Source organism: Podarcis bocagei, assembly GCF_964188305.1.
Source record: "Podarcis bocagei genome assembly, chromosome: 2".
NCBI classification, from domain to species: Eukaryota; Metazoa; Chordata; class Lepidosauria; order Squamata; family Lacertidae; genus Podarcis; species Podarcis bocagei.
Window position 1 is genome coordinate 44,705,245 of NC_138126.1, and position 288,358 is coordinate 44,993,602.

Below are 288,358 nucleotides of genomic sequence, written 5' to 3' on the forward strand. Positions count from 1 at the left end.
AGCTCTCGAAATGAAAATGTTCTCGTGTTCTTTGGGACAGTTTCCTGGAAGTTCCTGTCAAGATGCAGGCACCCTTGCGCCTGTGCCCCTCCCTCGGCAAATACGAGCGGGCAAAGGCAGAGCATCTCAAACAGGGGTCATTGTTATGTGCGGAGAGCACCCTGTTCCTTAAGCACTTGGTTTCCAAGTAAACAAGCTGGGGAGGTAGCTTTGCAAAAGAGGCTGATTCATTAGCAGCAAGGCAAACCAATGGGCTGGAGGGCTGCCCAAGCGCCTGGAGGGATTTGCGTAGCTCGTTGAGCTGCATGCTTTTCACTTCTTTGAACAGAGGGAGCTGTGTGACAAACACAATCTTGAACTGTACCAGAGTCATATGCTTTCTGGGCACATTGCTTATCTCATGGGTTCGCTGGGCTTCTTTTTTTTTTTTTCTTCTTTCCCCCTTCCCTTCCCCTTTCTGTTTATTTGTATTACTGTTGTTATTATTGGCAGGCCGCCTTTGGTGTTCCGCGAAACATCTGCATTTCTTATGGCCTTCGTAGTAACAATAAACTGGGAATGTAAATCACCTCATTAGCAAGAGCCCTTTAAAAAACAGAAGAAGTTCTCAGAACAGTTAAACAAAAAACATAGGGGGGAGAAAATAGACCCAGACACATACCACACAATCCCAATGCAATTTTCACTTTGTTTTCTTATTTTCATGCAGCACCGTCTATTTGCAGGACTTCCCATGAGATCAGAGAGTTTGGGGTTTTCCTGTTTTGCCTCTCTGAAAACTCTGTGAGCATCAAGAATTAGCACCAGGGGCTTGTTCTAGAACCGCCAGGCACATCTGTGGGCTGGAGCCCCCCCCCCCATGAATGAGATGGAGAGACACCTGCAAAGAGGGGAGGATTATGGGTGGCAGAGCTCTGAAAGCAGTTCCACTGCTGCTGGAGGAAGACAACCAGTGGGTGAGGACAGGGGCTGGCCCATTCATGAGGCAGACTGATGCAGCTGCCTCAGGTGGTGGAATTCCAATGGGGCCGTGCCCCCATAGATGCCCCATCTGCCCTCCCCCACCACTGGAGAAGCGAGGCGAAATGGCAGTGGGTTCCAGCAAGCTTTTGCAAGAACTCTGCAAAATCTCCCAGAACTCTTGCGAGCTCTTGAGGGGCTCTGCCCAAGATCTTGCCGCCGCCGCCGCCGCCGCTTCTCATTTTGCCATTTTGCCTCAGTCAGTGAAATTGGATGGGCCACCCCTGGTGAGGACCGTTCTTTCCCATGAGCTCTCTGTCTTCCCTACTGAGTGGGCAATCTGCAGCTGGAGGAAGTGGCTGCTCAGTTCTGTCCTTCTGGTCAATGCCTAGAACAATACATTTGAGGCCCTCTTATGCACATACTGTAAAGCAGAGGTGGAGAACCTGAGGTGCTTTCAGATGCTCTTGGAATTCAACTTCTATCAGCCCCAGCCAGCATAACCAGGGCTCAAGGATGATGGGGAGCTGTGGTCCGGCCATATCTGGAGGACTGCAGGTTCCCCATCCCTGCTTGTGAGTGAAAAACAACAACACACTTATATAATTTATAAGCATTATATAAGGTTGTGTTCAATTCATACAAATCACATTGACCGCCTTCACGCTTTACTGATCAAGATTACATTGTTCACCTTCATCATTGTTGTTTTGTTCATTTGTTTTTCTTCCTTTGTCCTGTTTGGTGGGGAGAGTTGACCTGTGAAAGCAGCAGCAGCAGCAGCAGAAAAGACTTCTGCAGACTTTCTTAGAAGCCACCATCACTCTCTCTCTCTCTCTCTCTCTCTCTCTCTCTCTCTCTCTCTCTCTCTCTCTCTCTCTCACTAACGCACACATACACAATGTCAACTATCCTGGCTGTTTTATCATTCCAGGGCACACTGGGGAAGGGGTGGAAGAAGCTCCTGAGAGGGGAAAAGGTAGAGAAAGGGGGGGGGATGAAGGAAGAGGCATGGACACAGGGATGTGACAGGCACCTGCTGAAGCAGTTAGGCCACTTCCACCATTCCTGCTCCCTTGAAGGCAGTGGGTGCAAGTCTCCTTGGCTTCAACAACTTTAGCCTTATCCAGTAGGGTGCACTTCGATTCTCATAACCTCCAACTGTTGGCCATGCAGACTGGGATGGATGGGAACTGGAGCCAATGGGGAAAGAACTGAAAATTAATAGATGTAGGTTGGTGGGGCGGGTGAGTGGGTGGGATCATGCAATGCCCCTCTGTAAGTAAATGATACAGCTAAACCATGGCTGAGTGCAACTCCCCTATGAGGAAAGCTTGCCGCATTTGGGGCTTTTTAGTTTAGAGAAGAAGAGAACAAGGCATGATTGACATGTATAAATGTATGCATGGCACAGAGCAGGCATGTCCAAAGTCTGTTTCGGGGGCCTAATCCGGCCCTCTGGTCGATTTAATCTGGCCCCCATGGAAGTTTATTTCCTGGGGAAATGCATGTTCACTTCATCAAATCTTTTTTCTCTTTGAAAAAAGTTTGGGCACCCCAGGCATAGAGGAAGTGAATAGAGAAAAGGTTCGCCCCCTCCCTCATAACACTGGAATGTGTGGTTATCCAACAAAGCTGGCTGTCAGGGGATTCAGGCACATAGCTAAACACAGCAGGCAGTGATGGCCTGAAATTTGCATCGTTTTGAGGATTAGACAAATTCAAGGCTTCCCACAGGCATTCGGTTGTCCACCGTAAGAACAGGATTCTGAACCAGATGAGCCATTGGCCTGATCCAACGGGCTCTTCTTGTGTCCTTGGTCATCCCAACCCAGCAGGGGTAAAGTCAGTATATGAAAGTATTGAGCTCAGATATGTGAAGGAATGATGCCAATACACACCAAGAATGTGGCAGATGCTTAGGTAAGCAATTCACCCAGCATACCCCAGTAAATTGAAAGGGAACTGCACAGGAAATACTTCCTGGTGGGTTTTTAACTTCTTATGTGGGACTCAGCTACATTGTTGCATGTGCAGAATGCGGGCTGCTGGTGCAACAGGATCTTCTCTCTCTTCCCTCATCTTCCATTGAAACCCCTAAATCTGCTCTGAAGGGTTGGGGGAAACCCCAGAACAGGTTTGGGGTGTCCAGAGGGGAGGAGAGAGGGGAAGTTCCATGGAGCAAGCAGCCCACATTTATAAGGCAGAGATAGGGAGCCTGTGGCCCTCCAGGTGTTGCTGGATTACATTTCTCATCATCCCTGGCCATGGACTATGCTGGCTGGGGCTGATGGGAGTTGGAGTCCAACAATATGTGAAGGCCCGCAGCTTCCCCATCCCTTCTAAGTCCAGACATTCCAGGCAGTTTGCTGGGCTTCCCTTCCGTTTACGACCGGCTTTCATGAGCTTCTGCTGCCACCTACAGCTAGAATGGGGCTCTCTACATCTCTTGAAACCACTACCGCTGGTTGAACATCAGTGAATAAAATAATGGCATTCTAAAGCAAGAACGTGTGGAGAAAAACTGGTGCTTTGGGGATACATTTGGTACGCATTGTGGCATTGGATGAAATTCGTGCTGCTCATTAAAATAAATTGCTCATTGATGTCACTGTTTCTCAAAACACCAGGTGCTGCCCTTTAGGGATTTAAAAAGAGTTTCTGGAGAAGCTGGTGTCACAGAGAAATGTCCAAATCGAGGTGTGAGAGGAGTTACCAGCTTCTCTCTAGGGAGTTGCGAGCTTCTGCTAGAGCCCTCTCCACTGTCTGTCCCCATGGAGTCAGGAGAACATTCCAGCACCTCTCCTTCCAAAAAAATAACAATATGCGGCTGGCCCACGTAACTCCCTGTCCTTGACAAAGGCACCCAGCAACCCATTACCACCTGAATTTCCCGAACCCAGACTTCAGGGTCCTCTTCCTCTGACATGTCTTGCCATTCCCACCCCTTCCCAGCTTGGCAGAAAACTCACTCCGAATCTGACCGGACACAGGTTAGAGCTCAACGTCGAGCCTACCAAGTGGCGATAGCGACGGCGAAGAAGACTTTCTTCACCGCCTCTATTGCATCTGCAGAAAATAGTAGCAGGAGACTCTTTCAGGTGGTCCGCAATTTAACGGAACCACCTTTACCACCGGGGCCTTGTAAAGACCCCAAGATCTCCTGCAACGATTTTGCAAAGTTTTTTGCAGATAAAATCACTCATATTCGGAAGGAGCTAGACACCACCGTGGGAGCAGGGCTGGGGCGGGAGAGTGCTAGAGCCCTGTCTGGTCAAGTTGCATGGAATCAATTTTAATCCGTTACCCCCGAGGATGTGGACAGGCTGTTTGGACGCGTGAAACCAACCACCTGTCTCCTTGATCCTTGCCCATCCTGGCTAATAAAAGCAAGCCGGGAAGGGCTGGGCGATGGGCTCTGCGGGGTGGTGAATGCTTCCCTCTGTGAGGGAACATTCCCAGATCCGCTGAAAGAGGCAGTCATTAAACCGCTTCTTAAAAAACCATCTTTAGACCCGGCCAGTATGGCCAACTATCGCCCAGTCTCAAATCTTCCATTCTTGGGCAAGGTGATTGAGCGTGTGGTTGCTGAACAACTCCAGGCACGCCTGGAGGATGCGGACCATTTGGATCCCTTCCAATCAGGGTTCAGGCCTCATCATGGGACTGAAACTGCCTTGGTCGCACTGGTTGATGATCTCCGGCGAGCTAGGGACAAAGGTGAGAGTTGTTTCCTAGTTCTGCTGGATCTCTCAGCGGCCTTTGATACAATCGACCATAACATCCTTCTGGACCGTCTAGAGGGGTTAGGAGCTGGGGGCACTGTTATACAGTGGTTTCGCTCCTTCCTCCTGGGCCGTGTTCAGAAAGTGGTGGTGGGGGATGAGTGTTCAGACCCTTGGGCCCTCACTTGTGGGGTGCCTCAGGGTTCCGCCCTCTCCCCCATGCTTTTTAACATCTATATGAAGCCGCTGGGAGAGATCATCAGGGGGTTTGGACTGGGTGTCCATCAATATGCAGATGATACCCAGCTCTACCTTTCTTTCAAATCAGAACCAGTGAAGGCGGTGAAGGTCCTGTGTGAGTGCCTGGAGGCGGTTGGAGGATGGATGGCGGCTAATGGATTGAAGTTGAATCCTGACAAGACAGAAGTACTGTTTTTGGGGGACAGGGGGCGGGCTGGTGTGGAGGATTCCCTGGTCCTGAATAGGGTAACTGTGCCCCTGAAGGACCAGGTGCGTAGCCTGGGAGTCATTTTGGACTCACAGCTGTCCATGGAGCGCAGGCCAATTCTGTATCCAGGGCAGCTGTCTACCAACTCCACCTGGTACGCAGGTTGAGACCCTACCTGCCCGCGGACTGTCTGGCCAGAGTGGTGCATGCTCTAGTTATCTCCCGCTTGGACTACTGCAATGCACTCTACGTGGGGCTACCTTTGAAGGTGACTCAGAAACTACAGCTAATCCAGAATGCGGCAGCTAGACTGGTGACTGGGGGCGGCCGCCGAGACCACATAACACCGGTCTTGAAAGACCTACATTGGCTCCCAGTACGTTTCCGAGCACAATTCAAAGTGCTGGTGTTGACCTTTAAAGCCCTAAACGGCTTCGGCCCAGTATACCTGAAGGAGCGTCTCCACCCCCATCGTTCTGCCCGGACACTGAGGTCCAGCGCCGAAGGCCTTCTGGCGGTTCCCTCATTGCGAGAAGCGAAGCTACAGGGAACCAGGCAGAGGGCCTTTTCGGTGGTGGCGCCCGCCCTGTGGAATGCCCTCCCATCGGATGTCAAGGTGATGGACAACTACCTGACATTCAGAAGACATCTTAAGGCGGCCCTATTCAGGGAAGCTTTTAATGTATGATATTTTAGTGTTTTTTGGTTTCTGTGGAAGCCGCCCAGAGTGGCTGGGGAAACCCAGCCAGATGGGCGGGGTACAAATAATAAATTATTATTATTATTATTATTGTACCCTGAGGGGGGGCATGACAAGGAGGGAACCTTAGGTACCCCCTCAGTAGGGACAGGCGCAGCCTTCTAGGCCTCTCTATCTGGCTCCTCCCAGGCTGTGGCTCTCTCCAGCCCTGCTCCATACCCTCCTCAGCTGTTTTGCCTTCCTAGAATGTGTCCTCAAACTGTGATTTTGCTTTCTCCTTGCCTGGATAGACAATGGAGGATGTTTGTGGGTGGGTGAACCTCTGGCTTCTGCAGACAATGAGTCACACCCATTGTTCTGCCCACTTTTGCCTCTGGCCCCACCCACTTCTCCTCTGGCCCTGCCCACCACTGACATGTGGCATCTGGACAGTTCTCCACGAGGGAATGCAGTCCTTGTGTCTGAAAAGGTTCCCCATCCCTGTTCAAGGACCTCTCGGAGGATGGACAAGTTCATTCTATAGGCTGGATGGTGCCTGCAAGTGGCCAAACTCATATTTGTGTCCCACAGTGGAGTATCCCAGTTCTGGGGAGTTCATCCAGTCCCTGCAGATGAACAGTCACCATTAAGAAGTGACAACAGGAGCTGCTCGTATTTTATTAGCTGAAAAGTGGAAAACCCAAGAATTACCAACGATAGAAGAATGGCAGATGAAGATGATGGATTTTTCAGAGCAAGCTGACCTAACTGGAAGAGTCCGCGACCAGACAGAGGAGGAGTACCAGGCAGAATGGAAAAAATTTAATGATTATTTAATTAAATATGTTAAGTTAAATTAGTTGGAAATAACTTGCAGATAACTAATTAGATTAGGATTTTATATAAGTTAAGTGATGAATCAATCTGTATAATTTCAAAATGAAAAGACTGAAAGATGTTAAAGCTAAAGGTAAATTTTATAAGAACTGTGATTTGGAAAACCGTTAAATGGATTTGCATGGAAATTCAACCAAGGGGAAGCGAGGAAGTCACTTAGCAATGTTAATAAGTATAATTTTTAATAAGATTATGATTTGTGTTTGTTTGTTTGTTTGTCTTGTTTGCTTATAATTTTGTGAAAATTAATTTTAAAAATTGGGGGGGGGAGAAGTGACAACAGGAGGTGCACACTCCCCAAAATGTTTTGTGTTACCCATCATGTGGAAAATATCTTATCCATTATTTGTTTCCAGAATCAAGTTCCCAGGATCACAAACTGATCCCATGTGTGGGAGCTTTCATGTATTATAATGTCTACATGTTATTGTTGTTGTTAAGAAAACCCCAAACCAAATGGAGTCTGACTTGCTTGGTGCAGTTAAAAAGTATAACCCTCCTCTCAGGACACTCACAGGTTCCTTCTATAGGCCTCTTGACTCCTCAGCGATTCACATAGTTTTACAAATTTTCTGCTCATGCAAGAAGGCATATGACGGTTAGCTCAATCAGGGCAAGGCCTCCCTGGTCTCAAAAAAAGCTGATGGGAAAATGCCTCTGAAAGAGATACGTTTTCTTCAGTAAGATACCCGATTGCGCGTTAAGCCCTGTCCGCACAAAATGGAATCTGCTGCCTCTTGGATTCTTTCCTGTTCATGAAGGGGGATCCCTTACACTGCATTACGTGGGGAGAGGAAAACAGGATAAAGTGAGACTGATGGGTCCAGTGTGCTCTTCATCACCATGGAAAAGGTTGGGCAAGCAAAAGCACCCAATCTCCAAGTAATAGCATATTAGAGAAGAGCACAATTACGGCACACTGGATCAGCTCCTGATACCTGTAAACAAACAAACAAACAAACAAACAAACAAACAAACAGCATGAAGTAGCACGTAGTTCTGATTAATGTGAACCTGCTCTGTCCCAGCTCTTGTTGTTGTTTTTTTGCAGGCCTTTAAAAAATAAAATAAAAAATAGTGTGCCCTAGAGCTGAAGGAATGTGTCTGTTTTGGATTATCTCGGTTTCTCATCTTTCTAAACTTAAATCCAGTTCTCCACATTTCAACATCAGATTGTGATTTTTTTTAAGTCCTCGTGAAAATTAATCAGCATTGTTGTGCAAATTTCTCCTAAATATGTACATATTTGTTTGCCATTCTGCCTAACATAGACATCCTTGCAAAACAATGTTCCCTAATTTAATGTGTTTTTGTATACCTGTTTCCCTAAGACGCAGATTTATATCCACACTATACAGTGTTATGTGCATTCGTGTGCACATCAGTGGACTGGAGAACCGCATTGCAAAATTCAGAGAAGTACAAATTTCAAAGAATGGCAGTGCTTTACTTTATGTAGTTTGGGGAGCTGCAAATTAGGTAAGGTCACTTTTAAATGCGAACCAAATCAAATCTGTCCCTCCCCACTGGTCTTTAGAGTGTCCGTATTGGCTGGCAGGTCTATGGGACTGAAGTCTCTGTGCACTAATGGGGCACCTCTACAGTTGTTTCACAGTGCTTACAATGAGCCACAGCACACACATATTCGCAGACACAGCACCCATCCTATTTATGAGCAGCTGTGCTTGCTCTTGGTAGGCAGATCCTTGACAGCTGAGAGTCCAAAGAAACATGTGCCCCTCATTGTGGCAGTGATGTGACCGAGGGGAAACTGCAAGGGAGTAAATGTATCTCTAGCATGGGAGATAGCTCTGTGGGAGGGCTGCAGAGGAGCATATGCAAGCAAAAGCGTCACTCAGGGAGAAAGAACACAAGGGTCTAGATTCATGATGGCCAACATCTTTGGCCTTAATATGGAAGTTGGATGTAGTCCATACACCACCAGATAGCCACAGAATCATCAGATTTTATTGTGAAAGGTGAATTTGGAAGCCACCTAGTTCAACCCCTGCTCAGGAAAAATATAGTTACAGGTGGGTAGCCGTGTTGGTCTGCCGTGGTCGAAACAAAATAAAAAAAATCCTTCCAGTAGCACCTTAGAGACCAAATAAGTTTGTTATTGGTATGAGATTTCATGCGCATACACATGAAAGCTCATACCAATAACAAACTTGGTTGGTCTCTAAGGTGCTACTGGAAGGAATTTTTTTATTTTGTTTCAAGAAAAGTATGTATGGTATCATAAGACAGCTGGCTGTTCAGCCCCTGCTTGCTTAAATATATTCAAAGAATGAGAGCTCATCACTTCTTGTGATGTTCCACTGTCGAAACAGCTCTGACTATTAGGAAGTTTCTCCTAAGGTTAAGTCAAAATTATTATTTTTTTGCAATTTTCACGCTACGGTTCTAATCCTGCCTGCTGGAGCAACAGAGAGCAAGTCTGCTCCATCTGCTAGGTGACAGCCCGTCAGATATGTGAAGGCAGCTTGACCTCATTTCCAGGGTAAACATTCGTAGTTCTTTCAACCGTTCCTCTTAAAATTTGATTTCCAAAGCCTCTCACCAACCTGGCCACCCTCCTCTGGACACATTTGATTGTCCACACTGTTCTTTACATGTGGTGCCAAGAGCTGGGCACATTACTCCAGATGTGGTCTAACCATCACTGGCATAAAGACCACATCTGCACGAAAGCATCAAAACACACCTCCTCCAAACCATCCACCTATTTGGCATGAGCCGAATATTTTTCCAACACTTGTCAAAACTGAAAAGCATCCCTCTTTTTCATAATTTTTAAGGATGCCCACATTGTTTTTTAACCTGTTCATTTGCCTTGGTCTCTCTTGTCGCTCTCAATTGTCGTCTCACCTTCCTAACCTTGACTGGTTATGTAATGTTGCAATGTTATTCTGTTGACTACATGTTCCTTGATTAGCTGAGATCACCCACAGCCTTAATTTAATCAGAGCTGAGACCTCTGATTAATCCAATCTGAGGCCAAAGTATTTCAGACCAAAGTATTATAAACAACCAAAAGCATTCGGCCGGCCAATGTGAGAATAGGATGCTTGACCAGATGAGTCACTGTTCTGATCCAGCAGCCTGCTATTTTGTTCTTATGTTCAATTTTGTCGCTTCATTCCTGTGCCTGCATGCATATGCACTGCACATTTGGCACACTGTACACACCAGCTAATTTGTCATTGTGACAGTAACATAAATATCAAAACAGTACACAAATTGTTTCTATGAAACCAGATTGTGAAAGAGCAACCTTATTCATCTGTGGTAGCATGTTTATGAAAACTGTTGTTGGCGCCTTGGAAATGAAGTAAATATTTTGTATGAGACTGGGGTGGAACAGTTAAATAATTTTAGATGCTGGGTGTTAATTTGTCTTACTTTAAATGGTATCGTGGAGGGACCCACTCTTTAAATGATCATATGGGGCCCTGGACTTCTGCCCCAAAGTTTGACCTTGAATACATCGCTGAGCCTGAGCTAGGCCTTATCTGCTCCATACATTTAAAGCAGCATCATACCACTTTAAACACCCATGGCTTCCACCAAATAATTATTGGATGTGTAGTTTGTTACAGGTGCTGAGAGTTGTAAAGAGAGACTCTCCCTCAATGGAGGTCTTCAAGCAGAGGCTGGGCAGCCATCTTTTGGGAATGTTCTAGCTCTGGAGTTCCTCTGCCACAGCAGGTTGAACTGGATGACAGGAGTGGCTGGTCCCTATTGGGCAGAAGGCTGGGAGGCCAACAGTAGGTGGTGCCAGAGCCAGAGCCCGACAGAGCCAACAAATTCTAGTTCTGTTCCCATCCGCCTCCCTGCCAAATTCTACAGGGGTAAAACTGAGGCCAAGGAGGAGGTTGACAAGCAGTGCCACCCCCTGCATGGATCAGAAGGCAGCAATGTGGGGACTGGATAAGAGCAGGCCAGAGTCCTAAAAGAATAGCCACCACTGCTACTCACCTGCAAGGCCATCTCAAACCCTTATGATTTTATGACTAATAACGCATCATTGTTAAACTGAGGAGGCATCAAATTAGTGATGTACTTGCACAGTCAGCTATAGGTTTCAAGTTTGCCCCCCCCCCCACATTTCTCAAGGCACTTCTCATTTGCTTTTTGAAGCTCAGTTGAAAACTGATAGCGTAAGTCATAACAAGTCTAAAAGCATCTTGGCGAGGCCACTATTTTTAACAAAGCCAACACGTTCCTCTCTTCCATCTAAGCTTGCTCTCATAATAACTCACGTAAGCAAGGTGGAGCAACACACAACCACTGTGGTCCAGCGATTCCTCTGATGGAAAACTAAAGCTTTCCTTGCCGCAGATCACGCAGCAGGGAGCACCACTTGTGAAGATGCAAAGACACACTGAAATTTTGCAAAGCGAGCTGAAATTTAAGCCTGGCTGGTTTCAAAACGACACCCTGAAACGATGCACAGCTCTGGGACACAGCAGCTGCAGGGTTCAGTTACTGCCACTTGCAAAATCTTGCAACTCTTTTGTAGCTGTGGAGTTGAAGCCTTAGCCTTACAGGACCATGTGAAGCACCGTTTCTGGAATTAAGAAGCTTCTTGTCTAACCACCTTATTTCCTGAACTTAGCTTCTGTGGAACAGGCAGTTGTTCCAGCTGTGACCTGGAGGTAAGGGTTCTAAATCCTGAAAACTTTAAAGAACATAAACAGCATGGTTCCAATCAATTTAACATGAGAATGGCTGACAGAATGTTCCTTTTTCTTAACTGTTGTGATTACTAATTTTAATGCCAAACAGGCAATAATAAGGGGATAAGTATATGCACTTCCTTCTAATCGAAGGAGATACAAATGAGTTAGTATCGGATAGATCAATCATTTCCCTTTCTTGTGATGCATGCGTTTACTGGTTCTAAATACAACTTCCCATTCACTCAGACTACTGCAAAAGGTCTTCCTTGTGTACAAATGCAACAGGGTTTAGAATTCGGGGTTTTGAAATAGCTATTACATAGATCCTATTTAGACCATATTCTAGGGCCAAATAGATCAAAATGTTTTTGAGAATACTTTCTAGGTAGCACAATTGTAATTTATGAAATATTGTCTCATCTTTTTAACATGCTTCCAATACATGCCATACTAGGATTACAGTAACAACCAACATTACTATTAAATACAATACTCTCACCGGAAGGGGGAAAATGCACAAAGCTGATAAAGTACAATTATAGTAATTCTTGGTGTAGTTGGTCTGCCTTACTGAGGAGTTAGACACAGAATTGCATGTCCTTCCAATACAGCATAGAGTTATATTTTCCTGTCAGTTCCTTGGCCACCTACAGCAATCTCTTCCTCTGATTCTTGCTATCCCGAGCAGGCAGCAAAAGTTTGTTAAAGTTCCTTTTATAATCTGCTATACATGACTGGTGGACTGCATTTAGTCAGATGGGTCACAGGCTCATAGCATTCAGTATCCTTGGGCAGCTGCCAAAGCCTCAGAATCCCACAAGGGCTGCACAACATTGATGCTGCTCTTGAGCATTTTATGCCAGGTGGCAGACAGCTAGGCTATGAGCTGCCATTTTAAATTTCCCAGGGCACCGTGGGAAATAAAAATGGTGGCTTGTAGCTACTCATGACTGCTGGGCTCCAATGCAGAGTGGGGCACTTAGGGCTATTTCCCAAATGCTCCTTTGAACTTAGGAATTGGCCTGCTTTTTTGCTGTGTCATCTTTAATAAGCGTTTGTGTGTTTTAAATTCTATGAAATAAAACAGCAGCAAAAAAGTTGATTCTATGATGCTGGGGTGACAATGTTTGCTGACTCTCTGTCTTGGAAGGGAAGAACTACAATTAATTAAAAGCAACAGAGAAAGCAGGACACACACAAACTGCTGTAGAAAATAAATGGGCCACCAGGCAATACCTAGTATCTATAATGGCTCATTAAAAACAAAAGTTACAGGACAGCACACGTTATTAATGAAGTGGGAATCAAGTGTGTGGTCAAATACTTTTTAAAAAAATAAATAAATCCACCTATCCTTTCAGACTTTCCTCTTGGTACATTTCCTTTCTTTTCTTTCTTTTTAATAAAGAAGCCTTGAGTTTAAACCTTGTGCTAGCACATATGGAACACAATGTTAATGATGCAGAAGAGACCATTTTTCACTGTTTCAGACTTTTACATCCATTACTCTCCTGCTTATTAAGCCCATGAGGTTCACAGTACAGAATTTATTTGCAAATCCCACTCCCCTACAACTTTTAAGCCAAAGGCATTAGGAAATAAATGGACAAAAGAAAGGAAAAGAAAAACAGGAAAGGTTATTGTTTCAAAAATCTGTATATTATTTCAGCAAAAACAAACCACAAGCCAATGCTGCTGTCAGGATTTTAAAAAATATATATTTAATTTTCCTTTGCAGAACATACATTTGCTATGTGAGCACTAAATCTTGTATCTGGCAGATCGTTCTGTGTGGGCTACCAACCAGTATTTCAAAATCTCAATGTATTGTAAATGTAGCTCCCAACTGTGTGCTATTCAATTTAGCTGAAACACACAAATACCATGGATTTGCCCAGAAGTACCTGTAAACATCTGAGGTGGTGTTCCGTGAGCAAAGGCAAATCATTTGGGGAAATTTCTACGCAAATCTCATTTATTTATTTTGCTTTATAAAGATGCATTTGTAGAACAGCACCTCAGATAAATGATTAAGGTGGTGTACAGGGGGAAAGCAGGGGCAATAAAGCACCATAAACCATAAAACAATGCAACATAATTATTTAAAATGACTATCACTTCTTGAAAAGGCCTGTTGGCATTAAAATATATCCAAGAGAGACCTGGAAGATAGCAGCGAGGATGCCTGAATCTCTGCTGGACAAGCATTCCACAGCATGGTCTGGTAGGATAGGAAAGATGTCACTCGCTGTTGCTAATCTGCCCCTATTGGCAGTTTAGTGGCTGCATTCTGCACTAGCTAGTGCAAATAGACAGGGCCCAAGGACAGCCCTGCACAGAACGCATTCCAGTGATCCAGTCTTAAGGCTAGCAATGCATGGACTAGAGTGGTCAGGCTGTCCAGATACAGCTGTAGCAGTGGCACCAGATGAAACTGGTAAAAGACACTCCTTTCAATAGCTCTGAGGTGGGTGCAAGCTCATATTAAGAAGGCCGTTGCAGGGCACAAATAACCTATTTTCTCAGCATCAATGCTGAAACACGTAATCCCCCTACTACAAGTCACAACAGGTGGTGCTGTGGTCTAAACCACTGAACCTCTTGGGCTTGCCGATCAGGTCAGCGGTTCGAATCCCCGTGACGGGGTGAGCTCCTGTTGCTCTGTCTTAGCTCCTGCCAACCTAGCAGTTCGAAAGCACACCTGTTCAAGTAGATAGATAGGTACTGCTGCGGCGGGAAGGTAAACGGCATTTGCCTGAACTCTGGCTTCCGTCACGGTGTTCTGTTGCGCCAGAAGCAGTTTAGTCATGCTGGCCACATGACCCCAGAAAGCTGTCTGTGGACAAATGCTGGCAAAGCAGAGATGAGCACCGCACCCCATAGTCGCCTTTGATTGGACTTAACCATCCAGGGGTCCTTTACCTTTTTTTACATGTCCATTGACTGGCAGCGCCCACCATTTCTACTTGTCGTTCCCCAGCTGGACGCTGGCGTTCTCAGAGCCTCTCTGCCCTGCAGTAACGTCCCCTTGAGCATGTGCAGAGTGCTCCAAGCACTTAACCCGACCCCCCCCCCCGAAATAAGCCTCCCCAGACAACCCTGGAAACCGACACCCCCTCTCTCTTGTAAAACACACCAGCATATAAAACCCGCTGCGTTGCAAGCAGAGGTGCGTTGGCAACCACGGCTGGCGGCTTCAGCCCAGGGCGAGAGTCCAGAGGCGGAATGTGCTGAAGGGGCGGCACTCTCCGCCCGTGGCCGCGCGCCCCTCCGAGCAGGCCCGCCCCTCGCCTTCGCTGCGCGGGCTTTCCGCTTCCCCCTTCCGCGGGCCGCTTCCTTTTCCGCCGCGGAGCCGCCTGGCCAAAGCTCCGCTGCCAACTGCTGCCTCCCAGCGGAGCGAGCGATGCCCGGGGCCGCGCGCTAGGAAGCCCTGGGCCCACTCCAGGTGAGGGTGGAGCGGCGCGCCCTGCTTCGCATGCGCTCCCGATGCGCGCGATGCCCCAGTCGGGTCCCAGGGGGCGATAGACTCCAGCGGGGAAGGACAAAGGCGGCCGCCGGTAAGTTGCTGGCGAGGGGCGTGACTCTCCGCGCCTTATATGGAGGGGCGGCGGAGGGAGCGTTGCGTTATAGACCTTTGCATTCTCGCATCTTTTCAACACACACACACCCTTAAATAAAAAATAAAATCGTAGTGAGTGAGTTGACATCCGTTTGTCTCGGGGAAACAAATGTTTACCAGATCGTAGGATTTGGAGTGGTGTTCCCTCGCCCCCAAGGCATTATAATCTAGTGTTTTCTGTGATCCAAGCTTTTTGTCTCTGGGGAAACTGAGGCTGGTCGCTAGCGACTTGCTCCAGAAGAGGAAAGTCCTACTGTATTAACATGATAGATGTGGATCTGTGACGCTCTTGCGCCCAGGGCAGAGTTCAGCATTGGCTTCTGGCTCATCTGGGGTCCACCACTGTCAGTTGAAGGTGCAGGAATGGCATTAATGTTACTTGGTTTTGGTCACAAAAGCACCCCCGTTGGTGTGTCCAGCAGCAGAAATAACACCAGAGTGCTTTATTTATTAGGGTTGTCAGAGATTCTGTAAGGTAAGGTACATCCTGTACTTCAGAACGCTTACGTTCCACAGGAATTTGTTTGCTTTGAAAATTTATTCCACACCTAGCTTTCAAAGGGAGGCAGTGGAGGACAGGAGTGCCTGGCGTGCTCTGGTCCATGGGGTCACGAAGAGTCGGACACGACTAAACGACTAAACAACAACAGCTTTCAAAAAGAAACTCAATTTGGCTAATGGGTCACAGCAGCAGTTCCCGTTAAGATCAAAATGTTAACACCAGAAACTTAAACAATAATACAGATTCCAAAACAGCCCAGGGAAATTAAAACATTGGGTATAAACCAACTGAAGGAGAAACCATCAGCCTTTTCAAACAATTGTGCTTAATGGATCCCCCCCAGTTCTCAAGAGTCCCACTGAGAACTTAAGTGTAGAAATAATATTGCAAAAATGCCGTATGTGTACCATCCCCATAAGTTTTCATGGGCATGTCAGCAAGCAAGCCAACAAAAAACTGTCGGTGGCCCTTTAATTGGACTGAGTATGACATGCCACTAGGTAAGGGTTGCACCCCTCCTGTGATGCCCCTCCTTTGATTTCTCACTTCTGGCATTAATACCAGGAGAGTGTGGAGACCAGGAGCTGCCATAGCCAACAACTGGGTTTTCTCTAATGCTCTGGGCAGGAGGAAGTGAAGATAAGGTGGCTATATGGAAGAGAGGAAAAACAGCAAGGAACTGTGACTGGACCAGAGTAGCCAGCTACTGGGAGAAATGTTATCAAAGCTGTCTCCTTAAACCATAAACGAATGCCCTTAGATAAATAGAGGAGCTATCCTAATGGAGAGAAAGCATATGGAGCAACATGTTTTTGCATCTGCTTTGCTGTGCCAGCTCCATGGATTGGGCCCTTTTCTAGGAACCGGACCAGCTTTGGATCCAGTGGGCCCATCCCTGCCCTCCACTCCTGAAATGCATCATTTGGGGGCCTTACACTAGCTGCCGCTGGTGAGACCACTACTGCTAGTAGCAGGCGCTGTGCTTTCAGCAGGTGCCTCCACAGCAGCAGAGCCCATTGGAGGGACATCTCTGCCAAATCCTAACCCACACTAGCACCATGGATTGCGGATTAGGATAGTTCTGTAAGTGAATTGCACCTGGTTGATAAGTAGGTGTTTCGCACCCAAGGGGCAGCACGTGGATTGATTCTCACAGACGTGCTCGTTTCTCTGGTGTTAGCCAGTTATGGAACTGGTTTAGAGATCAGCTTACAAACCAGGGTTCCTGGATATCTGCAGGCTATGCATTTTATTTAATTAGTACACTTATATGCTTCCTTGGTGGGGGGGAGTTCTGTGCAGCTTCCAGGTCTCCCATTCAGGCAGTGTGCCATCCAGCCAATGAGCAGACTGAGAGAGCTACATTATGTACCCTGAGTCCATTCTCTAAAGGCCACCTGTGCACAAAGTTGGGTGAATTTGGTGAAATGTGTTGCCTTCCTTTGGATACACGGAGAAATGAAAGAGTGCCAACTGACTCTTCTTCTCAAAGGCATCGTGGAATGGCTCCCTCTTATTGCCTTTGTCTCTTTCTCTCTCGTTCCTTTTTCTCTCTGGTCCGGTCTCCATCTCACCCTTGCCTGAAAGGACTCCTGAACTGGAAGAGCCAACATGAAAGGTGAAGAAACTCGGCAGCGGAGAAAGGAAGGCAGAACTCGCAATGGAGAGCGGTCCAGGCACAAAGCAAAGGGCAAGGGTAAACACAAAGAGAGCAAACTTGGCAGCCAGGGGACAGAGGATGGCTCTTTGCTGCTGCCTCAGAAGCAGCCTGCTGAAGCAAAAGTGGCAATGGCAAAGCTTCAGGAGGAGTCTGCCATCGTGATTGGCCTGCAGGTGCTCCTGCCCTACATGATGGCGGGCATGGGCATGGTCCTTGCGGGGATGGTCTTGGATTACGTTCAGGTAGGAAGAACAGAAAGTTCTGTGCATTTGCTTCTTTGTGTTCTGTGACTAGAGGACAGGATCTGTGATGTTTCTCTGCTAGCTGTCAACAGCCCAGGGCAGTTAAAACCCAAGATCTCATATTGTTTTGGGTAGCTAATTCATACCCACCTTGTTGTCCATAATTGCAGAATCCCTTTGCCTGTATATCCTTCAAGACTAAGGCTGAATTTCTGCAAACACTTTAAATGGGAGGTTATGTAAGTCCTGCAAGTCTGTTGAACTTAGTAAATATGCATGGAGTAGGGGTGTACTGGTATTTTTCTTAAGTGCCTAAGTTCCTTAGTTGATTCAAGAATTAGAACACTGTGTCACTGTGTCCCTTCCTGGTCTAGGGCTGTTTAGAGATGGCTTCTGTATATAACATCTACAGATTCTGCTGTTCTCTATTCCTATCTCTGCTAGCTGCTAATGTTACGTATTTATTGCTTTAATCTTGCTTTGTGTACTGTCTTAAGTGCAATAGCTGTAGATAATGTCTGAAATAAATAGTCTTAAACACAAACTTTTATTTATTTATTTCATTATTTTAAAAATTTATACACTGCTTGATTGTAAACAACAACAAAGCGTTTTGCAAAAGGATGAAACAATAAAATCAAGAAAAAAATTACAGTCCTAAACTCAGAGGTTTGTCCTACTGCTATCAATTAGGTGTGTCTACACTGGATTACAGTCTTAAACAAACAAAGGTTTAAAAGTACTAAATCAAGTGTTGATATTTTTTTTATTACTATAGACAGGTGACTCAACCCTCTGCTTTAATTTTATATTAATGTTTTCTGTATTTTCCATAAGTTAAAACTAGAATTTGAATAAGTACTTCCTAATGGGTGCTTTTCTCTCACTGCCTGATTTATTTAACTAGCAAGGCAGCAGGTCATGCTGCCCCTTATCTATCAGATAGGAGGATTACACTGAGACAAGGGGGGGGGGGCGGAGAACCTTTCCTGCATGTCCTGAGCACTTTAACAGAGCTGAAGTTAATATTTCTCCTGGTCCCATAAGGTTAGAGGTCCCACCTATTTCAAATTGACACTGTGTTCCAGAACTCATTTTATTGTACTAGGTAATAAAGGACATACTGCACACGCTATTAAGAATCCCTGTATAAACAGACACCATATTATTGTTTTTAATATGTACCCTTTTAAGACGGTTAAATCACTACAGTCAAACCTCAGCTGTCGAACGTAATCTGTTCCGGAAGCCCTTTTGGCACAGATTCTGATTGGTTGCAGGAGCTTCCGGCACTGTTCAGCTTTTGAAAAACGTTCAGAAACCTGAGCATTTACTTCCAGGTTTTCAGTGTCCGGGAGCCAAAATGTTCCAAAATGGAGGTGTTCGGTAGCCGAGGTTTGACTGTATTAATTATTTTTATTCATTTTTATTGGATTTTAATAGCAACAGTGCAAACAAATAAAAAATCTAGATTCACTGTTCAAAGGAAGGACATGTTATCCTCATCCAATAAAGAGAATTGTGACACTGGGAATGGGGATCCTCTGGCCCAATCCAGCTCACCAGGCCTCACAATCTGGCCCCCAGGCCATGTCCCTGAAGAGAAGAAAGGGTCTAGTTTTCATCCCCATTGTGGCATGGCTCTAAACCCAGGACACACAGCTTTCCACTGAGGTAATGCCTGAAAAAGGTTCTCTACATCTGTTCTGCCATTGCGTCTATGAAGGTCCTCTTGATTTAGCTGTGCTTTGGAAGTCTAAAATCATAGAATCGTAGAGTTGGATCATCTAGTCCAGCCCCCTGCAATGCAGGAATCTCAACTGAAGCATCCATGACTGATGGCCATCCAACCTTTGCTTTAAAACCTCCAAGGAAGGAGAGACCACCACCTCCCGAGGGAGACTGTTCCACAATGTGCAGCAGAAGTGCAGTAGAAATGCCACATGTTGGATTTTTACCAACGTTTATGCTCTTAAATATGTTGTTGAAGTCGGACTTCCGGGACGCCGCGGCCACGGGAAGGAGCGAGAGGTAACTCGTCTGAGGAGCCTCGAACAGCGTGGGGGTCTTAGAGGGGTCACGAAGGCTCCGTGAACCCCTAAACCACAGGTGGAATATCCTGTTGGTCAAAATACCCAGCAAGGCTGCGTGTGCTCGCCTGTGTTGCCGGCGTTTAACACGGCTGGAGCAGCAGCGAGAAGGGGAAGCACCAGACTCCATGCTGTGAAGCCTCAGGCTCCGAGTGAAAGCGGCGGACCTCCGACAACAGAGGAAAAGCTGGGAAATAGTTCTAAAGCTTTGAAGAAAGCCAAAGGAATTCTGAACGAAGTACCCAGCGGAGAAGTAATTAAAGACAAAAGAAGGAGGAATTCACTACTGGCGAAGTACCCAGCGGAGAAGTAATTAAAGACAAAAGAAGGAGGAATTCACTACTGGCGGTAAGATTGACAAAGGAGTAAAGCGAAAAGCTGACAGACGTGAATGAAAGAGCAAGAAGTAACTGCTAGCGAGGGGAAGGAATATCCTCGGTAACAAAGTACATTTTATAAAGTACAAAGTACAGAGAGTTGGAAGCAAGGTAATATTGAGGTTTTTTTTTGATAGAGAGACTCTTTACCGGGTTTGAGAGGAGGAAAGGAGGTTTCTGGGGCATTTGGTTGATGCTTTAACCGACAGGCTTTTTGAGGACGTTATCGTTAACATCAACTTTCTTGTTTGAAGTGGGTGGAAGAAAGCCTGGGTCCTCCCCAGACCTTAATGCTGGTTTTATGTTAGTGACTTCCCTATGGGTTTAAAAAAGGGAGGAGGAAGCCATTTCGGGACTTAACTTGGCTCTGTTATTTGCCATTTCAATTTGTTCTTGATTTACTACGTCTCTGCATGCATTTGAGATTTAAAGGGACATGCGCCAAAAGCCAAACAGGAAAATTTAAACCAGCATAAGGAACACTTCCCGAAGAACCTCCAAGTCTCCAGTAAAGGAAAATTTTTGGTGACGCCAGACTTCTATAATACCACCCTCTAAGAGGGTAAAGACTGTAAAAGGTAAAGACTGTAAAACTTTGTGTATAGTCTGACGCCTACTATCTGCTATTACACCCCAACGCCAGACCCGGTAACCTATTAACCCATTAGAGACTATCTGTGATCCTGTGCCTCATCCCTTTTTGAAAGACATTAGGACAGAGACCAGCTTCTGGGGGAGACTATTCCAGATCCAAGGACCTACCACAAAAAGGCCCTGCTACATGTCTCATGGTTATGAATCCTGGGAACTGTGAGCAAATTGCAGTTCAGCAACATTCGGAGGGCTGCAGGTTGACCATTCAGGACTATGTTTCTTCATAAACCTGTCTATAAATCTGCTGTATTTATATAACTCCCCAAAGACATTAGTGTGGTGGTCCCTAAGATCTTTCAAGCCTACAAAATGACAAACGGCGCAAAAAAGGGGGTGGCAACGCCAGCGGAAAGGAGGCCATCGAGACAAGAGGATGCTAAGGAAAGTAAAGAAATTAAAGACTATAGTAGTCTGATGGCAGAAATAAGGAAAGAATTCAAAAATAATGAACAATATATTGAGAGAAAATTACTTGAGGTACAAGACACTTTGGACAAGAAATTGGAGGGAGTGGTGGGGGAATTGACAGGAAAGGTTAAAGATTTATCAGTAAGAACCAAGGTTCTGGAAGATTCAATGAAAAAGGTGCAAAAAGATACGAAAACTAGTAAGAAGGAGGTGGATAGAATTAGAGTAGAAGTTAAAGAGATAGAAAGAGTGCAGGAAGAGTTGTTGGACAATATGGCTATGACGCAAATGAGGCAAAATCAAACCAACCTGAAACTGAGGGGTGTACCAGAGACCCCAAATGAGAATATTAGATCTAAAATGATAAAAGAGCTGGCAACTTGGTTAAATAAGAGTGAGGAGGAGGTAAACTGTCATTTAGGAAATATTTTTCGAATAAGACCAAAGTCAGACAGAGCCAGAAAGAAAAAGCTGCTAGGTGATGTAATTGTCATGTTCAACACTTTGGAAATAAGAAATGAAATACTGCAACAGAACCACATAAAAAGGTTATATATTGAAGGAAACCCAATTATTATCTTTAGAGAAATTCCTTCGAGATTTCTTCGAAGGAGAGAGACATATAAAAAATTAACAAACCAATTGAAGAAGAATGGGATATTGTATAGATGGGAGTTTCCTGAAGGCATTTCATTCTACTTTAAGGAAAAAAGGTTTAAATTAAGCACCAGTGTTGAACTCCAAAAATTTGCGAGGAGATACGAGAAGGACCTGGGAAAAGTTGAAGGGGAGGCGGAAAGGGAGGAACGACAGAAAGACGAGGAGGGTGAAGGGAGTGAAGAAGAAGAAAAAGAGGAGAGCTTAACAGGAGAAGGGGAAGAACAAGAGGAGGAAAGCAAGGAACAGTAGTTTCTATTTAATCTAGTTAAATTAGCTAGAATAGTTTAATAGATGGCTTTAAAAACAATAAGCTGGAATGTGAACGGTTTGAACAATAAAAATAAGAGGAATCAGATTGCGCATGTATTGCTGAAAAAGAATTGGGATCTAATTTGTCTTCAAGAAACGCATGTAATAGGAAAACACAAGAGGGTATTAAGTAATAAGAGATTGGGATTGGACTTTGTGACCTCCGACAAGGTTAAGAAAAGAGGGGTAGTAATTTATATAAAGGAAAAATATGACCCGCAATTACTGTACAAAGATGAACATGGGAGAGTAGTGGTGGTGCAGATGGTGTTTCATGGAGAAAAAATAGTTGTGGTTGGAATATATGCCCCGAATGAGAAAAAATCAGCTTTCTTTTTGGAATTAGATAATATACTAACGGAATGGATGGATCAGAAAATGATATTGATGGGAGATTTTAATGGGGTGGTGACGCCGAATACGGATAGATTAACAAAAAGACAAGATGGGAAAGAAGGTAAATTACCACGATCTTTCTTTGACATGGTAAATAATTTGGGATTGACGGATGCTTGGAGATTTAAAAATCCTACTGCAAAACAATTCACTTTTTTTTCAAATCCGAATCAGAGCTGGGGGAGGATAGACAGTATTTGGGTCTCGAGGGAATTGGTACAGAACTTAATTAAGTCTGAAATTTGGCCTCGAACTTTATCTGATCATAGTGCGGTTTCCATGGAGTTAAAAGGTAGAGAGGTTAAAACAGCCAGATGGAGAATGAATGAATATTTATTTAATGATCAAAAGATAGTAAATAAGGCTATAGAAACAATTGAAGAATACTTTAGGTGGAACTTAAATGGAGAAACTTCCATAGAGACGGTGTGGGACGCAGGAAAAGCGGTCATGAGGGGTTTTTTGATTCAGAAAAATAGCCAATTAAGAAAAGAAAAGGAAAAAAAGAAAGAGCAGATTTTAACACAGATTATGGAAAATGAAAGAAAATTAACTGTTAACCCTAGTGAAGAGAGTTTAAAACAGAACTTAAAAATATTACAAGCTAAATTTGCTACAATAATTAACCAAGAGATAGAGTGGAAAACTAAGAGGATGAATCAAAAGAACTTTGAGTCCGCAAATAAGATAGGGAAATATCTAGCGTGGCAGTTGAGAGAAAGGAAGAAGTTGAGTACGATCAGTAAAATAAAAGAAGGAGATATGATTATGGAAGAACCAAAAGAAATAAAAAGAATATTCCAAAGATATTATAAGGATTTGTATAAAAGAGGAGAGGAAACAGAACAAGAAATAGATCAATTTTTGCAAAAACACCATCTGGAACAAATTGTAGAAGAGGAAAGAGCAGCACTAGATGAGATAATAACACAGGAAGAGATAAAAAAGGCTATCAAAAAGATGAAAGTTGGGAAGGCGCCGGGACCGGACGGCCTTCCGGCCAAATATTACAAAATATTAATTAACCAAATATCACCAGTGCTGGGAGAGGTTATGAACAATATATTGAGAGAAGGAAAGATACCTAATACCTGGAAGGAAGCCTATGTTACATTGATTCCTAAAAAAGAGGTGGACACTATGGAAGTAAAGAACTATAGGCCAATCTCATTATTAAATAATGATTATAAGCTATTTGCAGACATAATGGCGGAAAGATTAAAGAAGGTCTTGATTAATAAAATTCATGGTGACCAAACAGGATTTCTCCCAGGGAGACAATTACGGGATAATGTAAGGAATTTGATTGACATTATTGAATACTTGGACATGAAAATAGACAGAAAAGCTGCACTGGTTTTCATAGACGCCGAAAAGGCATTTGACAATGTTTCCTGGAACTTCCTAAAGAAGGTTTTGGAGAGGATGGGAATTGGCGAAAAATTTAGAAGAGGCATAGAAGCAATATACAAAGAACAGAAAGCAAAGCTGGTGATAAATAATAATAAATAATAATACAACAGAATATTTTAACATTTATAAAGGGACCAGACAAGGTTGCCCCCTGTCCCCCTTATTATTTATTATAATTTTGGAAGTACTTAATAAGAGACTGAGGGAGGCAACAGAATATTGTTCTGACGACGATATTGTTCTGACTTTGGAAGATCCACAAGATAGTGTAAAAGAAGCACTACAAAAAATTGAGGAATTTGGAGATGTGGCAGGTTTTAAGGTAAATAAGAATAAAACTAAAATGCTGGTTAAAAATCTAACTAAGGAAGAAACGAAAGATCTAGAACAAAAAGTGGAAATCATGGTGGTGAAAAAAGTGAAATATTTGGGAGTGTGGATCATGGCAAAAAACATAAACCTATATAAAGATAATTATGAAGTTACATGGAAAAAAATAAAGAAAGATCTGGAAATATGGGGGAGGATGAAATTTTCCTTTTTAGGGAGGATAGCAGTGGTTAAAATGAATGTTTTGCCGAGGATGTTGTTTTTATTTCAAACTCTTCCAGTTATTAAAGGTTTAAAACAATGTAAAGAATGGCAGAGAACCCTGATGAAATTCATCTGGCAGGGGAAAAGACCAAGGATTAAAATGAAAATATTAACTGATAAAAAGGAAAGAGGAGGTTTTGCTCTCCCAGATTTGAGCCTATATTATGAAGCAGCGTGCCTACTTTGGCTAAAAGATTGGATAAAACTGGAGAACAGAGACCTATTGGAATTAGAAGGTTTCAATAATTGGTACGGGTGGCACGCATATCTCTGGTATGAGAAGGTGAAAGTCCACAGGGCTTTCTTAAATCATATTTTCAGGGGACCAATATATCAGGTCTGGGAAAGAAATAAGAACCTTCTTGAAAGAAAAACACCATGGTGGATCTCACCGGTAGAGGTCTTAACAATAAAAAAAACCAACATGGAAGGGAAGTTAGCCACTTACGAAGATTTGGTAAGAAAATCAGAACAAGGGCTTAAACTTAAACCGTATGAGGAAATAAAGGATCAATTCACTGGTTGGCTACAATATCATCAGGTGAATGATATGTTAAAGCAAGATAAAAGAAAAATGGGCTTTGAGGACAAGAAATCAAAATTCAATATAGAAATAATAGAAGGTAAAAACAAAACATTGTCTAAATTATATGACATATTACTGGAATGGCATACAAAAGACGAGGAAGTCAAAGAGGCAATGATTAAATGGGCAATTGACTTCGGCTATAACATCGAGTTTGAAAAGTGGTTGAAATTGTGGAATAGAGATATTAAATTTACGGCCTGTACGAGTTTGAGAGAAAATGTTTGGAAAATGCTCTATAGATGGTATCTTACGCCGGCAAAATTGGCTAAAATCTATAGATCAGAAAATAAGACATGCTGGAAATGTGGTGAAGTGGAGGGAGACCTCTACCATATGTGGTGGCAATGCAACAAGGTGAAGGTTTTTTGGGAAGCAATTTATAATGAACTTAAAAAAGTTTTTAAATATACTTTCCCCAAAAGAACTGAGGCCTTTTTGCTGGGAATTATGGGTAAGGAAATAAAAAATGAAGATAAAAAAATATTTCTCTATGCCACCACAGCCGCAAGAATTATGCTGGCACAAAACTGGAAAACAGAAACTATACCTAACGTAAGTGACTGGCAGGTCAAAATGATTAACTATGCCGAGCTAGATAGATTAACAGGCAGAATACGAGACCAAGACGACCAGAAATTTCAAAAAAATTGGAGTAAATTTTGGAAATATATTGGAACGGATATATAGGAGGAACTGGCGGTATTAGAAAAACTTTATCAGCTAATAATTATAAACTTTAATAAACTAATTACGCAACCCGGGATTTATTTGATACTTACCAAAAGGGTGAAGGGAAGTCAAAGGCTAAGTAGAGCCTAATGTTTATATTATTTTTTTGTATGATTGTACACTTACTTTTTGTATAGCATGAAATTAGGATGAATAATTTATGTTAAAATGTTTATTTTTGCATTTGTTTGTCCTTTTTTCTTTTTTCTTTTACAAATTCTGAATAAAAATTTACTTGCAAAAAAAAAAAATGTTGTTGAAGTCACTTGGGTGCCCTTCTGCATAACTAACAAGGTCAACAGATAATTATTAATATAAAAAAGGAGTATCGGAGACCAAGATCTAGATCTGTTTGTCTAGTTAACTAGCTATCTTTGTTTGAAAACACTTAATCCTTGACTGGCTGACTTGGATTGTTATTTTGGTTTTGATGGCATTTCTTATTTATTTGGGTTGTGTGTAGGTGTCTTGTTTATCTCTTGAGTGTTTCAAGGTGCTAGGCACCATACGGGAGTCTTATAATGAAAAGAAAACTCCTGTTCCCAAGTGTGCACAGATACGTAAGCTTATTTATTTCTGTGCTGGCAGATGCATTCCTCTTGGCTGGAGACACCTTAACTGTGTAATAAAGGAAGAAAGAAATTGTACACTCTCAGGTCTCCTGAGTTAACTGGCGCTTTCTGAATATTGATTTGTTGCCTGTAGGCTTTTTTATGGTGCTTGCTTAATAATGGACGGAGATGGAGAGCAATAAACTCATTCACCCAAGACTGTTGAACCTTACTGAAGGCCATACTTGCTACTGCATCCCAGTAGGAACTGGAACTGCTCCCTGTGCCATGGAATCGCTGTGTGTGAGAGGGAAAGCAGCAGAGAGAGCAGGTGGTGGGAAATGGCAGAGATCGAACTGAACGCCATTTTGGAGCCCCATCACCTCTGTGGGAAATGGGCTACAAGAAGTCCCTGCTCTTTTAACTCTCAGGGTTGTAAGATTTAGCATGAAGGATGGGGGAAATGGGTTGATAAAGTAAATGAGTGGCAGTGAGCTATTTCCCCCCACCCTTTTAAAAAAGTTGTTTTAAATAAGCCTCTCACACCATTTCATAGAATTGTAGAGTTGGGGTTTGAGAGAAAGAATATCTCTCTCCCCCCCCCCTCTGTGTGTGTGTGTGTGTTTTAATCTAATTGTTTTATTCTGTTTCCACTAGAAAGATTTTTTTCATTGTTTTCTAAGTACAGTCATACCTCAGAAGTGGAACGGAATCCATTCTGGAAGTCCGTTTGACTTCCAAAACATTTGGAAGCGTGGCTTCCAGACGTTCGACTTCCAAAAATACTTCGCAAACCAAAGATAGTTACTTCTGGGTTTGCGGCATTCGGGAGCCAAAACTTTTGAGAACTAAGCTGTTTGTAAACCAAGGTATGCCTGTATTGCGTGCTGTGTTTGCTGGTGGGCAGCCATATTTAATCAGGGAATCTCGTTCTGACCCTGTCCATTGGCCAGAGAGACCTAAGGACAGTGTGTACCCCCTGCCTCCCAGAAAGAAAAGATTATGTCAAGGGGGAGACCAGTGTGAACCTCCGACCCCCCCCCCAGCAGTCAGCTGGAGGAGAAGCAGCTCTGGGGAGCTTGCTTTCCACCCCCTCCCTTCCAGAGAGAATACTCGGCTCAAACTGCCAGTTGTTTTCAGACTCTGAAGGAAAACACTGTGATTAAGGGGATCTGGGTGTGGGTAGTAGGTGTGAAGGGGAATCTGCAGTACCCCTCCATGCTGCCATTTCTGGAAGGGAACAAGGGACGTGAATATTGTTTTTCCGAAAGTGATGCTGTTCCATAGGAACAGGAAGCCTGAAGAGGTTTAATTTCCTCTTCCTGTGCAGCAAGGTAATGTCTAAGGACCATTCAGCTGATACTAGATGCAGATGCGCTAGGTTTAAGCCAGGCACGTGTCTAACTGAGTAGATGCCTATTCCCAGTGGCGAGGAAAGCATGTAAAAAGATTAGTGTCAAGGCAGATATTATCACCAAAACCTTAAAAAAAACCAAAAAACCATCCAGCTTGTGTCAGAAGGGCTTCCTTATTCGGTCCTCATGATCAACCCACTTTTAGTAATTAGAGTGAAATCTGCGGGGATGCTTGCAGAGATAAAGTGGGCGTTAGCGTTGTGTAGCACCATTTGAAGGAAAGGCTGCTTTGCGGGGATCTGTGGTACCGAAAAGTGGCACAGAACAGAACAAAAAATAAATAACAGAACAAAAATCAGGTAAGTTTGTTACCTGAAACATCTAGTCCTCCAAATGCCTGCAAAACTTCCATTAAAGGAAAACATGACCCTCCACATCTTTAATTTGGGGGTGCTATCGCTTTTTAGAAAATTATTTAAACATTCAGATTTCTATCCATTTTTTATTATATCCCTTTTGATCCAAAACTAGACTCAAGGTGGCGCTGAATGGACAAAAACTACACCACAAACTATTTGCCATCCAATTAATGACAGCCCCCCCCCCGTCTCACTTGTAATCAAGAATGTGTACTGAGATTTTCTTCTTAAAGAATTGATCAAAGGGGATGACAACATATCTCAGACAGAAACTTCCCACATCTAAATTCCCACACAGTTGACAAAATTTGAACCACCTGGGCCAGAACTCTCCCACCCGGATTCCATGAAGGGGTTGGACTGATAGAGCCCCACTGATCATTTTTACACTAGTGTGTGCCATATGCCCTTTCTCTCAAGCCACCACGGACTGTGTCACTTTTTCTTCTTCTTTTGTCTTCTTTTCTTTTTTAAGCTATGCATAACAGTGCCTTGCAGACTTTTAGGACAGGAAGTAAAAACAAACAAACAAAACACATAGAACCAACCCCCCTGGAAACTTTTCCACTGACTAACAAGACTAAAGAACTACCTTAAATAAAACTTGTGCACAGACTCTTATCACAGGCCTTTGCATAGTAGCTGAAGGCTGAAGTGATGACAGCAGATAAGGGTGTTAGCCTTTGAAGCTCATTGGTTTTTGCTGTGGAATTTTTTTCCTTCTTCTGAAAGCCAGTCTTTTAGAGACAAGCAACCACATATTTCCTGAACTTTTACACCCTTAGCAAAGCTTGGGGAAACAGAGAAGAAAAGGGAGCAGAGGGACAAGAGTGCCTTTCCACTCAGTACATCTCCTAAGCTATTCCTCTTGACCTCTTCAGTGGGACCAGCCTCCTATCCCTGATGACCTTTCTTCACCTTGAGGAAACAAGAGGGAAAACAAGAGAAAACTGAAGAGTTCATTACCCTCCACCTCCTTGACTCGGGACGGCAAGCAAGTATAGTTCAGTGTCAACACATGATGAGCTGGAAGCAGTTGTGACCGTTTCAACAGCACAGGATTACATTTTTAACCATCGTATTTGTAACTTGAGGAGAAAGGACACCAGTGACTGAAATATTCAAGAGGGATCTGTGCACAGTCTGTTACGCTTCATGCTGGTGGAACTCGGTGCCATAGCTTAAGCCGGTCTTTCTGGTTTCCATCCAGGTTGCTGAAGTCACCGAAGAAGTGGTTTTGTATGTATTTATCCATAAACATCTTAACAATCAAATTCCTTCCTCTGGATTCTGTTTCCTTTCTGGAGTATAATGTAAAGAAGGAGCTGCCTTGAAGCGTTAATGAAAGCTGCATTTATCTAAGACAAATGGAATTTAGAAAGTAGCCTTGTGGTTCTTTGGTGGAAGAGAGAAGACTGCAAACAGAAGACACGTGGTGGCAGAACCCTGACTTTAAAAGTGCCTTAGGCTCTGGAAGGTACAACTGAAAGTGAGGACCACCTCCATATCCTGGATTTCCTCCAGCCCACCTGCTTCTTGAGTATGCGTTAATGGCGCTCAGTCATGGTGGTCACGCAGCTGAAATTGGAGCTGTGCTTCCATGGGAAAAAACTCAGAGGTTTCACCTGCAGGTACATCAGATCAGTCAGTGGATTCCTTCCAGAAACATCGTTCACCATAGCATCACAGATTTTTGTGCCATTCATCCTTTCAGGTTTCGGCCTGTTATTTGCTGGATTGTTGATCGATACTGTTCAAGTATGTATGGGCTTTCAAGTACGTTAGTAACACCATTGGTAAATGTTGCCTGGGTGACTTTGAGCATCACTTTTTAAATTGTGGGTACCTAGGAGCTATGAGCAGTGTTGTGTGCTTCCTTGTCTGTGGGGAAAGTGCCTTCCATGGGCATGCAGGGTCACAAAGAGGTATTTCAGAGGAAAGCTCTCGTTCATTTTCAAGGCACATGACTTTATCTAACTGTCCAGGAGCACAGCTACTAGGATGAGTTGTATAATACTAACAAGAGAGGGGCCAACAGGGAATCCTGGGGAGCATATACATGTTTGGGAAATCCCTCTCTAGGCAAGCTTCAGACTACTGAGCTCTGAAGTTCAGTGCTAGGTGAACAGGATGCTGCTCATTTTGCTCTGAACCTGAGTGGTACAGCATAGGGGAGGGGATCATTTTCACTTCTCCTTTCCACATAGTGGAATTTGACTGGGGGTGCAACCCTTGACCCTTATTTCATTCCTACTGTGAGTGCCTCAGACAGGCCAATTCCATCTCTCTTCCCCTCCCTTTTCCTCTCTCTTTCAACTGACACTCGTTTGAACTCAACATTCCATGATGCCTGTCCTCCTTGGTCTGTTTTTGTGGGAGGACGTGGTGACCTTTTTTCTGTTTGTAATTCCCAAATTAATGTTTTTCTTCAATATCTGGGAAGTCGGCTGAGTATGCAACAACTCTTGCCTTGTCTGTGGGTGGTTCATTTCACTGTTCCATTGAGTCCCATGGCCGTCCCTCATGCGTGTGACTTTGCTTACACCAGGAGAGAGCCATTTGCAGCTTAACCCTGTGCACAAGTCTTTGGGGATAAGCCCCACATGCTGTTGATAGAATCATGCTGTTGATCTTTGTAACGTGTCACTATTATATTATATTAGCCCAAATTCATTCATTCATTCATCCTCTCTCTCTCCCCTCCTTTCCTCTCCCTGTCATTTTTGATCCTGGTAGAAATGTCACCAGTACTCTTGCTGCCTCCCCTGAGCATCAGCTGATATACGGGGGGGGGGGGGGAGACGGCCAGTTCATGCACGACATATAAGGAATGGAAATCAAACATGCACCATTAGATCTCTGGCAGCACTGACCTTGCCACTTTTCCTGCCATGTTTTTCTTTGTCACCCTCAGGGACAAATTGCACACGATGCTTAATGAGTAGCATGATTGATTACAGGTGGAGTGAGGGAAATTCCTACCATAAATGCAGTTTATGGTATGGAGAGACTTATTTCTTTATTCTCCAGCCACAAGTGGTACAGATGTTCTGCCCTCCCCATTTGGCCAGAAGCCTGGGAGGGAGGGCATTCCCACCAGTGCCATTTGACCCCCCCCCACCTATCCCTGCAGTTATTGTTCTGATTGTGATTGGGGAGAGAAAGAGTCATCATGCCGATAATTTAATTAACGAAACTCCAGGATATAGCTGTATGCTACACATTAGGCGTCATTTTGAACACTTAGAATCAGATGCCACAAAGACAATATTGCACTGTTGAGCTCCATGTTAATTGATAGCCGTGTCATGTAGGATTTTCAGCCATGTGGACCACATAACATAAGAGCTCAGCTGACTGTACTGGATACAGATGATAAGGACAGATCCCAACCTCGTCATAACTGAGCAGAAAGTAATAAAATCATTAACCGACACTACTCACTCTGTGTACACTGTCTACTTTGTAAAAGAGCTGTCTCTGTGCACCACCACTTTATGAGCTCAGCAGTGTCATGAGGAAAGCAAAATTAAGAGGTGCAGACAAGGGAGGAATGAGTAACTCTTGGCTCCAGTTTGAGATGAATGCAGAGGTCACCGAGCCAGTCTATACCCTTGATGGTGCTATTGTAATTTCAGAATACTTACATTCATTTTTGAGGGTTTTTAAAATTTGCGCTGAAGGTTGGATTTGATGTAATAAAAACAAAAACAAAAAACCCTTAAGGCTGTGAGTCACACATAATGATTCACGGAAGAATACCATAATCGTATTCTAAAGGGGAAGGGGAAGGAATTAGAAATTGGGGGTTATTTGATTTCTCTATTACTGCCTGTAATTGAACTACAGGTGTTGTCTTTTTAACGTGCACATGCCTCCATGTTTAGGCTGCTTTTGTTGTCACCAAAGTGTTTGCTGTTGGGTCTACACACCCCTTTCCAATCAAGTCTGGAAGATTAGCAGGCTAATTTCCAGAGTTACTTTTCTCATCTAATCAATTTTTTTTGATCCCATATACCATGGTCCAAGATGTTAAAGCTACTAATCACTACTAATGCAACTTACACTGTATCTTTTCCTCCTATGCATCTTTCTTTCATATTGCACAGCTTTGTTCCTCAGTCTCTCTCTCCCCCCCCCCCCATTCTGTTCCTTTCAGCATTTCTGGTACAGCGGTACCTCGGGTTAAGAACTAAATTAGTTCTGGAGGTCTGTTCTTAACCTGAAACTGTTCTTAACCTGAGTTACCACTTTAGCTAATGGGGCCTCCCGCTGCCACCGCACAATTTCTGTTCTCATCCTGAAACAAAGTTCTTAAACCGAGGTACTATTTCTGAAGCTTCTGTAACCTGAAGCGTTTGTAACCCGAGGTACCACAGTACTCATGTAAATGCATAGCTTAGTAGTTGGAACCCATAGTAATCAATCCATATCTAATGATGCTTGGCAAGTTTTAGATTGCCTGTCCTTGCAGAAGAATGGTAGGTAGAGTCATTGCACCATCTGCTCTCTCAAAGTCCTGAAGATTAGGGTTGTTTATTACTAGTTCAGGGGAGTATCTTCAGCAGCAGAACATCATACATCACATTTTTTTCCCCTGATATGGAACTCTTCAGAAGCTACTGGCCTAGATGACTCAGGGAGGCTTTTGCTGCACTCTTGGCGAGCATCCTTCAATAGGTTGAGGAGAAGAGTGAGGGCTTGTTCCGTTGGAGAGGAGTGAAAGAGGAGGAAGATCTATGATCAGGGGCTGGGGAGAATAGAGGGAGAAGGGTGGGTTACAGGAAGGGAAATTTGGTGGGGAGGTAAGTAGGTAGGTGGTAGATTGAGGGGAGGAATGTAGGAAATTTGGGAGGAGATAGATAAATTTGCATGGAGAAGGTGGCAACTGGGGAAAGGAAGGAATGGAGTAGCTGCAAAGAGGAAGAGATATGCAAAAGACTGGAAGGGTAGAAAATATGCTTCCTTTGCTGCTGCTCAAGCCTCCTGGAATTTCTTGCAGGCAGGTTCCTACTTGTTAATCTATAATTCAAGCTCTCCTTTGTTCAAACTTATCTTTTCATCTAACAGCACCTTCTTTGGGTCACATTCCTCCAAGGGCCATTTTCTAGCTCCTTATATACAACTGCTGTTAGCAATGAACTGCTTCTTTTTCTTCTTCTTCACCTCATTCGTTTTCCAAGGCCCACTGAGCCTCTGTGGTAATTTCCAGCTGATTTTGCAGACCTTCACTGGTCTTTGTCATTAGGTTTATCAGCTGGTATTAAATACCAATGTGTGGCTCTATTCTCACTTGAACTGTCTCCTTTTTTTTTAAATAAAATATTTATTGAAGATTTTAAACGGTATAACACCATACACATAGACAACCCAAAGACAATAAAAAACACCATCACCAAAATGAAAAAATACATACAAAAAAAAGAAAAAGCATCGAACAAAAAGTCATAAAAAAGACATAAAATGTAGTTCAGTTTCATAAATCAGATTTCCATAGCCCTCTTTTCTGACTCCCTCACATCTCCCTTTTCTGTGTTCCCATTTAGAAAATCTTTTCCAGCAATACTTCACCTTCTCTCCAAGCTTGTTTTAAGTTGTACGTTTCAGCTATTATGTCTCCAATTTTACCCTTTGTTGTCAAATATTTAAGTATTTAATCTTGACATAATGTTATTCAAATTTCACCTTTGTTCTTATAGTTAGATTATTTTCATACTCCTCTCAGCTAAGTCACTAAGGCCATATTATTTTTATATCCTGCATCATTCTAGCATTCATACAATTTACAATACTTTTGCAAATAGTCCTTGAATTTTTTCCAGTCCTCTTCCACTGTCTCTTCTCCCAGGTCTCGGATTCTGCCAGTCATTTCTGCCAATTCCATGTAGTCTATCAGTTGCATCTGCCATTCTTCCAGTGTGGGCAAATCTTGTGTCTTCCAATGTTTTGCGATGAGTATTCTTGCTGCTGTTGTTGCATACATAAAGAAAGTTCTGTCCTTCTTTAACACCATTTGGCCAACAATGCCCAAAAGAAAGGCCTCTGGTTTCTTAGGGAAGGTATATTTAAATACCTTTTTCAGTTCATTATAGATCATTTCCCAGAAAGCCTTAATCTTGGGGCACGTCCACCAAAGGTGAAAGAATGTTCCTTCAGCTTCTCCACATTTCCAACACTTATTGTCTGGCACTCACTTGAACTGTCTCCTGCCGTGGTCCACCATGTTGTCTCTCCTGTTCCCACATCCTGGAATGAAGGCATATGGACACACATGTCATTAATGGAGAACCTCTGCCCCTTTAGAAGTTGGACTACAACAGTCAGGGATAGTCAGGGAGAGTAATATATACAATCAGACCTTTGGTTCATTGAACCCAGGGCTTTCTGCTCTGACTGACCGGCAAAAGATCCAGGAACAAAAAGTTGAGGTAATGGTTGCTCCTTAGAGCAAGTGAAGGAACCTGCCACCCTTAATGACTTTGTCTAAACGATCTCGTCACAAAATGTTCTGGCAAGGAGGAGTAAGTGATTCATTGGCATTATCCAATAGGTTCCCGTGACAGAAACATAACATTATTCCATGATGAAGAGCTCTAAACGACTACTAATCTTGCATATACCCATGCCAACAAGCAAGTGGTCACATAAAAGAAGTGGCCTCAATTTTTGTTATATATATTGTTTATGGTGGCTGATAATACTAGTTTGTTTCACTACTTTTTTGGGCGGGGAGAACAGAATCATTTAGTCCTTTGTCAAGCAATTTCAAAGATTTCATTGCCTGGAGATCTCTCTTAGCTAGTGTTGCATCACCATGCTGCCAAGTACAAAGTGTGGAAATTGTGCATCCGTGTTTGTGACTTAAGAAGACTGTGGTTGGCATAGTGGTGGATTAACATCCTCTCCTCTCCCTTTCTCTCAGCACTGGCCTGTGTTCAAGACTATCACAGAAATATTTATCCTGATTCCAGCCCTTGTCGGATTGAAGGGCAACCTTGAAATGACCTTGGCATCTAGACTTTCTACTGCTGTAAGTGTCAACTTTGGTGTTGTTTTACTTTTTAATATGCAGAGATGTGTTCATGACTTTTATTTCACAAGGACAGTTTGGAGGTGTAATCAAAGAAGTCTCCTTAGCTGCCCATCCATGAAAATCAATTGCCCATGGTGTTGCTACAGAGTATCCCAGGGACCTGAGCTCCAGAGCTTTAACGCTCCAGATCTTTGGATCCCCTGCCTGTTACTCTCCTTTTTAATTTTTTAAACTTTGCTTACTGGGTACTTCTAACTGGCTGATTAAATCTGATTAAAAGGAAGGATGGATTTGCTGCAGCTAACACCAACATGCTGCGTGGCTCTTATACCAGAAACAATTAAAAGAAGCCACCTTATACTTATTCATTGCATTCGTCCATTTAGCTCAGTATTGTCTACACGAGGGGTAGGGAACCTTTTTTTCAGCCTGAGGTCCACATTTTTGTGACCAGTCTTTTGGAGGCAGATGGTCAACGGTGGACATGGCTAAGAGAAAATTGGCCTCCCCACCCCCCGCACATGCACACAGACACACATATCACCACAGAACAAAGCAGGGGCATGGATATTGTCAGGAGAAAAAGATGCCGTAGTCTCCCTGCCCCACCTCCTTGCTCAGCAGTGGCAAAGCGTGGGCTGCACCTTTGAGAAAGTGCTGCTTTCAGCAGTATTGAGGCAGCAGCCCATAGTGAAGATAGATTCCCTTGCCTGTTGGGAAAGGCAAGAGATGATGGAGGTGGAGACTCCCAACAGAGCAACCTCCCCTTCTCCTTTCAAGGTGCTGCAGCCACTTTTCTCTATGTTCATGATGGAACCGCTGCTTCCAGGTCACTGGTGCGACCAAGAAACAAGGCAGGAGCAGACTTAATTCTCAATGTAAACCAATCAGCTGAGCAATAAGGAAAAGGCAGCCGGGCTTTCTAGGGCTTAGTGGGCCCTGTTTCACATGTGAAACAGATAATCCCAAAAAATTGTGTCATGATAAAAATGAATACTATTGCCTAGTCAGTGGCAACCTGTTGTTCCACGCACACACAAGCCAACTATTAAATATTGTTGTTGTTGTTTAGTCATTTAGTCGTTTAGTCATGTCCAACTCTTCGTGACCCCATGGACCAGAGCACGCCAGGCACTCCTGTCTTCCACTGCCTCCTGCAGTTTGGTCAAACTCATGTTCGTAGCTTCGAGAACACTGTCCAACCATCTCGTCCTCTGTCGTCCCCTTCTCCTTGTGCCCTCAATCTTTCCCAACATGAGGGTCTTTTCCAGGGAGTCTTCTCTTCTCATGAGGTGGCCAAAGTATTGGAGCCTCAGCTTCAGGATCTGTCCTTCCAGTGAGCACTCAGGGCTGATTTCCTTCAGAATGGATAGGTTTGATCTTCATGGGACTCTCAAGAGTCTCCTTTTGCTGAGGAACAAACCATTAGGTGCTAATGGCAAACCATCCCACAATCTAATACAGTGGAACCTCGGTTTTTGAACGTAATCCGTTCTGGAAGTCTGTTCGACTTCCGAAAAATTCAAAAACCAAAAATCAAAGGGTTGTCGGCAAAGTGAATGGTGAAAATGGAAAAAAGGGCCACAGAAGCCATTCGACTCCTGAGGCGCATTTGAAAACGGAAACATTCACTTCCGGGTTTTCGGCGTTCGGCTTCTGAAACGTTCAGCAGCCAAGACATTTGAATACCGAGGTTCCACTGTAATACATTCCAATCTGCCTTCTAGATAGTTTCAGTTTTAACTAAGCATATTGTTGCAGCTGTATTTCACACCCAGGGTTTTGGTTTGCAGAGTGGGCTGAGGAATTAACTCCTAGGAACCAGCGATCATTGTTTGTGTGAGAGCCCAGGCTGGAATAGAAAAATGCCCACATTAAAATATTAGGTACCATAGGAAGCCAGGTTTGTTATCATTGTAGACCTGGTCATTCCTGATCCTAGGCATATTTTTTATTATTGATTGAATGAAAAATATAATGTATATATACATTTGTCAGTACATGAACAAGCACTTAGTTACGTCTTAAGTTTTATTTACTTATTTAGTCATGACTGGCATACACATACTTACATTTTGACAGGATTTTATTATTGTGGGAGTTTTTGTTGCTGCAAGATGGAGTTACATAGGTTGCCGGTAAAGATAAATTCATCGGAGGATATGGACTACATAAGTCTTCGGTCTTGCCTAGGAGAGTTCTTTCCCAACTTTCCAACTTTTGTAAATTCTTTCTCTCTGCCTCTCTTTTTCTCTTTCTCTCATTCAAAACACACATGGTTTTTAAAGTTTTTAATCCCTGGACAGAACAGATTTTTTAAAAAAGCTTTTTCCTTCTTTCATGCCTTGGTCACCAGTGTGGAATCTGCACAACCTGCAGCTGTACCTGCACACTGGGTGAACCCAGTCTGAGCCACCGTCCTTGACAATTGGTGCCACATTGTATGCTCAGATCCTGTTTGCACGGCTAACGGGAAGAAAAGAAAACCCATGCCCTGCAGGGGCCGATGTGGAATGCCCTGATACATATGGAAAGGGCGGAAACAGAAATGACTGCAACCACAGTGCTCCCAAAGTCTGGGTGTAGCCTCCTACACCCAGACTTTGTGTGAGCCCAGGCTGGTATTCTCTCCCACCTTGTCAGCCAGCAAGTAACATTTAAGTTTTCCCTCTTCTGCCTTCCAGGCTAATACTGGAAGAATGGATGATACTCAGGCACAGTGGAAAATGGCTACTTGCAATTTGGCTCTGATCCAGGTAGGTAGATCTAAACTTTTGCTTGAGACCTCTTTATAGTATTAGTCAAACTACACACCCTGCGGACATTCTCACGGGTGCGTGGAGTGGTGTGAGCAGCAAGGCAAGGCTTAGGGTATCTGCTTTCAAAACTGTGCTTTACAATTGGTGGAGGAGGCCTAGTTTTTCTGTACAAAGTCTTGTTGACTGCACGCTTTTAAAGCCTAGCAATTGCAATCAGAGACTACCTAAGGCTTGAGCCTCACATCCACAGCAGCTTTTCTTCATTTATGACCTCACAGTGTGACCTATGTTTCATAAAGGTCAGGTTTATAAAGTTCCAGGTTTAGTGTACTGAATAGCTCATGTGGAATCTTTTTGTGTACATGTGCATACCTTGGAACTTGTCTACATGGATGTCTACATATAGTCTGGGATTTTTCCCAATGTCACCATCTTTACAGGAATGTGATCCTGCATACCTGTGCCCCTTTAGGAATTAATTGGCATTCCTATGCCGTATGCTGTGATCACTCAACGTTTATCTGCGAGTTGAGGTAGAACCTCAGATTTTCTTTTTTTCAAAAGTAAATGCCTGTTCAGTTGAATATATGTTCTGAAATATATGAAAAGTATGAAAGCCAGCTATTCAGACTAGAGATATTAATAGTTTTCTAAATATTGATTAGATTATTAATTGTATCACATTATCTCTTCATATCTTCCTGGGCCTGGTTATAAACCCATATTAAGATTCCAGTCCTGAACATAATATATGAAAATAATGTCCTGTTGAATTCTGGAAGCTTACTTTACACAACATGCTTTGACTTAAATTCCTTCTATTTTCATTGCTTAAGGAAATGCCTGAAGGTGATTGTTTAAATTCGTTTTTTCAGCCTGGTGTCCCATCAGCTGTGCCAGGTTGATTAAGGCTGGTTTAAGGATACCTTGTTCAGTACATCTTCATTTAGATACCCTAATAATAGCAATTGAACTGAGCTATTATTTGGTCACTACATTGGTCAGCTTAAAGAAGTTAATTTTCTCAACTGCCTTTTAAAGATACAAGATAATGGATTACAGTGGTATCTCGGGTTAAGTACTTAATTCATTCCGGAGGTCCATTCTTAACCTGAAACTGTTCTTAACCTGAAGCACCACTTTAGCTAATGGGGCCTCCTGCTGCCACAGCAGCGAGATTTCTGTTCTCATCCTGAAGCAAAGTTCTTAACCCAAGGTACTATTTCTGGGTTAGCGGAGTCTGTAACCTGAAGCGTATGTAACCCGAAGTACCACTGTACATTATATTGGGCCAATGTCTGTTGGTAAAGGAGTTATAAAATATTAAGTTACACAATGCTGCTTACCAGGGTTGAAATGTAACTGTGTAACTCACATGTTTTCATACTTCTTTATCAACAGAAACATCTGCTAATGGTCCTAATGAATTGGCCATATCCTCATTACATATTTAAACTCTCTTCTCAGGTTGTAGTACTGTGAAGTAAGAATAGGAATATCTAACAGGCAATTCTCAGCACCTCACAAAACTACAATTCCCAGAATTCTTTGGGAGTGGGACCCATGGCAGTTAATATGATATGAAATTGATATGTTTGTAGTGCAGAGATGCCCTGTCTGTTGAGTGCATGTAGAAATATTGGGTAGAATGTTTGTTTTCATCCACGAGGGGGCAGCAGTAAGCTTTTGTGAACAACCTAAAGAGGCCTGAATTTTAATACAGTATGACACTCTGAGCGCCACATTACACATTCCTGTCTTGGAGATTTCAGACCTGCATCTTCCCTCACAAGTGTGTCCGAAACCCTGCAAAAGGGAAAACATTTGTGAGCACATGCAAACGGAAAGATAGCTGGCAGGGAAAAGGTTTTGTGAGCACGTGCACACACACTGCCGCTTCATTGCTCAATGCCTCGCTACCTCGAAACGCCTTCTCCTTTTTGAAAAAAAGAAATTTTGAGTCTTTCTGGTGCTTTTGCATGTGACATGCCATTTGTTCCTGTGCTACCTTAAACCAGACGTCTGCGGGAATGCTTGCATGTTAATACCAGACGAATAATTCCTGAGACTCTCTGTCCTCCATTCTTGTTGCTCCACAGTTGCAGGCCACGGTGGTGGGGCTCCTGGCTGCAGTGGCAGCAGTCCTTCTTGGTGCCTTGGGCAAAGGCTACTTGGAGCTGAACCAAGCAGCCATCCTGTGTGCCAGCAGTTTGACGACAGCGTTCATAGCCGCCCTCTCGCTTGGTGAGTCTCTGTAAACTGCTCAACTTTAGAGTAGGATCCAGTTGTCTCTGGAAGCCTCTCTCTGTACCTTGCCATAAACAGTCTCAGGTCCACTTTCTCTCTTAGGATGACTCCAGTGCTTAGGTATGCTTCCCAGTAGTCTTGTCATGACTGCCTATTCGCCTTGAGCCAGAGCTGTTAGAAAATTGATTGCTGCTTTTAGGAACCCAAGCACCCTCAGCTTTCTGGCCCTTCACCCAAACCTAATATCCCACCTTCTGCCTTTCATGGGATCCAGTTGTCCGCTTAGAGCAGGGGTCAACAAGGCTTACCGGGCGTGGGCCGGATCACTCCTGCGGAGCTCCTCCATGGGCCGGACCAGCACAACGCCAGAAATCGCGTCTGCGCATGTTTGTGGTGCTGGAAATCGCTTCTGCGCATGCCCAGATGCCAAAAATTGCGCCTCTGCAGAAGCAAATTTTGGCATCTGGGCATGCAACATAAGTGATTTCTGATGCCGTGGACATGTGCAGGCGCGATTTCCAGCATCTGCGCATGCGCAGAATCAATTTCTGGAGCCACAGAAGAGAGTCCCTGTGCTGTGCTGCACCGGTTTAGCGCAACGCTCGGGGACTCACTGAGTGGGTGGTTCGGTTCGGGGGCGGCTCACGGGCTGGTTAAATGGCCTCTGTGGGCCGCAGGTTGGGGACCCTTGACTTAGAGAAAACTCTTGAAATCTAGATGAGCAGTCTTAGGTACTAAGTGCATTCCTCTCTCATTTCTGATCTCCTAACTTCAGCCGTCGTAATATGATGGCATTCTCTGTGCTGTGGGGATTTTATGTCACTCCAGAAAGACTGTTTCATTGTGCTTTTTGCCAAATGGAGCATTGCTGCTGCTAAGAGGAGAAGCTTGCAAGTTTTCCACAAGAGAGCAGCACAAGACCTTTAAAAAAGAAGGAAGTAGATGGCGGCATCAGAAATGTTGGCACCCTAAAACACAAAGAAATGAGGGCAACATCTTAGGATGATGGACTGCTCCTTCCTGTCTGAACAAGGCAATATGGTTTAGGATGCCAGATTGCTACTCCGTTGTTTTCCTCAGTGATCTGAGTGGGTATGAAAGAGAAATATGATACTATTGACACATTCCATGGAGGAATTTATTTTGGCTCTGATAGCGAAGTGTATCTGCCATGCATTCAGGCGCCTTATTCCTCTGAACATCACTCACTAGGGATAAGGAACAGTGGATGGCCCCCTGCCTTAGGAACTCAGGAAGCTGCCTTGTATCGAGTGATATCATTGGTCCATCTTAACTCAGTATTGTCTACATTGAATGGCTGCAGCTCTCCACGGTTTCAAGCAGGACGTTTCTCCATCTGTACCTGGAGATTTGGACTTGGGACCTTCTGCCGACAAAGCAGACTCTCTGCTACTGAGCCATTGCCCTTCCCTGCCTTCGTTAGGTCTGAAAGCATTGCCAATAGGAAATGCCCAGTCCATTGTGGCTTGCCAGGGCTTTCAAGCCTTTACGAAGTTCCAATCATTCTTGCAGTTCTCAGGGATCTTAACGTTAGGACGCTCTTGTTTGGAAAGCTTTCAGGCACAGTGAAAGGGAGTCCATTTGGACTGCATATGGAATGGATATCTATGTTATACCTGGCCTCAGCTGATGTATTCCCCCCCACCTTGTACAGAAGCCCTTTTCTCCCTAGCTTATCTCCTCACCCCAACTTACTCCTGTAGTTAATGTAACTCCTTTGGCTTGTTGATTATGGTTTGGAAAATGTGCATTAATACAGTGGTACCTCAGGTTACATACGCTTCAGGTTACAGGCGCTTCAGGTTACAGACCACTTGTCTCCAAACCACTTGTTTTTTCTTCTTTTTCAGGTCTGGTGATGATTGGCGTGATCCTTGGTGCAAGAAAGATGGGGATAAACCCAGACAACATTGCTACGCCCTTGGCAGCAAGCCTCGGAGACCTGATAACGCTTTCCCTGCTAGCTGCCATCAGCAGCACCCTCTACAAATACATAGGTACGTTAGCAAAAGAAGCCTGGGAGCTCTGAAACCGCAGAATGGCCTCTCCCTAGACAGCTGCCCACGTTGGAAGGAAAGCAGATTCCCAGGCTGCCTAGGGTCTGCAGGGCTGGACAGCTTTGTTCTTCCTGTTGAGAGAGAACCTTCAGACTCTCTGAATCTCCTAGTTCATTTAAAGTGGCACAGTGGGATCCATTTTGGTAACCAACAAGGGAAAATCGGAATTTGTGTAACAGACCCATCAAAACTCCTGCACTTGAAGCACCCTGTAAATTACCCAGTGCATTCGCTTGCTCTTAGTAAGCTGACCAGATAGAAATAGAGGATCCTGTGCCTTATTAGTGGTGTGAAAAATGAAATTTTGTAGGTTTTGGGGAGAGAAAGCAACCTGAGAAGATCCCCTCTTCTACAAAGGTGTTCCTAAAAGTATGGCACCCCTGTTCTCTTTGGCCTTGATTGTCCTCTCTCTACAATAGGATACCCTCAATCTCAGTTATCCCTTGTCTGTGCTCCCTCTTCATGAAGAACCTCCCAGATAGGAAAAGATACCCCATCACCATGCAGCCTGCATATTAAGAGCTGATACCAAAGTTTCCCAATACAAGGAGGCAGTTCCAATCTGCTGTACACTTTCACTGAATTTTTAAAATTGCCAAGGCAGTTATTGGGTGACTGTCTGAGAGGAGTTTGTTGAAGGATGAGATTTTAGAATCATAGAATCATAGAGTTGGAATAGACCACAAGGGCCATCGAGTCCAACCCCCTGCCAAGCAGGAAACACCATCAGAGCACTCCTGACATATGGTTGTCAAGCCTCTGCTTAAAGACCTCCAAAGTAGGAGACTCCACCACACTCCTTGGCAGCAAATTCCACTGTCGAACAGCTCTTACTGTCAGGAAGTTCTTCCTAATGTTTAGGTGGAATCTTCTTTCTTGTAGTTTGGATCCATTGCTCCGTGTCCGCTTCTCTGGAGCAGCAGAAAACAACCTTTCTCCCTCCTCTATAATGACATCCTTTTATATATTTGAACATGGCTATCATATCACCCCTTAACCTCTTCTTCTCCCTGCTAAACATGCCCAGCTCCCTTAGCCGTTCCTCATAAGGCATCGTTTCCAGGCCTTTGACCATTTTGGTTGCCCTCCTCTGGACACGTTCCAGTTTGTCAGTGTCCTTCTTGAACTGTGGTGCCCAGAACTGGACACAGTACTCCAGGTGAGGTCTGACCAGAGCAGAATACAGTGGCACTATTACTTCCCTTGATCTAGATGCTATACTCCTATTGATGCAGCCCAGAATTGCATTGGCTTTTTTAGCTGCCGCGTCACACTGTTGGCTCATGTCAAGTTTGTGGTCAACCAAGATCCTTTTCACATGTACTGCTCTCAAGCCAGGTGTCCCCCATCTTGTAAATACTTTACATTTCTCCCTGTTAAAGTTCATCTTGTTTGTTTTGGCCCAGTTCTCTAATCTGTCAAGGTCATTTTGAAGTGTGATCCTGTCCTCTGGGGTTTTGAAGTGTGATCCTGTCCTTTTGGCTTGTGTTTTATTTTTAGTTGATTAAGGGTTTTTTTCTTGGAAGTTTGTAGCAACAGCAGTCCAGGCTAACTGGAAATTGAGAGCAGATAATGTGGGTTACTTAGTGGTTTCCTTTATGTCATTTTACATGACAGCAAATATGCTACACCCCAGCAGAGAAAGGTGGCCTAATAATTTCTTCCCATTTCATCCCTCCTCCCCTTCAGGAAAAACAGAGAACCAATGTAGCATAATAGTGCATTAGATTGGGAAATATAGTCATGAAGCCCACTGGTAGGGATTGCGGATGGATTCAATTCAATTCAAAATGCAACCATCCTTCGAAATTTGCAGTACAGTTCTTCAGCCAAGTAAGGTGTACAAAAATGCATATACTGAGGTAAAGTTTGCATTAAAATGCATATAAACTACAGGGACTATGCTTTGCAAAAATAGTTTGGCAAAATTGCATACAAAATGTGTATATTAAGAGAAATCAACACTGGGGGGAACTGGTGTGGGAATGTGGAGACCTGAATTTAGAATTGGAAAATGAGAAACAGAGAAACCAAAGTGGGCAGATTCACCCATCTCTGGCTGCTGTGTAACATTGGGCCAGTGACTGCTCTTGACCTTGCTTACCTCAAAGGGTTGTTGTGAAGCTCCTGAGTGCCTACATTGTAAGAGAGAACAAATGCAAAGGGCTATGTGGCTTCTTGTGTTTCTGATAATTGTGCAGATGAAGGAATATTGACAGAGCTAGCTTTTCTGCAGCAGTCCTATGATGTAAAAAGTAGCATCTGTACAGTGGTACCTCGGGTTTCAGACGCTTCAGGTTACAGACTCGGCTAACTCAGAAATAGTACCTTCAGTTAAGAACTTTGCTTCAGGATGAGAACAGAAATCGTGTGGCGGCAGTGGGAGGCCCCATTAGCTAAAGTGGTACCTCAGGTTAAGAACAGTTTCAGGTTAAGAATGGACCTCCAGAACCAATTAAGTTCTTAACCCGAGGTACCACTGTAATCCCAGTTGGACACCATTCCCTGCTAAAGGTATCCCGCTTGATAGCTATATAATTGTCTCTGAAAGCAGAGTTGCTTAGGCTCAGACACTCCCTACCTCCAGTTATAAAATCAATCAGAGAAGCCCCCACCCCTTTGCTGCTGTTGCTGCTGCTGCTGCACATGCTTCCTGCCCTGTATCACCTGGGGTGATGCTAAGGGCTGTGAAAATCCCATGCTCCACCCCCCAGAGAAAGGTGTGCTCCCTTTTTGGGTGACATCCTTTGTGATTTAAGACAACTTTTGTGATTAAAGGCTTTGATAACTGCATACTTGTAGCCTCAGGCTTTAACAGAATCTTGTTTTGAGAGAGGGAGAAAAAATATAAAGCACATTTCCAGAATGCTTCAACTGCTCCATTACCTGCAAAATGTGTTGCCACTGGCCCAGCTTTGCACCAGTTATGAAGAGCAGATGGAGAGAGCCCTCTAAGAACGATCATTAGCATATCAAAAGGCCTGGCACAATCCCCATTGCTTGAAGGTGTTTCTGAAGCTTCCTTCCTTCTGCTTCTGAGTCATTCTTGTTTTGTCAGAGAAGCAGCATTCTCTCTCCCTCTTTCCTGACATTCGCTGCACTTCTAAAGGTCACCCCAAGGTTGACTTATTCAGAAGACAGACAGAAATAAAACAACAGGAGCTGATATAAGCTAAAGCATGGGTAGGCAAACTAAGGCCCGGGGGCCGGATCTGGCCCAATCTCTTTCTAAATCCGGCCCGCGGAAGGTTTGGGAATCAGCGTGTTTTTACATGAGTAGAATGTGTCTTTTTACAGTGGTACCTCGGGTTAAGTACTTAATTCGTTCTGGAGGCCCGTTCTTAAAATGAAACTGTTCTTAACCTGAAGCACCACTTTAGCTAATGGGGCCTCCCACTGCCGCCGCGCCACCAGAGCACGATTTCTATTCTCATCCTGAAGCAAAGTTCTTAACCCGAGGTACTATTTCTGGGTTAGCAGAGTCTGTAACCTGAACCACCTGTAACCTAAAGCATATGTAACCCGAGGTACCACTGTATTTAAAATGCATCTCTGGGTTATTTGTGGGGCATAGGAATTCGTTCATTCCCCCCCAATATATATATATATAGAGAGAGAGAGAGAGAGAGAGAGAGAGAGAGAGAGAGAGAGAGAGGGAGAGGGTCTGCCCCCCCCACAAGGTCTGAGGGGCAGTGGACCAGCCCCCTGCTGAAAAAGTTTGCTGACCCCTGAGCTAAAGGGACAGGGGTGGGTGGGGATGAACAGGGCAGTAACTGCTCTAGTTCCAAGTAGCTGGCATTCTAGTCCATTATCCCCTTTTTTGACAAGACAGTCTGGTAGCTTCACAAACAGTCCTGGGTGCTTCATAGAGAAGTATATAAAAGCTAGATCCAGCCTGCCTGGCACAAAAGAAACCCACCTCACAGCTAGAGATACACAGCTGGATTATACCACAATCAGTATTTTAGGTAAAAGGAAAAACCCACATAAAGAGGATAACCATCAAAATAATTCAGCAGCTCTGTGCCGTGCATTTGTTAGACTTCAAGGTTCCATGGGGTTTTTTGTTGCCTTTGCTCACGATGAGCCTCGTGGTCCCTTTCCAACGCTACAATTCTACGAGTCAACAGATCAAGACAGCTGCTCCTTTTGAAACAACATGAACGATAGCAGCATACGGTATTAGGTCTGTGTCGGCTATAAATTCTAGAGTTCTTCAGGCCAGGTCTGGAACTTTTTACACATGGTCTAACTCTTTGAAGCCTCGTCTAAACCTATTGCGAGGTCTCGGTAATTGTCAAAGGGGTGGAAGCCAGTTTTCATTACTTCATTCAGCACTTGAACTGAAATTCCTATTCCGGAGCTCTTTTTCTCAAATCGCAGCTGATCAAAATTTGGTAACAAAAGTTGACTTGTGAGGAACTGTCCTTATAAGTGTCAGAAATGCTTGGTTGTCAGGTCTTCTCCCTTGATTAAGTCTGAGCTGCATCCTTCCCTTGACTGAACTCAGAAATGCTCAGGTTTTTTCACTGCTTCAGTTAGAAGCTCTGGGGTCTGTTTTCTTTTTTCCAACAGTGTTGCTTAGTGAGCAGTGAGCAGTGACTGTTATGCAATGGAAAAGGGGCTCTAGTTCCATTCTGGTCAGCCTGTTTACTGTTAACACACATAGTGTTCTTCATTTATTTTTACCTTTACCTTTTCTTTTACCTTTACCTTTCTTCACTTATTGCTTAGTTTACTGCTCTCCTGCACCTTGCTTAAAAGCCTTTTTTAAAAAATAAAATCAGCTGTGTGCTTTTTCCTTTTATGAAAGCTCCTTGGCTTCTTTCAGGAGGTATCCTGTTTCCTCTGTACAGATTAACAAGCTTCTTTTAAATGCCGAGTCCTGCAGTATGACAAAATCACATCTTGGAGATGTGGTAATGAGCTTGTTCTATTACCCCACAAGAGCAGTCAGTTAGGGTTTCTTAATTTTCTACCTTTGGGTAATTCTGCTTCCTCCAACTCCATCTTGCCAACGTGATGAAGGGGCTTCTGTCTGAAGATTAGTAGCAAATCCAGTTTGTATACTCTGGTGTGATGCTTACATGGAAAACACACTGACCCTGAAGTTAGTCGTGCTTAATTAAATTCCACTTAAAGCATCAGATCCTAAGGATCACCTTCTCCCATGTGAACCTGGGCACTTGGAAGAGAAGATAACTAATGGTGGCTCCTTATGTCCTTATCCAGCTCTGTTGCTTTGTTGCTGCTGGTCCTGTAATTGTGTTACTTCATTTAGGCTTCTATATATGCTTTGGTTTTATATTGATATAAAACCCACTTGGCACATCCTTTTGGATGGAAAGTTGAGATAATAGATTAATTACAAAGAAGGTCTGCTCATGCAACAAAACGTGTCCCTTCTTCCTCGCATGCTCCCTAAATCTATTCCAGAGGGTTGGAGGGAGACCCAGAACAGATTTAGGAGGTGCACAGGGGAAAGAGGGGAGAAAAGCCCAGTTTCACAAGCAGGCCCCCTTCTCTGCATGTACCCCACCTGGCACTACATTGAACAGAGCCGTCTTTCCCATAGGGCTTAGTGGTTCATTATGCCAAAGCGCCGGCCTCTCAGGGCACCCAGCGAGTGGGGGAGCTGCGTGGCTTTGCCAGTGGCCTCCCCTTTCCCTGCACGCCCGCCAGCTATGCCCCATCAACAATATGGCTGGCCGGTGTGCAGCTTCCCTCCCAAGCCTCTGCGGGGATTGCTCTCCCACAGCAGCATGGGGGAGAGATGCGCCGCCCCCATGGCTGGCAGTGCGCAGCTTCGGGGGCCCCCCCCCAACTATCCGTGGTAATTTGGGAGTGCTGGGAGGATATTTGCACCCCAGTGCCGCATCTGCTAAAGACAGCCCTGACGTTGAATTCCAACCATATAAATCAATTACATTTAAAAATAAGTGTAACTTAGTCCATTGGTTTTGAGACTTTGCACCTCTAACGTTCTCTGGAATACACCCTGCTCTCCTGCCTGCTAGAGCATGCTTACTAGTTTTGCTTTAGGTTTTCTATTGCGGCAACCAATGCATTCCCCCCCACACCAGCCTATTCTGCTGGCTGCTTATAGATGGCGATGGAAGCAGGCAGTGATGGAGGATTGCTGCATAAAAATCCTAGAGCAAACAGGCTTGGACACTCATCACTGCATCTGTTCTTTCGCTTGAGAAAGCGGAATGGTCTTCCCCACAAAGTTGTATCCTTTCAGATTTGGAGATTCAGACATATATCTTTTAAGATGTGTTGTGGAAAGGGGGATTATTGAGTTGTCATTGTCATTGTTTTTATTATATATTTTTTGTTTGTTTCTTATATTACGATTTTATGTTGTGAACCACCCCAAGATCTATGCCTATAGGGCAGTATACAAATTTAATAAATAAAAATAAAATAATAATAAACCTTTCCTTTTCTTTGACAGAGGTGAGATACTTGTCGCCCCTGATCTGTGCCGTCTTCATTGTTATGATTCCTCTTTGGATCGCCATTGCCAGGCAGAGTCCTCCCGTTGCTGAAGTCCTCAAGACTGGGTGGCAGCCAGTCATTGTTGCCATGGCCATCAGCAGGTAAGCATCGTGGGCTAGAGATGGACTGGAATTTGAGAGGTCTTGTCCCTGATGCTAACTGTGCAAATACGACGCTTCCAGGGACAATTTCTTTCTGTGTATTTGGTTTGTAGCTAACGTGTTCTTGGAGTGTGGAGCCTTAGGTAGCCTAAACAGTGCCATACATGCACAGGACGTGTCAGCAAGCTGGGGGAATGTACAGTGTTTATAGAGGTACAATAAGGAAGAAAACTTCTTATTTATTTATTTATTTATTTATACCTTGCCCATCTGGCTGGGGTTCCCCAGCCACTCTGGGCGGCTTCCAACAAAATATTAAAATACAGTGGTCTGTTAAACATTAAAAGCTTCCCTAAACAGGGCTGCCTTCAGATGTCTTCTAAAAGTCTGGTAGTTGTTCTTCTCTTTGACATCTGGTGGGAGGGTGTTCCACAGGGCGGGTGGGAGTCCCAACAGCGTGCAATGAGGACAATATTCAGTAACCACAAGATGCTGATGGACTCTTGGTATAAGCATGAACCAGCCCCAAAACTGCTTATGTGTATGTGTTAAAAGAGGCAAATGAGGCCTGAAACAAAATGTTGCAGTGTGCAGGCTTCCAGCCATGTCCTTTTGCAATATAACTCTGCTTCCATTGGCCCCCACCTCTTAAAAGGAATCAGCTTGGATAACTGCATAATGAGCTGATTTGAACTGTAAACAGCATATCTCTACTTATTTCAGAATTCATTGACCAAACAACTGCTATCTAATAAGACACAGGCTGGACACACACATATTTATGATTATCTTGGGAGGTCAGGGCATGTGGAAATGCAGCCATGTTAAAAAAAAACAAAAACGCAGGACCCAGCATCAGATGATGCACAGGAGGAACATACTTTGAGTATTGACCTGGGCAGGGTGCCCTCTTGGTAGTTCCTCTGCCCTCAGGGTGGTGGTGGTCCAAGAGAGGGCAGTCCCTAAGTTGTGGAATTCCCTTCCCACAGAGGTGCGTATGGCACCTTCACTATACAGCTCCCTTCCAGTGCTGAAGATGTACCTCTTCACTCTGGCTTGAGATGTGTGTCACTCCAATATCCAAGCAGTGCAAGACTCCAGGGGTTCCAGGCACTGACCCGAGGTCCGTGTTTCCTTTAAGAAATGAGGCACAGTGGAGACTATGGTGTCTTTATGATATATGGTTTATTTACACATATATACAACCTGAGCATGCAAGGGAGAGGTTCACAACACTGACCCCCCCCCCAACGAGGATCTTGCGTCTCCCATAGCTGCAGTTTTCAATTCAAATGCAGAAATCAGCCATCTTGCTCTGACCCTCTTTCCAGCTTGCTGACTTTAACAGACTGCAACCTTTTTTCTTAGGTCCTGTCATAGCCAACTCTAAAGGCTCTTCTTCAAACTCTGCTTTGTTTCCGAAAACTAACCCTGAATAGAGCAAAAGGTCACTTCCATTTGCCATCTGGCACAGAGCCCCCTCTAATTTTGCTTTTCTAATGGCTCCTTACCTTCCTTTTGTCCTCCTAATGGCCCATCACCCCAGGTGATTTCTTGGTCAGGAAACTGATCTGGCTTATATTTTAACATTTGCCTTGATTAAATTCTAACCCTTACTGGACCCAGGAATTTAGGGAAGTCTGGTAATCATGAACTCAAAACAAAGTTTTTACACCCCACCTTATTTTTGTATTATTTGTTTTTTAATATTAGTAATGTTTTTTAATAATTGTAACCTGCCATGGGACCTTAGGGTGAAGGGCAGGTAATGAATTATAAGAATAGTAAGAATAATGCTGATGGTATGCATATTGCTATGTGGAGATACCTTCCAGAGTTATAGTTCTTATCTTGAAATTTGTTCCAATCACATATGTTTATTCTTTTCAACTTTTCTTTTGCTTTTTATGCCACCTTAGTTCAGATCAGATTTCTAACAGTCATGGCATGGCTATATTCTCAAGAAAATACTCTGAAGCCGTAAATGATGATGGTTCTCATAATAAATGAAATTTATGGCCTTGTACTTGTCATATTATTTAAAATGATATGCTATAAAGTGCTACAAATTTTATTTTTCAATCTATTGTGCTTGGTCTGTTAGGTTCATTAAAACATTTTCCTTATTGCTTTGGTGTTGAAGACATTTCCTGAGTGTACGGGGGGATAGAATGTTTAATAATAATAATAGTAATAATAATAATAATATTAAAATTTGTATACTTCCCTTCATCCAAAAATCTTTCCTGTTGTGGGATTTCAAATACATACTATTTCCCTTCAAGTCTTCCTAGTCTGGGAACTGGGGTGAAATCTTTGTTATCTTAGTAAAGCTGTCCGCCTGAATGGCAGCAGCAAAAGTAAGGATTTCCACAGAATATTGCTGGAAAAGATCAGGATTAGAAGCAAATGTAAACAAAGAAGATACTGATTATTCATACAGTCACTGAGTAGTGGGATATTAACAGATGAAGGATATACTCATGTTCTCTCATTTTTTAAAAACAGCATCGGGGGACTTATCTTGGACAAAACCATAACCAATCCAAACTTTGAAGGCATAGCTATTTTCACTCCTGTGATCAATGGTAGGTTGATTCTTTTCTTCTTTTTCTTTTTAAGCATGTCAGGCTGCAAGTGAAATATACATCCCTGTTTTCAGCCTCATCGTTGTAGGACTTAGAGAATCCTCGTTTTCAGATCCGTAAGCGAGACCAATCCTGCTTGCCGCAGAAAGGCATTGTCTACCTGCAGCATTTAATTTATTAGCTTTAAGTCTGGGTTGGATAGACCAGAAACGTAAGATCAGTTGTGGAGCACATGTATTGGCTGTGCAAAAGGTTGTGATTCAGGACCTGGTATTTCCAGATAGGTCTGGAAAAGACACCCATGACAATGCCATTTAGTGAAGACAACACTGAGATAAACAATCCATTGGTTTGACTCAGTAAAGCATCTTCCTGTGTACTTAAATGTTAAATTTCCAGTAGAAGATTAAATGCTTCAAAAGCTGTGTATAGTACTTAACACTTTTGTGCTAGCCCTGGAAATAGGCACAAGTGACTGGAGTATTGGATTTCTAGGGTGAGATCCAGTGTCAGTCATACTCAGGGTAGACCCATTGAAATGAATTGAATAGTCCTGGAATTTCCCTTTCCGCATAGCACTAACTGTGCTGCACTGCATCATGAGATATGGAAATTGGTTTGGAACAAATGTGGTTTTGAGCTTTCTTTAAATATGGATATAAATAAGGCAAATATAAAAAGGTTTTAAAGAAATAAAACACAAGAATGAAGTAGAGGATTGCTCCACTCTGAACTCAGGAACAGCATTCATGTGAACAGGATTTTACCAAGAACTGTTGTCTCCATCAATGCGCCAAAATGGGCAGCATCAGGGAGCATTCCAAGGAGTGGAAGATCCCAGACATAGAAGGCATTGTCAGGTTCCCACAGAACTAAGCTCTATCTGCTGAACACGAAAGGTGACTTCTCCTTCCACTTCAGAAAGTTAACATTTGTCTTGGAATTTTATCAGGCCTTACATTGAGCTGATTCACTCTCGGCTGAATCTAGTGCCTCCAGAAGAACATTGTGACAATGCTCTGCCATGCTTTGCTTTTAAAACTTAAGAGTCTTCTGGTTCTGTTTGTTTCTGAGAAAAGGGATTGAAAGCAGCTGTTGGATTTCCAGTGCTGCAGTTGCTCTGCCAGATACATCCTTGAGACTCATTATTGCCAAAGGTTTATAGGACAATTGCTTCATATCTGAGGTGGTTGAAGACATAATGTTGCTGTAAAATAGCCCTCCAAAGGGAGACATTCACTGGGGGCTTTCTCCTTTCAATTACTTTATGGGTCCTTTCTCATAAGCTTATGGACTCAGCTATACAAGTGCAAATAGAACATTTTAAGTGTGTTTTAAGCACAATATACAATGTGACACTAGATGGTGATGGTGAGCCTTATGAAAAATTCAATGTATTTCTATAAACGCTTTTTTAAAAAAGAATTTTCAGAACGGTTTTTCACATGTGTGTAGATTCCACCTGAGTGACAACCAGAAATTAGTAGTATTATACAGTGTGCCCCAAGAGCTGGCGCAGTAGAGAAGGAAATGGAGTCAGGCCCTAGAGCAGGAATCTGTGTCCCTCAAGATGTTATTGAGCTACGACTCAAGTCCCCGGCAATGGGCCTGGGGGAAGTCTTAGTCCAACTACAATTGACAGCTTCCAGCTTCACCGTCTTTCCCCCTAGAAGCTGTTGTTAATTCAGCCTCTCTCAGTTTTAGCTTTGTTATGCTGTTCAAACACTCTGCGTTGTTTACCGTCCTATCGCATTTTAATTGATTGTAGTATGTTTTTCATTCTGTTTTTGTTTTCTGCTTTGAACACCTCTTCCAGGTGTTGCAGGAAGTTATGTTTTTCATTCTGTTTTTGTTTTCTGCTTTGAACACCTCTTCCAGGTGTTGCAGGAAGTTGCAGGATAGAAATTTTGTCGCAAGTAATAAATAAGCAAGCATGCCGAGAGCCTGTCAGAATGCAAGGTGGCCCATATCCAGAGGGGACTAATTAGATTGATGGTGCTGAACTTTTGTCCTCTCATTCCATGGTTCCTTTCGTCAGAATAGAAATTGCTGGTACCGTAATGACCACAGTTGCAGATATACTGCAGGTGGTTTCACAGCCAGGCACTGCAGCACCTGTTAGCTGTTTGTTATGAAAGAACCTGTCTATGCACAAGAGTCAAACCAGTTGTATTACAGAGCACCTGTGTTGGGTATCTTAACTCACAAATATCCAGTATGTGATAAGGAAGGAGGGAAATCTTTCTCTCTCAGAACTGGAAGTATTTGGTTATGTATCTGAAGCAAGAGAAACCAAAGGAGAAGCCCTGTTGCAGTTCGTGCAGTGTAACCTTGCAGCAGTTTTGCAATTCATTTTCTGGTAGTTAGAAATTTGAGGAGGCCTCTGTCCCCTGAAAGATTTGCAGTGCCTGCCGAGGCCTCAATGCAGTAAGAGCAGTTGCTGCAGCCCCTGTAGCTTCTTTCCATTTCTCTGTGTAAAACCACAGTAGAGATTGTCATTGGAAGTCTACTCAGCATCAATCCAGAGTAGATTCCAATGCATAATTAACAGAGTAAAAACTTAAACATGTCACAGGATTTCCAAAAAATAGACCAGAGGCAATCCTATTTCATCCAGCAGAGCTTTACTGCTACTGAAGGCAAAGGAGCGTAATGGTCACAAATCCAGTACATTCAGGATTGGCACTGTCCATAAGAAATCCAGTTGCAGCAGACGTAACCTAAACTTACAAACTTATAGTAAGACTATAACCTTAACACTATATACTGTACACCACACCAGAAAGAAAAAGAGAGAGTGAGACCTAGGCTCCTTCTGGCCTCACTATTATAGTCAGCATGATCTTGACAGAAAGAGATAACAGAACCAGTTTAAACCAGCTGTACTCAGCTTCTCAGAAGGAATAACCCAAATTTCAGTAACCTTCTGCTTGCTTCTTTCACAAAGAGAAGTTCCCAGAACCCTCTTGAATTAAGTAGAATAGGAAAGATCGCTACACCAGATCAATACTTTCTATATTAAGAAATGCAAACTGACAGAGATACAAGATCTTGGGAACTATGATTTTCCCACCCTGGCTCCTCTCTCACTTCCACACCTCTAGCAGCTGAGCGTTGGCATTGCTGGCCATGTTTAAAGCTCACTCAGGGCATTGTGATCTGTACAGGGGTGCTTGTGCAGCTGCCGGGCAGGTGGTAGAACTCTGGAGCAACGCCAGTAGCAACAGAAACAGTTCTTGTACGAAACATCCATAGCAGCGATCCATTTGTTGTTCTGTCGGTATTCTGGTTCTTCGCCGCTGATCAGGTGACAGCAGTGTTTCCTGCCTCGCCATCCACTCGTGAGCAATGCTCTAAAGGATACTGAGCTCTAAAGGATACTGAGCTAGAGAAGGCAATGTAAGCCAGTGGCAGTAAGGCGGTTTGGTAGCTTATAGGACAGACGTCTGCTTAGCTTTCAGACCTGTGGGAGGGCATGAGTGGGTATTGACTGATTGCCATCCTCCCAGTGTCTCCCAGCTATTGAGGCTTAAAGGGTGTGTTCTCCTTTTTTTTTTTTTTTTTTGCTTTGCAGGTGTCGGCGGCAATCTGGTAGCTATCCAGGCCAGCCGCATTTCCACATTTCTGCACTTCTGGAGCATGCCTGGAGTCCTGCCACACAAGATGAGGCAGCACTGGCCAAATCCATGTAGCACCTTCTTCAGTTCAGGTAATCTGCTTTCTAGGTACTGGTGCCTAGCTACTCTCGCATCTATACCCCCAGGGAGAACTCTACACTAGCCCAAATTATTGTTGTTAATAATAATATTAGTTGTATTTATTTGTTGCTTACTATAAAAGAAGTCCCAATGCAAACCGCATATATAGGGGATCTCCCATTTGGGACCAGCTCCTTACTAGCAGATCATTTCGTATTCGCTCAGTGTAACCAGAGTTATGATGTCATTTGCCTTTTCTCCCCTGCAGGAATAAATTCAAAGTCTGCTCGTGTCTTGATCCTGCTAGTGATCCCAGGGCACCTGCTGTTCATCTACACCATTCATTTCTTGCAGGCAGGCCATACGGCTCCCACCTTCACTTTTGTCTCCTTCTACCTGATGGCTGCTGTTCTACAGGTAACCAGAAACTTGACTTCCTCTGTTTTTAGTATAAGTTTGGGTTCTGCCATGTGTTCCAGAGTCAATTAGCCACTGTAGCTATATGAATGCACCCTGATTTCTACAAACCGCAGGCCACCATCCTCATCCCAGTCCCTTTTAGATTTCTAAATTTACAGCACCCACTTGGAAGCCGCAGTATCTTTTTAGTAGAGATTTCTAGGGGAAACTGATTGAGAGATCAGTGTAAAATGCTGCAGGGTGGCAGATTAAATCCCCCCATTTCCAGCTAGAACACATTACCCTCTTTTCACATCTTCACCATGTCGCTAAGAAAAATTATCAGTCATGCACCTTCCTTTTCCCATGATATTTGAATTATTGAGTCAAAATCTCTATAATAGCTTGAAGAGGAGTTTGGGCATTTATGCCCTGCCTTTCTTCCATCCTGGAACTGATCAAGGTGGCATAGATATGTTTCTCACCTGTCCAGGCACCGCTCAGACTGACAGCTGCCTAGTTAGCTTTAGGAAGGTGCTGGTTTCATACCCAGGGGCTGCCATAGGCTTCATCCGGCAGTACTTGCATTTAGAGCATTTATGCACTGACTGAAGAGCAGTGCTGTGATTTTAGCCCCATCCGCAACCCGGCAACAGTTTCCTGCAGCATATTGCCCACAATCATCTACAGAGAAATCGCTCTGCGAGCACCTCCTTGTGTGTAGGAGTTGTGTGAGAGTGGACACCCAGTTGCACCAGTGTCTTGGTTGTGCAGGACCTCCTGTGCCACTGTTCTTCAGCTGGTGGGGTCGCGGCCTGATTCAAAGTGGGTCACAACAGAAGCACTGCCCCCATGGGAAAAGTTTAGAAATGGGTCCCCCAAGGCACGCGTGGGCTAAAAGGGGGTCTTGGGTCTGAAAAAGTTGTAGATACCTGCTCTACACACAAGTATACCAGGACTGCTCTTCAGACAACCCCATGCAACCTGTGGCCTGCTCTGCGTGCTACACAGAAATGCCATCCCTTGTGAGTGGCACATCATTACGGCTCCTGTGTCTTCCCTGTTGCAGCTGCCATACCTCCCCCCCCACCCACCCACTCCACCCACAAACCAGTAGCAGGTTGGAAGGGCATGGCAGGATGCAACGACTTCGTGTTTATCCTGAAACCAGACTGGGTGAAGGCAACGCTGCCTCCTGCCCTCTGTCTACCTGCTAGTCTGCTTGCAGAGGGAGAGGGGTGGATAGAGCACACTTCCTTTGGCCCACTTTCATTCACTACCCCCCCCTTTGTGACCTCACCCTTCCACTTTAGCACGTGTGACTGTGGTGGCAAAACTGGGTGGAGGGGAGAATTTGACCCAGCCCTAAATATTCCTGCCCTCTGGGCTCCCGTGGTCCATGGAATCGAAGTTCCTCTGTGCCCCATTGTTGTTGCCAAGGCCGGTGCCTGAGTAACAGAAGCCCTTCCCAGCAGAATGGAACTGTGGCTGATCTGCATGCTGATGGCCATGTGGCTTCCCACCCCCTCTGCTTACAGGTGGCAATCCTGCTGTACCTGGCTGACATTCTTGTGCGGCTGTTCTGGAGAAAGGGCATGGATCCTGACAACTATTCCATCCCCTACCTCACCGCTCTGGGAGACCTCTTGGGCACTGGCTTCCTAGCCCTTTGCTTTCACTTGGTTTGGATCTGCAATGGGTTGAAGCCCATACCAAAGCACTAAAGAGGACTTCTGCTGCAGCACTGACCTGCTTACTGCTTCAGCAAGTAAAAAAAGTATATATATCTCTATGGTGCTCTTGACACGGTCCAAACAGGGTATGAAGAAGAGGATGTCCAGCTCCTTAAACAGGAATGGCTTGGATATCCCACCCCTTCCATCTCAATACCACGTAGATGTGAAGTGAGAAAGATACCTACCAATGAAACGGCATCAACGTGGACACAGCTTCCGGAGTGTCAGTAATGAATGGGTTGTGAAACGCTGCTCCTGCCTACCTTCCTCTTGGTTAAGAAGTGTTATTGAAATGATCGAGTCCGAAAAGCCCATTCACGCTAATGGGAGGCTATCCACTGATCTCAGTGGGGTTTAGATTATGTCCTAGATGAGGATGTTTCACTGTCTTTGCCAGGCATCAGCTGGCCATCAAAGATGACATTTTCACGTCTGTATTTCTTCTATATGTTCCCACACAGAGCGGGGGGGGGGGGAGAGAGAATTATGTCCAGGGCTAGTCACACTCTGCACCAAAAATAAAAAAAAAAATACTGTATATCCTACACAAGGAAACCAAAAATACTTTGCACCGCAATAGCTCAGATTCTGCCTCACAATACCTCATTGCAGCATTGTATATAGCAATTTAGGTACTTTACGTTTCTCAGTTTGCATGTTGATGCTTAATTTGAGTGTTTTGCAGAAGTTTCAGAGTGGTAGCAGGAGTGCAGTATAAGTTAAGAAGCAGGAGAAGGTGGTCGAGGATGGGGGAAATGTAGCTGGAAGGCGTAAAATAGCCAAAACTGAATACTAAAGCTTCGTATTGGCTGTTTGAATGGTTTCAAACAACTCTACCCACCCATAAAATCTTGAGAGGCTGAGCAGCTTCTCATCCCGCTCTCCACGCCAGTTGTCCCGTCCAAAACTGCTTTCAGGGTTTGTGCAAGAATACTCATAGATTAAATGGCCAGCTCTGCTGATGGACTTCGTCAATACTTCTTCGGTAACTGAGGTAGTTCCCTACAGTGTGTTCTGAAGGCTCATCTGGGGGTAGGGGTGAGCTTTCTGTATGGAAGTCACGGTCCTGAGGAACAATGAGCTGATAGTACTCAGCACCTTTTAAGAGTTCTGTACCCATGGATTTCGTCAAATCACTTGTCCTTCCCAAGGCAGGAAAATCAGCCGTGTTTATCCCTGGCACAGTGCTCTTAAAAACCCAGTGAGTTATTGCTTATGGCTTGCAGCAGAGGCGGAGCATGTCTGGCCTTCCAGGTGTTGTTGGTCTCCCAACTCCCATCAGCCCCAGCCAGCATGTCAGGGATGATCGTCTTTGTAGCCCAGAAGCATCTGGAGGACCACAGGTTGCCCACGCCTGTCGGGAAGACCCAAGGGTGGATTTTCACCATGTCATCAGCATCAGTGCCAAGCGTGATAGAATTGTCATTCTCTCTCCCTCGTTTTTTGTTTTGCAGTTTCAAATCTCATGAGTTTTTATGGTTTGTAGAAACACCCACCCACATGTAAAATAAAAGTGTAAAATTGGTTCATGTTTTGAGAGTTTCATTGTGGGTCCTGGTCCAGGGCTGGAACAGTATATATGGGAAATACCTGCTTCAGGTATAGAAGAGGAAGTCTTCCCTTCCAAATGAAGGATATAAGTTTGGTTTCCACATTTTAGCCATGGAAAATTATGCAAGTAAAACCTCGAAGTATATGTTTGAAGACCAAGACGTCCAATCCATTGTGTCCTCTGGTCAGTTCACAAATTGAAAATGAAAATAAAACAAGCAAACAAAAGCAATAAACAGAAAAAGCTAATATTTCAATAATGAAAAGCTAAAACTCAGTGGAGGGGGCGGGGTGGGGACCAAAGTGTTCAAAGGAAACAGTAAATTTCAATTATTAGCCTGGAAGAGGTTAAGAAAAAAATATCCTGGCACCAAAAAAATCTTTATGACAAGAGTCTATGGGAAAGCATTCCACAACAGGTGCCACCAGCAAAAAAGGCCCTCTCCCTAGTATTCACATGCCTCACCTGACTTGGCAGGACGGGGAAAGTATATATGGGATATCCTTCAGGTATCCTGACCCCAAACTACTTGGATCTCCCCTCCTGCAAGTCATCTTCATAACAAAATATAATGAATGAGCTCTTTCAGCACGTGAACAAAACATCTGCATCCCCTTGTGCACGAAGGCAGAATTACTTGGTTCCAGCTGTATTCAGCCACAAACCCAGATGTGTTGCAACTCTTGTGGTCCGCCGAGGAAGAATGGTTCCTTGCTCTAAAGCTGGAGTAAAGCTCCCAGTAATTGAAAGAAGGTGGTGAGAAGGCATAATAAGTTGCACAATGCTTTATATAATCTTAAAACTGGCTTATTCCTTTTGGAAAGAATTGAGGCATGGTGCGAAGAAAAAAAGGCATTCCTAAAGCAGGCCTGGAGGGAAAAGACACCCCCCCCCCACCGTAGGGTGTGTGTGGTGGCAGTTCAAAGCCTCTGCCTGCTTGGTTAGCCAGTGTGACCCAACAGTTTCGCCACTTTAGGACTTCTGTGTTTTTGACAGTGCTGTGTATCACTGCTGCTGCTGCTCCTACTACAGGATCTGCTTTTAATTTCACTGATCCCACTTCGTCACTCAAACTAGGGCTTGAACTGTTCATTCCCCTGGAGTCGTAACAAGAAATTGTCCCCTTTTTAGTGGAGGGAAAAAAAGAGAGTTTTCTCATCCAGACCTACTGCAGGGCTTGTTTCCGCCTTGGCTCAGGGAGAATATCCATCCAAGTGTCAGCTCAGCTGGGCTCTCGTACAATTCATATTCACTTGAGTGGGGCTCTTGGACAGGAGAGGTGAAAAACAAATAAAAAGACGCAACTCATGTGACATAGAGAACAACCCAGTGGATGATCTAGGCCAAGGATGGGTAATCTGTGGCCCTCCAGATGCTGTTAGACTCCAAATCCCATCAGCCCAGTAACCGCAAGGAGTGGTGTGAGTTGTGGTCGCACAACTGGAGGGTCACAGGTTTTCCATCCCTAATGTAGGCCCATCTAGAGCAGGCATAGGCAAACTTGGCCCTCCAGATGTTTTGAGACATTCCCATCATCCCTGACCACTGGTCCTGTTAGCTAGGGATGATGGGAGTTGTAGTCCCAAAACATCTGGAGGGCCAAGTTTGCCTATGCCTGATCTAGAGCATAGGCTTTTAAGTGGTGGATCCTGTTTCCTACTGACCTTAAGCCCCTTTTCTCCAATACTGTTTGGCATTGCACCTGATGCTATAAACCCACCAACTCCTATTATCATGCTTCCTCCACCCAGATATTTTTTGGGCAGGGAATGGTTTGTGATTTTTGATATGGTAGACGATAACAGTCTCCATTAAAATAAATGACAGCTTTTTAAAGAATAGGGCCCTCTGAAAAATTCAGTGAATAAAGCAGGGCGAATGCACAACAAGAGCCTCATCTGTCCATGCTCCACATCCCTGGACTGCTTATCCAGGACTTTCCCCAGCTGTGGGTGGATTTTTCATTATCAGAGTCACCCTATAATTACTTAAATGATCCGGGTGCGGGGGGGGGGACCAGGCTGTATAGTAGCACGATCCTTGAAGAGTTCAATATTAGAACTTTGCATTATGGGCTGGAGTTAAACTTCACCCCTTGGACTTTCCTTTGCCCTGCTTTTCAGTTTCAGTTGTGTTTTCTACCTAACTAGCCATAAAGAAGCCCGTTTCTCTGCCTGCTGCAAGAAGTAAGAGTTTGTTTATTCTGCATTTCTGATGATGAATAGAGCGTGATTGGGTGCTTATTGCTACAAGATGAAACACAGAGATCTGGAAAAAGTATCTACCCTTTCATATTTTAAAGCACTCACTATACTCTGTCATAGTAGCTATTTTTTTCCTTCCTTTTCTTGAGTACTTTATGGCATCCTAGAGGAACAGAAACACTGCAGTTCACATGATAGCTAGCCACCTAGGGTGCAACTCAGGAGAAATGCAGATCAGTGTCTCCCCCAACACTGTAGCATTAGCTGCCTTGAATTTCTTCTGAAAAGTAGGCAAATTTTAAAAATTAAAAAATAGCGCCTCATGCCGGTAAGCCAAGCATGCCACAAAATTTTGTAAAATAATACAAAATCACTCACTGACAAACAAACAAACAAACAAACAAACAAACACATACTGCTCTAATTATTTAGGGCTTGCCTACACCTCTATTTACCTGGCTATTTTCCCTGGGGGAAACGCTGTTCACCACTCAATCGGACCAAATGATTGTTTTCCGTGGATTGCTGTTTGGTCCAATTCAGCAGCAAAGAGTGTGTTTTCTCAGGGAAAGCTGCAGGGCAAACACAAAACCTCTCAGACCCATGGCTAGAAAGCAGAAAACCTCTCAGACCTATGCTTTCTAGGCATGGGTGGACAAGCCCTCAGTTTTCAAAACATGATATTTTAGGGCGAAGGTTAATGGTTTTACCCAACTCACTTTGGTGGATGGCATCAGCTGTGGGCAAGGCCTCATCACTACCTGCTATGCACCTATTTGTGAAAAGTAAACAAGACCCATCTATTTCAGCTAACGTTTTTCCTTTTGAATTATGTGGATGTTTTGCAGGGAGGGAGCCACACCAAAATATGCCTCTGAATACCCATTTCTGAAAGGAAAGAAATGGTACTAGCCTTAGGTGGCATTCTCTGTGAAACACAAGTCTGAAACACCTGCTATAGTGCTAAGCTGTACGCCATCTTCACTTCTGTGCAACAAGGACAAACATCTAGGGCATACACTAATGCCCACCCCCTCATCCCATCCTCAAGAGATATGATGCAACAGGAGGAAATAAGTTCCAATAAAGGAGGATTTCAAAGGCACATATTTAAGGTTGTTTGTCTAGTAAACCTTTTTTTAAAAAAAAAATATTGCCAGGTGGCCCACACATCCCAATCTTTGCGTTCTCTAATAGAGAGATGGGAACCATCTCATCACGAGGCAGATACACAAAAGTCCCACAGAGAATTTCAGGGCCAAATCTCAGTGCCTTTTCTGTACACGGCAGGTTTCTGCAGATAAAATCCACCTGGCCCACTTGTAACATATTTCCAGGATTTTACTAGCTTTCATGTTCCTGCGGATCTCAGATGATCTCGCATGTTCATGCTTCACTGATATGCTGCACGGCAGCATACGGCTAGCAGGACTGTGATAGGGCACAGAGGGGAATCCTTTCTTAAAAATCACTATCTGTCTTCAGTCCATGATATTATCACTGTTGTCTCACATCCATCTTGAGAAACAAAGGACGGCAGGAGTCCCATTATTCTTCATTTGCAATGTCTTATATACAAAGAACAGCACAAAACCTCTCACTACCTCTGGCAAGAAAGGAACGATTTCCCTCTCAACCAAGCAACACAACAGGCTCTTTGCCTGTAAGTATCAAACACCCAGTTTATTTAAGAAAGCAATTCTTTCCTCAATGACAGTAGGATGTAAAGAAAAATAACAGGGAAATCAATAGCTTGAGCACCAAAATCATACAGCATAAATAACAACATTCAGCACTTAAAAAATGTGTTAACTCTGCCTTGTATCTTCCATGAACAATCTTTCTGTCCATCCCAGAACAAGTAGGCTCCGCCTCCCATTAACTACCCTTCAAACATGGAAATGAAGTGCAGTGAGTAAAGACTATCACTTTTTTAAAGTGGGGGGGGGATAGAATTGAAAGTCGCCACCCCCAGCTGCTAACTCAGACTCTGTTCTGCCTCGCTTCCTGGAACTTGGAGTGGAGTCAGTACAAGGTGGTAGGTAGGTGGTGACACTGTATTTTGTACTGAGACCATATTGGGCACAGAGACAGGGGGGCTGAATCTGCTCCCACCCCAGCACAAGGGAGACAGAGAGCCAGCCTGAGGGATATAGCCTCTACTCCAAACCCTGCTGGGCCAGCCACATCCTCCTCATTATGACCGCAGCTCTGAGGGAGCTCTGAAGCAGCCACTGGTGCCCTTTCCCAGAGGTTTTTATCCTCAAGATAAAATGGCAGCAGCCTTTCTGTACACCAAAGATCACTGGGACTGGTGGCTGCTGGCTCTTCCACCATCATCGCCTATCCACTTTCCAATTTTCCTGCTCTTCTAATTCTGCCACCCCAGATTTTTTTTACTGCCCTAAGTAGCCAGTTAGTTTCCCTTGTGGTTAAACTGGCTCTGGATGGAGCAGCTGCCCTGTGAGGAATGGTTGCAGCATTTGAGGCTTATTAGTTTCTAGAGAAAAAGCAAGTGAAGTTGACTTGATAGAAGTTTACCAAAGTATTCTTATTATTCATGGCACAGGGGTCACAGGTAGTTAGACTGTTTCCTCTCACATTAATGCTAGAACTAGTGGAGCTCTAATGAGGCTGAATGTTGGAGGAGTCAGGGCGGACAAAAGTGCATAGTTCAGCCAGGGAACTCTTTCTCCCTCTCCCTGGATTCTCACCAATATGCCTAATGGAACCACTGCTTTTTTCTAAAAAATAAAATAAAATATATGTTTAGGAGTACTTTCATTTTGACTCAAGAAAATCACCATTTTATAGTTCAAATTAGGAAAAATACAGCAAATGGACAAAAGTACAAAGAACATGCATTACACTGGGAAAGGAAATGAAGCTGCTATCGGAGGTGGTAACAACCAAACTGACCATTCACCGTGCTAGATTCCAATTCCTACTTCACACATTAAACGCTCGCTTCTGTCTGAGACTCAGGAAACACCATGATAGGAAATGAGGCTGCCATCAGGGGTATCAGCAGAACTGACGATTCACCGTGCTAGAGAAGAAACTATTTTTTTAAAAAAGAATATTAGTTTCTTCTCCTGTTAGATTCACAAAATGTTCAGGGGTGTGTGTACCCCTGCATCCCCCCAGAAAAAAGCACTGGGTGGAGCCATTAATAGGAGCCACAACTGGAAGTAGCCAGAAATGTTTCTCCTGATAAAGCTTGGAGTGGTGGCCACCCCTAACTGCAAAAATCTGGGCTACCCAAATGACAAAAGATGCACTTCTTATTCCCCACCACAGAGAGCCACTCTGCAGGCATCAGCCAGTGGTCTTCCAGCAGCAACAATTTGACAGAGATGCAAAAGTTCTCTAACGCAGAGCAAGCAAAATGCCAACAGGTCAGATTTGAATAACCTCCTTTAAAAATCCCCCGGGTGCCCCAGCACAGTATTTGCCTCATCCTTCTACCTGGTAAACAGTCAAAGCTGTGTTATTTAACACCAAACTCTGAAAGGAGACTTCGGTATTTGGGCATTTCACACACACACACACACACACACACTCAAACATACTCCTGATCTGGCACAAACATTCAGCTGTTGCTTATTTTGCATGGATGGAAGCTCCATTTTCCCCCATGTAACACTAGGAGCCAATCAGATAGAGTCAACAGAGTTGCATTCTTGTTGATGAGGGTGCATTTTTAAAAAAAAAAAAAATTACCTCATACGCACGAATCCAGCATTAGGTAACCTATTTCAGCCCATGGATCACAGTGGCACACTGAAACCTGTCCGGGGTCAACACACACGCGCACGCGCACACACACACACACGTACAGTAGATGCACCTTTTTAGCAAATTATGCCCAACAAACTCACAACAGTGGTTATTCACTGGATACGCTGCTATAGGTCTTCTTTCCACACAGCTCAGAAGCACCAAGCTAAATCCAGTTAACGGTTCTGTCAATAGTTTATGCCTACCCACAAATTCCCGAGTGGCTTCTACCACTCGAAAGTGTGATGGGAAACCCCAGCCGTGTGGTACCTTGATCAGGGTCTCTGCTGCTAGGGTGGGAAATAATTGCACTACCTCTTGCCACTAGGGCTGCCTTCTTGTATCCTGAACACCAGCCTTTCCTTTCCAAATGCAGGTGGACAAAGGGCAGCAGAGGCTCCTTCAATCTGTTCCTGCTGCATTCCTATCACCCAACCCTCACTCACCTGTGGTGGCAGCAAATGGAACTCCAGCTGCATCCCACAGCAGCTGAGAGAAGGAAGAAGACAACAGAACCAGGGAGGGAATGGGGAAGATTTAAGATTTAAAGAGAAACATCCAGTGACTGTGGTCATAGGCGACAGCCTTGTAGGTGACCCAAGGAATGTGGCCTTGCATTGTTCAGCCCAGACACTGAGGTCCAGTTTTGAGGGCCTTCTGGCAGTTCCCTCACTGCGAGAAGTGAGGTTACAGGGAACCAGGCAGAGGGCCTTCTCAGTGGTGGCGCCCACCCTGTGGAACACCGTCCCATCAGATGTCAAGGAAATAAAGAACTATCAGACTTTTAGAAAACATCTGAAGGCAGCCCTGTTTAGGAAAGTTTTTAAAGTTTGATGTTTTATCCTGTTTTTAATATTCTGTTGGAAGCCGCCCAGAGTGGCTGGGGAGGTCTTGCCAGATGGGCGGGGTATAAGTAATACAGTGGTACCTCGGGTTACGAATTTAATTCATTCCAGAGGTTCGTTCTTAACCTGAAACTGTTCTTAAGCTGAGGTACCACTTTAGCTAATGGGGCCTCCTGCTGCCGCCGCACCTTCGGCATGCGATTTTTTAACCCGAGGTACTACTTCCAGGTTAGCGGAGTTTGTAACCCAAAGTGTCTTTAACCCGAGGTGTTTGTAAACTGAGGTACCACTGTAAATTATTTATTATTATTATTCATTGCAGTGTGGACTCTGATGAGGAAGCAGCAATTCCACAATGGCACGAGCACTGTAGCAGACATGTTTAAGTAGGGTTAAAGCTTCCTCCTAGTAAACGTTCCACTAAGTTGACCATCAGTTGGCTCACACTTTGCTCTTTTTGATTGGAGATTCCTCCCCACACAAGCATTGATCAGTTGGCTGGGCAGGGGGTGTGGGTTGGGCCCATGTCTTTAAGGGCTGCTGTGCAGACACTGGCCAATGGTGCCTTCTGCGATTCTCGCCAAAGTGTGTACATAGGGAGCTGCCTAAGACTGAGTCAGATCATTGGTCCATCTACCTCAGTACTGTCTACACTGACTGCCAGTGGTTTTCTAGGGGCTGAGGCAAGGAACCCTCCTAGCCCCACCTGGGGATTGAACCTGGGACCTTCTGCACTTGAAGCAGATGCTCTAACACTGAGCTATGGGCCTTTGCAGGGAAGAGTTGTGGTTTGCGTGGGAAGTAGTGCTAACCGGAGCCGGCCTGCTCTCCTTGGAAATGAGAGCCAGACGTTTTCTTTCTACATAGACTATTCCGAAAAGGGGGTTAGCTTGGACTTGCAGACTTTTCTCCATATTGCAGCAATTGGGTCAGGGTTGGGTTGTTGTTGTTTTTTAAACAAAAATCTTAGTGGGGGATAGCGAAGATTTATTACCAAGTCAAAACCTTTGGCGTTATGTTGCAAAGAAATGATTAAGGCCCCTTTCCAAGAGCTCTTTGGAGGGCAGGCACACATCCTGCCGCAGAGCGAGCGAGAGAAAAGTGTGGCCGTTTGGTGGCAGCTTATTGATTAATGCAGCCAGGGAAGAGAGCAGATTTAAATCCGTTTTATGCAATGTTCTCTAATCTAATTGACAAAGATTGAATCCACATAAGATTATTCAGACTTTTCAGCAGAAGAGGGGTGATAAATGGCCTCGCTGGTTCTGCACCAAATGCGAGAGACAAAGAGGACAAGTGCCATCATTCAGCCCATGACGCACAGCAAGGCGGGTTGGCGGAGAGGGTGGGGGATGAATTCTGCAATCTGCTCTGATGCACCAGGAGGGCAGCCATACCCAGGAAGAGCCAACATGTAGAAGCAGATCCCTTAATTAACTTCAAAGACCCACATGAGGCTTCAGGTCACAGCAGCTGTGGAACTTCTGACAAAACCAAGTTTTTCTTCTTGGTAGACTGCAGGCTTTCGTAGGACAGCCAGCTGACTCCCCCGCCCCCCACCTGAAACAAATCATTTATTTATTCATCCAACAGATCCACACATGCTTCTCTTTAGAACCACAGCTGCAAGGCTCATCCATCAGCTCCTGTCACCACATCTTCATGCTGGGAAGGAAAGCTGCATCTGTTGGATTGCTGCCTGCCGCTCGCCTGTTAAAGGCACACGGATCCTTCCAGCAGTGGTGGCTGGCGCCCATTGGATCAGGGATGGGATGGGAGATCAACGGTAGGAAGAGCCAGTGACAGGCAGAGTCAACTCATTGTTCATACTGAAACATTGGTCCAAAGTTCATACTGAAATATTTGCTAGCCAGTTCTCTCCTGCCCATTCTGTCACCAAAAAACATACTGTGGAATATTTAAGTGGGGAGGGATATCCTACAGTAAATTGCTTCAACTGAAAATTTGTTTTGCTCTGTGAACACAAAAGCTGCTAAAAGGAAATGCAATTTCTGCCTGCTATTCCAGAATTCAGGGGGTAGCAGAACAATAAAGGTGTTAGGGCGTGAACCCTAATTGGCTTGCCCTGTTATATAATAGTGCCTAGACCTGCTGTGTTCAAAGTAAAACTATGTCATGGAGGGAAAACCAGTACCTCCTCCCCCAAGATGTTGTTTGGAGTACAGTGGTACCTCAGGTTAAGTACTTAATTCGTTCCGGAGGTCTGTTCTTAACCTGAAACTGTTCTTAACCTGAAGCACCACTTTAGCTAATGGGGCCTCCTGCTGCTGCCACGCCACCGGAGCACAATTTCTGTTCTCATCCTGAAGCAAAGTTCTTAACCTGAAGCACTATTTATGGGTTAGCGGAGTCTGTAACCTGAAGCGTATGTAACCCGAGGTACCACTGTACAACTATCCCATCGCCTGGCCATCAGCCAGCCTGCTAGGAGCTTGTGAGAGTTGGAAGTCCAATAACAGATTCCCTATCCATTGTCTATGCCATAAGGCCCAATGGTGCTGAGACAGTATCTTTCTAAATTCTTCTTTTTTAAAAGAAAATATAGCAAGCACCCTATAAAGCTCCCTTCCCGAAGTTGGTTACTATGCAATCTCTCAATAACCACCTCTGAGTCAATTTCCTAAGCAGAAAGAACACAAGAAGGGCCTGCTGGATGAGGTCAGAGGTCCATCTAGTCTAGCATCCTATTCTCACAGTGGCCAACCAAGTTCCTACAGAATCATGGAAGAAGGACGTGAGTGCAACAGCACTCTCCCCTCCTGCTGTTTTGGGACTTCTTAACTTGGAATGGCATCAGAATTACCCATTTAAAAAAGCAGGAGAATGTGGAAGATAACAGACCTGCAATTGCTCCACAGAAACAACGGCATGCATGTCAAGGTGCAAGAAGAGTATCGCATTCAGTTTAAATGGTTGTAGTTCACCCAATCAGCCTCAAGGTGTCCCCACAGCTCTATGTTGATTCTAGGTGCAACCAGTCTCAAGAGGCTTGCACTCTTGTATGGAAAGTTTGCATACAAACAGAGAAGTCACAGGGGCATATATGACCAGGTTTTAATAATATGAAACACGCTTTTAGGCTATTGCATAACCCGATTCAGTTTGTGGGGAGCAATTCCAAATGGCTACTCAAGTCTCTTTACCCCAAGCCCACTCAGAACAGTAAGGATAGCCCAGATGTTGGCAAATGGCAGCTCCCAGCTCTCCTGACCATTTGGCCATGCTGGCTGTGGCAGGCTGAGGCTGTCCAAGTCATCTCGAGAGCCCTAGATGGACCATCTCTTTGCCCAAGTCACCAGATCCAGGCCTGCAGCACAGTCATCCACTTTATCAGCACAGTTAGTTAACAGAGATGATGCATTATGTACAAAGACAAAGACAAGGGTAACATGGTAGAGACAAAAATGCTGCTTTATTGAAGCAAAACTGTCCATTTGGACTGAACTGATTGTCTCTTCAAGTACAAATGCTCCAAAGCTAGGCAGACTGACCATGGCTTACAAGTGAAATTTCTCTCTCTCTCTCTCTCTCTCTCTCTCATATATCCATATGTAGGCAATATGTCTACCACTCCAAACATGTTCTTCCCCTCCAAAACCCATGTCATCACCGAATAAGGTTTCCTACCTTCCCACTTCTAGAGTGCATTCAAGTTCTTTGGGATTTCAAAGTGCTTTGCAGCAAAATAAAAATGGATATGCTGGAGGATTGACTTGGCCCATGGAACGAAGGCAGCTTTTCGGGGTGGGGGCGGGAAGCAATGATCAATATGCAAACCAGTCTAGGGCAAACGGTGCATTCAGTCTTAATATAATCTAATCTTAATGTAAGGCAAATCTTCCTGGGTGTAGGATTTGTAGAGAGCAGGGCACCCCAATCAATGAACACTGCTCTCTGTCCAAACTCTTCCTGAACCAAATCCAGCTGATAAGGAGAATTTTAAGGGCGCCAACTCTTTCCAAATCCACCATCCCTTCACTCAGAATGGCACCTTGGCCCTGCTGAGGCACAACTTGCAAAAACACAAATGAGGGAGCCTCATATCCCCCAAGGCAGGGGAGGCTCCAAGTTTCAGCATTCCGCCTTTTCAATTTCTCTGCACAAGAGCTGGGAGGTTTAAAAATGCTTTTGAATGTGTGGAGTATGAATCAGAGGTAGGAGAAAAAAAGGAAAGTGCCAAGCAGAGATGGACCACTTGGGAGGAGAAATCCCCTCTTCCAATTAAAGGACACAGACATGAAGACACACACACACTTTTTACACTCTTGTCCTAGGCCATGCATGAAAACCTGTGATCCTCCAGATATTATTGGACTACAGTTCCCATTATTCCTGACTATTGGCTATGCTGGTTTGGGCTGATGGGAGTCCCAACATCATCTGAGGCACACAGGTTGCCCATGCCTATTCTATGGGGGGAAACAGTCGAGACATTACCCTAATAAGGCAATAAATAAATATATGTAGTGAGGTTGGCATGAAGGGGAAGTGCCTTTTGTAAAAGTGTTTCCCTTAGGGAAAGTACTCCTCTTCTGTTTGAATTTCCTGGGAGGACTGGAAACAAAGGGGAAGCAGTTGCCCTCTCCCAGGGTCAGCAAAAGAAGCACAGCTCCCACTCCAAGTATGTGTCATGATGTCACTGTTTAGTAAAATCCAATTGGCTATATGGCATTGTGACCTCATAGGGGTCAATATGTGATGCCCATATTGGGGCTGGGAAAGCAGGAAAACAATGGCACTGAAGGAGCAAGAGAGGGTGGAACAAAAGGGTTGTGAAGAACTATAAGCAACATTTTTAAAAGCATGGTTAGGGGTTTGGAAGGGAAGGGGCATTTTTATTTCCCACTTCCAAAAGTCCAGCTTTTGCTCTGAACATTCCAGACACCTCTAATTTACAGGGCACACAGGGATTATATTTATTCTGGAGCTGCAATTAGAAGCCCGCAGCTCAGCATCTAAATACAGAATGCTGCCTGCCCCACCTCCGAGTTACAGCCCTACATCCTCTCCTTTGTTTCAGGCTTAGAGAGTGGCTAGCTCTGAGGTGAAGGCCACTGCTAAAAATATACACTTCTTTCCCTCCTAAGAATGATGATTGGTAAAGAGGATGCAGGCTTTCCTAGAGAGAAGATGGCAACCATCTTCCCAGGGACATTATCTCCCTCCTCTGGAAATCGCATGAGAGAAAGATGGATACCTGCAAGGGCAGGAAACTGACTAGTCCTACAAGGCATGTTCTACATGCTCCACTTGCCAAGAGAGGTCTGTGGGGTGAGCAGGATCCCTTCTATGGAGTCAGACCTGGTGGGACAGTAAATGGTGTGGGGCACAAAGGCCTGGTTCACACAATATGAGAAACCAAAGGCTTGCTCTTGGTTACAACTCATAGTGAGTGAGACATCACTTAGCTACAAGCTCTGGTCCAGAAGGCACCTTGGCTTAGCACAATACAGGAGCAAAAATGACCGAGGGTGGGAGAACAAAGCAGTGGCAAGCTGCTCTCTGGGAACCCAGATGCCCATGTAGTCCCCCATAAGCCATAGTTTGGCTTACTGGGTTGTGCGAACCAGATCAAAAAGCTCAATTCTAATTCAAGGTACATTTCCCCTCAGACTGGTAAAACGAAACATTGCTAGCCTTCTAATACCAAGGGTGTTCCCAACTCTGTCTCCATCTCCACCCATTTTTCAGATTAAAGAACCTGTTTCTAGAGCTTAAATTGGTTAGGCCCATGGTGAGCTAGGCCAAGGGTAGCCTATCTGGTGACTGTCAGATGATTTGGACTGCAACTCCCATCATCCTTGGCTGTTGGCCATGCTGGTTGGGGCTGATGGGAGTTGTCATCCACAATATATAGAAGGTATCATGTTGGCTACTCCTGAGTGATGCACATAAAGAAAGCCACAGCAATTCCTTCATGCAATGACTGCATGTTGACATTGTTGGGTTTTTTTTAAAGGATTGAAGAAAGGCATTCATTTCTGCTTTGGTTCAGGCCATTCATATATGTAAATATGTGTGCACACCCCACCCTACTCCAATGGACAATCTATTAAGCAGCACTGCCCCAGTGCAATGTCTATTCATATAAATGGAATTTGCTTGGGAGTATAACTTGGTGGGCTTTGTGTGCAGTAAGTGCTCAGTCATATCCAACACTGGTTGAGAGAGAAAGAGCGAGGAGGGGACATGAAATAAGGCTTTGTCTCACAGAAAAATTCTAGTTCACACTAAGACATTGTTCACAATAAGACACTTTTGGCTCACCCCCCCCCCCTGCTTCTTCAATCTATGAGGAGAGAGAGAGAGGCTTTGGGGGAATATTAAACAACACATAAAATGCATATCATGTTTTATTGCTTCTCTGATTGCTCCAGGTTGATTCTCCAATCTCCTTACCAAAAAAAAAAAAAAAAAAAAAAAAAAGCCCACAATTCCTGTGTTCTCCTGGAAAAATTCTCTTTGGCTGAGGAAGGATAATCAAACAACAGTAGATTTCTTTAACTGAAATAAGGGAAAGGAAGAGACAGGAACAGTGGCTGCAGTTTTGACAAACTGGAATCCCAATGGATTGACCATCACAACAAGAGGGGAAAGGTTATCTCTTATCTTCTGTTCATTGCCTGACAGCAGAAACCAGGAAAGGCAAAGGGAGGCCCGGCTGCTTGGTCACCACCTCATCGGGTGCGCAAGTAAGTCGGGATGGAGTAGTTGAAGAGCAAGTAATCCATTTTGTATAAATTAAATAACCTCCTTTGGTAAAAGGGGCTGATGTTCTGGAAGAACTTAGCCGTCATGTCGTCGTTGGTCCTGGTGGTCTTGGAGGAGGAGGGGAACTTGACGCCTGCGTCAGCCCCAACCAGTCGCAGGATGTAATTGGAGTCCTTGGCCAATGTCTCGTACTTGCCTACCACGTCGTAGTGGATGATACAGGGGTGGCAGAGGGAGTGCACTCGCTCCCAGTGCTCATTGAAAGGCTCTTCGCGCTGAGTCTGCGGATCCAGCAAGTAGTACACAAACTCCTCAAAGCGCACGTCATGGCCGTGCTCCAGGGCCTCATCGCTGGGGTCCTGGCGATGCCGCCGGATTATCTTGGTCCCGTAGCGCTTGTGGAATGCCGTGTTGTAGCTGCGGGTGAACTTGTTGCGGTAGGCAGAGACCAGCCGCTCCAGAGGCTCCCGCACAAAGATGAACTTGAGGTAGTTGCGCAGGCGGTAGTTGATTTCGGGGATGCTGTACTCGGAGAGAGTGTGCAGGTTGGAAGCCACGTGCGCCTCGTTGGCTGGGATTTCCAGCGGGTCCTGGTACTTGCCCTGCCCGGTCAAGACCATCATGACCCGTTTCCAGTTAGTGCAAGCCACCTTGGGGACGTAGCAGTACAGCAGCCCGTGAACATCGTCAACCACCAGGTGGCGCAAGTCGTCAGGAGTGAGGAGGCGCCGCTTGCGCGTGTAACGGTTGCACACCTTGTTCAGCAGGTCCCGCCTACGCTGGTGCGTCGCCTGCAGGGAGGACTGCTCAAACTGAGGAGACAGAAGAGGGGAGGTGGAAAGAGTCACTGTACACTTGGCTGGTAAAGTGCATTTGGTCAGATCCCAACCTTTTCTCTGCTCAGAGCCACAAACACCTACATGTCAAGAAGATAAAGAATCTGGAGGCCTTTCTAAGGCAGTTGTCAGGAGATCACTTGCTACTGGGACAACTTCCCTTCAAAAAAACACTGCACCTACCTCTTCTCTGGCTGGCAACAGAGTTGGCAAAAGAGTAAGAGGAGGAAGGAGGGACAGTTTATTCCTGCATTGCAGGGCATTGGACTAGATGATCCTCAGGGTTTCTGCCAACTCTACAAATCTAGGGGTGGGGTTCAACTATGGTGGCGCTGTGGTCTATACCACTGAGCCTCTTGGGCTTGCTGACTGGAAGGTCGGCGGTTCAAATCATCGTGACGGGGTGAGCTCCCGTTGCTCTGTCCCAGCTTCTACCCACCTAGCAGTTCGAAAGCACACCAGTGCAAGTAGATAAATAGGTGAAGCTGTGGTGGGAAGGTAAACAGCATTTCCATGTGCTCTGGCTTCTGTCACAGTGTTCCACTGTGCCAGAAGCGGTTTAGTTATGCTGGCCACATGACCCGGAAAGCTGTCTGTGGACAAACACCGACTCCCTCGGCCTGAAAGCAAGATGAGCGCCGCAACCCCACAGTCACCTTTGACTGGACTTAACCATCCGGGGGTCCTTTACCTTTACCTCAACTATGTTGCTGCAATGAAAAAAGGCATTCACATAAGGCATATTTATACCCCAGAGAAGTCTGCAGCCACCAAGAATGTGCAGCACCCTCACCTAACTGCAATTCACAGAATTATTTGGGAGGTCAACTGGTATAGCCTACATTTTTAAAAGTCTGCATATTCTAACTCATTTTTATAAATCCTCACAGTTGTGCTGTTTTATCTATATGCACTGTAATGTTTTTATTGTTATAGATATTTTTAATGTGTGTGTGTCTAGATACGTTTATAGAAACACAGACACACACACAGATATGCTTTTTAACAGGTGGGGCATACATCCATTTTTTTTAAAAAAAACCAACAACACAACCTTGATATAGCTTTGTAATGTAGATGTGCCCACATGATATGAGGCTCCTTACGACCCCTTCAGAGCTTTTAGCAACCTGAATCACAAGGGGGGGGGGGTGTCATTTGTTTGTATTCTCTCCCTGTACATCTGCTAATTTGTTTGGGTGATAACTAAATGTCACAAGATTTAAAATGCCAGCCGGCGCATTTGGAAAAGGGGGGTGTAACCTGGCTGTGTGTACAAGAGAGTTGCAGGAGGAGGAGGAAGGTGCTGTTAAAGTGTGTCAAGTCACACTGTTACGTGCCCAGTCTGAAGGCAAAGGAAAAGGGAGCATCAAAGCCTCCTTCATGAAAGGCCTGGCCAAGTGCTCTTGGCAGGGCAAAGTTAACTCTGGGACAGGATGACGTGAGCAGAGACTGCCTTGGGCTATTCAAACATCCCAGCCTCCCTGCTCCTTATTGCGGTTCTTTCCTGTGCAAGCCATCTGTTAGGAAGGGGTCAGGTCAGGCCACTCCAAGGTCATGGTGCTGCCCCAGGGCTTGCTACTCTGAACAAGTTCAAGAACTGGATTCATGACTTGGAAGGTATGCATGTGTGTTCCTCTTGCTTTCTTCTACACTTATGCCCACCAGTGTCTCTCCACCCCCACCCCTTTTTTAAGGAAACACAAGGCAACACCAATTTACGGAAGGAGCCCACCCTGCTTCTCTCCCTCCTATTTTGTTAAAGACAGAAAGCTCTCGTTTCGGCACGTGAACTGCAGCTGTGGGTTCAGTTGCATTTATTCCTTCGGTTGCTCCTTCCACCGTCACACAAGTTCTGATGTCATGCGAAAGGCCTGCTTTTGAAGATCCCTGTATGCAAAATATTCTCTGGGGGAGGGGGGAATCAGCTACGCCATCCCACAGAGGGCTTAAAGCTCTGTTCGTGCAGTAAATCTTGGACATTTGCACAGGGCGCATTCTGCATTTTGTTACACAATTAAGCAGATTCTTTGTCTTGCGCCCAGAAAAGCATTCCTAGCTTTAAGCACAGAGCTTCTACTAAAAAGCATACGGCTCTGAAACCACAATCTGGCCTACACAACACAAAACCTTTTCAAGTAAGGCTCCCACTACGTAGCAACAGCATTTTCTTCCTAGGAGGGGCTGTGCAACGTGTAGGTAGACCTTTTGCTTCCTTCACATTTGTCTTCTGAGGGTTCCTGACAGCTGTCAGGCACTGTTAGATCACAGCCCAGGAGCCTGCTTACTCAACCTACCATGCCTGCCTCAATTTCTCACTCACCCGTTGGCATCTGCCAGGCCAAATAAGACTTGTTCACTCTCTTCAAAAGGAAGAGGGATAACATAAAAAACACACCAACCCACTCTCTTAATGCCAGACAGAGAGATGGGTGGAGCAGGCACATCACACCTTATTGTTTTGGCCATCCAGCAAAATTGGATCTGATTGTGGTCACTTCCAAGGTGGGGAGTAAGACCAATGCTCAGACACAGTGACTTGAAAAGAAAGACAGCAGACCCACAGGGAATAAGACTACCAGTGGCTACTAGTGATGGTGGCAGTATGCTACCTCAGGGACCAGAGGCAGCATTATTCCCAATACCAGTTTCTGGGAGAGGACTATTTCTAGTGCTGCTCCTGGTCCTGCTAGAGGGCTTCCCAAGAGAGATCGCTGGTCAGCCTCTGCAGGAATCAGGATGCTGAACTAGAGAGAGGCCTTTGGCCTGGTTCAGCAGGGCTCTTATGTTCATAAGCTGACCCAGGATTTGAACTCACATCTCCCAGAGCTGGGGCACATTTTAGATAGGAAGCTATGGTTACTGATGTCAGGGGCCATTTACTCACCCCATTTCACAAGGGCCAGGCGGCTTTTGTGTAACACAAGGGTTAAAAGTTATAGAATGTTGTGCACTTGCAATGGCTCCTCTTTAAAAACACAGTTGAAACATTAAGGAATTTGCTGCCAAGGAGTGTGGTGGAGTCTCCTACTTTGGAGGTCTTTAAGCAGAGGCTTGACAACCATATGTCAGGAGTGCTCTGATGGTGTTTCCTGCTTGGCAGGGGGTTGGACTCAATGGCCCTTGTGGTCTCTTCCAACTCTATGATTCTATGATTCTAAGGCAGAAATGTTATAACACTGAAAATCAGCCGTTCCATTTCCTATATGGGTTCACTGGGGAGTCATCGTCGCTGCCGTGGGAGCAGTTATCTGGCTTTCATTTTCTCCTGTTTCCATTAAATTAATTGTCAAAAGGAAGGCAAGAGTAGGTGGTTACGAGGAGAAAATAAAATGTATTCTGGCAAACTCCATTTCCAACAGCCACACACAGGGAGTATCCTGTGGTATCTGAACTGCGGAGAGTTTCCTACCTTCCTTGTTCCTAGGTTGCCCTTGCCAGGCATCAGTCTCCTAGCATAAATCACACTGCTAAATGGAGTCTGTGGCCAAGGAGTCAGGGGCATCGGATAAGGTGGCAAAACCTTTACCTGGACTGCACCATTTCAAACTGCTGGTGGGGGTCGATGTCCATGAATGATCCTCCAAACATACAAAAAAAAATCACCACAAATAGGTAACTGCCTCATCCGTGGGAAAGGTTACCAACAATTAGGTCTTTTTTTAAAAAAGTGTAGGGATTTGTTAAATCATGCATGCCTCCCCCTGCAACCTAAAGTGGTACAATCCAGACATAGGATTGGTTAAGTCATCCACTGTTTGTAGGGTATAAACCTATGGGGATAAATCTCTTGCTAGACCAAATCTCTGAGCAACAGCAGGGACAGCTGCGGACCTTTGGGGAAAGCCATTGTGCAGCAGTAGAGCACATGCTTTTAACATGCAAAAGATGATAGGTTAGATCCCCAGGAGTGACAATTGAGTCTAACCTCTAAGAGAGAAATAACTCCACCCAATTTTCTAGATCTAGATATATTTGCCAGAAGCCTCCCAGAATACTTGCAGCCCAAGAGCCTGAGCTATGCAGCAGAAGCATTTGATTCCAACTGATTCTAACTTCTGTAAACTATTTGGAGAGAGAAAAAGCCAACATGCCCACAGTGGAGCTAACCTTTGGGAAGACTTGCTCCTGATTTGCTTGCTGGTTGCTTTGAAAGCAGGGTGGCCAGGGCATGAGAGCAACTCAATCCCCTTTCCAGATACACAAAACCACCAAACTGGCAATTTACCTCCTCTGCCCACCACCTTTCTGTAATTATCAACGAGGCAGAATAAAATGGGTCAAAAAAATTGTGGCCTGGGTGCAAAGTTGTCCTAAGAAAAAGAAGAAGAAATGCACATCTCCCTCTGCAGACAGTAACATCGAAGTTGCATCATAGCAGGAGTTGTGTGTTGCCTGGACTTTGACACACAATGAGCACTTGCCAACTCTTGCCAGTTCCCTCCACACCCTTCCACCTTCCCTTTTCATGTTCACTCACCTGATCACCGTGGTAAAGAGCCTGAAGTGGACTTCGACCGGACTTTCCATGCCAACTGGACTTCAGAATCCTGTCCTCTGCAGCTGGAAAGGAAAGGGGGAAGTTTTAAAAAGTGCCACTCATGAATGAATGAATACGCGCGCGCACACACACACAGTGTCAGCCTTTGCCAACCTGGTGACCTCCAGCATGTGCTGGCAGGGGCTGTAGTCCAAACAGCTGGAAGGCACCCGATTGGTTGTAGTATGTGACTGAGATGCTTGGGTGGTAAGCATCTAAAAGAAGATTCTGCCTGGGAAATAGTTTTCACATGTGCTCTGTTATGCCTGAGTCAAGATGAACACCTAAGCCTGACAAAAAAACTCTCCAAAGGAGTTGGGAAGCACAACAGGTCTGATAAACAGGTTGTCTCGCTCGCTCCACTTCTCACTTTTTCCTCCCACTAAAAATTATTAGAGAAAATAAGATTAGGCTCTCACTTACTAGTTTAATCCCACTCTTCTGTTACAGCACCTTCAAAGTATCCCTGTGGAATGCCCTCCCATCAGATGTCAGGGAGATAAAGAATTACACAACTTTTAGAAAACATCTGGGAAGTTTTTAATGTCTGACATTTTATTATTTTTTATATTTTGCTGGAAGCCGCCCAGAGTGGCTGGGGAAACCCAGCCAGATGGGCGGGATATAAACAATAACATCATCATCATCATCATCATCATTATTATTATTATTATTATTATTAACAAGGATTGAAGCTATCAACACACTGAAACATTAAATGGTAAATAAAACAAGAAAGCAGTAGTAGCAAAAATACTAGCAGTAGAAAGCAAAATAAAACATGACAAATGGGCAGATGCTATTTGTGCTGTGGCACCAGTTCTCTGAAATTCTCTTCCCTTAGAAGTGAAGGAAGCCCCAACATTGTGATGTTTTCAGCCTTTATTACAAACTTTTCTTTTCTCCCAGTTCTTCCCAAATTAGCCAATTTTTATCTCCGCCCCCTCTGTCCCCTCCCCACCTCCCTTGCCCCCTCCACAAACCTGCTCCAGAGGGTTGGGAGAACCCCTAGAACAGTCCAGGGGAGCGGGGAAGAGAATGTTCCATTTTGCAAGCAGAAGTCCTTGCACTGATGACTGAATGTTCACATAGTGCTATACCACATTTGTTGTTGTTGTTGTTGTTTAGTCATTTAGTTGTGTCTGACTCTTCATGACCCCATGGACCAGAGCACACCACATACCACATACAACCCTATGTTTCTGTGCTGCGCAATACAGAAATATTGTAAAATTAATGAATGATAGAATGATGTTGGATAGCAACTAAGGGGTTTCCAGCTGTAATGATTTAAGAGAATATGAAAAAAAGGGTTATAAATGGGTTAAAATCTAATGGTAAGGATTTGCTGAACCAATAAATTGAAGTGGAATACAAAAAAGGGAGGTATGAGGAGGTCCGGGAAATAAGCTAAAAGAAAATAAGTAAAAGAAAAAAATGTATGTTTTTAACTGTTTTTATTTTGTATTTTTCTTTTTTCTTTTTCATTTTTACTGTTATATTTCAAAAAAATTTAACAAATATGTTATGTTTCTGTGCTGCGCTTTTTATCCTGGTTTGTTGTTTAATTCTACTGCATTTCACATTTTTCCATTTCATTGTCCAAGACAGGGCGTAAAACAGGGAAACCAAAATTCTGTGGTTTGCCTTATTTAGTACTTCCCATTTACAATACCTAAACCCTTCACTCGTCACTTGCAAAATAATTAGACCCCTGTGGGCACAAGGATAGACCACTTCCCGCTGGGCCAGACTCCCCAGGCAATTACCTAAGAAGTGGTGGCTGTCAGTAACAGTCGCTGGCTTGCTCAACCCAGTGAACCCTCGGCCTGCAGCAAGGGGAAGCCATTGTGGCGCTGGGATGAGGCCTGATCAAACGCATGCCAAGCTGCCACACTCTGCTGAGCTGCTCATGTGTGAGGTTCTGAGCCTGCGCCACTGCCAGTGGCTTACCAATTAAAAAGGAGAAACCTGCCAAGGCAGATTTTAAACATTCATTCATGGCAATGACTAAGAACCCTATTGAGGCAGGGGGCCAGGATTCTGGAAAAAAAGTAAGGAGGGCATGCTCATTAGTTTTGCTCCCCATAATAAGAACTTGAAGATATTTGTTATTGTAGTAGGCTCAATGTAAGAACACAGGAAGAACTTGCCAGATCAGCCCAGTGGTCCATCTAGTCTAACGTCCTGTTCTCACAGTGGTCAACCTGCCGGAAGTTTGCAAGCAGCACCTAAGTGCAATAGCAATCTCCCCGCTTGTGATTTTCAGCAACTGGTATTCAGAAGTGTTACTGCCTCTGTCTGTGGAAGCAAAGCATGTCCTTCATTATTGGTAGCAGCCAATGACAGCCTTATCCTTTATGAATTTGCCCCAAAGCCATCCACGTCGATGCCCAACCCTAGGCCTACGCTCTGTGTTCTCATTACTGCTGGGATAACAACAAGTCAGCACAGAACAGAAGAGCTGACTGGCCCAAACATCTCTTTGTAGCGCTGCTGCTCCTGCTGTAGGCACCACAGTACGTGGGTTTCAAGGTGGCATGTTTGAAATAGCAAATCTAGATCTTTTGTGGTAGAAGCATGAATATGAAGAATCAGGATGAGCATGCTAGGGGAAGGGGAGCAAGCTTTTGAACTCTAGGCTGTAAGTCATAAGTAACAGACCACTAATCTAAATGCCACTGTCCCTGGCTTGAGAAAGCAAGTACATGCATGTTCCTATACCGCTTTGTACTTTGGAAATCAACTCAGCATGCTAAGGGAAGTTGGGGGTGGGGGAGAGAGAGTAAGGCTGGTCACATTCTTACACAGTGAATAACCTGATAGCTTGCAGTGGTTGTGGAAATCAGCAGGGGAGGGGGAGAATTTAATCATCCAGAAAAATATCACCAGCCCTACCACATGCTTGTCATGTGACAGAAGGGGAAGTTACTCAGTTTGGGCAAATGCAGTGCCTATATGCAAGGTTGGCGGTTGCTAAAGGGCAAGTGCTCTGTGAGCTGATGCAAAAAGTCGGGAGAAAGCGGCAGGTTACTGAAGAAGTGCGATGTTGCAAGTAACCACAACCCATGCCCACAAAGGTACCGTTACGGGGGTGATAGGAAGAGCTTGTCACATGAGCTTTGCTAGATATGGGGAACCAAGTGTAAATCTGCATTTCAGTCTTCTCTCTGCCCTGTCCTAGATTGTAAATGTTCAAACCTAATCCAAACTGACTGGATTTTGGTACTGTTAGACCAAGTTCTCTTGCCTGGGAAGAGAGAGAACTCAAAGCACAAAGAGAATTTCCAATGTCGGTCTCAGCGAGTGCAGCCTTTGCTGCAAGACAATGCATAGAAGACACCCAGCCACAAAACATGCACCAAACCACATACAAAAAAGAACAAAAGAAAAAAGGAAGAACTGGCATTGAATTGGACTCAGCCCTGGCTTGACAACACCTAACATGTTAGAAACTTGCTAACTAACCAGCTTTCATACAGATACCTCGTGGCAAATGAGAACTGTAGATATGTGTAACTCAAAAACTAGTTTTAAAACTGCCTATACACCTCCCGTGGTGTTAAGACAACTTTGTGTTTTAGGCTTTCCTTCACTAAGTACTGGTAGCAATCTGCTCTATGCAGTCAAGGGAATATGCCCCCTTCCTGCTGTGTGGGCTTGATCAAGGGATTTCTCAATAGAAGCCAACAGGAGGCTAGCAGTGCTGATCTCCTCAAGCCAAGATGATATTTACGACGTGTACAAGAGCATTTGTGTTGGGAAGAGAGGAGGGGAGCACTGGAGCATACACAACAGATCCATGGAACTGTATTATAAAATCAGCCCAGGAGGCTCACTGCTTAATTTGTTCCCCACGTGGCTTGATGAAGAGTTCTTGAGAATTCAATAGTTTGCACACTATTTCAGCTGGCCTAATTGAAGACATGGTTCTAATATGGTTTTTGGAACCTCATTTTGGCATCTTTGCAACACCTGAAAACTAAAAAGCAACTGGGCGCAGTTAAGACTTTTTTCCTTCCTAAAACAACAGAGTATTGCGATGTCTTAAACACCAACAGTTTTTCATTACGGCATAAGCTTTTGTGGACTTGGGGTCATTTTGTCAGATGCAAGGAGTGTGATCCTCAGTTGTCAGATACACATTGCACATGGATGTATAAATGACCCTTTGGCGCAGTTATTTATCGAGTTGTCAGAAGTCTCTAAATCTCTCCGCCAGGTGGCTAACCTTTGGCCCTGCAGAGGTTGTTGGGAGATCAGCTCCCATCAGCCAAAACCAGCACAGGCAATGATGAGGGCATGGAAACTGTCACTCAGCAGCATCCATAGGGCCACAGGTTAGCTGTGCCTGCTCTGCGCTGATCATAAAGCAGAGATGAAAGCTTGCCTTATGAAAACACACTTAAAGAAAGGGGCAAGTAGCCTGAGGGCAGTTACATAATTCTTTATGCAGAATGCAGCAGGGTGGTATGTGGTGCAGGGCTTCCACTATAAAGAGAATCTCAACAGCCAGTTTTGGGGAAACTAAACATGAAGAGTGGGAATGGGATAAATGTTCGTAGCCCACCAAGTACAGGCAAAGTTGGGATGTGAGATATCTTGTTTCGGAGAGTGTGCATATAAGCTATCAAGGGAACCATCAGCGTAGGATATTTACTGATTGTGCTAGCAGCCATGGCAGGCCCCACTCATGCACTGTAGTTATGGACAATACAGTGACCTGAATAGAAAATTGCTTGGCTCTGTGACCCAGTTATCAAGCCACTCTATCATCTATCTATCTTCACGTAATGCACCCATATATATGGCAGATAAGAGAAATGGAAGCAGTACGGTGGGCAGTACATGAGGCTCATTTGCTGTTCCTCACCACCACCTCCAGTGGACTAGCCGATAGCTATGATACCGCTCTCCTCCCTCTGCACACTGTTCTGGGGCTTCTCAGATTCCCAAGCTAATTTCAAGGAGGGACACGGGGGGGGGGGGAGAGGAGAGCTCCCTCACACAAGCAGAAGTCCTTGTGGACGGCTTTGGCTGACAGGCTCACTAGGTGAATCCTGACCTTATCTTATCACAAAATCTATACTGAGATGTAGTTACAGGTAGGTAGCCGTGCTGGTCTGCTGTAGTCGAAACAAAATAAAAAAATTCCTTCCAGTAGCACCTTAGAGACCAACTAAGTTGGTTATTGGTATGAGCTTTCATGTGCATGCACACTTCTTCAGATACACCTGAAGTGCATGCACACGAAAGCTCATACCAATAACCAACTTAGTTGGTCTCTAAGGTGCTACTGGAAGGAATTTTTTTAATTTTGTTTATCCTGAGATGCTTATTCTGTCTCAATGTAAGCTTCTCTAGATGTATTTTAAAGGCTGTTTGGTGTGGGTTTTAATGCCAAGAGCTCTACTGCAGAATTCTGAGAAGTGTGAAATCTAATGAATAACTGCATCCTAATCTTCACAGTGGAAGTGAGGAACAGGTTTAAGGATTTAGATTTGGTGGACAGAGTGCCTGAAGAGCTATGGATGGAGGCTCGTAACATTATACAGGAGGCAGCAACTAAAACCATCCCAATGAAAAGGAAATGCAAGAAAGCAAAGTGGCTGTCCAACGAGGCCTTACAAATAGCGGGGGAGAGAAGGCAAGCAAAATGCGAGGGAGATAGTGAAAGATACAGGAAATTGAATGCAGATTTCCAAAAAATAGCAAGGAGAGACAAGAAGGCCTTCTTAAATGAGCAATGCAAAGCAATAGAGGAAAACAATAGAATGGGAAAAACCATTCAAGAAAATTGGAGATATGAAAGGAACATTTCGTACAAAGATTACCATAATAAAAGACAAAAGTGGAAAGGACCTAACAGAAGCAGAAGACATCAAGAAAAGGTGGCAAGAATACACAGAGGAACTATAGCAGAATGAAATGGATGTCTCGTACACCCCAGGTAGCGTGGTTGCTGACCTTGAGCCAGACACCCTGGAGAGTGAAGTCAAATGGGCCTTAGAAAGCACTGCTTAATAACAAGGCCAGTGGAAGTGATGATATTCCAGCTGAACTATTTAAAATTTTAAACGATGATGCTGTCAAGGTGCTACACTCAATATGCCAACAAATTTGGAAAACTCAGCAGTGGCCAGAGGATTGGAGAAGATCAGTCTACATCCCAATCCCAAAGAAGGGCAGTGCCAAAGAATGCTCCAACTACCACACAATTGCACTCATTTCACACGCTAGCAAGGTTATGCTTAAAATTCTGCAAGGCAGGCTTAAGCAGTATGTGGACCGAGAACTCCCAGAAGTGCAAGCTGGATTTCAAAGGGGCAGAGGAACCAGAGACCAAATTGCAAACATGCGCTGGATTATGGAGAAAGCTAGAGAGTTCCAGAAAGACATCTACTTCTGCTTCATTGACTATGCAAAAGCCTTTGACTGTGTCGACCACAGCAAACTAGGGCAAGTTCTTAAAGAAATGGGAGTGCCTGATCACCTCATCTGTCTCCTGAGAAATCTCTATGTGGGACAAGAAGCTACAGTTAGAACTGGATATGGAACAACTGATTGGTTCAAAATTGGGAAAGGAGTACGGCAAGGCTGTATATTGTCTCCCTGGTTATTTAACTTATATGCAGAATTCATCATGCGAAAGGCTGGACTGGATGAATCCCAAGCCGGAATTAAGATCGCCAGAAGAAATATCAACAACCTCAGATATGCAGATGACACAACCTTGATGGCAGAAAGTGAGGAGGAATTAAAGAACCTTTTAATGAGGGTGGAAGAGGAGAGCAAAATATGGTCTGAAGCTCAACATCAAAAAAACGAAGATCATGGCCACTGGTCCCATCACCGCCTGGCAAATAGAAGGGAAAGAAATGGAGGCAGTGAGATATTTTACTTTCTTGGGCTCCATGATCAGTGCAGATGGTGAGAGCAGTCACGAAATTAAAAGACGCCTGCTCCTTGGGAGAAAGGCGATGGCAAACCTAGACAGCATCTTAAAAAGCAGAGACATCACCTTGCCAACAAAGGTCTGTATAGTTAAAGCCATGGTTTTCCCAGTAGTGATGTATGGAAGTGAGAGCTGGACCATAAAGAAGGCTGATCGCCGAAGAATTGATGCTTTTGAATTATGGTGCTGGAGGAGACTCTTGAGAGTCCCATGGACTGCAAGAAGATCAAACCTCTCCATTCTTAAGGAAATCAGCCCCGAGTGCTCACTGGAAGGACAGATCGTGAAGCTGAGGCTCCAATACTTTGGCCACCTCATGAAAAGAGAAGACTCCCTGGAAAAGACCCTGATGTTGGGAAAGATTGAGGGCACAAGGAGAAGGGGACGACAGAGGACGAGATGGTTGGACAGTGTTCTCGAAGATACAAACATGAGTCTGACCAAACTGCGGGAGGCAGTGGAAGACAGGAGTGCCTGGCGTGCTCTGGTCCATGGGGTCACGAAGAGTCGGACACAACTAAACAACAACAATCTTCACATCAGTCTGGGAGGTGTGGATCAGGTCAGTTTACCTGGGAAGTCAAAAAAGGGAGGGGATTTGTTGAGTAATGGAATAGCTGTGCTCTGGGGGTGGGGCACCTTAGGTCTGGGGTCAAATGCAGCTCTCCAAGCCTCTCTGTCTGGCTCTTGGGACCCTACCCAGGCCACATAACCCAACCATGCTCCTTACCACCCCTGCTTTGCACCCACCTAGAGTGCTTTTGCCTAGCTGCAATATGCCCCTGAACTCTGATCATGGCTTTTGCTTGTGTGGGTGGAGAATAAAAAGGAGTACCCTCTTGGTACCACTAGGCTGGGCTCCAACCAAGGACCAAAACATTGCCTTTCAGGAGACAGCAACCATATACGGTATACGCAGGAACCATTCATGAACGTCTGCAATACTCAGCAGAACATTTGGTCTGCTTGGCAAAAGGGGAAGAGAAGGCTATGTAATCTTTATTCTTTTAGAAAAAAAGTAGCTGCTAACTTATTGGTGAAAGAACGTTGAAGCTCTCGCCTGGAAATGGGCAGCAGCCAAGCTTCTTCATTCCACAGGACCTGGCAGTTGTGGTGTTATAAAATAAAAGATTACGCCATCTCTTTTCATGGCTTGGGTCAGAAGTGACGGCAGATTTCACAAACACTTCTGCATCAGTAAGTGCCTTAATCCAGAATACTTCTGTTTACTTTATACTCAGCTATTCCCAATATTAAACTACTGCAGCCTATCTTAGTTAGAACTAGGGATGGGGGGACCTGTTAATTTTGATTTCTCAGTTTTCCAACCTTAAGCTCAGTTTCCCAAATTTCCACATCAGCTTCTGATTAGTATTATTTTAAAAAGCCCTCGTGAAAATTCATCAGAATTTGAGTGCTAATTTCTTTTAAGACACTTTTCTGCAAAGTGTTTTTTCCCTAGTAAAATGCATTTTCACTAATATATGCATCTTATGCACACTTTATCCCAGAGCCTGCATTCTGGTGCATGTTACTTGGCTGGAGAACTGCAATGCAAAATTCAAGGAAGTGCAAAATTTGAAGAATGGCTGCTTCAGTTTGTGCATTGTTTCAGAAACTGCCAAATAGGTAGGTTCACCTTTAAATGTGAACTGAATCATATTTTCTATTCATAACAGGGAACAGTTTTAGCTGGAACTGGAGAACACCTTACAGTCAGAAATATTATTTTCTGAATGTTAGTGCGGTAGAGAAAACAGGAGGCAGCTGTTGTAAAAACTGAATGTCCACTGCTCAGTGTAGCATTTTCAATTTGCAGAATGTGGAAAAACCTAAAAACATGATTTAAGCATCACTTATAAAAATGGCCCCAAGGGAGCCACAAATGGCTCAGCTACATCAGGGCAGCAGTCCAACTGTGAAGGAAGAATTCTCCCTTTGCCAATGCCACTGCAAGTAGCAGCAAAAGGAGAAGGGGAAGAGAAGATCCGCTACAGCCCTGCTTCTAAAGATAAGCCACCGCCCTCCAAATGGTGGCCGATTCTGATGCACACCACCACACACACACAAATAGGAGAAATGACACACTGAGTTTCAAGGCTGGGAAATTCAGCACAATTTCATTTCACTCTTAAAGTGAGAAGGTTGAAGTGGGAACTTCTGCATGCAGAGCATGTGATCTACCACTGACCTATAGTTGCTCCTGAAGGGCAAGATCTGATTCTTAGTCACCACTAGAAGTCGGGATTACAGCCATCAGCACAGCAGGATTCCCCATCACAAAAGCCTTTCCGATATTGCAATGTCTTGGAACGAAACCACCTGACTTTACGATGCATCAGGTGCTGTATGTGACATCCTTCGTATGCAAAGGCCCATGAAAGGTTTAGCAGAGACATAGCTGAGTAGCTCCAGGAGTGAGTGTGATACAGCCAAAAATAGCCAGCCCCTGAAAGCCCCTCAATCCTGTTCTGTTTAAGTCATCTTCTTCCAGATGTCAAACTCTGATCTAATAAAGGAGCTCTATGTAACAGAATATACTGGTGTGTATTTTTGGAAGAGTCTCCAAACCAGTTCAATTCAAACTCTTAGGGCAGAGGTGGACCTCCAGGTGTTGTTCAGATCCTAATTCCCAGGTTATAAGGAACCACAAAGGTCATCTATAGTTCTGTCAGAGCAGGAAATCCACCTCTACAACATCCCTGATTAATTCTTTAAATTTCTAGGAGTGTGCTAACATGAGCATTACAAAATGAATCTAATGTGTGAAATGCCCCCGCCATCATATCTGCAATCTGCAAAGTGGCCCTGGACAGAATCTCCTCTGTTCCCAATACCCAACATGCATTAGGAAGTGCAGCAACATAATTAACTGATACTTAATAACGCTGATTGATCCAACTGCATTAAGGCCTTTCCATGTATGAAGAATGACTTCGTGGAGTTCACCACCACTGCCATCAATCTTGCCTGTAGGGCTGAGGAAAGGGAAAATACCACTCCAAATTGGAAGTAATATTCTACTAAACAGTGATGCTATTATTCTCCAGCAGTTTGATGGCAATAATAGCTTTAAAGCCAGGGCCCTGTAATGACTTGCCAGCTGGTTCCCATCACTCTTTTTCAGAAATAGAAAGGAAATCAATCTGAAGCTAAGCCTGTTTGGTTTATTATACTAATTGAGTGGGCAGAGGATAAAGAGTGAATGTTCCTCGGAACCTTTTGAGAACATACAGCTTAGAGAACAGCCCTGCTGCTTTTGACGATCAGAAATCAGATCTTTATCCAATGCTGACCTGGAAACAATCCCAATGGTGCCCTTTGGCATTTCCATTGGAAATTATGGCAAGTGCATCCCTGCAGTTTCAAAAGTTGGCTTTCAAACTCTTTGCTTTTCCTGGCTCAATCTGTACCCCCTAGAACCTAAAATCATTTCTGAAATTTGGTGCCAAAAGGGCAAGATTTTGACACTCATGTATTTGTTCATTGTTTATCTTGTCTTTTTCTAAATCTAATAGCCCCATGAAGAAGAAAAGTGTCTACAAATCAAAGAATGGACCTTTTTTGAGGGCCACACTATTTAGTATTTAGTATTTTAGTATTTAGTACCCAATTTAGTTTGTATTGACTTTCCCTCCATGTATATCTCTTAAAATTAGTCTCCAACTTTGTTAAAAGTTCCCAGTTCCAGCTTGATTTTGGATGCTATTTACTAAGGAACCTGTGTGTTTCACTCATGGATGGAGACAGATGGGGATTTTTTTTATTTCCTGAGGTATCACTGTAAGGCAAAGCATATATATATATATATATATATTTGCTTTCGTAGATTTTCACGGGTACAGGAATGCAGGTTTTGGTGTCTTCGGGTGTCTTCCCGTGTAAGAGTTGGGGTGTCTAGGCGACGTTTCGACGAGGTCTCACTCGTCATCTTCAGGCTGGTGCTTTCGGCTTCTTGTTACTGGAACAGAGCAGGATCTCAGTGTTTGAGTTCCTATAAATACTGTTGAGGGGGTGTGGTGTATAGCCTCCAACGTTCTGGGCAGAGAGGAAGTTCCCAGGTTAGTGTGTCTTTTCTTCTTTTGTTCATTAATTACTTGAGGGATATCTTGAGTGATTTCTTGAGTGATATTCTGAGTACCACTTAGGAGGGTCATTAGGTGTGGATTAGTTGCTAAAGCTTTCGTGTCTTGACCTCTTGACCTTGTGAAGAGTTTTTTCTGAGAAGATGGCTGTACTGCACTTAGTTGTGCTCTGGCTTGGCTTCGTGTATAGGGGCGAGCTGTGGTTTTGTGCCCTGTGCCAGCCAGATCTGTGTAGGGATTGCAGGGGGGTGCAGCATCCGGAGGTGCCACTATGGTTTGGCTACTGGATGGTGTCTGTAATTTATCTGTGGAGAGGGTCTGGGTTTGGGTCTGGTGTGGTTGATTGGAGATGGCGTTCTGTGTGCCTCTGGTTCTGGTGTCGGTTTTTGTGGGGAGGGCTATTTTCCAGATGTCTGGCAGGCGGGACGTATCGTCACGCTTGTTCATGTTGTGAGGGTGTTTCTCTATCTCGATGGCTTCCATGATTATTCTCTTGTGGTGGTGTTCCATGTTAAAGAGCAATTTGGAATCTGAAAAATTAATTTCGTGTCCTGTTTCTTTCATGTGTTGGTAAAGAGAGGAAGTTTTTTCTTCTTTTTTGACGGCATTCTTGTGTTCTGCGATACGTGCATTTATTCGTCTGTTTGTTTGTCCAATGTACGTGGCTGGGCAGACTTTGCAGGGTATTTCATAGACCCCTTGGTTTTCTAACTGGATTTTATCTTTGGGGTTTCTGAGGATATTGGCTATTTTTTGGTTGGTGCAAAAGGCTGTTTTGATATTGTGTTTATGGAGGATTTTGCTAATTTTATCTGTAGTGCCCTTGATATAAGGAAGGAGGGCCATGCCATTGTTTTCTTCTGTGTCTTGCTTTTTGGGGGGTGTTTCTTTTTGGATTAGCTTCGTAACCCTGTTTTGCTGGTATCCGTTGGCGATTAACACATTTGAAAGATTCTGTAACTCAGTTGTCAAGTGGTCTTTGTCAGCCAGGCGTTTGGTTCTGGAGATGAGAGTCTTGGCTACGGAGTTTATTTGTGCAGGGTGGTGGTGTGATTGTGCATGTAAGTAGCGGTTGGTGTGTGTTTTTTTCCGGTAGATAGTGTGTCCTAGGGAGCCATCAGGTTTTTTGTAGATTAGGACGTCAAGGAAGGGAAGTTGGTTGTTGGCTTCTATTTCCATAGTGAATTGTATTTTGGGGTGTAGGCTGTTGAGATGTGTGAGGAAGCTATCTAGTTTTTTCTTCCCGTGTGGCCAAATTACAAAGGTGTCGTCAACATACCTGAGCCAAAGTTTGGGTTTGTGTTCTGACTTGTCTAAAGCATTGGTTTCAAAGTGTTCCATGTACAGATTTGCGATGACCGGTGAGAGGGGTGATCCCATAGGTGCTCCTTCTATCTGTTTGTATCTTTGTCCATTGTGGATGAAGTACGTGTTGGTTAGGCAGTGGTTGGTCAGGTCCAGGATGTATTCGGGGGGATTGTATTTGTTTTGAATGGCTGTCAAGGCTTCATTAATGGGCACTTGTGTGAAGAGAGATACAACATCGAAGCTCACAAGTAGGTCGTCGGGATGTAGGTTTTGCTTCTTTATTGTTTCTATGAACTGGAAGGAGTTTGTAACGTGTGAAGCGATAGATTCTGCATAGGGCTGAAGTTGCTTAGCGAGAAATTTAGCGAGATTTTGTAGAGGTGAGCCTATGGAGCTGACTATTGGTCTGAGTGGTGTTCCTTCTTTGTGTATCTTGGGGAGACCGTAGAGTTTGGGGCATCTGGATGATTTTTCTCTGGGGATGATTCTTAGCTGGATTTCTTCACTGATAGGAGAGGCTTTTATTTTGGATTTGGTGGTTTTTTCCAGATAGGTGGTGGGATCTGTTTTTATAGGTTGGTAGGTAGGGTCTTGGAGTAGATTTGATAGTTTTGCTTGGTAGTCCGATGTGTTCATCACAACAGTGGCATTACCTTTGTCTGCTGGGAGAATGATTATGTTGTTGTCTTTCCTCAGGTTGGTGAGTGCTTTCTGTTCTTCTTTGTGTAAATTGCTTCTGGGTGGTTTGCTGGAGCAGAGGATGTTGGTGACTTCAAGTCTGATTTTATTGGCTTCATCTGGGTTGATTTTGGTTAGGCTAGCTTCGACTCCGCATATGATGTTTTCCGTGGGGATGCGTCTCGGGGCGACTGCAAAGTTGAAACCTTTGGAGAGTACTTTGGTTTCAGTTGAGGTGAGGATCCTGTCTGATATGTTATGTACTGTTTGTTTCATGGGTTGTTGTGGAGGGTGGCAGGGCTTCTGGCGTTTCTCTAGTTTGTGGAGTTTGTTGGTGTGTGTGTCTGTCTTATGTGCGGACTCCGTTTCAGCTCTCCAAACGGCTAGTTGTTTGCATTTGTCCCAGAGTGCAGGGTGGATTTTGTTACAAAGTTTGAGGTGAAGAGTGAGCAGATCTTTGTTGGTTTGGTTTAGTAGGTATCTTTTCTTATGTAGTTCGTTTCTGATTAGGGATAGTTCAGTTCGTTTCAGGATCCTTTCGGTAGCTGGGGTTTTAGAGTGGAATTTAAGTTGGAAGCATGTGGGAATTAAGTTGTTGTCTCGGCAGTTGCGTAGGAACAAGAGATCACATAAGATGGTGGCTCTTCGGATTTCTAGTTTCTCGTAGGTTCTTGTCAGCTGGAAGGTTTCCTCCCCGTAGAGGTGAGATATTTGCTTTCGTAGATTTTCACGGGTACAGGAATGCAGGTTTTGGTGTCTTCGGGTGTCTTCCCGTGTAAGAGTTGGGGTGTCTAGGCGACGTTTCGACGAGGTCTCACTCGTCATCTTCAGGCTGGTGCTTTCGGCTTCTTGTTACTGGAACAGAGCAGGATCTCAGTGTTTGAGTTCCTATAAATACTGTTGAGGGGGTGTGGTGTATAGCCTCCAACGTTCTGGGCAGAGAGGAAGTTCCCAGGTTAGTGTGTCTTTTCTTCTTTTGTTCATTAATTACTTGAGGGATATCTTGAGTGATTTCTTGAGTGATATTCTGAGTACCACTTAGGAGGGTCATTAGGTGTGGATTAGTTGCTAAAGCTTTCGTGTCTTGACCTCTTGACCTTGTGAAGAGTTTTTTCTGAGAAGATGGCTGTACTGCACTTAGTTGTGCTCTGGCTTGGCTTCGTGTATAGGGGCGAGCTGTGGTTTTGTGCCCTGTGCCAGCCAGATCTGTGTAGGGATTGCAGGGGGGTGCAGCATCCGGAGGTGCCACTATGGTTTGGCTACTGGATGGTGTCTGTAATTTATCTGTGGAGAGGGTCTGGGTTTGGGTCTGGTGTGGTTGATTGGAGATGGCGTTCTGTGTGCCTCTGGTTCTGGTGTCGGTTTTTGTGGGGAGGGCTATTTTCCAGATGTCTGGCAGGCGGGACGTATCGTCACGCTTGTTCATGTTGTGAGGGTGTTTCTCTATCTCGATGGCTTCCATGATTATTCTCTTGTGGTGGTGTTCCATGTTAAAGAGCAATTTGGAATCTGAAAAATTAATTTCGTGTCCTGTTTCTTTCATGTGTTGGTAAAGAGAGGAAGTTTTTTCTTCTTTTTTGACGGCATTCTTGTGTTCTGCGATACGTGCATTTATTCGTCTGTTTGTTTGTCCAATGTACGTGGCTGGGCAGACTTTGCAGGGTATTTCATAGACCCCTTGGTTTTCTAACTGGATTTTATCTTTGGGGTTTCTGAGGATATTGGCTATTTTTTGGTTGGTGCAAAAGGCTGTTTTGATATTGTGTTTATGGAGGATTTTGCTAATTTTATCTGTAGTGCCCTTGATATAAGGAAGGAGGGCCATGCCATTGTTTTCTTCTGTGTCTTGCTTTTTGGGGGGTGTTTCTTTTTGGATTAGCTTCGTAACCCTGTTTTGCTGGTATCCGTTGGCGATTAACACATTTGAAAGATTCTGTAACTCAGTTGTCAAGTGGTCTTTGTCAGCCAGGCGTTTGGTTCTGGAGATGAGAGTCTTGGCTACGGAGTTTATTTGTGCAGGGTGGTGGTGTGATTGTGCATGTAAGTAGCGGTTGGTGTGTGTTTTTTTCCGGTAGATAGTGTGTCCTAGGGAGCCATCAGGTTTTTTGTAGATTAGGACGTCAAGGAAGGGAAGTTGGTTGTTGGCTTCTATTTCCATAGTGAATTGTATCCCTACACAGATCTGGCTGGCACAGGGCACAAAACCACAGCTCGCCCCTATACACGAAGCCAAGCCAGAGCACAACTAAGTGCAGTACAGCCATCTTCTCAGAAAAAACTCTTCACAAGGTCAAGAGGTCAAGACACGAAAGCTTTAGCAACTAATCCACACCTAATGACCCTCCTAAGTGGTACTCAGAATATCACTCAAGAAATCACTCAAGATATCCCTCAAGTAATTAATGAACAAAAGAAGAAAAGACACACTAACCTGGGAACTTCCTCTCTGCCCAGAACGTTGGAGGCTATACACCACACCCCCTCAACAGTATTTATAGGAACTCAAACACTGAGATCCTGCTCTGTTCCAGTAACAAGAAGCCGAAAGCACCAGCCTGAAGATGACGAGTGAGACCTCGTCGAAACGTCGCCTAGACACCCCAACTCTTACACGGGAAGACACCCGAAGACACCAATATATATATATATATATATATATATATATATATATATATATATATATATATATGAGACACACACGTGTGTACACCCCCCCAGTACAATCATAATAAAAACCATTAACAATCCCTAAGACATCAACTAAATTAGCACATGGAAATTACACAAAACCCTGGTTCACAATCTTCTAGGAATCAAAATGTTCCTGTTCCTCTCTGGAAGCTATGAACTGACTGAGCTGGGCAGGCCACGTGTGTGTGAGAGAGTCCCACAAAGATGCCTCTAGTCTACTTAACATTTACTGGATTTTAAACTGAATTGAAAGGAGATGAGTGTCTGTCTGTCTGGAACATACCAAGTTTCCACTGCATAAAGGCAAGAGTCAGTTTCTAACAGTGTCTTCACAGAGAAAGCAGAAGCAATTATAGGAACAGTATGAGACATGAGCTGTATTTTTAACCTGTTGTGTGTAAAGTACTTTTTCCATTCAAAGGCTTCCATTTTGTCCTACTTCCAATTTACTACACAAGCACCTAACAGATTTAATTTAAATTGCTTTACTTAACCTTTTCCTACTTGTGGTCAGAAGGGATGACAGGTTATGTACAGCACTGAGGCTCCCAACATCTGGAATTCCTATTCAAACCCCTGACTTCTTCCTACACTCCCAAGATTTTGCCAGGCATCACCCAAATCTGTATTCACTGCCTCAAGAGCAAAAACCTAATTTTCTTAAAACAACAACAACAACAAACACCACATTTCCCAGATCGCTGCATTTTGCCCCAAAACCAATTTAGCATGTCAAGAACTGCAAAAGCACACACACAGCCTTGCACATCTGGAACCTGATGCCAAAATGTGTCAGGTTTCCTCACAGCTTCAGAGTATGGCATTGGCCGGACTCCCATTTCTGCCCACTAACCCCCAATTTGTGAGGTGGAAACTGATGCCGTTCATCTTCCTTCTAAAGTAGGCATGTAGGAGGAGACAAAGGGAAAAGGGCCAAGGGCACTGAACAATGTGGCTCTAACATGCCTGAACCTGTGGTTTGGCAAAAGGACGTGAACATGCCATAAAGAACTACTGTCTGGAACGCAGCCACAAACACTCAAAGAGGGAAATGCTCATTTAAGCATCTAATCATGAGTGCTGAGTAATCCCAAGAACGGTCCATTGCTGTGGGCACCACAAAGACCTATTTGAACACAGTCTCTGTAATGAGAGAAATATTCACTACCTACAACCTTACTATTAATCAGAATGAGGCTGCACTCCTGAAGGGTACCATTACTTGACTAGGAGACATTTAGAATGATATCCTCCAGAAGAGGATTCAGAAACACGTTACGTGTTTGCTGCAGTTCCCTCTTGGCGTTGGATCTGCGTACTGATCAGACACGCACCAAATGACGAATCCAACTGGCTGGGAACCGAAGGGACAGCGCTCCAGATTTCAAGGCAGCCGACGGTGACATCATGCAGGCTGCAGCCAACAGGGTTTCCCTGTACAGCAATGATTAAGAACAGATCCCAAAATGCAAAGCTCACAACTTTGGATGCAAACCACTGGCTGGGTTGTATGACACACTGGGAATCCAGGGCACAACGCAAGACAGCAGGAACGTTTGCTCTCCCATTGAAATCAGTTGTGAGATTTAAAGGTCCTTAGCCACGACTGGATCATGTCCTTGGAAAAGACACAGTAGGGGAGTATACTTGCATCTGTAGTCTGTAGAGTATGCTACTGCCCCATCAGTTACTGAATTCAGCCACCCCCTTCACTTCCTGTTGCATCTGCCCAAGATATAAAAAGACGGGGAAATGAAAGAGCGGTCTTAAAGCCAGAAATTATAGCTTTGGGCAACAATTACAGCCACTGGCCTTCCTGGAAGTAGAAATTCTAAAAAGTGATCCAGAAAGATCTTTTTTTAAAAAATGTCAGTCTTTGTTGCTTTTTGGAAGAGTATTGATTTGAAGGAGATAACTGCATTGAGATCCTGTTTACCTTTCCTCCTTGGTTAAAGCTAACATTTTAAATGTTCAGCAATGACCACAAATGGGAAAAATGGGAAACGCACAAGAGCAGCATGCCTTTCTCTGCTAGATTCCTGCAGATCTAAGAGACATCTGTCAAAACTGAACCTGGTTGTTGTTGTCCTTTTTCCAGGCCATAATAAACATATATCGTCCACTGCTCTCCAGGGCAGTCCAAAATTAAGAGTATTTTCATCTGTAATGCTAACATGCATACAACTTTTATCCTACTCTCAGTAATAGGGCCATATGTAATACTGTTAACAAAGAGCAGAAAAGGACCTAAAGTCTAGACCTCTTCTCCACATGGGGCATTTTCTTGTCACACTGGTTGAAGAGTTACTTCCTCAAACTATGGTGCTCCCAAACATCGTCTTTTTTACAATAAAAGTAAGGAAGCTCAGAAAACCAATATTTGGTCAAATTTTGGTCAACAGACCCATCTCCTTGCCCCCACCTCACTCAACTGTTGCCTCTGTAGGAGCTATACTAAACCAACATGCCCTATGTGACACATGCCACAGAGAGTATGGGAAATGAAGTAGAAAGTAGAAAGACAAAGCTATAAAAAAAAGAGTATTAGCTTGAACATCTCTCTTTGTCTTAAAGGCTCTCACAGGAGATGCAAGGAAGGAGGAGCCAGCCTTCACAACACTTTCTCACTGTCACCATTCCTTAGTCCACATATTATGCTATAAACTGACTTCATGGTTTTCTCATCTAAAGATAAACTTCTCCAAAAATAAATATTGTTGGGTGGCAGGGAAGCCATTTAGGCTACAATCCTGATGCTGTTTACTACTGAATTTGACAGGACTTACTTCTGAGTAGACATGGTTAGATTGTGCTGTTAGACAGAAAATGAAGGTGGGTGCATGCAAAATTCACGAAACAATTCTGTAAAACTGTCACACTCAAGTTGCCTATCCCTTTCCTAAAAGCAGTAGTGGGGAACTTCAGCCAAGGGCCTAAATAGACCCAGCAAGGGTTAGAATTTAGCCCACAAGGCTGATTTTACGCAAGCCAGGGCCCCCCATGCCTGATGTCACATATATGCAGAAAAGGCCCATTTCAGTGTTGTCCCTAGGTGGCAATCCACTAACCATGGAGGGCCTCCTCCAATGATCATAAAGATCAAATGGGTCTGTACAGGCGAAGTCTGTCCACCAACTTTGGCCAACATGCTCTTCATGCCTTTGGTTGTGAGCTACACTGCCCAGATGTGGGATGCAATGTGACAAGCTTTTTACTCCCAAGTCTACAATTGATGCACCCCTGTAAAACTGGTGACTGGATCAGTTCTGTTCCCCACCCTTCGACCCCCTTCCCCAAACCAAGCTGTTCCAAGAAATCTTTTTGTGAATGGAGGAAATCCAGCCACTCCTGTGTCAGCCAGGCCCTGACCTACATTGCCCTTGAATAGCACCTTTATTCCTAAGCATTAGGGTTCCCTTCCTCTAGGTGTATCTCTGTCTCCTGACTAAGGTGGTTTCCTTTGCCAAGTGAGACCTGCATGCTTGTGGTCTGACAAAGCAGCACACAACAGGCAGGAGTCTGTTCCGAGCGGCTTAGATAACCTACCAAGCACACATACAGACATAACACGTTGCCTGTGCAACGTAACAGGAGGCTGTTGACTGGCAAAGTCCTGTGTCTGGCACGGCTGCCTCAGGAGGTTTCTTGAGGGGAGCTGGCAAAGGGTGGCAGTGGAGCAATAGGCCAGAATGACATTTTCTAGTGTCACTGAGGGGGAAAGCAGAGTCTTAAAACTAGGGAAAAGAAAACAAAACCACCTGAAACATCCCCAGGAGATTTGGGGATTTCAGGTTTCTGGCTACATGGACATGGAGCCAGCTCTCTCACACACACCCCAAGCTGATGTTCATTGGGACTGGAAACAGCACTGTGTGGCTCAAGCCCCCAGGAAACCATTTCCCATGGAACCAGGAACCTGGGATACTGCTCGTGAAGCGTTATAGGGCCTAATCAGACCTTCTTGCTGCCAGGGAAGTTTGGGAAGAAATGAAAGTGGGCAAGTAGGAGTAGCAATGAGGGAGTAGAAGAAAGGAAAGACCCAAGATCTAGTAATGTCCCCTAGCTGGATGAGGAACTGTGGCAGGGAAATCTCTAGGCCGTGACATGTTTGCGATCAGGGCATTCATGTGACCTACACTACATGTGACAGTCCTGTGTTTGATTGGCTGTCCAGTCCAAGTCTGGTTAAAGCTAAAGAACCATAAAAAGCGAGAGCAAGAGCTCTGAAGCTGCCTGTCAACTGTTAGCAGCACCTGGTCAACAGGCTGAGCAAGCACACAAGTTCCCTGGTGACTGCCCCATCATAATGAGATGTGTTGTATTTCTACTTTACTTATAAAAATCATTTCTAAATTTGCATATATATATATATATATATATATATATATATATATATATATATCAGGGTCGGACTTTGCTGATATGGTGCCCTGAGCGATGACTAAATTTGGCACCCGCTCCTAAACATTTCTTATCTCCACAATAATTCCTTTTGCTACAGCTGCTGTTGCTTCATCTTCATCGTGCCCCCTCAGTACCCTGTGCAGAGCAATTGTCCACTTTGCCCTAAATCTTGTACTGGGTCGGTCTCTCTCTCTCTCTCTCTCTCTCTCTCTCTCTCTCTCTCTCTCACACACACACACACACACAGAGAGAGAGAGAGAGAGAGAGAGAGAGAGAGAGAGAGAGAGAGAGAGTCCCATTGTTATGAAATTGAAAGTTTATATGCTGTGAGCTGCCCCAAAACCTGAATTTACACTGAAGGGCGAGAAATAAATGCTCAAATAAATATGTGCATAAATATAAAATAAAAATAAAAATGTCGGAACGGCTGCTCCTCCACGTCAACCTGATGCTGTCTCGCCATTCTGTCAAGATTTAATGTTTGGCCTTGAGGAATGCCAATGTTTGTGAAGCTGAGCTTGGCATTCAAAGTAGAGCAGCTCCATCAGTCATTCCACTGTTTGTCCTCAGCATCAGAAGAAAAAGAAACCCTAGAATCACTCACTTCTCTCTTCCACTCCTCTATTCTTTCTTCCCCCTCAAATATGTTTCCTTAAGTATGTTTTCCATGCACTCAGCACTTTCAAATCAACTCCCCTTACCTTCCCTCAAACCCTTATCTATCTACCCACTACAAAGGAGGGTTTTTACCAGAAGTTATAGAAGGTTCCTCCCCACCCTCCATCTGCCCCCCACCCTCCCTCTCCCTCCACCTGTGAAGTGACTGCCACAACCAGAGTTCTATTGGAAGTTCATAAAGGTAGGAATGAGCCAATGATTCTAAGTGAGTAAATATAATGTTAATTTTAACGAACTACAGTGGTGCCCCGCAAGACGAATGCCTCGCAAGACGGAAAACCCGCTAGACGAAAGGGTTTTCCGTTTTTTGATGCGCTTCGCAAGACGAATTTCCCTATGGGCTTGCTTCGCAAGACGAAAACGTCTTGCGAGTGTTGCGATTTTTTTCCGCTTCCCTCCCCTTTTTCTAAGCCGCTAAGCTGCTAATAGCCTTTTAGCCGCTAAGCCGCTAAGCCTTTAATAGCTGCTAAGCCGCTAAGCCGCTAATAGCGCTAAGCCGCTAAGCCGCTAATAGGGTTGCTTCGCAAGACGAAAAAACCGCTAGACGAAGAGACTCGCAGAACGGATTAATTTCGTCTTGCGAGGCACCACTGTAGTGTGCCATCTTAAACGGGAAACAGCCCAATCAAGCAACAGAATATGATCTTTAGAGCTGTACAGGAAAGTGAAATGAGGACAGACTTTTAACAGGAGCTGGGAGAAACTGAAGATTGCACCAGAGACTTATCGTGGACAAGCTCAAAAGCCACAAACGGCATTCTTATTTTAGTAATGCAAGTGGAAAATGTGATTAGCGGAAATGTGGCAAGCCCTTCAGCTGGTTCTTCAAAGTAGCTGGGATGGCAAAGACTCTATTTTCCAGTATTCCTAGCTCAAATTGTTGGGAAACCATTATATTAGCACCAAAAAGGGGATATGTATAAACTATATGAAAAGCTGAGCTCTTCTTATTTGCCTTATGACAAGGAGGGAGAACCTGTGGATGATAAAGGGTCTGGAAACCAAGCCTTATGAGGAATGGTTGAGGGAGTTAGGTATGTTTAGCCAGGAAAAGAGGAGACTGAGAGGAGATAGGATAGCCATGGCTTCAAGTTACAAAAAAGGAGATTCCAACTAAATCTCATGAAGTACTTTCTGATGGAAAGAGCCATTTGACAGTGGAATGGACTCCCTCAGAAGTTGCTGGACTCTCCTTCCATGGAGGTTTTTAAGCTGAAGTTGGATGGCCATCTGTCATGGATGCTTTAGCTGAAATTGCTTCATTACAGAGAGTTGGGCCTTGATCTCCCTTCCAACTCTACAATTCTATGATTCTATGAAAGGCCACAGGTTCCCAATTTCCCTCTGGCAGTTTCTCTCAGTGCCAGAGATCCAGCAAAATCCATCATTGTGAAAGAAGTGTATTTTATTGTATTTTTCTCATGCAGCACTGTTTCCATTCCACTGCAGTTCATCTTCCACCCAAAACTACATTATGTGTCTCACTGTCCAATGTGGCAAAATTTCGTAAATAATGTCATTATGTTGTCCTTACATTATTCCCCCCATGTTCATTTCAAAGCAAGAGAAACATCGTGCAATTTTTTTTTTTGGGGGGGGGGAGAGAGCACACAATGTAATCTAGTACATGTTGTTTTGTAGACTGAAAACCACAGTGGCAGCAAACACCAATTTTATTTCCTGGGTTGATTTCTGTTACGGAAACACAATGAGTAAGTGAACACTGGCAATTTATGCTCCCCTCACAGCTCTCCAGCATCCCTAGATAAGAGCCCGAAATGGGCAGAGCAGCCAAGTTTCAGCTGAGTGAACTATGGAGATTGTGGCAGTCTGCATATTGGCTCAGGAGTAAAAATGGGGAGAACACTAACTGACTGTGTTGCGATTCAGAACAGGGACAGGCATGTTAAAGGACTGCTCTCCTGACTCAGAAAAAAAAATGTTGCAGGGGGATGTGCTGCTGTTAAGTTTCACTTACCAGAGAAACCAGATATCTCCAGGAAATAATGAAGTGAAACAACTGTGTTTCTCTTTCTCCCAACAGCTGCAAACTTCCCTTTATTACTTTTTTAAAACAATAGATAGATACTTCCATGTTGTAATATAAATTATAAGCACCCTTCCATTCCTGTCTCCCCAGGCTCACCCACACAATACTGCCCAATTCTCATCTCAGCGTGGCTGTTTCAACCAGGTCCTTCACAAATAAGCCCAGCACAGGTTGAATGAAATTATGCAGCAGCCAGCCGGTTTTCCTGTCTCAGAAACAATTCAGTAAGTTGTGGGTGAATAGTTCACAAATAAAACTGTCCACTATCTAGAATGTCAGGTGAAAATCTGGTCGTCTGAATGGGCCACCAGAGATCTAGCACAATATTATACCATATCATCTCATACCTGGGTTAATTTCAGTCTGAGCTAGGGCCTGATTTTGACACTGTAAGTGCCTGAAAAGCTAAGTGAAGGACCACTCAATGCTATTCATCATCACTGAGCATGAAATCCTTCTGGACAGGCAGCTGGGACTGATGGCACAGTGAGTTGCCATGACTCTGCTCCTGCTCTAAGGGCAAATTCCAGAAGATGGCTATGGGGAACTGGTGTCCAACCCCTCTTCACAGGATCCTATCTAGTCCCCATTCTATTTCATATCTGCGTGGAAACTGCTGGATGAAGTCACCTAGAGAGCCATCAACAATGTTTCTTCTTATTATTTACATTAAACATTTATATCCAGGTCTTCTCCTCCAAAAAGGGGTTGCTCAAAGCAACTAATAAAATATAAAAACACCCGGAATCTATCATTTGGGGAGGAAGGGAGAGAACAAACAAGCACCAGATTAAAAAGCAGCATCACAGAGCAAGAAAACAAGGAGCCAAAACACAAACACACACACACACACACACACATACACCAATTGACCAAGAAGTCAAATTAAATAACAAGATAATCTAAAGCTTGTTAAAAAAGAAATGTCTTCAACCATTGAAGAGGAAGATACCCTTGCAGCCTAACCTCTTGGGAGTAGGGAGTTCCAGGGACAGGGCGCCACCACAGAGAAAGCCCCCTCTCACACATGGCCACCAATGGCACCTCAGAACCTCTGGTTATACAGTGGTACCTCGGGTTACATACGCTTCAGGTTACATATGCTTCAGGTTACAGACTCTGCTAACCCAGAAATAGTACCTTGGGTTAAGAACTTTGCTTCAGGATGAGAACAGAAATCGTGTGTTGGCGGTGCGGCGGCAGCAGGAGGCCCCATTAGCTAAAGTGGTGCTTCAGGTTAAGAACAGTTTCAGGTTAAGAACGGACCTCCGGAATGAATTAAGTACTTAACCCGAGGTACCACTGTACTTCATAGGAGGAAAAGTGACAAGTTAGTGCCTGGCATCCATGATGGACTTGAGGAAGGTTGATAAACTGAGGCTGTATCCTGACAAGATGGAGGTGCCGCTGGTGAGAGTGGAGGAGGGGTTGCACTCCACCTCAAGAACCAGCGTCACATTTTGTTTGGTGAGGATGCTGACAGACCCAGTGTTGTTACAGGAGGTGTCAGGCCTCCAGGTTACAGAGCAGCCTCCACCATTTGAGGTTGGTGCGCCAGCCCAAGGGTGTAGCTTGGCCATAGTTATCCATGTGCTGCTAACCTCCGCCAGACAAGAGACCTTTCCTCGAGTGTCTTCAGCTTCTGGTGGCAGGTGAGTAGCAACTGTGGAGAGGGTGGCCCATTTATGGAGTACTCTTCCAATGGACACCCACAGGGCATCTACCCTTTCATCTTTCCAGCAGATTTTTAAACCCAGCTAAGCAGTTTTAATTAGCACATTGTAACGATGTGGTGTCTCGTTCCACTGCTCTTTTTACCAGTGTTGTCATACGATGAATTTATTCCTTTATTATTTTAATTTATCTGAGTGGGCTTTAATGGGAGTGTTTCTCCCCTGAAGATGCAGATTACTAATAATAAAACAAACAGGCAGAATTAATTCACCACAGAGCCCATTTACACATTCAGCTGTCTGTCATCCAGCCCTCAGTAATCAAGCAATACCCCTGAACGTGCAAGCGATGAGAAATCACAGGGGGGATTCAGCTTAATTTTACTCAGAACAGACTCATTGAAATTGAAAAACCTAGCTTTTAACTTCAATAGGTCTACTCTGTGTAAAACTTAGTTGACTATTACCCCATATTAAGAAGCGCTGAGGGAAGAGACTCAAATGCCAACCAGGGTTTCTGAAGTGAAAGATGCCACTATATCAGATCCTGGTTTCATCTGCCAACTGTAAACTAGGCTGTGCCAGGAAACTCCCAGCATTCAAACTGTTCTCGAGTCTTCTTCCACCAGAAGAGCTTCTTGACCTGAAACCTTCCAAGATCTTCCCACCTTTGCACAACTGCCCTTCCAGAAGCAGAATGCAAAAACGACAAGGTGAGCTCCAGCACAGCTTCAGACAAAATTCCTGCCAGGTCTGGATTGGAAATCACACCGACACTCTTCTCCTGCTTTTGAGACAAATGGCTTTTTGTAAAACAGAAAACCCAGAATCGTGACAAATTGTCCCCCTTGCAAATTGTTTGCTGTTCAGGGGGCATCACTTTCTCTTGCTTATTTGGGGTACCTGTTACTAATGCCTGTCTTGCATCAGCTGCACAAAAAACCTCTGGGGATCCTTTTATGTGTGGTGCTAGCTTGAAGAGGGGCAAAATTCCCCAGCTCCAGCTGAGCCCTCCATAAAAAAAAGTAGGCAAATGGAATCCTGCATCATGCCCTTCATGGGTAATGCCATTCCACACCCTTCCCTTTCAGCCTGGCATTTACATTTTTCAGCTTTCAGCACACTCTAGGTGGTTCCAGCGCTCAGCGACGGCAGTGCCAGATGTGAAATGAGGGAAGAAATGGTGCAAATGGTTTGTAGTAGAGTTCCAGGAAAGAGATTCTGCAGAGCTGCTGCCAGTCTGTGTAGAGACCGTGTTGAGCTAAACAGACCAATGGTCCTATCTACCATTTTAAAAAAAAATAAATCTAATTTCTATACCAGCCTTCATCAAAGGATCACAGGGTGATTTACAACATAAAAACACGCGCCATAGTAACAAACAAAAACAATACCCCCCCCCCCCCAGTTTAAGAGGCCATAGTTGTTTTATTAGCCAAAGGCCTAGGAGAAGAGGAATGTTTTCACCTGGGACCTAAAAATATGCAATGAAGGCGCCAGGCAAGCTTCCCTGGAGAGAGCATTCCACAAGCAGGGAGCTATGTCAGAAAAGGACACCCTCCGGACTTCTCATAGAGGAGGCACATGAAGGAGGTCCCTCTGTAAATAACCATCCATGTGAGACCAGAACCACTGCAAAGCAGTGCCAACTACCCCTAATTCGAACAGCCACTCTAGAAGGATCCTTTGCCCACTGTAAAGATTAATCTCAAGCCCACTGGATACTAGTTTCCAAACAGTTCTGTAGTTTGGCTGCCCATGGCACAAGCCGTCCATATTGGTTTGTGCCAACTCTACAGATTCAGTACAGCAGGAAGATAGAACTGCCTATTTTTTGGAAGACAAAACAGAGCACAATCCCTCCCTCTACACACACACACACACACACACACACACAAAATGAACTGTAGGAAGACAAAAGATAACAAAAGATAATGAAATCTTCCTTTGTGCCTGTAGACAGAGGATGTTTTGTTTCATTGTTTTTGTTGGCATGTGATAAACCCTCTGTTGTGTAAATACAAAATTCACTTCCAATTCAGGATTCACTACTGAAAGCGTAGACAGACTGATAAAGGGGCTGTGGAAGTCTTCTGAACAAACAACATGGAATTTTGAGCTGCAGTAAAATTTAGTGTATATAAGGTCTTTCTCAAAATCCATGTGAACAGTTTTTTTTTCCTCTCTCTCTCTCCTCCCTCTTTCACACATGCACTCCCTCAACTGAGGAAACAGCATTTGGGGGCAACTGGGAGTTCCTCCAGACATCCTGTCCGCTGAGCATTCAATCCTGATATGCTAGCCCAAAGCTTGCGTGGAGGCTATACTGTGCTTGCTCTTTATCAAGTATTTGTCCCAATTTGATTGCACAGAGGTTATAAGATTTCACGTCAATTGACTGCCATCCCACATTTTTTAGCACATGTCATCACTTTCCTTACCACAAAAGTTCAGAAGTTTTCATTTTTCTCAAAGCAGATTTGTATTGATGGAGCACTTTAACATACTCTAACTGACTGCCAGTATGCCATCGGATCCCTCCTGGAAAATGGTGGCACAGTCTGGAGGCGACCATGGCACATGGGGCGATGGGCTATATAGTTTGCATGGAATAGCAAAATCCCCTTTCCCTGTACAGACATTTCCAACTTACTGTTGTCAGAGGGAAACAGTTGTATACACACTCCATTAAAGGCAAGTTTGCATGGATCCTTCCTTTCCCTCTCTTCACCCCATACCCCAAAATAAAACAGGCTGTGGCTCCTCCATGGGAGAGCATGTGGACTGATAGAAAGTAATGAGAGCTGCTTGCTCACCCACCTCATCCCCTGCCGATAAGGAAAGCAAGTTTCTGGCCAACACACACACATACTTGGAAAGGTTTGATGAGTCACTGGTTCATATGCAGCCATCCAGCAAACAGCAGTAAAAGGTTAGAACTCTCTTCCCTCAATTCATTTAAAATTATTTCTTGGGGGGGGGAAGAAAGCAGCAAGTTGAGCAGAAAGAGGGGTGGGGAAGTGGCACCTAAAGGAAATTATTATAACCACAGTGGGTGCCAATGTGGTGCAGCCTCTGATGGAGGTGGAACAAAGCCATTGTGGCTAGTAGCCAGTGATAAATAGCCTTATCTTCCTCCTCCCCCCCCCTTCTAAATTCACTTTTAAACCACCCAAATTGGTGGCCATAACTACTACCTCTGGCGGCAGTAAATTCCATAGTTTTGTGAAACTAACTTCTTGTGAACTCTGGAGATGCAGGGCACAATAATCAGACATCGCTCTCTCTTTTCTTTTACTCTGTGGAGCAATGCCTATGGTCAATATAGGCACCCTCCCTACTCCAAAGAATAATATATGTATTTAAGCAAAAGCCATTTAAAGCGGGGGTGGAGAACACTGTCAGAATTCAAAATCCATATGGTTTTTGTATGAAAGATCCAGAAGCAGGAGACTGGGTTCCTAAAAATGAATTCTGCACTCCTGTTTCTTTTTTTCTTTTTTTCATATGGATCCCTCCAGAGAACTCCTTTCATAAAGCAAAAAATGTTTTCTGTCCCAGGGCCAATTCTGACGTACTGTTAGTTATTCCTGGCAGCATAATTTTTGGAGACTGTAGTCAGCTATATGATGTGCTCCTACCAGGAGACACATTCACTGTTAACAAATTTAACAGGCATAGAGACAGAAGAAAATTTAATGCCAGCAACCACAGCTAAGTCATCTCAAAGAGCTGGGTTCCAATTTTAATTTTTTTAATGTGACTGCTAAGTTGAAAACTCTTCTTTTCCACTGCTCTCAGGGACAGGAAACAGACTGGATGAAGCTCATTAGAGCATCAAATAACTGTCCTTAGCTTTTAATTTCCTTGCCTCTGAATTTCAGTCTTGGCCACTTTCTAAAACTCACACTTTATTCTATTTTAAAATAACATACAGCTATATGCAAATATTTGTGACTGAAGAAAAGCAATTAAACCAGTTCCAGATGAGTTAAAAGTAACATTTAGAAGGAAATAAAAACTTCAAGTCTGCCTTTTCCAAATTTGTTTGCTTTGGGCAAGATGCAATAGCCCATGTCATCAGATAAAACTCCCATTATGTGCAATGAATTTAGTGCTTTTCTTTTATACTTTTGACAGAAATCAATGCATATGCCATTTCAACTTTTCCTCAAATAGAGAGTCCGTTTCCTGCTAAGCAAAAGGTAAATGAAAATTTTGCAGAAAAAAATTCAAAGTACCTGGAGTGCCAGTTTAGCTTGTGCCTGGCAAAAGACTCAGCACTGCCTACTTTTTGCTCTTTGTGGTATCTGCACCTGTGCAAAGGTTCAAATTGATATTTTTTTTGGGGGGGGGAGCAAAGTGTGAGACCCTGTGGCCATTAGCAACTTTGCACCTGAGCTTGACTGCAGCTGAAACAGCAAGGAAACATCCAGCTTTTTCCTTTTTTCAGTGTCCAGATGCCAGTAAGGAAATCCTCCACATTTTGAGAATCATAAATGCATTTGTTTGGGGATTTGTGTTAGAAATTCAGGGTGCTCGCAGACAGACATTTATTGTAGAATTTGAGCTGCTTATACACACACCTTTTTTGCAGCATCCACACAATGCTGTTGTCAACCCAATAGCCCATACTTTTGTTAAAAAAAAATCATTTGGATTTCTCCTTACCTTAGAAAACCCAATGAATAAAAGTAACCTGTTGTACATCTGTATTCACCGATGGCATTTAGATTTGTTACAGCATGTATTTATTTATTGACGATGCTGATGCTGATGGTGTCACTTCTATTTGCTCCAGCCCTTCTCCTATGATCTTCTGATATTCCCTCAACTTTAGGCAGCTGATTATCCATGAGTGGTTTCTGTGCAACTGAGAAAAGAGTTCAATGCCCAGCTAGGTGAGCAAAACCTGGTGTGTGCATCTCTTTCCCATGAAATCGCCACCTTGCCCCTTTTAGGAGTCCTGTTCGTGGGATCCACACAATTATGCCAGACTCCTAAGTGGGAGTCACTTAAATGTTCTCCCAGCTGTATCAAAACTGATCATGAATATGGGGTGCTTAATGTTGGCTGGGAGAATAAAAGACCCCTCAGAGACTGAGTGAGACCCTGAGCAGGTGAACTGCCATCGCTAGTCTCAGGAAGGCTGCTTTGACAGAACACATCATCTTATCCTTTATAGAAAGAAGCTGGAGCAACCATGGAAAACAGAAAATTTGAGCCCAGACTTGAAAATGTAAACCACATCACAAAAAGCTTTGCAATAAATAAAAGATAAATCCATCCTGTATTTTAAAAGTTTTGGTGTGCAAGCACACAAAATGGGTGAGCTTTCTGGCCAGAAATTATGCAGTGTTCACAGCTATTCATTTATACACCAACTTGATCACAGCACACCCAAGAGATTCTTTGAAGTTTTGAACATTTGCAATATCTAATTTCAGAACTATTTCAGAGTTCAGCAAAACAAACACATAGGAAAAGGGCAAAAATAAGAGTTCACTGTGATTGGTTTGCATGCCTCAAATCAGACAGTCTCTTTTCAGTTAAGAAAATTTGTTTGGGGGTGGGACGCCTGGCTTTTCCGCTGAATACTGTTGTCACTGTTTTGCATCCTGTTCTAACCATGGCAGGCCAACATATGCCATATATTGTGACCTGCTCTGGACTGGACCTATTCTATTTTGCAGTTCTAGGCAGAATGCAAAACCAAAAGCTTAACTGAGCTATTGCTGGCTGGTGGTTGATGGGCTAATTCTTACCAGAGACCTACTAGTAGAGCACACCTGGGGAACCTGTGGCTGTCCAGATGCCATTGGACTCCAACTCCCATCAGCCCCACACAGTCTTGGCTAATGGTCAGTGCTGATTGGGGTAGTAGTTCAGTAGAGGATAGGCAGCCACCTGCTGGGAGTGCTCCAGCTCTGGGGATATTCTGTTTGAAGCTGGGTGTTGGACTAGATAGTCTACAAGACTCCCTTCCATCTAGCTCTATGATTTGACCATTGAATGGCACCAACAACATGCTAGGTCAGCAAAGACCCTTGGTTGGCCTAATACTGACATTGTCCAAATATGGATTCTGGAACATCCTATTATCAATACTAAGGAAAACTTGGCTTCCATTTGCACTCCTCTAGTGTGGTTTTGCTGGAAAAGGATACCTGAAAGATGGAATTAAGGGTTGGCAGCATAAAATGACTGGCGATGATTGTCACTGTGAAGAGTGGAAAAAATGTGTATATATCAGGATTAGTTGGGCTTTGATCACTTGCTCTGAACTTGACCTCTGGTAAATCCTAATTAAGCCAGACAGTTTCCTTACCTTAATCCGATTCAATTGGGTTAAGGAACAATGACATTAAAATCAGCTGGTATTATTCACTACAAAAAGTGTCTGTGACCTGAGGAAACCCAGCTGCCAGAATGTATTTACTAATGGCTTGGAAATTCAGTGGAGGTAGACATCTCAGTAGGGGAGCTTTCCCTATTTTAATACAGAGGGGGGAAAGGGAGGAGAAGGAGGAGAACTGCAGCTGTGCAATGCCTTTTCACCAATTCTGCCCGCTTTGAATAAAGGCTTGCTGTGGCTGGCTGCATATATACTGGTGACGACCCAACAGAATCAGGCTCCCTTAATGAGCTTAAGTGCAGCTAAGGCTCAGTTAGATAGTTAACTATGGAATGCACCCCCACATTCAAAAGAAAAGGTTCTAGACTTCATGGGCATTGAGATCAGTCAGAAGTAGTGATGGCAAAAGTGCCAAGATCGGGAATATGCAGGGTTGCCCCTCAAATTATGGTGTTATCCCATCCATTTTGTCTAACTAGCTGATTCAACTTCTGTTTGAGCCAGAGTCTTGCCCCTGCTGCATTCAAGGAGTCCTCCATCTCCCACTCTTTAACCCATTCTGATGGCTACTAGCATAAGCAACGAAGCAACATGGGTCAAACTCGCGGGAGGATCCCTCAAGCAACACTCAAAACATTTCATAAGGCAATACAAGACATTGTGAGGTGTTTTTCCCCTCCACATCTGGATTTGGACTAAGACAAAGGGAAAGTGTTGGCTTATGGAGAGCCAGGTTGTAAGCAAGCACAACCTATGACTGCACAACATCATTGATCATGTTTTTTAAGGCATCGGCCTTAGCTTCCCATTTCCTGGCTCTGTAGAGCTTGAACCAACATGAGATAGCCTTAAGTCTAATCATAGATCACTGAATAATAGTACATGCAGAATATTATTATTATTACTTTATGGAGAGCACTCAAATGCGTACAAGTCCCCACCTGCAGTATGAAGTGATTCAGCCTGAAAACAGGTTTACTACCTCACTGAGAACGAAGCACGTGTTGCTGTTGGTTAAAGGAGACTCCAGTTTCTAAGCCATCAGTACTAGTTACCTGGATACCTGCACACCTGGCCTCCAAAAGGAAGTCCCAAAGACGTGTACAGAGCCAAGTCAGCACTTTTGCCAGTGTGCCTGCAAACCACTTTCACTGTTTCTCATTATGGGATACAAACATATCATTCTAGCCAAATGGCCTGAAAGTAAGGGGAGATATATCAGAGTTGAAGGTTTAAACCTGCTATAAATCTTGAACTGAAAAATCCAGAGACCTGTCACAAAAGCCTGCCAGAATTCCAGAACAGAAGATGCAAGAGCAGACCACCTGGAACCCACTCAACCAAACCAAGACAAAGTCCACCTTTGTCCCCAGAGCACCAAGGTGCCCTGTCACCAGGTGTGGATGCAAAAGGACTTCATTATTATTTATGTTTCGCTTTCCTCATTCAGCACTTGACAGAGAACTTGGTGCATTGAACCAGCCCATAATAAGAAGCTATTTTGCATCTCTTGGGTTTTTTTAACAGTTGTATCAACTGTGATATTGAAAGAGTCCCTTCTGCTTACCAAGCTACAGGGTGATCTCCAAAAACTGGCCTTCTGCATTATATCCCCGAATAGCTGCTTGACCATGGATGGAATCAGCAGCATATGGAAGAGAGCGGCACAGCATGTTCAACCCACAAATGCTTAAGTATGCTTCCTTTGTGACATGGCTTTTGGATGTGTTGGTGCCAAAAATACCAAGGCTGCCAGTGGAGGCAAGGTGGAGGTATGGAGAGAAAGCAACAAACTTTGGTCTGGATACAACAGAGCAGAAGGTTTTCCACAAAGGCAATGCCAGAGACCCACATGCAATTGTGCAGCAAGCTGTTTTTCCACAGACTCAGCACAAAAAGCTGGCCTCTGTCCAGAGGATCTAGTCTTGGACTATCTTGGATCTGAGAGCTTTCCACAATAATTCAAATTCTGTTCCATGTTCGTTCACTCTCTTATCCCAGCCTCAAATGCAGGTTGTGTTCAGGCATTCAATCCTTCGATTCCTCCAGAGTAAAATGTGACCCACCTGTCTCTCCTCTAACAACTGCACAATTCATTCATGTTATTGCTTTCATACATCACCAAATTAATTCAAGGAACTCTCAAGGTCACACGCACAAGTGGGAGAAACACATTTCCCCTGATGATGTATTGCTCACAGCCTGGTGTTCCTCAGAGGGCTGAGAAAGCCTAGTTGACTTGTTTCTAGAGAGGCTGCCAGTTCCACATCTGGAACTGATAAATTCCAGCCCACGGTACAGCAACCAGATTATGGGAGAATGAAGATAGAGCCCTATCTTTTCCACATCTTCCCAGCGTATCTTCATTCCCTTTGGCTTGAGTGAATCACAAAGACTTCGCTGCATTTGAAGCGGAGATGAGACGGCTTGTTAAAATGACTAAGTAGTATCATGGTTCCTTCTTCTGCACAGGGAATCCCGGGAATTTGAATTGTTTGGAGAAGGAGTATGAGAGGGATTGCTAACAAACTGCATTGCTGTTTGCTGTGCTTGCTAGTCTCTAGAACGGAATTTTATTTATGCTCTTTGTAGGTTTCTGTGAATAATACCAATAATACCAATTAAATAAGGGGAAATAACAGCTTTACATGTCTTTGAGGGCTTGCCTAAAAACACACACACACACACAGAGAGAGAGAGAGAGAGAGAGAGAGAGAGAGAGAGAGAGAGAGAGAGAGTTTTTAGCAGGTGCCTAAAACTGGCTCCTGCCAGGGAGTCCCTGAGTATAAGTGCAATCACAGTGAAATGTAGATTCCTTACAACTGCTCCTTTTTTCAGAGTCAAAATAGCATGGGCCAGAGAGTCAAAACAAGGGTCTAGTGAATGTGCAAAGCAAATTCATGGACCTCTCCAAGTGTTTTCCGAAGTCCGACTGGCTGAGCAGCTTTCCAGGCTTTGTGAGGTGCAAAGAAGTCTTGCAAGAGGGATGGATGTGAGGTTTAGAGAAGCTTCAATCCCACCCCAAACACTGCAACAAGACAGCACAGTTCTAGCTGCCACTGCAAACGGAACATGTGGAGAGAGAAATGCACACGGAAAAACAAACCCGCTTGCTTGCTTCAATATTTGCAATGCTAAAATAGAGAGGCCGACAGACAGCTATGACGTCCATGCCAAGCAATCCTCCAGCTACAACAGCTCCAAATACAAAGTCATTTCCAATAAAGGCTGCTGATCAGCAACGATTTTTTTAAAAATGTAATAAAATACAAGGGGCCATATTTGGGACTGAGCAAAAGTTGGAAGGCCAGCACTTTTAGCTCTGTCCACTGACCAGCTTCACCCCAGTTAAGCCAAGACACTAAGAAAGATGTAATCCTCTCCTCCCCAACGTGAGCAGAGGCTTTAGCAGAACTTTTCCCCTCAGCTACTCTCTCTCTTACAGAAACCAAGACAAGAACCAATGGGAAGCAACCAGCTGAGATGAATAAAGGGAGAAAAGTTCTCACTGCTGGGAGAGAAGGACATCTAAAGAAACCCGTTGCTCAAGTTGTACCTAAGGAAACACTGGAAGCAAAAAATGGAAGAGAGAAGTTCTTTGGATTGCAGGCTATGTATGGGCACGTTTGGAACTTGGAGGTGGGAAAGGGAGGTGCTGTAGACTGGACAGGAAGCACCAGCATCAAGCTGTTCTAATCTGCCAGAGCTGAAAATTTGGAATCAAGCAAAAACTAATGATTAAAAAAAGAAAGATACGCATGGGATTTTAATTTTTTTTAAAAAAAATAATTTGGATCCCTACCTGCATTTCTTATTCATAACCCCTTCTACAGACATGGAAGGTAATTTGGGGGGTGGGTAGGAGAATGCCCTTGTGAATGACTGAATCTGGGATCTTGCACATGCAACGGATGTGCTCTGCCACTAAGCCGGGGGTCAGCAAACTTTTTCAGCAGGGGGCCAGTCCACTGTCCATCAGACCTTGTGAGGGGCTGGACTATATTTTGAAAAAAAATAAACAAATTCCTATGCCCCACAAATAACCCAGAGATGCATTTTAAATAAAAGGACACATTCTACTCATGTAAAAACACACTGATTCCCTGACCATCTGTGGGCCAGATTTAGAAGGCAATTGGGCCAGATCTGGCCCCTGGGCCTTAGTTTGCCTACCCATGCACTAAGCTATGGCCCTTTCCTCATGCTGCAAGCAAAGTAGTCATGGTCCAGGCCACATGCATAGAGGAATGGGATCGATCACTAAGCCTCTACTGCACCCCTATTGTTCAATGCTGAAGGAAGCTGTGGTCTCTGCAGAAATGAAATTCCAACATGTGTTATCCAGCGTTGCAGTTTCTGCTGACACGAGGACCTTCATTCAGCACAGCCCTTCTCTCTTCCCCCTCTCTCTAGCAACAGCCTCTCACATTACACGCATATGGGAAGCTAAGCTGACAAAAGGTCTGCAGCTGAAACAATTGAGTTTGAATAAGTAAAGAAAAAGAGGGCCTCTTAGAGTTTTGCACTTCTGCCTACTAGTCACAGGCAAAGTGAAATCTGTTCCATCACTGTTGTTGAACCAGATATGCTTATATATCCGCCAGTTGCCCAATATATCCGCCAGTTGCCCAAAGACCCAAGTCCTCCCAGCTGCCTGCAATCATTCATTCCTTCATTCTCTCCTTGTGTTTCTACCCCATCCTTCCTCCCAATGAGAGCACAGAGCAGCAAGCTATATAACCACTGGTGGAGGAACGGAGGGTGGGGAAGCACACTGCCCCCAGCACCATTGGGGAGGGGGGTACTACTGCAGCTGCCCCCCGACACGCACTGCACACCCCCCCACCACACTGGGCGCACCCCCCCCCGTGGGTGGCGTGCCACACCCCCAGGACAAATGCCACACCCCCGTAGGCAGCATGTCACACCCCCGGGATGCACACCCTGCCCCTGTGGGTGACGTGCCACACCCCCAGGATGCACGCCAGCCACACCCTCACCTGCTCTCCGCCCCCGGTGCCGGAGCATGCAGCTTTGCCACTATATATAACACAGTAATATTTTTAAAAAACAAAGCATTGACAACAACATTAAAGACTATCACAATCTTTAATCTCTTAATGGCAAACTTGGCTCACCCAATTCTAGTTGATTAAGAGGTCTTGCCCAAGAAACCCACTTCCCCCAAAGATCAGACTTCTTGCAATAGGGGAAGTGAAAGGAAAAGACAGAGGAACATGTGGGATGACACTTGCTTTGACTCACCGTCATCTAACCTCCATGCAAAGCAAATCGGAATTAACGCTCATTAAACAGTCAACTTCATCTAATCTCCCTGCAAACGAGTCAGGATAAATGCTCAACAAACCAGTCATCCAGAAGTGCCCGTATACAAAACAGCAGCATTGGCAAAAAGGTGGGTTACATTCCAAAGACCTAAGTAAACAGAAAAAAACTTTTCACCTGGTACCTAAATGAGAACAACCAAAACTCATATGGGAGGCAGTTTTATAACTTGTGGGGAACGACCCACTGAGAATTCCCTGCTGTGTGGAAACTAAGATCAGAATAATAACCAAAATTAATATGTGGGCTGCATTTCTGCAGGGAGATCTTGTTAGTTTGAGTATTTGTATAGAACATCTGCAGGAGGAAAGGTTAGTGGTGGGCTTACCTTCCAGCAAGAAACACTGGAATGTATGCAGCCACTGGAGAAGGGTTAAGAAATCCTTTGCCCACCACTGCATCTCAGAATCAGGTATGCGACTGTCAGTGCAATGGCTTCCTGGGAACCCCCCCCCCATATCTCTCTCTCTCTCTCTCTCTGTGTGTGTGTGTGTAGATGTATGTGTGTGTTTGCACATGCACATGTCATAAGAAGTTAGACTGCTCATTAGACTCTCAACAATCAGAAGTTGAGGATATCATAAGCACAGAACTAATATGGCTAATTTACATAGAATATTTTCTACACTCTTGCAAAACACTCTTGGCAAAACATATTTGTGTGTGTGTGTGTAAAAAACCTCACACTATAACAAAGGGTTAGTTGCTACTGGTGGATAAGTAATTATCCCATAATAACCTCTCTTTGTTTAGCCTCTTACTCCTTATCTTAATAGGAAATTACATATTTTAAAGATGGGCACGATAATAAAAATGCACAGCTGAGTGCAATCAACAATGAATTTTGACAGAGGTCATTCTTTCACCATGGGGCTGTACTTCCAATCATATTCTTGAGGAAAACAGAGGTCAGCTAAGCAGATATACAGTTGTCCAGAGGTACAGAAACACCTGCAGAATCAGGGCCAGAGCCAATGTGGCATGATCTTGCTCCCTCCTTCTCCACACAGTTGTTCTAGGTGCAGAGAACAAGTGACTAGGGTGAATGGGTTTGACTGGCAAAACCCTTAAGCCAGGTTTGGGCACAAGGTACATTGGCAGCTGCAGGCAGAATGCTGGATGAATTGCAGTAGATCAGAAAGTGTTGCTGACGTCCAATAGTTTATGAACAGCAACAGAAAAAAGGCTCAAATTGTGAGATTAGAATTCTCATTCAGTTTATTCCCATGTCTGGTTCGTGTGCTGTTATAGGTAACTGGCTCCACCCCATGAGCCACCATTTTGTATCTGGTTTCTTTCCCAAACTACTATTCTCCCACTGTGAACTTGCTCCAGCGGGTAGGCCTCTCTAACAAAACAAAAACAAAGTAGATCTTGCAAGCTTGAAATCCATGCACTCTCAACCTAAATAGCCCATGCGCAACAGAATCCTATATACAAATATCCTGATTTTGAAGAAGTTCACGGGCTGACCTCTGGAGGTTGCTGGACTACAGTGGTCACACTTGCTGCGGCTGACAGGAATCTGCACTCTCAACATCTGCTAGCATTGTCAGCCATGCACACCATGAGACAGATGCACAAATGACACATTTAGAAATGGCGCCCAACCTCTGGGGCTGATGGGATATCGTTCTGCAGCCTATTGAATTTATCTAGCTTTCCAAACATTTTAGCCACTTTTTAATCTTATCCATTTTGTATCAGAATTGAAAGGCAACAGTGTAAACTGCCCCCAATCACTCAATGGCACCTCACTGATGCTTTCAGCTTCTGTCGTGATACCGCAGGAGAGAGCCACATCCTTCCTACAAATTATCAGAAGGGTGAAACTCTGTTGAAAAACTGCTGTAGACATAATTAACCGATAAAGAGAGGGAGAGAGCCCTGCCTCTCAGTTCAGTTTTCATGTTTTGCATTTTAAAACAGGCACAGCTGGGATTGAGCTCAGAGAGAGAGGAGACTCAAGTGCACTGTTTCCTCAGAGCATCTCACACCAGAAGGGCTTCCCTACCTCTTGGTTGTGACCCACACATGCCTCAGTTATTGCCCCACTGCAAAATAACAAAAGCCAGGACTGCAGAATTTCATTAGCAGACTCACTCCATAGGATTGCACACTCTTCAGATCAAAGAGTCAGGTTGCTAGTCAGGAGATTCTGGGCTTAAAGCAATCTGCATCAAGGCAGGGCAGAGCCCTAAACAGATCAGTGGGTGGAGCAGTTTCCTGCAACATTCCCAGAAAAGCTGGGTTTGTCCAGTGCACAGAAATTGCTACTTAGCTTCTTCTCTACACATTAATAGCCCTGGCTGGTGGCTAATGGTTTGTCTACAACTTGGAATTGGTGTATTGTTTATTAACTGATCAAAGGGATGCGGGTGGCCCTGTGGTCTAAACCACTGAGCCTCTTGGGCTTGCCGATCAGAAGGTCTGCAGTTAAAATCCCCGTGACAGGGAGAGCTCCCACTGCTCGGTCCCAGCTCTTGCACGCCAAAAAAGTACAAGTAGATAAATAGGTACAGCTCCAGCGGGAAGGTGTTTCCGTGCATTGCTCTGGTTTCAGTGTTCCGTTGCACCAGAAGCGGCTTAGTCATGCTGGCCACATGACCCAGAAAAACTGTCTGTGGACAAACACCCTTGGCCTGTAAAGCGAGATGAGCACCGCAATCCCAGAGTTGTCTGCAACTGGACTTAACTGTCAGGGGTCCTTTACCTTTTTTACCTTTTATTAACTGATCAAGGGAATGAGGCAACTCCCCCATGAGGAAAAGTTACAACATTTGGGGCATTTTAATTTAGAGGAGAGGTGAGTAAGATGTGACATGACAGAAGCACAGAAAGTGTATGCGTGGCGTTGGGAAAATGGATACAGAATAGTTTTTCTCGCTCTTTCATGACACTAGGACTGGTGGAGAACATCTAATGAAGCTGAGCATCGGTAGATTCAGGACAGACAAAATAAAATACTTCACACTGTTAAATTATGTAATTTGCTTCCATAGGAAATAATGGCAGCCACCAACATGCATGGCCTTAAAAGGGGCTTAGGCAAATCCGTGAAGGTCGAGGCCACCAATGACTGCTAGCCATGATGGCTATGTTCTACCTTCACTGCCACAAGCAGTGCGCTTTTGAATACCAGATGCTAGAAACAGCAGGAAGGGAGAGTGCATCTGGTGTGCCACTATAATAACAGGATGCTGGCCTGGATGGGCTACTGGTCTGATCCAGCAAGCTCTTCTTAGGCAGTGGCGTAGCGTGGGTTGTCAGCACCCGGGGCAAGGCAAATAATTTGCGCCCCCTAACCCGTGGATTTGTGCCCCCTAACCCTAACCCCCAGATGTTGCGCCCGGCCCCCCCTGCACCCCCCACGCTACGCCACTGTTCTTAGGTTCTTAATATACAGTAATATATAGTAAATGTCACACACGCACACTTGGCTTACTCAGTGGACAATTCTATGCTGCACATGGCTGAGTGTTTTTTTTTTTTTTTTAAGCTTGTAAATAATAGTTACTGGCCTACTAAAAACCTTGCTGGCCTGCCCCCGCCCCAAATAGCAATGCCCCATGAATTATGCTCACACTCAATGGGAAATTCTACATTCAGCCTTTCTATCTATCCAAATCAGGTTTACCCAAATAAACTTAACAATATTTTTTAAAACAAATGAGACAACTTTAAAAGGAAGTGAATGCAAGAAGCTTGACGGGAAATGTGTGACAGGTTCACTTTGTTCTTTAATTATTCCCCCCCCCCTTTGTGGTATTAAAGAAACCAAAAGCAGACAAGAATTTCCTCATCTCGAAAGTAAGCCACTTCTGCTATCTGAAATGACAAAGAGTGTGTCGTTTTAAAAACTAGCTGAAATAAAAGCACCAAACTTTTTTTTCCCCAGGTGAAGACTTCCTGATATTTTAACTGAAAATATGTCAAGTGGCAAACCACCGACTTTCAAAATGTGTGGACATTTCAGATAACTAGTTAGCTACAACAGCATGGATCAGAGAAAGCAAGGTCAGAGGCAAGAGAACATACATAGGAGGAAAACTTAGAGGGACTCCAGAGTCTGCCTCTCCAGAAATGCTGCAAGGCTCAGTTTCAGGTTAGAAATGCACACGAAGGTTCTCAAGACATGAACATGACAATCAGGAGCAGGTGAAGGTTAGCCTAGCTGGCAAGATGCCTCTCACAAAAAGCTCTTATACAGATCAGTTGGCCTACGCTGCCTCACCCAGACTGTCAGGATCCAAAGTGTAGTTCCCCCAGTGTTGTCACATCCCTGCAGCCTGGTTTTGGAGCAAGCAAGGGCCTTAATGGCACTAATATAACACAGCTGATCTACACCTGTGTCTGGGATCGGGACACGTCTTCTGTCCTCCAAAAGACTCCGAAGCAAAAATGAACCAACTTAGTCATTCACCACTATCCATTACGGCTGGGTGATATCTGGTTTTCAACATTGTGATATATCATAGTGAAACATTGCGATATACCAATATATCATGATGTCTCAAATAAGGATGGAGCTATGTAGAGGCTTCATGGATTTTCTTGCATCGTGAATTTTGCCAGCACCTGCTCTTGCGATTCGCTGCCCTCTGCGTGAGGCGGGGGACAGCTGAGCTGGCAAGAGTTAATAGAGGCTGCAGCAAACAAGAGAAGCATTGACTGGCTTCATGGTTTTTCCCCACATTGTGATTTTTGCATAGCATACATGCACACACACACACACATAATGATTCACGATATATTGCTGGGTCAAAAATTATAAAACCGATATCACAATATGGACTTCAAACCAGTTTTGGATGATATATTGATATATCGCTCACCCCTACCATTCATTCACCTTCCCCCACACAATCCGCACATCAACTGCACCATTTTATTTCATCACAGTAGCTTTCCCTTCCCTCAAATGGGTACTTCTGTTTATCTTTAAACTTAGTGGGAAGTGGCTTGCAGAATTCTTTACCTTTTCATTAAAAAACAAAGTCATGTCATGAATTGGAGCTCGCTTTCCTTCAACAACATTATTTATCACCTCCCACAAACTTCTTAAGTAACTGTTAAAGATAAATGCAAACAAATAAATTTAAAAAACAACACCAGGTAGCTACGCCCTTGGCAGACATGCATTCAGCCAGCTGACAAAGTTTGTTGAAATACACATGACTTTTGTTTTTGTAAAGTACAGAGAGTGCGCAGCTGTCCTATCTCAACAGATATCCCAGTACAGTTTTCTCAAAACTGTAGCCCTTATCCAGTAGGCCTTATATGATGCTTCCATAGTAAGTTTAAAGCACAGAGTGACCTATTCGAATTCTAGGATACTCATCCAGCTAATTTCTATACTTTCAACTAACACAATAAAATGGAAATACCACCTTTCAATGCATCATGGTAAAAAACAAATCTGTGAACATTTAGGTCAACTTAGCATTGGCTGAGAGTGCCATGTAGGACCCTGGCACATTGTTGAATCATAAGCATTATGCACGCATGTTTCTCTGAAAATAATAAGCAACATACTTTCTAGTAAAGGTGCAGGAAACATGCAAGAAAATTATAACTCTTCTTGGCTTCGCATTGTTTGGCTGTTCAACAGAAAACATTAATTTAGAGATTAATCTATCAATTCACTGGCCACAGAATTTGACTTAGTTTTTAATTCAAGTGGGCCCTCTGTGAGAGTTTATTCGCTGCTGACAGCCTCATCATCCATCATCTGAATTCTTGGGCCGTGACTTTCCAGAAAAGAAAAGATCTATGCTTTCATTACACAAGAGAAATTGCTGCCTTCATAAAACAGCCAGAGAACATCTTGAAATAGCTCATTAAATATAGCAGGAGTCAAAGAAGTTAAACCCTAATTCACTGAAACGCCTGCTTCTAGTCATATAGCCTTTAGCCCTCCTTTAAAAAATAAAAAATAGGGCTGCAATCTTATACACACTTATCTGGGAACAAGCTCCATTAAACTCAATGGGACTTACCCCTGAGTGCACACACAGAAGATGCACTGTGCTTAAGCCTCATTGAAAGCAATGCAACAGACAGAGTAGGGTAGGTTAGTGCTTCTGAACGTGTGCTTAAAGTTACCTGGACTGCACCCATCTCAAGGACGACTTCTGTCCCAGGCCTCAGAACATAAATACAGGGTGTGAATTTACACTGGTTCCAAATTGTTCTGCTGAAGTCAGATGCAGCTAAGGTCAAACATGTGTGAAATACATTTCTGTGCACAGACTCCCAGCTCCAGAAGTGTGCTGTGTGCATGCTCCTGAAGGGGTAAAACCTCATCCAATAGGATGAACTGCAGGACGGCCAATGAGCTATTGTGGGATGGAGAAGATTCATTCTTAGTGGGGAATGGAATGGGGACTGCTCTCCACACTGAAAGGACTTCCCATGCATTTTCTCTCCCTATAGTCCTGCTGGAAGCTTCAGGATTCAATCCATCCACACTGCCCAGAGGTGGCTGATGCTATGGCTAATAATCTGCTAGATATAGCATTATCAGGTTACTATAAAATAAGGTTACCAGACTTTTTTCAATGAATCCAGCGACACTTTTCAACTCCCTACTAAATGGATGGATTTTGTCAGGGGACTGATTTGTAAATCCGGGGACTGTCCCCAGGAAATGGGGACGTCTGGTAACCTTTCTATAAAAACATGTTTTAGCCCACTGATGTATATATGCACAGAGAGTTCAGAAACTACCTCTATTTTAGAACCATTCAACTTGAATGCATATGTGTGCTTGCTCACTTGCATCATTTTGTTACTGTGTGCTGCTCTCCACCACAAGTAGTAGTTCAGCACAAAAGGGAAGCAAGTTGGTGAAAATAGCTATGCAGTAGATACCACTCTTTGTGAGGAGGAGCAACACACTGCTAGGATAGAAGCTCAAAAGCAGCAGGCACAAAGCCACTCAGATATCCTTTACCTGCTACCTGTGAGTAAGCACCATTGAATTCTGCGGGATACCTGAGGAAACACACGGTCAGTTCCATCTCTGCTACAGATGCACTGCATCACACTGGTACCCATGCCAAGACCAGCTTTAAAACACAGTTTTGTTTGCAGTAAGCATAGTCTGTCACAACCCACTGCAAAAATGTGCATCGATGAAGAACATGATCTTAGCTAGAAAATATGTAATATCTCAGAGTGAGTTGCCCTGGGCTGTTTTTTTGATTCCACTTAAGAAGGATTTTCCAGCAAGTTGGTATTTGCTTACTAAAGTTTTTTTTACGTACCTGGCGTTAAGATGCACCCATGCTGCGGTTCAGAAAATTCAGCACATATCTGACTGAATGTTTCCACAAACAGAAGGCACGGCTAATCTCACAGATCTAGAGTTGCTTCGTATTTTCTTTTTTCAATGAAATCTGGACTTAGGACTCTAATCCTCCAAGGCTGTGATCCTCATAAATTTACGGTACTTGGAAGTATGGTCCAACAAAAAACATTGTGACTTGCTTAAATAAATAAGTTCAAGGCCTACTTAAGTTAAGAGGAGTCAGCACATTTGCATTCCTCTGTGACCCTCTGTTTATCCAGGGAAGTTAAGTAGGACCTGGAATGAAGACTTTCCCCACCGCAACCTCTACTCTCTCAAAGTCACTGCCCAGGAAGGCCTACCTAGAAACCACTTGAGGAAATGCTGTGGCTCAGTGGTAGAGCATTTGCCTTGTAAGCAGAAGGTCACAGGTTCAATCCTCAGCATCTCCAGGTAGGGCTCAAAGAAATTCCTGTCTGAAACCCTTGAGAGCTTCTGCCAGTCAGTGTAGACAATACTGAACTAGATAGACCAATTGGCTGACTCAGTGCAAGGAAGCTGCTTTTCTAGCTTCACACCATAAAAAGGCCTTCTCAGGGTATTGACCTTCTGTTCTTCATTGACTCAGGATGAAAGTGAATCCCACACTTAAGTATTTTCCACTGAAATCAATGGGCTTAAATGTATTGAAGTTACTGAAAATGTTTGGGGCATTGTTCAGCTACTCTATTTTTCAAAGCTGCTGTGTAAATCCAATCCTATGTTTTCTCATTGAGTTCAATGGGACTTGACACCCAACTAGGCATGCATAGGAATAAAGACTGAATTGCACCATTTTTTATTGACCTGTTGCTGTTTTAAACCCACCTTTAAGAGTATCATTTTAAAAACAAACCAGCAACTGACTGACAGACTCAATAATAATAATAATAAAACCCTGACATCACCTTCAGGATCTCCTCTCTTTTTTAATGGGCAGCTTGCTTCTCTCAGACAACTATAGGACAACAATTTCCAGAAAGGAAGCTGTGTTCGGAGGCAACCCTACACATTTAACCTAAATAAAGCCCTTAAAATGTTAATTGTTTATCATGTCCTTTGGAAGCTAATTAATATTAAATTACAACTTGGATCTTGTTTTCAAGCTAGCTGGGTTATTTTTCTTTTATTTCATGGCATGCTGGTGTGAGCACCTTGGATGGAAATGGATTTTAAATGTTAATGATTTCATTCCGGAGTTGGGTTTCCTTCTGCCAACCGCTTGGAGAAGCGGTCGAGAAAGTGGTCTCAAAAGTCAAAATAAACACTGCTACTATCCTACTTCCACATATACTCGGGAGTAAGGGGGAATATGTGGGAGTAAGCCCCATTGCCTTCACTGAGACTTACTTCCGAGTAGACCCCGTTACAGCGGTGCTGCCAGGTTTGCACTCTTTTAGAAAGAGTAGCCTTAAAAGAGGAGCAGCTACCGAAGTTTGCTGGGAAGACCAAACACCCAGCAAAGCCCAAACTTGAGAGAAAGAGAGGGGAGAAGAAAAGACGCCTTGAGAAGGGAAGCGACGAGGCGCGTCGGTGGAGCTGGGGAGCGGGGCCGGGTCGAGGACCTTTGCCTGCGGGGTGAATGTTTAACTCACCTGGGTTGGAGCTGCTCTGGAAGTAGAAGACGACGAGGAGCAGAGAGCCCAGGCAAGTGGCCAGGACCATCCGCTGCCCCCTGCTCTGCCTCATCCTTGCGCCTAGAGGGCATCCCTCGGGGCCGCGGCGGCGAGGGAGTCGCGCGGAGTCGCTAGAGAGTCACGGCGGCTCCTCATGGCCCGGGCTTCGCGCTGCCGCTGGCGGCGTCGCTGCGGGCGCCTCCCGACGCCCAGCTCCTCCGGCCGCCGGCTCTGCCTCTCCGGCGCGAAGCAAGAGCAGCACAGCGCAGTCCCTCAGGGCAAAGGGAAACCTCGGCGCGGGGCAGGGCCGGACTAAGGCGGCGCGGTGGCGCGGGGGGGGGGAGAGACAGCGGGCGAGGGCGTCGAAGGGAGGCGCGCCGCCCTCCCACACCTTTCCTTTCCCTCCCCGCCCGGCTACTGACGCTTCTCGCCGAGGGGATCAGGCGGAGTAAAGCGAGCGGAAGCTCGTTGCGCGGCTCGTTCGGGACGTGCGGAAGGCGGCTCCCCCCTTTCCTGCCCCGTGGATGCGTCCGGCTGAAAGGGGAGTCGCCAGGCGCGCTCCGAGTTGCGGTTTTCCTTTCCCAAGCCGCGTACCTGTGTCAGGTCCCGCCTGAGTTGGGGTTGGTTCTTATATGCTCGTCAAGAAAAGCGGGGCCGCCTCTGAGCATGTGAAAAGTTCTTCTTGGCGCGATTTAGCAGGCACAGCCGTTCGTCCCTAGGCGTCGAGGTTTAGCCTTCAGGGCAAGGGTCAGAAGAGTAGGACGTGGGGGTGGATTAGGGGAGGGTGTGGGGAACTTTCGGCCCTCCGGATGTTGCTGAACTACGACTCCCATCAGCCCCAGGCAGCGCAGACCGTGGCCATGGAGGATGGGAGTTTTTAGTTAAGCAGCACCTGCATTCGTGGCTGAAACCCTGGAGACCCACAGACAGTGATGAGGTAGATGGGTTTTTGGTCCAGCGTGGTATAAAGTAGCTCCTTGGTGGATGGCTCTTCAGATTCTGCTTGAGGACGTCTGGTGGAGATGCTCTATCTGGACTTCCCACAGGGAATTGATCTAGAACAGTTCCTCAGGAGGTGGTGGACTTTCTTGGAGGTTTTAAGCAGAGCTTGGATGGCCACCTGTCATGGATGCTTTAGCTGAGATTCCTGCATTGCAGGGAGTTGGACAAGATCTGGCATGTCCAAAGTCTGTTTCAGGGGCTGGTCAGTTTAATCCGGCCCCTGTGGCAGTTTATTTCCTGGGGTAAAATCCAAAAAAACCCTCAACAATTTAAACCCTAAAAAAGTTCAACAACTTTGGTCGGCCCTTTGGTCATCAGCCCTCATCGCCCTTCACTTCATCAAATCTGGCCCTCTTTGAAAAAAGTTTGGACACCACTGGACTAGATGAACCTCAGGCTCCCCTCCAACTCTGAATTCTGTGATTCTACCTCCAAATCTATGGCTTTTGATTGTGCAGTCAAACCTCAGTTTTCAAGTGTCTCGGCTGCCAAATGTTTTGGAAGCCAGACGCCGAAAACTCAGAAGTGAATGCTTCCGTTTTCAAACACACCTCGGAAGTAAAAAACCGAGGTTCCACTGTACTGCTATTTACTATACAGTGAGATGGGGAACCTGTGACCCTCCAGACATTGCTGGACTACAGCTCCCAACCTCTGTGACCCTGGTCTGTGTTGCCTGGTTGGAGTTGGAGTTCAAGAACCCCTGGAGGGCCACAGGTTCCCCACCCATGGTCTGCAGAGCAACAACTTGCTGGGAACTGGAATCTGACTAGTTTCAAAGCCTTTGCCCTTAAACCCTTTGTCCCTTAGTCAAATACTTGGTCAAACCTTTTGTCCCTTAGTCTCTGAACCCTTTGCCATTGCTTCATCTGAGAGGTGATTCCTGCTTAATTCTATAGGCCTATTTTCAGACTTGGCATTGCAACTCCACCAGAGAATATGGCAGGCCTTTGACTAAACCATCTATGCAGGGTTTCCCAACTTCGGTCTGCAGCTGTTTTTGGACTACAGCACCCACCATCCGTAGCTAGCAGGACCAGTGATCAGGGATGATGGGGATTTTAGGCCCCAAACAGCTGGATATCTAAGTTTGGGAAACACTGATCTATGGCATTTTAAACTGTGAGGGTATGGTGTGGATTTTTGTGTTTTTATATTGCAAACCACCCTGTGATCTTCAGATGAAGGGCAGTATAGAAATTTAATAAATAAGAAGAATAAACTTGTTGCTGAGCATTTTCTCTGATTTGCTTGTTATAGGACAATTAAATTCATCCTGGTTTCATCCCGTTTTGCTTGTGTGGTGTTTACACACTGATCATTCATCTATCCCACTTTTCACCACGGCTATTTATTGGCAGGCAGATCACCATGGTGACCAACTTACCTCCACCTGTAGGGTAGAAGGGGAACTTCATGCTGCTTAGGTGCACGAAGAGCTTAAGAGTTTTTTGGAGGAAAATGTTTTGCTTTGCGCTTTCCAATCCTTTGCTGCTTACCCAGATGTAACTCCCACTGAGTCTAATGGGACTTTCTTACATGTAAGTGTGCACTGAAGCCTTAGAGTTGCTGCTTTTCCTTTGTGGCTCTATCTAAGTCATACTCCCAAGCAGACTCACTGAAAGAATGGGCTTGTTCATCATGACGACAAACTTAAACCCACTGATTTCAAAGTGCTTGTTTGAATATGACTTCATTACTGTGAATCTGGCACTGCCTGCCTATGTGCTCTTGCTTCTGTGTTCAACCCACAGTATATAACAGTGAGAGAAGAGATTTCAACAGAGCCATAAGCCTCCAGTGTGTTTTCTCCTCTGAAATAAAATCTGCCCCAATTTTTCCACCGCTTGTGGAAGAGAGTGGGTGAAGCAATATCCTTTCTGATATCCTTGGCCAGGTCTAAAGCATCTGTGGCATTGTATGGGGACAGAGGAATTCTGCAAGAGCAAAAACAATGATTCAGCTGGCTGTTTGTGATGAGAAAAATCAAAGCAGGTTATGTAAACCTGACAGAAGAACCAGACTGTTTGCCTTCAATCTTTGTACTATGACCTTGGTAGCCTCAGGAAAGTCCCCCCCCCCCAAAAAAAAACATTTCTAAAAGAAATGAATGTGAAAGCCATGAAATGCCCTCTCCATAATGCTGCAAACTCTATTTTTTGGGTAAAGGTGGCTTTCGTGGGGTCTGTGTGTAAGGGCTTCATTGGTATTGTATATATTATATTTACACCCCACTTTTCTTTCAATGACCTCAGTAGATTGTATAGTAGTTGTTTAATCGCTTGTGTTCATTTGTGGATTTGAATATTCATACCCTGATTCCCCACCTTTCCCAGCCAAAAGGATGTACACATGGCCTGATGTCATTAAAATCGAATGCACTTAAAAAAAAATAATGGATACATTTTTAAAAAGCAACCTATCAAAACAAACAAGCAGATGATAAAAACTTTTTTTACTTGCAGTAAAAAGAACAGCCAACAAACATGAGCATAGTCAGTATTTATGTTGGGGGGTGGGGAGGCTTCATGGGGAGGCAGAACCTCAGTTAGTTAAGTATTTTTATTGATTTACTTGATTTAGGGGGGCTATGCCCATGACAACAAAACAGCAGAAAGAAAGAAACCAGTACAACAGACAGGGAAGGTGCTACCTTTTTATTCAAAGAACCTCATTCCTTCCTGTAGCATTAAAAAATGAGCAGAGTGGGTAGAATTGCATTTCCCCCAGGAGGAAGTTCCAAAGTTTTGTGCCCACTGTTAAAAAGGCCCTGCGTAGCACTACTGCCTCACTCCCCAGAGCTGCTTTTCTGAAGGTCTTAAAGCATGGAGTACTCCTGTCACAGAAAGCATAATGTTATATATTTGTCCAGTGTATAATTTCCTTTCATCCTCATTGCCATCCAGTGAAGTAGGCTAAATGATGACTTCTGAAGACTCTCAAATGAGCCTTATATCTGTATTAGAAACTGAAGCTAGCTCTTTTCAGTCCACCAAGAGCAGGTGTAAGTGCTGTAAGCATTCCTTAAAAATCCACATTGCATATGAGACTGATTGCTCTTCCTGCTCAGATCCTGTTTACTGTGGCTGAGCCTCTCCAACACTGAACACACACTTCTTAAACATAACCGCACTTCATTAGATGCCGGGGACAGATCCCATCATTCCATCCACTGAGAACAGAGAGCTGGAAAGAGCTATCTGTGATCAGATGTGGCCATGGCTTATTTACGTGCTTTATTTGCATGGAGGGAGGAGGGCATGCCCAGACCATGTTGTGGCCCTCCCTCCCCCCCCCCCGCTGCCATTTTGTGCTATGCTGTACCCCAACAGCAGCAACAGCACTTGCTTGAAATTCAACATGTTCTTACATGACATCTGGCATGCTGCTAATTAAGAAGGTCCATCAGTAGCTTCCTCTAAAAAGGTAAAGGTAAAGGACTCCTGACAGTTAAGTCCAGTCAGAGACGACTCTGGGGTTGCAGCGCTCATATCACTTTACAGGCCAAGGGGAGCCGACGTTTGTCCACAGACAGTATTTCCGGGTCATGTGGTCAGCATGACTAAGCCACTTCTGGCGCAACGGAGCACCGAAACCAGAGCAGTGCATGGAAACACTGTTTACCTTCCCGCCACAGCGGTACCTATTTATCTACTTGCACTTTTGGACGTACTTTTGAACTGCTAGGTTGGCAGGAGCTGGGACCAAGCAACGGGAGCTCACCCCGTCACGGGATTCGAACCGCCAACCTTCTGATCAGCAAGCCCAAGAGGCTCAGTGGTTTAGACCATAGCGCCACCCGCGTCCCTTTTAACTTCCTCTAGTACTCATTCTAACAAAATATTTTGCTTTTCCTGCTCATGATCACAGTGGCCTGGTTCACACATCACAGTCAGCCAAACTATGGCTTATGCAGACCACATGAATGTGTGGACTGCTCTGAGGACCTTGAAGCTACAGTGGTGCCTCGCAAGATGAAAAGAATCCGTTCCGCGAGTCTTTTCGTCTTGCGGTTTTTTTGTCTTGCGAAGCAAGCCCATTAGCGGATTAGCGCTATTAGCGGCTTAGCGGGCTTAGCGGATCAGCTGATAAGCGGCTTAGTGGATCAGCTGATAAGCGGCTTAGCAGATCAGCTGATAAGCGGCTTAGCGGATCAGCTGTTAAGCGGCTTAGCGGCTTAGGATCAGCTGATAAGCAGCTTAGCGGCTTGGGAAAAAGGGGGGGAGGGGAAAACCCCCGCAGGAACTCGCAAGACATATTCGTCTTGCAAAGCAAGCCCATGGGAAATTCGTTTTGCGAAGCACCTCCAAAACGGAAAACCCTGGAGACTTCCGGTCGGCGCCAGCGCTAATGGCGGTCCTTTTTCCGAGCTCTGGAAAAGGACTGCCCTGCGAGTTCGGGTCTGTCCCGCTACGGCAAGCGGGGGACCCCTAAAATCACAGGCGCGGAAGCCTGTGAACGAGGAGATTCGGTGGGCACCAAAAGCGCCCCCTTTACCGCAGAAAGAGCCTTTTTAAAGGCTCCGGAACGACATCGGGGGAGCGCGGTGCTGAGAATCGCTACCCAGCCCGCAGGGTGAAGCCGCGTCGCTATTAGTGGAGAGCGCCGATTCCTTCCTGTAAATTTCGGACAGAAAAAATCCGTGAGTAAAACGGAATCTTTATTTGGAATTAAAACCTGGAAATTTGGCTAAAAACGGGGAGGTCAAAATTAAGGAAGTCTGCCTTCCCCTGACTGCATGAAAGTGAAAGCAACGGAACTCAAAAGCTGCATCCGTTAAAGACTTTGTTTTCGTTTAATTAAACCTGACATTTGGACTTTAGAGCTCCCCTCTAGCTAGCAGGGCAGAGGGGAGGCAAGAGAGACTTTGGCAACTGCATGATTTATTTAAAAGAAAAATTCTCTGCTGCCTCTGCTGTCTCAAGAACATGAAACGGTCTGCCTTATAGGACAATAGGACACTGAACTGACTTCTCCCTGTGAAAGTTACATTGTGATATAAAGTTTTTGTATTGCTGGCTACAGTATATCAGAGCAGGCTGAGACAGTATCTACTGGGAAATTGTGGCAATTTGCAGTTACAAGCCTCCAGCTATACTTGCTTTAATTTCTCTCTTTCTCCTTTTCCTACGTATTTGGATATTCTCTTTGCCTTTGTATTTGGACATTTTGATTTGCTCCCCCTAGAGGGTAAAGTAAAGGTCGGCACAGCTTAAGACAGTGGAACTTTCCATTGGGAAACAGCTCCCGTGAGAAACGACCTTGACAAGAGCCAAGACCAAACAACAACAACAGCACCACCAGCAGCAACAGCAACTAAAGAAAAGAGGCTCGATCACAGGCGTAACCTCTGGACCTACAGGAACAACAGGACAAGAAAAAGTGACAGCTGTCTCCATGGATGCCGTGACACAAGCCTTACTTAAGATAAACCAATCCCTGGAGTCTCTGACAAAACAGACTTCAGAAAATACACAAAAATTAACAGAAATATCAGCAAGATTAGATCAGAACACAGAATCTATAAACAAATTGGTTGAGGAAAATTCTGCTACACGTAAAATTGCTGAAGAAGCTAGAGCTATCGCTGGAGAGACCCAAGAGAATTTAGAACCGATTGCCAAAAAGGTTCATGAGCACGACGCAACTTTGGCTTTGTGGGAATTACAGAGAAAAGAGAGAAATCTGAAATTGAGATTGATTCCAGAGAACGAAAGTGACAACCTCGCGGAGTTTTTAACACAAGAGTTTGCTGATTGCTGGGATCTGGAGGAAGACGAATTTAAAATTACAACAGCCTTTAGATTGGGTAAAAAGCAGAACAGAAAGACCCCGAGAGACTGTCTGATTACACTTAGATCTAAGGAAGAAAGAGACAAAATACTAGGACTACACTTTGAAAAGGCCTTGCAAATTGGAAACTCAGCTGTACAGATTTTTAAAGACATCCCAAAATATATCTTGGATTTGAGAAACTTCTACAAGGACTTGGCTCTTCTGTTAAAGAAAAACTCCATCCGCTTCAGGTGGGAATTCCCACAGGGACTGTCCTTTGATTACAAGGGAAAGAAGGTGAAAATAAAGACTATTCAAGACAAAGAGAATTTTTTGGAAAGAAACCAAGAGGACCTGCAGAAGGGGACTGTGGACCCAATTGCAGAACAGAGGAGAGCAATAGACATTTTGAATCTATCGTTTGGACATATTCCACCACCATCAGAGGAAGAGCAACAACTTGGAGCTGTTGGAGGAGTGTCAGAAAAATAAGAAGATGGCTCTGCAATTCCTTAGTTGGAATTGCAATGGGCTCAATGGGCCTTTGAAGAGAAGACAAGTTTTCCACATTTTGAACAGAGAACAATTGGATTTGATATGTCTACAAGAAACCCACATAACCAGAGCCCACAGGAGATTACTTATAAACAAAAGACTAGGACAAGAATTTATCTCATCAGACAAAGTTAAAAAAAGAGGAGTTGTGATATATGTAAAAGAGAAATGGGCCCCAAAAATGATGTTTAAAGATGAACAAGGGAGATATTTGGCAGTGGAGATACAAGTACAAGGAGAAAAATTTTTGATTGTTGGAATCTATGCACCAAATGAAGGCAAATCTGACTTCTTCAAGAGACTTCATGAAACTCTGACGGACTATTTGGATTACAATATGATAATTATGGGAGACATGAACGGTGTGGTCTCCATTAACATGGACAAGGCACAAAGACTAACAGTTACCAAGGAAGGGAGACTCCCTAAGACCTTTTTTGAAATGACGGAAAACATGGACTTGATTGATATATGGAGAACAAGGAACCCTCTGGAGAGAGAGGGAACCTTTTTCTCCCAAGCAATGATGACCTGGACCAGAATCGACCAAATTTGGATTACTAGTGGCATGGCTCCAAAGATTAAGAAGGTAGAAATCTGCCCAAAAACTTGCTCCGACCATAACGCTGTGAAGATGGAAATGAAACTTACAACAACTGGTCAATTTAGATGGAGAATGAATGACACCCTCTTTCGAGATAAGGAGATCCTTATGAAGGCCCAAAAAACTTTAAAAGACTATTTTGAAATAAATTTGAGGGCTGATGTGGAAAAAAGAGTGATCTGGGACGCAAGCAAAGCTGTGATGCGAGGTTTCTTGATTCAACAAAACTCAATAAAGAGGAAAAAACAAAATGAGAAAAAAGAAAAGATTTTGGAAAAGATAAAGGAAGGAGAGAAAAAATTAAGAGTAAAACCAAAGTCCCAGGAGATTTTAAGAGAGATTAAGTTATATCAAACACAATATATGGAATTGATGAACCAAGAGATTGAATGGAAGATAAAGCAAATGAAACAAAAGACATTTGAATCGGCAAATAAATGTGGCAAACTTCTGGCATAGCAATTGAAGAAAAGGCAGAAATTAAATACAGTTACAAGCCTAGAAGTGGATGGAAAGAATATATCTAAACCTAATGAAATCAGAAATTGCTTCCTGAGCTATTTTAAAAAACTTTATACTCAAGGCCCACAAAATGAAGAAGATATAGACAAATTCCTTGATAAATATGGACTACAAAAAATCTCTCATCAAAGTAAGATGGATCTGAACCAGAGAATAACAGAACAAGAGATAGAGGCTGCCATTCAGAATATGCAATTGGGCAAATCTCCAGGACCAGATGGACTGACTTCCAGATACTACAAATTGTTGAAGGAATGGTTGATTCAACCATTAAAAGAAGTCTGTAATGAGATCCTAGAGGGAAAAAAGGCACCTGAATCGTGGAAAGAAGCATTTATTTCACTCATACCAAAGACAGAGACTGAAAAGACTCAACTGAAGAACTACCGCCCAATATCACTACTTAATGTGGATTACAAAATTTTTGCAGACATTTTGGCAAAAAGATTTAAAAAAGTGTTGATGGAGAAGATTCATAAGGACCAAGCAGGCTTTCTCCCAAAAAGACACCTAGCAGACAATGTAAGGAATATAATAGACATTTTGGAAAAGCTAGAGGTGAATATAAACACTAAAGCAGTACTGATTTTTGTGGACGCGGAGAAAGCCTTTGACAATATTTCTTGGAGCTTTATGACAAAGAATCTTCATGGGATGGGGGTAGGCCAAGGCTTTGAGAATGGTATGGCGGCAATATACTCTGAACAAAAAGCTAAATTGATTGTAAATAATGTAATAACTGAGGAACTTAAGATAGAAAAAGGAACACGACAGGGGTGCCCAATTTCCCCATTGCTCTTTATTTCAGTTCTGGAGGTGTTGCTGAATATGATTAGAAATGACCAGCAGGTTAAAGGAGTGCAGGTCGGAGTTAAACATTATAAGTTAAGAGCATTTGCAGATGACCTAGTATTAACTTTGCAAGAGCCAAACACTAGTACGAAAAAGGTCCTGGAAATAATCCAACAGTTTGGCCAGGTAGCTGGATTTAAGTTGAATAAACAAAAAACCAAAGTTCTAGGAAAAAATTTAACAGATATGGAAAAGGAGGAATTCCAAGAGGAGACAGGGTTGACGGTGGTCAAGAAGGTGAAATACCTAGGGGTTTATTTGACATCTAAAAATGTGAATTTGTATAAGGATAATTATGAAAAATGTTGGTCAGAAATCAAAAAAGATCTAGAAATATGGTCAAATTTGAAATTGTCAATGTTAGGCCGAATTGCAGTGATTAAAATGAATGTATTGCCTAGAATGTTATTTTTGTTTCAGACCTTGCAGATTCTTGACAAGATGGAATGTTTTAAGAGGTGGCAGAAAGATATCTCGAAATTTGTCTGGCAGGGCAAAAAGCCCAGAATTAAATTCAAAATATTGACAGACGCTAAAGAAAGAGGGGTTTTTGCCCTGCCGGACTTAAAATTGTACTATGAGGCAGCAGCTTTTTGCTGGCTGAAAGAGTGGATGCTCCTCGAGAACACAGACATTTTGGATCTGGAAGGTTTTAATAATGCTTTTGGTTGGCATGCATATTTATGGTATGACAAAATCAAGCTGCATAGTGCATTTAAAAATCACATTGTTAGAAAAGCATTGTTCAATGTTTGGATAAGATATAAAGATCTGTTGGAAAACAAAACCCCCAGATGGGTGTCACCAGTGGAGGCTAAGGCAGTGAAGAAACTCAATATGGAGGTCGGATGGCCGAAGTATTGGGAAATTTTGGAACAGGAGGGAGATAAACTGAAATTACAAAGTCATGAGAAAATGAAACATAAAGTACAAAATTGGTTTCAATATCATCAAATAATGGAGTTTTTCAAACAGGATAGGAAAATTGGCTTTCAGGTGGGAAAATCAAAACTAGAGACTGAACTGTTAGAACCCAATACCAAGAATTTATCAAGAATGTATAACTTGCTGCTGAAATGGAATACACAGGATGAAACAGTTAAATCGGCTATGATTAAGTGGGCACAGGATGTCGGACATAACATTATGTCAGCTGACTGGGAATGGTTATGGAACACCGGTATTAAATTCACGGCATGTAATGCCTTAAAGGAAAACATTATGAAAATGGTCTATAGGTGGTACATGACCCCAGTCAAGCTGGCAAAAATTTATCATTTGCCCGATAACAAATGTTGGAAATGTAAAGAGACTGAAGGTACCTTCTATCACCTTTGGTGGACATGCCCGAAGATTAAGGCTTTCTGGGAAATGATCTATAATGAAATGAAAAAGGTACTTAAATGTACTTTCCCTAAAAAACCAGAGGCCTTTCTCTTGGGCATTGTCGGCCAATTGGTGTCAAAGAGGGATAGAACTTTTTTTATGTATGCCACAACAGCAGCAAGAATACTCATCGCAAAGTACTGGAAGACACAAGATCTACCCACTCTGGAAGAATGGCAGATGAAAGTGATGGACTATATGACATTGGCCGAGATGACAGGCAGAATCCGTGACCAAGGAAAAGAGACGGCGGAAGAAGAATGGAGAAAATTTAAAAGTTATCTTAAGAGCTATTATAAACTTGAAGAATGTTAGAGTGTTGTGGTTCTTAGGAACAAAGGGATACAGTGATATAAGGTCAGAATACAGAGATGACTAAGATGACAGAGGTTGGAAAGCAACAATTGGGAGTTGCTATAAAATTATGGACATTGGGATGCAGAAAGGGGGGGTATGGGGGAGTCTCAGAAAAGAGGTTTATGAAAAAATGTTATGAAATTATACGTGTTTGTATGTCTTTTTAAGTGTTTGTTTGTTCTTTAAAATTCTGTAAAACCAATAAAAAAATTTTATAAAAAAAAAACAAAACGGAAAACCCTTTCGTCTAGCGGGTTTTCCATCTTGCGAGGCATTTGTCTTGCGGGGCACCACTGTACTTTGCTTCTCCCTAGCTTAGCTTAGCATTGGGGGGGGGGAGAGAGAGAGCAGTAAGCTCCTCTCTTAGAGCCCACACATTCATGTCTTAGCAACCCAAAGGCTGGCTTAGCGATGTGTGAATGCAGTAGAATACCAGAGCTGTTTCAGAGGTGAGAGGGTTCATGCATTTCTTTCCCCCCTTTTTAGTGCTGCCAGAAAGAACTTTTTTTCTGACTGTATTTTGATTTCACACCTAGATGTCAGACCTTTTCGCCTGACTAAACAAATTGCCTTTCAAAAAATTTGCATTTTTATAAGAGTGCCATCTGCTGAAATCCAAGCAACAATGCAGTTTACAGGAATGTTGTCTGTGGTTACCTCCGGGAGAATCGTATTGATACAGTTAAAAGTTTTATTATCTGTGCAATGCCCGGTAAGTGCTTATGGGAATGAAGGAATGACACCTCATCTTTCAAAGCAATGCTTGGCATTTCAATCAGTAATTTGAACTGGATTGATTGAGCCCTATCACAATAGGCCTGGGCATAATTCCCCCCCCCCTGCCCATTTGAAGGGGTCTGTTATGCAGTACTTTCAAGTGGAAAATACATGTGCTTTCACATCCAGTTCAATGGGGAGAGCAAGTCTATGTGTCTTGTGTTTACAGGAGCATCACCTTACAATCCTCTTGGGTGTTCAAAGCTTAGAAACCTATAAAACAGGACTCCACATGTGCATTATTGAGTCCATAAAGGGTCGTGAGATGGAGACAACAGTATCTACCATAAAAAGATTCAGAATCCAAACAATCCCAGGTAGCCATGAGCATAAATCCCAGCAGCTTTAGGAATACAGTGGGATTTGCCATAAATGCAAGCAATATTGGTTTCTGCAGTAAGTTCAGTGTTGCCAACTTCCCTCTTGTTCTGCCAGTTTCAGATCTTTACAGAACTATATGATTTGTTTCATACAGAGAAATAGTTCTATTTGCTGTTATGGATTTTCTTTTTTAAGAAAAAGATCCTAAGCACGTTCAAGTGAGACCTACTGAAATCATTGCTCTTGGCTGAATGTTTTTTTGAGGCAATGCTAGTGCCTTTTAAGTATCCTTTCCTGCTTGGATAATGGAGATTGTACATTTTTAAAAGTGGGCAGGGGAGAAACCTAAAGGCAAGCAATCTTTGAACATCTGCAGAATGCCTTTCACTTGCAAGATGAAACACGTTCTGTTCTGTGTGAAATGAGTCTGAGGTCACAATGCTTCTGAGTACATGTATGGTGCACTTGATATCTGTAATGTAAGCAAAGATTGCCACTAAGGGCTTATCTACACATAGCTTTCCTCTGCACTTTCCAGGCACAATCGAAGCTTGAAAGCTCCATGTCCAAGAGTGGTTTTTCCCCCTCCCTCCAAAAACCCATTCTTTAAAGCTCAGTCGAAGCAAATGGCAATCTGCAGAAAACCTGAATTGATGTTTGCTCTGATTCAGCTGTAAAGAGCAGGTTTTGTGGGGGAAATCTCAGGGCAAAAACCCCCACACACAAACCACCACTTGGACACAGAGCGTTAAAACACAGACCTCTGCCTGGAAAGATCTGGGCAAAAGGTCAATGTGGATAAGCCCTGTGAATGGGCAGGAAACTACCTTGACAAAACATACCTTATTCTAGGGGTATAACAGAAATAATGTATACCTATAAAGTTGTTTTGGTTGTATATGTTTCTCTTTTGGTAAATGACCGGGAGGAGGATGAAACTGGCAACCAACCACTTGCCAACTTTAAACATTTTTATTTTGGGGGGGGGGAGGGGGAAGGAACAGTAAGTTTAGTTTCAGCATGCTGATTCAAGGCCAGCGATATTGTAGAACTGCTGACACATCTGTTTAGGAATAAAAATTTAAAGATACACGCTGTTTAGCAAAAAGCCTTCTGAATCATGCTTCGGAAAATATCCCCGGAAAGTGTTTGACACAGGCTGGCTGCTTAGGGTTATTCAATGACAGGTTGGTCATTTCCAAAATAGATTTTGGGAAATCAATCATTCCTGCCTCTTCTAGCTCTTTTGGTAGTGCAATTAAAAATAAAAAGCAGATGCTTTATTTTTCAAAGCAAGGCTAGGGTGGGATGAAGCCAAATTACAGGCTGTAGAACTTCTCCCTGCATGAGGTGCTCACATCTGCTTGAAACATACTTCTATTTTATAGCACAGAAACCATCTTAATAGAGCTGCTGGCAAGTGAAGGTTTTATTTGCCATTTACATTTTAAAATGTAACACTGCAGATTTTAAAAATCAAGATGTCCACATCACGGAGAATTTAATCATGTTAAAAAGCCACTCCTGCTCAATAATTTTTTATTAGTTTCTGGATAGCATCAGACAATTATATTGTTGCATGCCATCCCAAATCTCTGAGCGGTGTTAGATTACTGGGGCTCCAGGTGCTTATTCAGGGTTCGGCTTCATCAGAATTAGGGTCAGCAGAGAAGGTGGTGACTTTAAGATATATGGTAAAGGTAAAGGTAAAGGTAAAGGGACCCCTGACCATTAGGTCCAGTCGTGGCCGACTCTGGGGTTGCAGCGCTCATCTCACTTTACAGGCCAAGGGAGCCGGTGTACAGCTTCCGGGTCATGTGGCCAGCATGACTAAGCCGCTTCTGGCGAACCAGAGCAGCGCACGGAAACGCCATTTGCCTTCCCACAGGAGCGGTACCTATTTATCTTGCAGGGCAGCAGTTGAAGAAGGAGCAAAAAGGGTTTTCGTGTGTGTGTGTGTGTGTGTGTGTGTGTGTGTGTTTCTTTGTGGCTGATTAGCTGCTCTCCCTGTGCAAAGGTCAGAGGGGGCAGGGTTTCTGTTGAGGCAGGTGATTAGCTGTGGGAGGAGCTTATCAGAGCTTGCAGGGCAGCAGTTGAAGAAGGAGCAAAAAGGGTTTTCGTGTGTGTGTGTGTGTGTGTGTGTGTGTGTTTCTTTGTGGCTGATTAGCTGCTCTCCCTGTGCAAAGGTCAGAGGTGGCAGGGTTTCTGTTGAGGCAGGTGAGTTCAATCCATCTTTTAGATTTAGGGGAGCTAGTCTCAAACGTTTGTTGGGGGAGACCTAGGTTTTTTTGTGGGGGGAGTTATCTGTCCTGTCTTCATGCTTTTTATGATGGAGGACCGCTGTAGCCACCCCCAACGACACGTTCTCAAGATGCAGGGGGAGGGAACAGCTGCAGTCGCCTGCGGTTCCTGCGCAATGTTTGCCATCTTGCCAAAGGTTGCAGGCAGCTTTACCTGCAGCAATTGCATGTTGATTGCCCTCTTAAAAGACAAAGTCCAGCAACTGGAGGAACATGTAGCTACGCTCCAAAGAATTAGAGAGCTGGAGCTCTTCTTGGAAGCAACAGAGCACACCGTCTCCACCAAGGAGGAGACAGGGGACTCCCCTGAGAAGGAGGCTAGTTCACCAACACAGGAGCCAGATATATGGAGAAACGTGACTCAAAGAAGTAGGAGGCCCAGGATTCGTTCTGATTGTTTAGAAATACACAATCGCTTTGAGGTCCTCTCCCTAGCATGGAAGACGAAGAGCAGACTCCATTTGAGGATCTCTCCCTCATTACAGTCGATCAGGTATATGAAGACGAGCAGCAAAGTCAGTCCTCAGGGAATGTGCAGGCGACCTTGGAATGGACAGCTCACGGAAGAACCCCGACCAAACCTAAGAGGAGGCGTGTAGTGGTGATAGGGGATTCCCTACTGAGGGGAACAGAAGCAGTGATCTGTGGGCCTGACAAGATGTCTCGGGAAGTGTGCTGTCTCCCCGGGGCTAAGATCCAAGATGTAACTGAACGACTGCAAGGAATCATAAAACCCACTGACAAATACCCCTTCCTCTTGGTTCATGTGGGAACCAATGACACTGCAAGCAATAGCCTCCAGAAGATCAAAAGAGACTACGAGGCTCTGGGCAGGAAATTGAAGCAACTAAATGCACAAATTGTCATCTCATCTGTCCTCCCAGTTGAACGACGTGGCCCAGGGAGAGAGGGAAAAATAGTGGAAGTGAACAGCTGGCTTCGCAAATGGTGTAAACAGGAACGGTTTGGATTCTTAGATCACGGACTGCAGTTTCTTGAAGATGGACTTCTGGCAAGCGATGGGCTGCACCTCACAACGGTTGGGAGAAATGTTTTTGCCAAAAATCTTAGAAACCTCATCAGGAGGGCTTTAAACTGACTAATGTGGGGGAGGGAGACAGTGCTCCTGAAGGTAGGAGTCTATCAATTGATGAAGATGATCATCCAAATGTCATAGACCAAATGCAGCAAACAGCACGCAGACCTAGTGGTGGGAGGAAAAAAATCCTTAAATAAGAGTCACGGGGGAATGATTAATGGACTTCAATGTCTGTACACTAATGCGCAAAGCATGGGAAATAAACAAGATGAGCTTGAGCTCTTGGTACAGCAAACTAAATATGACATAATAGGCATCACTGAAACCTGGTGGGATAAGTCCCACGATTGGAATGTAATAATGGAGGGATACAATCTATTTCAGAGAAACAGACCAGACAAGAAAGGAGGAGGAGTGGCGTTATATGTCAGGGATGTGTATACCTGTGAAGAGATCCAAGATTTAGAACCTCAAAGCCAAAGTGAGAGCATTTGGGTCAAAATTAAGGGAGAGAAGAATAACAGTGACCTCATTGTGGGAGTTTACTATAGATCCCCAAGCCAAACGGAGGACATAGATGATGCCTTCCTGGAACAGATGGCCAAGCATGCAAAAGGAAGGGAGATAGTAGTAATGGGGGACTTCAATTACCCGGATATTTGTTGGATGTCAAACTCAGCCAAGAGCATAAGGTCAAACAGATTCCTCACTGGCCTTGCAGACAACTTCATTGTCCAGAAAGTGGGAGAAGCAACAAGAGGAACAGCCATTTTAGATCTGGTCCTAACCAATGTTGATGACCTGGTTAGTGGGGTAGAAGTGGAAGGATCATTAGGTGCGAGTGATCATGCTCTTCTGAAGTTTACTATACAGCGGAAAGGAGCAGCCAAGCATACTAGGACTCAATTTCACTTTAAGAAAGCCGACTTCATAAAACTTAGGGAAGTGCTGGGTGAGATCCCATGGACAGTAATACTAAAAGGAAAGGGAGTTCATGATGGCTGGGAGTTTGTTAAGAGGGAGATACTAAAAGCACAACGTCAGGCAATACCAATGAGACGGAAACATCGAAGGTGCCTAAAGAAGCCAGGGTGGCTATCTAAAGAACTTTTAACTGAGTTAAGATTAAAAAAGGATGTGTACAAAAAATGGAAAAGGGGGGAAACCACCAAAGAGGAATTCAAACAAATAGCCAGCACGTGTAGACACAAAGTCAGAAAAGCTAAAGCACAGAATGAACTCAGGCTTGCTAGAGAGGTTAAAAGCAACAAAAAAGGTTTTTATGGGTATGTTCGTAGCAAAAGGAAGAACAAAGAAACAGTGGGGTCACTCAGAGGAGAAGATGGTGAAATGCAAACAGGGGACACAGAAAGGGCTGAACTCCTCAATGCCTTCTTTGCCTCAGTCTTCTCCGATAAAGAAAACAATGCCCGACCTGAAGAATTTGGAGCAAATGATTCAGCAAAGGAAACACAGCCCAGAATAACTAAGGAGATAGTACAAGGATACTTGGCTAGTTTAGATGTATTCAAGTCTCCAGGGCCAGATGAACTGCATCCAAGAGTATTAAAAGAACTGGCAGATGTGATTTCAGAACCACTGGCAGTCATCTTTGAGAATTCCTGGAGAACAGGCGAAGTCCCGGCAGACTGGAGGAGGGCAAATGTTGTCCCTATTTTCAAAAAGGGGAAAAGAGAGGACCCAAATAATTATCGCCCAGTCAGTCTGACATCAATACCAGGGAAGATTCTGGAGCAGATCATTAAGCAAACAGTCTGTGAGCACCTAGAGAGGAATGCTGTGATCACCAATAGTCAGCATGGATTTCTGAAAAATAAGTCATGTCAGACTAACCTGATTTCATTTTTTGACAGAATTACAAGCCTGGTAGATGAAGGGAACACAGTGGATGTAGCCTACCTTGATTTCAGCAAGGCATTTGACAAGGTGCCCCATGATATTCTTGTAAAGAAGCTGGTAAAATGCGGTCTTGACTATGCTACCCCTCAGTGGATTTGTAACTGGCTGACTGACCGAACCCAAAGGGTTCTCATCAATGGTTCCTCTTCATCCTGGAGAAGAGTGACTAGTGGGGTGCCACAGGGTTCTGTCTTGGGCCCGGTCTTATTCAACATCTTTATCAACGACTTGGATGATGGACTCAAGGGCATCCTGATCAAATTTGCAGATGACACCAAATTGGGAGGGGTGGCTAACACCCCAGAGGACAGGATCACACTTCAAAACGACCTTGACAGATTAGAGAACTGGGCAAAAACAAACCAGATGAATTTTAACAGGGAGAAATGTAAAGTATTGCACTTGGGCAAAAAAAATGAGAGGCACAAATACAAGATGGGTGACACCTGGCTTGAGAGCAGTACATGTGAAAAGGATCTAGGAGTCTTGGTTGACCACAAACTTGACATGAGCCAACAGTGTGACGCGGCAGCTAAAAAAGCCAATGCAATCCTGGGCTGCATCAATAGAGTATAGCATCTAGATCAAGGGAAGTAATAGTGCCACTGTATTCTGCTCTGGTCAGACCTCACCTGGAGTACTGTGTCCAGTTCTGGGCACCACAGTTCAAGAAGGAAACTGACAAACTGGAACGTGTCCAGAGGAGGGCAACCAAAATGGTCAAAGGCCTGGAAACGATGCCTTATGAGGAACGGCTAAGGGAGCTGGGCATGTTTAGCCTGGAGAAGAGGAGGTTAAGGGGTGATATGATAGCCATGTTCAAATCTATAAAAGGATGTCACATAGAGGAGGGAGAAAGGTTGTTTTCTGCTGCTCCAGAGAAGTGGACACGGAGCAATGGATCCAAACTACAAGAAAGAAGATTCCACCTAAACATTAGGAAGAACTTCCTGACAGTAAGAGCTGTTCGACAGTGGAATTTGCTGCCAAGGAGTGTGGTGGAGTTTCCTACTTTGGAGGTCTTTAAGCAGAGGCTTGACAACCATATGTCAGGAGTGCTCTGATGGTGTTTCCTGTTTGGCAGGGGGTTGGACTCGATGGCCCTTGTGGTCTCTTCCAACTCTATAATTCTATGATTCTATGATCTACTTGCACTTTAACATGCTTTCGAACTGCTAGGTTGGCAGGAGCAGGGACTGAGCAACGGGAGCTCACCCCGTCACAGGGATTCAAATCACCGACCTTCTGATCGGCAAGCCCTAGAATATGTGGTTTAACCCACAGCGCCACCCACGTACCTAGGACATATGGTGCTCACAGCATTAACACCCCAAGAGGGTCTTTCTTCTCCTATAGCCTTGGATCCCAGCAGAAATCAGCAATGGCTCTGTCTCTTAGCTGCCCAGCATGCTTCTAGCTGCTAGCTCACACACCTCTGGTCTTTGTCTTTCTCATTAACAGACAGTTGAGGGAAGCCCCGCCCCCATCCATTTTACTTCTGGCACAGAGCCACTTCCTTTGTTACCTTAATGACCCATACTTCAGCCATTACCTCACCAGGAAATGGCCTGGCTATTCCAGCAATTGAATCCTTGTTGGATCCAGGAATTACAAGGAACACAGGCAAGCAGCCTACAGGCTGTCTGACCCCCACAGAAAACTTCACAGCAATATAAAAATGCCTATGATTTCTGTGAAGCCTGAGAGAGTTCAAAGTTTGTAGGAAATCACCCCAAACTTCAGCTAAATGAAAGCATGACAAAATGTTTAAATTTCTACAATGGTGCTTATAACTTATGAATATCTTGACTTAATAGCAAGAATGTTTTTAGAGTAATGGAAATTGAGACTGAGCTGTCTTTTATTATACCAATAAACAGTGTTAGGGTATGAGTGCTTGCTGTGCTTCCCCCCAGATTTGCATTTGAGTAAAACAGATGAACTTTCCTCCAATTCAAATACTGCCAGTTTTGCTGAAACCCCCCAACTTTAAGCTGTCTTTGAACAAGAAAACCAGTGTATTGGAAGTTGCACATCGGCGACTTCATTTTTTTTTTATGGGTAAAGCTTGAGTTTGCAGCAGTATGTACTCAGCAACTTTCTGGAGTGATAAAATAATCAAACTGCAATGCTGCCCGGCCACCAGGAAGTTGCAGTCCATGGGAGGTAAAAATCAGTTCTTGGATTCTAGATTTAGCAAGTGAAACTGGGCGGGGGGGGGGGAGGGGATGATTGGTATTTATATTGTGTGAGAGATAGGAATGATCTGAGAAGAAATGTTTCCTCCAATGCAAATTTGTCTTCTCAGCTCTTTGAATAGAGAATGGACAGGCCCCATCACAATTCAAAGGACCCAGTGTGTGAGTGTGCATCATTCTTAGGGAAAAAATATATACATGAGATAGTTTAGTTTATAATACATAGGAGAAGTTTAGTTTATAATGAAGCTATCTGCTCATAATCCAGTGGACCAGGGGCATGAGCAGTGCTGTCCTTTGAGACAGTGTTTGAAATTCCCATTGTTTTAGGCGCATTTTGTGAAAGGGAATTTCATTAGTGTGAGCAGTTTCTGAGCTCCGGGCGCAGTACTGCACCTAAGATTTCAGATTAAAACTGCAGAGTGGAAGGAGAGGAGGAACTTTTTCTGCCTCCCTACTTCCAGCTACAGGGACGCAGGTGGCGCTGTGGGTTAAACCACAGATTCTAGGACTTGCCAATCAGAAGGTCGGCAGTTTGAATCCCTGCGACAGGGTGAGCTCCCGTTGCTCGGTCCCTGCTCCTGCCAACCTGGCAGTTTGAAAGCACATCAAAGTACAACTAGATAAATAGGCACCGCTCCAGCGGGAAGGTAAACAGCGTTTCCGTGAGCTACTCTGGTTCGCCAGAAGTGGCTTAGTCATGCTGGGCCACATGACCCGGAAGCTGTATGCCGGCTCCCTCGGCCAATAAAGCGAGATGAGCGCCGCAACCCCGGAGTCGGCCACGACTGGACCTAACGGTCAGAGGTCCCTTTACCTTTACCTTACTTCCAGCTACTCTCTGAAGACTGGAGAAGAGACCCTCTTAAGAATATTAGAGGGGTGGGCAGGGGAAGGACTAGACCATGTGAAAACTGAACATAATATTTTAGCTGTAGTTCATTCTTTTTCAGCTTTGTATTCTTGTTATTAAAATAGCACGCCTAGACATTCCGTTGTTGCGCCCATAACCTAGGTTTAAGGTGTCATTTAGCTCCTAGCTTTCATATCTCTTTTTCTAACACTGCTTTGAGAATGTCGATCTGGGGGTGCCCATGCCAGAACCTTTATCTGCTGAAGGGCACCTCACACACACTTTACTTAGAAGCCATTTGGAGGACGTGCATTTGAAGAGGCACATTTACCAATTCGTCCCTCCCCTCTAGACTCCACTCTTCCTGCATCCCTTTTCTCCAACTTTAAACCTGATCAGCATCTGTGTGCTGTTCTCCGTTATCAATGACCGAGAGCAGCATAAATACCAATATGCAGCTCTTTGGCCCAGCTGGCTTTCGGGACAGAGTGTGTCAGACTCACACTCCTTTACATAGGCCTTCCTTTAGAGTGTATTGGGGGTTATATAGCTGATAGGTGTACAGTGATGTCTTTAATTGTAAGTTATTGTTAGGCTGCATGTTACATTGTTGTGACTAGCCCTTCAAACTTTTGTGATGAAGGGTAGGAGAGAAATCTCATAAATAAAAGAACTTTACTGATGAAAGGAGTGATATATATGGTATATATCAGAAAAATGAAATGGTACTCTCTTTCAATATATCTGACCATTTCATCCCCACCCACCCATCCAGGTGCTTTGACAGTCTTGATACAGGTAGCATAATTTTTGGAAGGTTAGTGTATTAGATCAAATAACCCTCCCCTTTAGGCTCCAGCCAATGGTTTTGGTTAGGAGACTGTTAACAGAAGAAGAAAAATAAACCTCTGTGGGAAATCTACCAAACTGTAGCTCTTTAAAAATGTTTTAAATGACTTCTGTTTTGACTCAAAACGAGACACCAACCCACAGAAGAGTAGTCTTCTTATTCATAACTACTACATCCCAGTCCTCTGTGATTACCAGCAGTTTCAAGGCTAGGTCAACATAACTTGAGGCACACAGAATTAGTGATATGAGCAGACATAGCAACTCCAAGTGCCCTTTTCTCTATTTCTGTCTCCTAAACTACTGACCAAGCATGCAAACAAAGGGGAAAAAATCTGTAGCAATGACTTCGGTACCTAGTGACAAGACCAGCATGCCAAATGTATTTTAGGCTTTGTTGGACAGTAGCATGTGACAGCGATGCAGCAGAAGTGTGCACAGTAGAGGCCTGTGTCACGGGGCACAGCCATCTTCCCTGATACCAACTTTACTGCTGCTTTCCTGGATGGGATGATGGAGCTGCTGCTGCTGCTGCTGCAAGGCCAGGGCCCACAGCTACACCAGTGAAACTGACCAAGTTGCAATCTGGCCCACCTAGGGATGCAGCAAAGGATGGCAGTTTTTAAGGGGGGAGCTCAGCTCCACCACAAGTACTGCTACCGAGTGCCTGTGTGTGGCGGCAGTGAGAGGGAGAGACCTGCTGAGAAAGCGAGGAAATCATGTTCCCCTATATCTCTAAGGACACTCGCAGAAAAGTAAATAGGTTATAGATGGAAGAAAAGAACCCCTAGGAGGGCTTCCAAAACTGGAGGTAAGTGGAGAGAATAATCTTGCTGGTATTCTGAGCTTTAGGAGTGGTATATCATTCTCCTGCTTTAGTCACGCTGGGAAAGCGCCCAGCATGTAGACATTTAAGAACATTTAAAGGGGGAGGCGAGGCTTTTTATTGCTCATTTCCAACACCATCTGCATAACTTTCTGTCCCAAATAATCAAGGCTTTCCATGACGTAAACCTGCCCACTGCAGCTTGTTTTCCTATTTCCTTTTATGCGGGGAGGGGGAACTTCCAGCCCTCCAGATCTTGTTGGACACCAGTTTCCATCAGCCCCAGGCAGCTGGGCCAATGGTCAAGGATGGTGGAAGTTGTAGTCAAACAGCTGGCAGGCCACAGGTTCCCTGTCCCTGCTTTAAGGCAAGGAATGGCTCAGTATATGACTTGAGGAACCACTCAGCTTCCTTCCATCATCTCTTCTGCAAATATCCCCCTGCCTGGAATGCCTTACAACTCCCACCAGCCAAAGCCAGCACAGCCAATGGTCAGGAATGATGGGAGTTGTAGTTCAGGAACATCTAGAGGGTACTAGGCTGGGGGTGGCTGTCACAGTCTCTTGCTCCAGGTTGCTTTGCACTTGCCTTCACCTATGAAGACATTTTGGCTGTTCAAAGGTCTTGCCATTTAGAGTGAAATAAAAAAGAGGATTCAATGCTGTCCAGGAGGATTCAGCACTGCCAAAGTTTTCCTTAGCAATATTGGACACTGCCCAGCTGCTTTTTAAAAAACAAGGAATGCATATGTGCTTTCTTCAGAGCTTTAACTAAATGCAACCAGTGTCATGATAGAGTAGAGGGGTGTGTGTGTGTGTGTGTGTGTAAAGCAAATTATAACCTCTGTGCCTCAAGTTGTGCTTGAAATAGCACAGCATTTAAAGTCTGACTGTGCTGCTGTTTTGAGAACTGATGCAAGGTTTTGAAAAATGACCCGAGAAGAAAACGCAGCTCTGCAAAATAGGGGAATATAATGTTAGGTCTAATCCAGCCAGTGCCGGATTTACGTATAAGCTAAACAAACTATAGCTTAGGCCCCCACTCTCTTGGGGACCCCAAAAAGTTTAAAAGTATTTCACTATTGATATACTTCTTCTTAACTGTATTTCAGTTCAACAATTACTTTGATAAAATACATATTTTGTTATGTGCAAATGGCTTTAGATACCTATTAGGTCCATAAACTACCATATAGCATATATTCAACACAAAAAACAGCAATAGTTTGTTGTTGACAAAGGACAGCTGGACATATAAAGGGCCCCGTTACCTTCAGTAGCTTAGGGCCTCATCAAACCTAAATCCAGCCCTGAATCCAGCACCTCCTTCATGTGCCCCATAGATCATGGAGAGCTCTCAGTGCATAGGGAGAATGCCAACAGTAAAGGGAGAATAGGGTTCAGCAGCTGGGAGAAAGATTGGCCCCTTAACCAAGTTATTACGTTCAAGCGGATAGGGAAATTCACAATAAATACAAATTGGTATCAATTTTTAAAAGATATTTAAATTTAAGATATGCAGCTCCCCTAAACCTAAGGCCAGCTGGGAAGTTGCACTTAACATTCACTTTCAAAAAAATGCAAAAAAGCAGATGGGAGGGGATCACATCAGATAGGGAGGGACTGCAATGGACCTTATTAAAAGTGCTCATTTGAGGTTACTTTTTGCAGTGGGAGGGCATCTTATGTTGCCACATGTTAAGTACAATGATACATTTTCAGCCATGTCTAGTTTGGCCTTTAGAGTAAGTGATGATCCCATAAAAACTAAATGTTAGGAGGGAAAAATATATTAAAACCATTATATATATATATATATATATATATATATATATATATGCACAGAATAATTGAAAACATACTGCTGAATCCTGCTTAGAGATTCCAGGCTTGTGGAAGATGTTCCAGCTTAGGAAGAAATAAGAAGAGTGTTTGTTGCTGAAGAGAAACCAAGGAAAATGCTTTTCAGTGCACACTTGACGTGAGAGATAAAAACAACACAAAGTTCATTTTATTGAGGATACATAGGGGTAGAAAAGTGGTGCCCCATCTGGATCCTGTGGCCTGAAGTAATCACTTTATGCTACTTTAGGGTAAAGCCAGCCCTAATCTCTCTCTCTCTCTCTCTCTCTCTCTCTCTCTCTCTCTCTCTCTCTGTGTGTGTGTGTGTGTGTGTATGTGTGTGTGTATTTTGAGTATCTAGGATATATAGCAACCAGAAATATTGAACTGCATCTGGAAGAGAGCTCAAAGACTGGCCAAATGCTTAGCATACAACATGGTCTTGTACACAGAAAAGATCAAAGCTTTTTAAACATGCATCTCATTTTTTATTTAGCAAAATTATACTGACTTTCTCTGGTGGAAATAGCAAAGAAGCTTGCTTAGGACAAACCTTAGTTTCTAAGTCCTGTTACTATACTTTTACTCCTGCCTCAGTTTTTAGATATAGTAGCTTCAATAGCTAATCTTTGGGTTAACTATATGAGTTCTGTGGTCTTTCTGAAACTTGCAACCTACACCATCTTTGTACCACTTCAATTGGCATATATTAAGGTGTCTTAAGAGTCAGAACCCAGTGGTCCTTAATACTCCCTCAAAATCAGGATTCCAGAGGGAAGGAAACCCAATTAGATAGACTTGAGTAGTGTGACAGCTGACGTTTCAAACTATTTTTGAGTTAGAAGAATCCTCATATGGTAACTATCTCCATTAGTATCAACATGGATGAATAAATTCTGAATGATGCTACACATCAGAATTTATCAGGAGCAACAAGGATCCTTCATGTAGTTACCAATTTGTCTTCAAGAAGGAGAAACAGCATCCACTTCAATGGATCACCAGGTTGCCAAATGGACAGCCCAAAAAGATGTGGTGGTGACAGTCATAGACATGCCAATAGTTGCTCAAAGTCTACTTGCAAATTAAAAACAACAACTCATTTGAGCTTTGGGTGAGACTTACAGTGCTTCCTGTAATGCCCCTTGCAAGGCGCTAATTCTATTTCTTGCATGAAGATGAGTGGAAGAAAGAGAACAGGATTCCTTGTAAGGAAGGACTGGAAGTTTCACCCAAAGCCCAAATGAGGTTGACATCAACGAAAGCGTAGTACTTCATTCTATCAGGAAAACAAAATTTCTCACAACCATAGGCTATGGCCATTTGCACAAATCAGATATCTGGCTTTTAACTCCATTAGTTATTCATATAAGTAGTAATTCATATGTTTTCCATTTGGCCATTAGTACTTATTTACTAAATAGTGCTTGGTGCAGAGGAAAATAATTTATGAACTATCCAAGTAAGAATCAATTAAGAGCAACAAACAGCCCATCATAAAAATAACTCGTACTGCAAAATTAACTGAGGGTTGGAATATGGTGTTATTACTTGGATAACCAATAATGGAGACCAGTTCAAATAATATGAAACGAGACATCACTGTGCCCACAAGTTTGGGAGAAAAGAATGAAGAAAGCTGTGTGCAATGGACCCACAGAAGGAGCAGATGATGAAGGCATCTCATTCACTAAGACAAAGCTGCTGAAAATAAAAGCAAAGCCTAGAATGGTTCCTGCACATTTGTGAAGAGAGAATTCAGAATCTTTTCTTTCTGTTTAGGGAAACGAGCACTGAGTAACCTGCTCTCCAGTGGGCTCAAAGGAGGAGTAGAAGGTACTCCAACTGGGTCATTCACTAAGATGAATCTCCTGGAGAGAGAGAAGGAAAGAAAGAAGACAGATCACCAAGTGATAAAACAGTTAACACTAAGGAATGCTGACAATGGGACTTAAAATCAACTAGTAATCAAAAGCAGGGACGGAAAAAATACATGGTTTTCATACTGTAGTATATCCAAAGGTTGTGTCTCATAACACTGAGAACCGTTGTTAGCAATAGCGATGACATGTAAGTGCAGAATTATGGGGCTCATAATGGTAAACGGAAGAGTCAACACTTCCAGTTCATTACAAGCTGAGACAAAACTCCATTAAAGTTCAAGTCTGGCTCGTAATGCGTTTGCCTGGTGCCAATGTATCCCAGAACTAAAACTGCTTCCTCCGCCTACCCCTTACCTTGTGATGCCCATGGTAACAGAAAGGCCTCTTTGCAAGGCCTCTCGCTCCCTGGAATCAGGACATTGACATGGCAGCAACCTAGGCACCAGGAATTATGGGAAATGTGGTTTTTCAGGGCTCCTAAATATTTACTGTGGAATGCTGGATTATCAACTGTTTCCAGAGGCTTTTTGCACCAGGGATGATGGTGACTGTTACTGTTAATTATGTAGCAATGTTTAAATTATATAGCAGGGCAGTCCAACACGCAGCCCTCAAGGCCTTTTTGGGTGGCCCTCAGCAACATTTGATGTCCCACCCCACAGCCCTCATACTGCCTTCTCAAAGCTGGGTAACCGAGGCACTGGGCTTTGGGAATGAGGTGGGATGGCTCTAGGACCCTGCCAGAGCCTTGTGCCTCCTTTCCATGGCCCAGTGCCTTGCTTAGCCGGCTTTGAGAAGGGAGCTTGGGGATAGTTGGGAGGTGTCAAATTTGGGCCTTGCTCCCCCCCCGCCCCACGACAAGGCAGTGTGTGGCCCATGGGGTCTGTGTTGAAGTACAATTGCAGTCCACTTGGCCCACCCTGATGTACAGTATATACACTATGTATTGTATGTACAGTGGTACCTCAGGTTACATACGCTTCAGGTTACAGACTTTGCTAACCCAGAAATAGTGCTTCAGGTTAAGAACTTTGCTTCAGGATGGGAACAGAAATCGTGCTCCGGCAGCGCAACAGCAGCAGGAGGCCCCATTAGCTAAAGTGGTGCTTCAGGTTAAGAACAGTTTCAGGTTAAGTACGGACCTCCAGAACGAATTAAGTACTTAACCTGAGCTACCACTGTATATGTATATACCGTACTTTTCTGTGTATAAGACTATGGTTGTTTTTTTACTCCAAAATAATGTTTAAAGTCTGGGCTTGTCTTATACATGGATAAGTCCCCCAAAATAGGGGCGTCTTATACATTGGAGTGTCTTATAGACGGAAAAATATGGGATAAGTGCATGAATGTATAACAAATGTATAACTGTCTCCCTTAAATAACTCTACTGGAGAGATAGGGTTATTATTGTACCAGCACTATCTCTGCAATTAGGCATCTTCACAAAGACTCCCATCTGGATTCAGGAATGCTCTAGGCTGAGTATACAGTATACCTTTAAAGCACATTTGAAGCAAATTTTCCTTGCAAAGAATCCTAGGCATTATAGTTTTTTTAATGGGTTGTTGGTATCTCTGCAAGGGGTAAGCTACTGTGATCAGAATTCTTTAAAGGAAAGAATGTGCATTGTACAAAAGTACAATGTGTACACAGCCCTAGTGACATCACTGGAACATGCTGGCCTTGCACTAATTTTGTCCAAGAGATCTCTCAGAACTCTGTCACCAGATTTTTTTAATAAGTGTCCATAAAATGTTCTGGTGAATTCTGCCTGTCTGTCCAGTTCAGATTCCAGATCTGCACATTTTAGTGACAATGAAAAATAGTGTAATCCCTGTATGTAATATAATCTAGTAAACCAGCATCTATAAACCAATGCATTTTCTGTAACAGCATTTCGCTAAAGGAAGCAGAATTGTGAATCACACAATCCACTTTTATTTTTATTTTTTGCTTAAAAAGCAATCAAACCTTTGTTGATTAGAAACAAAAACCATGGTGAAAATCAAAGTTCTTTCTTCCATGAAATGAAGATGTGATGCTGCCTTCTGTCATCAGTAAGACTGAGAAGAAGGGCACAAGGAACTGAGGGGTGAACAGAATGGCAGGACCTAGTTGGCACAGGAACAAATATTATCTTCCAAACATACCCTCTGGCTGGGATTGATTGAGTTGGCTGCAAATTCTTCTCTACATGCAGGCTGCTTATTTTGTGTTCCTTATCAAACTTCACCTTGGGACGATACAATTTTATGTCTACATCTTGAGTGGTTGGAGTTCCCCAGGCCAACCTATGAATATAATAGGTTACACTGGTCTCTAAAATAATGCAAGCCAGAATTCTTAAAAGACACAGAAGCATAGTTTGTGAATATAAATATTAATAAAAACAAACAAAAAACCTCTAGGTGTTTTGATCTGAGACTGCAATCCTATGCTTACTTAACCTGGGAACAAGCCCCAATAGACAATGGGACATATCTTCAGGAAAACATCAACAGGATCAGCCTCTGAGCTTTTTCACATGATAAGAGTGAAATGTGCACCAAGTGCATTTAATCCTTTGTCTAATACTCCCTTAGGTCTCAGTGCCAGGATACCAGCACAATATCCCCTCTGCATATAATGGATGACCTGGACAAGATAGCCATCCTGTTGTCCCCATATGTTTATTTAAACCTAGCATAAATACAGAGCCCTGAAGAGAAATCTGGGAAAAAGCAAATTGAAGGGGGATGTCTAGCTCTGCTAGATTTGATGCCCTTTACTAACATTTCAGTAGAGTAGCTCAGTCACTTTAACTTCAGGGCAATAGAACTTTGGTTTGTATGAAACACTGCAAGATGTTTGCAAGACATTTTATGAGGAATTAAGCTAACAAAAAAACACAGAAATGTTTTAATGTTTCCTCTACCTGTAAGGGAATTCTCTAGGGAGATTGATGGTTGTTTCTTCCATCACTGTGTATGGACGGCCCTGGTGTTGTCTGTAAGGCTTCATCCAGGCAAATAAATTTTCAGGGAAGTTTTCAGGAGATTGTAGATTTTGATCTAGGTAATTAAAACGAGGAGAAGAAACTCTAAAAGGATGAACATGCTCCACACCATTTGTTAAATTTGCTCCAGTGATTTTCAATCGGACCTAAGCTCAGTAAACTTTCTCTGGGTTGTACTCACTGAGTTCAAGACTGCTGTTTTATGTACATTTGTGTATATCCATGGAGAAAAATACCAAACTGCTGATACCAAGCCTTATAAACATACCCTTTCATGTATTATCTGCATTTCTTTTCACACTGAAGCCCTTTTTGTTTGTGAGGCATTGCTGTACTGGTATTTTTTCACAAAAGCAGCTGCCAGTCACGGGGCACACTGTATGGAATACAACACGGTATTTCCATTGTTTGTGGGCCTAATTTAAACAGGATGATTGGTACACAAGAAAAACTTACCTGTGAAACATTACATGTACCTAGAATCTCATTTAAGTCAGATCTTATTTCCAGTGTGAAATGTTAGCATCCTATGAATCTGTAGCCAAGCAGGTTGGTGTGTTAACAGTGTACATGCATGCAATGCTTGCATGGTTAAATCCTTACTGCATACATTTAAAATGGCTTTGTTGTTGCAGAATATGAGATTCTGGATAAGAATGAATATGTCCTCAAGCAAAAATAAAAAATAAAAAATGAGCTTGTCTTCAAGTAAAAAATCATACCTGTGATACATATTATGGCCTAAGGGAATGAAATGTGTGTTTTTATAAAAATTATGAATTGTTCTGGAATTTTGAGATATGTTATGAAGGCATGTAATAAAGGTGAGTAATCTACCGCTTTGCCTATTTTAAAATACACCAATCTGTGTTTAAAATACATCAAGTTTTCACTCAGCTAACCTGTGATGCCTTGTTCACATTACTGAGCCTGCTCACATGTGCAAGGATGCAAGTAAAACTGCTATAGCTCACTAGCAAAATAGCTCACACATCTGTTTTGTGGTAGAATATTGTATAACTAGAAAAATACTCAAGGGAAGCTTTTGTTTTAATTATCAGATCTGTTCAGTTGATGTCATCTGTCTGCGGTGGCATGGAAAGGGTGTGCACTTGACTTAAAATTGCCGGTGCCATAATTATATAGAATTGAAGGAAGGCCCTCGGACATGCCGGGATTTGTTCCCTCTCAAATGGATGCCTCAGATGTAAACCACATGCTGAGCCTTCCTTGTCACTTAGAACAGAAGCCATCATCAAGTGAACCAAAGCTGGAAACATGCTGGCAATGAATGAATCATAACTTCTAAAACCGATTTGCTTTTTATGTTGTCTAGATTTAAGCACCAAAGAGAAGTAGAGGGTAGAAAGATGGTTAAGACCTCAATCAATGGCCTCAAATGCCTGCCCAATGTAAAGAGCACATTTAAGAAAACAGTTCTGTTTAGTCATGGTTTTTGCTTTAGTCTGACACCTATTTCATGGAAGAACCATAGAACTGTAAAGTTGGATGGGATCCCTTACAATGCAGTGAATAACAGATTCATGGCTTTGGAAAAGGATCCCAAGGATCATCTAGTCCAACCCCCTGAAGTGCAGGACTCATTTTTGCCCAACATGGGGCTCAAACCCTGAGATTAAGAGCCGCGTGATCTACCAACATTCCTAATGCCCCCCACCCCACGTTCTACATTTAATAACAATGTGTTAATGAAATCAACCTCCTTACACTGCAGGGAGTTGCTAGGTGTGAAACAGTGGTTCCGGGAACATGACCTTTTCGCATGTTCTTGTATCAGACGCCGCTCCTCTGCTTGGCGAATTCGTTCATTTTGCTTCCTCCTCCAGGCCACCACCCTAAAGAAAGTGCAAAGTTATATGCTGCTGTGAGTTTTGTTTGAATTAGGGCTGGGGGAGGAATCCAATGAGCTGTGGTTCCCAAGTGGACACACATGATCTTATCTGCCTGGACTAATGTGAGATCAGGGCAGGAGTTCTCTCCAGTTTTCCATACCAGGTGATTTGAGGACTGCTTGTCAAAGAAGTACCGTATTTTTTGCTCTATAAGACGCACTTTTTTCCCTCCTAAAAAGTAAGGGGAAATGTGTGTGCGTCTTATGGAGCGAATGCAGGCTGCGCAGCTATCCCAGAAGCCAGAACAGCAAGAGGGATTGCTGCACAGTGATCCCTCTTGCTGTTCTAGCTTCTGGGATTCAGAATATTTTTTTTCTTGTGTTCCTCCTCCAAAAACTAGGTGCGTCTTATGGTCTGGTGCATCATAGGGCGAAAGATATGGTAATTTCGACTGCCTAAGAGTGGTTCACTATTGCACTGAGCTCCTGCTGCCACACATACTGAAATCAATGCCACAAGTCCCACTGGGAATCATAAGACTTGATGATGTGCCATCACTTTCAGTGGGAATTCTACATATGCTCTGTCTCTCTCTCTTTCAATTTCCACTCATGGGGGATTTTATGTAAACTTCACGCATTCTTAAGGGGAATTCTAAATAAAATATGTAAAATGCACATAAAAGTCTCCCTAAGGCTAAGGGGAAATTGAATGCAAATGATGCAAAGCATACATAAAAACCTGAGACTTGGAGGCATGTCAAAATCCATCGCCCTCAGCTAGACTTGTCACCTTGATTTCTGCATGCAAGGCAGCAATAACCCTGCATGCCAGTCAAGCTGTTCCTGGATGGCTGAAATTACTTTTGTTGGGCAGATGGTGTGTTGATGGAAACGATTAAGGAGAGCACGGTGGATTAAACTAAGACGGTAACATTTGAATTCCTTCCCAAGGAGCTATGCTATATACAACCGGTGCTAACTAAGTAATTAAAGTTTTGAACCCTTTCATCAGGCATTTGGCTGTGGGTATTTATATGCTGCTGCATTAGTTTCCATTGAATTTGATTTTGTTGTTGTTTTAACAGAGCGATCTTAAGGTAGTGCTGATATATGAGATTCCACAACAGAGGAACCAGTACTTCCTAAGCCACTCCATTTCCCTCACTTTGACTGGCACTAATGGGAAGTTTAATAACTAAGCCAGCTCCAGGGAATGCACAGAGTTTTGACCTTTCATGAGGGCCACTGGGAAGAAGGGATGTTGAGTCCAGTGGATCCAAGACACCCCTGACACATTTCTGGAATGCCCCCTTTTTGTGCTCACTCTGCTGTCAGAGAGGGAGGTTGGCAGCATCCAATAGTCCTTGAAGGCTTAGGGTTAGTCCCTAATTAGTATTTTATTAATACTGTGTTGTATTCAATTTACTTTTCCTCAGAGTAGACCCTTTAATTTCAATTGATTTACTCCAAGTAAAAGCCAGCTGAATACTTCCCATAGTATTTTATGGTTTAGCATGAGTCACACAGAGCATCCCTAGCGACAGACAGGCAGATTATTAACATTTAAATACGAATTAATTTTTAAAACTCTGTACCTTATAATATCTCTTTCATAAGAGGTCTCATAACTTTCATTTTCCTGCGGGACGGTCTTCTTTCTTGGATGGGGCCTATGAAATAAAAAGATTTATAAATAAGTCACGTTTTAATGCATTGATGCTTTATGTAAGAACTAACTAACTAACATCATGTGGAAACTGATTTATGAAGCAATTGTTTATTAAGAAAAATTGATTGAATATAATATGTAGGAGTACCTTTTCTTAGTTCCATCTGGTTCACCAGCTATGGCCATGCCTGGACAGAGGTAGCCTGACCATTGTAGTATGTGTGTTTGTAACCTTGAGGCTGGATTACTGCAATGTGCTTTATGTGGGGCTGCCCTTGGGCCTGGTTCAGAAGATTCAACCAGTGCAGAATGCAGCTGCTAAAGTGGCAGGGGTGGGCTGTGACAGGGCTGGCAACATGTCTTAGCAATGGTGTCACATTTGCACTGGCTTGCTGCCCATTTACAGCCAAGCCAGGTTCAAGGTCCTTGAAAAACTTGGGTCCTGAGTAGTTTACAGTCTGCCTAAACCCTTATAGCTGTCAGAAGCTCCGGGGGTGGGCACTGCACAGCCCCTGAACTGAGACAAACCTCTCCTGGCATCTTCCTTGTGGAGCGCAGCCCGGGACGCTCATAACTCTTCTGTCCCGGTGTGCAGCAGCGACACATATCTGAAAATATGTGCACACTCATACAGCAGAGTAAAAATGGAAGCTGAGGCGATGAGGTGTGACATCTAAGTTATATTTATTAAGCAATATATACAGGACAAAGCAATCATGGCATCCTCTCACATCTTCTCCAAGAGAGAGAGAGAAAAAATACAAAAGTACAATACAACGGAAGAGATAGGACTGGCTTCTGTTCTCACACTTTCCAAGCATGGAATTTAAACACAGACATGTGATGTAATAATCACACATCCAGCAATGGGAGAGAATGAAAATGCTGACATCCTCCCCCTTTCCATGGTAACCGTTGCTGCATTACCTAACGCAGCCATACACAATCAAACATACAGTCGTTATGTATATAACAGACTCCTGAAGTGCTTTCCCCATCTGTGGGATCACTTTCAAAACTTGCATCAGCATATATCTCAAGACCTCAGACCACATCCACCAATGGGAGAGAATGAAAATGCTGACAATAGCCATCATAGATATCAAGTATACTACTTCTTGATCCTATTTTAAACTTTTTATTTTCTAAAGCATCATTTTCTCGGTTGTAAATTTGTGCCCTACTGACCGGATGATGCAACCACCATCTTCAGGCTCTGAGGAAAAGTTCAGAGCCTCTTCTCAGCTTTGCAGAAGCCGAAGAATGCAAAATCAGACAATGAGTACAGGCAGCATTTTCCCTCTAGAGCAGGCTTCTTCAACCTTGGCCCTCCAGATGTTTTTGGCCTACAACTCCCATGATCCCTAGCTAGCAGGACCAGTAGTCAGGGATGATGGGAAGTGTAGTCTCAAAACATCTGGGAGCTGAGGTTGGGGAAGCCTGCTCTAGAAGGTGGGGCCTACAGCAGAAGAGGTGTTGTCTGCCTCACAGTTGGCTCTATGTTGACAAGCATGGTCCAGTCTCTGGGAGCTATCCAAGGTCCTAACCTGTTTAACCTGAACTTGAAAGTTCTGTCATTATCCCCACCTAACTATTCTTGCTGTGACTCTACCAGATGTGGCAAGTACCTATGACTGAGCCTGCTGTGATAACACTAACATGATGCTAACTGCTAAGCTTCCCCTGAGATAAGACTTGCAGTCTTGAAAAACAGGATAGAAAGCAGGGGAGAGGATCCACGCAGAACATCAATTACCCAAATGCAGAGCACTGAATAAGGTTTGGATTTGTGTAATTGTATTCAGAAGTAATAATAAAACATTTAATTTTTACAAAATTTAAAAACAAGTGCCTTGGTGCTTGTCAGTTACACTGGCTAAAGAACTGATTGTAAAGCTTCCTTTTCACAAATAAAATGGCTGGAGATTTCTTTAATGACCGGTTTGGGACAAGTTTATCTACCAGCTCACCTTACCCCACAGGTGCCCACTCAACCACTTAAATTGGCAGAATCTGCACTACTCACCAGCTCTACATAATACCTGTATCGCATTTGTAAGAACTTGAATGTTAAGTGTGGCAGTACCTACACTTTGGAAGTTCCTGCCTACTGATATCCGCAGGCAGCTCCACTGCACAAAATTTCTGTGCCTGCTAAAACATTCTTGTTCTGATAAGCCTACCCAGATGCATGGAACGTTGAGGTAATTTTAATCTGTTTTAGTATTTTGCCTTTGTATGTTTTAAACTATGGTTGTAATTTTTTTCTTGATTTTTAAAAATCACGCTTTGGGGATTTAATTTTCTTTCTTTTTTAAGAATCAAGTGGTGTATACATTTCATGAAATAAATAAATAAATAAGGAAGCTGAAAATTCGGGGAAGAGATATGGAGAAACCCCAGGGGCAGCCATGTCTTGACAGCTCTACCTCTCACACTGTGGCCATGGGTATAACCCAAGCAGCAACAAATTCCATTGCCCATTCTCCTTTGTATAGAGCCATGGCAGGTTTTACCATTTAAGGGAGGAACATTTAAACTTTTGCAGATTATGCAATCTGTTTTATTTAAGCCCTGAACCGTGACCTAAGGTAAGTGTTATAATATAGATACGTGTCTATACACAAAGCCATTTTGCTTTTCATAGCTACCAGCTAAATTCATTCTTTATAGTCAGTCTTCATGAGTTCTTTCTGAGTCACACAGTTTACTACTTACAGGCATGAAATCCTAACTGAATCTATGAATCTCAATTAAAAAATTGTAAAAGCAAAGATTGTAAATGTCTGTCCTAAATAATAGTTGGTGCCCATGAAATGATCACTCTGCTTCATGGGAAAATAAAAATAGACAAGGCATAAATTCCCACAACATACTGATATTCACAGCTGGCAATGAATTAGACTTCTAGGAATCTGTGCATTAGAGTTCACAGCACTCCATTATACATTTTTAAGTAGACGAAAAAGGAATGATAGCTTTAACTCTGCAAGTGTGTGTGTGTTACTCCCTCATGGAAAGAATTGATTCTGATCCCACCCCCACACACCCCAAAGACTTTCTTTTCTTTATAATATTTTATCTAGAAAATGTAGATCAGGAGAAGCTGTGAAATACACTTTGCATTTTGTGTTCTAAGATACATATTGTCACATGCATGCCTGCACTTTAGAGTCCCAAATCCTTTTTTTCTATGAACTTTTAACTACAGCTTTGTCACTGGACAGGCTTCAAATTAAAAACAAAACCAAAAAAACATCTCCGTCACATTTATTTTTTGTACCTTGGAATATTTAGTAAAGTTTAAATGGCTTCTATATTTTGGATACCTTATGTGATAGATTTTTCTACTTTACTGAACTTTATTTTAGATGAGCACCCTGTTCACCTGAGCTGAACCACAAGGACCGAGGACGTGGTTCTATATAGTAAATGGTGGGATTCAAACAGAATCATTATTCACATACTCATCCTACCCTGAACTTTAGAAGCAGTTTCAAAAGCTCACAGGATGAAAGCAAGGGCTATGGCAGCTGAGAAATGACCACAGAAAGCACCACTGCATGCATGATTAAAAGAATTCTCTGAATGTTTGTAGCAGAAATGCAAACCCCCAGGCCCTTATCATTCACTGTGCAAGCAAACTAGTTTGAAATTCACTGAAGGATCAAAAAAGAAGAGAATAGCTTCAAGCAAATAATGAAAAATATATCCAGCTTTCCTCCACAACAGTTGTTGATTCATCAAACAAAATTTAAATAGCAGCACTGACTTCTGATTGTTTTTACAATACTTTTTCAGCATGTACAATTCTCTGTAAAACACTATATGAAGAGTTTGGATTTGATATCCCGCTTTATCACTACCTGAAGGAGTCTCAAAGCGGCTAACATTCTCCTTTCCCTTCCTCCCCCACAACAAACACTCTGTGAGGTGAGTGGGGCTGAGAGACTTCAAAGAAGTGTGACTAGCCCAAGGTCACCCAGCAGCTGCATGTGGAGGAGCGGAGATGCGAACCCGGTTCCCCGGATTACAAATCTACCGCTCTTAATCACTACACCACACTGGCTATCTATCTATCTATCTATCTATCTATCTATCTATCTATCATGTATGATATATACAGTATATCTGGTTATAATGAGAAGAGAGGAATATTTCTGACATCTGACTCAGGTTATGCTCTATAACATAAGCTGCTCTAATTACATTTTCCCCCTCCAACATTTATAAATATTTTAAATCCTAAAGAAATATTTTACTCTGACTACACATCACCCACAGAAATAAGGACCACATATGTGTTGGCTCACCTGTCTCAACTTCCATTACCTGGTGGCGGACAGCCCATGTTTCTCCACCAACCCCCCACAAGGAAAGATTTGTTGTTTCACAGGGAGATGGGGAGCTCCATCGGTAGTTAATGCCTTGACAGCCTTACCTCTCAACTTTAAGCTCTCTTTCCTTAGTGAATGCCCATCCTGGGCTGGGCTTAGTGACCTGTAACTCAAAGCTACCTGGGCACAAAAGGCCACAAAAATGGTCTCTATATTCCATTCTTTATCCCTCATCCTGCAACCAACTCCAGAAGCTACCAGCACTAGAGGAGACCACTGAGAGTAACTTATGCTGTGATAGTGTGCTTAGTATAGGATAAATATTCTGATTGTTTAATTTGCATCCTGATCATGCCTATTCTCTGTTTCTCTCCCTTACCCCATTTTCTATACTCCTTTTAAATAAGCTGCTCAGTTAGATTTCTGGGTTGTGCTGGTTTACGGGCACACTCTAGGGGTGGTGGTCCTCACACCAATGTTACTTGGACCATGGGGTATGTAACCAGTGATTAAAATGCCTCAAAGAGCTGGAAGGGTTTTTTTTTAAAGAGAGAGTAAGACCTAGAGGGGAGACTAGCTGAGGTTGCCAAACAGAAATATTGGAATTTCTTGGGAGACAGCTGCTCCCAAGAAGACCATCACAGTGCAGTTGTAATTATTCACCCCTTGCCTTGGGGGGATGTGGCCAGTGGGTGGTGGCAAGTAGAAAGGGAGAAACAGGATGGGTTACCTGTTGCTAGTGAGCTACACTACTGGTTGATTGCTGTAGCAGATGAAATAAATAGTGTTGCTGCCCACCACAAGGCATGAGCAAACCATCTTGAACACAGCAATGTAGAAAGGAAGTATACAAATGATAATGCAATGGGAAACAAAATCTTGTTCCTTACGTGTGAAAAAAATACATGTTTTAATCATACTTTCATCACAAATACCTTTTGTCAGCAAGTACCAAACCCTAAAACAGACAAAAACAAGACATAAAACAGAGGCTGTAAATTTTAAAATAACGATCCTAACAGCTGTTTACTTAAGCAGAAAATGTAGATTTTCATTACTTCTACTGAAGCCCTTCAAGACCCAGGCTAAGTTGGTGCACTCCTTAGGAAAGATTATGGAAATTCTCCCATTGCCCCATTTAGATGCACACCATCACTAAAATTCCCCAACAATTTCTAATATAACTAAAAGTAAACATGCTCTGTGAATCTTTACGTAACTACATGGAACCATCCATGCACAACTGAGAGGCTTGGGGAATCCAAACATTTGCAGTATGTGTTGAAGCAAAGGTGGGCCTGTTCCAGAAGCTCTGCAAACCCTATCTTGGTAGTCAGGATAAGCCTGAAACTGATTTTTAGTTGCAGCAGCAATGAGCTCCCCTGTGTTTATGCACTTGCTGTGATACATGGTAATTGGCTTGCTTTGATGTTATGCTTATCTGTGGACCCTGGGATCTTGGCTCAGAGAAGGGCGCTAGCTATAAGCCTTGGATAGTTGCCACCTATCCCCTTATGGGCCAGGTGGGTTGATGGGAGGTTCTGACTAAACTGATGTATGATGCTTTGTGTATAAAGAATGTATACACATTTGCCTGGGTGAGGACAATTTGGTTCTTGACAGGAGGCAAGACTACCAATGACGAAACTACCAAAACAAGAGCAAGTGTATGGTATAAGTGGAGGAGAGACCTTTTCAGTTTTGCTGTTTCAAGTAGTTTTCAAAATTCCAAAGCATAACAGCAATCTTTCAAAGCATAACATCCTGGTAATAAATTTTAAAACATACAATCAATCCCAGTATTCTGAATACAAATACAGTATGCCATACCTCAGTCCCAAGGGCAGGGAATTGTTTTTGTCCTGGTACAAAGAGAGAGAGAAAATCAGGAACCAAATCAAGCATATGTGGTTCATCTTTAGCCATTAATTAATATTACCTAAATATCCTGCTCTGGAATAGGATGAGACAAGCAGTCTAATTTTTCTTGCCTGTTATACACAAATGAAACCCTCTTTCCATATGAAAGTAGGGCTTTTCACTGCTGCTGAAGGTCAGAAGACAAACATGGACCAGTCTGCTAGACTGGGTTCAGACATTCCTATATAAACCATACTTTAAACAACCATGGCTTAGCATTGTGTGTGAACCAAGCCTTGTTAATGATGTGGTTTGGAAATGTGAGTCTGTCCCAAATCACTTCAGTTCACCTCATTACAAATGGACTCATGAATACTTTATGTTGCATTAATAGTCTAATGGATTGGAACTTTCCCCCCAACAGCCAGAGGATCAGCTGAGTGGAATTTAACTCAAAAGACACTCCTACTGGCAAAGGAGAGGAAGCAACCTTAACTGGTAAAAGAGGTTCACCTATGAGTCACATGCTGACAGAACTATGTATAAGCTCATTCCGGAAAGAAAAAACATTTAATGAGTTTGATTAAAGCCATTGCCTTTATTCAACAGATGAGATCAATAGTTCATCTTGTATAGTATTGTAAATATTATTACTTATATTATATTATATTATATTATATTATATTATATTATATTATATTATATTATACTATACAGCCATTCTACTTTCATATCATATCAAGCACAAAGAACAAAACATTCTCCGTGGTGCTTCCTTGAATTACAGAGTTTCAGAACATTTGATGCTGTGAAAACATTAGCCTGTCAGAATGCTACACAAATTTTCAACCTTCAGAAAATGCTTGAGATAGCAATTATAATTTTAAAAATAGTATAGGAATTAAAAACCTTAGCTTAGTTTCTTTTGCCCTTCATTTGCTTTGCCTGAGTATGATGTTGTCAAACTGGTGGAGAGAAACCCTTTTCTTATAATGAGCTTTACGTTACATCACAATAGCAGGAGCAGCGTCACTGGGTGGAGGGGAGTGTACTGTGATGGAAAAGTCCATAGAGACAAAATTTGGACCAACAGCCACCTGTAACCTGGACCCTAAGATTGCTTTCAGAGGAAGCAGCCATCCCATGTAAACAGTTTTAATTGTTTTTAACCTTAGAGGGCATGGGATGTGAATTTCAAGCCAATGACTAATCTTTTCTTTTTGCTAAAGTTATCCTTGTTATCTTCAATGAGAGCACTGGGAGGTGTTTGCCATTTGTCAACAAACTTTTCTCACCAAATAATCACTCCCTGTTTAATGGTGCATCTGTGCCTTTGAAGTATTAAACTCTTCTGGCCAGACTTTTAATCCTATAAGGAATCTAAGATGGTGAATTTTGGACCCACTCTTAACATATAGAGTGAATTCTAATTTCAAAAGAAACAACGGTCAGTGCCCATACAATGGTGGAAATTTTGGTAAAATCATAGACTGGCTTGCAGTGTTGAACTTGGCCCTGATGAGTGCTGATTGGACAGTGATCCAAAGAGAAACACCTGCCCTCCCTGTTGCCCCTTTTCAAAAGAGACATTTTTTCTGCTTAAGGAAGTATCAAAGCTATTCCATCCAGGATAAGCAGTTAACCATTTTAATATTTTGGATTTCAGCTTAGTGGCTGCTTAAGAATGTTGGGCCAGCTTGCTGATACTAATAACCATGGAAGCTAGAGTCTATGCTTTTTCTGTTTTTCTCATTCTGATTCCCTCACTGAGGTGGTGGAGGAAGACTAATTGAGGATCCAACCCAATTAAAACATGATGACTCAAAGGCATTCTCCAGTGGATCCAAGAATTCCTAGACAAGAGCCACAGTTCTTCTCCCTGGAGGAACCATGAGAAATTTTTTACCCTGGCCGGTTCTTTCTCTCATTCTTTCTGCTGCCTTTGACTGGATTGACATAGAGAAGCTGTGCCTGAAACTATGAATCATGAATATTGATAGGCATTTGCTTACTTACTTAGAAAGCCTTTATATGGCTAAAACTTCAAGGTCTTAGGGTCAGCACTCAAGAGACAGCACTAACTACAAAAGGGATTAACTATAGTCATCTCTTACCTGCTTTTGTATTTAATCCATATCTACATGATTATATACCCTGGAGCATTTTGGGGTATTGGCCCTCTGCACAAATTGAATAAATATACTCTTTAATTTAATTTACCCTGCTCCAGAGTAAAACTCCTACCCAAGTTGTCATAAGTGGCACAGATTTGTAAATCTGTAGCAAGTGCTGATGGAAATTTCACAGAATCCTTTTCAAGGCAGGAATCCTATACACTAGCTGTCTTCCCTAACTTGGTGCCCTCCAGATATTTTGGATTCCAACTCCCATCAGCCCCAGACAACATGGCTAGTGGTCATGGATGATGGGGTTGTAGTCCCAAATACCCAAATCTGCTATACACACATACAGTGGTGCCTCGCAAGACGAAATTAATTCATTCCGCGAGTTTTGTCGTCTTGCGATTTTTTTCGTCTTGCAAAGCACAGTGTCGGGAAAGTTTTGGAAAAGCTTCAAAAATCACCAAAGTCTTTAAAAACCTCAAAAAAGGCTACCACACCGCGTTCTATGAGTTGCTCCTCGAAGTCAAGTCGCAACTGTATTAACGGTGTTAAGAAAAAGGAAACAAATTTGCAAGACGTTTCCGTCTTGCGAAGCAAGCCCATAGGGAAAATCGTCTTGCGAAGCAGCTCAAAAAACAAAAAACCCTTTCATCTTGCGAGTTTTTTGTCTTGCGAGGCATTCGTCTTGCGAGGTACCAGTGTATCTGGGAGTTAGTTCTACTGAACTCAATATATCTTACTTCTGATTAGACATTCTTAGGATTTCACTGCATGACTGCCAGCAGCCTTGATTAGAGCAGAGGTGAAGTTCCACATTCTTACTATCATGATCAATGTATCACTATAAGCTTCTAAAAATTGATGAAAACGTAGTTCTGGGGAAATGCGTCTGTGAGCCAAGGAGCAACAAACCCAAAAACAGTTCAGGTTGCATCAGTGGCTACAAGCACATGCAACTGCTCTCTCTGAAAATATAAAGGTGAGCAGCTATCTGGTTCTGCCTTTAGCGCTACTTGGAACGGAAGCAAATTAGCTGCCGACAAAGGCTTTCATGCCACCACTAGGTACCAATAATGGTGTACACACAGAGAGACACAAAACATTGTTTGAAAAAACAGAATGTCTCCTCCATTCTATTTAAAAAAATATTACAAAAAATATTGCATAGCAATCTATATACCCCACCTTTTCTCTTGATGGCTTACAGATAAAATAAGAAGAGTCTTTTCTGACCCCACGCCAACTGTTTCTAATATCCAGACCAGGCATAGGCAAACTCGGCCCTCCAGATGTCTTGGGACTACAACTCCCATCATCCCTAGCTAACAGGACCAGTGGTCAGGGATGATGGGAGTTGTAGTCCCAAAACATCTGGAGGGCCGAGTTTGCCTATGCCTGATCCAGACTGATGAAAGATGTTGATGAAACTGCAGCCCACTAACTTCAATTAGTCATTAACTTTTTAGTTGGTTCTAACAGTAGTCTACTGTTACTTTTGATTATTATTTTTTAATGAAACAACATGGCTACCTGCCATTTTTTTAATATTACATATCCTTCATATATCTCCTTCTTAGCATTTTGAAACATTAGATTACATACCACTGTGAATTTAAGTATAGTGTTGAGGTTTTATAAATAGAATTACTCATGAATTACTCATTTAAGGTCATGGTGCTTAGTATTAAAGAAAATACAGAGTATTTATTTGTGTGGCTTTTAGCCACAATTCACCAGGCATATTACTATGCTTCTCTTTGGCAAGAGGATGACCGTGACATTCTACAGCAGGAGTAACCAAACTGTGGTCCCTGGACCACCCATGGTCTGTGAGCTTCATCCAGGTGGACTATTGCATGTCTTGCATTAACTAGGCATATTGTTTTTTAGTTGTATTTTTATTGCTTCTTTTCTTTCTTATATTGCATTACATGTTGAATTTTATGATATGCAAATTGCAATACAATAAAATACAATATAAGAAATGAAAGAAGCAATAAGACTATAGTTTAAAATCATACAGCATCTAGCACAATGCATTGCAATTGGTGTGACAAGTCAGAAAAGTCATTAAGTGGTCTGCTAAGACCCTGTGCAATTTTCAAGCGGTCCATGGGGGACATGGTTTGGGAACCACTGCTCTACAGTGTTCAACAAGTAACTGCATTCACAAATTGTTCTGCCAGTGAGTCTTGGGGAGGACCGCTCCCCCTGCAAGCCCATTCTCCACCTTGGGCCTGGGGGCGGGCCCCATACTCCACCTCAGCATATAAGGCTCCAAGGAGGCCTCGGGACATCGCTGCTGTTGTTCTGCCAGTGAGTCTTGGGGAGGACCACTCGCCCTGCAAGCCCATTCTCCATCTTGGGCCTGGGGGCGGGCCCCATACTCCACCTCAGCATATAAGGCCCCAAGGAGGCCTCGGGACATCGCTGCTGCCGCTTTGCCGGTGAGTCTTGGGGAGGACCGCTCCCCCTGCAAGCCCATTCTCCATCTTGGGCCTGGGGGCGGGCCCCATACTCCACCTCAGCATATAAGGCTCCAAGGAGGCCTCGGGACATCGCTGCTGTTGTTCTGCCAGTGAGTCTTGGGGAGGACCGCTCCCCCTGCAAGCCCATTCTCCATCTTGGGCCTGGGGGCGGGCCCCATACTCCACCTCAGCATATAAGGCCCCAAGGAGGCCTCGGGACATCGCTGCTGTTGTTCTGCCGGTGAGTCTTGGGGAGGACCGCTCCCCCTGCAAGCCCATTCTCCACCTTGGGCCTGGGGGCGGGCCCCATACTCCACCTCAGCATATAAGGCTCCAAGGAGGCCTCGGGACATCGCTGCTGTTGTTCTGCCAGTGAGTCTTGGGGAGGACCACTCGCCCTGCAAGCCCATTCTCCATCTTGGGCCTGGGGGCGGGCCCCATACTCCACCTCAGCATATAAGGCCCCAAGGAGGCCTCGGGACATCGCTGCTGCCGCTTTGCCGGTGAGTCTTGGGGAGGACCGCTCCCCCTGCAAGCCCATTCTCCACCTTGGGCCTGGGGGCGGGCCCCATACTCCACCTCAGCATATAAGGCTCCAAGGAGGCCTCGGGACATCGCTGCTGTTGTTCTGCCAGTGAGTCTTGGGGAGGACCGCTCCCCCTGCAAGCCCATTCTCCACCTTGGGCCTGGGGGCGGCCCCCATACTCACCACCGCCACAACTCTAAGGACACTGCTGCGGCGGCAGCAAATGTTTAAACGTTTTATATATTTTAAAGTGTTTTAAAAGTGTTTTTATTTTTTACTCTGTTGTGTCACCAGAAACGGTGGTTTTTATCCATGTATTTTTATTTTGTTTTGTTTTATTTTGGGTTGGGGTGGGATGGTTGCTGAGTGGGGTGGGGATTGGTTTTGTTTTGATGTAATTGTTTCTTTGTTTGTTTGTTTGCTTTTATAATTTGTAAATGGAGGCGAGTATGAGGCTTGGGATTCCTACTGTGGAGGGGCGAGGGAGGTATGGCGGTGGGGGCAGATGTCATAGGCGAAGGGGATCGAGATACGGATATGCTCGTACCCCTTCCAATCTGCGCCCCATCCCGAGAGACGAGGGTAGGCTGAGCAAGGATTACTCACCTCCGTCACTGGTGTTGTGCAATGCCAGGTCTATAGGCAACAAAACCGCCACCCTGCGAGATTTCATCATCTCGCAGGGGGTCGACCTGGCTTGTGTGACGGAGACCTGGGTGCGCGAAGGGGATACTGTTACCTTACGAGAGATGGCGCCCCCGGGTTTTTCCGCCCTCCACCAGTCACGGACTGTGGGCCGGGGGGGAGGGGTGGCACTATTAATCCGGGAAGATTGTTCTTTCAGGGCTCTACCACCGCCATCGATCCCCGGCATTGAATGTGTTGGCCTAGTGTGGGGCTCCGAGGTGAGCTTGGCTGTCTGGCTGGTGTACCGGCCACCTAGCGCACCAGCAGCCACCCTGTCAGGCCTGCTAGAGGCGGTGGCCGGCTGGGCCTTGGAGTTCCCTAACCTATTGGTATTGGGGGACTTCAACATCCATGCCGATGCCACTCCCTCCTCACAGGCTCTGGACCTGGTGTCTTCCATGGCGACACTAGGGCTCTCCCAGTTTGTTTCGGGCCCCACACATCAAGCAGGCCACACGCTGGATCTGATCTTTGGCGTCGGTATAGATGTGATCATGTTTCCTTCGATGAAGGTGCCATGGTCTGATCACTACGCTCTGAAAGCCAGGATTGATGTTCCACCCCCACCCTGCTTAGGTGGTGAGCCAATTTGGGCTCGCCCGCGGAGGCTGATGGACCCTGATAGATTCCGTCAAGCCTTGCGGGACCTTTCTCCCCCTGGCGACTCATTGACTGAGCTTGTTGAGGGCTGGAATACCCAGCTCCTGGCAGCCATCAATGAGATCGCACCTAAGCGCCCTCTGCGACCCCGCAGAAACCGGGCTCCCTGGTTTACTGAGGAGCTCCGGAAAATGAAGCGGGACCTCAGACGGCTAGAGCGAGTATGGCGGGGTGCCCGTGACGGAGCCTCAAGAACATCTTATAGGGTTTTTATGAAAACCTACGAGGTGGCAGTGAAGGCCGCTAAGAAGTCTTACTTCTCGGCCTCCATTGCATCCGCTAGCTCTCGCCCGGCACAATTATTTAGTATAATTCGGTCTTTAACGTCCCTCGAAGGACAGCCAAATTTAAATAACAATTCGACACACAGCTGTGAGGCATTTGCGAGCTTTTTTGCGGAGAAGGTCCTGTCGCTCCGCCATGACCTCCCTGCCAATTTGGATACAATAAAGGAACTGGAGGCCCCTCGACTGTCCTCGGGTCCAGTATTGGACCACTTTGACCGGATATCCCCAGCCGATGTGGACAGATTCCTCCGAGCTGGAAAACCCACCACTTGTCCTCTCGACCCGTGCCCGTCTTGGCTGATTAGAGCGTGTCCAGACGAGGTGCGGGCCCCCCTGGGGGATATCATCAATTTGTCCCTTGGCACCGGGACATTCCCAGGGGAACTGAAGGAGGCAGTGGTGCGTCCGCTCTTAAAGAAAACATCATTAGATCCCTTAGATCTATCCAATTACCGCCCAGTTTCGAATCTTCCATTCCTGGGTAAGGTGATTGAGAGAGCGGTTGTTGAACAGCTTGGTAGGTTTCTGGATGAAACATCGGCTCTGGATCCATTCCAGTCCGGCTTCCGCGCTGGTCATGGGACCGAGACGGCTCTGGTCGCCCTAACAGATGATCTTCGTAGACAGCTGGACCGAGGCGGGTCGGGGCTGCTGATTCTTCTAGATCTGTCAGCAGCTTTCGACATGGTCGATCACGAACTTCTGGACCACCGCCTCGCCGACGTGGGGATCCAGGGCGCAGTCCTTCAATGGCTGCGCTCGTTTCTCTCTGGTCGGGGACAGAGGGTGGCGCTTGGGGGGGAACTGTCATCCCGCCACTCCTTGGTGTGTGGAGTGCCTCAGGGTGCGATTCTCTCCCCGATGCTTTTTAACATCTTTATGCGCCCCCTCGCCCAGCTTGTCCGGAGTTTTGGGCTGGGCTGCCATCAGTATGCTGATGACACCCAACTCTATCTGTTGATGGATGGCCATCCTGACTCGGCCCCAGACACACTGATCAGATGCTTGGAAGCTGTGGCTGGATGGTTACGTGGGAGCCGGTTGAAGTTAAATCCTTCGAAGACAGAGGTCCTCTGGCTGGGACGGGACGATATGGGATTGAGGGGGCAACTCCCATCTCTTGCGGGGGTGCAATTAGTGCCAGCACCGTCCGTTAAGAGTTTGGGTGTAATCTTCGATACCTCCCTCTCCATGGAGGCGCAGATTGCAGCTATAACAAAGGCGGCATTTTTTCATCTCCGCCAAGCTAAGCAGTTGGCTCCTTACCTCTCTCGCCCTGACCTAGCCACTGTGATCCATGCGACGGTCACCTCCAGACTGGATTATTGTAACTCGCTCTACGTGGGGCTGCCCTTGAGACTGACCCAGAAACTCCAGCGGGTGCAGAATGCCGCAGCGAGACTCCTTACGGGGTCTTCGCTGCGGGATCACATTCATCCGGTGCTATACCAGCTGCACTGGCTCCCGGTGGAGTACAGGATCAGGTTCAAGGTGCTGGTTTTAACCTTTAAAGCCCTATACGGCCTAGGACCCTCGTACCTACGGGACCGCCTCTCCTGGTATGCCCCACAGAGGAACTTACGGTCCTCAAATAAAAACATCTTGAAGGTCCCAGGCCTCAGAGAGGTTAGGCTGGCCTCAACTAGAGCCAGGGCTTTTTCGGCTGCGGCTCCAACCTGGTGGAACGCTCTGTCCCAAGAGACCAGGGCCCTGCAGGACTTGACATCTTTCCGCAGGGCCTGCAAGACAGAGCTGTTCCACCAGGCCTTTGGCCAGGGCACAGCCTGACTCCCTCCTTTGGCAATCTTTACAATACTTTAGTTTATGGTTGCCATCAATTTTGATTTTAATTAATTCTTATGATGTTTTTATAATGTGGCACTATTTTAGTGTTGTTAGCCGCCCTGAGCCCGGCTTCGGCTGGGGAGGGCGGGATATAAATAAAATTTATTATTATTATTATTATTATTATTTCACATTTCCCAAACAGTGTAGCCTATGCTCCATCTTCTGGTTATTTATGGTAACTGTACAGCGTAAGGCTTTTTCCTACGAACTCAAGCGATCACCAATTGTTGCAACTGGTAGAATAACCAATGAAAAGAAGGCAATTGTAATTATAATAAGATGGTGGTATCTCCCCCACTATTGCCATGTTAGGACTGCTCAGTTAGCCTGGATCCAACCCACTGAATCTGAAATGGAAATGAATGAGGCAGAGGAAAGGAACTAGTTTATACAAGATTCCCAACATCTTACCAACAGAAATAGCTGATTGGGCACATGAGGCGTATGTGTGGTCTCTAGATCTCATAGCACTCTAGAGGGCAAAAGAGAAGGAAAGTCATTTTTCCACATCAAGCATTCTGCAGGACAAGCCATACAGACAATCATGGGTGCACCATGGTTGAGATGCTGGAAGAAGCTTATTCTTGGGCACTCCCACCCCCTCCCTCCCTCCCATCCATGGTTTGCTTTCATTTTGACACCAACTACATTCAATTATAACCAGGACTTGCAAATCCACTTTGCTAAGAAAGAGAATTGTGGTTCCACTGCACTTGTAACTCCAGTAGTTTGAACAAAAGCATGGGAATGGTCACTTACAGTCCACCTTTGTCAAGCAGTGGTGTCGCTACTCCTGTGGCCAGAGGCTTGGATGCAATGTGAAGGGTCATTTGCAGTTCGTAAGAATGCCCATAACTATACCAGGTGCACAGTGAGAAGTGCCAACACCACTGAAATTAAGTTCTTGGCTTGCGTTTTCCCTTCCTCACTTCACCCAGCGCTGAACCAACCATGCCCCACGTTCTAGCAGCAAGCTGTCTGATGCAGAAGTGCTGCATTTGGGGGCAGACTCTATGTATACTCGTTTCTTGAAGAAAATTAGCTAGCTCTCATTTTTGCTGAAGCTTCCTTCATTCCCCAATAATATGGACCTTATTATTTCTTTTAAAAAATAATTATAATGCCCTGTGTTCAAATGTACAATTTAAAAGACAGGATGAAAAGGAAGTGGGGAGGTATGGAAAGAGAAATAAAAAGAAGCCACTTTGGGTTCCAATGCTTTCTCCTTGCACAATGACCAGTTGGAACAGTCACCAAGGAGACAATTCCAGAGGAGGAAGATCAAATAGCAGCTTATCCCAATCGACTCAATAGAGTGGATACGCTGCCTCACCTGTGTGTCTGCTGCAGCCAAGTGGAACGGCTGCCAGTATCCAAGAAAGAAATTAGTATGTAAAAGGTATCTTAGTATACCCAAGCCATATTATTAGAAATGTTCTCTTTGGGAGGGGGAAAAAAGTGTCTCTCATGCAAAGTTACTATGTAAATGACAACAAACTTTCTTTCACCTCCACCCCAACAACCAGCAATTGAGTTAAAATTATAAATATCCAGATGTTTTCGTTTGTTAGAATAACAAAAAGTACCTTTGCAAGCAAACTATTTTTTGTATGTTTGGGTGTCCGCATCATTTTGAGACTCAACCTTTCTATTTTCAGGAGCTTCTTGGGCACGAGCTTCTTGGGTTCCTAAGCGTATCACACAGATTTTGAAAAATTACGCAGCATATTTCATAACATCACATAATTTGAATACCTAATCTTATAAGAAACATGATATAACTAGTTGTCCCAGTTAGAAACCCCATATATCGGTGGTGGCCAAACTTGGCCCTCTAGCTGTTTTTGGACTACAACTCCCATCATCCCTGACCAGTGGTCAGGGATGATGGGAACTGTAGTCCCAAAACAGCTGGAGGGCCAAGTTTGGTCACTACTGCCTCATATTCAAACACTGCAAATGTAGTGTGCTGCTTCTTCCTGTTAAGCATCTCACCTTACCCCGATCTAATGAAGCTCTTCCATGGCAACAGCAAGACTATCACAGGCACAACTAGCACCTGGGAAATGAGCCCCACCAGCAGAAAGCAGTACAGTCCCACCCTGAGGTAAACATTGATGGGAAACACCTTGTATCCTTAGGGCAGGAACACAGTCCTGCCACAGAGGACAGTGTGCCACTGCAGATGGCAGCATTCATGAGTCTTGCACCAATGCCAACTTTAGGGCCAAGACCAATGCTTTAGAAGTCATCTGATACAGGCATAGAAGGGATGCTAATGCTGGAAATGGATGCAATGTTCAACTGGCATGCCTGAACAATCGGGCCACATCTCTCTCTACCCAGGATTGAGCTGGATAGCTCAAAATATACCTCAGAGACCTTCACTGTTTCCTTAACTTCAGTCGTCTCCAAAGGCAACTTCCATGTGTTAAACTAAGAACGGACATGAAAAACCAAAATCATACTGATTGCATGTTACAATAATGTGGTGGATACAATGTTCATTAGATCGCTGTTCAGTGCACAGTGAAGTGAGTGGGGAGGGGAAAATCTCTCCTCTCATTGTGCATTGCACAGTGACCCATCCTTCCATATCACTGAAACTACCATTTCATTGCATAAAGGTAAAGGTACCATTAGGTCCAGTCGCGGATGGCTCTGGGGTTGCGGCGCTCATCTCGCTTTATTGGCCTAGGGAGCAGGCGTACAGCTTCTGGGTCATGTGGCCAGCATGACTAAGCCACTTTTGGTGAACCAGAGCAGTGCACGGAAACACCATTTACCTTCCCGCCAGAGTGGTACCTATTTATCTACTTGCACTTTGATGTGCTTTCGAACTGCTAGGTTGGTAGGAGCAGGGACCGAGCAACAGGAGCTCACCCTGTTGCAGGGATTTGAACCGCCGACCTTCTGATCGACAAGCCCTAGGCTCTGTGGTTTAACCCACAGTGCCACCCGTGTCCCGTGCATAGTAAGCTCTAATTTAAGTTTTGCCCCATGCTGTGGTTTTGTTACCAAGCTTAAGAATGATACAGCAGAGAAAGAAAGAAAAAAAACTTTTAACATTTTGGAGATTACAGTAAAGTGGGCAAGTAAAAATTAAGACAAATGTAATTTTCAATCAACCTCTGCTGTGAAGTACCAAAATCTCAATAAATTTGTGTTGCTGTATCTTTTAAGAATCACCTCCTGGTTGTTCTGTCTAGGAGAGAACGTGAAAGGAGAGCCTGAAGCTAGCAGAGAGCTGTAGGCCTGCTTTTGTTTTAAGTCAGGCATAGGCAAACTCGGCCCTCTAGATGTTTTAGGACTACAACTCCCATCATCCCTACCTAGCTAACAGGACCAGTGGTCAGGGATGATGGGAGTTGTAGTTCCAAAACAACTGGAGGGCTGAGTTTGCCTATGCCTGTTTTAGGTGTTTGTCTTGTTCTTGTTTTATAATTTTGATCTCCAGAGAAAGATAGCTGAGAATTCATGCTACATTTGGTGTGAAACCTATACTTCATATCAGTACTGGGATATTAATGTAGTAAGTTAGTAAGATAGCCTTTAGAAAGCACACACCCAAAATCATCCCTGTAAATTAGTGATATAGTTTGGCCAATATTAAGTATCTTTATGTTTACTGTTTTCAGCTGGAGTTAGTTATGATCAATGCTTCTGTTTAAATCAATAGAATTTAAACATCATTAACATGAAAGAAAATATTAAACAGGATGATTAATACCTTTACATGCTTGAATAGTCTGTCTTTGCCCAAATATCTTTCTTTGGTTGTTCCATAAATTAAAGAATCTACAAAAAATGATGAAAAAGCCTCTCAGTTTTATGAGTCTTCACACCAGTTACATGAAAATAAAGGGTTGGATCTAAAGGTGCCCTTCTGAATGCAGAAGGCATTTTCTTGTGGAACTGCTGTTTCTATACCTCACAGCAAAGCTCTGAAATGAGAAGCATTCCTTCAACCTTGGATTAACACCTGGCAGAGATAGGCAGGGTCCAATTCTTCAGATGCTCCCTTTCTCCTTTTTGAGCATCCAAGTCAAGGTAGAGGATGCCAGAGGGGGAACATATGACCTTTTTTATGCTATGACAAGTTTAGAGAACTGTCTTCTACTTGCCTTGATTCTCAGGAGATGTTTGGTCTTTTTGCATGGAGGACACACACTCACTGAGGCAGAGGAAGGAAGCCACTTGGACAAAGGGCAGTCTGAGATCCTTGGATGGGAACTGTGGATTTTCTCAAGTTTATGTCTTGGCCTATCAATACAGCAATTTTTGCTTTGTTCTCTTCTTGTTGTGATTTTAAGGGGGTGAATGAGGCATGGAGCAGATACATAAGGATCTGGCTGCCTCTGATGGAAGGGCTCATGGAGCCACTAAGTCTTTGGCTCAATGTATGAACTCTGGGAGGTCTCTCACCAGAGAAGTCCAAAGTGAGCTTGAGCTTGTGTTAAATTGAGTACTTATTCCCTGGCTTCCTCCGGCACCTGGCCTTGTTTCAGTTCACTGGACTTGCAGTGCTCCAACTTCTGCTGGGCCTCTTCAAAAGGCTGGTCATGCTACTGTCCTCTCTACCTGCCCTATATGAAGGGGAGGGAGTTGGGATGCTTCTGGGTGAGCTACCGATGGTGCCACTGATCCAGAACTGTCTGTCATGGGTGCTTTCTAGGCTAGTTGTTGGTGATGGGGAAGAGGATGCAGTGCCATTGTGCTACCTGGTAAAGGGCTCTTCTTGATGCAGGTGAAGTGAGGGAAGGTTCCTAAACCCATTTGCTGGTTTGTGGTCCCTTATTTCAAGTCTGTGCTCAATGCAGTGGGAGATGGGTTGAGAATGGGAAGGAGGCGGAGGTGGGGGAAAATAGGCTGTAAGGCTAGAAGGCTGCAAGGCTGTAAGATTTTTTTAAAGTTTAGGCCTGAAGAAGAAAAACAGTTAGTCTCTTGAAAGTTCCAGCAGGAACCAAGCATTCTGCATGCAAGGCAGGGTTGATCTGGAACAAAAGGCTAGCCCTACCTCTGGAGAGGCACCTGAAGAACTGGACGCTGTCTATAGTGGTACCTCGGGTTAAGAACTTAATTTGTCCCAGAGGTCCGTTCTTAAGCTGAAACAGTTCTTAACCTGAGGCGTGCTTTTGCTAATGGACATCCTGTTGCCACTGCGCCACTGGCACGCGATTTCCGTTCTTAACCTGGGGCAAAGTTCTTAACCTGGTTAACGAAATTTGTAACCCAAAGCGTCTGTAACCCGAAGCATCTGTAACCTGAGGTGCCACTGTATATGTATCAGAGGGGACATATTATCCTCAGTTGAAGGAATGCCCTCCAATGCCCTCTTCTCATAGAAAAGAATGAAACTAAAATAAAAGATGTGCTTAAACTCTTGTGCCAGTAATTAGGCTTGCATTTTTTCCCCTATGGCTATAATAGAAGGCTTCTTTCAAGTCCAATTGCAGTGGGGCTGGTAGGGGAGGATTTCAATGTTCAGGAGTGTGTATCTCTGCTGGAGAGATAAAGCTAATCTTCCCCACCCCCCAGCTGCAACTGGCCTGAAATTGCCCCTCTGTTGAAACTAGGTTTGAACAAAGCCTCCTTTTCTAGCCAAGCCAAGGCATCTTTCAAGCCTAATTGTGAGACTGAGGCATTGGGAGGGGGGGGCGTGGTCAAGAACAGGGAAGGGAAACTCCGATGAAAGCAAATAGTGGAAGTAGATAATCTTGGAATACCTATGTGTGGAATTGAATCTAAGCACTCTAGGGTCCTTTTTTCCTTCAAATTTTGGATAGCCTCTTGCTTTGATTCTGGAGCTCCTGAATCTTCTGGAGCTTCTGCAGCTCCTGAATCTTCTAGAGTTTCTGCAGCTCCTGGATCTTCTGCAGCTCCTGAATCTTCTAGAGTTTCTGCAGCTCCTGAATCTTCTGCAGCTCCTGAATCTTCTGCAGCTTCTGGGACTGTTTCTTCTTTTCTCAAATGCAGCTCTTTACTTATAATCTCCTGTACTGGCTCCACAATGGGTAACTCACTCTTTGCTGAAGCAACCTTAACAAGCAATAAAGTAGCATTAGTTTTCAGGAAGAAGAAGAAGAAGAAGAAGATTCAGTTCCAACACCCTTAAAAACACACACAATTTATGAGATCTCCAAAGGTCTAGCAACATAAAATCTGGAAATCCTATAACTGTAATGTAGACCCCAGCTAAGTCGAAAATTGTGGAAACGTTCCATGTTTTATAAGTCCAGACAGCTAAGAAGGAAAGGGTGAGAGAGCAAAAGGAGATGTTTTCCTCTCAAGAATATTAGCTTACAAGTGAAGCAGAATAGCTAATTGCTGAATCTGGACTTATGTGACCTGGTGAAGTTGATCACTTTTCAGTCAAAGTCATAGGAAGCTGCCATTTAATAGACATGTGCCAAAGAAGGCAATCCTTAAGCCCCTCTTGTGAGCATAGTGTGCTCTGCAAGAGTGTTCTTGGCTATCTGGCCTTATAAATAATTTTCCCTGTGGCTTTTTGCCGTTGATGGGAAAAGCTTGTCCACATATGGTATAAAGTAGTCGTAACGTCTCTGTTTTGGCCATCTGTCTACAAATTCACGAAATCAATACATACGAGGTCACCGCTATTAAAATTAAGTAGTAGAGCAAATGTTCTGAAGTGTTTATTTATTTATTTACTTACTTAGAATTCTTCTATCCTGCTTTATAGCCCAAACTAGGTTGCCATAGCAGCTTACAAAAGACTCCCAAAATAAAGCCACACTCAAAATCTAGCACAGGATCATAAATTACATGGTGCACATATGGAATCGGGATTATTAAGGCAGAAATTTCTTGCCCTTGACCTTCCCTGGTGTCATACCAGACAGAAGTTCCCACTGAGGTCCTCTGAGCCAAGGAAGTTGGGCTGTAAACTCAGCCCATAATGAAAGCAGTCTTCTGATGTTTCAAAGAGACATCTGCTCTCTTAGCAACTCTAGGAGTACTGGGGAATAGTGCTCTCTTAGCCACAGATGAAAGGTTGTGGTGTCCCTTGACCCTGTGTCTCTTAAAGGGGTCTTAGTCTATCTGAGTCATGTATCACATGAGATACGGAGTATTGCTGTACACTTCAGTTCAAATCAGCAGGAACATTTCTTTTAAAATTGTATAGTAAGCCAATGATATAATAAACTTGGCTTCCAATGAAAATTTTAAAAGGGGATGCATGCCCAGGATATTAAGACAAAGAAACCTATAGCTTCTGTTTTTCTACTCTCCGAGTGAAGCCTGCTACTCTAGCAGTATAGTTAAGTTAGCCACAAAGGAGGTTATACAAACCTGCTCCTTAGGTTGTGTTTCTGTCTTGGGCTCTTCACAGACTACAGATGAACATGGAGAAACTCCAAAGAAAGGTATTTCTAAATGAGTTTGTGCTTGAAATTTTGGCCCAGGCACGTACTTCTTATCATCTGTCACAACCATTCTTTCGGACACTGAGGAAAGAAAACAGTGAGAACTTCAATCAGATCCTTTGCTTCTGCTCCTTGTAATCTTACACAAAGAGTCAATGAAACTTTTGACTAGGGAGATAGACTTTACTAGACCAAAGTGAGATAACATGCTCCTTAAGCAAAGTAAGTATTTGTTGGCAAAGCCAACAGTTTTACATTCATTTGGTCCTTCTTTCATACTCCCCACTTCTGGTTTGACCTATCTTTAATTACTAGCCCATTTCTTAGCCAATACTCATACTTGGAGATGCAGTGTGCAGCCCAGAACATTTCTCTCATGTTTACAAGGGGAAATCTATGTCATTAAAACACTGAAAATAGAATTGAGTGATGTGTGACTATATACTTTTAACTTCACTTTATTGCAAACACTCCGTTCCTAAATGCAATTACCTGAAAATTTATTACAATGAGAGTAACCTCCAAGTATGCTGGTCTGGTGGAGATGTGCTTTTACCTCTTGTGCTTGACTTAGGCCCCAAATATCTGAAAGACTATCTCCATCCCTATCGACCTTCTCTAGAGTTACGATATGCAGAGAAGTCTTGCTCAGTAGTTCCGCCTCCCTCAGAAGTGTGGGGAATTGCAGCTGGGAGTGGGCTTTCTTTGTGGCAGCCCTTAAGCTGCGGAACTCCCTCCCGACAGAATTGCATCAACCCCTTCGATTATATAATTTTCACTACATGCTGAAGTCATACCTCTTTACCTTGACCTTTGATAGTTCAGGCATTTTGTTTTCTGTGACTCACCTCCCTTGCTGAATTTTTATTTCTCTGTTCCATTTTGGAATAGTCTTGTGCATTTTAAAACTGCAGTGATTTTTATCTGTTTTAAAATGGTACTTGCTATTTGTTGTAACCTGCACTGCTGTGGACTTGCAATGAAGAACAATGAGACTGTAACATGCTGTACAGGGGCTCCCTCCTCTTGGGTATCTAACTTTGAAAGATTTATTTCTGCAAAACCTCAGGGTTGCCCCCAACTTACAGATGCCTCTTTTGTATTTGTGGGTGGCCCTGCTTTGCTTCTAAGTAAAACAACAGGGGAGCCCCCCACCTTGCTATTAAAAGGAGTAATTTGCTAGATATTGCATAGTAGTTTTTCACTGTTCAGCACCAAAAGAAATGTGATAGAGTAGGTATTTCCAACCTTTCCAGATCCAGGACCCTTTTAAAATCCAAACATGCATGTGGGGACCCATTTCTTAATCTTATACCACATATTTGCAAGGTAGCAGTGCTCCTGCTATGACCCACCTCAAATCAGGCTGTGACCCACTTTGGGTCCTAACCTACCAGTCGAAGACCAGTGTGATAGAGCCCATGCTTCGCTCAGCTGTGCTTTTGACTGTGAACAGAATAACATGCCCTAACAGGGTGGTGTTGTGGTCTAAACCACAGAGCCTAGGGCTTGCCGATTGGAAGGTCAGCAGCTCGAATCCCGGCAATGGGACGAGCTCCCGTTGCTCGGTCCCAGCTCCTGCCAACCTAGCAGTTCAAAAGCATGCCAAAAAGTAGATAAATAGGTACTGCTCCAGAGGGAAGGTAAACGGCGTTTCCATGTGCTGCTCTGGTATTGGTGTTCTGTTGCGCCGGAAGTAGCTTAGTCATGTTGGCCACATGACCCGGAAAAACTGTCTGTGGACAAACGCCGGCTCCCTTGGCCAGTAAAGTGAGCTGAGCACCGCAACCCCAGAGTTGTCTGTGACTGGACTTAACTGTCAGGGGTCCTTTACCTTTTTTTTAAGCAGACAGCCTATCAATTCATCAGCTCACACCGTTACTCAGCTACGGTTAGAAGCACTGCAGATGCAACCGAGGGAACAAAAGGGGAATGGAAGCGAAATGGAAATGGGGCCACAGAATGGATGGGAGCAATCAAGATGCAAGGTAGAAAAGGGCAAAACCAGTTCCCAGCTTCTCTCAGTCACAAAGGACTTCTAGTGTTGTGTGCTGAAGCAAGCTGATAAGGAACAGGCTCTGCCATGCCAGGGAAAAACACTGTTGCATTGCTTTGGGATAGGTTTCCAGGATGGAGGGGAGAGCAAACCCAAAGAATGCCCCAGACCCCCGATTATATTTATATTTAAACCATTACTTTCAGCTTTATCACGTTCTTCTAAGTCAGGAGTTCCAGGTTGGAGCAGGAAATCAAATATATTCAGAGAAACATCTGAGGAACAGGGAGAGCAGTAGATTGCTGAGGGAGCCACTGGTAATCTCCAGACTGGCTAATAGGGAAGAGAAAAATACAAATGCATGTAATCTGCTTACTATTTTTTAAAATAAAATTGTTTATAATTGAACATCTAAAATTACTTCACCTCTTTACACCTAATTATATGCCTTTTAATGGATTAATTCATTATTTGCCAATTAAATTTAAGTAGCTGTTGATATAACTTAAAACTTGATATAGGTGTCTTTTTGTGATACTGAAGGATCTGTGTCATAACTGTGTAAAATATGCTTCATTACACTATAACCCAACCTTTCCTTTCTTCTTTGGTAAAACCAACAAGTCTGATGTGAAGTCTTCAGTGAAGGTATATCCCTTGTAAGGTACCTAGAGAAATAGTAAAGATATTCATGGTATGATAAAAGTCTATTTTTTATAATATTGCTATTAGTGAACAGGAATATGTGTTACAGATGTTCAGTGTGTTCAAGTCATAGTTCAATCATACACACACACACACACACACACACACACACACATATATATATATATATATATATATATATTCAGAAGTCCCATTGAGTTAAATTATGGACTCAGCTACACAGCTGCAAATAAAATGTTTTAAATGTGTTGTAAAGTGCAATATAGAGATGCGGGTGGCGCTGTGGGTAAAACCTCAGTGCCTAGGACTTGCCGATCGCATGGTCGGCGGTTCGAATCCCCGCGGCAGGGTGAGCTCCCGTCTTTCGGTCCCAGCTCCTGCCCACCTAGCAGTTCGAAAGCACCCCTAAGTGCAAGTGGATAAATAGGTACCGCTTTATAGCGGGAAGGTAAACAGCATTTCCGTGTGCTGCACTGGTGCAGGCTCGCTAGAACAGCTTCATCACGCTGGCCACATGACCCGGAAGTGTCTGCGGACAGCGCTGGCCCCCGGCCTCTTAAGTGAGATGAGCGCACAACCCTAGAGTCGGACACGACTGGCCCGTACGGGCAGGGGTACCTTTACCTTTACCTTTAAAGTGCAATATACAAATGTGACACAAGATGGAAACAGTGAGCTATGCAAAATTCAATGCATTTTTCAAAACATTTTTAAAAAGCATTTTCACAGTGGTTTTTATATGTGTGTAGATTCCACCTAGGTTTACTACCAAGTATGTGGGTATCATATTTTAGCCTTAAAGACTTAAGAGGGTGATACTATGAAAAGTAGTTATTGTAAGTTTGTGAAATCTGATTCAATACAGAAATAGATCTGCCCTGAAATAAAACAGCTCCTAAAAAAAAACTTCTATAAATTAAATCTAGAAACAATACGTAATGTTGAATTTATTTAAATAAGCTGTGGCAATCTAGTCTTCAACATAACATACATATTTTGTTAATGACAGATTCCAAATCTAACTTTTAAAACAGATATTAGTTTTGCAGTTATTGCAATGCACTGCATCTAACAGCGGGTGGCAGACTTTGCACCTGATTTTAGATGCAATTCAGTTTAGTGAATCATCTCTCCAAGAGCGCAGTATTTAGGCAACCTCTGTTTCTTCATGTTGCTAAAAATGCTGTGTCAGTTACAACATACCAGATATGATGCCATCTCAACTGGCTTCGAGACGTAAGTTTTCCCTCTTTCTAGCTCTTCCGGAGGTTGACTTTCAAAAATATAGGATTCTGGAGAAGAGATCATGATAGCAGCATTTATATTGAAGCATTCACGTTGTAACATGAAACCATAATGACAAACCACTCTTATTTTATTTACAATTTTTACTTAGCATTATACCCCTGCAAACAATAAAAAGAAATATGAGTTGTTTTTTACATGCATATTGGTTATCAATAACTAATTTTCTGTTCTTCACTCAAATGAACAGGAAAACACTGCCAAATAAGATACCACAATGAGCCAGGGCAGACATAACACAATTTCCCTGAAAACCATGGTTTCCTGAGTCTGGTTCCCAATTTGCCAAGTACACTTCCTCTTCCAGAATGGATCCTTTTTCTCTTTAACAATAGGTTCGAACTCAAAATTGTTGAGCAAACTCCCACGTTACAAAACACGATTTCTCGATTGATTTGCCCAAGACAATTCAGGACAAAGTGCTGCCTTTCAGAAATTCCATGACATATGTTATGTCCCTACTTACCATGACTGACACAGACCAAGAGTTCAAACCCCATTTCAAAACATGGTTATGACAGAAACTTTGGTTTCTGTTAATACCGGTTAGTGTTGGTGTACATATGAATACTAAATGCTGGTTAGCAGTAAGTTTCTAATTGCATCATGCCAAATTATCTTTTACACCAACTAGCAGAAAAGGCTGCAATCCTATAAACACTTACACAGGAATAGCCCACAGTGAATACAGTAGGAGTTGTTTCTGAGTAAAAATGGATGGGATCAGACTGCCTGAGTACGAAATATTATTTAAAAATGAAGAAATTATGTTAATATAATCATAGAGGTTACCTGTTGCTGAGATGCTAGAGGCATCAATATTTGCATTCAATAAGCCCAGTGTCTTACTGTGAGACAAGACGTAAATATCATTTTTGAAAGCCAGTAAAATATCACCCGAACTATTCAGGAAACAGGCTGTGCTTAAAGTGTTATCAAGAGTGATATCTGCCACCAGATTCTTCTGTGTATCCCATAGCTTTATCGTGGAATCTGAACTAGAAAATAAAGGGAACATCATGGGAAATAGTCTTAAAACAGACTATAACTCACTCTTATGCAGAAGCTTACTTTCAAGACCCACACAGTACTAAAGCAAACTGGAATTAAATCATACACATTTCATGCGAACTTCAGTTTAGCACTGAATATACCAGGTTCCTGATTACAGGATGAAGGTTTTTTTCTAAAATCATGTGTTTTTATTGTTTGTATTAAATGAATGAAATCCTACGTTTGAGAAATAAAACAAAATTATAAAAGACACACAAGCTTGTATCCAACAGTGTTGCTCAGCTGATGGTAAGACTTCCATGAGCAGAATGGGGAGGGAAGTAATTTTAAGTCACCCCCCCTCTACCCTGCAGCCCCCCATGTCTCCTTAAATCTTCTCCAGAGGGGGTAAGAAACTCTGGAGAACAGATTTAGAAGGGACATGGGAGGCTGAAGGAAAATTGTTGTCCTCCCCACGTTATTCATTTGCTGCTTAAATTCCTATTAAAAAATGTTTTCATATACTTTGGCAACAATCTTTCATTTCAGTGGGCTAAAAGCACCCCTCCCCAACTAATTCTACCTGTTAGCACCATATCCTCTCTATTTCTAGATATAATACCCCTCCCTCTTAGCTTGTTGCTGGAGAGGCACTTTGAAGCTCCTACGATCAGCTAGATACCAGCTAATTCTAGGTGCTTGAAAAGAGCCCTCCACAGGTGTCAATCAGCTGATTGCCAGTGCTTCAAAATGCAGTCCCCAAAATTAACTGGTATTGGGAACTCCCTAGTATAGTCAAGGGGTCAGGTAGAAGTGGTTTAGATTCAAAGATCTTCCACCAGTGCTTTGAATCCATTCCATTCCCCCTGGAGAGAGAAAATGCTCCATTTTCTTTTTTTCTTAGAGGCTGCAATTTGAATTGCTGAAGGAGGTGCTTTGAATCCAAATATCTTTCTCTGCAGAGGCAGGGCGGGGGTGGGTAGGAGAGGAAATTACCTGCTCTTGTTATGGCAGCAGGTGATTGGCTGGTGAACATTATCAACCACCTGACAAGGTTGACCCACAGGGGCTGGGGTAAATGAAGATCTGGCCTGCCATCTAAATCTAATTCCCCACGCCTCTAATATGAGATGCTTCAAGAAACACAAGCAGGTCGTTCAGATTTGGTTTTCGGCATGAGAGATTGGATTCTACACACTCAGTTTAAAACCCAAATAGATATTAACTGTATTGCTATTCTGCAGCTACTGCCCACACCAGTGGGTGGGGCTTAATGGAATGTGTCTGGGCTGTATTATTTTGTCCCTCCCCTAAATCACTCCCCCCACCCACCCTCTGCAATCTTCTTCCATGCACACAGGCATCTCTCTATCTCCAGGTGCACATTTAATAAATAAATAAAAATTCACTGGATGTCTGCAAGTTATCATATTTCATAATGGGCAATATGGAGACTTGTACTCTTTTTGAGGCAGGGGATAATATTTATTTCCACTTAGTGTGGAAGAGTGGTACTAGAGTGGAACTAGAGGGTATCACTCTAGTTCCACAAGAGTGATACCCCACCTGATAAACAACAACAAAAACAAAGCAGCAACAACAAACAAACCGCAGCAGCAACAAAATACTGAAATTATGATAAAGCATGCCAGCTTTGCCTGAAGCCATCTCCCTCCTACCTAGTACTTATCTTCTTAGGGTAGATATTTATTTATTTTTTAAAAAATTACAGTATTAAAAAGAAAAGGTTAAAATAATGCTGGAGTCAGCAGTGGTGGGCGCTGGCATTTCCCCCACTATGCTGGATGCTCATCTGGGGCATGCAGGCATAATATAGATTTATGGATTTTATAGCACATGCACCATCCTGTCTTCCTTTTCCCATGTTACAAAAGGTAACATCAAACTATTCACCTACCCGCAACTTAAAAAGAGAGAATAATTCTTGCAGGAATCCACTGCCAGTACAGGGCCATTGTGGTACTTGTCCGAAAAAGCATCTTTTTCTTCTTCTTCATTCTTCCCTTAAAGAAAAGGAATACTCTGATATAATTTGTGAATTTGAGGATCTGATTTCAGATTCTGAATGCACCCTTGTCAAGAAATGATAATATCATGTGCCAGAACAGTGGTGGGTTTAAGGTCTGCAGGGCTCTGTGAGCAGCCTTGGTGTGTGTGTGTGGGGGGGTATTCATTCCCCTTACCCTCTCCCAAACAATGTGGGCACCATCAGGAAAAGGTTATAATGATGATGTGTCTGCCCTGGGTCGCCCCTCCTCTCTTTGGCCTTCCCTTATCCCACTTCTCTCTCCTTTGGGTAAAGTAACACTGGAGGATAAGCTGCTCGGGGTGGGTGGGAATTCTGCACTCCCCATTTGGTGCTTCTTTAACTCTTAAAATTGGAACTCTACCAATCTACTTTTACTTTCTCCACCACTGAGGCAGGTTAGGTTTGCCTCTATCATGTACAGATTGGCCCTAAATGGGCACTTACCAGTTGATCAAGTGAGCAAGTTATTTGACTCTTGCCCCTGTTTTATTTATATATATATAAAAACACAATTGGTTTGATCCTATCTAAACTATAAAATAGGCCCATGTTTAGCCAAAGGAAAATAATTGTGTTCTAACCAGATACCCCCAGGCCATTGAAACCGAAATACAGAATGTTCCAACCTTCATTCATCTCAAAAAACCCAGAAGCTTACGGATAAGATATATTACATTTTTGTAACTTTCTGAACTCTTCATTGTTTTTATAAGTTCTATCAATATAAAAGAATGCAAAAAAGCAAAAAAAAACCACACAGGTGAAATGAATTGAGAGAAGCCATTACTAGTAACAACTAGTCAAAAATAGGTTACTAGCAAGTCAGCCTCTACAGAATGAAAGTGTGAATCATTTTTGAAATGTATTACAAAACTTCAGTAGAACTCGAAAGATCTACTACGGACTAAAATATGTGGGTGGAATTAAATGGCAAGCTGATTCTGTACACAAGGTTAGGCATGGGAAAAGTCAGTGCTACTGTTGATCATGAAATAGCTGCTCAGGTCATCCATTCATGGCTAGAAGGCTGTATCTCAGCTGAATGTGAAACTGCATTAATAATTTTCTGAAATAATCAATATTATCATTGGATATTATGCATATCCAAATATAGAATGAGGATGACCATGCAATCTTACGCATGTTTATTCAGGTATTTAGTGTGGCTGACTTTCAGGTAAGGATTGCAGGCTTGTTCCCAGGACGCTCAATAGAAGTTGTGCCTTTGAAGAAACAATTATGTCATGAAAAGATCTATTGAGATAACTTAATGGATTAGAACTACACACATTCCTTTACTTATAGTGTTCTCACGGAATGATGTCCACTCAATTATGTTAGCACAACACCAACACCTGAGCAGAATATATTGTGCTAGAGGACCAAGAAAGCTTTATTCTGGTTCCATTTCTTTCTGTAACCTAACAACAACTTTATTACTAAAATATTCTGGCTTCGCTTTGTTTATTTCCAAATGTCATGCCCAATGTCTGTTCTCTCATCTGCTCCACTGGCCCACTATGCCTCCTGCTGCATGTGAGAGGACAGGCTGGAGGATGCTAAAACTCAGCCATCTGCTGAGAGGAGAACATTGCCCAATGTCCATGCCTAGTGTGATCTGAAGTGATATGGTTGCTTTTCTTAGTGCACAGAGGTGAAATGCAAGTGAAATGGGGTGTGTGAGCGAGCAAGAGAAACCAGACAGAATGGCAGGTGTTTGCATGATAATTGGATGCTCGTGTGAGAATGATGTGTGTTTTGGCCCCACTGTGGTCATGTTGGCCCTAGGAAACTTGACCTGAGAGAGGAAGCTTCCCCACACCTTCTGCAGATATTCAGCCACTGTGTCCAGTTTGTCCAACTTCAAGATGTTTATTCAAGATACTTGGGGCAGCGAGGATTGCCGCCACATTTGCTGCACACATGTCCATCATGACTGCTTAGATCTACTGGACCAGGACAAAGGATCTGGATCATTGTGATTTAAAATGCCATGAGAAAAGATGATGCCCTGACTCCTTTTAAGGGAGCAATTGTGAAACTCCTTATCAAGGAGCCATTGCTTGTCCCACTGGATCTAAATAACTATCATGTGGTGTCATTTTTTTTTCCAGGCAGAAAGGTCCTTGAATGTGTAATGGTTGGCCAACTCCACATTTTCTTGGATGAAAGTGATTATTTGCATCTATTCCAATCTGATTTCCAGCTTGGATGTGAGACTGAAATTTCGTTGCTTACATTGGTGGATAACTGGCACCAGAAGAGTGTGACCCTGTTTATTCTCTTGGACTTGTCAGAGACTTTTGATACAACTATGTTTTCTCTGTTGTTCCTGGCTTGATGCTCATTGTTTGCTTAGAGAGAAACAAACCATGGCCACTGGTTCACATGTAATATGAAGCCAACACTGTGATTTCTTTTGTTGCAGCAATGGGAAGAGCAAGGTGGGAATGGTTTGAGCATGCTGCTTATTTTCTGTAAGCCATAGCTTATTCCAGGCTATGGCTTACCAGGGTGTACAAACCAGGCCACCAAAACATTATGAGGCCAACACAGTTTAATTTAAGGATTTCTCTATCTGCCAAAAGAATTAGTTTGGAATCCTATGCACACAGGCTTGTAAATCCCATGGAAATCAAAGGGACTTATTTCAAGCGAAAGTAGAAGCAGGCTGCACTATTTGAGGGGTTTTTTGGGGTGGCGGGAGAAATGTCTGATTATTTATTTATTTTGACCATTTATATACTGCTTAAATACAACAGTCTCTAAGCCAGGCATCCCCAACCTTTGGCCCTCCAGATGTTTTGGACTACAATTCCCATCATCCCTGACCACTGGTCCTGTTAGCTAGAGATCATGGGAGTTGTAGGCCAAAACATCTGGAGGGCCGCAGGTTGGGGGTGTCTGCTCTAAGCAGTATACAAGTTACTTAGGACAAAAAGATCAGTTAAAATGATAAGATTAGAATTCAGTTAAAATGCCTGTTGGATATTCAACAAGGACAGGGGCTGCCTGACCTGAAATAATGTCACCAACATTTAGCTACTCTGCCCAAACTAGCCTCTATGTAATCCCACTGTCTTCAGTGGGAAAGATTTAAATGTGTGTTGAACTCTTTCTTCACTTAAAAGTGCTTACTTTGCCTAAGTCATGCCCTTTATACCAGCATAATTTCCTGAGTAAAACTCAGGAATAATGTTTTAACTTTTATTTTTGATGCTGATTTACTATGCAATCCTGTCATCACTTCTCAGACATACGTGTAGGATTGCAGCATCAGTGTGTTCAAATCTCCATAAAAGACATTAACAATTTTTTACTATAAAAAGGCTAAGGTTTCACTCTTCCTATTTGTACGTATACTAAATTATTTTTAAAGGATCTCACCATGATATTTCACATCTTTTCCATACAAAGTTGTTTTGTTGTCTTCTTTTATATTTAAAACATCCACACTTCCAGATGTCAGGCCAATGAAGAGTGAATTGCTCTGAAACAGGTATATAATTTCAGTTTTGGTATACACAAACTCATTGTTCTCTCTGTCTATAGGTCTAGTAACTTATAGTCAAGAAAAGAATGGCCTTGAGATTGCCACCCCTTTATGGAGAACATTCCTTCATGACTATCTTATAAAGCCATTCATCTTCCTTCAACCCAATTCTTCCTTTTACACAGCTTCTGCAATGGCTATAAGAAAAGGGTTTATTTGTTTTTATTTAGTTAAAGTTTTATACTTTTCTTTTTTTTAGGAACTTGCTCCACAAAGCAGAACCATAGCTGGGGGGGGGGGTAGCCATTTTTTTTGCCCTGGGTGAAGCCTCCAGAGGGGCATCATTGAGACTTCCAGCCTGTGTGTGTGTGCGCGCGCAAATATGCATGGGTGTGTGCCAAACTGGGTCTTTGAGCCAGGTGAAAAAGGCCTAGTTTCGCCTTAGCACAAAGCAGCCTAATATCTCCAGTAAAAACCAACTCCACCTGATAAGAAGATGTAAGAATACAGAATATAGTATGACAACCGAAGTAGAATAAAACAAAACAAGTCACAAAACAGTATTAAAATATAAAATTCAACAAGGGTTAAAAACTGGAGAGATAAAATAGGCTACCTTGGGAAGGCAAGGGAGAAAAGAAGTTTTCAACAGAAGTCAAAAATGCAACCAAGTTGGGGCTTGTTTCATTTCTAAGGGAAGAGGATTTCAGGCAACTGGTGCCACAATGCTTAAAGCAAGTGCTCAAGTTACAACAGTTCTTACCTTGTGTGGGGGGCACATCAGCAACAGATTTTCAACCACAGACCTAAGTGACTGGGGTAGGCTGTCGGAGGAGAGGTATGGGGCTATATAGACTAGTAGTAAAACATTGAATCTAGATTGGTAGCAAATTGGCCGCTACTGCAATCCATTCAACAAAGGTTTCACATTTGTTGATAGGTTGCCCCAGAGAGCAACCATGCAGCAGTGTTTTTGCAGCAACTGCAGCTTGACACAGCGCAATAACTCTAGCATTTCCATTAATGTGTCACACAGACATATTCTCACACTAGCACTCAATTGTTCTCGTTACTCACAAGCCTTGTAAAAACAATAGTATCGTTTGCTGTGTTCACTTGCGACATGAGCTCCAGACCAGGTAAGCTTCTGAAGTGTATCAGTTTGCATCTTGGGCTCTGGCACATAATTATTAGCTGCTGATGGGCCACATCGTGACTTAAATGGACCACCTAAACCAATTGATGTTTATATTTTAAAATAGCAGTTCCTGAATGGATAAAATTAAAAATTAAAAAAACCAAATCAGCGGGCCACTTAGAGCACATTTTCATATACTCTTTGGAAAGGTGCTGGTATGTTTAGGTTTCACAATAATGTTTCATATTAACCTTTAACATTCTAATGAGATATGTTGCTCTGGATGATCTCTCAAGAACCCTGCTTCCTAAGACTGTGGTTCTATAATGATTCAAACTGGTTGGACAAGCTGAGCCTGCCAGAATTCCCTTTTGCTGAGAGGGCTAGCAGTGATGGGCCTCAGTGGCTGGTCTTTGCATAACTAAGGAATTAGTTGGATAATTTGTGTGGAAAGGGGCATGCCTTTCTACTCCCAGCTTTGCCCTGCCTAGAGGAAATTTTGTGCAAACATGGAACAACTAGATTATGGTAATTAAGTGCACGTGATGTGCCTCACCCTTTAAAATATATGCTATGCGGAGGACAATTAGCAGTTCAAGATAATACATGTAGGACACTTCTTGTAGCAGCCTTTTTGGACCAATTACCGGTAATGTAACGTGATGATCTTATCACAATCCTGACAGTTCTCAAAAATAAGCAGTATATAAAAAAGGTTATATTTAAACTAAAAAAAACATTTTTACATATTGTAGAGAAAAGTAAGATTAGAAAAAAGCATACTTACTGGATCTGTATAAGCAGTCATTTCATAATAAACCAAATTCTGTACTGATGTATGGAGAAATAGAATTCGTCCATCCTTTAATAATAATAGTAATTTATTATTTGTACCCAGCCCATCTGACTGGGTTGCCCTAACCACTCTGGGCAGCTTCTAACATATATATAAAACGTAACAAAACATTAAACCTTATACAGGGTTTCCTCTACAGGGCTGCCTTCAGATGTCTTCTAAACATAGCTGTCAACTTTTCACTTTTCTCGCGAGGAATCCTATTCGGAATAAGGGAATTTCCCTTAAAAAAAGGAAAACGTTGACAGCTATGCTTCAAAAGGTTATATAGTTACTCATCTCCTTGACATCTTATGGGAAGGTCTTACACAAGATGGGCACCAGTACCGAGAAAGCCCTGTGCCTGGTTCCCTGTAGCTTCACTTCTCGCAGTGAGGGAACAAACAGAAGACCCTCGGTGCTGGATCTTGGTGTCCAGGCTGAACGATGGCTCATTAGCATAGGCGCCGACTCCATGGGGCCTGAGGGGGCCCGAGCCCCCTCAAAAATTCGTTTGGGGGGGCTCCGCCCCCCCAATAATCTCGGGCGCCCCTCCAGCAGAGCGCCACCGCCGCCCCTCCCCCAGCCCAAAATGCACAGGGTCGGGCTGCATGCCTCCTGCCCTCCCTCCCGAGCAAAAGCTCCACCCAATTTCCTTCGGAGCTGATTAATAGGCGCAGCACGCTCTCCCCTATTCGCTCACGAGGAGGCGGCGCCACTTTATCTGCATATTCATGAGCTTATTTATTATTCATGAGCTTTCCCGGGCCCCCCCAATATTTTTTATAAGTCCGCGCCCCTGCTCATTAGGTTCAATGAGATGAAAAATCTGACACACATACATACACTATCCATCAACACCCACACCTACAAACACCCACAGCTTTCCCCCAGAATGCCATAATATTAGAGTTTGCCTATAAAGTCAAAGACATGGAGATCCCAGGACATTACTTATTGCTCTGTTCTAATAAATAAATAAAGACTAGACAGCTTCCATGAGACTTGAATACAGTGGTACCTCGGGTTACATAAGCTTCAGGTTACAGACTCCGCTAACCCAGAAATAGTACCTTAGGTTAAGAATTTTGCTTCAGGGTGAGAACAGAAATCGTGCTCCGGCGGCATGGCAGCAGCAGGAGACCCCATTAGCTAAAGCATTAGGTGCTTTAGGTTAAGAACAGTTTCAGGTTAAGAACGGACCTCTGGAACAAATTAAGTACTTAACCCGAGGTACCACTGTATTTTGCAGGGTGGTGCAGTGGGAAGGAGGATGGGTGAATTACTGGCCTCCTAGTCTCATTGCTGACCGAGGCATGGAAATCTATGTACACTTAAGCTTGTAAAGTAAAAGAGAGATGGAAAATAATCTCATTGAGACCTATGCTGATCCTCTCCCCCAGGTGCAGCTTCACATGCAGGGGGTGGGGAGGGCACTGTGTGAATTATGCTCTGAGATGTTTTTTTTCCCATAATCTGTCCACTATCAAATTTCTAAATTTCTTAACTATCAGGCGGATTTTTAGAGCACAGTGACAGGTTGCCAGTAAGATAATTGCAATTACTGTACTTTCTGTACTCAACCTGTTTCATTTTAACTATTAGATCTACAAACTAACAAAGTTTCAGGTCCTAAATCACTCCATAATGAAACAAGTTATACAAGGTTTTTTAATGCTTTGTTGAAAACTGCTGTAGCATTCATGTTTCAGATTTCAGGGTCAGCAATCTGTGAAATTGTTCTTGAACATAACATGTTATGCAGCCAAACAACTAGATATGCATTTTGTGTGGAAGTCTGGTTTTCATGTGAGAGTACAGTGGTACCTCGGCTTAAGTAATTAATTCGTTCGGGAGGTCTGTTTTTAACCTGAAACTGTTCTTAACCTGAAGCACCACTTTAGCTAATGGGGTCTCCCGCTGTTGCTGCACCGCCGGAGCACGATTTCTGTTCTTATCCTGAAGCAAAGTTCTTAACCTGAAGCACTATTTCTGGGTTATTGGAGTCTGTAACCTGAAGCGTATGTAACCCAAGGTACCACAGTATAACAGAAGCATACAAGTAATCTTTTCAAAATGCTGACTATAACTGACTGTTCCTTACTGGGTTTTACACAACATCTCTTGACTGTTTTCTGTGGTCTTTTTTTTTAATGTTTTCATAATTTACCATAACAAATTATTATTATTATTGCTGATAAAAGAATACCAAAACCAAATAACATTATTAATGCTTATTTGGCTTGAAAGGATCAACCCACAAGCTGTGAAATACACCCTAATGAATATATATAAATAAAATGAATACAATCTAATTGCCATCCATTAGAAACACAGACTTGAGTAACTAAATGAAAAGCTTACCTTAGCTATATCCTAGCTATATCCTAGTGTCAGAACCAGCAGTGAAGGGTGGACTCAAATCCTGGACTTCTTAAAAGCTAAGCTGGAATCCTGTTCCAGGAATTGTTGCTCCTCTGCTGAGCTTAGTGAATGTCCAGGGCCCAGATAACTTTATTGGCTGCTTTTCTCTCTTCATTTCCCCTCACCGTGATTGGTTCTCTCCCACCCCCACCCCCCTTGCCACTACATTCACTTCCCATTCAAAGCACACCAAGTCTTGTACGGGAATGCAGTTTACAGACTTTTGCTCATCCTTCATGCTCCTTCCTCTTCTTGACCCTGCAAACTTCTGCTGATGTTCCCTAATCCCCTAATCTCCCTTCCTATCCTGCTGGATCAGACCAAAGGGCTATGTAGCCCAATATCCTGTTCCTCGCAGGGGCAAATCACATTGAATTCTGGCCTTGTTCAGCTTCCTGGTGTCCTTGTTTTGTCTTCTTGACTTAGAAACCTTAGCCCACCTCCTTACACTAGAAAGGGCTATTTCAGTACACTGATTTCCACTAAACATGTGGGGAAAACTTTCTGAGAGTAGGAGCTGTTCAACAGTGCAACAGTCTCCCTCGGGAGGTTGTGGACTCTCCTTCCTTGGAGGTTTTCAAGCAGAAGTTGGATGGCCATCTGTCATGGATGCTTTTGCTGAGATTCCTGCATTACAGGGGGTTGGACTAGATGACCCTTGGGTCCCTTACAACTCTAAGATTATATGATTGTGTCAAACCATTGATCAGCTAACCCAATACAGTGGTACATTGGTTCCCGAATGCAATCCATTCTGGAAGTCCGTTCCACATGATAGCCATGTTCAAATATATAAAAGGATGTCATATAGAGGAGGGAGAAAGGTTGTTTTCTGCTGCTCCAGAGAAGCGGATACGGAGCAATGGATCCAAACTACAAGAAAGAAGATTCCACCTAAACATTAGAAAGAACTTCCTGACAGTAAGAGCTGTTCGACAGTGGAATTTGCTGCCAAGGAGTGTGGTGGAGTCTCCTTCTTTGGAGGTCTTTAAGCAGAGGCTTGACAACCATATGTCAGGAGTGCTCTGATGGTGTTTCCTGCTTGGCAGGGGGTTGGACTCGATGGCCCTTGTGGTCTCTTCCAACTCTATGATTCTATGATTCTATGACTTCCAAAACGTTTGCAAACCATGGCACGGCTTCTGACTGGCTGATTGGCCTCGGAAACAATGCCGACAGCCAAAATGGACGTTCGGCTTCTAAAAAAAAAAAATTGCAAACTGGAGCACTTACTCCCAGGTTTGCGGTGTTCGGGAGCCGATTTGTTCGGGAACCAAGGTACCACTGTATTATCTATTCTAATTGGCAGCAGCTAGCCAAGTCTCAAGCAGACATCTTTGCCGATCTATTATGAAGGGAGGGACTATATAGCTCAGGGAGCAGAACACACACCTCAGACCCTAGCATCTAAAATGTAAGGGATCCTGAAAAGGACCTCTGCAGAACCAATCAGGAAAAGACCTCTGGCTCTGACACTGCCTGCCAGAGTAGGAAAAAGAGTGGGATGAATGACCAACAATAATGTAAGGATGCTTTGTATCAAATGCATAATCTGTTAATTTGAGGGTTTTAAGTTTCATATGACTACATTTGGATGTTATCTTAATAAGCTTTCCTGGGTGTCTTTGTAACCACTCTGCATTTCTAAAAGCCTGTCCTATTTCCCCTGCCCACGCACACCTCTGTCCTCAGGCAGTTCCTCAAGGAAGAAGTTGGAAAATCCCCCATAGCAGAATACTGCATAAAGCAGATTAAAATGGTTAACATATTCTGGAGGGGGCTAGTTTCTTTAAGACTAGTCCATAAGAAGCTGGCTTAGCCTATGGACATACCTTAAGCACCAAATTTGTAAATATTTGTCAATTCAGCATTTGCCTTTCCAACCCCTATGAAGCATGCAAATGTATACATACTAACCTTTACTGGCAAGTACAAATCTAGTTCATTAAATTAATTTTATGCATATATCATCTGGCTTTTTACCTGCATGCCAAGAACCAGAAATTCCTGGTTATCTGCAAACACCACTCCTTCATCTATCAAGTAGCACAATGGTGAAGACAAGCTGCAGAGGCATTCACATTTCACTGAAGTCCTGAAATTTCTTTTTCGAGTATGTTGAAAATGTTCATTCTTCTGAATACAGCTAGGAAGACATATTGAAGCAACTTCAAAGGTGGGAGCACATACTGGATGCAATACGAGTGACATGGGCACAAGAGACCAGTGTTACATGAATTTTGGCCAGTAAAGTTGCTGCACCAAACATAATGCCAGTGGGTGCAGAGTACCCAGGGGTACAATGCTACCTGTAAAGCCCCTGCCTCTCAGCACCCAGAAATCCTCTGTATCCCTTCCTGCCTCTCATTTTGCCAGTTGCAGGAGGGGGCAGGTGGATACTATCAGTATTTTATTTGTTTTTTGTTCCACTCTGGGAATCTGCTGGAGGAAGTTGGTCCTCCTCCTCCTCATCTCTGAGAGGTCTGTTGGCTTGTTTGCTGCCACCTCCTCTCTGGATGTCTGTTAATTCACTTGCTTCCTCCCTCTCCGGGATCTTTTTTAGGGGGGCGGCTCCCTTCTCCATCTTCTTTGGGGGGGGCATCTGTGTAGTTTCTTTCTCTTCTCTTCTCTTCTCTTCTCTTCTCTTTTCTTTTCTTTTCTTTTCTTTTCTTTTCTTTTCTTTTCTTTCCCTCCCAGCCTGTCTGCATCCCTTCCAGCACCCAAGAAGCACACATAGTATGAGCAAGCGGGGTCACTGCCAACAATTTGCTATTGGCAAAGCCTCCCGAAACAGCAATTTTGTGGTGTTGCCCCCATCTCCCCCTCCTTTTAAAAATCCCATGTGTGCCCATGGGCCTCAAAAAGCTGGGGCCCCATGTTCAGTAAATGGAATGTCACAGAAAACTATATCTGCAGAAAGAACCCTTTTTCATATAATTTTTGCTTTTTTAATAATTTAAATATTTATTAATTAATTACAGTTGAATCCCACCTGTCAGGGAACTGCCATCGGCTCAGGGGCGAGAGGGGAAAAGCCGGGTGGATTACAGAGAGCCCCCAAAGATCGTGGGAAGCAGCACCTCCTCAGTGGAGGAGAGTAACCACGCCTCCAGTGGAGAGGAGCTTCAGGGCTCGGAGGAGGCAAGGCGGTGCCAGGACACCTTGCCTGGGCAAAGCGGGGAGGAGAGAGGTCCTCCGTTACCCACGCCCTCCCTGCACAGTAGGCTTCTGCGCCGAGAGGGGAAGCGCAGATTGGGCGTCAAGAAACTCTGCTGGGGAAGGTTTAAGGACCGCCCACTCACAGATTCTGCCAGTGAATGAGCGAGCCACGGAATAGTGGCGCTCTGCATGGTGAAGGGTTTCTGGCACCAATAACGAGGCTTTACAGCCGACCAGGGAGGCATTTGCCTGACTGCTCTCGAGTAACCCCCTGATATCCTTACACCACCCTTCCTCCCAAAGAAGCCCAGGACAGTAAACATCAACATGTTAAAACAATAATAATATTGTTATGTGTTTTTTCTTTCTCCTTTTGGGTGTGTGTGTGATCCATGCATTATAGCCTTATCAACACACCAATCTAAGATGGTGACTTGTTCAAAACAATTTTTCCGCTGTTGCTCATCTGAAATTTCATCAAAATGCAAATGTCATTTCTTCCATAGGCAGAGTTTATGACTCAGTCAGACCTCTATAGGTCTGCTTGAAGTCCATGCCCACTAATGAAGTGAATAATTCATTCTGTCAGGACAGGGGATTCTGTTGTCATGTAAGAAATATTCAGCATGTAAAATCTCTTGAATATAAGCATCATCTTATCTATAAACCCTTTTTATAATTCTGTTCGCATTCATCACTCCCTGTTGACTAGGGATCACATATGGTGCTCTAGACATGTGGAATGAAATTACTTCAAAACTATTCCTGAAGAAATTAACTGGATTAATGCACTCTACCAATGCAGCCAAAGAGGGCTTGAACAGACAAAAATATTTAATGAACTGAAGCCTACACCAGATGAAAAAGCAGTTCAACAACAATTAGAAAGACTACCAAACAGATTAAGGAAACTTACGAAGCAAAGGGATGTTTCCTATACAAGTGTTGTTGTAGCTCTCCTATAGTCCACACTGCTGCTCTACATGCCGGATTAGTCCTAGAATCAAAGGACATTTCAGGTGTTAAACCCTCCCACAACATTATGAACTTACATAAATTACTATTGTAACATTAAAGTGAGATCATGCAAGAGTCTTTCTGACCTTCAAGAAATCTTCCTCAGTTTTATCATAGAGATAAAGGCACCTGAGCAAGGAGTGGGAAGCTTTGGGGGCTCCAGGCATCCCCCCACACTAGCAAAAAGTTAACGTTCTCTGGAAAAGGAAACCTCATCATGAAGGACTTGCCTTTGGGGAATGCTATCCCCTTCCCACAGAAGTGATCCGCAAAGATAAGGCCTTCTTTAACAATGACTTGAGGTCTATTGCAGAGAACAGGTGGGAAGAGCTGAACCCCTCCTGCACATCTTCATCGCCTGAAAGCTTACTTTCTCCCTTTTTGGAGGGCAGGGAGAAAACCAAGACTGCCACGCTGCCTTCATGCCTACAGGGTGAAAACTCACAGTCAACTTCCCTATTGGAGGTACTTTTGCAAGCAGCAAGGTGAATGCTTCTTAGATGCAGCGGCAGCACAGTCACATGACCACTGCATCTCAGAAGAGGTTGGCCAAACCTCTGAGAAGGAAGCCAAGCCAAAGTTCCACTCAACTTCCACTGGAACTACCAAAATTTATTTATTGCTGTTCAAATGGGCACGTCCTAGGATTGCTGGCTCAGCAAGCAAATTTTTTTTTTAATGGCTTCACACTCTCCCAGAATAAACAGCACATCCTCTATTAGTGACATTTACAATATTAGATTAGAAACAGTTTAGGATCTAGTTAGTCAAACCTCAAAGCAATATAACCTCTCAAATCCTTGCATATTGCACCACAAATCACAGTTACATAAGGTAACGGAAAATCAATAGGGTTAATAGAACAGAATTTCATTATTAAATCCCCAGTGGCATAAGAGGCTAAAAATTCACTTTAAGGGCAGTTTGGACAACTTTTATGGTAGTTTATATAAGCAAGGAGCCATTAGATTTAGCTCATTGCTAGTTATTAAGGAAGAAACATTTGAACATTAGCTACAAAAGGGAAGAGTGCCTCTGTCTCAACAAACCATAATAATTTTACTGTCTATACCCACCCATCTGACTGGGCTGTCCCGGGCTGCTTCCAACATACATAAAAACATAATAAACATTAAACAAGCTTCCCTATACAGTGCTGCCTTGTCAAATGTTTTCTAAAGGTTGTATAGTGGTTCAGGGGTTGCATAACTCCATACCCTCCAACATTTCTCTGATGAGAAAAGGGACATCCTAAGGAAAAGTGGGACATTCTGGGATCAAATAAGAAATCGGGGTGACTTCTTTAAATCCGGAATTGCCTCTGGAAGATACGGACACTTGGCATGTCTGGTATTCTGTACTACAAGCTCCTCAGTATTTTGCTTAGTGCTTTGTACACAGCCTAAGGCAATGAGGGCCAAATTCAATGAGATTGTTGCATTAGTGGAAGGCAGCACAAAGATTCTTGATAGGGCAATGAGAACTTCCTCCTCTCCTTGGCCCACATGATTCCCAGATCTGCTCAGGAGGATCTGGGGATCCCCACAGCAGATTTAAGGAGGGAGGGGGGGGGAGAAGGTTCTGTTTTGCAAGGAAAATCCTTGCACCAATGGAACCTTTGCCATAGCGCTACATCAAATACAACTCTGAGTTCATTAAATTTTCATCTGCTTAATTTCACCATGCAGCCTCTCCCTTTGAGCCAAATTACCCACTTTAAAAAAAAAATGTATTCAGTGTTAATGCTTTCGGCAGATTTGTTCCTTAGTATGTACAAAGTCCTCGATAGTAATCTTCATCGCATCAATAACAATGGGTGTAGCTTAATTAAGCAATAACCCCATTTTCTCAAGGCGTTAAGGGATGTGACTATTAGAATGGCTCATCATGAGTTCAAGCATTATGTTTGTCACATGTTAATTTGCAATTACGCATTATCCCACTGAATGTGTAAAACGAAACACGGATTCATTACCAAACAATAGGAACAAACTGGGACATAATAAGTCTGTCATTCTTGCTATATTTAAAACAAATGGCATTAAGTCACTTTCATAATAGAGAAGTCATATCATCTACTTTTATACAAAAATCTTCTGAGTGATATTTTCAGTATTTTTAAAACCAAATTCAAAGTACCTAAATACTTTGCTGTATTTAGGTAATTTAGAGCTGTGCTGCGTTTAGGTAATTTAGAACCCACTGCTCATTAAATTCTCACAGCAAGGCACAACATAAAAACATAATAAAATAAAACAACAATAAATAAAAAATCAAGCTGCAACAGCAATAAATCAAACTTACTTTACTGCACCATGAGAATGACAAAACACCTCCAATCAACTAACCAAATGCCTGAGTAGAGGAAAATATTTCTACAAAGGTTTTTAATGTCCACCCAATGTCAAATACTGGGCTGGTGTTTACAAGGGTAGGCAGTCGAGCAAACACCTAGGTCCTATACCGTATAGGACTTTACATGTCAATGCAACACACTGTGCTTGGTAGCTAACTGACAGTCAGTGCAGTTCCTCCAGAACTGGTGTGGGTTGCCACCAACTTTACTGTTGCTTTCTGTACCTGCTGCAACTCACAATCCAAGCCCACAGGCAGACCTATATAAAGCACATTGCAGAGATCCAACTGTGAAGCTACCAGTGCATGGACCACTGTGACTAAGCTAGACTGACAGCTAGACTGGTAACCAGGAGTGGCTGCCAAGACCATATAACACCGGTCCTGAAAGACCTACATTGGCTCCCAGTACATTTCCGAGCACAATTCAAAGTGTTGGTGCTGACCTTTAAAGTCCTAAGCGGCCTCGGCTCAGTATACCCAAAGAAGCGTCTCCACCCCCACCGTTCAGCCTGGACACTGAAATCCAGCACCAAGGGCCTTCTGGCGGTTCCCTCCCTGCGAGAAGTGAGGTTACAGGGAACCAGGCAGAGGGCCTTCTCGGTAGTGGCGCCCGCCCTGTGGAACACCCTCCCAGCAGATGTCAAGGAAATAAACAACTGACTTTTAGAAGACATCTGAAGGCAGCCCTGTTTAGGGAAGTTTTTAATGTTTGATGTTTTATCATGTTTTTAATATTCTGTTGGCAGCCCCCCAGAGTGGCTGGGGAAACCCATCCAGATGTGCGGGGTATAAATAAATAATATTAATTACTACTACTACTATTACTACTACTATCCCTGGCCCAGGAAGAAATGCCCCCATCACCATCTCCCACAATACAGTGGTACCTCAGGTTAAGAACTTGATTTGTTCCGGAGGTCTGTTCTTAACCTGAAACTGTTCTTAACCTGAAGCACCACTTTAGCTAATGGGGCCTCCTGCTGCTGCCACGCCGCCGGAGCACAATTTCTGTTCTCATCCTGAAGCAAAGTTCTTAACCTGAAGCGTCTGTAACCTGAAGCATCTGTAACCCGAGGTACCACTGTACTCTGGAGGGTTCCCCAACTCCCAGGACCAGAGTCAGTGGATGGTAGTGCTGGGCGCTTCATGGTAAGACAGAATTGGCAAAGTTCACCTTCCCATTCAAACTATTGTTAGTCCTTGATTGTTATCATTTGGACAGGAGTTTACAAAATGTTGCAGAAGAGAAGCAATTCATAAATCAGGTATACTGAGTGCTACATATACCGTATTTTTCGCCCTATAGGACGCACCGGCCCATAGGACGCACCTAGATTTTGGGGGGGGGGGGGATAAAGGGGAAAAAAAATTTTTTTCCCAGGCTCAGGGCTGGGGAAGCTCGGGATTCCCCCTCCCCCAGCCCCCATAACAGGACCCAGAGCCATGCTGAAGCTGCGTGCAGCTTTGGCATCACTCTGGGAGTTTGCGGGGCTGGAGGAGGGGGAAGCCCTCCGCCAGCCTTCTATCCAAGTCAGGGGACAGCGGGAAAGGCGCGCTGCGCCTCCCGCTGTCCCCCGAGTTTGCGGGGCTGGTGACGGGGAGGAGCAGGCTTCTCCCCCCCCCAGCCTTCTAACCAAGTCGGGGGACAGCGGGAAAGGCGCGCTGCGCCTCCCCGCTGCCCCCCGAGGTTGTGGGGCTGGCGGTGGGGCTCTCCAGGCTTCAGCAAAAGCCTGCATTTGCCCCATAGGACACACACACATCCCCCCTTCGTTTTTGGAGGGGAAAAGTGCATCCTATAGGGCGAAAAATACGGTATTTATAATTTTGTGTTTTATGAGGATCATTTGAGTATTATTATTAATGTATTTTACTTTTTCTTTAGTTTTTTTCTGTTTGATATATTGAGGTTGTTTTATTCTCTTTTGTTTAGTTTGAATTTTATGGTACATTAGGTTGAAAACCTTTAATAAAATTGATTTTTTAAAGGAAAGAAATCAGGTATGCTGGAAATCCAGAAGATGAAAATTTAGATACTCTCTAGATTCTGTGGGTCCTCTGCGATTACCATATGCGATCAACCATAATTAAGACAATGAAACCATTGTAGCTAATTTAGTATGTCCATTCATTCAGATCTTATTCCTAAATACGCTGAAAGGAAAAAGTATGCACAGGCCTTCATACTGCCAAGCAGTACTAAAAAACATTATTCTTCTGTTTATATGTTCTCATGTATATACCCTTGCTGAGACTGATTTGTAGAAAGGATGATTTTTTTTATTAAAAAAATCACTGCCAAGCCTCAGCAGCTAGATAGCTGCTTGAAAGATTTTTCATCTGCTAGATAGTTCTGATGTAATCAAAAAAACTCTCTTAATTAAAACAAGCTGAAAAGGTTCACAACTCCCAAGAAGATGCGTTATAAAACTTCCTGGCTTCACCCAGCCCTTTCCACACTGAGTCACATGAGGAATCCTTGCACATCAGCAGAGGGTTTGGGCATCATCTTCTAAGGTGTGTGGTCCATTGAGCATTTCCAGTGACCCATTTAAACTGTTTCACAGAACGCAAACAACTTTCTCCTCCAGCTGCTTATTACAGAACATGAATACTAGCGTGCAAGCTTGTACATGTTTGTCTGCTGTTATCAGTCTGTTCATTGAGGAATCCCTTATGAGTTTCCATGTTTCAAAACCACTAACATAGCAAGTACTTCAGCTCAGTACTTGATAGCTTTATCCAGTTTACTTTAATGGATAACTTTACTTATGAAGATGCGGAGCTGAAACTGACCAGAGATACCGATTTTCAAGGCTTCAAGGAAGAGAGAAGATTAATTCTAAAGACAAGCCTGTCTCTGTCTTCTGCTCAAAGGGGGTAAGCTGGCAGGTTCATCATTCTTGGAATAGAAATGAACACACCCCCTTATGGCTGGTTAGGGAACATATTTATATGCTCTAAGTGTCCCAGGATCAATCATCATTTTATCTCTTTTAAATAACTCTTGCCCTGCCTTACCGTATTTTGCTTTTTGGAGAGATTTTGGGGCAGCCTATATACAAAAAATGTAAGTGTACACAGTGGTGCACTGGTTTCCATTTCACACCCACAACAAACATTGCTGAATGTGAAATGCAACTATTTGATAAATAGAACTGTGAGTTTGAACATTCTAAAGTTTAAAAAAAACTGAAACCACAAAAGTATGAAAAGTGGGGTATGGTTGTAAAAAAAAAAATAGTAATAAAAATATTGAAAACCACTATGGTTAGATTCTAGCTAACCCTGCTTCAAAAGTTAACACCAGACAGGCTATTGCAGAGGAAATGCATTCATCATATATCAGGCTTTAATTTTGTTTTCATTCTGGGGTTTTCTCCCCGCATCATGTTCCATTTGGGGGATTGCTCAGCCATTCTTTTCCTATAAGCCACTTCAGGAATGGTCCCCACACCTTTGGCCAGGAAAATCTGAGCAGGAGGTAATACCTACCATTTTCCAGGAATAATCTCCATTTTGACCACAGCAGAGATTCCCTGAAGTGCCTCAGTGTTCTACCATTGTCTTTCACTGAAGATACAATGGCAAAACATACATTTACCAAATTCTGCAAAGCCCAGATATATTTCCACTGCACTTTTAAACATATTTGAACTAATATGACAGACGTGCATCTGCTCAGCAATATTTTAAAGAGCAACATGTGCAAGGACAAGCAGCAGCACCTAAGAGCATAAGGAGAGCCTCTATATCTGGCCAGTGGCCCATCCAGACTGACATTGTCTCCTCACAGCGGCCAGCCAGTTGCCTGTGGCAAACCCACAGGCAGGACCTGAGGACAACAGGACTCTCCCCACCTGTGGTTTCCAGCATTTGGTATTCAGAAGCATAATGCCTCAAACCATGGAGGAAGAACATAGCAAAAGCCACTGATAGCTCTGTCCTCCACGAGGGCGTCTAATCATGTTTTAAAGTCATCAAAGTTGGTAGCCTTTCGTGTGAGCAAGTTCCATAATTTAACTATGCCGCTTTCCTGAATCTTCAGCTTCACTTGATTGTCTGTGAATTTTAGTGTCACGGGGAGAAAAACTTTTCTCCATTCCATGCATGGTGTTATATACACTGGTACCATGTTGCCTCCTACTCGTCTTTTCTCTAAACTGAAATGTCTCAAGGCTTTCCTCACAGGGGAGATCATTTTGGTTGCCCTTTTCTGAACCTTCTTCCAACTCTACAAAATCCCTTTTTCATGTGATGTGACCAGAACCGTACACAGTATTCCAAAATGTAGATTTGTATAACAACATTGCAATTATTATTATTATTATTATTATTATTATTATTATTATTATTATTATTATTATTATTTATTTATACCCCGCCCATCTGGCTGGGTTTCCCCAGCCACTCTGGGCGGCTTCCAACAAAACACTAAAATACAATAACCTATCAAACATTAAAAGCTTCCCTAAACTTTTGGCACAGGTTTATTTTTCATTCCTTTTCTAAGGGTTCTTCGCATGGAAATTTGCCCTTTTCACAGTTGCTGGGTTGACATCATTCTTGAGCTATCTACGACGACCCCAGGGTCTCATTCCTGGTCAGTCACAACCAGTTTAGGTCCTATGAGTGAATATGTGAAACTAAGACCTTTTTTGCCTTGATATAAGGACAGAGGAGTATAATGGAGGCACAATGATACTGAGATGTTGGGAATTTAGGGCAAAGGAAGGATTTGGCAACAATTAAACAAATAGACTAAAATGCAATAATAATTAAGGAAATTGTTTTGTTTACTGTTCACTTGCCACAAATACATTACAGTGGTTGTGGTGTGTGTGATCTACTGTTCCAAAGTTTCATTTCCAATTCTTACTAATCCATTTTAGAGCCATAATACAGACTGCCACATTTTAAAAATGCACATCTCTATCATTAAAACAACAGATGCACATTTATTATTTTGCACATTGTACTTCCTTTATTTAGAAGAGCAGTTTCAGGGACACATGGAGAACAGCACAGAAGACCCTGAAGGAGGAGTGGTGGGAAAGGACCAGGTACTTCTTTATGGTGTCCTGTGGGCAGCAGGTGGGGGTTGAATTGTTTTTCTTTGTTAATATGGTATGTCTGTTTGTGATTTTATATTGTAAACTGCCCTGTGATCCTTGGATAAAGGGCAGTGTAGAAATGTTAACAACAACAACAACAACAACAACAACAACAACAACAACAACAACAACAACAACAACAACAACACTGTTGCGGCACTGCCCCACCAGGCAAGCCACTCTGTCCTGAATGTTATCCCATGAGAACCCCCACTTGCAGTCTCAAATGGCACAGCCCAGACACTTATTTACCTGCTGTTTGTATGAGAACTAGGCCTACTATATCACAGGTACTTGAAGTTAATCACTGGAGGTGCCACTGTCCCAGCCAGGAAGAACCCTCTGAACTGGGCAATGACACATCAGCAGAGGAGGAAATCTACACAGAGAAAGGGAGACATCCCATATTAATTGAATTCAAACCCACACCCGCCATTTCAGGCATTATGGTTTGTCCTCTACTGAACTTAAAGTGGACAGGGAAGACACAGCTGTTTGTTTTCCCTAAGGAGACACATTCAGTTTTATTGTACAATTATATAGGCCTACAGTTAGGACTTATTCAAAAAGAATACACTGTAACTCCACTTATAGACAACCAATTTTCAAGTAATGTCCTAAAGAATTCACTTTAAAAAAAAATTACGAGAGCACCAATATTAGGATGGAAAATGCCATAAAAAGTACTGGATTTCAGTCAAATTTACTGCAAATACAGTGATACCTCGGGTTACATATGCTTCAGGTTACATACGTGTCAGGTTACAGACTCCGTTAACCCAGAAATATTACCTCGGGTTAAGAACTTTGCTTCAGGGTGAGGTGTCAGCAGGAGGCCCCATTAGCTAAAGTGGTGGTTCAGGTTAAGAACAGTTTCAGGTTAAGAACAGACCTCCGGAACAAATTAAGTACTTAACCTGAGGTACCACTGTACATATATTTAGCCTCAGAGCATTAGACACAGGTAGTTGACATATTTATAACACTATCATGTTCTACTGGCATAAGTATCCTCAATTGTTTCATTTCCTTCTTCAAAATCCAGAACATTTAATTAATTTCAGGTTATTGTTATATTGTTTAAACAAGTAATCAGAGTGGCTTTCATATCCAGAAGTAAAAATATAGAAACCAAGAATACACACACATCGTACACAGCAACCAGCATAAAACAATATGTTAAAGCTGTACAAATCAAATATTTAAAAGCTATCAACATGCAACTAAGATGGGGACAGATGAAACGTCTCCCTGGGGACAGATTCCTTAAATTGTGTACCATCTTTAAGAAGGTCCTGACTTTGATGTCTACAAATCAAATGCCATTAAAAATGTGCCTCAGATCGGTCAATATGGACAAGTAATGCAGTATTTTTAGGTAATGTTCACTTCACTGCCTCTTTGCCTTAGAATGAACAACATTAAAAATATAATTTCATTTTTCTATATCTTTTAACTTGTAGCAACACATACCAACTGACCAATCAACTGTTTTCAATATTACGGTGAGAATGCAAGTTTATCTTACTCATCAGCAAATTTATTTTTGGCTTCTGTTAAAAACCTTCAGCACCTAATAACAGTAAAATCTTCAGGTGCTTCAAAAATCCCCAATGTCACTTGCTAACATCACCCAATAGAGGGGGGAAAAATCTCTTGAGAGTTAATCCAAACTAATTCTTTGGAATTAAGGGTGGATGATTACTATCAATCACCAGGGCTCATGTTTAAGCCAAAAATGCTACAATTCACTGAGCACATTGTGTGAGACAATGCCATTTTGGCAAGAGCTGAAAGGGCACAACAAAAGGTTTTACAGAGGGAACTGGAGTCAACTTCTATGGCTGGATGAGTGGAGTTGAGAAGCACAAGCTAGAGGTGCCTTGTAAACTGGAACAGTAAATTGAGCCTACACCTTTTGCATTAGGCTTCACCATGTTGTTTCTGTTTCTGCAGTTGAAGAAGTACCGAAGGGGCCTATATACACACATTCTTGGCCTCAAATTACAAATGGCCTGTTCTTTAACCTACACTACTCAACTTGTTTATTTAAAACATTTAAATATTGCATTTCCTTGGCTCAAAGCAGTTTATGTAAAAGTACAACACAACATAAAACCACAATAAAATGAGACTCGCATACTTTTTACAGCAAACAAGAAATTTAAAATAATTCAGCAGCCAGCAAAACAATAATTTAGTCAAGCCCCGCATTCAGTCAGGCTCTAGGACTCCAGCCTCACCTCCAGGTGAGGTTTAATGTTGAACTGTTGGCATTTGTTCATCAGCTGCTTTTTTTTAGGCTGTTAGGAATGTTCTATGTACATGTTAATATTGTACATATGATATTGTTAAGTTACTGCTTTATTGCTATACGTAGCTCACCTTGGGACCATTTGGTGAAGGGTGCATAACAAATATGCTAAATAAATAAGTAAATAAGTAACCACATGGAAAAAGAGGGATTCACAGCTGCTTTGAAAGTTCATAAAGAGCAGTGGCTAGTGAAATGATTCTCTGTTGAAAGCTACCCATGATGGATGTGAATCAGTCAAAGAAGGAGATAAAAGCTTGTAACAGGTAAGAAGTGGCACTGAAGCTATGCCATTGTTACTCTGTCCACAACCACATGGTTGTATGGTGCTTGACTGAATTGCCCTCTGCTACTGTGCCCCAATAATAACCTGCAAGTGGAAGCTTCCCCTACCCCGTGACCCCAATCTTCATCCAGTGACAGATAGACAATTCTAGCTAGCAAACTGCCAGGAAAAGCAATCTACACCCCAGATCTGCCATGCTAGAGGAGGTGTCCAGTCCTGCCTGGCTCTATCAGAAGAGAAGCCCCTACCAGCGAGAAACACACCAATGCATCTACCCAAATGGAAGGCAGAAGCTACCACTGGTGATATCCCTGTCAATGAAAAGTAATGAATGGAGCATTTGGGGAGGGGGGCTTGGCTGCTATAGGCTCTGCTGGGTCCTGCTATCACATGACAGCAATTAGACTCAAACTAAGCCTCTCCACTATGCCTGCCTAGAAGTTGGGACAGCGAAGGGGCATTTTCCTTACCTACCCATCCCTTTTTGCCCTGGCTAGTCAAATTGGTAGGGCTGAGGAGCATACAGTGCTGTCTGTGTTACCGCATCAATCGCCACCCCAGTCAGTGAGGGATTAGGATTGTAGCCTGCCTCACAGGTCTTGACTTCCAAGGGAGATAATTTGACAGCCTTAGGGACAATAGCATAATGCCATACAAATCTATGGTGAGACCGCATTTGAAACACTGTGCACAGTTCTAGTCGCCACACCTCAAAAAGGATGTTGTAGGGTTGGAAAAAGTTCAGAAAAGGGCAACCAAGATGATCAAGGGGATATAGCAACTGCCCAATGAGGAAAGATTGCAGCAATTGGGACTTGTTCATTTAGAAAAAAGGCGAGTGAAGGCTACAGGATAGAAACTTATAATACGATGCATGGCATGGAGAAAGTAGACAGAGAACAGTTTTTCTCCCATGTTCTTATGAATATCCAAGGAAGCCGAATGCTGGGCAATTCAGGGCAGATGAAAGGAAGCACTTCTTCACACAGCACACTGTTAAACTATGGAACTCACTCAAACCGGAGGCAGTGACAGCCACCAACTTAGATGGCTTTAAAAGAGGATTAGACAAATTCATGGAGGAAAAGACCATCAGTAGTTACTAGCTTCTGAATACCAGTAGCTGGAAACTGCCAGAGGAGAGAGTGCTCTGGTGCTCAGGTGCTGCTTCTTGGTTTCCTACAGGCACCTGGTTGACCACTGTAAGAACAGGATGCTGGCCTGGATGGGCCACTGACCAGATCCAGCAGGCTCTTCTTGTGTTCTTAATGGCTGTAAAGTCCTGCTTCTTGCTGCTGCTGATTTCATCTAATGCAAAGAACGTAAACAGTGTAGCTCTTAGTAATAGTATCTTAGTTAGAAATGAGTTATTGTGGAAAGAGGTGACCAGGTAAGATAGATGGATTTGATGCTATGATGGGCTGTAAGCACTAGCACCTAGAACTGGGTGCAGATGATCACAGGCAGCTGGTGCAGCTGCTGCAGAAGCGATAAAAGATGTTATTTTGTCTTCCTATTCATCAGGGCTTCCTCACCCGCTGAACAAATTGTGAACCACACTTGTGTAAGAGTTGGATTGATGCAGTAACTGGAATGGCAAGCAAAACGGTTAGCATGATTACCTTACTGTGTAGACCCATATTTCTGAAGGTGTCAGGAGGAAGAAAACAGTTCCACTGGCTCGGTTGTAGGTAAAACTTAGAACTGGCTGGATCAGAGGAGGATAAGGAGGTGGCAGAACTGTGCATAATGTTTCCCCATCTTGAAGTGAGAATATTCTTAAACTTTGGAAAGAAAACAGAGAGCAAACAGAATTTTTTAAAAAACAAAAAACTATAGGTCAACTATTATATACATCAGTGTTTCCCAAACTTGGGTCTTCAGCTGCTTTGGGACTATAATTCCTATCATCCCTACCACTGGTCTTGCTAGCTAAGGATGATGGGACTTGTAGCCCAAAAATAGCTAGAGACCCAAGTTTGGGAAACACTGGTATACACTTTAAAAAGAACTCTTTTACATTGCCATAAAAGGGCCCCATATATGCAGTCATCTTTATTTAGGAAACTGCTTTCAGTTTTAGATACTAGCATAAGGATATTATGGCTACAGTCCAATACACACTTACCAGGAAATAAGTCCTCCTGAACTCAGTGGGGCTTACTTCTGAGTAGATATGTATGGAATGACTCTGAACCATTTGCTTCAGAGTTATATCATCCAGATAGTAATACATTTATTTTGGAAGGATCACAATGTGTTCACACTGGAAACAGTAAGAATTTGCTTTTTAAGAAATCTGTTTTACAGAAATCCCAACATTTCAACATACCTGTTGTCAGCACCCATAGCAACCACCCTGCTGGACTTCTCATGTGCACTACAGACGTAGAGTTTAGTTATCGGACTGTTGAAATGAGTCCAAAAGGTAGTAAATGAATTCAGATCATATATATGAAGATTGCGGGGAGAACAGCAGTACAGAAAATTATCATCCACTGTGCCAATCCAACGTATTCCTTCTTTGAATGGTGATATGCTGGATATAAAAGAATGGTATTATAGGCCAGATGTGAGCTGAAGAAAAGTGCTGGGAGCTGGAGTTAGGAGTAGATCAGCCATAAAACACCTGGTGTCAGTGAAGTTAACTTTTAATTCAAAGAAAACAAAACAGTGCGGGCCTAGTGACCACAGCAACTCTTCCCACTAGGTCTTGCTCCAGTGAGGCAGTTTTGAGTAATGAAGGTACCCGCCTTCCCACTGCTCTCTAAGGATCCTCCCCAGGATCCTTCCCCAGTAGCCTAAGGCTCTGTTGTCTTGTCTCTCTTTGCTCCACCCTCTTCATTTCTCTGCATGTTCTGGGGGACCATGGGGAGGGAAGCAGGCCACAGCAGGGGGGGGGGGAATTCTCTGGCTTCTTCAGCAGCCTGCCTCCACTCAGCCTCTGCTTCTGTCTCTAATTCTGGACTGCTCTCTGACACAGCCTCTTCCTGCTCACTAAACCCTGTTGCCTCTTTAGCTTCCAATATCTCTTCCTCCCTGTCTGCTCCCTCTGACCACTCATTGTCTTTCCACCACCAATCCCCTGTCTCTGAGCCTTCTTCCCTTGGGGGTTCCCCAGCTAGTGCCTCCCACCACTCCTCTGCACTCAGCCAGTCCATGGTTGAAATTCATGACATGACACTCTTGGAAGCACATCAAATTCATTAAAATTTGTCCTCATCATCCACATTATGGATACTGATGCTAAGTCAATGAGGGCAACATCATTAGTCAGTTTGGCACATTTGTCAAACAGCCAGCAAAAAGAAGGAACTTTGTAACAACAGGTAATTACGGTTTGTATCGTATGCAAATATAACAGAAAAACGCTACTATAAGCAATATATAACACCAGCCCCTACAAAAGCCATTTAAAAATCATTATAATTATATAATTTGTTGAACGATTTATAGTGAATTGTACAAAGTACGTGATGCAATATCTTTGACAATCAATATATTCAGGGGGGAGAATTTTAAAACAAAAAATTAGTATAATCCTATACATGTTCACTCAGACATCAATTCCAGTGAGTTCAGTGGAGCTTATTCCCAAGTAAGTGTACATAGGATTACAACATTAGTATTTTAGAAGCTTTATGAAATGCTAGTCAACCTCCTAGTGTGTAAAATGTATGAACTGGATGCAAAGGTACCCTTCCACCTCCAGATATAAACCCATATATTTATAAATTAGGGAGTACTACCTTGTTTAAACTACCTGTAAAAAATGTCCATTGTATCAAACGACCAGAGTTTGACTGATCCATCTAGAGATCCAGAGATAAATAAAGAGGAAGAGTTTGGGTGCAGCAGAAGCTTTGTGACAGTTTTCGAATGACCTTGAAATGTGTGCAGCAAGGAGCCTTGGTCACTCCAAGATTTTACTGGGTAAAAAGAATAACAGGAAGATACGAAATTAGTAAAGCTGTAACAATTCAGTTATGATTACAGAGTTGGATCCACAGGTTTTGTTACTGAAATCAGTGTTTGAAATTGGGTATGTCAACCCCTTCCTTTTATGACGGCTTCTTCAGTTGCAGTTTTAGGATGTTAGAGAGGGTGTGATATGCTTTCCACTTCTGTGCAAGGAAACTCACCTGGATCGCTCTATCATGTCACTATTTGCTTGGCTAAGGAGGACACTCCAGTCTCCAGCTTTGCACTGTTCTGTCAAGATCTATCCTATGTTTAGTGCTTGAATTACAAGGGGAAAGAGGGGATGCTTCCTAACTTTTTATGACAGCTCCATAAACTACTTTATTAGAAGGTTGTGGATGGTTTGGCTGAAAGTGTGAGGAGTTAGGAGCGGGGTTTGGGGATTTAAGTAGCTTGGGTTTTGAGAAGTGCAGAGAAAGAGATTTGGTAGAAACTCCTTCTGTACATTGTACATTGATCCAACTCTATATCTGCAAATTACTCTCCAGTAGTTTTAACAAACACAATGTAAGGTCATAAAATTCTAAAGCTGAAAGAGACCTGAGTGACATCTAGTCTGGCTTTATCATTGCAATATCTTTCTTGGATCTAAGCCATAGCCCCAAATAATTCTATCTGCAAACATCCAGTTTTAAATTCTACTGATAATAATCTCCAAATCTGAAGTCCCAATTAGTGAATGCTGCAGGAGGTCTATATCTCATATAAGTAGTAAAAGGTAAAGGTAAAGGTACCCCTGCCCGTATGGGCCAGTCGTGACCGACTCTAGGGTTGTGCGCTCATCTCACTCAAGAGGCCAGGAGCCGGCGCCGTCCAAAGACACTTCCGGGTCATGTGGCCAGTGTGACGAAGTGGCAACTGGCGAGCCAGCACCAGTGCCGCACACGGAAACGCCGTTTACCTTCCCGCTATAAAGCGGTCCCTATTTATCTACTTGCACTTAGGGGTGCTTTCGAACTGCTAGGTGGGCAGGAGCTGGGACCGAACGACGGGAGTTCACCCCACCGCGGGGATTCGAACCGCCAACCTTGTGATCAGCAAGTCCTAGGCACTGAGGTTTTACCCACAGCGCCACCCGCATCCCCTAATATAAGTAGGAGATAGTTCTAAAATCCAACAGACAAATCTGGCCTGCTTATAAATCCATTACTGATTTGGTACTAAGTCTTCCTCTGAAGAGTTAACAGCTTGTGACTCATGAACTTCAAAATTCTTGTCTTAACTTTTTTTGTGGGGGGTGCGGAATCTATACTTCCATAACTGATCTCTTCATGACTGCGTCAAAACTGAGAACTTGGACTAAAGTGAAATGTTTTCTCCCACCAAATTATAAATTCCATTGTTAGCAGAGTAGTCACAGCAGCAAGAAAGCAGTTTTCCTGGACTGGCAAGTGTGACCATAGTGTCTTCTGGCTCCATGAGCAATAGAATCAGAGCCAATTCAGGGCCTATTTACCTTTCTAAGAGTGCATCTAGTTATTTTTGTACGATCTACCATTGGTAATTCCATGTGGAGATAGTGCAGGCTACATTGCACCTTGTGATCTATCATCCACTGTCCCCATTAAGTTTCTGACTTTCTTGTGTGGAAGCTTGTATTTCATTAAACTCTTCCTTATTTCTTGCTGATGCTTTAACAAACTTTTCATTGGTAACTTGTGGTTTTATATTTTTTGGCACCCATCCTGAGCACTTTGAAGGAAAGGCAGGATGTGGATGGTTTAAATGATGTATAAAATAATACATGAAATGTATTAATTTGGTTGAAGAAGTGCCTCCTGTACTAGTTAAAACATGCATTGTGATTGTCAGAGGCCCTTTTGGGGTCTCTTCTGACAAAAAGTTCATTATGCAGTGATGCGGTAAGCAGCCTGCTCTGTGGTGGCCGCCCATCTGCCAAGGCTGGTCCCAACTGAAAACTTATGGATTTGCCCAGGGTTCTGCTGGTTATAAGTTTCAAAGCTTCAGACTGGAAGGATGAAGTCTGCCCTGCTGTTATAAATAATATTTTTTAACCATGGTATTTTAGTTGCTGTCATTTAAGTACTGTATTGTATTTCTGCTAAAGTTTAATTTTATGAATTTACTGCATGTACCCCTCCAGAAATCAGTAATGATAAAGGGCAAGATAAAAGTATTTTAAATAAGCATTCCTACAAATTTCACATTTAAATTAACAGTAATTGGAGATTTAAACCCTTGTATTTTTTTTCTTAACAGCAATAAATTGTGCCATAAAATAAGGAGATAAGTATGAAGATAATATTGGATTATTTGCAGCTTCTCTGGGACAACTTACTTTCATTGCCTTTGCAGGAAGTAACCAAAACGTTAACGTCAGATGAGTAGACACAAGAGGTAATTTCGCTTGTATGTGCATTTGGTATCTCGAATAGCATTTTCCCGTTTATGTTGTAGCAGGTGAAATGGCATTCAGAAAAGCAGTAGTATCTTTGCATAAGGACATCAAAATCCATATTTGTGCACCACCTTTTCCCCATGTGTGGATATTCTCTACTGCATTAAATATATATACACAATAATAAAACATAGCAATGTGAAAATACTGTAGGAATTATTTGAATCTGATAAAAAGAGAAAATCTGCTAGAACCAGATGTTTTATATGAACTGTCACTACTGAGCAAGAAATATATGGCTGGATCCAATGTGTGACTTCTACAAATGGAAGGGCTGCTTCTGTTTGTGGAAAGGACACCGAGAGCCAATGGCGGAAGGAAAGAAACAATTCACACAAATTCTCCTTTTTAGCTGCAGGAGCCAGGGTCACTTCCTCAACCCTCCAGCACAGTTTTTCAAGCATCACCAGGGGCTACAGAGGGAAGAAGGAATCAGCAAAAACCACCTCCTCCCTTCCTCCATCCAATTGGAGCATCACATGAACCAAGATCTGCTCATGAAAACTCTGGACCCAAGACATGGGTGTAACCACACACTGCTAAACGTATTGCATACTATTATTTATTTATCAATAGGCCCAGAAAGTTTCACAACAATAAAAATATAAAACAATATTTTATAATTGAAATCAAGTATAATACAAAGAATATCTCCAACAGAACAATAAAAATCAGCATTAAATTGTTCATCATTCTATAAAAGTCTGGCAGCAAAATATCACCTAACACTTCACTTCACATCTCTGCCCAAAGCCTGCCAAAAGATCTGCTCAATGGAGCTTATCCTTGGCAAGCGTATAGGATTTCAGCCTAAGTAAACATTTTCATTCCATTTGTAAAGCTGTGAGCTAAAATAGAATTTGTGTAAACTTTTTTTGGGGGGACGGGGAGGGCGTAGACACACATCTGTCAGATCCTAGCTGAAATAAAATCTTTGATTTCTCCATTAATGTCTACTGGTAACTTTCACTTCTACCCCAAAGCATATTTGAAAATAGCTTCTCAGAATTAACCAGCAGCTGATCCATTGAGACAATATGATATTTCTCTCTCATATATATATATTTCTCTCTCATATATGTGTGTGTGTGAGATATATATATATATATATATATATATATATATATATATATATATATATATGCAGGTTTTGGTGTCTTCGGGTGTCTTCCCGTGTAAGAGTTGGGGTGTCTAGGCGACGTTTCGACGAGGTCTCACTCGTCATCTTCAGGCTGGTGCTTTCGGCTTCTTGTTACTGGAACAGAGCAGGATCTCAGTGTTTGAGTTCCTATAAATACTGTTGAGGGGGTGTGGTGTATAGCCTCCAACGTTCTGGGCAGAGAGGAAGTTCCCAGGTTAATGTGTCTTTTCTTCTTTTGTTCATTAATTACTTGAGGGATATCTTGAGTGATTTCTTGAGTGATATTCTGAGTACCACTTAGGAGGGTCATTAGGTGTGGATTAGTTGCTAAAGCTTTCGTGTCTTGACCTCTTGACCTTGTGAAGAGTTTTTTCTGAGAAGATGGCTGTACTGCACTTAGTTGTGCTCTGGCTTGGCTTCGTGTATAGGGGCGAGCTGTGGTTTTGTGCCCTGTGCCAGCCAGATCTGTGTAGGGATTGCAGGGGGGTGCAGCATCCGGAGGTGCCACTATGGTTTGGCTACTGGATGGTGTCTGTAATTTATCTGTGGAGAGGGTCTGGGTTTGGGTCTGGTGTGGTTGATTGGAGATGGCGTTCTGTGTGCCTCTGGTTCTGGTGTCGGTTTTTGTGGGGAGGGCTATTTTCCAGATGTCTGGCAGGCGGGACGTATCGTCACGCTTGTTCATGTTGTGAGGGTGTTTCTCTATCTCGATGGCTTCCATGATTATTCTCTTGTGGTGGTGTTCCATGTTAAAGAGCAATTTGGAATCTGAAAAATTAATTTCGTGTCCTGTTTCTTTCATGTGTTGGTAAAGAGAGGAAGTTTTTTCTTCTTTTTTGACGGCATTCTTGTGTTCTGCGATACGTGCATTTATTCGTCTGTTTGTTTGTCCAATGTGCGTGGCTGGGCAGACTTTGCAGGGTATTTCATAGACCCCTTGGTTTTCTAACTGGATTTTATCTTTGGGGTTTCTGAGGATATTGGCTATTTTTTGGTTGGTGCAAAAGGCTGTTTTGATATTGTGTTTATGGAGGATTTTGCTAATTTTATCTGTAGTGCCCTTGATATAAGGAAGGAGGGCCATGCCATTGTTTTCTTCTGTGTCTTGCTTTTTGGGGGGTGTTTCTTTTTGGATTAGCTTCGTAACCCTGTTTTGCTGGTATCCGTTGGCGATTAACACATTTGAAAGATTCTGTAACTCAGTTGTCAAGTGGTCTTTGTCAGCCAGGCGTTTGGTTCTGGAGATGAGAGTCTTGGCTACGGAGTTTATTTGTGCAGGGTGGTGGTGTGATTGTGCATGTAAGTAGCGGTTGGTGTGTGTTTTTTCCCGGTAGATAGTGTGTCCTAGGGAGCCATCAGGTTTTTTGTAGATTAGGACGTCAAGGAAGGGAAGTTGGTTGTCCTAATCTACAAAAAACCTGATGGCTCCCTAGGACACACTATCTACCGGAAAAAAACACACACCAACCGCTACTTACATGCACAATCACACCACCACCCTGCACAAATAAACTCCGTAGCCAAGACTCTCATCTCCAGAACCAAACGCCTGGCTGACAAAGACCACTTGACAACTGAGTTACAGAATCTTTCAAATGTGTTAATCGCCAACGGATACCAGCAAAACAGGGTTACGAAGCTAATCCAAAAAGAAACACCCCCCAAAAAGCAAGACACAGAAGAAAACAATGGCATGGCCCTCCTTCCTTATATCAAGGGCACTACAGATAAAATTAGCAAAATCCTCCATAAACACAATATCAAAACAGCCTTTTGCACCAACCAAAAAATAGCCAATATCCTCAGAAACCCCAAAGATAAAATCCAGTTAGAAAACCAAGGGGTCTATGAAATACCCTGCAAAGTCTGCCCAGCCACGTACATTGGACAAACAAACAGACGAATAAATGCACGTATCGCAGAACACAAGAATGCCGTCAAAAAAGAAGAAAAAACTTCCTCTCTTTACCAACACATGAAAGAAACAGGACACGAAATTAATTTTTCAGATTCCAAATTGCTCTTTAACATGGAACACCACCACAAGAGAATAATCATGGAAGCCATCGAGATAGAGAAACACCCTCACAACATGAACAAGCGTGACGATACGTCCCGCCTGCCAGACATCTGGAAAATAGCCCTCCCCACAAAAACCGACACCAGAACCAGAGGCACACAGAACGCCATCTCCAATCAACCACACCAGACCCAAACCCAGACCCTCTCCACAGATAAATTACAGACACCATCCAGTAGCCAAACCATAGTGGCACCTCCGGATGCTGCACCCCCCTGCAATCCCTACACAGATCTGGCTGGCACAGGGCACAAAACCACAGCTCGCCCCTATACACGAAGCCAAGCCAGAGCACAACTAAGTGCAGTACAGCCATCTTCTCAGAAAAAACTCTTCACAAGGTCAAGAGGTCAAGACACGAAAGCTTTAGCAACTAATCCACACCTAATGACCCTCCTAAGTGGTACTCAGAATATCACTCAAGAAATCACTCAAGATATCCCTCAAGTAATTAATGAACAAAAGAAGAAAAGACACATTAACCTGGGAACTTCCTCTCTGCCCAGAACGTTGGAGGCTATACACCACACCCCCTCAACAGTATTTATAGGAACTCAAACACTGAGATCCTGCTCTGTTCCAGTAACAAGAAGCCGAAAGCACCAGCCTGAAGATGACGAGTGAGACCTCGTCGAAACGTCGCCTAGACACCCCAACTCTTACACGGGAAGACACCCGAAGACACCAAAACCTGCATTCCTGTACCCGTGAAAATCTACGAAAGCATATATATATATATATATATATATATATATATATATATATATATATAATATCTATGTGTCTTTTCCTCTCTTCAGCAACTTAATTCCATTTCCTCTCTTAAGCTGTTGCCTGTTTCCCCTGCTCTCAGTCCCTCAACATTATTATGGTTATGATGAGGCTATTGGGAAAAGGGGTGTTGCTCCCTCATGTATATTCTAAACAATGTTTGCATATATGCAAACCTCAGGTTACTCTGAGTCTGCTGATACCGCTTTGCTTGTGTGATGATATTTTGGCTGCAGCTCCATGAGCACCAGAAAGCTTTAATCACAAATGGAAAGGGTGATACTTTTCTCATAGTTATACTTCCACATATTTGTATATTCCAACTCACATACATAAATTGTGATGGGTTGCATCAAAGAAATAAGGTGCACATATACAGGCATCTCAGTCTGAGCTGTTTAGTCTAAATGCTCATTCCAAAATTAAAAAAAAATCATGTACCTGGGGAAAAGGCCATAATTGCACATTGGATAGATGTTAGATTCTTCTGAGATCCTCTTTTCTTTAAACTTCCAAATCTAAAATAGAAAATATTATAAACTTAGTTGAAAAGCTTAAATAGTATCAGTTGGAAATTTAGAAGTTTAAGACTGCAGTCCTATGGACACTTACTTGGAATGCTGTGAGATTTATCTCCAAGTAAATATGCGTATGATTGAGCTGTGTCGAAATCTTTTTGGCAAGGGATTTACATTTCAGAAAGTGTGCTATTTTATTTTTTATTAGAAAGGACACTGCTAGAACCAGACGGAAGAAATCTTCATGTTCTTTTAAAATAGCAATATGTATTATACAGTGGTACCTCAGGTTACATATGCTTCAGGTTACATACGCTTCAGGTTACACACTCTGCTAACCCAGAAATAGTGCTTCAGGTTAAGAACTTTCCTTCAGGATAAGAACAGAAATTGGGCTCCGGCGGCGCGACAGCAGCAGGAGGCCCCATTAGCTAAAGTGGTGCTTCAGGTTAAGAACAGTTTCAGGTTAAGAATGGACCTCCGGAATGAATTAAGTACTTAACCTGAGGTACCACTGTATAAGTAATGAACCCCACCAAAAAAATCTATTCTCAGAAATCTTTTATTAGCAGGCAAAATATTCATCAGAGAGCTGCAATGATAGCTTTACAGGTTTCTGTACCAAACAAGCACTAAATTTTTCTTCTTCTTCTTCAACTGAATCCACCTAATTCAGTAATTCAGTAGAAAACGAATAATAAATATTTATGTGGATCAGAAATCAATATTAATTGTTCAATAGTTCAATAGTTTTTGCATGATTTGCCATCCACCAAGTGACATAATAGAAGTGTCCATGGAATAATAATGCATATACACATAACTGATAAAATCTGGATTCCAGTGAGTGATTCACAAAATAAGAGGCCTCATATATCCTGATTTTCCTGATCAGTACCCCTAAATATGCAGCTTCCAAGTTACATTAATTTGGCGTCATGCCTTCCAACTTAATGCAGGAAAACATAATTCTAGTGTTCATGCACCTATAGAATGTCCACTCTGCTGAAGACTGAGTGGCAACAATGCTTTCAGCACACCTCTTTACGGAGTTGATGCGATTCACCAGCTTCCAAGATGCCTTCTGTCTAAAATGTTACAAGGATTGTTTTGTTTATGCCTGAAAGTATCCAGTGTTGTAAGCTGCCATGGAATCATGAACTTGACTATTCAAATAATAAACAAACCAACAAACAAAAAAGCAGGGTTTGCCAAACTTATTGGGCCTGCAGGCAGATTTGGAAAACACCATGGGCACCCACCACAAAACGGCATTTCTATGGCTGAGTCTGGCTAGTTACAAAACAGGTACCATGTGGGGAGAAGGCTAACCTTTCTCTCCTCTTTTGCCCAGGTCATTTTTGAATTTTACTACCCGCTTTGCCTAGGCCTCTGTATTGTTTTTACATCCCTTCAGAAGGGAGCTGTTTCCAGAGGAATAACTGTGAGGCGTGAAAGACTCTGTGTTGGACATCAGAGGATGACTATCTCTACTAGTCTTGTGCCTCCATCCAGCCTTAAAAGCCTTCAGAAGGGAAAAGCTGCCAGTAGACCAACTGTTGCTTAATATATGTTTTGACTTGATCTATTAGTAATGTGTATTTTTATTTAAATGTTTAGGTCAAATGAACTGTTAATTGCTGGCAATTTGTTTGTGTGTGTTATGTTGCATTGTTACTATATGGCTTACTATGTATTGTTGTTGTATTTTGATTTTTTTCTGTGACTGTGAGCACAGATTTATTTGTGGGAAAATGTGGCTTATAAATAAAATGGCAATGGCAGTACCTTTACTCCCATGATTCCTCCACCGATGAGTTCATCTCTCACTGGGTTGAATGATAGAAAGGTTAACCGTCCAAAACCTGGATTTTCTACTGAACAAGTCTCATTATAATCCTTGTTGTAAACCTTAAAAAAACAAATACTGATGTCAAAGATCTTGTATTTTACAACATTTCAAATTGCATCTAAAATTAACTCTTTTTAATGTGCACATACTTTCTTTCCTTGTCAGTAAAAATAAAGCAGGTTCTAAATTATTACTATTATTACTATTACTATTATTATTATTATTATTATTATTATTATTATTATTATTTCTGCATTTTAATTTAATATTATTACCATTACTGCATTATAATTTAGTATTATTACTATTTCTGCATTATTATTTCCATGGCCTTTTTAATTTGTATCCAAAATTTATTTGTGTTCTCTTTTTTAAAAATAATAATTTTTATTAATTGGCCAATCACATCAAATTAAATCATATCACATAAATTCCGAATTGCAAAGCCGAATTTTAAATTTTGTTGGGGGGACCCATATTTCAAGATCCAAAGGGGGATTCTGATCATCTTCTTGCTGCTGTGTTAATGTCCCAATCAGTCCAAATCAGTCCAAACAAAGTTCATAGTTCTATCCCATCTTATCTTGCTGTTTTCAAATCACATCTTGTTCATATATTTTCTCTTTTTTCTTTATGATCTCTTCTGATAGTCTCCTTAAGCCGATAAACACCAATAGTAATAATAGTCCTGTGTGAATTTTCCGTTCTTCCAATCCTCAAATCGAGATGGTTTCCATATATCGTCTCCTTCATAGATAACATCACTCTTTCCATCATAGTCTCGTAAAACTGTCGCTCTTAAGTCCCACTGAGGAGTTTAACCCACAATAAATAAACAGCTCTATTTCTCTCTTTCTCCTCCCAGACTCAAAACCTCCGACAGAACTTCCCAAAATGGCGATGGCATTTTTAACTGTGTCATTCCCAAGCTCTTACACATTCCACGCTCTTCTTAAAACGTGCTTTGGTTCGAAAGTTTATCTCCACACAGCCTTAAATCCACAGCTTAAGGCCTTAAAACGACATTTCTGACTCATGGGGGGAGGGGATTCTTGTTTAATCACATAGGGAAAGAAGGAAGAAGTTTTTTCCCCCTCCCCCATCAGTCATTTGCCGTACCTTGTCTTGGCGTATCTTCTCATATTTTATTCTTATCTTGTTTTGTCAGAGATCTCTTCTGTTAGCAGTCTTTACTCCCCCTTCTTTCTTGAAATATGTGCATTCCTTTCATCCAAATTGTTTCCTTTGAAGTTCTGCATCTAGTGGCGCGAATCAGGGACGGCGTTCAGGAGTGCCGAAATCCCACAGGAGGGCTTTGTGCCTAGTGCCCCCACCCCCACAAATTCGGGGGTGGTATAGGGCACAGCAGGCAAGGGCCGTCCCCCCACAATCCTGGGGGGGGGTTAAGGAGGCTAATTACCCCCATCATAGCCTCCTAATTACCTCGTATGGGTCGGAGAGATGTTATTGTCAGCCATCTTCCAATGCGCCCCCCAGTGGCCCCCAAAATTTATTTGTGTTCTCATGCTTTCACCATAAATGAGGGGGGAAACCCCTTTCAGTATTAGATTCACGTTTTATGGAACTTTTTTGTTGTCATGTATCATCTGGTTATTACTATAAAAGAATTTTCTTTTATACTGGTGTACAATGAAAAATTATGACTCCCTGTCCAGATATTCTCCAAAATATCAAACATTATCAAGAATCCTAAATCTTTCCCTCAGTTTATAATACGTATATACTTTTAACCTGTTTCTTCTCACAACCCAAAAGAAAGCAACATTCTGCATAGTTCTGAGACAATATGTCTCCCGATACATATATACTGTATTTTTCCGTCTATAAGACGTCCTCATGTATTTTTGGGGACTCCAATTTAAGAAAATGGGGGAAGATCTATCCATGTATAAGACGCCCCCAAATTTTGGACATTATTTTTTAGGAAAAAACCCTAGTCTTATACACAGAAAAATAAGGTAATTTTCAAACTGTGAATTGTGAACATCGAACAACACTATAGTTTGGCTTGCTGTGACAGGCAAACCAGATTGATGAGCTCAGATATGGAAGAGTTGACAAAAAATACTGTCTGGATAGTAATAAGCAATGTCGAAGATTCTAGCATCTTGTGTACCTGTCTCATTCCTATCCTCACAGAAGCATCAGTGTCAGAACCTCTTTAAAGGCTATTTTGTGACTGCTGTATGCTTGTATTCATTAGCTTTGCAACAGTGTCTCTGAACTAAATGAAAAAGCAAATGGGATGCCCGTGTTTTCGGTTACAGAGCAAAACTGCCACTGCAATCCTAAGCATGCTTACTCAAGAGTAGTGCCCGCTGATTCAGTAAAGCTTAAAGGTAAAAGGTAAATGTACCCCTGACCATTAGGTCCAGTCATGGACGACTCTGGGGTTGTGCGCTCATCTCGCTCTATAAGCCGAGGGAGCCGGTGTTTGCCTAGAGACAGCTTCCGAGTCATGTGGCCAGTATGACTAAGCCTTACCTGCTAATGTGCTAAGGCAGGTGTGGGAAGCCTTTGGTCTGCCAGATGTTGCTGAACTAAAAGGGACATTCCAGAGGAGGAGCAGGCGCAGGTTGGGGCAAAGAGAGACTTATACCTATTCCAAACCCTGTTCAGCTTGGTCATGTGACTCAGGGCCCACACCTCAAAGCTTGGTCCCCTGCACTTGGCATTAGCCCTTGCCAAAAGCTCCTGAATGGAGTTTGGAATGGGATAGTTTATGTGGATGTGAGTTATGCTAGCCTAAATTACACTGGCTTCCTATAATTAGGATTGCTCTGTAAATGTTTAGAAGGCACCCACAAAATCTCCCCAAACAGGCAAAGGGAAAAGGGGGGGGGGGGGTGGATGCACAAGCAGAGACAGTAGATTACCAGGTACAGCTACTAAAAAACTGGAGTTTCAGGTAAATAGGGGCAGCTCAAGCAGACAACAGTTTTCATATGTCACATGCAAAGGCATGCAACTGAGCTTCAACACTGCTTTTGAAAGTGAAATGTGGCTTTGAAAGTGAATAATTTAAAGCCAAGATGTTGCACATGGAAGTGGGGCACTTAACCCTTTGAACACCCAGTTTCTTCACTCAGAACTCCCTTCTCCCCAAGCTGCTTTGAACTTTAAAATGATGATGATGATGGTGATAATAATAATAATAATAATAATAATAATAATAATAATAATAATTTATTTATTTATACCTTGCCCATCTAGCTGGGCTTCCGCACCCACTCTTAGCGGCTTCCAACAAAATATTAAAATACAGTAATCCATCAAACGTTAAAAGCTGCCCTAAACAGGGCTGCCTTCAGATGTCTTCTAAAAGCCTGGTAGTTGTTCTCTTTGACATCTAGTGGGAGGACGTTCCACAGGATGGGTGCCAGCACTGAGAAGGCCCTCTGCCTGGTTCCCTGTAAGTTGGCTTCTCGCAGTGAGGGAACCGCCAGAAGGCCCTCAGAGCTGGACCTCAGTGTCCAGGTAGAATGATGGGGGTGGAGATGCTCCTTCAGGTATACTGGACCGAGGCCGTTTAGGGCTTTAAAGGTCAGCACCAACACTTTGAATTGTGCTCGGAAACGTACTGGGAGCCAATGTAGGTCTTTCAAGACCGGTGTTAAATGGTCTTGGCGGCTGCTCCCGGTCCCTCTAGATGGTCCAGAAAGATGTTATGGTTGATGGTGTCAAAAGCCGCAGAGAGATCCAGCAGAACTAGGAAACAGCTCTCACCTTTGTCCCTAGCCCGCCGGAGATCAGCAACCAGTGCGACCAAGGCAGTTTCAGTCCCATGATGAGGCCTGAATACTGACTGGAAGGGATCCAAATGGTCCGCTTCTTCCAGGCATGCCTGGAATTGTTCAGCAACCACTTGCTCAATCACCTTACCCAAGAATGGAAGATGTGACACTGGGCGATAGTTGGCCATATTGGCCACATCTAAAGACGGTTTTTTAAGAAGCAGTTTGATAACCGTCTTTTTCAGTGGGACTGGGAAGGCTCCCTCACAGAGAGAAGCATTCACCACCCCACGAAGCCCATTGCCCAGCCCTTCGCAGCTAGCTTTTATAAGCCAGGGTGGGCAACGATCAAGGAGACAGGTGGTTGGTTTCACTTGTCCAAGCAGCCTGTCCACATCCTTGAAGGTAACAGATTGGAATTGATCCCATGCAACTTAACTAGACAGGAATCTAGCACTCTCCCGCCCTGGCCCTGCTCCCACGGTGGAGTCTACCTCTTTCCAAATCTGAGCGACTTTATCTGCAAAAAAACTTTGCAAAATCATTGCAGGAGATCATGTGGTCCGTACTGGGCCCTGATGGAGCAGGTGGCTCTGCTAAATTGCAAACCACCTGAAAGAGTCTCCTGCTGCTGTTTTCCGCAGATGCAACAGAGGCGGTGAAGAAGGTCTTCTTCGCCGTCGCTATCGTCACTTGGTAGGCTCGACATTGGCTCTAACCCGTGTCCGGTCAGATTCAGAATGAGTTATCAGCCACCAGCACTCTAGCCATCTCAGCAATTGTTTCATTGCCCTTAGTTCCGTGGAAAACCACGGGGCTGTCTAGGCTCCATGCAATCGGAAAGGGCACTTCGGAGCCAAACAGTCAATAGCCCTGGTTAACTCCACATTCCAGTGGGCCACCAGGGAATCAGCTGAAAGGCCATCAACATGGGATAAAGCATCCCCTACAACTCTCTGGAAACCATTTGGATCCATTAAGTGGCGGGGGCAGTTATACTTGGGCTCTGTTACACTTCTCTGAAAGTGACATATAGCTAGTTCCATATGCTCACATGCTGCGCAAATCTTCCCTAACAGGGAAATACTGAAGTCCTATTACTTTGCTGCCAGAATCTGCAAATCGTTTCTCTTCTCATGAGGAAAAAAAAACACTTGTATCAAGAATGACAAAACACAATTTTACCTTAATTGAGAAATCTTTTTGCAGAACAAAGTAGACATTATACTTTTCAGAGTAAGTGATGATTCTTGCTGAGCTGAGCTGAGACTTTGGAAACTCCAACTCTCTTCTAACTGAAAAGTTGAACACAGACAAGATTTTTTACACAATTATTATTATTATTATTATTATTATTATTATTATTATTATTATTATTATTATTATTTGGGAATCTAATCTAGCCTTGTAAATAAATCCACAAACATTACTAGATAGGGAGAGGGTGAGGGAAACAAGCTGCAAAGGCACTACAGTACTAGCATGTGTTTCCATGCTGGCTACAGAGAAAGGGAAGTATTCTCCTCTGCAGCCAGCAAAGGTGCTACCACGTAGCAGGCAGGTTTTCTAACTAGCCTTCCACCAAGTAGATCTGCAGAGGAGAGGTGGAAGATCTGTCTTCTTCCACCAGTCCATTCAATCATCTGCATAGAATTTCTGGTTTGCTATGTCTTCCTGGCAAGTAGTTGAATACAAGCTCAGCTAATCCAACTGTTTTATACTATTGGCTCCATCTTCAATGGAACTACTCAGAAGATAGTCATTAAAATCAGTAGAAAAGTCATATTCTACAATTCAATAGAAGAAATATTTAAAATTATATTTAACATGACTAACTTGAGTTGGTATAGGATTATGAACAATTTCATGCTCTGTATCTAGCAGAACAGAAATGGAAAAGGGATTTGGGGACTGAATAGAGCAGATTTATCAATATAAATGGCTCCTCAGCTAGGAGACCTCAAAGAACAGATTAAGATAAATGCTAGTCCAGTTTACTGAACACAATGTGTTCCCTGGAAATTGTTCATTAGACAAGCATTAGCATAATGAGTCCATAATTACCATTGTTTCCTATGGGAACATTTCTAAACTGGGAGTTGCCCAATCTCTCTCTATGGTTTGTTCCTGGTTTGGCTGCAGCCAACCATCAAAAGAGATACAAAGGAAAAATTGATCTGTCAGATCTCTCCTGCTTTCCTTTGCTTTAGTTTAGATTCCTGCATTGCAGGGCATTGGACTAGACGACTCTCAGGGTCCCTTCGAACTCTACAATTCTATGATTCTATGACTGTATCTGATCTTGCTCCCTCCCTGCATGGTTTCTTCCCCAAAATGGCTGCCACTGCCCAGCAATCACAAACAAGCAAGGAAGGAAGGAAGGAAGGAAGGGGGCTAAATCTGCAGAGTGTATAGTGAGGTGTGGACACAATTCTTTACATTTGGATAGGTGAATTTCCATATTGTGAGTGGACAGATTGTGGGACCTGCATGTACACACACAGGGCTGTGACTTCCTGCTGAAATCCTGTAACTTTTCATACTGCAAAATGTTCCAATTATTTATTTATTTAGCTCCACTTTTGCTGTGCTGCCATTCCAGATGGCAGTAATGTGATATTAGGGAAACATCGCAGAACAAGTAATAAAGTGGAATGATGTCTGTGCAGTCCAGTATAAATCCACCACTAATGTGCTATTATTGTGTCAATGACATGTTACAGAATGCAACCACCAGAGAGAGAGAGAGAGAGAGAGGGGGGGGTGAGGAAGAGCCGGATAACCACATTCCTGACACCATTGTCACTGCTGCTTACCTGGACCAGGCTGGGGCAAGGTCAGAGCCATGTGGCTGTACATTCCAGTGTTCCCATTGGTTCAGCTGCACAGCCCTGACCTTCCTTGGCAGCACCCCAGCTTGGTAAAGATAAGGAGCAGTGGCGTAGGTGTCAGGAGGGTGGTTCCAGGGCTGTGCGTGTGGAGAAAAAACTTAAAACATGTTGCAGGGTTCCCAAAAATAGACCAGAGGCAATTGTACTTCATCCAGCAGAGCTTTATTGTTACTGAAGGCAAATGAGCATAAAGGTCACAAATCCAATACATTTAGGAGTGGCACTGTCAGTTGCAGCAGATTAATCTTAAACTAGCAAGAACTTATAACAAGACTAAACCTTAACACTATATACAGAACAGAATATCACACCAGAACAAAAAGATAGAGAAAGTAAAACCCAGGCCTTACTTATATAGTCAGCATGACCTTTGACAGAAGAGATAAGAGAACCAGATTAAACCATCTGTCCTCAGCTTCTCTGAAGAAATAACCCAAACACCATGAACCTTCTGCTTGCTTCTTTCACACAGAGAAGCTTCCAGAACCCTCTTGAATTACCGTAAATAGAATAGGAAAGATAACTACACATCAGATCAATACTTTCTGCACTAAGAAATGCAAACTGACATCCCTCACATGCAGTACTACTGACATGTATACGCACACACTATACAGGAAGAGAAAATAAACAAAACATCTAATACTTACTTTGATAAAAAAAATCATTAATGCTGAAATTAATGTTCTGCTTCATTTTTTTTAAAAAAGAGAGAAATCTGGGCTACTTGATCAAAAGGACTGACACAAAATGAAAATACACTTGAAAACAAAAACATTAAAGGTGGAATTCAATGTAGCACTAAGGTGGCATTCTGTCAACTCAAGGATTTCTCATCACACAACAGGGTTTCCTCACCCCACCCCATCCCTCCTAATTCTGTTGTAGGGTTTCTCTCAACCCAACCCCCTGCAGTATGACACACACAAGGGAAACTCATTGCACAATTACTTGTTGAATATTGCCGAATGTCATCAGAAAAATAGTTGTTGATTTTTTTTAAAAAAGACAGATTATTAGAGACACTAATCAAATGTGAAGTGGCAGAGGCTGGTATAAAGCTCTTAGTGGGCACACTATTTGGTACTTTGTTTAATTCTTCCTTCTGAAAGTACACACAAATGTGAAATGAAATTGAATGCAGACTATAGATTTACCTTACCAGAAAGATTAGTAGGAAGCAAATCCAGACTGAAAAATCCTTTCCCATCTAACAACACCAGTCGTTTGCTCCTGTTAGAATAGGTTGCTAAAAGGAATTGTGAAGAAGATGATTTTAGGCCATGACTTCAAACAACATTTCTAGATTTATATGACTGGAAGGATACTGAGATACACAGAGGAAAGGGAAGGTGGATCCTAATGTTTCTACAGGTGTTTTATCTTTAACTGGGTAGAATTTACATCTTCTTACCTCCAATGATATCTAAACCTTGCTGGGTGTAGCTCTTAATTAATCTGAAGCCAAAAGAAAGAAAGGCAGTGCCCTTTCCTATAAATCTGCAACAGGAAGAATAATTTAACTTTTTAGAGACATACATAAACAGCACTGGGAAAATGGTACTGACTGAAGCATATCTATTTCCACTGGCCACATTGCACTCAAAGTTCTAAAATTCAAGTGGAAAAACAAAAACAAAAAAATTTGAAATAAAGCAAGTTTTTATATAGTATGTGAACCCAGTCAAATAAATAAACAAAGTACCGTTTTTTTGGAGTGGAAAAGTTGTTTTCAGGCACAAAAATGCTAGCAAAACAGAATTAAAACATATTTGGTATACAAGACTCATTAAAGTGACAATGGTGCTCATATGCTACAAATTTTAGATTCTATTTGAGACAGATCTCCAGAGACAATATATGTATGTATGTATGTACTTACACTTGAGGTGATATATCCTTTGGTTTTAAATCCTCTTCAATTCTAGACACCTCATCTTCAAAAGTTAATCTTCACAATAATGAAACAGAAATTTGGATTAGGTAAGACATATACTACAATGCAGTTTGTGAAAATGGAAGAGAAACCACATTTAACATGATGAAACAATAGCATCTCCACATTGGCTTTATTTCTGTTAAATAAATCACGACACATTGTAATATGTCATGTGTTGTTGCTCATCTGAGGTTGCATTCACCTAATTTTAAGACTTACTAAGGAACAGAAGATTTTTATTATGTCCTCATATGTAAAACCACAGAATTCAAAGATGGTGTACTTTTGTTTTCCCATGACTCTAAATTTTAATATAGCTTTCAGCCATGATTGCTTATAGGACAAAGCACGCCTAAAAATGTTCTGAAAAAGAAAGAGAAACTACATGAAAATGAATAATAGATGGTATCTAACCTGAGTATACTAGCTAAGATGTATAGAGCGAAATCGGATTTGTGTTGGAAATGGAAGGAACTTTTTTTTTCAAATGTGGTGGGCATGTAAAAAAGTTAAAGAATATTGGGAAATGATATATAATGAGATGAAAAAAATGTTTAAAACACCTCCCCTCAAAAAAAACAAACAAAAAGAAAACAAGAGGCATTCCTGTTAGGAATGGTTTAGACAGAGATACCCAGTTATCAGAAAAACTTATTTATGTATGTAACAACGGTGGCTTGGGTCTTGTTAGCCCAAAAATGGAAGGTGAGGGAGGTCCCTATCAAGGAGGATTGGCAACTTAAGATGATAGAATATGCAGAGTTAGTAGGTCTAACAAGTAGAATAAGATAGCAAGAAGAACAGGTATTTAAAGAGGAGTGGAAAATTTTCCCTGAGTATGTAGAAAATAATTATGTCCAGTTGAAAACGCTGGCAGTATTAAGGTAAATTCAACAGTATAATATATTTAAAAGGGATGTAAGATGGGAGAACTGAATTATATGAATATACAAAAATATGCAGGAATGGTGGGCAAATTAAAAGAACCTTGGAAGGGGAGGGAGGGAAGTTGTTGACTGTAATGCAAGATGTTCATTTTGAGATGTAAAACTGAAAATTTAATTAAAATTATTTTTTAAAAATTAAAATGTTCTGTAAAAGAAGTAATATTTTGGGTAATGAATGAAAGAGTTTCTCCCCTGTATATTATTTTGTATGCACACACTTAATCTAGAAGGGCAAATCATACAAATGCCTGGTTTTGACAGCTTTTGCTCCTTGCTAGATCATGGAATATTTTCCCCCCTCACATGTTTAGTCTGACATACTAAAATATACATTAAATTTAGAAAAGTTGGTAGGATAATTACTTCCTTCTTCACAGAGAAGTGTAAAGACCAACAGAAAGATATACCAGCAATTCTACCACAGGGCAAAATATCCCAAATAAATTAATATAGTACCAGTTTAACTATACATTTAATTCAAAATGGTTTCACAGCTGAAGGGCATTGCAGCTAATCACAAATAACATGATTGTCATTGCAACTAATCACAAATAACATGATTGTCATGTTTTATTATGAGTTATGGGCTACATTATGGTTCCTCAGAAACTAGGCCATCTTATATCTTGCATCTGTTATGAGTTTGTGGGCGTCAGACTTCTAATCCATATTATCCTAACAATATAAACCAGGCTAGATTCCTCATGAGGTCATTGCCTGGGGGGTGGGCCATTAAGGGGATAGAGGACAAATAATGGTCCATAGATGGTTAAATGGGAAAAAGCCTGAGTTTTTTTAGGTCAGAGTTTGGGTGGGGAGGTGGGAAGTAGCAAGCAGAGGGTCAGAAAGCAATGTTTGGTTTTTGTTTGAATCCAAGGCTGTGGCTATGGGAGAGACAAGTTCCTATTGGGTGTTGATGCTGTGAACCCCTCCACCATAAGCTCAGGTTGTACATGCGTGTAAATAAACCAGATATAATAGAGACACCAAAGTCTCCACTGTGACCTATTTCCAAAAGGAAACATGAACCAATATGAGCACCTGGAACTCCAGGAATCTCATATTGCTCAGAGATTGAAGTGGTGTGCAACACATCTTATATGTTACACATATACAACAGAAGTGATGACTAATGGGGGGGGCAGATGGAATCTCAAAACGAATGCTGGGTTTACTTTGCTGGCAGTTAGCAATCAGAAAATAGAAGTTAAAGGTTGACACATCAACCATAATATAACTGCAAAATCAGCAACATAGCTTTGGCTTCCAGTAGCCAGCTCTAACAATCGCAAGAACAAATATGTTATCTCTCGAGGGTAACTAAAATGCACAACTTGGAACAAAAGACAAGCAGGCACACCAACAAAACACAGCAAACAGTCTGCAGGATCCCAAGCACACGCCTGACTGCAGGAATGCTGGAAAGACTGCCAAGCTATTGCCTTGAGCAGAAGGCAGGAACTGTAACTGAGGTCTCTTCTGGGTACAGGCTACTTAAAAGTTCCTGAAAGCTAAGTACATTCCTGCCATAAGCATTAGAATGCACTAATCCCAGTGAGTCTAGCATGCCAGAAAGTACCCCCCCTCCTGCCCACAAACTTCTACAAAACAAACTTCTAAAGTGCCTAGAAAAAATGCATATTTCTAATTAAGAGGTTTTTCAAAAATAAAGCCTTAATCTGATTTTACTAGAACTTAACATTTTAATTGATTTTTGTTTGCAGGAGCCTACATAAGACATTATGTGATACTTTCAGCATTGGTCTTTCAGCTCTGGGGCGGGGGGGGGCAGGGTATATTTATTGTGATTTCCGGGATTGTTTTAGGGCTCAGTATGAAATAATGAGAAAGAGGGTGCCTTTTATAACATGCTGAGAGGAGTGAAACTTATTGCTGAATACCCACCGTCAGCTTTCACAAATTCACAAATAGCAGAAAAGGCTTAAAGACTTAGAAAATGATCAAGTTAGACTTGGACCAAACCCATTTCTTTTTAGAAATGCGACAATGAGGCATATAAGGGTGCATAACTCAAAAAATGTTTTCAAAGTTACATGCAGATAAACCCAAAAGGCTAATTTAAAAGTTAATATGTTGAATCTTAATATAGTACCATATTCACCTTTTTTTCTTGGAACCTCTTCGCTTTTGCTTTTTTATAGCACTGGTAATCCCTTGGCCTATATCCATTACCAAAAGCTATTGGCTAGTAGGTGCAGAACAAATAAGACCCTATGCTGATTTCTGGCTGGTGCAGAAGATTCACCATACTAGTAACCAATAAAACATTTACCTGAAATTCAAAAACATGAATTTACATAATGAAGTGGAAAATCCCATTTGTAAAAATAGCTTGGATTTTGTGTGCACATCAAGTTTTCCATGAACCTAGTTCAATACCAAAAAAAAAAAAAAACCACCAGGGTTTTGAAGAATGCACAACTTACCTCCTTGTTTATGGAGGTTGCACTGTAGTCTATAGATAATCAACATTTTATAAGAATGGTTCCTGGTGGAAGTCATAAATTGTTAGCAATTATCACCGGCTGTTGTTAAGATAAAATGGAATAGTTCCAAGTTTGCTGCAGATGAAGGACATGACACAAATGCGACTTTAAAAGTATACAGTATTACCTAATAGTTGCCATCTTGATTCTGGGTCGGGTTCAAGGTGCTGGTTTTCATAGAATCATAGAAAGTTGGAAGGAACCCTGAGGGTTATCTAGTCCAAACCCCTGCAATGCAGGAATCTCAACTAAAGCATCCATGACATTTATCCAACCGCATACCTCCAATGAAGGAGAGCCCACCACCTTCCAAGGAAGTTGGCTCCAGCCCTTACTGTTAGGAATTTAAAGTTTTAAATTGTTTCTTTCTTCCCCTTCTGCTTGCTTCGTGTCACATTTTATAGCTTACATTGAGCTCTTCACCCTCATCCCAAATTTTGCCATCCCACTGCTTGACTCACCAGCTGAACCTATTGCATGGACAGGTGGAGTCGTCCAAACCCTGGGCGGCCCCGTATGGAATAATGACTCAAGACAACGTGCTATGGGATTAAAATTGGCCACAACTTTCTTATGTTTCAGATGTGGGTAGACCTTAGCTCAGGCATTGGGCGTTTATCCCTCCCAGTCCCTCACTGGGGATGTGGGGAACATCAGGGTTATCCAGAGTGTGTGGGAGGGATGGGCTGGCTCTGGAGAACATATGTTCAAGCAGAGAGAGCCCGCCCCCATTACACCGCCGTCGCAGGGGAGAGCAATGACAACCTCTAGGCGTATGGCCAAAGCTTCCCCTCAAAACAACCCCTTTAACGGGGAACCCTGGTATCGCCACCGTAAAGAGAAGGAGGGCGTGGGTCACCGCTACACGCCCACCCCCATTTAGGGAAGATAGGCTAAAGGATTCTGCCCAAGACCTGATACCGCCAAAGTTGTGATGTTTTGCTATGGGAAAGGCAAACCTGCCAATGCAGGAGAATTCCTTTCCGGCCCTTCAACAGCGAGCTTGATGTAGCAGCGCCCGTGTACCTGTGGAGAAAAGGTTAACTCGCAAAAGAAGTCTTAACTGAGGGTGAGTAGGGCGGGAGAAGCTCTGGAGCCAACTGACGATTCCCAGGTAAGATCCTCCCCCTATTGTGTGGGCAGGGTGGTCCCTCCCCCTATCTGGCCTGATAACCTTGGCAACGCCTCCACAGGCGGGATTGGGCAACTGGCTGAGGTAGGCGGAGACCTCCAGGAATCCCACCTGGAGAAGGCGAAGCCAAGCCTGTGCTAATGGTGCCACATAGGGTCCCAGGGGCTGCGTGCAACCACGCAAAGGGCACGCCCCATTTAATGTGGGGAGCGGTCATTACTCTTCCCTTTGTTTCTGATCTCCTGTTTCTGTTCCTTACTCACCCATGGTCTTCTATCAGCTGCCTTCCCCCCACCCCACTGGTATCCCTGCCCTGCCCTTTTATTTTTGCAGTAGTACCAAGCCCTCACTCCTTCCAATATGGTAACTACTAACTGTTAATGTAAAGACTGTTAAGGTGGAACACAAGGATTAAAGCAATGAAACATAACAAGAAAATAAACTTTTTTTTTTGAAGGCAGGTAGTCAATATAAGTAACATTAAAAAACAAACAGCAGGATCTGAAACTGGAGGAAATTATGGCACTTGAAGATGGGGCTTTATTCTCTAAGGACACTTTACCCCCCAGTTTGGCTTGTACTGACTTTCTAAAAACCAAATTTATCTACATTTTCCCTAATATAATAACTGCCTAGTTTCTTTTTGTTGCTGATATCAACTTACCATGGAATCTGCATAGAGATAGAGAAGAACTGGAATGTACTACATTATTAATTGTGTTGAGAAGAAGAAAGCTTTCTCCTCTCTCTCATTCTAGAACTATGGATCATTTGGTAGAACAGACTGGAGGTACATTCAAGACAAAAAAGAAAGGTAGTCCGTCTTCCCACAATACGTAGTTAACTAATAGGCTTTGCTGCTACAAGATGTGTTGATGGCTACTAGATCTCTGATGATATTTTAAAGGCTTTATGTAGCCAGGTCCTGAAAAGATAGGTGTACCAACTGCTATTAGCTATCATTGCTAAATGGAAGCTCCATGTTCAAAGGCAGCGCACTGCTTGAGTAATAATTGCTGGGGTCTCAATTGATGAGGGAAGGGTGGATGCCTTCATTCCCTGCTTGAAGAATTCCTAGAAGCACTTGGCTGGCTCTGTTGCAGTCTCAAGACACTGGACTAGAGGAGCCTTCGGTCAGATCCAGAACAGCTCTTCAGATGAACAAAAGGCAACTTCTTCCAGAAACAGTGGTCATGTACACACTCCCATTTACTCTGCATCCACTGTGACCCCACCACTGGTTTGGGAAGCGGTGTACCCACAACAACGTTAGTCACAGTAATATCTATCCTGCCATTTCTTAGGAAATACTGTGTTCTGATGTGTTCTTCCCCAAACCAGTTCTGATCTGAATTGAGAAATAAACAAACAAACCTGGCTACATTTTAGGCCAGTAATGTGTATATGTATAGCCAATGTTACCTTTACTGTAATGAATACCAAGTACGTGCAATGGAAATAATCCTCTGTTTAACCCTGCCTGGGTTTCCCTCCCCTCCCTCCACCATTTCCCTACTTCTGCTGCTGTTGCATTCCTTCTTCTTAGCCCCATGGGACAGGGAACCTCTCACACACACCCTTTGCAAAGCACCATGTGCACAGATGACGCTACAGAAAGAACAAGAAGAAGCCAGTGGCCCTTGCTGGACCAAAGGCAGCACAATAAGATATGTTAGGTGATGCCACAGTTCCCAGTCCAGCAGTTGTACTGCTACTTACTATTAGTAAATTTGGGGCAGAGGGTGGGTAGGAGCAGTGCCAGGCACCAGGTGCCTCGCTCACCATTCCTGCATCCTGGAATCCAGGGCAGGGCAGGGTTAACCATTAAGTAAAATAAGCATGTGCTTAGGGCATCAAAGGAAAGGGGGCACCACAGCAATTTTCCATTGCTAGATTTTTAACATCAATGGTCACAAATTGCTGAGCATTCATTTTCTCAGTTGAAGTACATTAAAAATCTCAACAGAACAACAACACAACAAGGCAGGCTGAGGGGACTGGGCCCTATCAAAGCTGACGGGCACTGTCATTTAAATGACATAATGTGCACTGCATTATGTGGTTGATTATGCAGGGAAGGGCTTACCGTACTTGCACCTCCATATTTTATTCAAGTTCGCAGCCCTACCAGGCTGGATACCTTATCTCTACTAAGTATAGAATGGAATGAAACATTAGTTTTGAGGATCTGATCAAGGACATTTTTACAATTAGAAAAGTGGGGAGGTCCCCCCCCAAATACAAGTAAAGTGGAAGTACACACAAATAAGCGTTATTTTCCATCTTATTGTAGGTTTCACTTCATTTCGTTTCATTTTATGGTTTACTGTTGATTATATTTTGAACTAGATGCATATATAATATGGGAACACCCAAACCTTCCAAGTGCTTGGGTTCTCTCAATATATTAACCCTGCCCTGCTTCGGGGGTGGGGGGGGGGAATTGCGGAATGAGAAGAAGGGAGGGCTATGTGGAAGAGAAGGGTCCGAGGATGCTGAGGGAATGCGGGGACGGGACCTTGCCTTGCCTCCTGCTGGCCGAAAGGCTGCCTCTCCCGCTCCCACTTCGGTGTGACGAGCCCTCGCCGCCTGGCGCCGCCCTTCCCGAGGGAAGCCCTCTCACACCGCGGCCCTGGGGATGGCAAGGTGGGAATGGCAACCGCCCGCGCGCCCCCTCCACCTCCGGAACCCGCCCGAACCTTCCAGGAGCGTGGGCGGCCAAGGAGGGCGCGCGCACTTCCCCCACAGGCGGCTTTCTTGCTGCGCGCCGCCTAGAAGCAGCCAGGGCCTAAGACAAGGTCCAAGGCAGCCCACGCCGGGATGCTTATGCTCTCCCCTTCCCACCCAAGGCCGAGGTGAAGCCGCTGGAAAGGGCGGCGCGGCGGGGCTTCACCTCTCTGAAAGCTGCCTGGAGGCCGAGGCTCTCCTCAGGCGCGCGCCCGCGCGCTTCTCCTGCTGCAGGCACGCGAAGGGCGGGCAGGTGCGCCGGTTCCCAGCGGGGCGGGTAGCGCGACCTGGTCCTCCCGTGAAAGGTCTGTCCAGAGGCGAGGCAGGAGCGCGAAACACAGCAAGGAAATCCATCTCCTCTCCAGGGCAAAGCCTGATCGCCGGGGAGACTCGACCTGAACATGAGACTAGCCTGCTGGATCAGGCCAATGGGCCATCCTGTTTTCACAGCGGCCATAGAATTGTAAGGGACCCTGCGGGTCATCTAGTGCAACGCCTGGTCTGCTATTGATACAGTGCTTCCGACTGTATCCCACGTTCCCAGAGGGCAACCTGGTACCCTTGTTTTGGACTACAACTCCCATCAACCCTGTGTGTCAGCTGTGCTGGTCTGGGAAGATGGGAGTTATCCAGGGACGCGGACTTATAAAAAATATTGGGGGGGCCCGGGAAAGCTCATGAATAATAAATAAGCTCATGAATATGCAAATAAAGTGGCGCCGCCTCCTCGTGAGCGAATAGGGGAGAGCGTGCTGCGCCTATTAATCAGCTCCGGAACAGCTGATATGCGGGAAACGTGGGGCTAGCCGGAGAAGAGAGGGCTGGCTGGGAGGTGTGGCCGGTCGGGATTCCCCTGTTCTCGCGGGGGCTGAAACCGCCAGGAGGAAGATAATTCCCCCCGGCAGTGCCTTGGCAGTGGCGGTGGTGCTGCGAAGCAGCGAGGCAGGAGCCCCCGCCCCCGGGGATTCCCTAATCTCGCGGGGGACGGCCGGGGCTCTCCGACTAGGGCGCGCGGCTGGCTGGCGAGGGAGCAGGTGGGGAGGAGGCGGGGGACGGCGGCGGCGCTCTGCTGGAAGGGCGCCCGAGATTATTGGGGGGGCTGAGCCCCCCCCAAAATTTTTTTGAGGGGGCTCGAGCCCCCTCAGGCCCCATGGAGTCGGCGCCAACTCAGTTATCCCAAACGTCTAGAGGGCATCAGGTTGGCCTCCTCACCTATTCCTCTGGAAGTTGAGCCAACGCAGACGTGATTTTCTACACCAGACCATTCTCTCGCCCACATTGCTCAGCTTACCATCTAGTCCAGGCATCCCCAAACTCGGCCCTCTAGTTGTTTTGGGACTACAACGCCCATCATGCCTAGCTAACAGGACCAGTGGGTCAGGGCTGATGGGAACTGTAGTCCTCAAACAGCTGGAGGGTCGAGTTTGGGGGTGCCTGATAGTCTGATGAAGAGTTTTAGGTGACCAGAAGATGTGTGCACCATTTTGTCATTTTGGTTGGCTGAAGAAAGCTGTTGCCTTAATACGGACTTCAGAATTTCCCATGGGCCAACACAGCTTCATTTACAATGTTATGTTAACATGGCAATAGAATCATATGCTTACCTATACTTTGCAGAGTTATGCTTATGCAACCAAATCATTGTGCATGCAGGGTAGCTTCCAAGAGTCCAATGGAACTTTCCCTTTCTCCCCCACCCTAACACTGCCCCAATTCTCCTCCAGAGTTGGGGGGAAACCCAGAACAGATGGGGGGCATATAGGGTAGAAGGCTAAGTTCTTTTGTGGTAATGAACTGATTTAGTTCTTCTGCATGTGCAATGATTAGTTGATACACCAAATTTACCTGGCATAAAATCATAAAGTTGAAAGCGACCAACACCCTTGCAATGCAGGAATCTTTTGCCTAACATGGGGTTCAAACCCACATCCTGAGATTAAGTCTCACGGTCTACCAACTGAGCTGTCCTGAAATTACATGTTACGAGAAGCTTGAAATACTTTGACAACTACTATTGGTGTGAGCTTATATATTTAATCTAAAATTTGATCATGCCTTCCCATAACTGTGTTATCAGGAACAAAATCCTTGGGAGTTTCACAACTGTTTCCAAGATCGAACTAATTGCCCAACACCTGTTGACAGAGCTGGTCCAATAAAAATAGACAAGAGCCTTGGCCAAAGATCTGTAATGCTCCACACCTTCAGGAAATCAGCATTTTTCCTGCAGCATTTAAACTACAGTGGTACCTCGCAAGACGAATGCCTCGCAAGACGAAAGAGTTTTCCGTTTTTTGAGTCGTTCCGCAAGACGAATTTCCCTATGGGCTTGCTTCGCAAGACGAAATGTCTTGTGAGTTCTTGCGAGTTTGTTTCCTTTTTCTTAAAGCCGCTAAGCCGTTAATAGCCGCTAAGCCGCTAATACGAAAAAACCGCAAGACGAAGAGACTCGTGGAACGGATTAATTTCGTCTTGCGAGGCACCACTGTACAACTGAAAATGTAGAGCACTTTTCAGCTAACAAAACTTGGCTAAAACATAAACCAAAATCATGTTAGGTCTCAGCCTTTCTTTTACTGATGTTCTCAGAGATGGAAACTGGAAAAAAACCCTAGTTAAATGTAATTATCAACACAGTCCTGTACTCTGCTTCTTGTTATTGATCTGAATTACTGTAGAATACATAAAAGTAAGAGGCAGGCTCTATAAAGGCTTCTTTAGTGTTTTGAAGTAGCTGTGACTTCTGTTTTCCCCCCAAGTCAATGTGTTTCTTTTTAACCCGTGTGAAGAGACGATCATTGCTCAACCAAAGAACTGGCACAAGGAATATGAAGGAAACGCACACCCAATGCAATGTTCACCTGTCAGGTCACATATTACACAAGTGTTTATATTGATGAACTGAGTATTGTGTTTGGAAAGCAGTGACTGACAGGTTTCCTACAAGTTCATATGTGACTGCTGTTATGTGGAGAGCATGGCTACTGTACCCTTCAGCGACTGCTTCAATTTCCTTTATTTTTTACAATTTGTAATATTATACCTTTCAGGATACAAATCCTTCCAAGGTGGCATACAAATTAACATTACAATTTTATAAACACACACAAAATTTGAACATACAAGGAGGTTACAGGGCAGTTGGTACTAGAAAGACTCTGCAGCACGGGACAGTCCAGCTGGCACAGGCTCAGAGTGGGTCTTGGCCTGCAGCCCTCTGTTGCAATCCTTCCCACAGGGCAGATTTTTGTGTATGTGTGCGCGCGCACGTATGCATAAAGTGTGTACCACACTACAAAATTTGCTTTGCCTTAGTGTGCAGTCTTTTCCTTTGTGCGTATACGCTTGTGAAGAAGCCCCAAGGAGAACTAGCCTAATGAATAACATGGAAGGTTATGGAATCAGAAGAGCATATTAGCATTCAGTCGACTTACAGAAAAAGTTTGCCCATGTTTATCCCTGCTTATGACAAAAAAAAAAAGGTTTAAAATCACTGATAAGTAAAAGGGTGGTGCATGAGCAGGGAGAAAGGCGGAAATTTAAATTGCATTGATACTTTGATTTTAATTTGGAATTATTCACATGCTGCTTATATTTTCAGTGTAATGACATCGTCTTCTTCCTGCTAAATCTGTTTTGAATTACATCTGCTATCTAACAGTTGCCTCCAGTAAGGCATGTAAAACTTCTGATGTCTGATGTTGCTATTAATATTCCCTTTGTGAGCAACAGACTTTTGTTTTAAAATATTTTTTACATCTTGGTAAAACAGTTGTAGCTCATTGACTCAGTAGGCATCTCCTCCTCCTCTTACATTAGCAGACAGCTGGAGCATCCTTAAGTTAAGAGGGACAGCAATAGCAAATTTTACACTTAGAATTTCTGTGCATTTGAAAAACCGAGGGCTTCAAGTTTCTGTATTTAAAATATTTCCAACACCACTATTAAAGCACCCTTTTAAAACATTAGGTTTTGTGCCATTTTCCCCACCCACCATACTCAGTGCCCCAGTAAGAGAAAAGACAATGATAGCCATTAAGGCTAGACTGTTCATACTGTTGGACGATGCTTTTTTATGATTGGTGGGGCATGGGGAAGTAACATGCCCATCCCATAAGCTTTTCTGGGTCTCCAAATGTTGAGTCGTAAGAGATATTTCTCTTTGAAAAGAGGTAAGTTTTTCCTCAGGAATGAGACAGTGCACAACACATTACATTGCTCATTTACTGAACTTTAAATTCATGATACACCATAAATAGATAAAAAAACCTGTTCATATGATAATGAACAGATAATGAAATAATGCATTTCAGAAGAGACTTTTTAATCACAGAATAAACTAAACTCAAGCATACATTCCTCAAAGTAAGTAGGGAATGCCAATGGGGCTTCAGGTTTTCACTGTACTGGAATTTTTATAAAGCACAATAAACCAGTGTTTATTGCTATGACACAGTTCAAGCTAATCGCCTGCATACAAGTAATCTAGACCAAATGCATTCCATTTTATGGCTGAAACAATGCACTTATTGCATAAAAAGGGAACATATTAATATTACCATGAAACAATTTTGACTCTACTTGGAAAAAAAAATTCTGAGTAGTCAACTACGGGGTTAAAATCGGGGGTAACGTTATTAAGGAAAAACTAGAGAAACTCCCCCCCCCAAAAAAAATAAAAAAAATTGTAAGCGATAATTTTGTGACTTAGGATGACTGCTTTCTCTGGTGACCAAGTACCTATTGATAAAATAATCAAGTCATCCCATTATGTGTCCTGTGAGCTATGATGCATATGGGGACATAACACATTAACTTCGTAAACACGCTCTCCAACTTATGACCGTGTAAACAGGGATATTTATAGACATTGCAAACATATCTCACCATTCAGGTTAACAATTAACAAAATGCACTACTGACCCATCAAGGTCAATGGCTGTTGCTAGCCAATGTTATTAACTATACATTCACTCTGCCCATTGCATTTGTACAAAAGCCCTGAAATTAATAGAATTAAACTTCACTTGGATGATTCAGAAGTTCCTCTGGAAGGAATCTCTACTGACTGGACAAATAGGTTTTCCCAACTTTGCATAGAAGTCATCAGCCATGACTCGCCTCCAGATGGGGTTCAGAGCCAAAGCTTCAAAAATACACAAAAGTGTAATCTCTAAGCAAGTCAGGATTAAGTTTACCCCCTGCTGTTTTGCCATTTCCTGCAGACACCACCACCTGCCACTGAAGTTTTAGAAAATCAATGTCTGTGGTAGCAAAATACAGCATTCAGATATTCATTTACCTGTGTATATCTGAATGCTTCCTAAAATCTTCAACATAGGTAAGTGGGACCAACAGGAAACAGTTTAAAACAGCAGGGTTTAACCTCAGCAGCCACTCTGAGTGATATCTTGCCCCGAAGCCTTTGTAATATCCATTGTAGTAAACACCTGAAAGAGAGGGGGGAAATCCACAAATTATTTTTATTAATACTATTCAGAAATTCACATTCCATTCAACACCATTCCTGCTGCAACTGTGTAATTGGACTAAAAGCCCAACACAGAATTCTCTTACTGTGAGCGTCAACCCCCAATGTGTAAGAAAAAAAAGGTAGCAGTGATTCTTTAAGCACAAAAACTTATAAACGTTCTTTCAAAGACTTGTTTTAAAGAGTAATGTTCAGTGTCATGCCTCCTAGGCAGTGTTTATCTCAGGACCCCCAAGAGAGAGAAAAAGGTAAATACTGTAAGTCTCTAGAGAAGAATCACAAGGGAGTGGGGAGAAAAAAGAAAACATGTTGCAACAAAGAGATGTAACAGGACAAGGAGTGGTTGTTTGTTTAAAGATAGGAGATCCTTAAGAGATAAGTTATTGTAGAGAGGAAAATAAGTTCAAAATGCCACAAACGTATGTTATAAGATGAGAGTGGTACTGAAACTCTTACCTCTGCACAAGTTGGATGTATACCAATCGTATCATTAAGTAATTCCTTTGTGAGACCACATTTCATTGCTGCTCCGAAGCCTTGTGTAATTTCCCCTGCATTAGGTCCAAGAACATGAAATCCTATCACACGGTTCTTCAATTAAAAGGGAGGAGGAGGGAGAAGAGAGAGGTAAGTTGTCCCAGTTAGTATTTTCCCTTAAATTGTAGACAGCTGCTTATTTGCTAGTTGTTCTGCCCAGTGGCGTAGCGTGGGTTGTCAGCACCCGGGGCAAGGCAAGTAATTTGCGCCCCCTAACCCGTGGATTTGCGCCCCCTAACCTGTGGATTTGCGCCCCCTAACCCTAACCCCCAGATGTTGCGCCCGGTGCGGCCGGCCCCCCCTGCACCCCCCACGCTACGCCACTGGTTCTGCCAACTTCTGGTATACCATTTGCAAACCCCCCCCCCTGCAATCTGAATATTGAATAAGTTTCCAATATTCCAACATGAATAGAGACAGCAATCAATTTCACCATACCAGACACTACCTTAGTATGTTACACCAATTGAGAACAGGGAAAAATACAAAGTGAGATGCTTAGAACCGCTATTAAAAGTACTTAAACTGAATTATTAGTATCTATTCATTTCTAAGCCACAAGCTCATATACAAATGTATTCACTCACTGTACAAATAAATGAGAATAAAGGTAACCACTGATACATCACATTAATGAGAAGTTGGGCAGAAACCAATGAAAAGGGTTAGTTCTATTGTTCACCACATGAAAGGTATATGGAACAGGTCTAACCCCAACAAGCTGGTTGGAATTATAGGAAGGATGGTTTTCATCCTTCCTATAATTAGTTTGATGACTTAGCTCCACTAATGAAGGTTAAGCATGGTAAAAACAGAATAGAAGAATACATTTTCTCACACTACTTTAAAAAAAACCATTTCAGAAGAGCAGTAGCATCTTTCATAAAGCTTTTACCAGATTCCTGCTTCCAGTGTGATACAGTGAGTTTTGACCTCATGCATGAATGCAGTTTTGCTTACAGACCCAAACTTAAATACACATAGAACTATGTAAGCTTACCTTTAAAATACACTATGAGTTTATGTTAACTGAAAGTGTGTCACTACACCAGTGACAGCCAGTGGGCTGCTCTCCATATACTCTGGACTATCTGTAAGTCCCATCAACCCCATCCATTCAGGGATTGAATGTTTAGGGAATGTTGTGGAGTTGTAGCCCACAACATCTGGAGAGCACTACATTGGCTACTCTAGTCTAGACAACAGGGTTGTGGTTACAGGCCAGTTAGGGTAAGACAACTTCATTAGCTGTCCCAAGTTGTGCACCGCAATTTTCAGCTGGGCACTTCCAAGAAGGTGAGCTGCTTTGTGGCTTCAATAAGCTAAATAAAGCCAGGGAATTAGAAGCCGCAAGTTGCTTTTAGTACAGTTTTAAAATAGAACAGATAAATTAAGTTACAGTACACTTGGAGGAGGGCTGTAGGTCAGTGTGGTACAGCGTTTGCTTACAGCAGGTCCCAAATTCAATTTATTGCATTTTCAGGTACGGCTAGGGCAGTCTCTTGCTTGAAAATCTGGACGGCCACTGCCAGTCAGTAGAGATAATACTGAACTGGATGGATTTATGGTCTGACTCACTATAGGGCAACTCTCTGTTCCCACATTTTAGCACCCTGGGCAGAACAATCCACACAACTTTGAAGTGGATGTCCCCTGGCTTTCTTTATATTTTGGATAATATGAATATGCAAGAAAACAAATGTTTTTAGAGCAGAATACGTACATTGTCAAGCTTATTGCAGATTACTTTTCCATAGCAAGTGTTGTTGTCTCTATTGGGTATTGTCCATTCAAGTGGCCAGAACAGCGCGTGATACACCTGGAAAAGAAAATTAGGCCTTTAAAGTTTGTTTTCCCTTTAATGACTTTGTACTGCACTTTTAATAATATCCCTTGCACTTTTACAGTATCTCTAAAGTGGTGTGTGCAAGCATCTCAGGAACCTACACCCTCGGGATGAAAAAGAAAGGGAAGCTGCTATCCCTATCCTTGCAAAAAGGAAAAGGACAAAAGCATGTGGGAGAATGTCCCCACCCCCACATTTATGCTGTCAAGGAAAATGCCTGTGTGTATGAGTGAACTTCAACAGAGGGCTAGGGACTACCCTTCCACCAGTAAAAACACTGGGCTAGGGAAACAGGGCTGTGAGGACACAGTTCCTAAAATTCTGTGGAGATTTCTTCGGGAAGGAGAATATATCAGGTCAGCTACTGTTCCTACAAAAATAAACTAGATTATGAGGCACAGTATGATTGCACATATATTAATACCCCGAAGAGCACCCATATTTAATTGCAAAGTTTTAAGATTTCAGTCTCACATCTAAATTGTCTTGTCCAAGTTGTTCAATGGCTCGTTCTTCCGATAATCCACAACAGCCATATTCCAGAGGTGTAAACACAGTAGTTGGTACGTTGATGTAGTCACACTAAAATTGAAAGCGTACACTATGACTCACACATAAAAGCAATTGGAATGAAAATGCAACAACCATCCTATAAAACTTGCACTGGCCACAGTACAAACAGTAGCTTATACTCTTGCAGCAAAAGCAGCAGCCCAAGCTTAACACTTAAAGCAGGGCATAGATACTGGTCTGTACAGTCATACCTTGGTTTTCGAACAGCTTAGTTCATGAAAAACATGGAACTTGAACGTCACAAACCAGGCAGCAGGTGTTCCAGTTTGCGAACTATGCCTTGGAAATCGAACATCCAGTGTGGCTTCCACGGCTTCCGATTGGCTGCAGTATGCTCCTGCAGCCAATCGGAAGCCGCGCCTTGGTTTCTGAACATTTCAGAAGTTGAGCAGACTTCTGGAATGCATTCTGTTCAAAAACCAAGGTACGACTGTATATGTTTCCAAGCTCACCCCACCCCATCAACTTTCAGGATGCTTCAATATGATGCTGTCACTAGCCCTGTCCTTTTGATTATTTGCTTTGATTATTTGACTTCTGAGAGCCAGTGTGGTGTAGTGGTTAAGAGCGATAGTCTCATAATCTGGGGAACCGGGTTCGCGTCTCCGCTCTTCCACATGCGGCTGCTGGGTGACCTTCGGCCAGCCACACTTCTCTGAAGTCTCTCAGCCCCACTCACCTCACAGAGTGTTTGTTGTGGGGGAGGAAGGGAAAGGAGAATGTTGGCCGCTTTGAGACTCCTTAAAGGGAGTGAAAGGTGGGATATCAAATCCAAACTCCTCTTCTTCTTAATATATTTAAAATATCTCTAAGCAGTATACAGAAAACTGAAGCACCAACAGACAACTTAAAACAAAATATTAGAAAAATACAGTGTTACATATACAAAGTTACCAATATATAAAAATCAGTATCAATTCATTTTCCTTCTGACACACCATCTCAGGCTCTGGATTCTCACACAGGGTCCAACAAGCTCTCAGCTCACCCACGAAAGTCTCACAATGAGAAGAGTTTCTTGGAAACTCTTCCAAAGTTCAATTCATGTAAAAGTCTGTGTAGTACTCCCAAATTTTGTTAGGAGCTTAAGATAGTCACCATGCAATCACAACTCAGCTTAGAGACTACTGTAATCAAGTGGCATATAAATAAATACAAAAAATGGCTGTGGCTATACCAGGAGTTGGACAGGGATCAGTGCCTTCCACCGAGATTCATAAGTCCAATGCTATGAACAACTGATGGTGCATAAACTGGACCAGAAGTTACTTAAAGTGGTGACACTAACATGGATGAGCCAATTCCAGGCGTCTTAACCATATCAGAAGACCACTTCAAAAAAACTATTTGAGCACGCAAGCAGTAATAACCATAAGAAATTGAACGTTTACCTTTATATTACTCCCTCCAAAAAGTCTGCGAGCTAACAGCTTGCCTGCCTGTATGGCAACTGGTGTAAGTTCTGGCTTTCCTTCCAAAACATCTCCAATAGCATAGACGTAAGGCACACTGGTTTGTTCTTCGTCGTTTGCAGGTATTTTCCCATTCCTTGTTACATGGAAGGGGGGAAAGTTAACACTGACATAGTGCTATGATTTGATTACACTTAATAATGAGAGACATCCAATTAAGTCAATCTACTCAGGGAACAACTTCTTCTCTCTCCTGCAGCAACCCCCCCCCCATCTGCTCCAAAGCGCTTGGGGACCCTATGGAGCAGATTTAGGATGACATGGGAAAGAGAGCAAAGGGAAATCTGCTCGTGTGGCCTTGGACATTACTATATGTGAAGACAGACATCAGAATACCAGTTGGTCGCACTATATTGAAGAAAATTAACGTCTAATGAGTACCACACAATTTTTCATACTTGTTAGGCCAGATCAACTTCTACAATGAGCAGATTCCAACAGCCACACTCATTAGGCTATATGAGGTTTAATCCTTGATATAATAATATCAGATGCTTCTCTAAGTGTTAAGCTATAAAACAAATTAAACTAATTTAATGGGGAGTAGACTCTCTTTGCTTGGCTTCATACTAATTTAAAATAAATAAAGCCTGCTGTAGTTAAGTTTCAAAACTGAAAAATTACGCAGGTTTTCATAGAATTGTAGAGTTGGACGGGACCACGAGGATCACATAGTTCAATCCTCTGCAATGCAGGAATCTTTTTGCCCAATGTGGGGCTTGAACCCACGACCCTGAGATTAAGATTCTCATGCTCTACAGATGGATTTGCAACTTTAACAACTGGTAATAGTGAAATGCAGGAATTTATAGGCACAAAGTTTTAAACTAATTTTGTCAGCATGCTTAAGATACCTAGTTTCACCCTTAAGAGCTCATGGGTTCTAGGTGATAATTTAGAACAGACTTCTGAAAGGAGATGTTCTAGAAAGTCTGTTAAAAGACCAAAGCTGATTTCTAAACAAATTTCAGTATGTACCAAGATTAATTAAAGAGTTGGAATACTTACTTTGCATTAACTGCCACACCAATTTTGTCCAAGCCAATATTTCTAGTACAAGCATCACGGCCAACAGCTATCAAAACCTGCACAAAAAGGAATCATGTATCTTGTTTTGGTGGTCCTGTATTGAAAAGCCTCTCGTGTAACCCAAGCAGCACTATTTGGTTTAAACCAGGGGTGGAGGGTTGCTGTTTTTCCAGCTCAAGGGTTTCACTGCCTTCTAGGCAATTACAGGTGGCTACATGCCAGTGGAAGGTGGGACCAGAGGCAAAAGCGGACAGAGCAATTGGACAGAGCTACTTTACACACAGACACCCCTCTCCATCCTTCATTGGGGCAAATGAGCTGTTATCAGGGTTCAAGGATATATTCTAACCAGGCATAAACACACACAAGGAGGGGGTGACACAAGGGTGGTGAGGGGTGTGGCATGGAAACAGTACCCAACGGCCACACAGATAAGGCCTTGAGGGCCACATTTGGCTCCTAGCCAGTGTGGCGTAGTGGTTAAGAGCAGTAGTCTCGTAATCTGGGGAACCGGGTTCGCGTCTCCGCTCCTCCACATGCAGCTGCTGGGTGACCTTGGGCCAGCCACACTTCTCTGAAGTCTCTCAGCCCCACTCACCTCACAGAGTGTTTGTGGTGGGGGAGGAAGGGAAAGGAGAATGTTGGCCGCTTGGAGACTCCTTAAAGGGAGTGAAAGGCAGGATATCAAATCCAAACTCTTCTTCTTCTTCTTCCTAGGCCCAAGGTTCCCCACATGTGGTTTAAAAAGGAGTTCAAAAACTATTCAGGGTCTAAAAATAGATTCCAACATGCTCATGACAAGCTACCATCTGGCCAACTCTATGACTAGATAGCAAAAGGGAGCGATCCAGTAATGAACTCTGTTGCAAAAGTGTTAAGGTTAGAGTGCTGCACCAGGCTGTGCAGCAGCAGTTACTGCTAAATTCTGGCCTAAGTCTCAGCACTGCCAAGTTAAGAATAACTAACTTACCAACCTTCCCACAATAATAAATTTAAACAAAAATCACAAGTGCAGAGCACTTACAGTGTTGTATTCTCCTTCAATCATTTGTATTCCTTCAGTGGATTTTGCAATCACTTTCAGTTTTCCAGGCATGCCTTCCTCCAACTTTACAACCTGCATGGAACAGCCATAAACTTAGGAATTTTATCTCAACCCACATAATACTGTTTTATTACAATGTTCACTTTATTAGCCTTTGAAGGCAAAACCCGCCCCCAACTGTGTTTACACATATGCCATATTGCTCAAAGTTGCACAAAAAGATTTCAAACATCAGCGTTTTCCTATCTGATGTTAACCAGGGGAGATACTTGCCTCAACAGGAACAAACTTCTTGATGAATTTTACACCATGGGTTTCCATATAGGCTCCTGCTCTCTCTGCCATTTCTTGATCAAAGCCACGAAGAAGGATAGAGCGTACCATAACTGTGACATCCAAACCGAGTCCAGCAAGAAATCCGGCACATTCCAAGGCTACGTAAGAAGCTCCCACAACCAAAGTCTTTCCAGGGCAGTAGGGCAGAGAGAAGAGATCATCGCTGAAAATGAAACAGTATTATCACTGATGTTTAAATACTGAGAAGCCCTTTTAATCTACCGAAAAGCAGTCATTTAATTCAAGCTCACCTTGTAATACAGTACTCTCTGTCTCCTGGGATACCTAGATATCGAGGTCTTTCTCCTGTGGCTATAACATATGTCTGAGCTGTGCAGTAAGTTTCTTGTCCTTTTCTGTTGGTTGCCTAGTCAACGGAAAGAAAGTTTTAGAACTGGTATTCTTCCACACAGCAATGCATTTTCCCCAAGATACTGCCAGCAAATTACTTTACCAAGAATTACTTACAAGGCAGTAAGACACACTGATCTGAATAATCTATCAACCATATTACATCATGCAGATTTTGATGTTGTTTTACTTGTGAATAGTTAACACTAAAAAATAAAATAATCTTCATGTAGTTACAGTATTGAATTAAATTTGCAATTACAACTTAGTACAAACTGAAGTTCTTGTTTCTCAACTGCCTCTTTTCACACAGCAAAATATCTACCCTAGTTTAATTAATTCCGTATTTAGGAAAAACTTATTCAGCCGAGCAACTTCATTTGTGGCTAATCATATATCCATTATGTCGATTATGTAATACTTTTTCAGGTGTTTGATGTTGTACAAGACCATACAGTTGCAATTGAAACAAAATAGGTTAAACAGTATTGCTTTTCCTAATCTATCACTTTAACTTGTTCATACACAGTAATGATTATAGAAGCAATACTTCTGAATAGATCAAATGTCAACAATGACAAGGTTCTGCAGGTACCTTAATCTTGTGTGGTCCAACAAATTCTCCATAGGCATTGAGGTATGTCACAGACTTATCACGCAAGGCGACCCGATACCCCCAGTTCAATGATCCTATATAATTTTGAATTGCTTCTACCATGGTCTCCCAGTTGTGTTTAACTAAAGAAATGTTCATACAAAAATTAATTTATCAGATCCCACCAATGAAACCAATACATGCATGTGCTGCTTAATGAACATAATGCCTTCCCATGAAATCATTAGTCGCACATTTGCATAATGAGTCTACAATTTCCATTATTTCCTATGAGAACACTTCCAATGTGAGATTTGCTCACTCTCCTCCCTGGTTTCTTCCTGAAATCGCTGCAGCCAATCAACAGGAGACAGACAAAGTAAATAAACAAACAAATTTGTCTGACTTTTCTTACTCTGATTAGTCTGATCTTGCTCCTCCTTCCCATGGTTTCTGCCCGAAAATGGCTGCCACCAAGCAGCACATCACAAAAAACCAAGGAAATAAGGAAGCCGGATGTTCATATATGTGACTCTGTGGAGCGTATAGTGAGGCTTGGGCAGAAGTCTTTAAATGCAGATAAGTGAATTTTCATATAGCGAGCAAGCAGATAGCAGGATTGGGCTGCATTACCCCACTGAAACAAATGCAGGTATTCAGAATGATCTCATAGGTCTCATGTTTCAATATTTGCAGATAAATACACAGACAGTACAGTGGTGCACCGCAAGATGAATGCCTCGCAAGACGGAAAACTCGCTAGACGAAAGAGTTTTCCGTTTTGGAGGTGCTTCGCAAAACGAATTTCCTATGGGCCTGCTTCGCAAGACGACAATGTCTTGCGAGTTCCTGCTGGTTTTCTTTCCTCCCCCCCCCTTTTTCTAAGCCGCTAAGCTGCTTATCAGCTGATCCGATCAGAAGATAAGCCGCTAAAAGCCGCTAATAGCGCTAATCCGTCAATGGGCTTGCTTTGCAAGACGAAAAAACTGCTAGACGAAGAGAATCACAGAACGGATTCTTTTCGTCTTGCGAGGCACCACTGTAGTTGCAATAAAATTTGCAACCTACACCAACAACTTTTGAAAAGATAGTGACAAGTGACTCTCTAAGATTCCAAAAACTGATGTATAAAGAAGACAAGCGCAAGTTTATGTAGAACAATCACTTGGTGCCATTAAATAGCGTACTGAAAGGGGGGGAGAGAAAGCAGCACCCCAAATCCCTTACATTCCTTCACTAGCACATGCTAGTAGCCTAGTTAACTTTACACCAGTTTCAGGGCTTTGGTCCCAAAGATAAAAATGCACCAATTGGTCTTTCCTCCCATAAATACATTATTTGCTTTCTTACAAACCTTGCTGATCAAACTCCCAGCCATACTTCCTTGAATCTCGCAGTGCCTGACCCAACAGGGCTGCCTGATGCATCAGCTTCTTAGGAATGCAGCCAACATTTACACAAGTGCCGCCAAGTCCTGAAATGCAAAGTGTACATTTAATTAAGAAACTTCTCATTAACAGTACTGTATTAAGTAAGACCTACTATTAAGATGCACAGAACTGCTGGCGTATCTTAGATACCTTACATACACGGTCAACAACACAAACCCTTACTGCGTGCCGAGCAACATTTATTATTGATCAAGTTTATTTATTTATATGCCTACTTTACATATGCCCAAAGCTGCTTGCAACAAATGTCTTCCAGTTTACAAAACATATCAAATAGGACAAAATCAACAACCCGTCAAACATTGATTCAATTCATTACTGCAAAACTAATAATCTAGGCTTAAATACATAAGAACAAAGGGAAAAAAGAAAGGTAACACGCAATAAATAAAGCTGTAGCTGCTGCCTTTGACTGCACTCCAAACCTCGGCAGTCTGGCTTAAATTAAGTTCAGAGGGAGTGACTCTTCTCACCAGGCTTGATTATTCACAGGCAGCTTCCTCTTATCTCCTGCATAGGAGGCTGGCAGCAATGAAAGGGCAATATTGGTGAGCCCTCTTCCCCAGCCTCACCAAAGTTCCAGCTGCAGTATTAAAGGTGGTTAAGACTTGACAACTGACACAGCTTCACACATTTAGGCTTCCTGCCTTTGCCCTGTTCTATGTATCCTTTTACAGACAGAAGTGAAACAAGAGGCACTTGATATTATTGAATATTAATTTATTTGATATAAGTAGTTACATTTTAAAGTTATGTTTTATTGTGACTTTCTGTATTGGATCAGATTACTATAAAGTGTGAATTATTTGTTGTATGTTTTGTTGCTGCAAACCGTCTTGTGTATAGTAACATAGAAAAGCAGTATACAAACTGAAAGTGAAATGCAATGCAATATTTTTACTAACAAGCCTCACACTAGCAGAAATGGCTTTACCATTTACTAGCAGAAATGGCTTTCCCGTTTAGGGAAGCTTTTAATGTTTAATAAGTTATTGTATTTTAGTGTTTTGTTGGAAGCCGCCCGGAGTGGCTGGGGGGACCCAGCCAGATGGGCGGGGTATAAATAATAAATTATTATTAATTATTATTATTATTATTATTATTATTATTATTATTATTATTCTAAAAATGACTAAATTTTCCAATTCCATATACAGTATGTGTACATGGTGGGGAGCAACACATGCCTGTGGGAAAGGAAGAAGCTAAGAAATACATATCCAAAGATCTTAGATGGTGCAACTCACATAACCATGCAGATTATACATCAGGAAAATTTAAATGTGAATTGAGAGCTTACATGCACACTCATCACTAGGGGTCCATAAAATCCAGTGGTTGAATGGCTGTTGAAAGGTTTAATTCTATCCCAATAATATCAGAAACAAAGAGTGTACATTAAGCATATCTCAGATACAATCAACTTTGGCAAGGAATCCTGTCATGCCACCAGGGGATTGCATAAGCCCTCTGAGCTATTTGTAAAGCTGCCAGTAGTGAACTTCCAGGGCTTACAGTGAAGACCACATGCTTCATATAACCTTACAGAATAAGAACTAGTCAACATTTCTACAACAAACCTTCAACATCTCTGCTACTAGTTGTTGGGCTGGATCAGAACAACCACGACTGGAGCAGAAATCAGGCCCCCATTCCTTCTCCCTCCTACAGCTGCTACAGTGTGGAAGACTGTGGACTGCAGGTAAGGAAAGAGGGATTGGCAAAAGCTACTTCCCTCCAGCAGCAACCTCCACTGGATTAGAGACCCTCCCGCTTGCATGTCTGGAACCAACTGACTGACTGGCAATATACTCATGGAGTTCATCATATCCAGTCTTTTAAACACATCATGTCATTAGAATACACTGAAGGAGAATCAAAGTTGGATAAATGGGTTCATAGGCCATAAATTCTGTTCTATACTACACTGCACTCTGAACACGACTCTGTTAAAGTGATTATTTTGCTGCTGTAACCTAAAACGAGGAAGCCAATGCCACAGTCACAAGATCAGTATGTGCTTATGTAACAGGAACATCATGGCTATGGTTCCAATTTTGTGCTGCATAGGTTTAAGAGTTCCTTTGATGAGAAATATTCAAGTCCTTCCATATGAACAGAAACATTAGCCAAATAATACTTTTTGTAGGACACAGATCTAAAGAGAGGTTTGCTGAGGATTTGAAGAAAGCCGAAATTAGAAAGCAATCACATTGACTATATGTGATGCTCAAGAGCACACAGCAAAACAGACACTAATAAATGAGTTGGCTGACTAAGTAGCAACACTGAAATCTGTTCAAATCACTACTTACCCCATGTTGTACCCAGTGGTGTTGGCACAACGTAGTCTAGCACCATGACCTTCTTTCCTAAGGAAGCAGCTTCCTGTAAATAACAAACAAGTTAACATCAGACCTATGCAGTGGGAAACTGTCGTGTGACGGGCCAATGGCTGTAATAAATATCAAAAAAAAAAAGAAGACCTATGCAGATGTAGAAGACTGTCCCTTTTTAGGTGCAGTTTAACAGTTCACATTCGTGAAAACAGTTATGTCCTAAGGAACATAAGTTACCATTTGTGACAAGTAAGAGAACAGCCACTGGCTGAAATGCAGAGTTATTCATGTTTCTTCAACACAGCAATTCAGCACATAATTCACACTAGCATTCTTAGCTATATGTCCTTACTTCTCCCACGCATAGACACACCCTACATGAAACATTTCTTTTTTCACCTCTCACAGTTGATTTAAATCTTGGTTTGTTCTACCACATTAGGGTTATTTTCTAAGCAGTTTCATTCCTAGGACTCTCACCTATGCCCCCCAGGACACTCTAGAATGCAAAGATTTCCCATACATTCAAATACTCCCTCCCCCCATGCCCAAACTGAGGATAATACAAAATGTGAATAAGAACTTGCCACTGGCTAAATATGTACAATAGGTGTGTTGTAGTATCATGATATACAGGTGAAAGAGACTTCTGTCAATTAATATCCTTTTCCTTCTCCAAGAGAAGAAGGGGGCGTTAAACTTAAATTTATGGCATGCGTTATGAATGGTTTAATTCTCAAACAAGCTGAGTACTGGACAACCATCAGTGATCCACAAGCTTCGTCTGTGGCACACTAAATATGTATTTTGATTCTTAATTGTATTTTTATTACTTCTTTTATTTCCTATATTATATTTTATTGTTTAACAATTTAAATTCTATGGAATTCAAATTATAATACAATAAATTACAATGTAAGAAATAAAAGCAAAAAAAAAAAACACAATTAAAACTCGCACAGTATCTTGTGCAGTGCATTATTTATTTTACTTTATTTATTTATTAAATTATCACAATAGCAATATCTCTCCCCAAGGCAGAAAATCATTAAGTGGTATGCCAAGAGCATCAGCCATTTTCAAGTCATTCACAGGGTGAAATGTTTGGGAACAACTGTTCTCGAACACAACACAAAACCTAGCAATCCATAAGCTCCTCTCTTAATAAGCAGATGACTAGATCCTCAAGAGCTATTTCCTAGTAATTAGACTGCAGGGTCTGTCTAATGTAAAGCTAACTTGGATGGCATACTTCAGGGATGTGGATCCTGTGGCCCTCCAGATGCTGTTGCCCTGCCACTTCCATCATCCTTGACCCACTGACTACAACTGGTGGCGGCTGATGAAAGTTGGGATTCTAAGAACATCTGGAAGGTCACAGGTTTTCTTTTGCTGTTATATACAAACACCCCCTTTTTCTTGGCTGCTCAGAGATAATGTAATAGTCTTGACAGCACAATCCTATGCATGCTTGCTCGGAAGTAAAGTCCACTTAATTCAATGAAACTTAATCCCAGTTTTGTTTTGTTTTGAAGAATGCAACTTGAATCTCTCAAAGAAACATCATCACCCACACCCACACACCAGGCCAGGTTTCTTTAGCCCTTTTGCTGCAGGGTCAAAAGACCCTGTTCAGGCAAGGGTCTGAACTGCAGTTCCACTCAGATATGGAATGCTGCTGAGGTATTGTGAATGAGATTTTTAAAAATGTAAGGAGTCGGTTGGAAAATATGAAACCACATACAATTCACTATATGCTTGGAACCTGTTTGTAGAGTTCATACCTTAGAACATGAAAGCCCACCGGAACCACCACCTATAACTATTAGGTCATAATCGTAGGCTTCCATCTCTTCGCCTTTCCCATCCCCTAAAAGCTTCTGCAATAAGCCACTATGGTAAGCCTGTAAAAAGGACACAAGTCACAGAAATCAGAATACAGAATACTTTGTTAGTATTACAAAGCTAGGTTATATCCAATGCTCTCCTCCTAGAAATGGACAGCTCTTTAATCTAGCAGCAGCAGGAGAAGGCAACTTTCCACAAATCCTACCTTTTCCTGTAGTGCCCTGCACCACCTTCCAGTCTGCTCCAGAGGGTTACCTTGCCCTCTGAAGCATAGTTTTGTGACGACACAGGGTGTCTCAGAAGTAAGGGGAACTCTGCCAAAAACACCTCCCTCCCCATCCCATTCATTGAACCCTCCACTAAATTCAAGAGCCTTCTCTGAGTAGTAGAACTGTTGGATACAAACTTACTGAGTACAGATGTTTTAAGATCAGGGTCTGTTTTACTCATTTAAGATGCAGCTGTCCTGATAAGGAAGCCCTTGCACTTGCCTGACCTTTAAAAAAACTTAAAGCTAGTACCACAATTCTATACACTCTTTATTGGGAAAGAAAATAGAAGGCAAAAGTAAACATATATCGTTTCTGGCTGCACATCTAAAAACAACAACAGCAATGAAAGAGCAATACTAGGAAATGTAGATATCAATAATGTAAACTGAAGTCCTCCTGATAAAAAGAACCCATATAAAACAGGGTGGTTGTTTGCTTCTTACTGGTGCATACACTTCCCAAGCTTGATACAAAGGATAGTTGCAACTTTATGAATTCCAAACTTTATGTACTGCATAACAAGATAGCACAAGTGACACTGTTTGGAGACGCTAGCTACAAAAGCATAATCATTATCTCATAACAATTAATTTTCATGCCAAGAGGAGGAAGAATGAGATTACCTGGAAAGTTTGATCACATCCACCCACATGAGTTCCATTTACAAATACATTAGGAACAGTCCTCTGACCTGTCAATTCTAGCAACACCTCCTGAATGCTGGGCCCCTCATCTAAGAGAGAAGAGGGAGGGTAGAATTAAAACCTACAATTCTGCTAAGATCTATGCATTGCAAGACACTATTCCACCAGCTATAATAAAAGTGGCGCTTAAAACAGAAGATAATTTATATAAAGCCGTTACATAAGTATGGCAGATAAGAATCAGGAAAACATCTCATTCAGACTGACCACATCTGGATGAAAGACTCATCATGTTTTAGCATTATGGAGAATGAGTTTCAGCAATGCTCCATCTTCTTCAACAACATGGTCACAAGCAGATTATAAATTTCTCTGCATCTGTTTTAGATTAACTGCTGTTTAGTTTATAGTCCAAAAACGTAGTTAATCTTAACTATGATTATTTGAAGCAAGGCAGCTTCATAATTTATGCTTTGCAGTTGACTGGTCTTTACTAACTATATTTAAGACTGATCCATGTGCCTCAGTTCCAGCAATGCAGCAGATTGCAGATACAATTATTCATTCATTCATTTTGGGCACTTTACATGAAAGAAGTGACTTAACATAATGAATCTAACAAGAACCTGGAAATTCTCTAAATCCAAAATCTAACATTCCAGTACAGTATGAAATGCAAAGTACCTTGCTGACAAATAAATAAACTGATCAATCTACAAAGCACTGTGCAGAGGGCAAGACCTTTAAGCTGAGGTAGCAATCTATGGCCCCTGGGAGGATGCCCACCTTTTGGCCTTAGCCAAACCAGAGTCCCAACATTGGCTGCACCATGGTCCACGGAAGATGCTGCAGTGGCAGGGAAGGCGATCTGTCATCAGATCTCCCTCCCTGACATCAGATTGTGAGCTCCGATGTCAAATTTCCCCCTTCCCTGCAGCAACCTTTTCGTGGCTGTGGCTCAACCAAAGACAGAGTGACTTGGATCCAAAACTATCCCAGTGCTTCAGTATGTCCCCCAAATGCAGAGAGATTTAGACCAGCTCACGAACTGGTCTAAATCTCTTCCTGTTCTTCCACTCACACTGTTTCCAATGGAGGGGAGGGGAAAGTTGTTTTTTAATCCCCGTAAAGTAGATGGGAGACGCACAAGAACACTCCTCCAACCTGCCAGCACAAGCCCAGCAGTGTGCTAGATGGGTAGTGAAACCACCTTTAGATCCTCACAACCTCAACGTTGCATCATTAAGGCCTGGTTCACATGTAACGTAACACCACATTAAATATAAACTGGGATTTATCACAAAGGAGTAGTGTGTTGATGCACACTGCTGAAATGACACCCCCTTGCTTCTCCCTTTCCAAAGCTAGGAAGAAATATACTGCAGACTGGCTTAATGATACATGCAAAACAGCACTCAGTTGGGTTGGTGGCAGGGGCATAAAGCCAGCCTCCAATATGTTTTCTAAAGTAGGGTGGGTACAATTGAATAAGTGAGCTCCAAGCATGTTGCTCATTCATGTTAGACCATGGCTTATTTTTAGCTATGATGCAATTTTAGAGCAAACTGGGTTTAAGCCTAAGTCAGTAGAATCCTTTTTGCACTTCAAGTCATAATTCAAACACAAGATCAGTCTCAATTATATACTCATAAAAATTATGTCTCTGTAGAATTGTAAGCCTTAGGATATAGTGATACAGTTCAAAAGGATTTTACTAAACCTCGTGTTCAATTATTGCATGAGGGTTTCATATAAGAGACAAGAACTCACTTGTTTCCTCAGCCTGGCTTTTCAACTTTGATGCATATTAAACGTATGCAAAACAACACCAGCCCTTTCTTCCAAATGTACCCCTGTTTTTAATGTTCTAGTCTGCCTTTTGACCTAGATTGAGGCTCCAAGGAAGCTCACAAATGGGATATCAACAAAACAAATGATTGCTCAAAACAAAAACAAACCTCAATCAAAGAACAAAGAATAGAGCCTATGAAGGCAGCAGTTACTTTGTTAATTGGTTGTATCTAAAAAAAGTTTTGTATTTTACTATTACTATAGCTTTCTTTTAACTTGCTGACAAGCAAAATGTGGCAGAACATACACCAAACCAAACTATTCATTTAATGTTTTGATACCTGACACATTGATTAAAGCTAAAAGAATCCAAAATTATCATCATGTTGCTGTATTGGTCCAGATCATGCAACACACAAAAGAGGTGAGGGGAAAACATTTAATTTGGTCATCTTATATTGGTAAAAAGAATTAAGCAAGCTCTCATCTTACCTGTGGGTTACCTTTCATTCTGCCTGAGAGCTCTGTGCAATCAATCTTATAAAGATAACATTATCTAGGTAAAAGCCCCAATGAATGGTGGATTTTACTGAATAAGTAAGCCTACAATCATTCTTTAAAAAGCCAAAACATTCACTCCAAACTAAGCCAATGCAGTACAAAATGGATGAAAGAATTAAGAAAGAGCAAGAACTTCTGAAACATTTCCCCAGGATGGATCAGAATCAGCACTATCAATCTCAGAATGCCTGGGCTCAACAATAAACTCAGATTATAGTTGGTGCTAGAATTCTTGCCAATGATTCAGCAACTTTCTTTCTGAAGTTTAGATATGCCAATCATTAATAAGTTGGCAACCAATACAATAGACAATATTTGAAATAAAGGAGTGTACATTTACATTTGCAACAGAAACAGCTTCATAAGAACAGAGCAGACACAGTCCTTCAAAATTAAAAAAAAAAACGACAAAATTTTACTTCCCAACACAAAACTCATTTACTTAAAATCCAAAATTAAGTAATTGGCCAAAAAATACATTTTGGGAGTTGTTTTCTTTCATGCAGACTGAAAGGATGCCTTTATTCAGTAAAATGGTGTGCATTTGTGTAATGTATCTATGGTTATCAACAATGAAATAGCAAGTCAATTTTACTTACCAATCTTGTCAAGTTCCAGAACACTGTATTCTACTGCCAAAGATTGAAAGAGATCTTTCACCTGCAAAAATAATATTTTGTTTTTAAGTGAGACCAGGGAAAGGCATAAAAATGGAACCTTTTATTTCTCTTTGAATAATAGTGCAAAAAATTCTAAATAATAATAATAATAATAATAATAATAATAATAATAATAATAATAATAATAATAATTTATTTATACCCCGCCCATCTGGCTGGGTTTCCCCAGCCACTCTGGGCGGCTTCCAACTGAATGTTAAAAACAGTACAGCATTAGACATTAAAAACTTATGAAATTATACAGTGCATCTGTAGGTAACCAGCAAGTGCTGGCTATAACTGTTTATGACACATTATATGGAAGATTGCTAGTTTTCTTTTATATAATTTAAAAGCACACAAAGCCATTGGCATGCTATCCTGAAATGTCCCATTTCAGCACTTCTACTAGCTAATGGCAGAGGAAGAACCGCCAAGAGCAGTTTTCCTTTGGTCAGTGCACAGCCTCCCCACCAGAAGTGCTCCTCTCCACTAGCAGAGGGATGACTATGTGCTATCCTAACCCCTTTCCCATCACCTCTGTGGGGCTGGATAGCATTGCAGTCCCATACCCACCTGCTTCACAGACATCACCACTGAACTGAATGGGACTTCCTTATGTGTAGGCCTTTATAGGATAGGGAAGTTAACATCACAAACCACTTACAAAGCTGGTTGTAAGACAGACCCTTTTGTGAGAATATTTTTAATATATTACTATTAAAAATATATACATATTCTCCAAGAAAAAAAATTCTATTTTGTAGCAGATATTTTTTCCATTAATGCCACTTATCAAGTGAAAGCAATTTACGGAGGCAGAAAGCCAGATAATTTCAATCTACTGGTTATCTCTTTGTAAGATATTTTATTAAGAATACAGTGGTACCTCAGGTTATGAACTTAATTTGTTCCAGAGGTCCGTTCTTAACCCAAAACCATTCTTAACCTGAGGTGTGCTTTCGCTAATTGGGCCTCCTGCTGCCACCACCGTGCAATTTCTGTTCTCATCCTGGGGCAAAGTTCACAACCCGAGGTACTACTTCCGGGTTAGTGGAGTTTGTAACCCGAAGCGTTTGTAACCTGAAGTACCACTGTACATCTCTGTTATACCAAGTGATGTATCATAGTGGATTTTAACCCACTGTTGTTTTATTATTTTCAAATAAATCATATTCAAAATTGTGCAACACTTCAAATTCAACCATATCAAATTTGAACTTCTAGTGCTAGATCTAGAGAAAGCAGAACAAAACTCCACTCATGCAACACAGAGTTTGTGGCTCTCCGCCCCCACCCCCACTTTGCATTCCACCCTCCTCCTCTGCAGAAAGAGGCTGCAGAAGAACAGGGAAATCAGAGTTCAGCAGGACTGCTTTGTGTAAGTATAAGTGTCTTTCTGCTCATGTAAGACATCTCAGCATCCAAGTCCTAGATTGTTTGTACCTTACTTGTGAAAAGTAAGTTAATGTCTAAAATAGTCTCTTAAACCAGATACACTGGTACCTCTGGTTAAGTACTTAATTCGTTCCAGAGGGCCGTACTTAACCTGAAACTGTTCTTAACCTGAAGCACCACTTTAGCTAATGGGGCCTCCTGCTGCTGCCATGCCACCAGAGCACAATTTCTGTTCTCATCTTGAAGCAAAGTTCTTAACCTGAAGCACTATTTCTGGGTTAGCAGAGTCTGTAACCTGAAGCGTCTGTAACCTGAAGCGTCTGTAACCCGAGGTAACACTGTAATGATATTGTCTGGGTTAAATGGCAATACCCTTTCTACCTAGTATTTCTGACAACCAAAGGAACAGTGTGTGTATAAGGTAGGGTTGCCATATTTCAAAAAGTAATAACTAGGACACTCTGTAAGTTGTTGAACTTTTTTTAGACAAAACCCAAAGTTACTGAACTTTTTTTTTTAAACAAACACACCAAAAAACATGATTTTTTGACTGACTTGTCTAAGATCCAGGACAAAGCGCCACCTTTCAGAAATTCCCTCTGGGTGTAAAATCCGCCTCTGAAATCCCATTAATGTCCAGGAAAATCCAGATGTATTGCAGCCCTAGTATAAGGGGTCCATTACTCTTTGGATGTAGCTTTTCAAGTTTTTTGTTTTTGTTTTACTAATTAGTTGTTTCATTGGTATTACACACCAGTACAAATGAATATAATGTATGCAATTTTCTGGTTAACTTAATGGAGATATAATAAAAAATAGCTCACAATGACCCAGTTTATGTGGATTAATAGCAAGCCATGGTTTAACTGAAAGCAACAAGCCATACGGGCTTGTCATTAACCCACAAACATGGTTTGTTTCTCCCAAACCAACCATGACCATGAAGTTGTGGCTTGATCTTAGCTTGCTGATACTGGTTTGTTCTCGAGCAAACACATGATCCAAGGTTCAAATGCAATAAGCCATGGTTTCTAGGCTTCTCATTCCCACTTGTACCAGGGAGGAGCAAGGCATATTGCTACATGTGAATGAGCTGTCATGCAAACAGCTGAAGTGTTTGCAGTTAGTTGTGATTTATTAAAAAGATAACAGAATGCAGTAATGTATGGCCGTTTGCTGCTATTGATTAGCAAAGTCAAATATGCAATGTTGGAAAGAAACTTCTTGGTATAATTGAAGCCTAATGCAAAGGTATCTGTCACAAGCTTTTTCCTCGACAGAATAATGGAGGCACACTAATGTAAAAACTAATATTGTGAAATGGACTAAAAACAGAAAGCTCTTGGGAGAATTGCACCCATTTCTTAGGTACAAAAAGGAACAAAACTTTTTTGTTAAGGAAGTATTGAATGTTAAATAAAATATAATTAGTAATTTGCATATTTCCATTGCTTGTATTGGATGACCTATCAGGCTTTTTATTAGTTTTTTTTTTTTGGTCTTCTACAAGCTGTCTAATCATGGTTTTAAATAATATTTTTTTTTCAAAAACAAAAACCCACCCTTCTTTATTCTCATCCGCCCACTAGGATGAAACTGTGCAATGTAAAATGGAACTGGTTAGGTGCCCAAATGACTAGTGCTACATTATGAGGCAATTGCAAATGCTGGAGTGATGGTGATGATATCATCAAGGCTTAGCCTTAGTAATAAGCAATTCCTGCTTCTTATTTCTTCTTAACCATTTTAAGGATGTTAACAAGGGTGCATTTAGGCACCAAGCGGATGGGAACAAGTCCCTTCAACAAATCCATAATTTCTGGGCCACAAGCTGCAGGCCCAATATTAAGGAAAAACTACATAGGAACATTTGCCAAGTGCTTATTTTACCCTTGAATTATTTCCTCTCTCATAAAATGATAATTTATTGTAAATATTGCTAGTGTAATATTCAACAGAAGCAGCTACTGTGGTGGTTTAAATGAACAGTACGATTAAGAGAGTCTGGTGTGATACTCTACTTTCCAGAACAATTCTTGGCATCTGATTTGCTTTTTGTTTTTCTAAACCAGTTCACCTACATTAAAAACTGCTGTGTAGCTACTTAGCTGGCTCCCATGACTGCTACTTTATGAGCCAATTAGGATTTTGTAACATAAATTATGCTGACTTGGATACTAATTATATGCATGCATGCACACATATTTATATTCATATATGCACTATTATTTTTACTTTATTTATTAAATTCCTATACAACTCTTTATCCAAATATCACAGGGCAGTTTACAACTTAAAAATACAAAATGAAAACACTAAATAACACAAAGAAACCAAAAAAACCCCTCTCACAAACACATTTAAAAGGCCACAGAATGTTAAATCAGCCAAAGGCCTGGTTATGGAGATACATTTTTGCCTGGCGCCTAAAGATATGCAACGAAGGTGCCCGGCAGGCATCCTACAGGCATGCTAAAAAACTGCTGTTGAATTTGATGGGCATATGCAATAATCCTTTCACGAATCTCAAGTTTCCAGACTGTTTGTGATTGTGTATTTGCCTGTTTATCACAACCTCAGAAAACAAGAATGTGCTACAGTGATTAGAATAAGCGGTTTGTGCAGTATGACTTACCAAAGATAAAATTTGAGTACTAGTCCACTGATTTCAATGTGTCTACTTCAAGCATGACCCACACTGGGCATCACCCAGTATATGTGTATGTTTTCTGTAGAGAAAGTCTGTCATAATTCATATACGTTTATTACAATAATTCTATCTGACCTTTTGGCTTCACAGGTGTAGCAGAGGAAGCTGTCTTAACTGATTAGGTCAATATTGTCTACACCAGGAGTGGAGAAGCTTTCTGGCCTAGGAGGCTTTATCTTTAACTCCCCACCTCCCATGGCCCAACTTTGACAGGTGGGTGGGACGGGTGGGCATGGAGTTCAATCCTTTCTGCAGGGATAGGTTGCACAAGTTCACAAGTTCACTTGTGCACCCAAACAAAGCAGGACTGAACTCTCTGCTCATCATTTTCTGCGGAGATCAGCTGTGCCAATGACTTCCTTGTGGGGAAGTTGCTGCACAGCAAAACTAAGCAGATTTGAACTCCACACCCATCAGCTGATGGGAGTTCAAACCTGCTTTCTGCAGGAATATGCCATGTAAGCAGCCAATCCAGCCATGTATCTACCTGTCTCAATACGGCATCAGTTCTGGGGCGGAGGGAATGTCTCACCCCCAGCATTCAAAGGTATTTTATATCTTTACCTATAACAGAACTTACAAAGTGGCGGAAGCTATAACCAACAGCAGATGTTAAAACTAACAAACATCCATAATTAGAACAGAGGTAAAACCAGCAGCCAGCAATGACCTCTAAGCCACATCCAATGCTCCAATACTTATCATCCAAGATGACTAGCCTATCAGTGAATATGCCAAATGGTTACAACATGAAGCTCTGCAGGCCTGGGCTATACTACTACAGAGAAAGTAAAAAAAAGGATAGAAAGGCCAACTCCCTGGATTCAAAGCAGCCAGCCACACACTAGTGGAAACCACCTTATAATGAATCAGACCACTGGGTCCATCTAGCTCAGTATTGTCTACACCAACTGGCAGCACATCTCCAAGGATCTTTCCCAGAAGTAGCTGGTGATGCTGACATTTGAACCCACAACCCTGTGTATGCAAAGCGGAAGGGACCTTATGCAACCAATCTTTCCCTCCCTGCCCATCCCCCATCCCCAACAGGATTAGGGAAGAAAAATTGTCCAACACTGTGGGCTGTGTCTTAACAAGGTTACAACGGGAGGTGGAATCACCCCAAATTAGGCAAAGCAATACTGCAACACTCGCCCAAAGATCTCAGGAGTAAGCTATTTTCCCCCTGGTGGTGTCCAAACGTTTTTCAAAGAGGACCAGATTTGATGAAGTGAAGGGCCGTGGGGGCTGACTAAAGGGCCGACCAAAATTGTTGACCTTTTTTAGGATTGGAGTTGTTCAGGTTTTCTTAGGGTTGAAGTTGTTCAGCTTTTCTTAGGATTTTACCCCAGGAAATAAACTGCTACAGGGGCAGGATTAAACAGACCTGCGGGCCAGATTAGGCCCCCAAAACGGACTTTGGACATGCCTGTGACTACAGCATCATAAGACACAGCCCATAACGTTGAGTTGGTTCCCCTAAACCCCACAGAGAAGGTTTTCAATGAATGCTCAGGAATAGGAGGGGATGGGAAAGAACTGTTGTTCGTGATGCCTTCTTCTCGTGATGTTAAATACAGCCTTTCATAAATATACCAAGCAGTACAATGTATTATACGCTAATTATAAATGACACAATTTATATTGTTAAACCCTAACAAGGGATTGATTGAAATTCTCTCCTTTGAACTAACCAACCAAATAACTGTCTGTTGGGTTCAATACTTTATATTTTTGTGCCTTTTCCTTATACATTGAAAATCAGCTTACTGTAACTGACAGTGGGGGAAAACAGAATATTTGATTTTATTATATGGTTAGCCAAATAATGCTGCACGAAAAAACAATCACCAGCTTTTTAAAAAAGTACCATGTATCTAGAGCCACATAGTCTCCTAATCTCGACAAGTCCCCTTTCCAACCCAGAAATCTTCATTTACCTTCTCACTCTATTGTTGGTTTGCGCCTTTACTATTATTTAGATAACTATTACCTGGTTTTACTTGTGTTAATTCACTATCAACATTTCACTTCAGCTCCCTAATTGCTTACTATTATGTTATTTGATTGTTTTCTGGTAGTGGAAGGGGATTTCAACACACAGTAGCCTATACTCATACTCAGTCTTGACAACTAGTTCAAGAAGAACATATGATCTTTTACCCATATAATTTTTTAGCTCTGCTATGACTCATTTTTGGTATTAGATTGCTTCCTGATTTGGACCAGTTATGACTTTCCATACAGAGGGTAAGAGCTGTACAGGGCCAGGAAAAAGCACTTGCTCAACACAGAGTTCTGTTTCCTCTTTTCCCCAGCCTTTCCTTTATATGTCAATGTGACATGCAAAAACTAACCACACTTAAAAACATTATGGTGGTCCATAAGCAATATTTTGACTAGTAAACCAATTAAATCATACAAATCTCTTAATACAAAACTTCCATTTCCAGTGACATGTCAAAAAGTGCACAAGTAATCAGAGATGAACATGTCATCTAACTGATCTGTTGTTCCTCATGATCATATTAAAGAAGAAGCTTTAATCATCAGCTTATCTGCTTAAAGCATACATATTAGCTGCAGCCACAAACATAAGATAAAGTTAGAGACTGTCTCTTGTGGTTCAACTTGTTGCCCATCCCTAGTTCCATCAGGGAAGCCTTTATTTCAAAAGCTCTGATGTGGGCGCCTGACACACCAAAGGGAGAGAAAAATACACACCTTAATTAATCTTATTATTGTTATTATTATTAATTTACCACCCTACGATTACTTCAGGCTCTTCATCCCCACTGAAAAGATTTAACAGACTTCTGATGATCAAAACGTATTTGCCCTGAATGACAGATTTAGCCAGTTAAATGCCTAACACAGCTGAGCTATCTTCAAGTCAGCTGAAGTGAACTTATTTTGAGCTACAGGTCCCAAATATGTCTTTAAAAAACACCACATTTAATCCCTATTTAATAGATACTGGTTTTACTGCCTTTTCTATTTCCAATCTTATGCCCCACACCTCTAACACATAAAGTAAGTCAGGATTCCACAAACTGATCAAAGACATATGACCTACAAACAGATCTGAAGTCTGATCCTGGACAGATGTCTGTTATTTCAATGAGGTTTCGTTCCAAAACAGCATCTTTAAAATTTTAGTCCGTTTGGTAATTAATTAGGAAACCCTGGCATTAAAGTTGAAAAAGAAGCAGAAGGGCAGTGGGTTATGAAGACTCGGACTTCTAGTTCAGGCCCACCTTGAATCGCGTCCTTTCCCCCAATAAAGCAATACCAGGTCAACATCGAGAGACAGTATGGTGTAGTGGTTAGTGTGTCAGAGGCAAGAGCGTGAATGAATCCCTACTCAGCCATGCAGCTCACTGAGTGACCTTTGGCCCAGACACCGCTTTTCAGCCTAACCTACCTCACAGAGCTGGCAAGGGAGATTAAACCTATTTGTTTATTTCATAAAACCTATACGCAGCCTGCTTGCAAGCAGATCTCAGAACGGTTTACAAAAAGATAAAACCATAAAACCGGGGGGGGGGGTGGAAACTGCTACACATTATTATTACTATTAATTGAATTTATATACAGCATTGCCCCTATAGCCGGAGGTCTCATTAACGCATACAATAAGTTAAAACACCGAATCAGATTAGAATTCGCACCAGCCTTTCCAAGCATCTGGATAGCCTTGCAAGAACGAGGAGGGCGAGGAAAAGGTGACTGCAATAGGAATGCCATTAGATAAACCAATAAAATCCACCGAGGCAGAGGGCGGTCGAAGCCCCTCGCCACTCCTGCTAGGCTCTGGTCACTCGACGCTCACAAAGCCGACCCTGATGGAGCCACTCCGGGACACTCACCCCGCAACCTCAGCCAAGCCTCAAGGGAGCGGGCTGTCCGGTGAGGAGGATGCGCGGGCGTCTCCGCGGATACTGAAGGCAGCAGGGCCCTGTCTGCGTGCCCCCTGCCCCTCACTCCCACCGCGGCGCGAGCCTGCGCTGTGAAGAGGCGCTCCCTCGAGAGGTGGGGGGCCTAGTTCCCCCTCTCTCCCGGCGGCGGGCAGCGCGGCCTCCTCGGGCCTCCGACGCCCCCGCTGCCCTTGCCGGGGTCGTTGCCAAGGCGACGCCCGCTTCCTCCCTCCGCGCCTCACCTTCCTGCAGAAGGGGCAGTAGCTCTTGCTGAAGATCATGACCCGGTGGGAGCTGATCAGGCTCCGCACGCGGAGCTTCAGGGCGTCCCAGTCCGGCATCCGGACCTGACCCGGAGGCGGCATGGCTGGCTGGCTTCTCTGGCCTGAGGAAGAGCAGAAGAGACGGCGGCGGCGTCTGCGGCGATGAGCCGCTATGGCTAAATGCAGCAGCAGCGGCTGCTGCTGAGGCGGTAAACTCGCTCGCCCTGCTTGCGCATGGGCAGTGGGGGCGGCCCTCGACTCCGCCCCTCTCCGCTTTCGCCCTCAAGGGAGCGGGCGGGCCCGCGAAGGAGCCTGGAGAGGAGGCGGGAGAGGGACGATTGAACCCCTCGGCCTGTCTCGGGGTGGGCGAGCAGGATAAGCCCCCGCCAGGGATGGGCCCTTGAGCAAAACAGGAGAGGAAGGGAGGTCAGGATTCTGGCGCCGCGCAGAGATTTTCCTGCCTCTCCCTACCCCGTGTTGCGCAGTTGTGAAATGAAGGGTTACTCTCGAGGAGACCGCAAAAGACCTTCCTCGGCTCGCACTCTCTTCCCTCCGTCAACCCAAATGTGGAATCTCTCTTAATACCAATAATAAAGATTCAGAAAAGGGCAACCCAAATGACCAAGGGGATGTGGCAAGTTTCCCTGTGATGAAAGGTTGCATCATATAGGACTTCTTCGTGTCAAGAAAAGGGGCATGGGGAAAGTAGACAAAAGTTTCATTTGCTCTGTCATAGCGCCTTTCAGACTCGACGAAGCTGAATGCTGGAAGTTTCGCGATGCATATAAATATTATGTAAAGCACCCTGGCTTCAAGTTACAAGGGAAAACTTTCTGACAGCTGCTCGGCAGTGGAAGGGACTCCCTCTGGAGGTGGCGGGCGCTCCTTCCTTGGAGGTTTCTAAGCAGAGGTTGGGTGGCCATCTGTCATGGATGCTTTAGCTGAGATTCCTTCATTGGTCTAGAACAGGCATGTCCAAAAGGTGCATCTACTGGTAGATTGTGGGGTGTTCCTGGGAGATCCTGGTTGATCTCTGGCCCCTCAGCGATCTCCTTACAAAAAAGCAAAAAAACCCCAACAACTTTAGATAGATCATTGCCAGTCTTTTTATGACAATGGGTAGATCACTGCCAGTTTTTTTATACTGTGAGTAGATCGCAGTCGATTGGGAGTTGGACATCCCTGGTCTAGAAGACCCATGGGTCCCGTCTAACTCTTAAGATTCTTTGAATCTCTTTTTTCACACAATGCATGAGCTGTGGAACTCCTACAAGAGGCGGTGACAGCCACCAACCTGGAGGGCTATGTCAGCAGCTGCTAGCCACAAGGGCTGTGCACTGCCTCCCCTGTCAGAGGCATTCCACCTGTGAATATCAGCTGACAGAGTGCTGTTGTGCTCAGGTCCTGCTTGTGTGCTTCCCGCAGGCCTTTGGTTGGCTGCTGGGTGAGAACAGGATGCTGGACTAGATGGGTCATTGGCTTGATCCAGCAATCGTCTTGCTGTTGTATTCCAGCAACTGACATTGTGAAGCATGGCTCCTGATGCAGGAGGTTGCATATAGCAGTCAATAACAATTGCAGACACAAGTGTCCCTGTTTTTTAGGGACAGTCCCAGATTTATGAAAGCCGTCCCAGTTTCTGATTTGATACCAGAATGTCCCACTTTTCCTTAGGACATTCCTATTTTCACCAGAGAAATGTTGGAGGATATGGAGTTATGTGATCCCCCCAAACCAAAGAGATAGGTAATCATGCAACCTTCAGAAGACATCTGAAGGCAGCCCTGTATAGGGAAGTTTTTTTTTTTTTAAAAAAGTAATGTTTTATTATGTTGGGAAGCCACCCAGAGTGGCTGGGGCAACCCAGTCAGATGGGTAGAGTATAAATAATAAATTTATTATTATTATTATTATGGAATAGGACGTCCCTGTTTTCAGCGGAGAAATGTTGGACCTTATGCAATAGCTGTTGATGGACTCCAAAAAGTAAATCCAGAGTATTTTTTTTTTTTTAACAAAATGAAGGAACCCTTTTGTCTCATTGCCTGTTCCTAGATTGCAGGTGCATCTCAGTCTTTTCTCATGAACTCAGTACTTTGGTGTTCTGCTGCTGCCAACAGTGAGGAATCCCTGTGCTCTGTGTTAATTTTTATTTTTTCTTTATTGTATATTTGCAATGAAGACAACATTCATATACAAGTTTCACTATCCACTAATCAAACACAATGATTCATAATATAAAGAATACTGTTGTGTACAGCATCCTAACATTCATTGTTCCAAAACTCTTTAATAAATGAATAAATAAATACCACTTTCGTATGAAAAAAATCAGAATTTGCTTTCATTTCCCCATATTTCTTAAAATATGCCATGTTTTCCAAAACAGTCTGAAATAGGAGCAATATCTCTTCCAGTAACTTGCAAGGCATATCTTGTGGCCATCAACTCATTATTCATCTCTTTCAAGTTCAAAATTCTTTAAATGATGTAGCAGGACCACATGAGACTCCACTGAGAAATAATAACCTGTAATTTCATTTTGTTAACTTAGACATTTCCCCCCACAAAATTGGCTAATTACTGGGCTTGCCTAAAACCTGAAAAAAAAATCAGAAGGTGCTGCGAACTACAGCATTTATATGTATTTATTTAATAGAGTTTCAATTTTTTCACATGAGTCCTCAAAGCGGCTCTCAAAACATATATATAAATATTACACACACACACACACACACACACACACGAATACAATAATTAGGAATGGGGAATAAATTTGATTCAGCCCATGCAGTTACCAAATTTGCAGTTTCTGAATCAATACACAAACCAAAAAACAGCTTTTGAAATTGGCACTACAAATTTTGCAATGCAGCTCTCCAGCCAATAATGTTTGCCAAAAGGGGAAAAAAATACACTTGGGTAAAGTGTGCGTAAGAATGCACAGATTAGTGAAAATAACGTACAAAATTGCATAAGGGAAGATTGCTTTGTGAAAATGTGTATATTGCAGAAAATTGCATAGGAAAATGGATACTAGGCAAAAATCACACTAAAATGCTGGTGAATTCTCATGAAGACTTTTTTTAAAAATGCAAACTTATATGGAAATATGGAGAACTGAACTTAAGACTAAAAAAAGAGAAAAGAAACAGAAATTGACAGATATGTCAATCCCTTTTCAGTATGTAAGGAGCAGTGCGATGTGTATAAGTGAAAAACAGGCCAGAATTTTCAAGCAGTGAATTCCAGAATGAAAAGCTGAACAAACAAAAAAACCTCCTGTACATAGAAAATGTTTAGTTCCTCTGATCATGTGGGAGGAGTGCAGGAAAAGAGTCAAATTTTAGATGTTCCAGGAAATCAGGTGTGCTGGTCCCGGGGGTAAGGTACCATGAGTGTAGCAGAGTCCACACGAAGCGGGGCGAGGTCCGATGCAGAGAGACGGGCGGGGAACAGGAACGCTGGAACAGAAGGCTGAGCAGGTAACAGGTCAGGAACAGGAGGCCGAGCAGGGAACAGGAGTACTGGATAGTCAGGAACAGGAAGCCGAGCAGGGAACAGGAGTACTGGATAGTCAGGAACAGGAAGCCGAGCAGGGAACAGGAGTACCGGTTATTCAGGAACAGGAGGCTGAGCAGGGATCAGGATCACAGGAAGGTCCGAAGCCAACAACGACGTTGCTCCCGCAACCTGGGGCCGGGATGAGTGGGCTTTTATCCTCTTCTAAGGTCAGGGGCGGTCCCGACCCCCAGGAGCCCCGCCTACTCTGGCCTTAAGGCGAGCACTCCTCCTGGGGGCAACCAGTTCCCTTCGCCTCTCTGCCCTAAGCCTCTGCAGATCAGGAGAGGCCGAAGGGTTACTGGGCCCTGGAGGAGGCTCACCCGTGGCCACTGAGTCTTCCAGCACCTCTGGGGCCAGAATGGCTTCACCTGGTGCCTGCTCTTGAGTTTCCTCAGCATCTAGGCCTTGCCCCAGTTCAGCCGGCCCTGGAGGCGGGGACTCCTGTGCCGGCTGGGATTCCTCCGGATCGCTCTCAGACTCGGAATCCCAGGCCATCACATCAGGCATGTAATGGGTAGATTACTTCTCTCTCCCCCTTCCTCTATAGGCTTTCCCACAGTTGGTCTTTCACAACTGCTGTGGTCATGAAGAGGTCAGTCCAGTTGAACCAGAAGTTGGCATGTAATTGTCAGGAGTTAAGAAGAAGAAGAGTTTGGATTTGATATCCCGCTTTATCACTCCCCTTCAAGAGTCTCAAAGCGGCTAACAATCTCCTTTCCCTTCCTCCCCCACAACAAACACTCTGTGAGGTGAGTGAGGCTGAGAGACTTCAGAGAAGTGTGACTAGCCCAAGGTCACCCAGCAGCTGAATGTGGAGGAGCGGAGACGCGAACCCGGTTCCCCAGATTACGAGTCTGTCGCTCTTAACCACTACACCACACTGGCTCTCACACCATGCAAGTTGCAGTTAGCTCTTTATTAGCAAGAACACAATCTGCACAGATTTAGTGGAGTGTCAAGCCTAATAAGCACAGCAGCTCATCCCTGGTAGGTCATGCCTGATGGATTAGTTACCGAGACTGAAAGTCCCCCACCTTCCCACACCTCTCCAGGGCTTTTTCCAAGCAAGTGGAGACTGCTCCTGTGTGAAGACAACCTCTTCTCTGCCCTTTTCATGCCTCTTCTGGTTCTGGGAAACAAGGTGGAAGGTGAGCTCGTCACAGCAGGATCATCTCTGCCTCCTGCTCTCCCTTATCCCATTCTCCTGCTTCAACTTCTGACTCAGATTCTGGACTTTTCTCTGACATAGACTCTCCTAGCTCACCATGCCCTGTTACCTCTTCAGCTTCTGACACCTCCTCCTCCCAGTCTTCTCTTCTTCTTGCTCAGACCACCCATTGTTGCCCCACCACAAACCCCCAAGTTCTGAGTCTTCTTCCCTTGCGGGTTCCCCATCTGGTTCCCCCATTACTCTATGACAGTAATGCTTGAATAGGGACCACACAAACTAACTATCTAAGTACATATGATAGTTATATTTAAAATCTACTACCTTCTTCAAAATCATTCAACACCAGTCACCTCACTGCATAACTGATAAAACAAGTTTACGTGATCATAGCATATGCACAAATTGAGCACACACTGCATGTTACTGAGGCATCCAGGAAACACTGCAAATAATTTGGAGTTGTATTAATTATAATCTTATCCTCAGTCTTGCTTGCGTAATGGGCTGCAACACTGCCTTCCATTGATTAGGCTGAATGGCCTTTTTGAACTCCTTACTTGAAGCTTCCATGTGCTTCTGAAATATTACGCATCATAAACTGCCACTACTGGGTGAGGTGGTTCTGGTGTATTTTGTAATAGTTCTATTGCTGATGGAGTCTCTGCAATTGCACAAGCATTTCACACTGGGTTTTGTATAAGCTGCAACTGAAGTAATGCCATTTATGTGGGATGGTAAAGAACACCTGTTTTGCCATGCTATAAAACTTGGCAGAACACCATTGTTACTGGTAACATCCTCAAAGGCTTGTAAGTCTCTTCCCTCCCCCCAGTAGAGATTTTCCTTCCCATGTTCCAAATTGGATTGTGCCATATTGAACCTAAGGACCCAAAGTACACAATCCTTTATTCACAGTCTGCCAGCTGCAGAGCTTAGAAAGCTGCAAATCTGTCTTGTAGAAGGTCTGTGCAAATGCCCCATGGATATTGCCTCCTATTTTTGCATGTGACCTCGCACTGGATTCCTTTCATAGGACCACATGTAGAATTGATGATTATGTGAAAGCCTGGAAAGGAAATAGTGTCATATCTAGCGATCAGAGGAAGGAGGCAGGAGCTGTGCTTATTCAAAGTACTTTCATAAGAACATATGAACATATGCTGGATCAGGCCAATGGCACATCTAGTCCAGCATTCTGCTCTCAGAGCATGCAATATGAACACAATGGAACTCCTCCCCCACCTGCCCCCAAAATCTGCTCTTGGAACTCTATGAATCTCAGGGGAGCAGAGAGGGAGGGGAAGTTATGTTGCTCTTGTACAAGTTACACACACACACACGATTTAGTTGGATACAACTCAGAATAAATGCTCAGCATACAGTGGATGTTGCATAACTTCTGCACAAACTTTGTGGAAACAAATCAATTGACTGGAAGAACTGATGAATAAGCAACCACAAGGCTATAATCTGTATGCAGCCGGTGTTATTCGCCTTGAAATGCCTTTGCCATGCCCACTTGCCTTGTATTACGCGATATAGTATTGCGTTGTATGGAGAAAAATACATTGGCTGCTTGGCTGGGCTTCCATTAACTATTTTCAAAATAATGACTGCATATTGTAGATTTGGGTACCTGAGTCTGTTAGTGAACGGTAGAAACTAATAGACGGTGTTATTTAGATAATATTTGGGATATGAAGGGAAAATACAAGCTGCAGAACTGCCAGACAAGAAATTCCTTGGTTAGCTTATGCAAACCATCCTAGCCAGGTTAGCTAAGTGCAGAGCTATTGAGAAACAACAGGAAACCAGGTACTGTGCCATTGAGGCCATTGGCAATGCAAAAAGCTATCCTTCCCCACCTGAAGCACAGACAGAGACAGGAGATTTGGGAGATTGCCAAGGAGACAGAGGGCATGATGTCACAGAAAAATGTGTCCTTTTTGAAATCTAAAGGCGTTCTGGGAAAAAGAAGGAGGAAGGAGACAGAACTCCATGCAGTGCTGGCTGGAAGAGGTTGCACTTGGGTCCTGGACCCAAGCTTGCTGAAGCCATGAAAGGGACAATGAGAGATGCTCTTGGGGTATAATGTTCTGCACCCCCCCACTGAAGACTTTAGGTGTAAATATGTGTAAAACAAACCATCTTCCTTAAAGACACCAGCCTCCACTGTGCCTCGATTTTCCCAACAGAGAAACTACCCTGGGTGAGCGCCTGGAACCCCCTGTAATCTTGCTACTGCTCAGCAGAGATTTTGGGCGGTGAGCAACCTCTGTAACAATATTTTCAATTTCAAAATAAGTTTTGCATGTTTGAAGCAAATATGGGCAACCAAAGTGATCAAGGGGGTGGAGCAACTCCCTTAAGAAGGAAGGCTGAAGCGTTTGGGACTTTTAAGCTTAGAGAAAAGGTGAGTGAGAGGTGACATGACAGAAGCTAATAAAAGTATGCATGGCATGAAGAAAGTGGCTAGGGGAACATTTTTCTCACCATCTCGTAGTATTAGAACTGTTGTTGGACATCCAAGAAAGCTGAATGTAGGAAAATTCAGGACAGATAAAGTACCTTTTCACACATAACCTATGGAACTTGCTCCCACAAGAGTGATGGCCCCCCATCAAGATGGCTGCAAAGGAGGATTGGACAAATTCAAGGAGGAGGAGGAGGAGGAGGAGGAGGAGGAGGAGGAGGAGGAGGAGGAGAAGAAGAAGAAGAAGAAGAAGAAGAAGAAGAAGAAGAAGAAGAAGAAGAAGGGGAGAGGAGTTTGGATTTGATATCCCGCCTTTCACTCCCTTTAAGGAGTCTCAAAGCGGCTAACAATCTCCTTTCTCTTCCTCCCCCACAACAAACACTCTGTGAGGTGAGTGGGGCTGAGAGACTTCAGAGAAGTGTGACTAGCCCAAGGTCACCCAGCAGCTGCATGTGGAGGAGCAGGGAAGCGAACCCGGTTCACCAGATTACGAGTCTACCGCTCTTAACCACCACACCGCACTGGCTTTCAATGGCTATTAGCTATGATGGCTATGCTTTCCCTCCACAGTTGGAGGCAGCAATACTCCTGAATACCATTTGCTGGGAACCACAGGAGGGAAGCTTCTTCTTGTCCTTGGGTCCTGCTTGTGGGTTTCCCACAGACATCTGGTTGGCCACTGTGAGAACAGCGATGCTGGACTAGTTGGGCGACTGAACTGATCCAGCTGGCTGTTCTTATTCCCACAAATTGTCAAGCTGAAGGAGCATCCCTGATTAAGTCCCTAATTGCCATTCTCGAAGCAAAAAATAAAAATGAACTTGCTGAACTTATGAAGAAGTTTGATTGTATCCTTTTGGGACTGAACCCATATAATGGTTTCCTGTCCTGCTGCAGGTCTTAATTAACATGGCAAAACTGGTGTGCTTATGTTACCACCATGTAGTGCTATTGCAAAGAGTAACTTTGTTTATCCTAAAGCTTCAGATGGAGCTGTCACAGATATCTGATGAAGCAGACTCTAAGCCATGGGAACTTGTGCTATAGTACATACATTAGCCTTTAACATACCACAAGACTATGGTTTGAAATCTCCTAGGTGTATGCGATACTTTAAAACATCTGCCTGCAAACTTTTACATGCATGTTCTTTGTATATTGTGCTTTTGGAGCTCAGGACTGCAAAAACCTGGCAAAATCTGCCACCTGGAGGACTGTGTTGAGAAATGCCTTTTCTTTTTTAAGCTAAATTTCTCTTCTGGGTAATATATAAAAAAAGAATGTAGAATGCAGATGAATGCTTGTGGGAAAGTATTTGGGAGTTTATATACACACATAAAAATTGCATGGATGACATATTGCATGTCTAAACTTCTGTCTGGTTGTAGCCATAATCTTTTGATCAAATAAGAGAAAATGCAAAAAAGGGGAAAGGGGAAAGTTAGCGGTTAGGATCACTTCAAACAATACAGATTTCCTATGCTGAAACAAACAAAAGTAAGAAAGCGAGGTACAGACCACTCCAGAATAAGTTTTTCTGTTGCTCTTTAAAGTGATGTTTTCCTAATTATTTTATGAGCTTTTACATACTTTGTGGTGTCATGTTTTTTATTGTTATGTACTTCCATAGGGACGCGGGTGGCACTGTGGCTTAAACCACAGAGCCTAGGGCTTGCCAATCAGAAGGTTGGTGGTTCAAATTCCCACGACGGGGTGAGCTCCCGTTGTTCAATCCCTGCTCCTGCCAACCTAGCAGTTCGAAAGCACACCAGTGCAAGTAGATAAATAGGTACTGCTCCGGCGGGAAGGTAAATGGCGTTTCCGTGTGCAGCTGGCTTAGTCCTGCTGGCCACATGATCTGGAAGCTGTACGCCGGCTCCCTCAGCCAATAAAGCGAGATGAGCGCCGCAACCCCAGAGTTGGTCACGACTGGACCTAATGGTCAGGGGTCCCTTTACCTTTACTTACTTCCATAGCTCAGTGATATAGCGCAGGTTTTGCATGCAGAAGGTTCCAGGTCCAATCTCTGGCTTCTTCTTGTAAGGCTGGGAAAGATTCCTGAAACCTTGGAGCCGCCAATCCGTGTAAGCAATGTCAGTGCCGAAATGGATAAAGCAGCTTTGTACATTTTTACGTACCCTGAGCAAATTGCATTGGAAAGTCAGTGTAGGTATTTTGGAAATAAATGCAAAAATGCATCTGAGGTGCTGAAGGCATCCATTGGAGAAATCCAGGAACTGGTACCTCTGTTGAAATAGATGGTAATGGGTTGACCTTACGTAGATAACCACATGAATCAATCATATGCTAGAAGACAGCCCTAGATATTTATCCTTAGGACTTTTGATCTACTTTGCAGGCGTAATGATGAAATGAGGCAGTCTTTCCAGAGAAGACTGTCGCAAGCTTCATTGGTATCCGGTCATTTGGGTGACATGGAAACAGCTGTCATCTCGGATTTACTGACTAACGTCGGTAGCAAATTATGCTAAAAGATATTTGAAGCAGTTTCGCATATGTTGGCACCATTAAGTAAATTATAACTTGCAACTGTGTGTGATTCACACAGCAAATTTGCCACCCAAACTGGGAGGGGTATGAGATCAGGGTACCCACAAACAGCTTGGGCACGGTTAGAAGCTCCCTTTGCTGTACAAATTGAAAAGAGATAAGCTTCTCCACTGAAGAGCAGGAAAATACAGTAAAAACAACCAGGAGTCTTGTGGCACCTGAAAAACTAGACAGTTTATTATAGTGGAAGCTTTTGTGGATGACAGCCCACTTCATCAGATGCACGATGTCCTATCCTGAGTTACAGGTATATGTACTCATGGCTAGAGGGGATTGTAAACAGTATGGGAAGAATTCGACGGTATACTAAGATGATTGTTCTGTCAGCGCAAGTGTTTCTGCTTAGCACAGGGGTCAGCAAACGTTTTCAGCAGGGGGCCGGTCCACTGTCCCTCAGACCTTGGGGGGGACAAGACTATATTTTGAAAGGAAAAAAAGAACCAATTCCTATGCCCTACAAACAACCCAGGGATGCATTTTAAATAAAAGAACACATTCTACTCATGTAAAAACACACTGATTCCCGGACCATCCATGGGCCGGATTTAGAAGGCGATTGGGCCAGATCTGGCCCCCAGGCCTTAGTTTGCCTACCCATGGCTTAGCAGATGGAACAAGCCCCCTCTTCCCCCAGTGTTCTGTAGGATCTCCCGACCCTCCAGAGTGGATTTGGGGAAGATATGGGGGACACATGGGAGGAAGAGGGGGAAGCCCTATGGTGCTAGCAGAAGCCCTTCTACTGGCTTCTGCAAGCATATCAGGTTAATTGACTCTGAGCCTATTTCTCAGTGTTAATTCCTTTGCTCCCTCCCCCCCCCCCAATGGTGATAATAGCAAAGTATTCTGAAGTGTTTTTTATTATGTAAAACACACACACACACTTACAGTGGTACCTCGGGTTACATACGCTTCAGGTTGCATACGCTTCAGGTTACAGACTCTGCTAACCCAGAAATAGTACCTCGGATTAAGAACTTTGCTTCAGGATGAGAACAGAAATCATGCTCCGGCGGCACGGCGGCAGCAGGAGGCCCCATTAGCTAAAGTGGTGCTTCAGGTTAAGAACAGTTTCAGGTTAAGAACGGACCTCCGGAACGAATTAAGTACTTAACCCGAGGTACCACTGTAATGAGAAGGAATTCAGCCCAGCATTTTGGTGTAGAGGACATCACGTGGACTCTTAAGAGAATCTTGCATGCATTAGGAACAGCGATCCCACCAGGAACACCTATTTGGTGTTGGTGACTTGTGGAAGTCAGTTGGCAGTTCACCACACCTCAGCCAGTGCGTTGTATCAACAAAGTATGCAGAGCCCAAGTGGTGTCTTCAGAGATTTCCGGCTTCCAGCAGAACAGCTTCTTCCAGAGTCTCTGGTTTAGAAAAGCTCCTCTCCCACACAGTTCAAAGTAACAAAGTGTTTATTGTCTCCAGACATAAGACAAAGCTAAACACTGCTATCTAATATATACACTTCTTCTGGACTTTGAAATACAGATACTGTACATATGTACAGAGAGATTTACCAACACTATCACCATACTTGCTAATGCTGCTGTGTAAAACCCACAGCCTCTTCCCCCTACTCTTGGAGTCAGACCCTGACAGCAAACAGGACAGGACACAAATACGCAACAGGACAAATGAAAGCAATGCCCTAGAGACTGTTAGACACACTCATGAACCAACAGGCAGGTGAATGACTCAGCAAGTCATACCCTCAACTTTGCTGGTGTTGCTATGGTAACCCAGTACATCTGCTCTCTTATCTCTGAACATCCAGATGTGGGGGGATATGCTAACTCGAGACAAGAGACAAGTGCTGTGTAATTTAACCCATTGTTTACATTACATTACATTAACATCTGGAAGAAGATCTAGACTGGGAACTTAGCTCTAGCTAAGCTTGTCTGAGATTCTGGTTCTAGATTTAAGGGATGTGCAGCAATTCACCATGTATCTGTATTATGTGGAAATAACCTAATCTGTTTCAGATTGTGTCATTCCAATCCAGTTCTTTATTTTAGTCAGAATTTGATCTGCTAAGAAGCCAAAGCGGCAAAAATTCATTGGGTAGGATTCACCTAAACAGTTAACAGCTGGCGGAAGCCCTGTACACAGACTTCTGTTTGCACAATGGGCCTTTCCCCCTTCTCCTTCCACCCCGCCACCCTGAAATTGTCTTGCAGGGCAGGAGAACCCCAAGAACAGTGTGCGAGGAGAGGAGAGGAGATGAGAGGAGAGGAGAGGAGAGGAAGATGATTCCATCTTGCAAGTTGCGATGCTTGCACAGACAGAATGCTTGGAATTTTACCTATTGATTACAGTAACAATTATTATTTATTAGCAAGTAGAAGCCTCGGATTCCCAATATACTGAGATTTGTGAATATCTTGCCATCTAAGTTTTTCTTTTCTTTGTTTTGGGTTTTGTTCTGCTTCGAGTTGATTGATGATATAGTTTATTTCTGTTTTATTAGCAATTCTATTTTTAAAGGTTTATGTACATTTGACAAGTTACTGAACACAAATATTGTAAGAAACAACACAATAGTCAGGAGCTCTGTTTTACCCATATTGACTTTAATGGAGAATGTAAAAATGGCTGTAACTTTTCCTCCTTTTTCACATAAGTGGAAGGAATTTGCAGGCAGAAGAACCCTTCTAGAGCCTGCCAACTGTAAGACAGACCTATCAAGGGGTTTTTGTGTGTGTGTGTGTGTGTGTGTGTGTGTGTGTGTGCAGGGAACCTTTAATATTTATTTATTTTTAAAAATCAAACTCTAACTTTTTTATTTTCTGCCAGAATTGGATACAAATTTCAGCCTTGACCCTCCATTCTGAGAGGCTGAAGCCTATTAAATTTCAGAAAGATAGATACAGCTATTCTCTTGCAAGTGCAGACATTATCATTTTGGTGTGGCAAAATAGAAATCCACTTTCCTCTTCTAGTTTCTGGGGGACAGTCCTGAAAACAAGGGGGAAACTGAGGCAACATGGTTAATCGGAAAGCTAAGCACCTTACTGATCCTCCTCAACAAGCCTTGTCAATGGCATCACTCAATTTGGTAACATAAAATACTACCCTGGATCACCCAGATTCACCTCATTATTTTGGGGTACACATAGAACCAAGGCACATCCCTACCAGATTTAGTTCCATTTTTGTTTTAGTTCCAGATTCTTTCCTTGCTAAAGGCATAGCCTTAGATTTGACAGGAAGGCCAGCTACAACAAAAGGTTAACATTTCTGGGTAAGGAATATTGAAACATTTCCTGCCATTCTATTCTCGCAGCCAATTTATTTTATCCTGCAGCAGCTCAAGTATGCACAGCAGGGAGGTCAGATAATAATTCAAAAGCACAGATTTTTACATTGTCTTTTGTCACAGATGTATTAGCAGTTGGTCTCTTAAATTCTATTTACATGGTTTTTCTCTTTGCTACCGGAGTGCTCTTCCCATAGTATGCAGTGTCCCAGCAAACATTTTATCCTTTCATTTGTTCTTTGAAGCGTGATCTCAGAAACTACCATAATCACTCAGTTTTCCTAATCAGCATTTGCAGTTTTGGTGAAGCAAAAATGAAGCAGATATAATTCCACGACTGGAGGACTAATGTGCAAATGCAAACTGCAATAGGGCAACCAAAATTATGCATGGTTAAGTCTCATTGATTTCAATGGGAGAGTTAAGCACATACTTAAGAACATCATCCTATTCATACTGAACTCTGTGGGACTTAACTTCCTCTGAGTTAACACAAACAGTTTTGGGATGTAAATCTTTCCAACTGGAGAGACAGTGAGACCTAAAAATGCTTAAGTTTCACTAGACTGAAAATAGATTTAGTGAATTTGTCGTTGAAAGGATGAAATGCAAACGGTCATTTCACCATTACAGAAATGAAAAAAGGGAAATTAGCCCCAAGGTGTCATTACATGAGCTTACATGAACACAAAACTGATTTCAAATACTGTTAATAGCATGCATTCACAATCACAGACAGTGTTTCATCTTTGTTTAATGTGTCTCCAACATTCCCCCAGACCCAGAGCTGGCCCGCCCATGACGAGGGCTGAGACAGCTGCCTCAGGCAGTGGAAATGGAAGCGGTGGCGCCCCCCCACAAGTGCCCTGCCTGCTCCAGTGCCACCACAGAAGTAACCCAAGTAAAGGAGGCTTTGGTAGCAGCAGAGTGTTCTGCTGTCCAGCTTTGCTGCCAATCTCCTTTTCAGAAGCTCCACCCACCCAGCAGGCTGGTGAGGCTTGGTGAGGGCTTCTTGAGGAGATGCCCTTGTGGAGTTTGCCACCCCACTGTGCTTGGCCACCCGCTTTTGCCTCAGACACCAAAATGTCTTGAGCTGCCTCTGCCCAGACCAGAAGGCTTGGGGAAATGCACTCTCCAAAATGCAGGAAAGATGGTACCCTAAACATCCAATCCCATCTTGAACTAAACTAAAAGTTTAGAAATATTATAATACTTTCCTGTTCCCAGTTATGAGATCAGTCATTGCCTTGCCTTTTGCATCTCGTAACTCCTTCTGCAGTAAAGAACTTGGTATGGGACAGTTAATATTGTCTCTGGTTAAATTTAATGCATTCAATCCATCCATATAATGTTGAAAGGAATGTACATTCTGTACTAAAAAGGTCAAATATCCAGCTCTAAATCAAAGCAAAATTGGCACCTGTCTGTCTTGGGAGACAATGGAGGAGTGTACCTTTGGGGCTGAAGTCAAGCTGAGGACAGACATGTTTTGTTGCAGCTAGGGCAGATGAAGTAATCTGGTTGTGCTGCTGCAGATGCACACACCATGGCACCACTTCTCTCTGCGCTTTTCCCAGCATTCATTTCTCCTCTGGTCACTGCTGTGGGTACATGACTTGACTGCCTGAGTATATCAAATGAGCCCAGGAACACTCACCTAGACTACTACCCCTTCTTCTATGGAAGCATGCCCTGGCATTTCATGAATCTTTTTGTATGCAAGCAGGACATGAAACAAAATTGAAGGGGGATTCATGAGTCTCTTTATAAAACCAAATGGCTTGACTGCAGCTGCTACATGTGTTTATTGATTGCCCAGATATGCTCTTATGTTTCCCAAACATCAGTCGTGGTTATTGAAATCTACTCAGTTTTATCCGTCTTAGTTATCACTTTTGGTCTCCTAGGAAAATGCTGGATCAGTGTGGAATCTGGAGTTTGAGAATGGGGTGTGAAATGGAAAAATGAGAGAAAGTCTCCTTTAATATCTTGTCAGTTTCTCAACAGATACAATGGGTTTTAGAGAAAACTTGTGAGCTGCCAGCAGCATGGACGTCCTCTCCTGTCTTGGATTCTGTAATCCCGATACTCTCGCACAGACGTTTTGGGTTTTAGTCTTTGATAAATCCAAACAACCCATCTGCTGATATCCATTTATGCCAAAGGATGGGTGCAGTCAAGCAGACAGGCAATCTTCGTTTTATATTTTAACATGCCAGTTGGGGGAAAAATACAGTAGAGGGCAGTGTGTTGTCAGGTTTCAGTGTAAAATTCACAGAATTATGTTGCATGGATGGGAACCGGGCCATTCTAGTGCCTGAAGAACTAAATAACGGAAAATTAAAAGTACTTCCGACAAATGTGAAGGTTTCTGAGGTTTTCTTAAAAAAAAAAAAAGACAATCTTTTTTATGCGGTAATGATTTGACTGCTTTAATTTTTATAGTAATAGGAAACTGCTAGCATCAGTATCTTTTCCGATTATGTATGGTTCTCAACAGCAGCCTCATTAAGGGGGGAATCATGAACTACAGATGGCAATAATGCAGGCTGGCTACCCATCATAATGTAACGTTTTATCACTGACTGAATGTGGGGTTTTGGAATTGGAAGGATCCCGGAGCCCTTCATAAAGCAGCTGCCCTCAGCACCTTGCAACGCTCTGCCTGCGGCAAGACAGGAAGGAGGCAGCTGGGGAAGAAATGGATAGCCACGAGATGGGAGAGAAGAGCAGGGTAGAAGTGGGGCAAGGGTGCTGAGACAAATCCTTACTCACCCTTGAATTATTATAACTACCCTTGCCTTAACTTGTTGGGGAAGGGCCATAGCTCAGTCATTGAGCACCTGCTGTATGTAGAAGGCCTCGGGTTCAATCCCTAGCATTTCCAGGTAGGGCAGAGAGAGACCTTGGTCTGAATGCGTGGAGAGCAGCTGCCAGTCAGTGCAGACAATGAGAAGGGCCAGTGTTCTGACCTAGTAGAAGCCAGCTTCCTGTATTTATTTCTTGCGTCTGTCTATACATTTAAGGATGTATAAGGCAGTCAAAGCAACAAAGAGTCTTGGGCCATCTTAAGGACTCACAGGTTTTATTGTGGCATTCTGGAAGTCTTTGGGTAGGGTGGATGTGTGAGAAAGGGTGTGTGCATTTATACATGTGTCTGTATAAATGCATGTGTGTTTATAGGACAGAGAAAGAAGTGGTTGCACCCAACAGGGAGACTGGACCAACTGTCCCTGTTGCTGATGATGTAAACATGGCCACCATTATGTTTTAAGACAAAGGTATGAATGAGTTTGCCACCCTTCTGAAGCTTATTGCCAGCAATCATGCCATTTTCTTCCAGCACACAGATAACTGAGTTGGAACGAGGAGAGTCTGCACAGTGGTGAAGGTACGTATTGATTCCATTTCCCCCAGGTTCATCTCTGAGCTTAATTGCAGTGATGACAAACCTTTATGGGAGTTCCTGGAAAGAAACGTGTCTCCTGTGATTATCATTAGCCTACAGTGCAACATGTCTTTGTTCTTTGCTAATCCTTGGGTTGTAGAAGTAGAAAATGCATGTGCACCCTATCTGCAGGCAGAATCTACAAACATTCTTGTATTCATAGGTTTAAGGACAATGGAAGAAAGTGGGGGATGTCAAAAGAAGCTCTTACTGCTTCCAGGCTTCCAGGCTTCCCTTTCTTCCTCTCTTACCCCCCCCACCCCCACCCCATGCTAGAAATAGACCTACTTTCAGCAGTTTAGCCCTCACGGAATTGCAATTCCTGGCTACTATTAACAGACTGCAGTGCCCATAATTCTTTGAGGGAAAGAATGCAGTTAGAATATGCTTTAGAGGTATAGTGTCTACACAGCCCTAGTCTAGCTAGACTCAAGTCTGGTTATCATAGCATATTTTTTTTCACCACATGGCAAACTTGATGGTCACATCCACACCGTACATTTAAAGTACATGACTTCCCCCAAAGAATCCTGAGAAGTGTAGTTTACCTGTCACAGAGCTACAATTCCCAGCCTCCTTAAGCTACAGTTAGCAGGATTCTTTGGAGGAAGAAGATGTATACTTGATGGAAGATAATAGCAAAGATTGGTTAGTTGTTTCTTTGGACCCCAATGTAGAAAAGCACTTAAGCAGACTTACAGCCCAACCCTACGCACATTTACTCAGAAATAAGTCCTACTGAATTCAGCGGGGCTGTCAAGTTAAGGCTTCAAACCTAGGCACATTGAAGTGTTTATATTCCCATTTTAGGCGATTATAGCTGCACACATTCAGCTGTGACTGGCTTCCTCATGCATACCTTTTGCAACAGGAAAACAAGTACAACAGAAACAATTTTGTTGATTCATACCAGGAGTGAAGAGACTGCTTCTGTTCCATTCACACCTCAGCGTTCCTTTATAATTTTACTAATGTAGCTAGCTACTCCTGGGTTTTGCTCCGATGTTTCCCCGCTTCTCATCTGACTGGAGAGTTAATTTAGACCACCTCATAATCCTTTGCTTGGAATGTTCCCATCTTGCTTTATACCTTGTAAGGAAGCAATTGCGGGGGGGGGGGGGACACTCTCTCTAGGCAGAAAAGGGCTGGAGGTGGGGAGAAGGAAGATGGTTATCCTGCTGCCTTCTACACTGCAAGGTATGTTGTTTTCATTTAGGAGCGAGTATAATTGGTGCTCAGCGTTCCTTCATTAGCTACATTTCAACTGGAGCATAATTGCTATTGAGGAAGTGTGAGCGCTGCAGGGGCAGGGGCAATCCCAGTGGTTAATTACATTGTTTGAAACAGGAGTAAAGTTTTTGTGCAGAAGGAGCCTGTAAAAGAGAGAGACAACCCAACAGGAAGTTTCTGCCTTTCTCTGGCTCTCAGCTTCACGCCAGAGCTTGGGCCCAACTATGGGAACTCTGATGCTTTAAAAATATCACCTGCTTTCCCCACAAATGCTGCCTTGCCCTAGATTTTTGGCTGTCCTGAAATCAGTTCTTGGTGTCTAATTCTGAACATGCTTCCTAGGAAATAGATCCCACTGAAATAAATGAGACAGAGCAGCCACGTAACATGGTGAGGACTGAGCTATCATCAGTGTTCACATTCCTCCAGTTCATTATTTTCACAAAATCTTTGTGAGCTGGGCCACTCTTAATCCCATTGGGTAGATAAGGAACAACTGGGAGATAGAGATTTGGGATTTTAAGTGTGTATGCCACAGTGCTCTGTAAGGAGCTGCCTTGTTATAGAGCTCTGAGGTGGGACTGCAGAATATAAAGCGTTGAACTGTATTGCACAATTTCAACTATATTGTATTGCTGTTTTAAAAAAATATTATTGTAACTTGCCCTGAAATAGATTTTGATGAATGGTGGTATATAAATATGATAAATAAATAAAATCTAGCAGCTGACTCTAGTGCAAGGCTATAGTGGGTGGAACATACTTCTGCCATTGGGAAAATAATTGGGGCTAGATGACTATTTTGTTCCTTCTTATTCTGGCAAACTGGAACCCTGTTACTTGGTTTGATGAACTGACTATATTTAAAACATACTGATTCTAAACTAGTTCTGTTCATATTGTGTCTTAGCTAGTGCTGGGCTGAAAAAATTTCCTGCTTCTGCACCCCACCCCACTCTCCAACAAATTTATGAGAAAAGAAACTACTGTAAATTCAAAAATTTTAAAAAGAGAGAAAGTTTGTAAGAAATTCTCATGTGCTGGGGCTTTGTTGCACTTAATATCCAAGTGGACTTTGAGAGTATCTTTTATTTCACTCTGTAAATCATCTCTCTGGTGCTCTGCATTCTGCAGCCTGCCTGGGAGCCCACATTTCCTGAAAACTTCATGACACCCTCACCTGGGTTTTCCAGCATTATCTTTTATTATTATTTATTAAATTTGTATACCACCCTTCATCCATAGATCCCAGAGTGGTTCACAGCATAAAAAAATACAAGATAAAAACACGAAAAACACACAATGAAAACAAAACCAAAACAAACCAATAATCCCACTCCCCACATCTGCTCCCACAAACACATCCCAAAAGGCACAGGCTGTTAATCAGTAGGCATGAGAATGCATGAGAATGCAGGAAGGCTGTTTTGCGCATCTGGCACCTGTTTGTTGTTCTTGTTTGTTAAAGTGAATGGTGCTTTTGAAACAACTTTTAAAGAAGTTGGTGTGACATGATTATTTATTCAGTTTTAAAGGTAAAATAAAGAACTTCACTTAAAAAGAATATCAGTGCTCCCTAGGGATGCCGAAGAACACCACCAGAAACAGAAGAGGAAATTGCCAGACATTTTGCCCCATGTCTGGAATGGAAATCAATCCAGTGAAAGTGATTGGTATTCAATGTTGTTGTTCTCAAACAATATGTGATTGATGACTCCCCCCCCCCACCCTACATTTGCATTGTGTTTCTTTTGCATTGAAATGAACGGTGTGGAATAACACAATCATCATGTAACTGGTTACGTAAAATTTCACCACAGCAGACAGCAAGGCAAATAGCATAGTTATTGTAAGAAGTCGAACTGCAGCAGAACTGGAATGGCGCTGCATGCGACAAACATGGGTCAGAATGGAAAGCAATGCCTTCTTTCATACTGAAGTATCTAGCCAAGGTCAGTTGCTCAGTAGCCAACCTCCCCAGCTTCAACTAAAGCTCAGGGGGAGTTGTCGTATTTCTTAGATCCAGAAGCGCAGGCAACCTTGGAAGGCCACAGAGCACTGGAGAAATAGTCAATGGTCAGAAAAGGCCATTTCACAATGATATGATAAGCCCAGCCCTACACCCACCCGAATTCTAAAGTGCTCCGAGAAAGAGGGAGAGAAATGGAAGCCTCTTTCAAAGGGGAAGAAAACTTACAAGAAACTGGAAGACATGTTAAAGCACAGTTCTCATTTCAACAAGTTCAGTGCACTCCACCAGCTGTGAATTAGAATCATAGAATCATAGAATCATAGAGTTGGAAGAGACCACAAGGGCCATCGAGTCCAACCCCCTGCCAAGCAGGAAACACCATCAGAGCACTCCTGACATATGGTTGTCAAGCCTCTGCTTAAAGACCTCCAAAGTAGGAGACTCCACCACACTCCTTGGCAGCAAATTCCACTGTCGAACAGCTCTTACTGTCAGGAAGTTCTTCCTAATGTTTAGGTGGAATCTTCTTTCTTGTAGTTTGGATCCATTGCTCCGTGTCCGCTTCTCTGGAGCAGCAGAAAACAACCTTTCTCCCTCCTCTATGTGACATCCTTTTATATATTTGAACATGGCTATCATATCACCCCTTAACCTCCTCTTCTCCAGGCTAAACATGCCCAGCTCCCTTAGCCGTTCCTCATAAGGCATCGTTTCCAGGCCTTTGACCATTTTGGTTGCCCTCCTCTGGACACGTTCCAGTTTGTCAGTGTCTTGAATTGTGGTGCCCAGAACTGGACACAGTACTCCAGGTGAGGTCTGACCAGAGCAGAATACAGTGGCACTATTACTTCCCTTGATCTAGATGCTATACTATTGATGAGGCCCAGAATTGCATTGGCTTTTTTAGCTGCCGCGTCACACTGTTGGCTCATGTCAAGTTTGTGGTCAACCAAGACTCCTAGATCCTTTTCACATGTACTGCTCTCAAGCCAGGTGTCCCCCATCTTGTATTTGTGCCTCTCATTTTTTTTGCCCAAGTGCAATACTTTACATTTCTCCCTGTTAAAGTTCATCTTGTTTGTTTTGGCCCAGTTCTCTAATCTGTCAAGGTCATTTTGAAGTGTGATCCTGTCCTCTGGGGTGTTAGCCACCCCTCCCAATTTGGTGTCATCTGCAAATTTGATCAGGATGCCCTTGAGTCCATCATCCAAGTCGTTGATAAAGATGTTGAATAAGACTGGGCCCAAGACAGAACCCTGTGGCACCCCACTAGTCACTCTTCTCCAGGATGAAGAGGAACCATTGATGAGCACCCTTTGGGTTCGGTCAGTCAGCCAGTTACAAATCCACTGAGTGGTAGCATAGTCAAGACCGCATTTTACCAGCTTCTTTACAAGAATATCATGGGGCACCTTGTCAAATGCCTTACTGAAATCAAGGTAGGCTATATCCACTGAGTTCCCTTCATCTACCAGGCTTGTAATTCTGTCAAAAAATGAAATCAGGTTAGTCTGACATGACTTATTTTTCAGAAATCCATGCTGACTATTGGTGATCACAGCATTCCTTTCTAGGTGCTCACAGACTGTTTTCTTAATGATCTGCTCCAGAATCTTCCCTGGTATTGATGTCAGACTGACTGGGCAGTAATTATTTGGGTCCTCTCTTTTCCCCTTTTTGAAAATAGGGACAACATTTGCCCTCCTCCAGTCTGCCGGGACTTCGCCTGTTCTCCAGGAATTCTCAAAGATGACTGCCAGTGGTTCTGAGAGCACATCTGCCAGTTCTTTTAATACTCTTGGATGCAGTTCATCTGGCCCTGGAGACTTGAATACATCTAAACTAGCCAAGTATTCTTGTACTATCTCCTTAGTTATTCTGGGCTGTGTTTCCTTTGCTGAATCATTTGCTCCAAATTCTTCAGGTTGGGCATTGTTTTCTTTATCGGAGAAGACTGAGGCAAAGAAGGCATTGAGGAGTTCAGCCCTTTCTGTGTCCCCTGTTTGCATTTCACCATCTTCTCCTCTGAGTGACACCACTGTTTCTTTGTTCTTCCTTTTGCTACGAACATACCCATAAAAGCCTTTTTTGTTGCTTTTAACCTCTCTAGCAAGCCTGAGTTCATTCTGTGCTTTAGCTTTTCTGACTTTGTGTCTACACGTGCTGGCTATTTGTTTGAATTCCTCTTTGGTGGTTTCCCCCCTTTTCCATTTTTTGTACACATCCTTTTTTAATCTTAACTCAGTTAAAAGTTCTTTAGATAGCCACCCTGGCTTCTTTAGGCACCTTCCATGTTTCCGTCTCATTGGTATTGCCTGACGTTGTGCTTTTACTATCTCCCTCTTAACAAACTCCCAGCCATCATGAACTCCCTTTCCTTTTAGTATTACTGTCCATGGGATCTCA

General features: G+C 43.2%; 4 protein-coding genes across 14 annotated transcripts; 1 reads left to right on the forward strand and 3 right to left on the reverse strand.

The window, feature by feature from the left end:
* Positions 1-10,973: 10,973 nt before the first annotated feature.
* On the forward strand, positions 10,974-58,626 carry SLC41A3 (solute carrier family 41 member 3). Of its 6 annotated transcripts, none has more exons than XM_081184257.1 (11): positions 10,974-11,370; positions 17,103-17,417; positions 34,884-34,991; positions 37,679-37,750; positions 39,853-39,997; positions 41,872-42,018; positions 48,536-48,680; positions 51,189-51,268; positions 54,843-54,977; positions 55,235-55,383; positions 56,904-58,626. In XM_081184257.1, exons 2-11 carry the CDS (start codon positions 17,127-17,129, stop codon positions 57,087-57,089), a joined length of 1,458 nt encoding a protein of 485 aa, XP_081040383.1. In that variant the 5' UTR covers positions 10,974-11,370; positions 17,103-17,126; the 3' UTR covers positions 57,090-58,626. The 6 variants fall into 6 exon arrangements, with proteins under 6 accessions (XP_081040383.1, XP_081040384.1, XP_081040386.1 ...); XM_081184258.1 differs by lacking the exon at positions 10,974-11,370 and adding an exon at positions 14,733-14,951; XM_081184260.1 differs by lacking the exons at positions 10,974-11,370; positions 17,103-17,417 and adding exons at positions 27,315-27,521; positions 28,843-29,737.
* A 10,270-nt stretch (positions 58,627-68,896) lies between these two features.
* On the reverse strand, positions 68,897-123,917 carry CHST13 (carbohydrate sulfotransferase 13). Its single transcript, XM_081184310.1, has 3 exons — positions 122,739-123,917; positions 77,531-77,613; positions 68,897-73,026 (listed from the first exon to the last, which is right to left on the reverse strand). The coding sequence occupies exons 1-3, from the start codon at positions 122,830-122,832 to the stop codon at positions 72,181-72,183; spliced, it is 1,023 nt and encodes a 340-aa protein (XP_081040436.1). The 5' UTR covers positions 122,833-123,917; the 3' UTR covers positions 68,897-72,180.
* Positions 123,918-148,261: 24,344 nt separating this feature from the next.
* On the reverse strand, positions 148,262-235,061 carry LOC308581512 (uncharacterized protein). 4 transcript variants are annotated; one of them, XM_081183974.1, is made up of 34 exons: positions 234,927-235,061; positions 230,887-231,057; positions 227,761-227,829; positions 227,293-227,378; positions 227,041-227,127; positions 224,173-224,282; positions 219,169-219,291; positions 217,304-217,380; positions 212,751-212,968; positions 210,234-210,399; positions 208,803-209,009; positions 208,093-208,254; positions 196,301-196,381; positions 194,209-194,371; positions 189,754-189,828; positions 188,906-189,058; positions 187,723-187,825; positions 184,204-184,309; positions 182,085-182,290; positions 181,191-181,279; positions 179,915-179,989; positions 179,522-179,654; positions 177,252-177,406; positions 175,664-175,976; positions 173,668-173,735; positions 171,524-171,625; positions 170,349-170,409; positions 161,309-161,340; positions 160,414-160,436; positions 155,068-155,142; positions 153,346-153,473; positions 151,537-151,672; positions 150,773-150,913; positions 148,262-148,607 (listed from the first exon to the last, which is right to left on the reverse strand). In XM_081183974.1, exons 2-34 carry the CDS (start codon positions 230,952-230,954, stop codon positions 148,460-148,462), a joined length of 3,939 nt encoding a protein of 1,312 aa, XP_081040100.1. In that variant the 5' UTR covers positions 230,955-231,057; positions 234,927-235,061; the 3' UTR covers positions 148,262-148,459. The 4 variants fall into 4 exon arrangements, with proteins under 4 accessions (XP_081040100.1, XP_081040101.1, XP_081040103.1 ...); XM_081183975.1 differs by lacking the exon at positions 234,927-235,061 and adding an exon at positions 231,212-231,339; XM_081183977.1 differs by lacking the exon at positions 208,803-209,009 and having other exon boundaries at positions 234,927-235,060.
* Positions 235,062-238,129: 3,068 nt separating this feature from the next.
* On the reverse strand, positions 238,130-266,473 carry TXNRD3 (thioredoxin reductase 3). Of its 3 annotated transcripts, XR_014005120.1 has the most exons (17): positions 266,238-266,473; positions 257,911-257,971; positions 254,939-255,048; positions 253,980-254,099; positions 252,172-252,244; positions 249,760-249,879; positions 248,406-248,548; positions 247,711-247,826; positions 247,397-247,622; positions 247,103-247,195; positions 246,058-246,134; positions 244,969-245,125; positions 243,479-243,586; positions 242,882-242,977; positions 241,078-241,212; positions 238,918-240,580; positions 238,130-238,863 (listed from the first exon to the last, which is right to left on the reverse strand). XR_014005120.1 is itself a non-coding variant. In XM_081184180.1 (16 exons), exons 1-16 carry the CDS (start codon positions 266,358-266,360, stop codon positions 240,518-240,520), a joined length of 1,821 nt encoding a protein of 606 aa, XP_081040306.1. In that variant the 5' UTR covers positions 266,361-266,473; the 3' UTR covers positions 238,130-240,517. The 3 variants fall into 3 exon arrangements, 2 of the variants coding, with proteins under 2 accessions (XP_081040306.1, XP_081040307.1); XM_081184180.1 differs by having other exon boundaries at positions 238,130-240,580; XM_081184181.1 differs by lacking the exon at positions 266,238-266,473 and adding an exon at positions 265,948-266,163 and having other exon boundaries at positions 238,130-240,580.
* Between the last annotated feature and the right edge of the window lie 21,885 nt (positions 266,474-288,358).

What these genes read in the sequence shown, in the direction of transcription:
- TXNRD3 (XM_081184180.1), bottom strand. Translation starts at nt 266,360, where the DNA reads ATGCCGCCTCCGGGTCAGGTCCGGATGCCGGACTGGGACGCCCTGAAG. An exon ending in CTGGGAGTTTGATCAGCAAG is followed by an intron (nt 248,549 to 249,759) that starts GTTTGTAAGAAA and finishes ACATTTCTTTAG; the next exon opens with TTAAACACAACTGGGAGACC. An exon ending in TTGAAGGAGAATACAACACT is followed by an intron (nt 246,135 to 247,102) that starts GTAAGTGCTCTG and finishes CTTTTTGTGCAG; the next exon opens with GTTTTGATAGCTGTTGGCCG.
- LOC308581512 (XM_081183974.1), bottom strand. Translation starts at nt 230,954, where the DNA reads ATGGATATAGGCCAAGGGATTACCAGTGCTATAAAAAAGCAAAAGCGA. An exon ending in TGACTGCTTATACAGATCCA is followed by an intron (nt 189,059 to 189,753) that starts GTAAGTATGCTT and finishes CAATTGGTTTAG; the next exon opens with GTGGTCCATTTAAGTCACGA. An exon ending in AGAACGTGATAAAGCTGAAA is followed by an intron (nt 177,407 to 179,521) that starts GTAATGGTTTAA and finishes TTCTTTCCTCAG; the next exon opens with TGTCCGAAAGAATGGTTGTG.
- CHST13 (XM_081184310.1), bottom strand. Translation starts at nt 122,832, where the DNA reads ATGAGGCAGAGCAGGGGGCAGCGGATGGTCCTGGCCACTTGCCTGGGC. An exon ending in CCAGAGCAGCTCCAACCCAG is followed by an intron (nt 77,614 to 122,738) that starts GTGAGTTAAACA and finishes TTTCCTTTCCAG; the next exon opens with CTGCAGAGGACAGGATTCTG. An exon ending in CTCTTTACCACGGTGATCAG is followed by an intron (nt 73,027 to 77,530) that starts GTGAGTGAACAT and finishes CTGTCTCCTCAG; the next exon opens with TTTGAGCAGTCCTCCCTGCA.
- SLC41A3 (XM_081184257.1), top strand. Translation starts at nt 17,127, where the DNA reads ATGAAAGGTGAAGAAACTCGGCAGCGGAGAAAGGAAGGCAGAACTCGC. An exon ending in TTTCACTCCTGTGATCAATG is followed by an intron (nt 51,269 to 54,842) that starts GTAGGTTGATTC and finishes TTTGCTTTGCAG; the next exon opens with GTGTCGGCGGCAATCTGGTA. An exon ending in TAGCACCTTCTTCAGTTCAG is followed by an intron (nt 54,978 to 55,234) that starts GTAATCTGCTTT and finishes TCTCCCCTGCAG; the next exon opens with GAATAAATTCAAAGTCTGCT.